Source organism: Ovis aries, chromosome 5 (assembly GCF_016772045.2).
Source record: "Ovis aries strain OAR_USU_Benz2616 breed Rambouillet chromosome 5, ARS-UI_Ramb_v3.0, whole genome shotgun sequence".
Lineage (NCBI taxonomy): Eukaryota > Metazoa > Chordata > Mammalia > Artiodactyla > Bovidae > Ovis > Ovis aries.
The window spans coordinates 84489891-84778248 of NC_056058.1; the positions used below are offsets into that span (position 1 = coordinate 84489891).

At 37.8% G+C, this 288358-nt stretch overlaps 2 protein-coding genes, 1 long non-coding RNA gene and 2 pseudogenes across 10 annotated transcripts; 3 read left to right on the forward strand and 2 right to left on the reverse strand.

The window, feature by feature from the left end:
* Window positions 1-53411: 53411 nt before the first annotated feature.
* Window positions 53412-62823, reverse strand: LOC121819675 (uncharacterized). The gene is made up of 3 exons (XR_006060027.2): window positions 62393-62823; window positions 61391-61578; window positions 53412-57845 (listed from the first exon to the last, which is right to left on the reverse strand). It is a non-coding gene; the product is annotated as an uncharacterized LOC121819675 (long non-coding RNA).
* A 587-nt stretch (window positions 62824-63410) lies between these two features.
* On the forward strand, window positions 63411-172557 carry RASA1 (RAS p21 protein activator 1). Of its 3 annotated transcripts, none has more exons than XM_060415988.1 (26): window positions 63411-64147; window positions 112148-112300; window positions 113282-113417; window positions 114001-114071; window positions 117680-117797; window positions 120910-120941; window positions 124922-124974; window positions 127136-127286; window positions 129007-129085; window positions 137652-137772; window positions 138374-138530; window positions 143389-143476; window positions 146498-146575; window positions 148322-148479; window positions 148975-149051; window positions 150358-150530; window positions 150919-151078; window positions 152559-152701; window positions 154191-154306; window positions 155007-155093; window positions 157887-157954; window positions 159499-159587; window positions 160899-160976; window positions 161851-161985; window positions 163170-163299; window positions 168123-172557. In XM_060415988.1, exons 1-25 carry the CDS (start codon window positions 63606-63608, stop codon window positions 163251-163253), a joined length of 3147 nt encoding a protein of 1048 aa, XP_060271971.1. In that variant the 5' UTR covers window positions 63411-63605; the 3' UTR covers window positions 163254-163299; window positions 168123-172557. The 3 variants fall into 3 exon arrangements, with proteins under 3 accessions (XP_060271971.1, XP_014951671.3, XP_060271972.1); XM_060415989.1 differs by lacking the exon at window positions 168123-172557 and adding an exon at window positions 100881-101079 and having other exon boundaries at window positions 64050-64147; window positions 113282-113421; window positions 114005-114071; window positions 163170-168101; XM_015096185.3 differs by lacking the exon at window positions 168123-172557 and having other exon boundaries at window positions 163170-168101.
* On the reverse strand, window positions 162971-191890 carry CCNH (cyclin H). Of its 6 annotated transcripts, none has more exons than XR_009600736.1 (10): window positions 191664-191890; window positions 189302-189424; window positions 180578-180651; window positions 179414-179624; window positions 176059-176222; window positions 172628-172698; window positions 169630-169741; window positions 166723-166783; window positions 165859-165996; window positions 162971-165821 (listed from the first exon to the last, which is right to left on the reverse strand). XR_009600736.1 is itself a non-coding variant. In XM_012178935.5 (9 exons), exons 1-9 carry the CDS (start codon window positions 191778-191780, stop codon window positions 165982-165984), a joined length of 948 nt encoding a protein of 315 aa, XP_012034325.1. In that variant the 5' UTR covers window positions 191781-191890; the 3' UTR covers window positions 162971-165981. The 6 variants fall into 6 exon arrangements, 3 of the variants coding, with proteins under 3 accessions (XP_012034325.1, XP_004009122.1, XP_060271973.1); XR_006060026.2 differs by having other exon boundaries at window positions 165859-166170; XR_006060025.2 differs by having other exon boundaries at window positions 165859-166783.
* Window positions 191891-224039: 32149 nt separating this feature from the next.
* LOC101105328 (protein SET-like) lies at window positions 224040-228003 on the forward strand (annotated as a pseudogene).
* Window positions 228004-247463: 19460 nt separating this feature from the next.
* Window positions 247464-250588, forward strand: LOC121819703 (large ribosomal subunit protein uL30-like; annotated as a pseudogene).
* The last annotated feature ends 37770 nt before the right edge of the window (window positions 250589-288358 follow it).

The window sequence follows — 288358 nt, forward strand, 5'->3', positions numbered from 1 at the left end:
ACAACAATACTATGAATAGCTTTTCTACGGCTGTAGCTCTAAAATAATACTTTATAAAAATTAAGCATATAAGTAGATTTAAATATTTTGTATTTTAAAGAATAGGGGAACTAAATGTTGAAACCCACTATTCAAAAATACTATGCTTATTATCAATCATCTCTTACTAAATCCCATGACTGCTTTTCCAAACAGAATTTTTTAGAGTAATCTTTCCTGAATTTTCAAAGAATATGACTTGTGAGCAATAGACCAATAAACAGACTATGCAAAAATATATGGTTAAACTAGGATAAACTCTGTAACAAAATTACTGAGTTCATCCTTGTTTTAATATTAATAAATAACATAACTCCCAGCAAACTCAATCTTTTCAATAATACATATTAAGGAATTAGAAACTATTCCTAGCATAGTTACAGATTTGGGAAGATAGAGAAGAATACTTCAGGATGTCCTGAGAATGCTGAATGTGTATGGGGGAGAGGAGGTGTAAATAATATGTATATGTGAAAATAAGTTGGACTGGTCAAAGAATAAAGAACATCTAGCCAAGTATATAGTGTTACAATTGAGTAATGACTTTATTTTCATATCTTTACTTACATTCTAGTTGTCTTTCTTGATGTTTGGCATTTAAGCTATAAAATATTTCTTAAAATGAATTGTAAAACTATATTTTCACCCTATAGCACCTCCAAATAAAACCCTTGCAAAGAAAATAAAGAAATATATCAATACCTTTTTCCTGTGTAAGCAGCTCTTTTGGGATAACTGTGTATAAAGTTGCAGTCTAATTTTAATTTTCTCTTTGCATCAACTCTGCTATTTAAACCACCTCTAGAGTGATTGAGTTCCAAAGTTGTACAAATAGTCGTTATGTTTAAATATCCAAAGGTAGGTGTGCCTCACAAAGGGTGTTGTGATGACTGTTTTTATTAAAAATCAGCTGGGTTGGCTGATAAAAGGCCAATCTCCTGGGCTCCACCACCCTAATCCTACTATGGTAAGCAGAAAAATGGCTCCCTAAAGAGACTTGCACTCTAATCCCCAGAACCAATGACTGTGTTATTCTATATGACAAGGGAGAATTACAGTTATGGATAGAATTAAGGTTGTTTGTCAACTGATCCTAAATTAGAGAGAGATCCTAGATTATCCAAAGTAGGCCCAATGTAATCACAAGGGCACTTAAAAAAGTAGAATAGGAGGCAGAAAAGGGAAATCAGTCTGAGAAAAATGCAATTATGGAAGAAAGGTACAAAGCAATGCAGTGTTGCTAGCTTTGAAGATAGAAGACAAAGTCACGAGACAAAGAATATGGGCAGCCTCTAGAAGCTGTAAAGGGCAAGGAAACAGATTTCCCCCATAGAGCCTCCTGACACCTTATGTTAACCCAGTGAGACCTGTGTTGGACTTCCATAAAACTGTAAGATAAATCTGTGTTGTTTAAACCACTAAGTTTGTGGGAATTTATTATAATAATGTATTATATAATTATATGATAAATATATATTGTATAATTTATTATAATACCAGCAAGAAAATAATTTACCTACCAAATCAATGTACCTGAATATGAAGTTCAGAAATTTGCTTTTTTATCACTCTTCTAGGTGATTCATTTATACTCTAACATTTGAAAACCTAATACTCATTTTGGGTTCTAATATTAGTCTTGAGTTCCTTTTTAAAGCTTATGGATTTTTAAGGAAATCTTAATTCCCATCTTTAATTTATAGGCAGGAAAGAAGGAAAAGAGTAATCAGGTTTTGGTTTTAAAGATGTACAAACTTAGAGAAGTTAAGAAATAACAAGGTAATCGACTTGTTCAGTGATGTATGCTGAACACTTTTTACCAAGGTTATTAAACTTCTCTTAAAGGATTAGACATAATATATTTTCTATTCAAGTGCAATAGAATTTAAAGAAGAGAACGATTAATGTGAGTTGGAAATGATGTGAGGATTAAAGGGATTTTCAATGACATATGGGATTGAACATACATGAAGTGTTAAAGATGAGAGTATTTAGAAAAGATACAAAGATACAATGTTGAGAACTGGAGTGGTATGTTTTGAGGCTCCATGAAACTAACTTGATTAATGTGTGGCAGGGAGGCTAGTGAAGCTGGGAGGAGACAGTACCTGTAGTAGGGAATTCTGGAAAATAAATTCAGATGGTTAATGGTAATAGAAAGCTTTGTTGGCCAAAAACTTTTGCCCAAACTTTGGACAAGTTATTGTTGAGTGGAATGCTGTTGGGTGTTTCTTAGCAAAGTTATCTGATAAAAGTAGTCTTTGATGTTATGGGGAGGGAGGTGGGAGGGGGGTTCATGTTTGGGAATGCATGTAAGAATTAAAGATTTTAAAATTTAAAAAATAAAAAACTAAAAAAAAAGAAAAAGAAAAAAAAAGGGATCTTCTATGATCTAGTATACATACATATATTTCCTTTCTGTGTCAGTTGAGAAGGATTAAAAGCAACAATATTCCAACAACAATGGGCACACTCAGTGCCCAAATTGTGGCTTCTAATTCCATTCTCCAATAAAAGGAACTTGGACTCTTTGGGAAAATGGTTGATTCAATGGCTACGGCAGTATGATAAAAAGAATAAAGCCCCCCACCACAAAGATATTCACATCCTAACTCACAGAACCTGCAAATGATATTTTAAATGGTGAAAAGGCATTAAGGTAGCAGATAGGATTAAGATTGCAGATCAGCAGACATCAATATGGGGAGATTATCATGGATTTTCCAGGTAGGCCCAATGTAATCAGGAGGGTTTTCAAATTGGAAGAGGGAGGCAGAAGAGAAGAGCCAAAGAGATGGCTGTAGGAGAAAGATCAAGCTGCCATTGCTGGCTTTTGAGATGAAGGAATAGGGCTGTGAGTCAAGAATGCCACTGGACTCTAGAAGATAGGAAGGGAACAAAAAAGAAAGAAAGAAAAATTCTCCTCTAGAGCCTCCTATACATCGATATATACAGCCTTGCCTATACATCGATGTTAGTTCAATGAGATCTGTCTTGGAATTCTGACCTCCATAATTATAAGATAATAAATTTTGTGTAATTTTAAGCCACTAAGTTTTTGGCAAGTTTTTGCAATAGCAATATAAAACTGATTACCAGCAAAAGTACACAAGATGATCCTAGAGCATCTTACAGTGTCAGAAAGTAAGGAAGTGCTATAAGCTATAATGGAAAAGAATTTTTAAATAGAATATAGATGTATACATATATCTGTATATGTATTACCAAATCACTTTGCTGTACACCTGAAACCAACACTAAATTTTAACTCAACTATACTTCAATAAAAAAATATTTTTTTCAGTAAGGAAGTATTTAAAACAAACACACACATCAGGAAAGTATATCAGAGGGACATAGGAGCTAAGTGGAAGATATCCCAATGGCTAAAGCTGTAACAATTTGAATAAGAAAGTAAATAACACAGTATTGCATTATAACTCTAAGTTTAAAATAAATATCCATGAGTCCACATTGATATAAATTAAGTAAATAAATGGGAAGCCTATATAAATCTCCGTGCAGAATTCCACATAATTCTGTAGATACTCTGTTTTCAAGTGGAGCATGATTACCTGCTCTTTCAGTGTGGGCTGCACATAGTGACTTTCTTCCAAAGAATATAGTATGGAAAGGCAGAAAAAAGAATAACTTTACGGTGGAGAAGTCTGACTAACCCAACATCAACCAGATGAACAAAGTTAATGCTGACAGTACTGTCTTGTTGAGAGCATCCACTTTTGATGTGATGTGATGAGATGAGAATAGCACCTTACCTCAGTAGTCTTTCTCTCCAAAACTTATCTCAGTCTCCTCGTGAGAAAAACTTAAGACTTACTCCATCTGAGGGTAAATATACAAAATACCTGACCAATATTTTTCAAAACTGCCGGGGTCATCAACAACAAGGAAATTCTGAGAAATTATCACAGCCAAGAGGAGTCTAAGGAGATTAAACTAAATGCAACGCGATATCCTGAATGGGACTCTGAAACAGAAAAGACATTAGGTAAAAACTAGGGGAGTCTGAATAAAGTATGGACTTCGGTTGATACTAATGCATCAATATTGTTTCATTAGTTGTGCCAAATGTACCATACTAATGTTATATGCTAATAACAGGAGAAATTTGTTACAGCATATAATGGAATTCTTTGTACTATCTTTAATCATTTCTGTAATTCTAAAGCTATTCTAAGACCAAAAAAGTTATTTTTTAATGACAGAGAGACTTTAGAGGAAGAAATGTTTTATGCAAGATTTTAGAGGAAGTAACAACTGGTTTGGTGATTAACTGAATACAGGAGATCAAAAATAATGAGTCACAGATAAGGCTTGAATGGTCAGGAGAATATAATGCCAGTGACAAAGAGTAGAAATGAAAAAGGAAGCTTGCTAGCAGTTGAGCAAATGGTAAATTTGGACACAACAAATTTGAGGCAAAAATAGGAAACTCAAGTATAAATACAATCAGTAGCTGGAGATGAAGAACTTTATGTTGGGTAACAGCTCATGAATGGAAATGTGAATTTATACTTAATTAGTCAATAAGAAGATATACATAGAACAACTGCTTTTAAGCCCTTATATAAAGAAGGTGAAGGAAGTATATACTAACATGCAAAACACTGGGGAGTCGAAGCTTTTGTCTACATAAAGAAGACAATAGAAAAGAGTGCCCGTGTTGAATAAGACAGCAAAAATAAGCAGCATAAGAGTTTAATATAGATGCCCCAGCAAGCATACTTCATTAGTATAAATGCAATCTCTGAGGAATCTCTATGGTGCTATAAATTGGATGTTTATGTTCCCCCAAAATGCATATATTCAAGTCCTGCTCCCCAAGGTTGATGTCTTTGGAGGTGGCACCATTAAGAAATAATTAAAATGAAAAGAAATCATAAAGGTGGGCCCCTGATCTAACAGAATTAGTGTCTTTGTGAGAAGAGACATCAGAGACCCTTTCTCCACCCCCAAGCACAAACCAAGGAAAAGCCATGTGAAGACAAGAAGACAGTCATGTGCAAACAAGGAATAAGGCCCTCATCACAAACCAAAACAACCGAAACCTTGATCTTGGACACCTAGCCTCCAGAACTGTATGGAAAGAAAAGTCTACTGCTTAAGTCTGTGATACTTTGTTACTGCAGCCTGAACAAACTAATACAGGGGGTCACAAGAGGGCAAATGAGGAAGTGTGAGTAAGAGAGTGGTAAGAAGAAAACCAAGCATATGTACACCAAGGAAGCCAAAGAAAAAGACTGCATATACTCATAAAAATTTATTGAGAATTTACCTTGTACCAGACACTGTATTTGGAGAAGGCAATGGCACCCCACTCCAGTACTCTTGCCTGGATGGATGGAGAAGCCTGGTAGGCTGTACTCCATGGGGTTGCTAGGAGTCGGACACGACTGAGTGACTTCAACTTTCACTTTTCACTTTCATGCATTGGAGAAGGAAATGGCAACCCACTCCAGTGTTCTTGCCTGGAGAATCCCAGGAACGGGGGAGCCTGGTAGGCTGCCGTCCATGGGGTCGCACAGAGCAGGACATGACTGAAGCGACTTAGCAGCAGCAGACACTGTATTAGACATAATACATAATAAACAAGGCACAACTCCTACCTACGTAGAACTTATATTTTGTGACGAATCACGAACAAGAAATAATAAAGACAAATAAGTCAGCCAGATTGAGACCATAACAAATATTCCAAAGGGAGATGCAATAAAGAATAGCTACATTTGTGCAAGTATGCCTTGAACAGTCAAGGAAGAACTCTGGGGAGTTGGCATTTAAGTTAAGACATAAATAATGAAAATGAGCTAGATGTGCAAAATGCTGAGGTAAGAGCTTTGTAGGCAAAGAAAACAGGAAGTGCAAAGGCTGGGGTGTCAAAACACACTTGGGGAATTTGACAAACAGAAGAGAGGCCAATGCGATTAGTATATTGTAATCAAGAGAGAACATGATGAAGGAATCTTTGTAAAGATAGATGAGAGCCACATCATACAGTCTTGTAGGCCAGCCTGAGAAGTATGGATCTATTTCTAAAATGCTGAGAAGCCACTGAATGGATCTAAGGAAAAAGTGACATGGCCTCACTCATGTTGGTAAATGAGAACTTTGGTTGGAATGTGAAAAAAAATATTTTTGAATAAGAACAAAAAGGGAAGCGAAGAGACCAGCTGAGACCTATTTCAAATTGTACAGAGAAGAGATTATGGTGGCTAAATTTAGGATGGTGCTATATTGAGGGAGGGAAGTAGCAAAATCAAATATATTTTGGTCATAGAAACAAAAGAACTGGATGACGATTGGATTTGAGGAACAGCAGACAGGAATTAAAGCTGATATCTAAGTTTTATGCAAGAAAGTGGTGCCAAATCCTGAAAGGAAGAAGAGTAGATAAAGACTAAATTTGTAAAGAAAATCGGAAGCCCAGTTGGGCAAGAAATTTAATTTTGAAATCCATCAGTGTATTTTAGTCCACCCTCTCTGTCCATGGATTCTGCATTTATGGATTCAACAAACTGTGGATCGATCAAAATTTTTTAGAAAAAATATTCCAGAAAGTTCCAAAGAGCAAAACTTGAATTTGCTGCTCTGGCAACTATTTACATAGCATTTATATCATATCAGCATTATAAGTAACCTAGAGATGATACAGAGTATGCAGGAGGATGTGTGTTATATGTAAATACTATGCCATTTTATATAAGGAACCCAAACATCTGAAGATTTTAGTATTTGTGAAGACTCCTGGAGCCAATCCCCCATGGATACCAAGGGACAACTGTAAAAATACTTAAACCTATGAAAGTGAATGAGATCACTTCAGAAGAAAGCTCTGAAAGAATTTAAAAGAAGACTGGCCCTGAGCCTTGTTAAAGAGAAGGAGGCAAGAGGGAGGCAAGAGAAAAAATCGGGAGGGTGGTATCAGATAGCCAAGAGAAGAGAAGATTCCAAGGAGGGTGTGTCTGGCTGTTTCACACAGTTAAGGCTCTAGTGAGATGACAGAGGAGCTAAGTTTGGCAATACAGAGACTGTGGGAAATCTTGACAAGAGGAGTTTCAGTGCAGAGGTGGAAATGGAAGCTAGATTAGAATGGGGCGAAGAATTAATTAGAAGTAATCAAGAGATGATAGTAAGCAATGATAACATGTTCCATATGTTTAACAGAAAGATACAGAGAAATTGTATCAAAAAGAACATGAGATCAACAGAAGGTTTTTTATTTTTTATTTTTTTTAGCATGAGACATGTTAGTGTGTTAACTGGTGTGATCAGCAGAGAGTGAGAGGTTGAGGAGACAGATGCAGATTTCAGTTCACAAGAAATCAAGAGGGGATTAATTCTAGAGAAAAATGGAAAGGTTTGCATTTGATTGGGCCAGGGATATTTCTTTCCCTGTAACCCTAGGGCACAGATTCTGTTTGGCTAGATAAAGAGTGGGAACATGAGGACGTTTGCTGTTGATGCATCTTATTTCCTCGGTTAAGCTCACAGAATGGATGTTAAAGGTAAAGAGAAGGTTTAAAACAATCATCAAAAAAGTGAAAAGCAAATTTACTAGGAAAACATACAAGAATACTAGGTAGTACTGTGGAGAAGGAAATGGCAACCCACTCCAGTGTTCTTGCCTGGAGAATCCCAGGGATGGGGGAGCCTGGTGGGCTGCCATCTATGGGGTCACACAGAGTCGGACACGACTGAAGTGACTTAGCAGTAGCAGCAGGCAGTACTGAATGAGCATTTGAAGTTTAGTCATGAATTTCAAGTATTATCAGTCAGTCTTGTTTTTTTCTGCCACTGTTCAGCTTTGTTGTTGCTATTGGTTAGTTGCTAAGTTGTGTCCAACTCTTGTGGTCCCATGGAATGTAGCCCTCCAAGTTCCTTTCTCAACAAGGTTTTCCAGGCAAGAATACAGGAGGGGGTTGCCATTTCCTCCTCCAGGGGATCGTCCCAGCCCAGGGATTGAACCTGCGTATCCTGCATTATCAGGTGGATTCTTTACCACTGAGCCACCCCAGGAGAGCCCCAATGTTCAGCTACTTAAGTCTGTAGATTGGATGACAGTGGGTTAAAGAATTGCAGTAATGGTAGGACAGAATGAGTGAAATAAAACGGAGGTGATGGTCATAAAGTAGGATAGCTTAAAGATTTAGGTGGTGGTTTATTTACTGATGATGACAAATCCCAGTACTCATGTGAGCATGTGGCAAATGTGGAGTTGAAGAAGAGAGTGAGGAGAGGTCAAAGAACAGAGAGGCTGACATTTGGGATATTTCGTGCACAGGGCTCTTGAGATCACTAGGAACAATGGCAGGAATTAAGATATACAGGAAGGTAGTGAGTCAGTAGTTGAAGTCTTAAGTGAATGAGGAGAAATGATTAGAAAAGTAGCTAGAAATTATCACCAAGAAGTTATAGGTAGTAAAACTAGATAGGCACCCACAGAATACCTGTTCAGCTAAGTCTATAAGGCTATTGTACTGAAGACAATGCAGCATGGCTCTATAAAGGAAACTATATATATATTATACTATTATATTACTAATAATGCTTTCTAAAATGAGTGACTTTCTTATAAATCACATACTTCTATCAATAAAAATTTTGATTATATAATATTTATGTATATATAAATTACATACATGCTACTCTAAAGATATTTATCATGAAAGACATTTTAAAGGATGAAATTTATATGAAATAAACTATACTTAAGGGCTACCCTCATAGCTCAGTTGGTTAAGAATCCGCCTGCAATGCAGAAGATCCCAGTTTGATTCCTGAGTCAGGATGATCTGCTGGAGAAGGGATAGGCTACCCACTCCAGTACTCTTGGGCTTTCCTTGTGGCTCAGCTGGTAAAGAATCCACCTGCAATGTGGGAGGCCTGGGTTTGATCCCTGGGTTGGGGAGATCCCCTGGAGAAGGGAAAGGCTACCCACTCCAGTATCCTGGCCTGGAAAATTCCATGGATGGTATAGTCCATAAAGAGTTGGACACGACTGAGCAACTTTCACTTTCAAACTATACTTAAACCTATTTCATTATTACCATTACATAACCTTTTTGCTCTCACTAGAAAATTACTATTAATCATTTTATAACTGTAAATATCTTTTACATCCTATTCTATGCTTTGTAACTGAGGTATCTGAAGGTCTGGTACTAAGTTTAGTTTATATCATTCCATGTTTTTAGTGACTTTCATAAGTGACAGAGAAACTTCAAGAAAATATTTATATCCAAATGAAAGAAATATATTATTGGTTCTGTTTCCCAAATTCTGGTACTCATTTTTAATCCCATCTACCAAATATATAAATATTTTTAATAATTTTATATGGTTAATTTCTTTTTTAATTGAAATATAGTTGATTTACAATGTTGTGTTAATTTCTGCTATATAGCAAAGTGATTCCATTTTACATATATATATACACATTCTTTTTTTTCATATTCTTTTCCATTATGGATTATCATAGGATACTGAATTTAGTTCTCTGTGTTATACACTAGGATGCTGTTGTTTATCCATTCCATATATTTAATAATTTATACCTGCTAACTCCAACCTCCCAATCCACCCCTTCCCCAAACCCCCTCTGCCTTAGCTGCAAGTCTGTTCTCTGTCCATGAGAGTCTGCTTCTGTTTCATAGATGGGTTCAATTGTGTCATATTTTAGATATAAGTGATATCACGGTATTTGTCTTTCTATTTCTGAGTTACTGCACTTAGTATTATAATCTCTAGTTGCATCTAGATTGCTGCAAATGGCATTATTTCATTCTTCTTTATAGCTTTTTATGGCTGAGTAGCATTCCATTTTTTGATTAAACTGTTTGGTTTTTTGTTATTGAGTTGTATGAATTGTTTGTATTTTTTTGAAATTAAGCCCTTCTTGGATGCATCATTTGTAAATATTTTCTGCCAGTCCATAGGTTGCCTTCTCATTTTGTTTATGGTTTCCATTGTTGAATAAAAGCTTGTAAGTTTCATTAGGTCCCATTTGCTTTTGCTTTTATTTTTGATTGCCTTGGGAGATTAACCTAAGAAAACATTGGTATAATTTATGTCAGAGAATGTTTTGCCTGTGATCTCGTCTAGGAGTTTTATGATGTCATGTCTTATGTTTAAGCTTTTAAGCCATTTCAAGTTAATTTTTGTCTATGGTGAGAGGATGTGTTCTAACTTCATCAATTTACATGTGGCCATCCAACTTTTCCAACACCACTTGCTATAGAGATTGTCTTTTTCCCATTGTATATTTTTACCTTCTTTGTTGAAGATTAATTGGCCACAGTTGTGTGGGTTTATTTCTGGCTCTCTATTCTGTTCCATTGATCCACATGTCTGTTTTTGTGCCAATACCACACTGTTTGATTCCTGTAGCTTTGTAGTATTATCTTAGGTCTGGGAGGATTATGCCTCCTGCTTTTTCTTCAAGATTGCTTTGGCAATTCTGGGTCCTTTAAGGTTCCATATCAAATTTTAAGATTATTCATTCTGATTTTATGAAAAAATGTCATAGATAATTTGATAAGGATCTCATTAAATCTGTAGATTGCTTTGGGTAGTATGGCCATTTAAACAATATTAAGTCTGCCCATCCAAGAGCATAAGATATCTTTCCATTTCTTTGAATCATCTTCAGCTTTCTTTATTAATGTTTTATTGTTCTCAGTGTATAACTCTTTCACCTCCTTGATCAGGTTTACTCCTTTATAGATGCTGTACTTAATTGTCTTCAGTCATGATGTCCCATAAACATGGAAAATTTTGTAAAGATTTATATTCAAAATCCTTTCTCTGTAACACTCATTTCTCTCAAAAATAAGTTATTCTCTCACTAACTGCTAAAATACAATTTTTATCCTTAAGAAATAAATTTAATGTAAGCATTTTTTAAAACACTGCTGGGTAAAATACATAACAAAGCAATTGTGTTTTGTGATGAAAAATGTCATACTCATTTTGGCCTCATTAGTCCTTGGGATCTTTATTCACTTACTCCAGCAGCCATTGCAACAATAGTCTCTCTGGACTTCAACCAACTTCACACACATGCAAACTAAAAGTGCCTATCCTCCAGCCCTGAGACTCTCTTTTGACGCTAAAACATAAAATGCCATAAGACTTCTTGGCAGACGTACAAAAGCCAGCAGTGTGGGGGAAATTAAAGCCCAATGGGCTGAATCTTTGTATTAGTTAGGGTCCTCTAGAGAAACAGAATCAATAGGACATACGCGTATATAAAATGAGATTTATTATAAGATATTGACTTATGTGATGATGGGACTAGCCAGTCCCATAATCTGGCATCTGCAAGCTGAGAACCAAGGAAAGTCAGTGATGCACTTTGAAAACCTTAGAGCTGGTATAGATTCCAGTCTGAGTCTGAAGTTTTGAGAACCAAGAGTGCCAAGAGCAGCAGAAGATTCAGGTCCCATCTCAAGCACTCGCTCAAAGCAGAGAGTAAATTCAACTTCTGTCTGCCTCTTGTTCTTTTTAAATCCTCCACAAATCCAATGGTGCCCCCTTCCTGGACACTGCCCAGATACTAATGGTGACAAACTCAGTAACACAGCTTTGTTTTGGCTCTTTCTTATTCCCTGCCACACTACCCTTTTCTGTCACATGAGACTATAACACAGAAACCTTCCCTTCAGGCTTTGAACATAAGCTAATATAAATACTTTTCCCTGTGGTAAGTTATGAACCTTTTATTATGTAAAATATATTCATGGTAACACCTCCTCTATAATATTTCAGATAATATAGGAGGTATAACCACCTGATCTACTCCACCAAAAACACATAAACTGCATTATATGGTAATATGATTTTACACAAATGTTCCCTCCATGGTATAGTGAAGTCATTAGTCATCTATGCCCCATAAAGAATTATAGCCAAATAGGTAGGGAAAATAATATTCAGAAATTATAAAAAATTAATTTTAATTACTTCCTGAAATGATACAAGGCAATGCTGTTTAGAGCAGAGGATTATTCTATTAAACAGTTATTTGTTAATTTCTTTCTCAGCATCTAAATATAAATCTTCATTCTGAGATGAATTGCTCTATCATAGGTTTTATGTCTCATCTACCACTAATTTCATATTTTAAGTATAGCTATTAATTCTGAGCCTCAATTGAAAATATTTGGCATTCATAATTATCAAGGATTGATTTAAATTATATTTCCTCTGATATTAGTCATCTCCTGCCCAACTCATTTATGCTTTAACACTTAAACTGATATTTTCTATTCTATAGAAGTAATATGTTTATTTTGATTTTTTAAGAATATGTATTTAGTTCATAATAAGCTTTGCAGACATTTGGGGAAAGTTAACCTCATAAAACAGGCAAAATTCTAACAGCTGCATACTGGTCAAAAGTTAAATAAATACTGTTTAAAGTTATAATTTAAGTATCAGTTGTGATTAAGTATATTAAAAGTGTTTATGTATAACTTAAATAATTGTATATCAGATGACATTTTAATCATAATCTCCAGTTTGCAGGAATATTACAGATATCTTTTTTAAAATGTTCATTTGTTCCCTCTCATCTTTCTAATCTGACTGCCCTATAGCCAGTCATAGGATCATCTTTACAAGTAATACACGATTTACTATAACATTTATAAAGCAAGTAAACTTTCAGATTACATCTTCTGGGAAGATGGCTCATAATTGGACCATTCTCTTAATGTGGATTTTCCAGAAAGCATGGCCTGGAAACCTGGGCTGTTACTTTATTATAGGGCCTAGTTCCAGGGAAGCAAGAGTGAGGAAAATGCGGCTGAGGCAGAGTGCAACAGAAAGAGTGCACTCTCCAGTTTCCGTTGTTCCATATCAAGCACAACAGCTTGCTTGTCATAGGACTGTCTTCCAAGAGACTCTATAAATCACTGCTTCTCCAGACATTCCATAACAGAAGGGAGTAGAATTCACAGGCCAGTTCTTATTACCCACTGGAAGTTCTCTGCACAGGAAATTACTCTGTTGCTCCGCCAAGCTGGGCATGAATGGGTTATGATTGAGTCTTTAGAGCCTCCTATGATTCAGAGACAACAGGGAAGTCCTGGCGTGGAAGGTAAGAGGCAAACGACACAGGCCTGAGGAGAAGTGGTGCTGCACTGTAGCCGGGAGAGATTGGCTCCACAGACACAGCACAGCACAGCCATAGAAGAGTCCATGACAGCAGCGGTGGCTGAGGTAAGACAAGAATGTCTGAGAAAGTAGCAAAGAGTCGTCTTATGGAGTCACCAACTGTGTATCAATTTCCCTCACTTAAACAAAAATCCAAAAAGTAACACAGATCTCTCATAGAGAAGGAGTATTTTAGCAAGAAAAACACAACCAAAATTACCATTTTTATTTAGTTGAATCCCCATCCAAAATTATATTTGTTTCCTTTCATTACTCTTACAAAGGATATCTAAATTTTTCTAAAACCATTTACTTCAATAAACATATTAATACAGTCTCATGGTAAAATTTCAAAAATAGAGAAAAATATAGATACAAGTGAGAAAGCAACCTTCATTTCTCAATCATTCTTGTCCCAAACCCTCAACCTTGTCCAAAATAATAGTTTGGTGTAGGATTCTGCCAAGTCATTTTCTCTACACACACACATATATATATACACACACATATATAGTTTATAGATAATATACTTTATTTTAATAAGTAAGATTATATATAGTTAAATATATTATTTACATATAAAGATTATATATATAAATATTCCATGAACTACATTATTCATTTAATTGCATCTTTCATATATTTCCATGTTAGAATACCTCAAAATATGCCAGTCTTTTAAAATTATCTATTTATTTATTGGTTGCACTGAGTCTTCCTTGCTACATGGGCGTTTCCCTAGCTGCAATGATGGGGGGCTACTCTTTAGTTGGGATGCATGGGCTTCTCACTGCGGTGGCTTCTCTTGTTGCAGAGCACAAGCTCTAGGCACACAGGCTTCAGTAGCTGCATCCCTTAGGCTCAGTAGTTGTGGCTCATGGGCTCAGTGCTGGGGCACGCGGGTTTTGTTGCTCCGCTACATGGAGAATCTTCCCAGACCAGGGACTGAACCTGTGTCCTCCGCATTGGCAGGCAGATTCTTTACCACAGGACCACCTAGGAAGTCCCATGCCAATCTTTTTAAATAGTTTTACAGAATGACATCATATTAATACATGCAATGAATGTTCATATATCTTTATACACATTATTATTTAAGAGTACAGCTTTCCTCAGTTTTCTCATTTGTAAATAAACATATTTTTTTGCAGATTATGTTCCATTATCAGTTATTACAAGATACTGAATATAATTCCCTCTGATATACAATAAATCCTTGTTACTTATCAATTTATGCTTAGTAGTTTGTATCTGCTTATTCCATATTTTTTTTAATTTGTCAGTCCACGCTTCCCTCTCCCCTTTGATAACCATAAGTTGGTCTCTGAGTCTTTCTGTTTTGTATATATATTTATTTATATTATTTTTTTAGATTCTGCATATAAATGATATCATATAGTAGTTGTCTTTCTCTGTTGGACTGATTTCACAATGCATAATATTCTCTAGGTCCATCCATGTTGCTGCAATGCAATGGCAATATTTCATCCTTTATGATGGATGGTTGAGTAATATTTAAATATATATATATGGGCTTCCCTGATTGCTCAGCTGATAAAGATTCTGCCTGCAATGCAGGAGACCCCAGTTGGATTTCTGGGCTGGGAAGATCCCCTGGAGAATGGATAGGCTACCCACTCCAGTATTCTTGGGCTTCCCTGGTGGCTCAGCTGGTAAAGAATCCACCTGCAATGTAGGAGACCTGGGTTCAGTCCCTGGCTTGGGAAGATCCCCGGGAGGAGGGCATGGAAATCCACTCCAGTATTCTTGCCTAGAGAATCCGCAAGGACAGAGGTGCCTAATGGGCTGCAGTCCACGGGGTTGCGGAGAGTCAGACATGACTGAGCGACTAAGCACAATACAGCACAGCAAAGCATATACATATATTTTCCACATCTTAAGCCAATTGTTTGTTGATGGGCACTTGGGTGATTTCTAATTAAAATGATACATTGTCAGTGTAAAAAGTTTAAACAATAAGGAGAACTGAAACAAAAACATCACCCCAGTTCTCACTGTTGACAAATTTTCATTGAATGTTTCTTTTGTGCATTCAATGAGATACTGAAGATATAGCAGTGAACATATCCAATACATTTTCCTGTCCTCATTGTGCTCATATTCTAGAGGGTCATAAATCATATTTGACATTGAAATAAAAATAATCCCAGACATCTCTTTACATAACTCTATACAAATGAGAGAATAGTTTGATAGAAAGAAGTTAATATGTTATAATGGGATGACACACCCTGTTTCAAATGAAAATATTAAAGTGAAATTTACTGAAATTTGCCAAAGGTGAGAAGTCCTAAAATAATTGAAACAATTAACATCACATAATTCTTTCTTGATCTCCAAAGATATTAGGGTTTTTTGAATCACTCCGCCTTAAGAAGATACTAAAATCATTGAGTTTGAAGTCATTGTGTGTTTTTTAAAATTCCTTGTTTTAATTTATCCATTGTTGATTGACTTCCTAATAATAGAGGGATCCAGCATGCTTAAAATCTTCCTTTTGTCTCCCTTTTATTAGCTCCCAATTTATCAGCTCCCAATTCCTATTGTTTATTTATCAAGTTGAATAAAATCTACCCTCAGTCCTCTGACTAATATCCATATTGCTTAGTATTAGTTCTAGATTTAAACGCACTCAATATTTACCAGAGTCCTTTTATCACAATTTCCCCATTTCTGAATTTTATTGTGATTTTTTGTGTCTGGTTTGGCTGGATTTATTTGAATCACAACTCTTCTCTGGGTCTCCAGCCTGCCAGGCTACCTTGCAGATTTGGAGCTAAACCTCCAGAATTGTGTGAGCCAACTTATTTAAAAGTTCTCTCTCTCTCTTAATGTATATATCCTGTTGATTCTGTGTCTGTGGAGAGCCCTGATCAATACAGTAGTAGAAATTCTTTCATTATTTTCTTCTAACAAACTTTTCATGGTTATTTTCATATTTCAAATCAAATTAAAAGTTGTCTTGTGAATTTCCATAAGCAACACTATTGGAAATTTTAATTTTATTACAAGCTTGTATATTAATCTTAAAATGATTGGTATTGTTCAAAAATGATTTTTTTCCCTTCAGAAATAAGGCAAATCTTACCAGTGACTCAGAGTTCTATTTATGTTCTTAAAAGCAGAAATGAATACAACATTGTAAAGAAACTGTAGCACAATTTAAAAAAAACAAAAGGAGAGAAGTTTTATAACTTTCTTCATAAGGAATTGTACACATTCTCTTCTTTTATTTACAAATCATAAATATTTCAAACATATAGTAAAATATTTCAAATATATAGTCAAACAATAGTCAATATTTCAAACATATAGTTAAATATAGTCAAATTAATATAATGACCATATACTCAGAATTCAGATGAAAACAATATAAATGTCCTCCCATGCTTGTTTAAAATTTTTATTTAAATAAATAAAATATTTGATTACAGTTGATATTCCTTTGGTAGTTGTCCCTGAATTCCATTTCCTTGGCAACATTATTAAAATACCTAGTGATTCTCCTTCTTGCCCTAATTTTTATGCATCTAGATAATTTTGGGAAGCTCGACAATGTAAAGAGCCCACCTGCCAATGCAGGAGACATAAAAGATGCGGGTTCCATCCCTGGGTCAGGAAGATCCCCTGGAGACGGGAATGGCAACCCACTCCAGTATTCTTGCCTGGAGAATCCCATGGACAGAGGAACCTGGCAGGCTACAGCCCATAGGGTCGCAAAGAGTCACAGACAACTATGCACACAAACAATATAAAAATTAGGGTTTTTTTTAATGTATAAAATGATTTGATATATTACTCTGTGTAACTTGTTCTTTTGATTAAAAAAATACATTTTGGAAAAATATCTGTATGGATACTTACAGGTCTAGTTCACTTATTTAACTTGATCTGTATCATTCTACTGTAGAATATTCAAAAATGTATTATTTGTTCCTTAAGGGACAATTAGATTGTTTCCAGTATTTTATAGTCAGTGTTGCATTGTGGACATTGTGTACATGTGCAAGATTTCCTGTAGGATATAAAATAGATACCCAGTTTCCAATCTTGAGGATAAGAACGTGTTCATCTTTACTATATATTGACAAATTGCTCACCAATGTAGTTTGCTAAATAGGGCTGTTATCCAACCAAACTTAGGTCAACTTTCCCATGCAGTAAAGTCAATCTACTGACACCAGGTTGTGGTGAAGGAAAGTGTAGAGTTTATTGCAAGACACCAAGCAAGGAGTCCAGGCAGCTAGTGTTTAAAGGGCTCAAACTCTCCTGTGGCTTTAAGAAAAGTTTCCAAACACAAGGTGAGGCAAAGGGGTTGTGGAATGCAGGATCAATTCACGGCCATTCTGATTTGTTGGTGGTGAGGTAATCTGGAGTCAACATCATCAACCTTCAGGTCCCGGGTCTACATGCTTTTGGGAAGCATACAGTTAAATTCTTCCACCTGGTGGGGGTTTCAGTATCTGCCAAACAGCTCAAAGCACACAGCTCAGGATATTATCTAAAGACCTTGAGGGGGAACTAAAGATCCCTGACTTTGTTTAATTGCTCAACAATCATTATTTTGTCTTGCTTGACTATTTTCCTTTCTTTCTGCATTTTCTCATTTCTCTGAATAAAATTATTCTTTGGAACTTGGAGAAGGCCAAGAAGGATAGTTTTCCTGCAACCAAGAGATGGATTGAGGAAATGGGGAGGGGTGTCCTGTCCTGAGAAAGTCCCATAGGTACCTGCTCAGTTATTGAATGGCATTTGGCTGCAAGCGTAAAAGAATCTAAGTATAACAACTGATATGCAAGAGATAGCAATTCTCTTTGTCTTTTATCTGTGTGTGGTGACAGGATAGTTGCTACAGCTCCAGACATCAGTTTTGAGAAATAGTCCCAAAATACGTACCCTTTGTCTCATCAGCCAGAAAAGCTTCCTAAGGAGCTGCTGTCTGCAAGGATGGCTGAGAGAAAGGAGACAAGTCATGATTGAGTCAGACTAGTCATGCATCATCATCTGGGCCTCATCTTTTTTTGTACTGCACAATATTGTGCACTTATTCTTTAGGAAGGTAGATAGGCAGCTAGCAATCAATGTCTGCTACCGTGGTTTTTCAAGTTTATGCTTTTATTAGCAGACTTTCTGTTTTTGTTTTAGTTGGGGGTATGTATGTGTGCCTTTTACATGCTTTAAAGCTTTTTTTTTTTAGCATACTCTAAGGCTGTTTTTCTAATTAGTTCAAGTTCTATATGGAGAAGGCAATGGCACCCCACTCCAGTACTCTTGCCTGGGAAATCCCATGGACAGAGGAGCCTGGTAGGCTGCAGTCCATGGGCTCACTAGGAGTCGGACACGACTGAGCGACTTCACTTTCACTTTTCACTTTCGTGCATTGGAGGAGGAAATGGCCACCCACTCCAGTATTCTTGCCTGTAGAATCCCAGGGATGGGGGAGCCTGGTGGGCTGCCATTTATGGGGTCGCACAGAGTTGGACACAACTGAAGTGACTTAGCAGCAGCAGCAGCAAGTTCTATATATCTGCCCTGTATTATATATAAACTCAATTGTTCACATTGGCATGCATTTTTCTAACACTGAAACAGTTGAACATTGTTTCATATGTTTATTAGCCCTCTGAGTCTCTTCTGTGAACTGTGTTTATGTCTGTTTTGCTATTCTACATCTGTTTGAGGAGCTCTTAATGTAGTCTAGATATGAAATATTTTATAAGTTGTATATGTTGTAAATATAATGTCTGTGACTCGGACATGACTGAGCGACTGAACTGAACTGAACTGACTAGTCTTTTAATTTTATTTTGATCATCGATTATTAATTTAATGTTATCAGATTATCAATATTTTCCTCTTTGTGTCTAGGTTATGAAATTCTTTCTTATCCTAAAGTCATAAGTTCTCCTAAAGTCATAAATTCTCCTATATTGTCCTTTTGTTCTTTAGAGTTTTGCTCTTTACTTTTCAATCTAATTCATCTGCATTATATTCTCAGAAATACTGTAAGGCAGAGATTTTTATTTCTTCCCATGTGAATAATAGTTGTCCCAGCATCTTTTATTGTGATGGCTTTTTCTTTCAAGCTCTGAATTGTAATTCCATGCCATTCATATGCCAAGTTTTTACATATGTGTGTCTATTCCTATCTCTGGGTTTTATTTTATTGGTCTATCAATTTATTCATGAAACAACAACACAGCTTTATTAATATAATTTTAGGATATCAATATTCAGTAGGAAAATATCAATGACACATTTATGCATTGCATGGGGAAATGTTAAGGCATTGTATCAACCTCATTAGCAGCTGGCGTACAGATATTCTATTGATTTCAGTACCTTGCTCTTGTAGTCAGAAACTCTGCTTAACTGTAACATTAATTCTAGTTGTTAGTTGTAGATATTATTGGATTTCTGTTCAAATAACCTTCAAATAATAAATATTTGATTCTTCCTAATTCATACAACTGTTATTTCTTTCTTATTTCATTGGCTAGAAACTTCACAGCAATGATGATTACTGGTGAAGCTAATAAGTATTATTTGCTTGTTCTTAATACTAATGGGAATGTTATAATGCCCAAACATTATCCTGGGATAAATCATCCTCAACCATAATGTACTTTTAAAAATACTCTTTTGATTTAATTGGTCAGTACTTCAAGATATTTGCATGTGCATTCATAAGAAAGGTTAACCTATCTTTCTTTTTTTTTTTTTTTCCTTTATTTGCTTTTCTGGATTGGGTATCTAAAATACATTAATCCCATAAAGGCAGCTTTAGAATTTCCCCTGCTTTTTTTTTTTTTTTAATTTTCTTCACAAAAGAGGAAGTTTTCTGTCCTTTGAAGCCTGTCTATAAAATTGTCTGGACTTCATGCCTTTATTTGTGATAGATTTTTCCTGCTGTCTTGCTTTCTCTGGTGGTTGTCCACTCAGATACAAGCTTACTGTTTTTGAGTTAATTTAGGTAATTTAAATTTTTATAGAAATCTTTTCATTTAAGTTAGTCTTAAAATTTATTTTATAAAAGTTAACATAATTTTCTTAAGATTTTGGGCATTTTGATTTGTACTGTATCTGTAATTATTTTATTTTCTTGTTAATATTACTTATTGATATCTTCTCTTCACATTATTGATCAATCTTTCTGAGGATTCTTTATTTTTATTACTCTTTGGAGGATCCATCTTTTGGTTTATTGATCAATGTACTTAATCAAGGACCTAACCATCTTCTCATTGTGGTATACAATCTTCATCATGTGGTCATCATGGTCACCCCAAAATGGGAACAGAAAATGGAAGAGTGAAAGTGAAAGTCTCTCAGTCGTGTCTGACTCTTTGCAACCCCATGGACTATACAGTTCATGGAATATAGTCCATGGAATTCTCTAGGCCAGAATACTGGAGCAAGTAGCCTTTTCCTTCTCCAGGAGATCTTCCCAACCCAGGGATCGAACCCGTCCAACTCTGTCCACATCACCCCAACCCAGTGTAAGCGATCTGAGAAATGTATTTGAACTGCTGTCCTGGAAGAAAAAGGGAAAGGGGAGCTTCTGTGACCATTTTACTCTATTTCTACATGAAGAATATACTCATCTTCTCCCCAGGGAAGACAAACTGAAGTCCCTTTGAGTCAGTGCATTCAAAATCCAAGATATCCAAGAAATGTGCAGTCTTCTCCAAAATGTGACTATTTGACTTCAGGATCCTATGAATGACAGATAAGCTTGGGACTTTCCTGGTGGTGCAGCGGATAAGAATCCACCTGCCAATGCAGGGGACATGGGTTCAATCCCTGGTCTGGGAAGGTTTCACATGCCACAGAGCAACTAAACCTATGTGCCACAACTACTGAAGTCCATGCAGTCTTGGGCCACGCACCGCAACTACTGAGCCTGAATGCTGCAACCACTGAAGCCCTCATACCCAGAGCCTGTGCATCTCAACAAGAGAAGCCACCACAAGGAGAAGCCCACACACCACAACAAAGAGTGGCCCCCACTTGCCATAACGAGAGAAAGCCCACACATGGCAACCAAAAGAAAGAAAGGAAGAAAGTGCTACTTAAAAAAAAAAAAAGAGACAAGCTTATCTTCACCATCACTCCCAAATACACATCTAAAAAAATATATAATAACAGATCACAGCTAAGATAATTATGAGAAAAATCTGATCAGTAAGGGAAAAATGGAGGACATGTAGCAGGACCTAATGCATACCTGTCTTCAACAACAGATCTCAAAAATCACTGCAGAATGGAAGAGTCTGAGAGATCACACATCAAAAGGGTTAATATACCAGACCTAAAAGTAGCAAATGTCACTTGGACATATTCCATTGGCTAAAAAATCAGCTATGTTGTTCCAATAAAACTATAAGAAGCCTATGGAAGGAGTTTATCCATGCACCAAAAAAGAAGAGGAGAAAATGAATATTTATGAACTCTAGCAGTCTCTCACCTCAATTAATTCATCCTTTTATCATTAGGTAATTAACTTCTTTAACCCTAATAGTGATACTGCTATAAAGCATTTTTTTTTTCTAATATCAGTATTAGATGCCAGATTTATTTTGGCTGGTTTCTTTGTGTAACCCTTTTCACTCCATTATTATCACCTCATTATTTTCAATTTGCTGAAATTATTATATTTTAACTGTATTTCTTGGGAAAAAAAGAAGTATAGCTTAAGCTTAGATTTAATGAAATCTAATCTGAGGATCACAATAAACTGTGGAAAATTCAGAAAGAGATGGGAATACCAGACCACCTAACCTGCCTCTTGAGAAACCTGTATACAGGTCAGAAAGCAACAGTTAGAACTGGACATGGAACAACAGACTGGTTCCAAATAGGAAAAGGAGTACATTAAGGCTGTTTATTGTCACACTGCTTATTTAACTTATATGCTGGCTACATCATGAGAAACGCTGGGCTGGAAGAAGCACAAGCTGGAATCAAGATTTCTGGGATAAATATCAATAACCTCAGACATGCAGATGACACCACCCTTATGGCAGAAAGTGAAGAACAACTAAAGAGCCTCTTGATGAAAGTGAAAGAAGAGAGTGAAAAGTTGGCTTAAAGCTCAACATTCAGAAAATGAAGATCATGGCATCTGGTCCCAACACTTCATGGCAAATAGATGGGGAAACAGTAAAAATAGTGGCTGACCTTATTTTTCTGGGCTCCAAAATCACTGAGGATGGTGATTGCAGCCATGAAATTAAAAGATGCTTGCTTCTTGGAAGGAAAATTATGACCAACCTAGATAGCATATTAAAAAACAGAGACATTACTTTGCCAACAAAGGTCCGTCTAGTCAAGGCTACGGTTTTTCCAGTAGTCATGTATGGATGAGAGAGTTGGACTATAAAGAAAGCTGAGTGATGAAGAATTGATGCTTTTGGAACTGTGGTGTTGGGGAAGACTCTTGAGAGTCCCTTGGACTGCAAGGAGATCCAACCAGTCCATCCTAAAGGAGATCAGTCCTGGGTGTTCACTGGAAGGACTAATGCTGAAGCTGAAACTCCAATACTTTGGCCGCCTGATGCAAAGAGCTGACTGATTTGAAAAGACCCTAATGCTGGGAAAGATTGAGGGCAGGAGGAGAAGGGGATGACAGAGGATGAGATGGTTGGATGTCATCACTGACACAATGGACATTGGTTTGGGTGGACTCTGGAAGTTGGTGATGGACAGGGAGGCCTGGCGTGCTGCGATTCATGGGGTCACAGAGTCGGACATGACTGAATGACTAAACTGAACTGAATATGAGTATCCCTATATTTTTCTGGTGAAGTTAATCCATTTTCATTTTCACAAGTTTGATGCTAGGAATAAATATCTTTAAAGAATAAAACTATTTTTCAAAATTTATTACAAAATACAGACAGTTTTCAGGGAGAAAAAAAAAAGAGTTCATTATTTGAAAACCCTCCTTAAAAGAAATGCTAAAGTATGTGGGATGCAAGAAGCAATGCCAATGTTAAAAAAAAAAAAGTGGTAAACATGTTGATAAATTTTATTAGACACTGTAAAAAGTGACTAATTTTAGAGTACTTAAAAACACTTAAAAATTTAAAACACAGTGTACCTAAATATAGGGGTGGGATATCAACCTTAAAATATTTCAGACTAGTTGAATTTGGAGGAAACTAAAGAGAAATAGTTGTGGAAACTGTGGCCTACAGGAATAGATTTGGCAACTGCTAATAAAGACAGAAGAAAATATGAAGTATTTTTGGATGAAGCACTTTCTCTAGCAGGACAAGAATCTAAGTAATTCTAGGTAATATAACAAGGTAGCCTAACAGCTCTGAAGAAGAATTCAAAGTGTACAATGGCTCAAACACAATAAAACTCTTTTTTGCATAATAAACAGACCAAGACAGCTTCAGGTTCCTGGGTGGAGATGAAAGAGATTCGGCCCCATGCAGTCAATCAAGGACCCAGGCAGAAGGTTTTTCTGTATCTTCCACAAATAAATTCCAAGGTCATGCTGAGCATCAACATCTAGCCAGTGCAAAAGAAATGAGCACATTGGGCCTTTCTCACTGCAGCATAGCAGGAGGCACATGGTGCTAATGTGTCTTGAAGCTAACATCATCAGTATGAGACATAGCATCATGTACCTTCTGCTATGATGCAAAGAAAATGGAACATCACTTCTGTGACGAACTTGCCAAATATGCCGAACCTGAATGTAATCCTGAGGAGGCGTCAGATAAACCCAAACTGAGTCACGATTTTCAAAATATGTGACCTTTACTCTTCAAAAATGCCAAGGTCATTAAAGAAAGGAAATATTGAGGACTCTCAGATAGGAGGAAACCAAGGAGACATTAACCCACTCCATTAATATGCATTAATATTCTATGTTGGCTTCTCTTCCTGATTTGCTTCACTCTGTATGACCAACTCCACTTCCATCCACATCACTATAAATGACCAAATGTCATTCCTTTTTATGGCTCAGTAATATTCCACTGTATGTATGTATCACATCTTCTTATCCATTCATCTGTTGATGGACATTTAGGTTGCATTCATGTCCTGGCTATTGTAAATAGTGCTACAGTGAACATTGGGGTGAATGGATCTTTTTGAATTATGGTTTTCTCAGGGTATATCAGAGAAGGCACTGGCGAACCACTCCGGTACTCTTGCCTGGAAAATCCCATGGACGGAGGAGCCTGGTAGGCTGCAGTCCATGGGGTCGCACAGAGTCGGACACAACTGATGCGACTTAGCAGCAGCAGCAGCAGCAGCAGGGTATATGTCAGGGCTTCCTTGGTGGCTCAGCAGTAAAAATCTGCCTGCAGTGCAGAAGCCACAGGAGATATGGGTTCAATCCCTGGGTCAGGAAGATCCCCTGGATGAGGACAGGGCAACCCATGCCAGTATTCTTGCCTGGAGAATCCTATGGACAGAAGAACTTGGCAGGCTTCAGTCCATATGGTCACAAATAAATCAGATACACTTGAAACAGCATACAAGCACACAGGGTATATGCCCAGTAGTAGTATTGCTAGGTCATATAGTAGCTCTCTTTTTTAGCTTTTTATGAAACCTCCATAAAGAAAGAAAGTGTTAATAGCTCAGTTGTGTCAAACTCTTTGAGAACCCATGGAGTGTAGGCCGCCAGGCTCCTCTCTCCGTGGAATTCTCCAGGCAAGAGTATTGGAGTGGGTTGCCATTTCCTCCTCCAGGGGATCTTCCCAACCCAGGAATCCAACCTGGGTCTCTTGTATTGCAGGCAGATTGTTTATTGTCTGAGCTATCAGAAAACCTCCATAATATTCTCCAATTTACATTCCAACCAACAGTGCAAGAGGGTTCCCATTTCTCCATGTCCTCTCTGGCATTTATTGTTTACAGATTTTTTGGTGATGGCCATTCTGATCAGTGTAAGGTGATACCCATTGTGGTTGTGATATACTTTTCTTTAATAATTAGTGATGTTGAGCATCTTTTCATATGTTTGTTGGCCATCTGTAGGTCTTCTTTGGAGAAAGGTGTATTTAGATTTTCTGCCCATTTTTTGGTTAGGCTATTTGTTGTTGTTGTTGTTTTTAATATATTGAGCTGCATAAGCTGCTTGTATGTTTTGGATATTTTATTTCTCTCATACATAAACAGACCAAGGAAGCTGAAAAATTTTAGGTGGTATTGAGATTTATTTGCCCCACTGTTCATTTAGTGGTTCAAACTATAGACTTTGCCAACTTCCACATATGACTTCCAAGGTCTTCCTTTAGAAGGGAAAGGGAAAAGAGCATGTAGGATCACATGGACCCTGATCTAAAAATGACACACCACACTTTCTTTTAGATTCCATTGTCTAGAATTCTGTGGTATGGACATACCTAAAAGCAAGGAATGCTGGGTAATATTTAGTGCTTTGTTCAGTAATAAAAGAAAATGTTGTAATGAACAGAGGTTAGCCTGTGTCAAAGACTTCCACAGATGCATGCTTTGTAAACAATTAAATTTTTAGCATTTTTATCTAGGCTCAGGAGACTTTAAATATATATATATATATATATACACATACATACATATCAGAGTCTTTGTTCTCTAGAAAACTACAGAGATTATAGATGTTGGGATATTGAAAGCACTCTACTCCTACTCTTCCTAAGGTATGCGTGTGTGTGTGTGTGTGTGTGTGTGTGTGTGTGTGTTAGTTGCTCAGTCGTGTCTGACTCCATGCGACCCCATGGACTGTAGACCACCAAGCTCCTCTGTCCATGGGATTTCCCAGGCAAGAATACTGGAGTGGGTTGCCATTTCCTTCTCCATTCCTAAGGTATAAGCTTTACTTTATGACAGATGGAGAGGAGGTCAGACTTAAAGTATGAAATATGTGTTCCTTAAGAGTATCATTCTCTCTTGTGAGAAGAATAGACCACCAGTGAGGATTGGTGCTTGCATCAGATTGCAAACCTCCAAAAGTTAGTTCCTCATCACTACCTTTTTAAAATCCATCCTTCCTATCCTTCTGTAATTAATAAACGTTTGTGTAAAGGGTTTTAAGAATCATGAAATTAATCATGGTATCATCACTTGGGAGATCCGTCAGATTCCCTTTGTTTGGTGGCTGCTTTTTTTTATTTCTTTCAGTTGATAATAAGAGAGTCAAACCAAAGTAATTTATGCATGGAATTTCTATGAAACAATTCAAAGCCTTCACAACTTTTAGAGAGAAAATGAATACAATGTTTTAAATAATGTTAACCCTAAAGCATATCTTTATAAACTAAATACAGCATGTTGTTGTAAGAATACAGGCAAACTGTGGGCTGTCTATACATTAAGATGCTAACTGGAAACAAATTCATGTCTGCAACTATAGCTACTCTCTCTCTTTTGACTGTTCCAATTTTTATATCCAAAAGTATACTGGATTCAGAATTAGAGAACAGTTCTAGTTCCTATTCTGCCACTCAGTAACTTGAATTTTGGCAACCTGATTTCTCTGTAATTTATTCATCTGTAAAATGGGGATAACAAGAACTGCTCACCAGGATGTTACAAGGTAGAAATGAAATACAATATATGACAACTTTTATATCACTATACAGATTACATTTTCACATGATCACTAATGGTCTTAAGATCAGAGTGACAAGAATCTGACCCAGGGTGTTTTCTTACTTCTGACATTACCTCATGCTCTTGGCCATGGTTGTTGACCTTCAGGGCATTGTGCCAGAGATACCTTTTTGTGTTTTTATTCCGTTCCTGGTTTCCTGCTAGGATATGTTTTTTTACTTTTGTTTTTTATACAAAATTTCATTCTTCAGCAAATGTATTTCAGTTGATTATGGTTTTTATTTTTACACCACCAGAGCTCTGTCATTTATAAATCCATTTTATTAAATTTAAAAATAAATTCATTTCAAAATGATTAAATAATTTTAAAAGACCAGTAGAAATACTCCAAAGATTTTCACACAAAAAAAGGAAATTCATTGCTATATCTTAATTACAAAAAAATTTTGACAAAAGTGGTTAATATGAAAAGAAAGCATTATAATAAAGGAAACAAGTAAATTTCCTATGATCAGTGATAACACATAAAAATATGTACATATATCTAACTATTTATTTATTAATATGGAAAAGCATTTTAAAAAACAGTAAGTTTTCCATGCGCACAAATGTTCCTTTATTTTCAGATCATGGTTGCAAAGTTACTGGTTTACTCAGACTTTCCCTAGGAAACAGTCACCATCTGCCTGATTAGTCTGTTTCCTTGGTATCCTGCCCATTCTCGCTATTTAAGTTTCTGCTCTATTTCGAGAAATGCACTCATTAGGATGGTCACATCTGTTATCATTTGAAAAGAAGTACACATATTCAAAAAACAAAATAGAACCTTGATATTTTATTAACTATAAACAGGAAAAGTCTCTTTTCAACTATCTTACCCTTAAATGCTAACAACGGATAGTTTGATCTTTAAGGTCCCTCTCTCATATTCCATGAACCTGAAATAAAAAAGGAGTGCTCAGATAGTAAAATGACAACTCACACATTTCCATTATGTGCATGCTGAGAAGCACATTAAAAATACCATCTATTAAAATTAGTTGACTGATTACTAGCATAGAATAACAAGTAAAACAGGAATATTTTGCTGTTCTTAAGGCTATTTATATCTGGCTACCTCCTAAAACTGAATTAGTAACATATTAGAATCTTATATATATATGTATGTATACACACATTAAACAAAATACTCATTATTACAAACTTCATACTCATCACCTTATGATCAATGGAAGGTCTCCGACTACTGTCAGGATTCATACCTAAATGAACAATCGTTCAAGAGATAACAAAAACAACAACATTGTTTTACCCACACTAATAGCTGTTATAGCACTGTTGTTTAGTTGCTAAGTTGTGTACAACTCTTTTGTAACCCCGTAGACGGTAGCCCACCAGGCTCCTTTATCCATGGGATTTCCCAGGCAAGAATATTAGAATAGGTTGCCATTTCCTTCTCCAGGGGATCTTCCCAACTCAGGGATCAAACCCTTATCTTCTGCATCACGGGTGGCTTCTTTACCACTGAGCCACCAAGGAAGCCCAATACAACCTATATTTCCCCTAAACTTTCTAGAGCATATGCTCCACATCTTACACGGTATGGTATTTTCATATTAAAGAGTCGGACACGACTGAGCGACTGAACTGAACTGAACTGAATGTGTCCCAAGTAATGGGCCACATGTAAATATCTGACTCTTAGTTAGAATTCTATGATGTCCTTCCAAGATTCCCAGTCCCTGACATATACATATCTTCTTCCACTTATTCTGTCAGAAACTATGTGTTGGTGTGAAGGGATTTTACAGATGTAAGTAATGTCTAAAATCCATTGACTTTAAGATAGGGAAAGCACTCTGGTGGGCCTGAACTGATCATATGAGTCTTTAATTGGCAGAGTTTTTCTCTGCCAATCACAGAAGAAGAAGTCAGAAAGATACATTTTGACTGTCCTACAAGACAGCAAAAGGTTGTGAATAGGGCCACGCAGCAGGGGATAAAGGGCAGCCTCTAGCAGCTAAGAACAGCCCACAGCTGAACACCAGCAAAGTAGGTTCCTCAGTCCTGCAACCACAAGACACTGAATTTTTCCAACAACCTGAATGGGCTTGGATGAAAACCTCAACCCCAGATAAGAAGTGTGGACTCGAGCAACACCTTGATTTCAGCTTGATGAGACCCTAAGCTGAGAATCCTGTAATGTTGTGCCTAGACTGCTGACCTGGAGAACTTACAAGTTCCCTTTGATCTGGCCACTCTCATGACCTCTTTTTTTTTTTTTTAATCAAGAAAAAAGGATCTTCCAGCCTCAGCAGATGTATTTTGAGCAAGTTTATAGGTTATAGTTAGGGAATATAGTCAAAGAACATGTTATGAAAGTGACAACATGGTACCATTAATTAATAATACATCAAGGCAGAAACAAAGTTGTTTAAAAAGCATTCTGATAGGGGTATATTTCCCCTGATCTTCACCACTGAGTACCAGAAGATTTTCTTTTCTTTGTTAATTTATTTATTTTTTGACTGTGCTAGGTCTTTGTTGCTGTGCACAGGCTTGCTCTAGTTGCAACAAGTGGGGGCTGCTCTTCATTGTGGTAGGCTGCCATTGTTTGTGGATGATGCGATTGTGTACATAGAGTATCCAAAGATGACATACCAAAATTAATCTAAGATGAACTGTAGAGCTAAATGTGAAAGCTAAATTATTAAGCTCCAAGAAGAAAACATAGAAGAATATCTTCATGTCTTTGGAGTAGGCAAATATTTCTTAAATGAGACAAAAAGATGATAAACTGAAAAAAAAAAAAGATGCATTGCCCTCCTTTAAAGCTTAAAATTTTTATATATCAAAAGATACCATTAAGAAAGTAAAAAGGCTAGCTATAGAGTGGAAAAGTATATTTGCTGTATATATGATTAATGAATATTTCATATCTAGAATACATAAATAATTTACAAATAAAGAAGAAAATGACTGATAGTTCAATAGATAATTAAACAAAAGACTTAATAAGGCACTTCACCAAAAGTATCTCCAAATAGGCAATAAAATATGAAAAGGTAAACAACTTAAATATTTGTCAGGCTAATGCAGATTAAAACTATGAAGTGACAACACTATATTACCAGCATTGTTAAAATTAAAAGCAGACAATATCAAGCAAGTGCTGGTGAGGATGTGGAATAACTGGATCACATATATGCTGTTGAGAGTGTAAACTGGAACAACCGCTTTGGAAGTGTTTGGCAGCATCTACTAAAGCTGAATATATGCATACTGTATGTTCTAGGAATTCCATCCCTTGTTATAAACTCATCAGAAATGTAAATATATGTTCAATTCAGTTCAGTTCAGTCGCTCAGTCATGTTCGACTCTGTGACCCCATGAATCGCAGCACACCAGGCCTCCCTGTCCATCACCAACTCCCAGAGTTCACTCAGATTCACATCCATCGAGTCAGTGATGCTATCCGGCCATCTCATCCTCTGTCGTCCCCTTCTCCTCCTGCCCCCAATCTCTCCCAGCATCAGAGTCTTTTCCTATGAGTCAACTCTTCGCATGAGGTAGCCAAAGTACTAGACTTTCAGCTTTAGCATCATTCCTTCCAAAGAATACCCAGGACTGATCTCCTTTAGGATAGACTGGTTGGATCTCCTTGCAGTCCAAGGGACTCTCATGAGTCTTCTCCAACACCACAGTTCAAAAGCATCGATTCTTCTGTGCTCAGCTTTCTTTATAGTCCAACTCTCACATCCATACACGACCACTGGAAAAACCATAGCCTTGACTAGATGGACCTTGAATATGGGTAAAATGCTTATAAGTCTGATTGTAACAGCCAGAAGTTGGAAACAAGCCAAATGTCCATCTACAGTGGAATAAATAATTGTATGTTCATACCATGAAACACTAATGGCAATAAAAATAAATGAACTACAACAATGTAAATGAATATCACAAACAAAATGCTGAGTAAAAGAATCCAGACATTAAAGAGAATATACTGTATGAGTCTACTGATACAAGTATCAAACAGGCAAAATGAATCTGTGGTATTAGATTCAAGTTAATGTTTACCACTGGGTAAGAAGTGTAGGAACTGGAAACAGGTTTCTAAGATTCTGTCATTGTTCTGTTTACTGACCTTGTGACTGACTACACAGGAGTGCTCATTCCGTGAAGTCAATTTCGTAGTAGTTATTTGTATGAGTGCACGCATGCTAAGTCACTTTAGTCATGTCCAACTCTTTGTGACTCCATAGACCATAGCTCGCCAGGCTCCTCAGTCCATGGGATTCTCCAGGCAAGTATATTGGAGTGGGTTGCCATGCCCTTCTCCAAGGGATCTTCCCAACCCAGGGATCAAACCTACATCTCTTGTGGCTCCTGCATTGCAGTTGAAATCTTTACCACTGAGCCACCAGGGAAGCCCCAGTTATTTGTATACCTCCATGTATATAAGTCAGTAATATCTTATTAAAAAGTAAAACTAAAACATTGTCCATCTCACCACCAAAAAAACCTTAACAGAATAGCACTTCACTTACCTGTCTCTATGTACTTGAAAACATAGAATAACTGCAAACTTACACTTCAAAGTTTGTTAAGCTGGGAAATGTAAATCAAAACCACAATATCATTAGAATGGCTATCATGAAAAAGAACCCGAAGAACAAATGTTGGTGAAGATGTGGAGAAAAGGGAACCTTCATACACTATTGGTGGGAGGAATATAAATTGATGCAGCCACTGTGGAAAATATTATGGAGGTCTCTCAAAAAACTAAAAATAGAATTACTGTGCAAACCAACAATTCCATTCCTAAGTACTTATCCCCTAAAATCAAACCAAGAATCTCCCACTAATTTAAAAAGAGATATTCACTCCAATGTTCATAGCAGCATTATTTACAATTGCCAAGATATGGAAGCAATCTAAGTGTCCATCAACAGACAAGTGGATAAAGAAGATGCGCTACATATATACAATGGAATACTACACGGCCATTAAAAAGAATGAACTTTTGCTATTTGTAACACCATGGATGGACTTGGAAGGCATTATGCTATGTGGAACAAGCGAAACAAAGACAAATACTGTATGATATTACTCATACACAGAATCTAAAATTAGTAAATATAAAAATCCATCTGCCAATGGAGGAGCTGCAGGAGATGCAGTTTCTATCCCTGAGTCAGGAAGATCTCCTGGAGGAGGAAATGGCAACCCATTCTAGTATTCTTGCCAGGATAATGCTATGGACAGAGGAGCCTGGAGGGCTACCATCCATGGGGTCACAAAGAGTCGGACACAACTGAGCAACTGAGCATGCAAGAGTGAATATAATAAAAAAGAAACAAAGTCACCAATATAGAGAATCAACTGGTAGTTGTCAATGAGGAGCTTAAAGTGGAGAGGAAAAATATAGTGATAGGGTACTAAGAGGTATTATACAAACAGTTAGGGATAAAATAAGATACAAAGGCTTATTGTACAACACAGGGAATATAGCCAATATTTTATAATAACTATAATGGGGTATAACCTTTAAAAACTGTGTAACACTATATCGTATACCCATAGCTTATATAGTGTTGTATATCAACTATATACTTCAATAAAAAATAAAAATAAAATATACTAGGTAAAGAACTATTAGAAAATTTTTAAAAAGATTGTTAAGCCTATTGCTAAAACTATAGATAAAACTATACAAATGGAATTGTACTACATATTCATTTGAATAAAAAACATGCTAGTAATATATAGATATTACACACAGATGCACAGTTTCATTATTTTGTAGTACCAAAGGTAATTATTTATAATTAATCAGCATCTGAACATTAATTTATACTTTAAACATGTGACTAAGAATACTATCAAATTATGTGATTAACAAGGATTGAGGAGGAGGTTTGGTTTGTCAGTGATAATTAATTTTCTAATTGGATGTTCCAAAACATTAAAATGATGGTAGTCCAGAAGTGATTCGACTACTAATTTATGCCAGAGGCCATTCAAGTCTAAGGTTTGAATAATTAAGAACAAAGAAGTACATAAACCAGGGTCATCCGTGTCTAAAAATTTCAAAAAATAGGGTGTGACACTAATATTTAATGTGCAAGATAAAGCAGCAAGTGAATTATAATAAAGTTATAGATGCCATGTTAGTTTTCTATTGTTGCATAATGAATTGTCACAAATTTTGCAGCTTAAAAATGGCACAGACTGACTTGTCATGGTTTCCATTGGTCAGGAGTCCAGGTAGGAGTTAACCCCATCCTCAACTCAGGCTCTCACCAGGCTGAAATCACAGGGGCAGCTGGAGCTCTGATCACACCTGAAGCTCTGGAGTCCTCTTCCAAGCTCACTGCTATTGGCAGAACTCATTTTCTTGCCATTGCAGGACCAAGTTCCCTGCTTTTTTGCTGGCCGTCAGCTGGGATCTGTTCTTAGCTTCTGGTGGCTCTCCACCATTCCCTGCCGTTTGGCTGTCTCCATGATATGGCAATTCTTCAAGGTCAAAAGGAGAATTTGTCCCTTCAGTCAGGTTTGGCGGAGTCGTATACAATAAAACCTAATCGAAGGAGTGACTATCCGGCCATATTCATAGGTCCTGTCCATACTCAAAAAGAGCATCTGTAGACCAAGGAGTGCGGTTACTAAGGGTCATTTTAGAATTCTGCTTACACAGGTGCATGTTAATCATATATGAATTTCCAAAATAAGAAATACATTTATTGAATTTTAAAAACCACTCAGTTACAAGGCGAAGATTAGAAAGCAATGTGAGAGATTTATTTAAAGAAGGAAGACGAGGAGGAGAAATTGTGATGGTTTGCCAACAAAGGTCCATCTAGTCAAAGCTATGGTTTTTCCAGTAGTCATGTATGGATGTGAGAGCTGGACTACAAAGAAAGCTGAGCACCAAAGAATTGATGCTTTTGAACTATGTGTTGGAGAAGACTCTTGAGAGTCCCTTGGACTACAAGGAGATCCAACCAGTCCATCGTAAAAGAGATCAGTCCTAAGTGTTCATTGGAAGGACTGATGCTGAAGCTGAAACTCCAATACTTTGGCCAGCTGATGTGAAGAGCTGACTCATTTGAAAAGACCCTGATGCTGGGAAAGATTGAAGGCAGGAGGAGAAGGGGACGACAGAGGATGAGATGGTTGGACAGCATCACTGACTCAATGGACATGAGTTTGGGTAAACTCCAGGAGTTGGTGATGGGCAAGGAAGCCTGGGGTGTTGCAGTTCACGGGGCTGCAAAGAGTTGGACACGACTGAGTAACTGAACTGAACTAAATGTTAAAAATACATAGGCAAAATGACATAAATGTAAAATAATAGAAATTTAACATTATAATCCTAAAGTACAATATACAATTTTAAAGTGAAAAGAAACCATTTGGGTTACCAATGTTTATACTTTTTATCCTAAAATAGCTCATCTTAAGAGAAACAACTCATGCAAGGATGTTATTGAATTTTTCTAATCTACAAAAAGGGTTGCTCTAGAGATCATTTGTAAAAAGACAGGAAGAATTTTTTGTAGCTAACACATCTGTGAAACAAACTGTCATTGAATTTGTTTAATAACTTCAAGCATTTTATATATATCCACAAGCATTTAAACATATCCTAGAGCTTAAATTGTATTCAGCATTCCTAAAATAAAATGCAGCATTTTATTCCCTGAAATTCCTGTTCTTTCCGGATTTGTCTATTTCCATTCATGGCATCACCATCCCCCTAGTCACTAATAATAGAAACTTCAAGTCATCTTACATGCCCTTCCCTAACTTATTCACATAACAAATAGTGTCACTAAGTTGTATTATTCCCCTTATTCATTAAATAAACATTTAGCAAGGACCGGCTGTCTTTAGGCATCATGCCAGGCACCAAAACTGTCACAATGAGTAAATCATAACTCCTGCTTCTGGGAAGGACCACAGGGCCCAGTATAGTGGCTTTGCAATGTGTTCTTTTTTTTTTTTTTTTTCTTGAAAAATAATTTTTTATTTTGGGAAGAATTTTAAGATCCAGTAAGGAGGAACTATTTTACCAAAACTGTACTCAGTTGCTGCCAAGTCGCTTCAGTCGTGTCTGACTCTGTGCAACCCCATAGACGGCAGCCCACCAGGCTCCTCTGTCCATGGGATTCTCTAGGCAAGAACACTGGAGTGGGTTGCGGTTTCCTTCTCCAATGCATGAAAGTGAAAAGCGAAAGTGAAGTTGCTCCGTCATGTCCGACTCTTCGCGACCCCATGCACTGCAGCCTACGAGGCTCCTCCGTCCATAGGATTTTCCGGGCTAGAGTACTGGAGTGGGGTGCCATTGCCTTCTCCGTGCGATGTGTTCTCTAACTCCCATGGTCACTGCACTTGCTGTATGACGAAAGCCTCCCAAATACTTGTCTCGCCTCTAAATTCTCCTTATGTTTGCTTTGTCCTGCATACTGCTGCCAGATGAATAATTCACTCATTCAGTGGCAATTCTGTTAGACACTTGTCTACGTGCTAAGACTACAGCAGTAAACAAGACAGCCAAAGTCTCTGCCTTCAGGGAGCTGCGTCGCTAGACACTAGCTCAAGCAGGAAGATACATATCGTACAGTATCAAGGAGCCACAATTATTCTATAGAGCCTCCTTCACTGTGTCGCTCCATCTCAATCTTCATCTGCATTTAATGCTTAAAAAAAAATCAATCCTTAACTTTTGGGCCTTCCTCAATGTGCCATTGCCTTTTTTTTTTTTTTTTTTTAAACAAATCATCCCGTTAGTGAGGCTAGCCCTTTCAGTTCTTCATTTCACAGCTTGCATGCCCGTGCCTATCTTTCTTCTCTCCCTTCTGGCTTCCTTCTTCCTTCTACCTAACTCTATCTAAGCATTCTCTCAGTCACTGACTGATTCAACCCAAGATGTTTTCCCTCTTCTCGCCTACCCATAGTATCAAAGCTCATGTTTTCTGGTATTATCGTTAGTCGCTTTTTTGCAAGGATATATGTGTCTCACATTTCTACCAGGTACCCCCTGCTCCTTGAGGGTAAAACTGTTTCTTTTGTGTCTCAGTATCTTCAATACTAATTTTAATGAAACTAGAAATGAACTATTCTCTCTTTCAGAATTAATCCCCTATTCAATACCAGAGGCCCTTTAGACAGCAGTCATTGTCAGATAATTAAATCATTTATAAATAATTTTTCCTCAGAAAAAATGGGAGGGTACTTCATGTAAAAAAAATTAATTGTAAAAATTAATTTTGTATTATAATCACTAACACAAAAGTAAGGAGGTTGTGGGGAAAAAGTCCTGATAACTTCCGTAGAAAGTCTGTAAAAGTAACAAGACTTCCGTATCCAATCTATTTTCATATTCTGCAGAGTGCATTCTTTCCAAAATTTTGTCATCTCCAGAGCACCATCACTTTGACATCCTAGTCACTCATTCCATAAAATCTATATTGAGCCCTAACTATGCTCTAAGCATTATGCTGAGCATTTTATAAATATTGTCTTCAAACCTTATCCCTGTCCTAAGATAGCCACTATTCCCCAGTTCACATAAAGACAGCCTTCCATTTCCAGCACTATGGCAATCTGTCTGAAAAATCCTCCAAAAGAACACACCTAAAAATGCTTGATAAATTATAAGAAATCTCCTTTTGAACACATAACTGAGCTTACAAGTTAGTTAAGTCGCTCAGTCGTGTCCAACTCTTTGCGACCCTGAGGACTGTAGCCCACCAGGCTCCTCCATCCATGGGATTCTCCAGGCAAGAATACTGGAGTGGGTTGCCATTTCCTTCTTCAGGGGATCTTCCCAACCCAGGGATCAAACCCAGGTCTCCCACATTGCAGGCAGATGCTTTAACCTCTGAGCCACCAGGGAAGTCCAGTCAAGCTTACAAGAAAGTAGAGGAAATTGACCTAGAGGTCAAATGTGAAGAGGAAATTAAAAACTGGAGCTTAAAGTGTGAACTGATGGTGGGTTGTCTGAGGGAGGGCACAGGAGGGATCCTCACTTGCTATAAGCATAGATATGAAGGGGGCACAACTTGGGTCAGATAGGGTGAGGGGGTTAGAACTGAAACCCTCTGCAAAAAGATAGGCTCACTGCTACTCAGGGAAAGGGTGACGTAGAAAAAATAAACCCAGCATACTAGGCGACAGAAAGGCATGTCATCACCCTGCATTCTGGATGAGAAAACAGTCTCCCCAGAATGTACCTCAGAGCAGCTCTCAGATTTGAGATTAGATGTTTCACTCTCTGCAGGGCCTGGAAACTTTTGAGCCAAGAAATTCCCAGCCTCAGTGCCCACTCCTTGCCTCTTATTTGTCTAAGGCCTGCTCTCTTCTCCCTGTGTCTCCATTAATATCAAAGCTAATAACACACTTAGGGAGTTTGCAGAAGAAAACACCAAATCAGTAGATAAAATGATTTCTCTATCCTTGGCAATATTATATCTTTTTTAATTTGGAATTGATTTTATCTGGGTATTTCTATAGCCACTCCAACTTTCTTTCCTTTGGTTAGTGTTGGCATTGTGTATTTTTCTATCCTTTTCCCTTAAATCTATCTTGTTATTTAGAGTGGGCATCTTGGAGATAGTGATAGCTGCATGCCTCTGTGTGCTCAGTCACTTCAGTTGTGTCTGACTCTTTGAGACCCTAGGGTTAGGTCTTGCTTTTTATCCAATCTATCAATCTCTGACTTTCCATTAGGATGTTTAGAGTTGAGAACACACTGTACAGGTCTCTAGAATTCTTTCCCTACACAGTTCTCCCCTTCTTGATACTATGCAGTGTAAACTCCAGCCTCCTTGGCCTTTCCACATTTCTGGTTCCACTTCTTTACCTCAAAAAATAAAAATAAAAAATAAAATGCCAGTCTCCTCTTGTATGCCCTTTTCCTGGAGCTCACCTTGCTCATTTCCCATCTCTCAGAATACATTGTCTTTGTTGCTTAATATTTCTTGTCTTTTAAAACTGTTGCTTCATTATTTTGTCCAGAAATTTAGTTGTTTCCAGCAGGAGGATAAACATAGTCCCTGTTACTTCATTTTACCTACAGGTGAAAATACAAGGTACTCTAGAAGGACAATACAGCATTACCACAAATAAAGCTCCCACTGCAATTCACTCACAATCCAAAATTATAAAACACATGAGGAAATAATCCACTGTGAGTTGGTCAACACATACAAGAGATAGCAGGCTTAGATCCAAGAACTTAAGAAAGTAGAATTATTAGATATTGACTATACTATATTTCCAAATAGGAAAAGGAGTACGTCAAGGCTGTATATTGTCACCCTGCTTATTTAACTTCTATGCAGAGTACATCATGAGAAACCCTGGACTGGAAGAAACACAAGCTGGAATCAAGATTGCCGGGAGAAATATCAATAACCTCAGATATGCAGATGATACCACCCTTATGGCAGAAAGCGAAGAGGAACTAAAAGCCTCTTGATGAAGGTGAAAGAGGAGAGTGAAAAAGTTGGCTTAAAAAGCTCAACATTCAGAAAACGAAGATCATGGCATCCAGTCCCATCACTTCATGGGAAATAGATGGGGAAACAGTAGGAGCAGTGTCAGACTTTATTTTTTTGGGCTCCAAAATCACTGCAGATGGTGATTGCAGCCATGAAATTAAAAGACGCTTACTCCTTGGAAGAAAAGTTATGACCAACCTAGATAGCATATTCAAAAGCAGAGACATTGCTTTGCCGACTAAGGTCCATCTAGTCAAGGCTATGGTTTTTCCAGTAGTCATGTATGGATGTGAGAGTGGACTGTGAAGAAGGCTGAGCGCCGAAGAATTGATGCTTTTGAACTGTGGTGTTGGAGAAGAGTCTTGAGAGTCCCTTGGACTGCAAGGAGATCCAATCAGTCCATTCTGAAGGAGATCAACCCTGGGATTTCTTTGGAAGGAATGATGCTAAAGCTGAAACTCCAGTACTTTGGCCACCTCATGGGAAGAGCTGACTCATTGGAAAAGACTTTGATGCTGGGAGGGATTGGGAGCAGGAGGAGAAGGGGACGACAGAGGATGAGATGGCTGGATGGCATTACTGACTCGATGGACATGAATCTGAGTGAACTCCAGGAGTTGTTGATGGACAGGGAGGCCTGGTGTTCTGTGATTCAAGGGGTCGCAAAGAGTCGGACACAACTGAGCCACTGAACTGAACTGATAATATTTTTTTTAAAAAAGTGGAAAAAGTGACAGTCTCAAATAATATACTGGAGAAGGAAATGGCAACCCATTCCACTATTCTTGCCTGGAAAATCCCATAGACAGAGGAGCTGGCAGACTACAGTTCATGGGGTCACAAAAAGTCGGACACGATGGAGCAATTGAGCACAGAAATAGTATGAAGCAACTTTAAAAGATATCAAATAGAACTTCTAGAACTAAAAATATACTCATTGAAATTACACGTATATAGAAGTAGAAGTTTGTTAAGTTTGATTTGCTTAAGATCACTCTACTTGTATGTGGTGGATTTGTAAAAACAATGCCTGTAATCTTTTTGTTATACTGTATTCTGAATTTAGCGGGAAAATGAGTAAGCAAAGAGGGCTTTCTATTTATAATGTCTCCTCCAGTCTTTTGACTTTATATTAACTAATGTTTGAGTCACTGATAATGAAATTAATTTAGCATCTTTATAATTGTGACCCTAAAAAGAAGCACTAACATACATGCTTTAGGCTAAAGCGAGCTTAGCTCATTTTATTGAACTGAAACTTGAATAAAACTGGGCCTACTCTATTTCAGCTTCAGACCCATGTCAATACATCCAAAATAAATACAGATACAACTCTAAAATAAAATTATGCACGTTCCAATCACCCTTCAAATTTTCATTAAAACCTTTTTTACATGCCTTGCTTTCCCTCAAAATCCTTTCTCTGCCTAATAAAATGAACCAAACAACAAGAACAAGCACAACTCTTCTCCCTGCCTCCATATTTCTTTTTTCCTTATTCCTTCTTTATGATGCCATGTCTGTATTATATTAAATCTTATTCTGTTCCTCTCATTTACATCTTTGTGACACGCTTGAAAACAACTTTTATTTTTTATTTTTCTTGGTCATTCCACCTCACTGTATACCTTTCTTTTTTTCTGAAATAGAGATGAAAATAAACATTATTTAACTTCTGGCTTGAATCATCAACAAGAGGGATCTGGCTTGGCAACTAACCATACCACTCTCATTAGCCCTTTCCTCCTGTTCTTTTAACTAACATTTTTGCAGAAGTGAATCCTGATAAGAAATGAAGCTATATGATTAGAAAAAGTTGAGTGAGAATTCAGTACAAATGTAGCTTTAATGTGCCTCAAGCTGTTTGTCTTAGTTCATTTCAAATCAAAGGATATTTGAACCTTAGAATTGAAATAGATGTTAGAGGATATATATACACACACATATATATATGTATATATTAATTAGTTTATGTATTTTGGTCCTCTCTAATTTAAATGCCTTGGTGTTTTTATTTTATATTCTAAATTTGCCTTAACAGCTTGAATAATAGTGAAGAGAAAGACCATTTGTTAACAAAAGAAATAATAAATAGCTACAAAACTATGACATAATGTCCTAAAAGTTGGGTTGTGATATTGACTCATAACAAGTAGTCAACCACACTAATGGAGTGTTGTAATGCAACCTCAGTCTAATGAAAAGACATTGTGTTTTTAAGAATGTTTGGTAGATGTCTTCAGATCCATTTGTACTGTCCTCCTTTCAGGCTTTTCCTTCATCTTGGCTTGTTAAGGGTTATTTCTGAATGCTTGGGACATGGTAACTTTTTATTACTAGTTGTTGCTTTCTGAGGTGAGCCCTTCTCACCTCTTGCTGGAAACTCTTCTCCCACTGTTCTAAGGATCTTTATACAAAGTGAGGTATAAATCACTAATCAAAGTTTAAAATGTTACACTTTTCTTTTCATTATGGAACTTTTCAGTTATACATTAAAGTAGAATGAATAGGATGATAAACCTACAAGTACCATCATCAACCAGCTTCAACAAGTATTGAAGTTTTTTATATTTTCTAAAATCTATTAAAAGGATTCACATTAATTTAAAGGGGATCCTGCTGTAGTCTATGTGCCTAACCTAGATTATAATTTAAAGGAGCTCCTCCTGTAGTCTGTGTGCCTAACCTAGATTATATCTGTGAATGTATTCTGTCTGTAAAGGGAATCACGATCCACTCAGAGGAAACTGAATGCACGAAGCTTATCTCCTTTACAGAAAACAAGAAGTGATTCCTACTTTTGTTCAAAAATAGTGTTTTACTACCAAAGACCTCTGTTTAATTTTCAAAAAGCATGGTACCAGAAATCTTTTTTTTTGACACACACAAATTTTTAGCAAAATTTTGTATGAGTCCTCATGTTTCCCCTATAATTATGGAAGTTTCTCTTTTTCTCCTTGGCATTTTCACTCCAATGTTGGTGTTTGTATGAGGTAGAAGAAGCAAATGGCATTTCAAGAAGGTTGATCTTGATCTCCCATTATCTAAGCTTTTAAATATGATAGAAGCTTTCCCTGAACGCCTAAAATAATTAAAATCTTGATGGTATTTCCTCCTTTTTAAAAAATTTTATTGGAGTATAGTTGATTTACAAGTTATTTCCTACTTTTAATAATACCTCATTCTGAAAATCGAAGATTTTTTAAAAGCAGAGTGAATGTGTAAGGGGAGGAAAAACAAAGGCAATAATATGTGTATGAGGAGGAAGTTACATTTAGAGAGAGAGAGAGGAAAAAGGTGGATGACTACTTCACTCCTTATTCCAAAACAAATTCCAGATGAATTAAAGATTTAAACAACACAGAAAACGAAACCATTAAAGTACCAGAAGATAACTTGGGAGAGTTTCTAAAAATAGTATCATAATGGAGAAAGTTTTTTAGCAATGACAAAAATCCAAAAGCCATAAAAGAACCCACCTGGATCACAAGGCCCTATTTAGTTATCAGGTGGATGGGAATTAATTTTCTGCCAAATGGGAATAGAGTTGTTAAAGACTAGCTTGGAGCAGTTAGTATTCATTGCTCAAGCAGGATATAATGCCCTTCTGAAGAAGTCATGATTCAGTTAGCAGGAAAGGAGGTGTAAGTTTATGGATAAACAACTAACAAGATTTGCCATAAGCACTGTGTCTGTTCTTTGCAGAGTCCATCAGCTTTGTCATAACATTGCCTGATTTTATCTTCTAATATTTTAATAACTCAGTGACTAAGCAGTAAAGAATCTGCCTGCAATGGAGGAGATGCTGGAGATGCAGGTTCAATCTCTGGATTGGGAAGATCCCCTGGAGGAGGAAAAGGCAAACCCACTCCAGTATTTCTGCCTGAAAAATCCCATGGACAGAAGGACCCTGCTGGGCTATATAGTCCATAGGGTTGCAAAGAGTTGGGCACGACTGAGAACAATATTTTAATTAAAATAAAAGTTAAAAAAAGATGCCATTTCAAAAATTAATAAAATATAAAACATAAAATATTTGCAAAGACAGAACATGAGACTAACATAAAAGTTTATTTTAGATAATATTATGGTTACAACATGGAACAATATAATAAATTAAAAGACTATAAAACAGCATATTGTTTTAGATGAAAATAAATCAGATTTTTATTCCGTTAAATTTCAGAACTTTTCTTTACATCAGATGAGCAATATAATATGAAACACTTATAGTTGCAAAATATAGAAAGGGAAAAATAAATGTAACCATATCATCTTCCAATAATTAAAAAGCTAAATAAACATATATCACATAAGAGCAAGATTATATAAGCAGCATATTACCCATGACTTCACTCAGAAAGCTCAGGAAATAAGATCATCAATGCATAATACATTTAAAAAACATAAGGCCAAAATCATTAATGTAAATATTAAGTCTGATTACTTGAGAAAAGCAAAATTTAAAAAAATTTTATTCATTTTTAATTGGAGGATAATTGCTTTACAATATTGTGTTGGTTTCTGCCATATGTCAACATGAATCAGCCATAGGTATACGTATGTCGCTTCCCTCTTGAAACTCTCCCCACTTCCCACCCCATCCCACCCCTCTAGGTTGTCACAGGGCACTGAGTTTGAGCTCCCTGTGTCATACAGCAAATTTCCACTGGCTATCCAACTTTACACACAGTAATGTACATGTTTCAAAGCTACTCTCTCAAGTTGTCCCACCCTCTCCTTCCCCACCTACGTCCACAAGTCTGTTCTTTACGTCTGCTCTCCATTATGCCCTGCAGATGGGTTCATCAGTAACACTGAGAATTGCACAATTTTAAACAAATCAGGTAATATACATAAGTCATAAATTTGTAACTACTAGGAAAATAATATGGAACTATATTTTTCAAACTACTGTTTTGATTTTTCAGCAAAAAATTCCTGACCAGCTTTTCTAGTTTGTTCAGTTCAGTTCAGTCATGCCCAACTCTTTGCGACCCCATGAATCGCAGCACGCCAGGCCTCCCTGTCCACCACCATCTCCCGGAGTTCACTCAGACTGACGACCATCGAGTCTGTGATGCCATCCAGCCATCTCATCCTCGGTCGTCCCCTTCTCCTCCTGCCCCCAACCCCTCCCAGCATCAGAGTCTTTTCCAGTGAGTCGACTCTTCGCATGAGGTGGCCAGAGTACTGGAGTTTCAGCTTTAGCATCATTCCTTCCAAAGAAATCCCAGGGTTTATTTGCTTCAGAATGGACTGGTTGGATCTCCTTGCAGTCCAAGGGACTCTCACGAGTCTTCTACAACACCACAGTTCAAAAGCATCAATTCTTCGGCGCTCAGCCTTCTTCACAGTCCAACTCTCACATCCATACATGACCACTGGAAAAACCATAGCCTTGACTAGACGGACCTTAGTCGGCCAAGTAATGTCTCTGCTTTGAATATACTATCTAGGTTGGTTATCATTTTTCTTCCAAGGAGTAAGCGTCTTTTAATTTCATGGCTGCAATCACCATCTGCAGTGATTTTGGAGCCCCCCAAAATAAAGTCTGACACTGTTCCTACTGTTTCCCCATCTATTTCCCATGAAGTGATGGGACCAGATGCCATGATCTTCATTTTCTGAACGTTGAGCTTTAAGCCAACTTTTTCACTCTCCTCTTTCACTTTCATCAAGAGGCTTTTTAGCTCGTCTTCACTTTCTGCCATAAGGGTGGTGTCATCTGCATATCTGAGGTTATTGATATTTCTCCCAGCAATCTTGATTCCAGCTTGTGCTTCTTCCAGCCCAGCGTTTCTCATGATGTACTCTGCATAGAAGTTAAATAAGCAGGGTGACAATATACAGCCTTGACAGACTCCTTTTCCTATTTGGAACCAGTCTGTTGTTCCATGTCCAGTTCTAACTGTTGCTTCCTGACCTGCATACAGATTTCTCAAGAGGCAGGTTAGGTGGTCTGGTATTCCCATCTCTTGAAGAATTTTCCACAGTTTATTGTGATCCACACAGTCAAAGGCTTTGGCATAGTCAATAAAACAGAAACAGATGTTTTTCTGGAACTCTCTTGCTTTTTCCATGATCCAGCAGATGTTGGCAATTTGATCTCTGGTTCCTCTGCCTTTTCTAAAACCAGCTTGAACATCAGGGAGTTCACAGTTCACGTATAGCTGAAGACTGGCTTGGAGAATTTTGAGCATTACTTTACTAGTGTGTGAGATGAGTGCAATTGTGTGGTAGTTTGAGCATTCTTTTGCATTGCCTTTCTTTGGAATTGGAATGAAAACTGACCTTTTCCAGTCCTGTGGCCACTGCTGAGTTTTCCAAATGTACTGGCATATTGAGTGCAGCACTTTCACAGCATCATCTTTCAGGATTTGAAATAGCTCCACTGGAATTCCATCACCTCTACTAGCTTTGTTTGTAGTGATGCTTTCTAAGGCTCACTTGACTTCACATTCCAAGATGTCTGGCTCTAGATTAGTGATCACATCATCATGATTATCTGGGTCGTGAAGATCTTTTTTGTACAGTTCTTCTGTGTATTCTAGCCACCTCTTCTTAATATCTTCTGCTTCTGTTAGGTCCAGACCATTTCTGTCCTTTATCGAGCCCACCTTTGCATGAAATGTTCCCTTGGTATCTCTAATTTTCTTGAAGAGATCTCTAGTCTTTCCCAATCTGTTGTTTTCCTCTATTCCTTTGCATTGATCACTGAGGAAGGCTTTCTTATCTCTCCTTGCTATTCTTTGGAACTCTGCATTCAGATGCTTATATCTTTCCTTTTCTCCTTTGCTTTTCACCTCTCTTCTTTTCACAGCTATTTGTAAGGCTGTTCAAGCATCTCAAAAAGTATCGAAATTTAATGGATATCCTTTTTATTAGCTAAGACTTAAAAAGTATTTGTACTGAATAACAAAAAAAGTATACCAAAGTACAAATCCAGAAACCCTCATAACCTTTATAATTAATAAACAAAGCAAATGCACAGATGGCAAATTTGAAAATATAAAATTAGTTCTAAAAAAATTGGATCATACTCTACATGTTTTTATAACCTACTTTATTCATTCCCTGTTATGTCATGAATATACTTCATTGCCAATAAATTTTAGTTCTAATACCTCAGTCTAAAAGAAAAAAGAATTTCCATTCCAAACAACAACATAATTATCTATGCTATCTATTATTATTATGATTGTTCAAATTCTGTAAATAACTTAATGCATTTTGACCTATGGCTATGTAGACAGTTATGTAGATAATTCAGATTTTAAAACCTTTCATTCTTCATTAATCTTCATAATCTTATGATATTTTTATTATTCCATAAGGTAAAAAAGCTTATTTATAATTCAGATTTTAAGCTATATAAACTGGTAGCATTCTCAATCCATTAACATAATCCTAAATCACCATTATTTTTCACTATATTTGACTCTATTTGTTATAGGCCCATCACTTTTATCAGTCAACTTTGATTCAGGAACAAATTATCCTAGAAATCATTTAACTTGTTCCTTGCATACATTACATATCGACCAACAAGTTTGCCTACAGTTTTACTCCGTGCATATTTTCATTTTCATTTTTTCTTTTTCTTTTTCTTTTTTTTAAATTTCTGGGACCTTGACTGGAAACAGTCTCTGTGTAGAACATTCTATCCTTATTGACAATGAGAAAGACCAAGACTGTTGGTAGAAATATTCAATGGCATGTGTGGCTTCCATTTACATATCATTGGCCAAACCAAATCACATGACCAAACCCGACAAAGTGTTAGGAGAGTATACTCCATTGGACAAGAGGCACTGCAAGTCCCATGGCAATGGGTTGAGTCCAGTTCAGTTCAGTCACTCAGTCGTGTCCAACTCTTTGCAACCCCATGAATTGCAGCACGCCAGGCCTGCCTGTCCATCACCAACTCCCAGAGTTCACTCAGACTCACGTCCATCAAGTCAGCGATGCCATCCAGCCATCTCATCCTCGGTCGTCCCCTTCTCCTCTTGCCCCCAATCCCTCCCAGCATCAAAGTCTTTTCCAATGAGTCAACTCTTCACATGAGGTGGCCAAAGTACTGGAGTTTCAGCTTTAGCATCATTCCTTCCAAAGAAATCCCAGGGCTGATCTCCTTCAGAATGGACTGGTTGGATCTCCTTGCAGTCCAAGGGACTCTCAAGAGTCTTCTCCAACACCACAGTTCAAAAGCATCAATTCTTCGGCGCTCAGCCTTCTTCACAGTCCAACTCTCACATCCATACATGACTACTGGAAAAACCATAGCCTTGACTAGACGGACCTTAGTCAGCAAAGTAATGTCTCTGCTTTTGAATATGCTCTCTAGGTTGGTCATAACCTTTCTTCCAAGGAGTAAGCGTCTTTTAATTTCATGGCTACAGTCACCATCTGCAGTGATAACCATCTTATAGATAAGCAGGGAGCAACTCAGAAGGAATACAATCTACCAGTCCTATTCTTTTGGGCTTAATATAGTGGCATCATTTTACAAAAGCTTTTGTCATCTTTGCTTCTCACTTCCAGCCAGTTCCGAACTCCCTCTAATTCTTTCTCTGGAGTACTGCTTGCTTTGAACATCAACCTAAGAATAATCTACAATCTAAAACAAGTTAGAGAATACTAATGGCAACATGGTTGCTGTGAATGGACTCCAACAAATAGTTTCACAAAAATTACATCTTAATCTACTGAAAGAATTTACAGATGTGATTATAGACTTCCTGATAAATTGGATGAGTTATTATAATGATTATAACAGAAACCAGAAGATAGACATTGGATACATGTTCTGATTAGAAGACTACTACAGTATGGGTTGACTTTGGCAAGTAGTTTATACTTGGGGACTTTGGCTTTCCCATTTACTAAATGGGACTAGTAATACCATTTCTATAAGGCTACTGAGAGTGATTGCAGCCATGAAATTAAAAGACGCTTACTCCTTGAAAGGAAAGTTATGACCAACCTAGATAGCATATTCAAAAGCAGACACATTACTTTGCCAACAAAGGTCCATCTAGTCAAGGCTATGGTTTTTCCAGTGGTCGTGTATGAATGTGAGAGTTGGACTGTGAAGAAAGCTGAGCACCAAAGAATTGATGCTTTTGAACTGCGATGTTGGAGAAGACTCTTGAGAGTCCCTTAGACTGCAAGGAGATCCAACCAGTCTGTTCTAAAGGAGATCAGCCCTGGGTGTTCTTTGGAAGGAATGATGCTAAAGCTGAAACTTCAATACTTTGGCCACCTCATGCGAAGAGTTGACTCATTGGAAAAGACTCTGATGTTGGGAGGGATTGGGGGCAGGAGGAAAGGGGACGACAGGGGATGAGATGACTGGATGGCATCATCAACTCGATGGACATGAGTCTGAGTGAACTCCGGGAGTTGCTGATGGACAGGGAGGCTTGGTGTGTTGTGATTCTTGGGGTCGCAAAGAGCTGGACATGACTGAGTGACTGAACTGAACTGAAGGCTACTGACAGGATTAAATGAGGTAAGATATAACACAGAGTAGAATTTTTAAATATTAGTTCTTTCTTCTATTAAGAAAATTTTCAGAAATATATAATAAATGTATCAGTGCCTAACAAAACTTAAGTAAACATTATCAACCAACTGCCTAGAGTTTAGAATGAAAACAATGACTAGTTATGTTCACCAAGAAGAAATTCACAAGACATATCAAACTCTCCTTCATTTTATTTTGTTTTATTTTTTAAGGTTATGAATATGATAGGTGGGAAAATGCTGTAAAGATTCTTTTTGAAATTAGCAAGATTTATTGAAATAATTTATAATACACATAGAAATAAGACAAAGGTGGGTTAAGAGAATGTATTGCTTGTTGATTAAACGAAGATCATGGCATCTGGTCCTATCACTTCATGGCAAATAGATGGTGAAACAGTGGAAACAGTGACAGAGTTTTGTTTTTGTTTTTGTTTTTGTTTTTTTGGCTCCAAAATCACTGCAGATGGTTGACTGCAGCCATGAAATTAAAAGACACTTACTCCTTGGGAGGAAAGTTATGACCAACCTAGACAGCATATTAAAAAGCAGAGACATTACTTTATCAACAAAGGTTCATCTAGTCAAGGCTATGGTTTTTCCGGTAGTCATGTATGGATGTGAGAGTTGCACTATACAGAAAGCTGAGTGCCAAAGAATTGATGCTTTTGAACTGTGGTGTTGGAGAAGACTCTTGAGAGTCCCTTGGACTGCAAAGAGATCCAGTCAGTCCATCCTAAAGGAAGTCAGTCCTGAATAGTAGTTCATCATATTATTGATTTGACCTTGAGTGGTAGTATATATAATTTGCTTTTCACATGTTTGGACTCTGTATCTGCCAGGGTTGTCCAGAGGAACAGAATTGATATGAAGTAGATAAATACATGATAGACAGATAGATAGACCTATCTATCTATAATCTATCTATAGATATCTCTCTCGCTAAGGAGATCTCTCTACATACTTGTATCTGTCTCCATCTCTATCTATACGTCATATGTGTGTGTGTGCATATATCTCAGAGAGAGAGAGATTAAGATATTATTTTTAGGAATTTGCTTACATAATTGCGGAGGACGCAAGCTAAAAATCTGCAGGGCAGGTCAGCAACCTGGAAACTTGATAGAAACTGACACTATAGTCTTAAAGCAGATCTTCTTCTCCAGGGAATCTGTTTTTGCTCTTCAGGCCTTAAACTGATGAAGCCTAGTCACATTATTAAGGTTGATCTCCTTTATGTGTAGTCAACTATTGACCTCATCTTCAAACTGCCTTCAGAGTAACACCTAGACAGTATTTAATTAAATAACTAAATAATATAGCCTAGCCAAGGCTTAGGCTTGACACAAAATTAGCCATCATGGATATGAAAAAAAGTGGAATAGTCAACATATTTTATTATATAATGTGGATTAAAAAAAATCTTGAAAGCCTAAAATATTAAACTAAAAGTATGCACCAGATTAAATGCTATGAATTGCATAAACACAGCATTGGGGAGACTTTACTTGGTTGAATGTTCATAGGAAAATGTTTCAATAGGAATGGTTCTAAACTCAACATTTTTCAACAGCAGGTGTGAATTGCCAAGAATTCTATTGATTCCTTTCATTCTTCTTTCCTCCTTTCTTCTTTTTTCTATTCTTTCCTTCCACAGAGATTTGTTAGGAACTTATTACATGGCAAGCACTAACCCAGGCAAACAGAACACAGCAGTTAATACAGGCAGAAATTCTGCACTCATGAAGCATATAATCTATCTATGGAAGCAGACATTAAGCAAATAAATAAAAACATGCCATCACTTCAGGCACTGAAAAGCAGTAAGATGGAAAGTCAAACAGTGTAAGTGGAGGCTTTTTGTGGTTAAAGCGGTCAGTGCAGGACCTTATGAGGATATGACATTTGAGCAGAGTTCAGTGAAGGGAGGAAGTAAGCCAGGGAAAGTTCTGTTGAAGAGTAATTCATGCAGAGCGTGAAGTAAATTTAAGGACGCTGAGACAGTAGGACTGTGGGGGGAATTCAGCAAGACATTCATTGTGACAGGACTGTAGTGGAGGGGTAGAGGTGTGTGGTGGGCCTTAGGCTTATGAGTGAGGAAACCGTCAGGCCCCAGAGGACCTTACAGATCACGGGAAGAAGTTCTCATTCTATTATGTGTGATGGGAGGATCTTAAAAAGGAATATGAGATGATTCGATTTACATTTTTAAAAGGTTATTCTGGCTAATGTGTGTAGAATAGGCAAGAGGGGTAAAAGTAGAAACAGGAAGATTGTTAGAAGATTCTATTGTAAAAGTCTAGGTAAGAGATGATGCTGGCTTAGACTGGGGTGGTAGCAACTAAGATTGAAATGTAGTTAAATACAGGATATATTGTGAAGGTAGAACTGACAGGATGAACGAATGAATTAAATGTGGGATGTGAGAAAAAGAGAGGAATCAGCGATGTTATTTAAGATTTTGGCCAGTAAGGGAGCAGTGATACCACTTACTATAGTAAGATTCTGAGAGAGGAGCTTTTATGTGTAGGACATTCAAGAGTTTTATTTTGAACTTGAGATATTTGAATGAAGTTGCCAAGGGACAGTTGAGCTAAGAGCAGATGCTGGGGTTAGAGATATTAATTTGGGAGCTATTTGCATATACTGTATTTTGGTATTTAAAGTCATGGATCTGGATCAAATTATTTAGAAGTAGTAGACAGTAAAAAGACTAAGGGTACTCCCAACATTTAGAACTTATAAAAGGTGTCTTGGAGGACTTACTTGTAACTTCAAGTATTAAAAGGGCTCTATTTTCAATACAAATTTAGAAGCATGAACCAGGACTAACATGCACAAGTCACCAGGAGCACATTTCTGTTCAATAAAGGGAATCACTTTTTAACACTTATAGCTAATGCCATGTCTTATGAACATGGACTCACTGCAAATGTTCATATTTTCACCAAGTCACAGACTTTCCAGAAAGGCCTTTTGTATTGAGTAGTACTTAACACAAATTCTAATGTCTTTTCAAGATTTAAGACTTAATGTTCATCCTTCAATTTTTTTTCATGATGATCTTCCTTATTCAGTAATCTTCAGAAGCTGCCTGTTTGCCTCAAGAGAAAATCCTAATGCCTCTGATTAGCTTTTAAAAACTTCTTCTTAACTTTGCCCTAACTTGTAAGTTCATTTTTCTTTGTGAATCCTCCACTCTAGTAAGGCTGTTTCTTCCTACTCTACCACAGAAAAATGTTCTTCTTATCTTCTCACCTTTTGTTATCTCCTGGGCTGGGAGATCCAGTCCTTCTTTCATAGTTAAAGGAGTTAGAAACTCAAGGAAAAGCTTTGCCCTTTTTCTTTAGGATGCAATCTATCTGACTCTTCTGAACTGCCACTGTGGCAATATAACTCATGTTCAGTTCAGTTCAGTTGCTAAGTCATGTCCAACTCTTTGTGACCCCATGGACTGCAGCACACCAGGCCTCCCTGTCCATCACCAATTCCTGGAGTCTACTTAAACTCATGTCCATTGAGTCAGTGATGCCATCCAACCATCTCATCTGTAGTCCCCTTCTTCTCCTGCCCTCAAATCTTTCCCAGCATCAAGGTCTTTTCAAATCAGTCAGCTCTTCTCATCAGGTGGCCAAAGTATTGGAGTTTCAGCTTCAACATCAATCCTTCCAATGATTATTCAGGACTGATTTCCTTTAGGATGGACGGGTTGGATCTCCTTGCAGTCCAAGGGACTCTCAAGAGTCTTCTCCAACACCACAGTTCAAAAGCATCAATTCTTCGGCATTCAGCTTTCTTTATAGTCCAACTCACATCCATACGTAACTACTGGAAAAATCATAGCCTTGACTAGATGGACCTTTGTTGGCAAAGTAATGTCTCTGCTTTTGAATATGCTATCTAGGTTGGTCATAACTTTTCTTCCAAGGAGTAAGCATCTTTTAATTTCATGGCTGCAATCACCATCTGCAGTGATTTTAGAGCCCCCCACCCCCCCGCAAATAACTCATGTTAACAATCATATATTGAATTTTACATTGTAATTATGTTACCATTTCATAAGTGCATATCTGATCCTTTCAACCAGAATTTTATTCATTGTAATAGATATAGTTCATTGAGCTCCTACTTTGTTCTGTTATCTCAAATCCTCATAAAAACCTCCTGAAGGCAGGTGTAGAAGCTGTCATCACCTCACCCATTCTCCCTTGTCACTTACTTCTAGTGCATAGTCATGGAATGTCCCTGGTGACTCTCTTTAGAAGTTTTGCTTTCTCTCCCCTGTGAACATGGGACATCTAAGAAGTGCAGTAAGTTAAAGAATCTAGGAGCAGCCTTCACCAACGGTGGAAGGGAGTTGCAGACATAAGTACCCTCAGCTCCTCACTCCTTATGGAGGATAACTCTGAGGTGAGTTTAACATAGTTTCTCACAGACCCCCATGGGATCGAGCTCCTATCCCTTGCCCACAGTGATTACCTATTTGATGACACACCCTTTGCTTCCTTCCCTTCCCTGTCTCACTTCACTCTGTAATGGAGCTTCTTGGCATCAGCTCCCAGATAACTTAAAATTCAATACTAGTCTTGGAGTCTGATTCTGGGGAAAGCTAACTTAGCAACAGGTACTGCTATCCACACAAGTAATAGATGACATAACTGAGATTCCGAGAGGTTAAGTAACTTAACCAAAGTTCTAGAGCTAACAGAGGCAGAGGAAGGATTTAAATACAGTCTTTCTGTCCCAGCAACTCAGGTTTGGAGCTGATTTACTGTCTGTATTATCACACTGTAATGCTCTGTGAACACTTGACAAAGAATCTAGTCAAGTGACTGTAAAAACTATAAAGAGTTCAAGTCAGTTTAGCTTTTCTTTCCCTAATATCATTTATCACAGTGTTAAATGCTGCATTTATTTATGTGGCTAGAAGATTAAATGTTTACCTCTCTCTCTAAATTTGTATGATCTATGAGAGCAAGGACTGTATCTATTTTGGCTTACTGTTGTTTCCCTGGCACTTAATAAATATTTTAAGTGGAAGAAGCCACAAGTAAGTAAGTGGAAGAAGCTACAAGTAAGTAAGCAGGAATCACGAGGTAGAGAGCTGGGGAGAGAGGGGTGGTTGAGGGTGTTTGGTACTGGGGTCAGAGTCAAGATGAGTGATTGTGTTGAGTAGAGAAATAGAATGAAGTCGTGACAGGGTTCTTGAGTCGTGGGAATGGTGTCGCCACTAAAGGAGATAATAACATGGTCCCCATTCTTCATACATAACCACAAGCGTGCCTGTTAGTCCCCAAGAACTGCTTGTGGATTATGAACAATAAAAAATATTACAGTTCCCTATGAGACTAGACATTTTACTGGGGGACAGTTTTCTTATTTTCTCTTATTCTCCAGGAATCCGTATAATAAACCTCATCACTTAAGGCAAGTCAACCACACCTTTGAAACTCAAACGCTTACAGATTTGTTAACTGAAGACAGTAATATTGTCATACTTTTTCAGAGTTGTGGAAGAGTACACGTGAAGTCACTTTGACAATTTAACATTTTTCTACAAATACAAGGCATGGATTTTGGACCACTTTTAATAAAGCAAAACATGTTATCACAATATTTCTTCACAAATGCCATTGTAATACTCATAATAGCTCTACATGAATTTTTCCCATTTGGTTGTGAATAAGGAGGCCGGTGGTCTATAGTCCATGGGATCGCAGAGAGTCAGACACGACTGAGCGACTAACACTTTCACTTGTTGTTGTTCGGTGGCTCAGTCGTGTCTGACTCTTTGCAACCCCATTGACTGCAGCAGCCAGGCTTCCTTGTCCTTCACTATCTCCAGGAGTTTGCTCAAACTCATGTCCATTGAATTGGTAATACCACTCAACCGTTTAGTCCTCTGTTGTCCCCTTCTCTTTCTGCCCTCAATCTTTCCCAGCATCAAGGTCTTTTCCAATGAGAGAGCTTTCACATCAGGTGGCCAAAATAATGGAGCTTCAGCTTCAGCGTCAGTCCTTCCAATGATTCAGGGCTGATTTCCTTGAGGATTGACAAGTTTGATCTCCTTATGTCCAAAGGACTCTCAAGAGTCTTCTCCAGCACCATGGTTCGAAAGCATCAGTTCTTCAGTGCTCAGTCTTCTTTATGGTCCAACACTCACATTCATACATGACTACTGGAAAAACCATAGCTTTGACTGTATGCACCTTTGTCAACAAAGTGATGTCTCTGCTTTTTAATAAGCTGTCTAGGTTTGTCATAGATTTTCTTCCAAGGAGCAAATGTCTTTGAATTTCATGGCTGCAGTCACCATCTGCAGTGATTTGGAGCCCAAGAAAATAAAGTCTGTTGCTGTGTTCATTTTTTCCTCTATTTGCCATGAAGTGATGGGACCAGATGGCATGATCTGTTTTTGAATGTTGAGTTTTAAGCCAGCTTTTCACTCTCCGGTTACACCCTCATGAAGAGACTCTTCAGTTCCTCCTTACTTTCTGCTATTAGGGTGGTATAATCTGCATATCTGAGGTTATTGATATTTCTCCCAGCCATCTTGTTTCCAGCTTGCACTTCATCCAACCCAGCATAACACATGGTGTACTCTGCATACAAGTTAAATAAGCAGGGTGACAATATACAGCCTTGACATATTCCTTTCTCAATTTGGAACCCATCTGTTGTCCCATGTCTGGTTCTATCTGTTGATTCTTGACCTGCATACAGGTTTCTCAGGAGACAGGTAGGGTGGTCTGGTATTCCCATCTCTTGAAGAATTTTCAATAGTGTGTTGTGACCCACACAGTCAAAGGCTTTAGTGTAGTCAATGAAGCAGAAGTAGATATTTTTCTGGAATTTTCTTGCTTTTTCTATGATCCAACGGATGTTGCATTTCTGTTTCCCTCTGCCTTTTCTAAATCCAGATTGTACATCTGGAATTTCTTGGTTCATGTACTATTGAAGCCAACTTGAAGGATTTTACTAACATGTGAAATGAGTGTAATTGTGCAGCGGTTTGAGCATTCTTTGGCATTGCCCTTCTTTGGGATTTGAATGAAAAACTAATGTTTTCCAGTCCTGTGGCCACTGCTGAGTTTTCCAAATTTGCTGGCATATTGGGTGCAGCACTTTTACATCATCATCTTTTAGGACCTGAAATAGCTCAGCTAGAATTCCATCACCTCCACTAGCTTTGTTTGTCATAGTGCTTCCTAAAGCCCACTTCACTTCACACTCCAGAATATCTGGCTCTAGGTGAGTGATCACACCATAGTGGTTATCCAGGTCATTAAGACTTTCTTTTTGTATAGTTCTGTGTATTGTTGTCACCATCTTCTTAATATCTTCTGTTTCTGTTAGGTCCATACCATTTCTGTTCTTTAATTGTGCCCCTCTTTGCATGAAATATTCCCTTGCATCTCTAATTTCCTTTTAGAGATCTCTAGTCTTTCCCATTCTATTGCTTCCCTCTATTTCTTTGCGTTTTTCACGAAGGAAGGCTTTCTTATCTCTCCTTGCTATTCTTTGGAACCCTGCATTCAGATGGGTATATCTTTCCTTTTCTTTTTTGCCTTTCATTTCTCTTCTTTTCTCAGCTGTTACTAAGGTCTCCTCAGACAGCCGTTTTGCCTTCTTGCATTTCTTCTCTTTGGGAATGGTTTTGATCACCACCTCCTGTACAATGTTACAAATCTCTGTCCGTAGTTCTTCTGGCACTCTATCAGATCTAATTCCTTGAATCTATTTGTAACTTCCAAAGTATAATCATAAGGGATTTGATTTAGGTCACACTTTCACTTATACTAATCTATTTTATGTCCCGTGCATAATCACTTTTGCTTCTATTCTATCATTTAGCTGAAAATACATGTTAAAAAAAAATGACAGAAAATATATTTGGAATCAAGCAATAAATAGTTCTAAAAAAAAAAAAATCACTCCCTCTGGCCAGAAATGCTCCATTAATAATACACATGACTGGGAAACGATGAGTTCTCATCCCAGTCATACCATGATTAACACTGATTAAGCTTCTTAGTGGAGAAGGCAATGGCAACCCACTCCAGTACTCTTGCCTGGAAAATCTCATGGACAGAGGAGCCTGGTAGGCTGCAGTCCATGGGGTCGCTAGGAGTCGGACACGACTGAGCGACTTCACTTTCACTTTTCACTTTCATGCATTGGAGAAGGAAATGGCAACCCACTCCAGTGTTCTTGCCTGGAGAACCTCAGGGACTGGGGAGCCTGGTGGACTGCTGTCTCTGGGTCGCACAGAGTCGGACACGACTGAAGCAACTTAGCAGCCGCAGCAAGCTTCTTAGCCATTTGTGCTAAATAGCCTTAGTTAGGTCATAGGATAGGATAAATTAAATATAACGTGGTTCAAGTGTAACAAATAACATCTCTATATTTAACAGAAATACATTCTTCATCACAGGGGTTCTCAAACCCTGCTGTAGTAGAACTGCCAGTGTCAAACCCTACCCTCTTGGCATCCACCTATTCTACGGAAGCAGTGGCCTGTCACTGCTAATGCTAGTTACCCTCTGCCTGAGGGCTTTCTCCGGCCAGGGGAGATGCTCAGGCTGTACATTGGGCAGTCTGGAGATGTTTTCAGAAGCTGCCCTCAGCCAAGGATAAGCGGGAGTTGAAGAATAAAAACCGCAGTTTCTGTGTCCCTCAGGTGTGCCTCCTCCTGGGGGCTCTGTGCGATCAGCCAGACCTCCATGGTAGAACTTAGCCCCAGTTGCTTTTAGCAGTAACCAGCTCATTAATACATTCTCTATTAATTTCCTTCCCTTCTCTACTCTCCTATTGAAATTTCCCAGGATGTCCTCCCAAAGAAACACTTTAACACTCAAGTCCTAGTTTCAGTGTCTGCTTCTGGGGAAACCCAAATTAGGACCAATTTTTAAAAATCCATGGAAAAATGGAAAAAGGACATAATACATACTCTGCACATTTCATGAAGCTAAATTTATGTGAGTCAAAAGATTTTTTTCCCTGATATTGATTCTTCTGTTTTTTCCCTCTTCCCCTTCCTTCCTCTCTCCCTGTCCCCTAATCCATGATCTCCCTTTTTACTATTTCTGACCTGAAATGTCTTTTCTTTTTATGAAACAGTTGTAGAAAATTGTTGTTAATAGTAACAAGATATTCCCCACTTCACAAAATTCATAATTCAGTAGTTTTTTGTTGATGCTTTAGTATTCTGTAAAGTCTAGAAAACTAGAAGTTACTGCTGCTATATATACTATGTGTTATATTTCATTGTTATTTCACAATTAGATAAAGAGAAAGTTAAAATATTAAAAAGTTTAAGATAACAAGTGAAATTGAGTTCTTCAAAAACATGTATTAAGAAAAATAGTTAGAAATATCTTAGTAAGATAGTTTTAGTTAGGTTAAGTTTCATCATCCACAACTTCTTCTGAAGTACTTAAAACTCTCACCTTATTTTATCTATAATTATCTCAAAGTGCTATCAAACCCTTTCATTGTATAGTTATTTTGAAGCCTATTAAAAGGGCTTACGTATTTGATGTACTAAATTTAGAGAGAATTGGGTTACTGGGAGCTTCTCCAGTAAATCCAAGAAAGCAACCAGAATTAAGAGACTCTGCAAAATTCTATGGCACCCCACTCCAGTACTCTTGCCTGGAAAATCCCATGGATGGAGGAGCCTGGTAGGCTGCAGTCCATGGGGTCGCTAAGAGTCGGACATGACTGAGCGACTTCACTTTCACTTTTCACTTTCATGCATTGGAGAAGGAAATGGCAACCCACTCCAGTGTTCCTGCCTGGAGAATCCCAGGTACAGGGGAGCCTGGTGGGCTGCCATCTATGGGGTCGCACAGAGTTGGACACGACTGAAGCAACTTAGCAGCAGCAGCAGCAGGAGCAGCAGTAAAATTCGTAGGTGAAAGGCCAAAGGTTAGCTCGATTCCATGACTCTGTTTCAGGTGGTATTTAAACGGTTTCAGGTGTTCCAGGTAGTAGTTAAATTGCTGTCACAGAGGCACAGAATAGCAGTTAATCATGAGGAAAATGTGAACTGGAGCCTCACACCACCCTGAGTCCCCCGTTCCCTTGCCCTAAAAGCATTCCGCTTCCTTTTTTCTTTTACTTCTAGCATAACGCATTATCATGTAAAGGAACCCAGGTGCAGAAAGGAAACACAGAGGAATCTAGTAGATAAAGAAAAACAAACTAGAAATGATGCAGGAGAAAAATTTCTGATATAGAATAATGAAAGACCAAAAGATAAAAAAACAAATAAAAAGTGAATACATTTTTCTACTCTTTCAAGAGAAGGGATATTTATTCTCAATCCAATTGATCTAAGTACCTTTAACCTTGAAAAGTGAAAGTGAAAGTCGCTCAATCCTGTCTGACTCTCTGCGACCCCTTGAACTATACAGTCCATGGAATTCTCCTGGCCAGAATACTAGAGTGGTTAGCCTATCCCTTCTTCAAGGGATCTTCTCGACCCAGGAATTGAACTGGGATCTCCTGCTTTGAAGGTGGATTCTTTACCAGCTGAGCTACCAGGGAAGCTCCACCTTTAACCATATATAAGCTTAAATGTTTTAAGAGGGCTCTAATAATTTTCTTTAAAGTTTTACAGCCTCAGTTTGTACTATTTTAAAATTTCTCCATGGTGTTTATAATTTTCTTCAAGCTTAGTTAATTATTATATCACATACTGTAATCTCTGAAGAGCTATTTTTACTTTTTCATCAAAATAATTTCCATTAACCTGTATCTCCTCAACGTTATTTGCTTAAAGGTCTTCCTAGTAAGGAAATTTCTGCTCTTGAAAATTTTAAGATGAGGTCAACAAATGCACTAAGGACATTAGAGGTTAGGAGTGAAATTTTGAGGTCAATGAAACCTTTTGACATTATTTACAGAAACTTGGAAGCCTATTTGTTTAGCTGAGTGTGTACTAGGGCATGAAACACAATTATGCTCTTTATCACTTCTTGCTTAGTATTCCCCTCAGAAATGTTCTCTAAAATTGTATTACTGAGTCAGTTATCTTTTCACATATTGAAGCATCAAATCTGTAACATATTTTAAGAGTGTATTCTATTCATATTTGAGTTACCAGTAAAATCAGAATGAGTCAAAATCATTTTTTAGAAAATTAAGTGTTCAGATTCTTTTTACCCATAAGTCTTTGCCCAGCATTTCTGATTATTTGTTGTTGTTGCTCAGTTGCTAAGTCATGTATGACTCTGGGAACCCATAACTACAGCATGCCAGGCTTTCCTGTCCTTCACCATCTCCCAGAGCTTGCTCAAACTCATGTCCATTGAGTCAGTGATGCCATCCAGCCATCTCATCCTCTGTCACCTTCTTCTGCTCTTGCCCTCAAATCTTTCTGAACATCAGGGTCTTTTCCAATGCGTTTGCTCTTCGCATTAAGTGGCCAGAGTATCAGAGCTTGTTTCAGCATCAGTCCTTCCAATGAATATTCAGGGTTGATTTTCTTTAGGATTGACTGATTGGATCTCCTTGCTGTCTAAGGGACTCTCAAGTCTTCTCCAGTCACAGTTCAAAAGCATCGATTCTTCAGTGCTCAGCCTTCTGTATGGTCCAACTCGCACATCCATACATGACTACTAAAAAGCCATAACTTTGACTATACAGACTTTTGTCAGCAAAGAGATATCTGTGCTGCTTAATACTCTGTCTAGGTTCATCATAGCTTTCCTTCCAAGGAGCAAGAGTCTCTGAATTTCATGGCTGCAGTCACCATTTCCATTGATTTTGGAACTCAAGAAAATCTGTTACTGTTTCCATTTCCCCCCCATCTATTTGCCATCTATTATTTATTCTTCATGAAATGCTGTTTAATTCTATATCTGGAGTAACTTTTCTCAAATAACAGATATCAAAGATTGTTTTACTAAGAGTAAAAGCTATTTGGAATTTTCCTCTTTTTGTATATTGTTCAGTTTTTCAGTGCCTCCCTGTTTAATATTATCTGTGAATTTAATTAGCAGACTGTTTACTTCCCTTTGTTAACTAATGTTACATAACACCACACCTAACATCAGTCCCTGCAGAAACCTTGTAATGCCTCTCTCCAAATAAATATTTCATTAAAAAAAAAATGTTCTTCAGTTTTTGATTTATGAAACTTCAAGGAGTACATTATCTATGTCAGGAAATTCAGGGACTTGGAAGAAAAGGAAAGGGAAGCACAGAGGTAGAAATTGAGGGAGAAATTAGCAGAAAAAAATTAGACTGTAGAGACTATAAATGAAAGATGGAGAGGTCAAGGTGAATAGAAAAAGAAAAAAGGCAATAGAAAAAAAATAAAGAAGGCAAAACATTTAGCCTTTTTTGGAAAAAAATAAGTCACTGAAGACAGAAGAGAGTACACAAAGGGAGTACACAAAGAATAATAAGGATCAAGGCCTAGACCCATCCAATAAACAGAATGTGTAAAACATTTGAAAACATCTCATCAGAAATGTGTGGTAATCTCTTTAGATGGAAAGGACAACAGTTCTCTAAGGCTGAATATAATGTAAGACAGTGGTATTAGGTTGATATATACAGACAGAGTAGATCTCTCCCACTGGTTGAGCAACTGATGTCTAACGATAGGAGCTGATCTAATTTAGTATTTTTAAAAAGAATGGAAACCTGTTCAAAGCAATTGACAAAGATGCCTAGCATTAGGTTAGGCAGTAGGTTAGACTACAAGTTGTGTCTGCAGTGTAGGAACTACAAAATAGTATACGTCGGTATGTAATTGGAGTTGGACTGCATTAAATATTGACCTTTAGATGCTAAAGAATTTCCAGAAAAGGGAATGGATGTAATTCTGCAAATTAGTGAGTCTGACCTGGAATCTCAGGCAGAATAAATATGCTGTGTGTTAACCCAGAGCTGGTGATTACCTGCCAGTCCAACATCTTATGTTCAGAGGCCAACAATGGTGTTGCATACCTTTTTCTTGTTTAGCATATTGTATTGGTTCTTAAACATAAATGTGCAAATTTGGAGAATTCATTAAAACAAGAGTACTCCATTTTTCTGATTCAAGAGGGTCTGCGGTGGGGGTCTAAGAATTTGCATGTCTAACAAGTTCCTGGGATATTGCTGGTCTGAGATTATTACTGTGATTAGTCAGTCCTTCACTCTCTCTACTGCCTTAAGAGGCAAGAATGAAGGAGTCCTTAGGACTACCACTAATTGCATTGTCATTGATTTGGCAACCAGGCTTATGGAAATAGACATTTCTAAAGAAAAACATCTTGTGTGCACCCTGCCACCTCCTTCAATTGTCTTTTCCTTTTTTCCTTGGCCTCTTGTTACACAGCCCCTTTCCATCCTCAATGTGCTTCTTGTGGATTTCACTATTACCCTTAGTAGAGAAAATATTAATCTCAAAGATCAATATTAAATGTCTATTTAATGTGAAATTCCTCCTAGGATAATGTAAAATAAAAGCAATATATATGAATCCAAAAGGTCTAATCACAGATACTGGAATTTCAAAAAAAAAGAAAGGAAATGATTCCTCCCCACCTACCTTTACACATTTGTTGTTGAGATGCTCAGTTGTGTCCCACTCTTTTGCGACTCCATGGACTGTACCCGGCCAGGTTCTTCTGTCCATGTGATGTCCACGTGTTCTTCCCTCCTCCCAGACAAAAACACTGGAATAGGTTGCAGTTTTCTTCTCCGGATCTTCCCCAACCAGCGATCGAACCTCCGTCTCTGTCATTGCAAGCGGATTCTTTACAACTGAGCTACCAGGGGAGCACACTTTTATACATATTCCACTATAAAAACCAAAACCCACTGTCTCTGGATATGTAAAGGGTGAAATTTCATTTATTATTTTTGAGGATACATAATTGTAACTGACGCGTTGGCTCCTCCTTGACATTTGCTGGTTGAAACTGCTCTGTACCACACGTGTACCGTGGAGTGTGCCCTGACGTGTTTTGTGTTTTGCGCAAAAAAGTGCAGATTAGCGTTGTCTGGGGACCTCTCCTCTCCACACCTTATTATACCCAACAGACTTGCAGTGGCAAAGGTAGTGTATGTGGGTGTGAAAGAAAGGGAAAAGAAAGAAAAATAGAATACAGAGAGAGTCGGAGAAGACAACAAAACGCGTACAGTCACAGAAATCCGACTCACAACCACTGTTTCTTCTAAAATTCTTAGCCCTCCCCATATGTCTCCCCAGTTATCCATTTCGTTCTGAGTCTTCAGTTCAGCTGCTCAGTCGTGTCTGACTCTTTGCGACCCCCATGAATCGCAGCACGCCAGGCCTCCCTGTCTATCACCAACTACGGAGTTAACCCAAACTCTTGTCCATCGAGCCGGTGATGCCATCCAGCCATCTCATCCTCTGTCGTCTCCTTCTCCTCTTGCCCCCAATCCCTCCCAGCATCAGGGTCTTTTCCAATGAGTGAACTCTTCGCATGAGTCTTAGAATCTATTAAAAAAATTTTCATTTTATTTTTTTTAGCTTGAAATAGTCATATAGTCATTTATATAATGAAAAGAGAACGGAAACACTAACAGGACTCTCTCGGACCTCCAGGCAGGTACCCCTCCAACTGCCACCCCCGCGGGCCTCGGCCGTCGGGTTTCTGCGCCGCCGGCCACGGCGTCCGCTCTACCGGTCGGGAAGCGAGGAACTGGCTTTGCCTCATCTCCCCTTCTCTTTCCCTCCCTCTTCAAGAAACCCTCCTCGTCGCTCACAGGTTTTTACCCCGCTGAGCGGCCGCGTGCCGGGGACCCACTCCTCCCCTCCGCCGCCTAACCCGTCTCTCAGACAAAGCCCAGTCAGGCAGGCGCGCGCCACCGGCCACACCGACCGGCGAGGCGGCCGCGCCGCCACGCGCTTCCCCACTGGCTCGGGACTGCTAGCTTGGCCGCGCCTCCACGCGCTCCCCTCGGCTCGGGACAGCGAGCGCTGCCGCACACCGCGCGTCCCCGCCGCTTCCTTCCCTCCAGAGTCTTCCTTTCCCTCCTCCAGACCCAGCACGCCACACCCCCACCCCAACCCACCGCCTCCGCGCGGGGAGTGCGCCTGCGCAGAAGCTGCCCTCTCGCCCCTCCTTCCCCGCCCTTCCTTCCCTCCGCCCCTCCTCCCGCGCCCCGCCTTCCTTTCTCTCGTCGATGTCACTTAGCGCTCCAGGTTGGGAGCCTTTAGGTTGATTTCCCCGCTACCCCGCCCCCCTTCCTCTTTTTCTCCCCACCCCTCCCGCCTCAGCCCGGTGGAGGATGAGGCGGCCGCAGTGGCCCCAGCCCCTGCAGCGGCACCGGCGGTGGTTGCGGTGGGGGTGGCCGGAACTGGGGTGGTGAAGAAGCGGTGGCGGCGGCGGCGGCTGAGGGAGCAGCAGCCGCCTCAAGCCGCTTTCCCCCCCGCCTCGCTTCCCTTCCTCTTTAGTGCAGCCAGGAAGTTTTTCGCTTCTGTGCATGTGTGTGTGTGTGTGAGTGTGCGCGCGCGCGCGAGTGTGGGTGTGGAAGGTGAAGGTTTGGGCGGCGTTTGTGCAGGCGTTGGGGTTTTTTGCCCACTTCTCTTCCCGTAACCCGGGGAGCTCCCGAACCTGGGCTGTGGCCCGGAGAGGGGGCGCGGCGGCAGCGGGCTCTCTCCTTTTGTTGTTGTTTCCTCCGCCCGGGGAGCTGAAGAGGGGACGCGCCTGGGTGGGGCGGCTCGGAGCCCGGGCCTGGTGGCCCCTGGGGGCTCCCGGGCGGGCAGGGTAGGGCCGCGTAAAGCGGGCTTCAACATGATGGCGGCCGAGGCCGGCGGTGAGGAGGGCGGCCCGGTCACCGCCGGGGCAGCGGGAGGCGGCGCGGCCGCGGCCTCGGGTGCCTACCCGGCGGTGTGTCGGGTGAAGATCCCCGCGGCCCTGCCCGTGGCCGCCGCCGCCCCCTTTCCTGGGCTGGCGGAGGCCGGCGTGGCCGCGACTCTGGGTGGCGGAGCCGCTCTGGGGTCAGGCTTCCTGGGACCTGGGTCTGTGGCGGGGGCCCCGGGGGGAGCCGGACTGTCAGCCGGAGGCGCTGCCGCCGGCGTGGCTGGTGTCGCCGCCGCCGCCGCCGCCGCCGCCGCCGGACCCGGCGGGGAGATGGCTGAAGCCAAAGGGACCACTTCGTTGCCCACTGAGACCTTCGGGGCCGGCGGCGGATTCCCTCCTCTGCCGCCGCCTCCTCCTCAGTTGCCCCCTTTGGGCGCTGGCCTGGGAACAGTGGACGAAGGTGACTCTCTGGATGGACCAGAATACGAGGAGGAAGAGGTGGCCATCCCGCTGACCGCTCCTCCGACTAACCAGTAAGTCAAGACCGGCGTTTTGGGGGAAGCTGACTCCTTGGAAAGAAATAGGAAAAACAGGTCTAGTTCTTTTCAGCTGTGACTCGTAGTGCTTTCAGCTGTGACTCGTGTTTTCAGCTGTGACTCGTTCAGAAAAAGTTCTGAAGCTCAAGGTTCCGTGCGTACGGATTTAATTTGATCACTCATCCTCCCTACAGGCACACTCCCTGGCGTCTTGGTATATTTATTGCTCCTCTGGGAAGATGTAAAGTTTTCAAGATGGGAAGCATGGGAAAATGTGTATCCAGGGAGAACCGGATATGGTTCTGTCCCTTGCAGATTGAGGTGGCGTCCTGGGATTCAGCTGAGTTTGCAGCTACCGAGGCAGTCGTAGTCTGTATTAACCTGGTTGCATTCCCTGTTGAAGCTAGACAATTAGTGAGAAGCTTTGAATATTTGAGTGAATATCGTGGTAGTATTGTTTGAAACGTGCCTTGGTCGGATTGCTTTGTTTTTGTTGCCCTGCAATTCCCGGCTTCTGGCTGTTGAAAGCACTGCGATGCAGAAAAGACTTTGGATTGCTTTTGAGAACGTGGGTCAGCGAGAAAGGAAAGTTCTGTTAATTACTGGTGTGGTTAAGGGCCTGTACTCCCACAGTATTTAACATGTGCAGTAGAATTCCCGTTTACTAATATGCTAGTATAATTCTTCTGTAAGTTGAAACTTTGTAAGTACAGTATTGAACTAGAATTAATATTGTGCTTCCCTTCACCTTTTGTTGGTGGCAAATACAGTATTCTATTTGAAAATTAATTTTGACAGTCTTCTGCAGAATATACAGGACAAATGACTTACATATATATATAGTACTTTCTCCCTTGTTCTCTTCATAAGTGAACTTAGGTTTGGATCTTGAGAGGAACATGTTGATGGGCAGTAGGCAAAACTTGTTTTATAGATCCCTCATATCTGTCTTAATTGTCCTTTAGAATTTTGACAACCTTGGTGAGGTATCAGAGGAAGAAAGATTTGATTCCTGTGTTGACCATCACTCTAGACAGTTGAAGGTGTTTTTTGTGTCTGTTTTTTTTTTTTCTTTTCTTTTTTTGGATAAGCTTCTTTAGAAAATTTAGAAAGGACTTAACAAATTAGGGCATTTTTGACTTAAGGCTACATACATCTTTTGATGGAAAAGTAAAGTTAATCTTATGTCAGCCATGGGACAGGGGAGTTTTATTCTTTTTATATTGTTCATCATGAGTTCAATTTTTTGTCTAATTTAATTTCTGCTTATCATTTCTTATCTACATATTGCAGACTTCTCTGAAGGTGTTCTGAAAGTATTAAAAATTCAAAATTTACAGCTCTGTTTACACATCTTCAAGCCTTTTTCAAAACTACTTAAGTATTAAGGGCCCTGTGGTTATGATAAAGTTCAGCTTTTCATAATGAAAGAATATAGTCTTATGTTAGTTCTTAACTAAATTGAATAAGGCATATTTAGTGTGTTGCAGTTCTAAATTTTTTTAAAAATAGAATTTATTTGTTAGAGCAGTTTTAGGTTCACCGTAGAAGTGAACAGAAAACACAGTGTTCCAATTAAATTTTTAATAAATATAAATGAGAACCTAAGAAAAATTATTCTTGTGAGAAATCCATTGTAAGATTTTCATCATTTGTGTTTGGGAATAAAAATATTATTTGTGTAACTCTGTATATGAGAATTGTTCATGTTCTAAAAAGTATCCTCCATTTCACTATAGTTTTTAAAAGTTGCCAACGAGAAGTACAAATTTCCCTCTCTTCTTTATCTTAGATATCAACCCAGACTTACTGGAGGCAATACAGTGTAGGGGTTAAGGTGCAAAATCTGAAGTTAGACAAGATTTGGGTTGGAATCCTGACTCTGCTACTTACTAGCTGTATGATCTTGCAAAGGTCAGGTTCCCCATCTGTAAAATGGGGTAATAATGCTATCGCCCTCATATGATACTTTTTAAGGTTAATGAGAAATCCCTGAATGTATTCAGCACAGTAACTCATACGTAGTAAGTGTTCAGTAAATTGGCTCAAATAGTACATAATTTTATCATTAAATTGCTTGTCAATTCTATAGGAACTCCCATGCTAATAGCTATTTGAGAGAATGTTTTGAATTCCACGGGTCTGTCTACCATGATTAATTATATCAAAATTTTTATTTTAACTTTATAAAGGCTTTCAGCAGGTGAAGCAGGTTTAGAGATGGAATTCAAATGTTTTCTCTAAATTCCTAATTTTAAATAAACGGAAAAGCCTTAGAGACTTAGTTAAATAATGTCAAACCTTTCATTAAAGTATTGAAGAATTTTTTTTGGCTAAATTAATATGATTACCAGTGACTGGTCACTTTAGTTATTGATTACATGGTATTAAGGAGGTTCGAGTTCGCAGTGGTTTGTTAGATAGACTAGGGCTCCCGAGTCACAGAGTTTCAACAGTGTGTCCAGGTTGTTCGGTGCTGTTGGTCACAAAAGAATCAAGTGACAATATGTAGATACACTAGTGCAAATATAATAACACTATTATTTTGTATCTTGTTTCTCTGTGTGCATGGTGAATCATTAGCCTCATGTTTATCACTGAGCGTTTTCATTCATTTGGTTAAGGCCAGAAGTTTAAGTTTGTATAATTGTAACTATTACATTTATTTAAATACTTTTTTTTGCAAAATTTAGGAAAAAATTTTTAAAAGAAAAATATTTTCTGCATACATTTTTTATGTAGAAAATGTCCTGTACCTAAAACAGCTAATATATATTTTTTTTTCCCAAGAGAGAAAAGTTAAAGGAGTTTTTCACTGATACTTCGTTTACTGTAATGGAGCTTTTTTCCGTGGTCCTCCTCTTCTCTTACTTTCTTCCTCAGAGGGGTGACAGTAAAGTAGTATAGTTCCTCTAGTCCACCTTCTGTTATGTATAGAGATTTTAAACTATGAGCCTGCAGTAGCAGGAGCGTCTTGGGCTGAATCCAGTTGAGAGATACACATTGCTTGCTCTTAGTGTATTTGGAGCATTGAGTGGATTAGTTGCCACTTTTAAAAACAGCAAAACTTCATGTTTAAGAAGTCTTGATTTCTAGCATCACTTGAGACTTGGCTTTACCTGGTTGCTGTTAGTGCTTGAGAATAGTTTTCTGTAGCTGAGTAGTGATTGCCCGACTTAAGTTCTGAGCTCTGCAGTTAACTGTGGCCTCCACCAGGCCTGCTTCGCCTTTGATATTATTTGTGTGGTGTCTGGCTAACTAGATCTTACCCTGGACCTAAGATGCAAGTTTTCTCAAGCCTGAAGGTGGAAGAAAAAAGAAATAAGGAATGTAAATAATACCTTTCGTTTCCTTAAAAATCATCATACTGTTTGTATAAAAATATAAATTATTCTTAAGTCAAATCATTGTTAAATGTTAGTACTAAGACATAGTGTTCATCAACTTCGTCATTGATTGCATTATAACTCTGGGTGAGTCATAATTTCTTAATAAAAGCGGGAGTGAGAATTGCAGAGATTAGGTGTGGACATAGTGACCACAGAACCTGAACATGACCAGATATTTATCTGAGTAGGAGAGCAGTGTAGTAGGGGCTTAATTTAAGAGAGACAGCAATGAGTAAGATACTCCTTTTCTTCATGAGTCTCTCTTCCAAGAGAGTTTTCGATCTAGGAGAAAGTTAAATGGGCATCCCTCTTAGCTCAGTTGGTAAAGAATTTGCCTGCAATGCAGGAGACCCTGGTTGGATTCCTGGGTTGGGAAGAGCCACTGGAGAAGGGAAAGGCTACCCATTCCAGTGTTCTGGCCTGGAGAATTCCGTGGACTGTATATGCCATGGGGTCGCAAAGGGTCAGATACTATTGAGCAACTTTCACTTTCAGAAAATTAAGTAACTTCAATAGCTGAAGATAAATATCATGAGTAAAGTATGAGCACATGGTCATGGGGGTTAAAATAATATCTGTATAATTAGAATCAGTAAGGTTTTAGAGGAAAAATAGCAGGTGTGTTTTCAGTGCTGCTTAATTTATTCTGAACAAGAGGTAACTGATTCCTATAACCTTTGCCTAATGATTCTGTCAGGTAAAAAAGAATTACAAATTAATGAAGAAAATTTTTTAACCTTGAGTAAAGTGTGTGTCCTCAGTTCAGTCACTCAGTCATGTCCGCCTCTTTGCGACCAACCTCATGGACTGCAGTATATGAGACTTCCCTCTCCATCACCAACTCCCAGAGCTTGCTGAAACTCATGTCCGAGTTGGTGATGCCATCCAATCATCTCATCCTCTGTCGTCCTTTTCGCCTCCTACCTTCAATCTTTCCCAGCATCAGGGTCTTTTTCAGTGAGTCAGTTCTTCGAATCAGGTGGCCAGAGTGTTGGAGTTTCAGCTTCAGCATCAGTCCTTCCAATGAATATTCAGAACTGATTTCCTTTAGGATGGACTGGTTGGATCTCCTTGCAGTCCAAGGGACTTTCAAGAATCTTCTTCAACAACATGGATCAAAAGCATCAGTTTTTTGGCGCTCAGCTTTCCTTATGGTCCATATCTCACATCTGTACGTGACTACTGGGAAAACAATAGCCTTGGCTAGACAGACCTTTGTGGGCAAAGTTATGTTTCTGCTTTTTAATATGCTGTTTCGTTTTGTCATAGCTTTTCTTCCAAGGAGCAAACTTTTTTTTTAATTTGTTTATTTTAATTGGAGGCTAATTGCTTTACAATATTGTAGTGGTTTTTGCCATACATTGACATGAATCAGCCATGGGTGTACATGTGACCCCCATCCTGAACCCCCCTCCGACATCCGTCCCCATCCCATCACTCAGAGTTGTCCCAGTACACTGGCTTTGAGTGCCCTGTTTCATGCATTGAACTTGGATTGGTTATCTGTTTCCCATATGGTAATATACATGTTTCAATGCTATTCTCTCAAATCATTTCACCCTTGCCTTCTCCCGCAGAGTCCAAAAGTCTGTTCTTTACATCTGTGTCTCTTTTGCTGTCTCACATATAGGGTCATTGTTACCTTCTTTGTAAATTCCATATATATATGTATGTGTTAATATAGTGTATTGGTGTTTGTCTTTCTGACTTACTCCACTCTGTATAATAGGCTCCAGTTTCATCCATCTCATTAGAATTGATTCAAATGCATTCTTTTTGATAGCTGAGTAATATTCCATTGTGTATATGTACCACAGCTTTCTTATCCATTCATCTTTGATGGACATATAGGTTGCTTCCATGTCCTAGCTATGGTACACAGTGCTGCAGTGAACATTGGGGTACACATGTATCTTTCAGTTCTGGTTTCCTCAGTGTGTATGTCCAGCAGTGGGATTGCTGGGTCATAAGGCAGTTCTATTTCCAGTTTTTTAAGGAATCTCCACACTGTTCTCTGTAGTGGCTGTACTAGTTTGCATTCCCAACAGTGTAAGAGGGTTCCCTTTTCTCCACACCCTTTCCAGCATTTATTGTTTGTAGACTTTCTGATAGCAGCCATTCTGACTGGTGTGAGATGGTACCTCATTGTGGTTTTGATTTGCATTTCTTTGATAATGAGTGATGTTGAGAATCTTTTCATGTGTTTGTTAGCCATCTGTGTGTCGTCTTTGGAGAAATGTCTGTTTAGTTCTTTGGCCCATTTTTTGATAGGCTCATTTATTTTTCTAGTGTTGAGCTGCATGAGCTGCTCATATATTTTTGAGATTAATTCTTTGTCAGTTGCTTCATTTGCTATTGTTGTCTCCCATCCTGAAGGCTGTCTTTTCACCTTGCTTATAGTTTTCCTTTGTTGTGCAAAAGCTTTTAAGTTTAATTAGGTCCCAACTGTTTATTTTTGCTTTTTATTTCCATTACTCTAGGAGGTGGGTCATAGAGGATCCTGCTGTGATTTATGTCAGAGAGTGTTCTGCTTATGTTTTCCACTAGGAGTTTTATAGTTTCTGGTCTTACTTTAGATCTTTAATCCATTTTGAGTTTATTTTTGTGTACGGCATTAGAAAGTGTTCTAGTTTCATTCTTTTATAAGTGGTTGACCAGTTTTCCCAACACCAGTTTTTAAAGAGATTGTCTTTTCTCCATTGTATATTCTTGCCTCCTTTGTCAAAGATAAGGTGTCCATAGGTGCATGGATTTACCTCTGGGCTTTTAATTTTGTTCCATTGATCTATATTTCTGTCTTTGTGCCAGTACCATACTGTCTTGATGACTGTGGCTTTGTAGTATAATCTGAAGTCAGGCAGCCTGATTCCTCTAGTTCCATTCTTCTTTCTGAAGATTAGGAGCAAGCATCTTTTAATTTCATGGCTGCAGTCACTATCTGCAGTGATTTTGGAGCCCAAGAAAATAAATTCTGTTACAGTTTCCGTTGTTTCCCCATCTCTTTGCCATGAAGTGATGGGACCGGATGCCATAATCTTAATTGTTTGAATGTTGAGTTTTAAGCCAGTGTTTTCACTCTTTCACTTTCATCAAGAGGTTCTTTAGATCCTCTTCACTTTCTGCCATAAGGGTGGTGTCATCTGCATATCTGAGGTTATTGATATTTCTCCCGGCAATCTTGATTTCAGCTTGTGCTTCTTCCAGCCCAGCGTTTCTCATGATGTACTATGCATATAAGTTAAATAAGCAGGGTGACAATATACAGCCTTGACCTACTCCTTTCCCAATTTGGAACCAGTCCATTGTTCCATGTTCTGTTCTAACTGTTGCTTCTTGACCTGCATACAGATTTCTCAAGAGGCAGGTAAGGTGGTCTGGTATTCCCATCTCTTTAAGAACTTTTCCGTAGTTTGTTGTGATCCACACAGTCAAAGGCTTTGTCATAGTCAATAAAGCAGAAGTAGATGTTTTTCTGGAACTCTCCTACTTTTTTGATGATTGGCTTTAATATTGGGTAAAGTGATTCCTCTTACCTTTCAGTTTGGTTTTAGCTATTCTAAGACTTGTGTCTTCACATAAAAATTTTACAACAGGCTTGTTCATGTCTACAAAAACTTTGTTGAAAATTTCATAGAAATTGCATTAAACCTTTAGATCAGTTTCGGAAGAGTTGACATCTTTACTGTATTGACATGGTATGTCTCCATTTATGTAGTTCTTTTTTCTTCAATCAGCGTTCTGTAATTAATAGTATATCAGTCCTGTATTAATAGGCTTCTCAGGTGTAACTAGTGGTAAAGAACCCACCTGTCAGTGCAGGAGATGTAAGAGACCTGGGTTTGATCCCTGGTTCAGGAAGATCCCCTGGAGGAGGGCTTGACATCCCACTCCAGTACTCTTGCCTGGAGAGTCCCATGGACAGAGAAGCTTGGCAGGCTACAGTCCATTGGTTTGTACATAGTAGAACATGACTGAAGCAACTTAGTATGCATGCAATCCTATATTATACCTGTTTAATTTGTACTAAATTTTTTTGGTTTCTTTGAAGCAATTCTGTTAATATGACTGTGTTAAGTTTCTACATGTTTATTGCTAGCATATACAAATGTAGATTGATTTATGTATGTTGGTCTTGCACCTTTGACCTTGCTAAACTTATCTTTTAGTTCTAAGAGACTTTTTACAGATTCCATAGGATTTTCTACATCGAAAATCATGTCAACTGCAAATAGGGAGTTTTTTTTTTTTCTGATTTTTATGTTATTTCTTGTCATATACAGTGACTGGAAATTCTATACTGCTGAATGAGAGTGGTAAGAGCAGACATCCTTACTTTGTCCTTTGTCTTAGGTGGAAAGCATTTAAATGTTTTTTACCATCAAATATGATGTTAAATAGAGTGTATATATAGATACTCATAATTAAGTTGAGGTAGATCCATTCTGAAGGAGATCAGCGCTGGGATTTCTTTGGAAGGAATGATGCTAAAGCTGAAACTCCAGTACTTTGGCCACCTCATGAGAAGAGTTGACTCATTGGAAAAGACTCTGATGCTGGGAAGGATTGGGGGCAGGAGGAAAAGGGGATGACAGAGGATGAGATGGCTGGATGGCATCACTGACTCGATGGACTGAATCTGAGTCAACTCTGGGAGTTGGTGATGGACAGGGAAGCCTGGTGTGCTGCGATTCATGGGGTCGCAAAGAGTCGGACACGACTGAGAGACTGAACTGAACTGAGATTGCCTCTCTTCCTAGTTTACTCTGAGTTTTTAACCATGAGAGGGTGTTAGATATTTTCAAATTCTTTTTTGAGTCAATTTATGTGATCATATTATTTTTTTCTTTAGCATGTTGATGTGGTGGATTATACTGATTTTTTTTTTTAATATTGAACCAGCCTTGCATGCCTGGAATAAATCTCATTATAGTATGGTGTATGCTAAGCATTGCTGAACTCAGGTTGTTGGTATGTTGAGAATTTTTGTCTTAATGAGAGAAATTCTTCTCTAGTTTTTTTGTGATATCTTTGTCTTGCTTCATTATTTGAGTAATACTAGCCTCACAGAAGGAGAAGGCAATGGCACCCGACTCCAGTACTCTTGCCTGGAAAATCCCATGGACGGAGAAGCCTGGTGTAGGCTGCAGTCCATGAGGTCGCTAAGGGTCGGACATGACTGAGCTACTTCACTTTCACTTTTCACTTTCATGCATTGGAGAAGGAAATGGCAACCCACTCCAGTGTTCTTGCCTGGGGAATCCGGGGGATGGGGGAGCCTGGTGGGCTGCCGTCTATGGGGTTACACAGAGTCGGACATGACTGAAGCGACTTAGCAGCAGCAGCCTCATAGAATGGGGTAAGGACATGTTCCCTCTTCTGCTCTTTGGAAGAGTTTTTGATGTATTGGTATTAATATTTGGTAGAATTTTCAGTGAAAACATTTCAGCCTGGGACTTATTATTTCTTTTGGAGATTTAAAATTATGAATTCACTTTAAAATGGTTATATAAGTTATGTTTATTTTATTTTGGCAATATGTGCTTTGGGTCTTTTTTTTTTTAAGTTTCTTGAGGAGGAATTTAAGATTACTGATTTGAGACTTTTCCTGTTTCCCAAAGTAAGCATTTAATGCTGTGGCTTTCCCTCTTAACCTTTTTGGCTTTGCATATTCTGTATCTTTTTATATGTTGTGTTTTGAGGCATTTTACCATCCTTGATAGCTCAGTTGGTAAAGAATCCGCCTGCGATGCTGGAGACCCCAGTTTAATTCCTGGTTTGGGGAGCTCCCCTGGAGAAAGGGAATGGCTACCCACTCCAGTATTCTGGAGAATTCCATGGACTGTATAGTTCATGGAGTCACAAAGAGTTGGACATGACTGAGCAACTTTCACTTTCAGTAGTAGCTAGGCCGTTTTTAATGGTAGCCACGCCTGAGGGTTCTAATTGAGCCATATTCTCGCCATCACTTCTATTTTCTGATTTTTATTTTTCTTTTTGGATAATAGCTATTCTGATTGGTGTGAATGGTTTCTCATTGTGTTTTGATCTGCATTTTTCTACTGAATAGTGATATGGAGCATCTTTTCGTGTGCTTACTGTCCATTTGTATATTTTCTTTGGAGGAATATCCAAGTCCTTTGCCTATTTTTTAATCAGGTTTTTTCGGTTGCGTTTTGGGAATTCTTTATATATTCTGATTATCAGTCCCTTTTTGGATAACTGGTTTGCAAATATTTTCTTTTTTTCTGAGAGTTTGCTTTTTTACTTTGTTGATAATATCTTTTAATAAACAGGTTTTTAACTTTGATTTCCAGTTTTTTTTTATGAACTCCAGTATTTTGTGCCTATATAGTTTTTATTTCACCCATTTATAAGGATTTTAAAACCTCTTGAGAAGAATGGTAGTCTGTTGAGTCTATTTACCCATATTTTTGCTTTTCCCATTGTCCTTTCTTCTTTCTTCATGTACCAAGAGTCTTGTTTTATCAATTGAAGAACTTTTTTAGCCACTCTTGAAGAATGTCTGCAAATGACAGATTCTTTTAGTTTTTCATTTGCCTGCTATGTCTTTGTTTTCCCTTAATTCCTGAAAGATAATTTTGTCAGATACAAAATTCATGGTTGAGAGTTCTTTTTTCAGTGCTTGAAAATTTTTTTGTTACTTTCTTTGCCCTATGTTGTTTCAGATGAGAAAACGATCATTTGAGTTGGTGTGCCCTACATCCTTTCTATGTAGTTGCTTTCAAGAGTTTCCTTTGTTTTCAGATACGTGTGTCAAACTGTAATATCTGTGGGTTTACCTGTCTGTGGTTTGCTCAGTTTAATACATAGATTTACACCTTTCTCCAGATTTGGAAGTTTTCAGCCATTGTTGAATATTCTTCTCTCTACTGTTTCTCTTCTCTTCATAGGACGCTAATGAATGGATGTAGGTCTTTTCATTATTGTCCCATCCATCTATGAGACGTTGTTTTCAATGATATTTCTTTTTTTTTTTCTTTTTTTCTGTCGTTCAGATTGGCTAAATTCTGTTGATCTGTCCTGTAATTCCCACTGTTGAGTGCATCTAAAGAGTTTTTAGTTTTCTTTCTTATTGTAGTTTTCGATTCTGTAATTGCCATTTGGTTCAATTTTTAAAATCATTTCTATTTCTTGGCTTGAATTTTGTCTAAGAGAATTTGTAATTGATGGAGAATTTTCATGATAGCTGCTTTACAATCTTTGTCGGATAATTCTAACATCTAATTCATATCAGTATTTTAAAAGTATACTTTTTAAATTAGAGATATTTTTGGTTAAATATTTTGTTGCTAAAAAGAAATGTTAACTGAACCTTCAGTGAGGGAAAGTAGTAACATCAAGGATCACTGAGCAAGTTTCACCATAACAAATAAAATAATAATGAAAAAGTTGAAATATTGCGAGAATTACCAAACGTGATACAGAGACATAAATTGAGCAACTGCTGTTGGAAAGATGGTGCTGATAGATTTGCTTCTTGGAGGGTTACCACAAACCTTCATTATGTACAAAAGCACAATTATTTACAAAGGACAACAAAGTAACAATACAATAGATATTCCTGTGTATATTTTCATTCTCCTGAACATAACTGTAGCTAACACTTTCACATGTGAGGAAATTGAGGTAAGGAGAGTTTTAGGTAACTTTCTCATGTCACAGAACTTCCAAATGACTCAGATGCAAGCTTTTAATCCCCAGGTCTATGCTTTTAACCACTGTAGTCCCATCTGTCTTATTCTGTTTTTTGCTTTTCCTTACTACTTCAGAAAAATTGTTTCAACTGAAAAATGAACTTATTTTGGGAGAGATAGTCAATCAACTAACAGCCCTCTAAAAGACATGGTGAATAGTGTTTAAGTAGTTCAGCTTATACATCTATAGATATTTGAATATGTCTAGGTGCATACATGTGTATATTTATGTATTTTGGAAGATTATCTTAGAGAAAGGAGTTTGATACCTCTGTTTTAGGCACTCACTTGGGGATATTTAAATAAATACCTCTTTATATTTAAATGCAAAGCAATAATAGGCTTTTTTTTTTCTTTTTGTAAAGTTTTATCTTCTTTGAAAAAGAGGTGGTTGGTTTTTGGTTTTGTTTTTTAAAGTAAATCATTGTTAGTTTCCTTACTCATTTATTGAGGAGCAAATTGTGTAGAAATTATTCCACACATTATCTCACTTGAGTGACAATAAGGTCACCATCACATATATGCAGTGAGCTCGGTTGTTTACCCATAACACTGAGCTTTAGGGTAACTGCCTAAGCACGGATTTAGGGGAAATTCCTAATTACTATGTTAAACAGTGATTGTATGAGAGTTTAGGAATAATTCACTGCCTTTTAGTTTCTACGTAAGAAAACTAATCCAGGTATCTACAGTGCAATTGTTACTGTATGTATTTTTACTTACTTTTTCACAGCAATGGTAAGGTGATGGTAAGAGAAATTAAATTTAAATCTTCTTTAGTTCTTTGGAATCCTGTGGAATTCTCTGCATTTGTCATTGCCTGCAATTAAAGATTCCTTAATGGTGTGCTTTATGTTTGCTTTTTTAGTCATTACATAAATTAACTATTCATGTAATTCAGGAATAAAGAACATTTATAGGGGACTGTATCCTTTAGTTAGTACTGGAATACATGAATATTATCCTCAGAATATTTTCATCATGAATCCTTTTTTGAAAAAAGTGAATAGTATTTATAATATTTAATCATTTCATTTTGCTACTGTTTTTTGGGGACCTCGTCTATGTAATTTGATAATATAACATTTAACATTGTAGAGTCAGAAATCATACAAAGTCTTAGAGTCCTGAGGAGAAATAGTACATTTTATTAAATTAGTATTATCTCTCATGGAAATGGTATTATTTGCTTAGGGCACAGGGACTGAGTACAGTGGAAGAAAAATTGAATATAAAAGCTAGCAGACATATGTTGTAAATGCAATGGTAAGGAGGCTGAGCATTCTTTTGTAGATGTGTGGAATTATAGAATGCTGTCTTTTTCTACTTTTTAAAACTTAAAAAAAAAAAAAAGATTTTAGTTAATTTGCCCTTTTCTTCTTTCTCCACTTCAGTGTAATCATCTCCTGTGATGGTTCTTTTCTCTTTTCTAAATTGGTTTAGAATCTAACATTTTTTTTAATCTCCTGTGGCTTCAAACCCTCATTTTCTCTTTCATCCTGTTGGAGTAATCATTAATTTTTCCATGTCCCATGTCTGTTTCTCTGCTAACTAATAACTCCTTTAGTGGCTTTGAAAATTTCCAAATTTCATTTAAGTAAAAATTAAGAAATTTATTGTACATTGTGACAGAACTTGTGTGTGTGTGTAAAATGTGAAGTCAGGTGGGCCTTAGAAGGCATCACTATGAACAAAGCTAGTGGAGGTGATGGAATTCCAGTTGAGCTGTTTCAAATCCTGAAAGATGATGCTGTGAAAGTGCTGCACTCAATATGCCAGCAAATTTGGAAAACTCAGCAGTGGCCACAGGACTGGAAAAGGTCAGTTTTCATTCCAGTTCCAAAGAAAGGCAATGCAAAAGAATGCTCAAACTACCACACAATTGCACTCATCTCACATGCTAGTAAAGTAATGCTCAAAATTCTCCAAGCCAGGCTTCAGCAGTACGTTAACCGTGAACTCCCTGATGTTCAAGCTGGTTTTCGAAAAGGCAGAGGAACCAGAGATCAAATTGCCAACATCTGCTGGATCATGGAAAAAGCAAGAGAGTTCCAGAAAAACATCTATTTCTGCTTGATTGACTATGCCAAAGCTTTTGACTGTGTGGATCACATTAAACTGTGGAAAATTCTTCAAGAGATGGGAATACCAGACCATCTGACCTGCCTCTTGAGAAATCTGTATGCAGGTCAGGAAGCAACAGTTAGAACTGGACATGGAACAACAGACTGGTTCCAGATAAGAAAAGGAGTACGTCAAGGCTGTATATTGTCATCCTCCTTATTTAACTTCTAAGAGTACATCATGAGAAACGCTGGGCTGGAAGAAGCACAAGCTGGAATCAAGATTGCCGGGAGAAATATCAGTAACCTCAGATATGCAGATGACACCACCCTTATGGCAGAAAGTGAAGAGGAACTAAAAAGCCTCTTGATAAAAGTAAAAGAGGAGAGTGAAAAAGTTGGCTCAAAGCTCAACATTCAGAAAATGAAGATCATGGCATCTGGTCTCATCACTTCATGGGAATTAGATGGGGAAACAGTGGAAACAGTGTCAGACTTTATTTTTGTGTGTGCTCCAAAATCACTGCAGATGGTGACTGCAGCCATGAAATTAAAAGACGCTTACTCCTTGGAAGGAAAGTTATGACCAACCTAGACAGCGTATTCAAAAGCAGAGACATTACTTTGCCAACGAAGGTCCATCTAGTCAAGGCTTTGGTTTTTCCAGTGGTCATGTGTGGATGTGAGAGTTGGACTGTGAAGAAAGCTGAGCGCTGAAGAATTGATGCTTTTGAACTGTGGTGTTGGAGAAGACTCGTGAGAGTCCCTTAGACTGCAAGGAGATCCAACCAGTCCATTCTGAAGGAGATCCGTCCTGGGTGTTCTTTGGAAGGACTGATGCTAAAGCTGAAACTCCAGTACTTTGGCCACCTCATGTGAAGAGCTGACTCATTTGAAAAGACTCTGATGCTGGGAGGGATTGGGGACAGGAGGAGAAGGGGACGACAGAGGATGAGATGACTGGATGGCATCACTGACTCAATGGACGTGAGTTTGAGTGAACTCTGGAAGTTGATGTTGGACAGGGAGGCCTGGCGTGTGGCAATTCATGGGGTCGCAAAGAGTCGGACACGGCTGAGTGACCAAACTGAACTGAAATGCAGAAAAAAAAAAACCCCAAATTTTAATTGCTGCTTCTGATACATTTGACTTTCTTTTTAACTGATTTGTTCCACTTAAAAAAAAAACAAACAAAACTGGTGGAGAGTAGCTAAATTGAATTTGAGGCTCCCAGCAGTTAGAAAAACTGCTTTATATTACTGCTTGCGTGATTTTATAAATACAGATTTTTCTGTACACTCTCTCTGAGACCTTTTTGTAAGTCTCTTGTCTAAAGGAATAGTGGCTTTCAAATCTAATTTTGACCATGACTGACCAAAATAAATAGATTTTACATTTGTGACCCAGCACACACACGTAAACAAACATAACGAAACAGAGTGCATCACAGGTAGTAAGGGTAAACACTATTTACTGTTCTGTTCTGTTTCACTTTATTGAAAAACAGCAACAATAACAACAAAAAACTGATTGAGACCTACTGATTTCTTGACCCAGTGGCTTGAGATGGGAAAATTAAAGGTTTAGTCTGCTATACTATGACGTTTACACTGTTCTCCAGTATTTACTTTTTATTAATACTATTCTGTCTATTCCTTCAATTTGCTGTGCTAATTTCTGTCTCTCTATTTGCTATTTATTCAGTGTGGAGTGCCCTCTCTCTTCCTTGATTGTGTGACGAACTTCATTCATTTTTCTGAACATAGCTGAGATGTTACTGAAGGGCATGCAGAATGATAGAAATTTTCTTTCGAAGGAATGATAGTGATCTCATCACACAAACTTGGCAAGAAGTGTTTTCTTAGAAAAGTAAAACACAGTATATCAGTTGAATTAACGTGATGAATTAAAGATGCTTTCTGTTTAGGAAGACATGACAGTTACCAGTTAGTGGTATTGACATGTTTAAAGTGGAAGTTGTAGCAGGTGACATAGTCATAATGGACTCATAGGAAATGATTTATTAAGGGTGATTGTGTCAGTGATCATCTAAGTTCAAGGGAATCGGAGCCCAGGGATGAAACCTCTTTGTTTCTGGTGCACTTATTTTTCTATCTTTTTATAGACATCCACATATTGTATATTATTTTTACTAACCTCTCAGTTACCTGCAGAGTTGATGTCACTTTCCTCCTAATAGTCATATGTCCTAAGAATAAAGGCAGTAGCTCACATCATACTCATATATCCTCAATTATTCCTATGTCCTTTATATCTATTTGTTTAATTCTTTTTAATTTTTATATCTCTTTAGTTTCCTTTAATCTAGAACTGTTCTCCCAATTTTTCTTCCATGATACTGACCTTTTTCAAAAGTCTGGACAGCTGTTTTGCAGAACACATCTCAATTTATATTTGTCTGATTGTTTCCTCATAATTATATTCAAGTTAAATGTTCTTGGCAGGAATACTCCATTGGTCATGAGTTATTGGTACGTCATGTCCAGGACATATGATGTCACTTGTCTTATTGATGACATATAAGTTCAAACTTGGTTTAGGTAGATTCACCATATTTTGCTATTAAAGGTAATTAATAAATAATGGGTTTTTAATCATCACTGATTTTTACCTGAATCAGTTATTACTCTATTGTACTGTAAAATGGTGATTAGTGTTTTTTTCTATTTATCATTGCTTTGAAACTTATTAGCATTCTTTGGTATACAATGTTTGTGATTATAATTTGGCTTCCCATTTAACTGGCTTGCTAGGGGGGCTAAGCTGGGAAGAGACGTATGAAGGCATTTATTTTGTTAATAGGAAACTTGTTTTGGTTTCTTAGTCATTTGTGAGCTTTGTAAGGATGGATCAACAACCTGAAATGCAGGCCACTCTTGAAACTTGACTAGTTTGAATTTGAGTAGCAGATCCTGGGGAAGTCACATTGGGTATTGCTACTCTGTAAAGTCTCTTGGCAGCCACCAAGTTAATTCTGTCTAGCACGTTACCCCTTTGTTTCATTAACAGTGATCCTTTCAAGATAATAAGGGCTGCTGCTGCTGCTGTTGCTGCTGTTGCTGCTGCTGAGTCGCTTCAGTCGTGTCCGACTCTATGCGACCCCATAGATGGCAGCCCACCGGGCTCCCCCGTCCCTGGGATTCTCCAGGCAAGAACACTGGAGTGGGTTGCCATTTCCTTCTCCATTGCATGAAAGTGAAAAGTGCAAGTGAAGTCGCTCAGTCATGTCCAACCCTTAGCGACCCCATGGACTGCAGCCCACCAGGCCCCTCCATCCATGGGATTTTCCAGGCAAGAGTGCTGGAGTGGGGTGCCATCGCCTTCTCCCAATAAGGGCTAAGAGGATGCATTTCAGAAAAGGTGTTGAGTTTAATGTTGAAGATGATGGATAATTAACAGGAATGCTATTTGAATAAAATGGTAAATGCTTATAGATAAGATTAAGGGGCGGTATTGTTTTTTTCTGACTCACTTTTTTTTAAGGTAATAAACTTAATTTTTTCAGCAATTTAAAGTTCAAGGAAAAATTGAACAAAAATTAGAGAGTTACTATATATTCCCTGTCCCGACACATGTACATCATCCCCTGCTATCAACATCGTACACTGCAGTGGCACATTTGTTGCAACTGATGAACCTTCTTTAACACATCCTTATCAAAGTTCATGGTTTATATTTCAGTTCACCCCTGGTGTTGTACATTTTATGGGTTTTGACAAAGGTAAATGACGTATGTCCGCCACTGCAGTAGCACAGGGAATAGTTTCACTGCTTATTCTAGTCTTCTCTCCCCTTCCTGCCACTTGCAACCCTTGGCAGCTTTTCTTTTTTTTTTTCACTGTCTTCGTGGTTTTACTTTAAACCTTTTCCAGAATGTCACATAGTTGGAATCTTACAGTATCAAGCCTTTTCAGTTTGATTTCTCCAGTCCATCCTTAAGAGATCAGTCCTGGATGTTCCTTGGAAGGACTGATGCTGAAGCTGAAACTCCAAACTCCGGGCCACTGGATGTGAAGAGCTGACTCATTGGAAAAGACCCTGATGCTGGGAGGGATTGGGGGTAGGAGGAGAAGGGGACGACAGAGGATGAGATGACTGGATGGCATCACTGACTCCATGGACGTGAGTTTGAGTGAACTCTCGGAGATGGTGATGGACAGGGAGGCCTGGCGTGCTGTGATTCATGGGGTTGCAAAGAGTCAGACACGACTGAGCGACTGAACTGAACTGAAGGTTCCTGTATGTATCTTCATTGCTTGGTAGCTCATCTCTTTCTAGTGGTGAATATTTTTGTATTGTCTGGATGTTCCTCAGTTTATTTATCCCTTCACCTACTGAAGGACATCTGGTTTGCTTCCATATTTTGGCAATTAACCAATACAGCCTCTGGGCTTCGCTCATGACTCAGCAGTAAAGAATCTGCCTGTTAATGCAGGAGATGCAGGTTCAGTCCCTGGTTCTGGACGATCTCCTGGAGAAGGAAATGGCAACCCACTCCAGTATTTGTGCCAGGAAAATTCCATGGGCAGAGGATCCTGGTGGGCTACAATCCATAGGGTTGCGATTAAGCACGCATGAGCATGTAGGCTAACTTAAGGCTTAACAAAGCTGCTATAAACATCCATGTATAGGTTTTTATATGGGTAGGTTTTCAGTTCATTTGGGAAAATACCAAGGAGCATAATTGTTCAGTTTTATGGTAAAGAGTATGTTCCAGTAGTCATGTATGGATTTGAGAGTTGGACTGTGAAGAAGGCAGAGCGCCGAAGAATTGATGCTTTTGAACTGTGGTGTTGGAGAAGACTCTTGAGAGTCCCTTGGACTGCAAGGAGATCCAACCAGTCCATTCTGAAGGAGATCAACCCTGGGATTTCTTAGGAAGGAATGATGCTAAAACTGAAACTGCAGTACTTTGGCCACCTCATGCGAAGAGTTGACTCATTGGAAAGACTTTGATGCTGGGAGGGATTGGGGACAGGAGGAGAAGGGGACGACCGAGGATGAGATGGCTGGATGGCATCACTGACTCAATGGACTGAATCTGAGTGAACTCCGGGAGTTGGTAATGGGTAGGGAGGCCTGGCATGCTGCGATTCATGGGGTCACAGGGAGTCGGACATGACTGAACCGACCGACCGACCAATGTTTAGTTTGGGGGCTTCCCAGTGGCGCTAGTTGTAAACAACCTGCCTGTCAAGGCAGGAGACAGAGATGCCGGTTTAATTCCTGGGTCTGGAAGGTCCCCTGGAGGAGGGCATCGCAGCCCACTCCAGTATTCTTGCCTGGAGAATCCTATGGACAGAGGAGCCTGGTGGGCTATAGTTTAGTTTTTAGGAAACCCTAAAAGTGCTGTCTAAAGTTGCTGTACTATTTTGCATTCCCACCATCAGTGAATGAAAGTTCCTGTTGCTCACCATTCAGGCAAGCATTTGTGTTGTCAGTGTTCCAGATTTTGGCCGTTCTGATAGTTGTCAGTCTTTTGCGAAATGTCTTTTGCAAATAGTTTTTCCAAGTCTGTGGCTTGCCTTCTCATTCTCCTGACATTGTCTTTCATAGGTCAGAAATTTTGATTTATAAAGAAGTTTAGCTTACCTGTTATTTCTTCTAATGCCCTTGATGTTGTATCTTGAAAGTCATCTCAGTATCCACTGTTGCTTAGATTTTTACCTATGTTATCTTTCAGGAGTTTTATGGTTTTGTGCTTTATATTTAATTTTGTGATCTTTTGGAGTTGATTTTTGTGAAGGATATAAAGTCTGCCTAGATTGTTTTTGTTGAAAAGACTATCTTTCCTCCATTGTATTGCTTTTGTTCTTTTTCCAGTATCAGTTTGACTATATTTATGTGGATCTGGTCCTGGGTTTTCTTTTTGTTTTCCATTGATCTGTCTGTTATTTCACCAGAACAGTCTTGTCTTGATTAGTGTGGCTTTGTAGTAAATCTTGAAGTCAAATAATGTCAGTCTTCTGACTTTGTTTTTCTTTTTCAATATTGAGCTGGCAGTTCTGGGTCAGTTTTGCCTTCTCATATAAACTTTGTATTAGTTTGTTGATGTCTGTAAAATAACTTGCTGGGGTTTTGAATGGGATTCCCCTAGAATGTAGGTCAAGTTAGGAAGAAATGACATTTTAACAATATTGAGTCTACCTATCTCTGTACATGGAATATCTCTCCATTTATTTAGTTCCTCATTGATTTTGTTAACGTTTTGTAGTTTTCCTCATGTAGAACTTGCACGTGTTAGATTTATATCTGAGCATTTAATTTTTTGTAGTGCTAATATAAATGGTAATATGTTGTAAGTTTAAAATTCTACTTGCTCATAGCTTGTATATAGGAAAGTTGTTGGCCTCTATATATTAACATTGTATCCTGATGTCTTGCTAAAATCTCTCATTAGTTCTAGTGGAGTTTTTGTTGATTCAGTTGGATTTCCTTCATGGATAGTCAAGTCATATGTGAACAATGAAGTTTTTATTTCTTCCCAGTTGTTTGAGTTGTAGTTCCTTTTCTTGTCTAAGCATGAACTCTTCCAGGACAACATTGACAAGGAGTGATGTGAAAAGACTTGCCTTGTTTTTGATCTTAGTGAAATGGTGAAAAATTGGTTTTTTCACCATTTTAAGTGTGATGTCGCTTGTAGGTTTTTTTTTGTAAAGTTCTTTAAAGTTGTGACATCTTTTATCTAGTTAAAGAAGTTCCTTTGTGTTTCTAGATTTTTGAGTGATTTTCTCATCATTAATGGGTGCTGGATTTTGTCATATTTTTTCTGCATCTGTATACTCATGATTTTTTTCTTTAGTGTGATGATGTGGTGGACTACATTGATTAATTTTCAATTGTTGAACCAGCCTTGCATACTTGGGATAAGTCTCACATTATGTGTATAATTATTTTAATATATTGTTGGATTTGATTTACTAACATTTTGTTAAAGAATTTTATATCTGTGTTCATGAGATATTGGTCTACAGTCTCTTCTTGAAGTGTCTTTGTCTGGTTTAGGATTTAGGATAATGCTGGCCTCACAGAAACATAGAGTATTTGCTCTACTTCTAGTAGAGAATTTTATTCTCTCTTCTGTCTTCTGGAAGAGATTATAGAGAATTGGTATAATTTCTTTAAATGTTTGATGTTTTGTAGAATTAACCAGTAAATTCATCTAGGCCTGGTGCTTTCTGTTATTGGAGGTTATTAATTATTGATTGTTTCTTTAGTAACTATAGGCCTATTTATATCATCTGTTTGATCTTGTGTGAATTTTGGCAAATTGTGTTTTTCACAATTGATCCATTTAATCTGGGTTATCAAATTGAGTGTAGAACTTTTCATAGTGTTCATTTATTATTCTTTTAATGTCCAAAGACTCAGTCATGATGTTTTGTCCTTAATTTGTGATATTATTAATTTGTGTCATTTTCCTTTTGTCTTAGCCAGGTTAGAGGTTTATATTAGCTTTATTGGTCTTTTCAGAGAACCAGCTTTTGGATTCATTGGTTTTTCTCTGTTGATTTCCTGTTTTCAATTTCAAAAAATTTGAGTTTTGCTCTAATTGATGTTTATTCTCTTCTTTCGGTTTATTTGCTTTTTTTCTAGTTTCCTAACATGGAAGCTTAGACTACTGATTTCATATCTTTTCTAATTTATTTAGTTAATGCTGTAAATTTCCTTCTAAGAACTGTTTATGCTACATCCTGCAAATTTAATGTCTTATTTTTATTTAGTTAAAAATATTTTTAAATTTCTTGAGATTTCTTCTTTGATGCATTTGTTATTCAGAAGTGTGTTTAATCTCTAAACATTTTGGAATTTTTGAGCTGTTTCTATTAATTCCTTTTTTATCCCATTGTTGTATAATCTCTAATTTTAAACTTGTTAAGATGGTTTTATGGCCCATGCTAGAGTTGGTCTGTAAAGAAAGCTGAGCGCTGAAGAATGGATCCTTTTGAATTGTGGTGTTGCAGAAAATTCTTGAGTCCTTTGGACTGCAAGGAGATCCAATCAGTCCATCCTAAAGGATGTTAAGTTGAAATTCTAATACTTTGACCACCTGATGTGAAGAGCTGACTCATTTGAAAAGACCCTGATGCTGGGAAAGATTGAAGGCGGGCGGAGAAGGGGATGACAGAGGATGAGATGGTTGGATGGCATCACCGACTCAATGGACATGAGTTTGGGTAAACTCCGGAAGTTGGTGATGGACAGAGAGGCCTGGCGTGCTGCAGTCCATGGGGTCTCAAAGAGTTGGACACAACTGAGTGACTGAACTGAACTGATGGTCTGTCTTGGTGAGTGTTCCATGTGGGCTTTGGGAAGAATCTGTTAACTGCTGTTCAATGAAATAGTCTATAGATGTCAGTTACATTGATGGTCTTGAGTGCAACTGTGACCTTGATGATTTTCTGCTTGCTGGGTCTGTCCATTTCTGATAGAGGATCATTGAAGTCTCCAACTATAACTGAATTCCTGTGTTTCACATTGTTGTTCCATTAGTTCCCCCCCCCCCCCAATATTTTGATGCTTTTTGTTAGGCATATAAATACTAAAGATTGCTAGGTCTTCTTGGAATGTTGATCCCTGTATCATTATGTAATGTCTGTCTATCCTCAATAATTTTCCTTGCTCTAACGTTTGCTGTGTCTGAAATTGATGTAATTACTCCAGTGTTGCTGCTGCTGTTGTTTTTGATAAGTGTTTCTCTTTTATTAAACACATTATTTACCTACATTTTTTTGGTAATAAAGTTTAAGCTCTCCATCTCTTTGTGTGTGTGTGTGTGTTAGTCAGTCACTCAGTTGTGTCCGACTCTTTGTGACCCTGTAGACTGTATGTAGCCCACCAGGCTCCTCTGTCTGTGGAATTCTCCAGGCAAGAATGCTGGAGTGGGTTGCCATTTCCTTCTCCAGGAAATCTTCCTGATCCAGGAATTGAACCTGGGACTTCTGCACTGCAGGCAGGCTCTGGGAAGCCCCTCAATCTCTTTATGTGTGTTTATATTTAAAGTTGCTTTCTTGTAGGCAACAGTTGAGACTTGTTCTTTGATTTACTCTGATAGTCCATCTTTTAACTGGCATATTAAACTGTTGACATTTAAAGTAATTATTGATATTGTATGGCTGAGTCCCTTTGCTGTTGACCTGAAACTACCATAAATAACATTGTTAATCAGTTATGTGAAGTTGCTCAGTTGTGTCCTACTCTTTGCGACCCCTGGGAATGTAGCCTACCAGGCTCCCGTGTCCATGGGATTTTCCAGGCAAGAGTACTGGAGTGGCTTGCCATTTCCATCTCCAGGGGATCTTGCTGACCCAGGGATTGAACCTGGGTCTTCCGCATTGCAAGGAGATGCTTTACCATCTGAGTCACCAGGGAAACCCCAATACAAAATGTTTCTAGTGTTAAAAATTAAAATAAAAAGATAAGGTAATTATTGATATAATTGGATTTATCTGCCATATTTGTTGTTTTCTTTGTTGCCCTTGTTTTTATTTCTGTTTATGTCCAACACATTTTTTTCTACCTTTTGTGGTTTTAATTGAGCACTTATATGATCGTTTTCACTCTTTTCTTAGCATATCTGTTATACTTCTCATTTTACTCTCTTTAGTTTTTGCCCTTGAAGTTGCAGTACACATTTACGCTTATTTTAAGTCCACTTACAAATAATACTTGCTTCACAGTGCAAGTACTTTCCCATAACAAAATATTAATAATTCCTCCCCCCTTAAAAATATTAATATTTCCTCCCCCGTCACTTGTTTCCTTGCTGTCATTCATTTGTGATCTGTACATAGGCATACCTAGTCAAATATATTGTTGCTGTTATTTGGGACAGACTTTGGTAGATTAAGAATAAGAAAAATACAACTTTTAGTTATGCCCTCACTGACACTCCTTTCTTTATGTAGATCTGAACTTGGCACCTATATCATTTTTCTTTTCTCTGAAGAGTTTTTAACGTTTCTTGCAAAACAGATTAATTGTGAACAAATTTCCTCAATTTTTGTTGGAGAAAGTATTTCTCCTGCGCTTTTGAAGGATATTTTCACAGGGTACAGAATTCTAGGTTGGTTGCTTCTCTCTGCACTTTAAATATTTCACTCCATATTCTTCTTGTTTGCATTGTTTCTGAGAAGTTGGACTTACTTTTAGTCTGTGCTACTCTAGGATTGTCTTTGATGTTTGTGAAATTTGACTATGCTATGCTCAGATGTAATTCTTTTGGCATTTATCTTGCTTGGTGTTCTGAGTTGCCTGGATCTGTGATTTGATGTCTGACATTAATTTGCGGGAAATTCTCAGTCCTTATTCAAGCTTGGAGAAGTTTGAATGTTACTATTCGTTTTTCTTTTGTTTCTCCTTATAATATTCCCATTTCATGTATGTTATATTTTTTGTAGTTGTCTCACAGCTAAATCTAAAAATTTGAGCTCCCAAAAGTCTTTTTTAACCTGAAAATGTAAATTTATAAATGTATTCAGGAATTGGAATGTTGTAGGTGGCAAATTTTATATTGATGAAGTTCATTATTTTATGATTTTATTTTACTTTGTACTTGTGTTTACTTTATAGAATGTACTTTATTGCCCATTAGATGTGATGTATATCCTTCAGAAAAACTGAAAGGAAAATTAAAAATGCTAAATTCACAACTAAATTTCTTGAATATTCTTTTTTTTTTCCAGGTGTTTTCTTCTTCTCTTTGCTTTTCAGTTTTGGAAGTTTCTATTGTCATATCTTCAAGTTCAGAGTTTCTTTCCTCAGTTGTTTCTAGTCTACTGATGAGCCTATTGAAGATCTATTAGTGTTATTAATCTCTAACATTTCTTATTGTTTCTTTTGTATAATTTACATTTTTTTGCTTATGTTATTCTGTTTTTGCATATTGTTTACTCTTCCATTGAAACTCTTAGTTTTTAAACAGTATATATTTTTGGCTGCTTTGGGTCTTAGTTGTGACGTGTGGCGTGTTTGCTAAAGCATGGCCTTCTCTGTAGCTGTAGCACGTGGGCTCAGTAGTTGTGGCTCATGGGCTTAGTTGCATATGGCATGTGGGATCTTAATTCCCTGGTCAGGGATCAAACCTGAGTCCTTTGGATTGGAAGGTGGATTCTTAACCACTAGACCACCAGGGAAGGCCCCAGTTAGAGTTTTCTAAAAAAGATTTCTGATCTGATAATCTTAGCATTTCTGCCATATCTGACTCTGGTTTGAGGACTTGCTCTTCTATCTCTTCAAACTGGCTTTTTTGCTTTTTAGCATGCTTTGCAATTTTTTTTGTTGAAAAGTGGACATACTATACTGGGAAAAGGTAACTGTGGTACATAAACCTTTAATAAATGTAGTGCTAAGGTGGCTCAGACGGTAAACCATCTTGCTTACAATGTGGGAGACCCGCGTTCAATCCCTGGGTTGGGAAGATCCTCTGGAGAAGGAAATGGCACCCCACTCCAGTTCTCTTACCTGGAAAATCCCGTGGACAGAGGAGCCTGGTGGCTACAGTCCATGGGGTCACAAAGAGTTGGACACGACTGAGCGGATCACATCACTTTAAGGTCTGGGAGGTGGGGGAGGAAGTATTCTGTAGTACTGTGACTAAGTCTTAGTCTTTTGGTGAATCTTGTGACTTTGGATTGTGAACTTCAATACCTTGGTTGTTTTTGTTTTACCCTTTTAGGTTGAATAGCATGTTTATAGAGCACTGGACTTGAGTATTTCCCTCCCTTCAGGTGCATTGGGACTCCTGATAAAACCCTAGCATGTTAAGCTCTGGTAAATTAATTTCCCTTGAGGACGGACCTTGTTAAGAAAAACAGAATGCTCTGGTGTATTTCAGAATGGTTTCTTTCCCTTGTACTTAGAAAAGCATGTGGTGGTTTTTCTCAGATGTTCACTGTGAGGACCTGGTAAGCTTCTGAAAGTCTTGGGCCTGCCTTACAATGGAGTTAAAACTCTCTGAGTTGTCCATAGTGAGCCTCCAGTAATTTGTCAGAGTTCAGGTTTCCCTACTCTAATGCTGGTTCCATGGGAAGATTTGTGCTCAGGTAAGATATGATTCCCTTCATTTGCCTGTCAGCCTCAATATTAAGGGCAGTGGTTTGCCTTATGGCTTCAGTTCTCTGATGGATCTAAGACAAATCGTTGATTATTTAGTTTGTTCAGCTCTTACTTGTTCTTAGGACAGAGTAGCAACTTCTAAGTTCCTCATATGCCTGATTGAAAACTGGAAGTGGCTTAAAGAGGTTTTAGGTTAAAAGTTTTAATGAGGTCAAAGAGTTTGGTTTATGGGAATTTGGTGAATAAAGTCTTCCAGAGAATAGTAGCCCCAGGTGATAGCAAAGTAACGGGAATAAATTTTTCAAAGTAAAAGTTCCTCTGAGAATATTTTTATTCCTAATAGTAAATATTTAGATGTCTTTTGAAACACTTAGGTTGAATTTTTTGTTTCTATTCAAATTAATCCAAAGCACTGCTTTATTTTCAGTCTATCTTAATACATTTACTCAAACCTAAAGAATTAAGGTAGAGACTTTATCACTGAAAGAAAGTAGCTTGAAAAAATGGAGGTAATGACTAATCAGTCAACAGGGATCTACTGTTTAAGTGTCCCATAATATTTTGTAAATTGCACACTGCATTGTTCAATTATAGGAATTGATAGTCTGTGACTTTATTTTTAACAGTTAAATAATTTGGGTCTGTGTTCTTGGAATTATAGAATGCACATGATACAAGATTCCTTAGTCTTTAATAAGCAAACCTTTTAAACTCTGCTTTTCCTAAACTTAAGGACATGCTTAATGAATATTCTTTGTAGAGCATGCTTTGAGAAACATAGCAATAGCAAGTAGCTAGGTTTCTATCCGGAGAAGGCGATGGCACCCCACTCCAGTACTCTTGCCTGGAAAATCCCATGGACAGAGGAGCCTGGTGGGCTGTAGTCCATGGGGTCGCTGAGGGTCGGACACGACTGAGCGACTTCACTTTCACTTTTCACTCTCATGCATTGGAAAAGGAAATAGCAACCCACTCCAGTGTTCTTGCCTGGAGAATCCCAGGGACGGGGAGCCTGGTGGGCTGCCGTCTGTGGGGTCGCACAGAGTCGGACACGACTGAAGCGACTTAGCAGCAGCAGCAGCATGTTTCTATCCATCTGGTGCTTACGTGGGAGGTACAGTAGTACAGAGGAAGAACTCATAGTTTAAGTCTTTGGAAAACTTGAGTTTCTGTTTGCTTTTAGTGAATCCCTGTATTGGAAAATTTGTTTAATTTCCTCATCCTTTAATTTTCCTTTTGTGAAATATGGTAACTTTTCTCCTTTTCAATTTAATTCACAGTGATGTTGATGTTTTATAATTATTTTAAAAAAGCTTTAGTAAAACATTTATACATAAAGTTTGTGGTTCTTACAGAAGGTAAACATTTGATATCTCTCTTTTGGGAGCTGGTGACACTGATATGCATTGTCATAGAAACCAGAAACCTGTTTAAATACTGAAATAGTCAATGAATTAAGTACGTAAGTGAATGGCTTGTTAATGTTAAGTCAAAGCAGCAGGTTTTCATGTAATTTTTTTCCTTTTGTATCTACTACAATATGTGGCCAGGATAAGATAACAGTGATGCAAGTGTAAATATATATTTTAGTGTTATTCATTAAGATTTACAGGGTTAAGAGGAAATTTCCTTAACAGGAAAAAGTGAAGTGAAAGTAAAGTCGCTCAGTTGTGTCCGACTTTTTGTGACCCGTGAACCGTAGCCCACCAAGCTCCTCTGTCCATGGGATTCTCCAGGCAAGAATACTGGAGTGGGTTGCCATTTCCTTCTCCAAAGGAAATTTCCTTCTCCAAGAGGAAGTTTCCGTAACAGAAAAGTTTATCCTAATTATTACTGATACAAATATAAACAAGATAGAACACTTGAGGTAAAATCATGCAGTTATTTTTGAGATAACATCTATACTTCTACTTGTTTTTTTTCTAAGAAAGTTAAAACTGAATTTTAGAATAATGCCTACAGTAATTTGGGGGTGGAAGGGCTTTCTAAATGAAGAGTGTAATATATTCACATTTTTATTATTGAAAAATAATATGTGATAATGATTGAAGTTTACATAATATCAGTATATTACATAATATGTGATATGATTGAAGTTTACATAATTACTAAATAGATAAAGTGAAAAATGGTTACAAAATCTTGAGAGGTATAAAAATACACATGCCAAAGAGGCAGAAACATGTATTCCCATCAAATTTCTGACCTTAGTTGCCATAAGCTATTAGTCACAGGAAGACAACAGGTGATAAAGGGCTAGAGCCTGGCTCTGTGTCATCCATTGACTCAGCTGCTAGGACTGACTATTGAGCAGAACTTAATGTAAATTTGCAAAACTTACCACAGTCTTGGCATGTGCAAACATTTGGTGGTATTGAGGGTTAAGGGAGTTTAAGTCCAAGATAATAGAGTAGATGAGGGGGTGGGCAGCAGTATGCTGGACAGTTGTACAGTATAGTGGTATATTTTAACTTTGACTACATAATATTGTTTGTGTATAAATGTGTATTTAAGCATGTGCTCTTTAATATTAAAGTTTAGTGTGAAGAGTTTTTCTATATTTCAGATTACTTTTTTAAAGTATGCTTTTTATTGAAGTATAATGCACATATAGTATAGCATTGTAAGTTTTCATCTCAATGAATTTTTAGCAGTGTTATTAGTAGGTATTATATATGCATGATATGTATTAATACATATTATTTTTTACTGTTATTTGCTAATAATATCTGTTACCAGAATCCTAGAAGTCCTTTTCTATCCTAGTCTAATACCCATATCACTTGTCCAAAGTGAAAGGCACTCAGTTGTGTCTGACTCTTTGCGACCCTAAGGACTATACAATCCATGGAATTCTCCAGGCCATAATGCTGGAGTGGGTAGCTATTCCCTTCTCCAGGAGATCTTCCCAGCCCAGGAATTGAACCCAGGTCTCCCACATTGTAGGTGGATTCTTTACCATCTGAGCCACCGGGAAGCCTAAGAATACTACAGGGGGTAGCCTATCCCTTCTTCAGTGGATTTTATGGACCCAGGAATCGAGCCAGGGTCTCCTGCATTGCAGGCAGATTCTTTACCAGCTGAGCTACCAGGGAAGCCCACTTTTGCACAAGATAAATGCAATACTAACTTCTTAGCTGTAGATTATTTTGGGATTTTAAAATTTTCTATAAATTGAGTCATATAGATTCTTCGTGTTACTTCATTAACTTTGTTACGTTTATGAAATATATCCATTATGTTGCTTGTACAATATTTCACTCTTTCTTTGCTTGTATTTGTTAACACTGAGTAACCTATGTATTATCTTTTCTGCTACAGATAGACCTGACAGGATGTGTCCAGTTTTATCCATTACAAATAGTACTGCTATGAATTTTTATTGTATTTTTGGTCAGTATAGTTATGCAGTTAGGATTAGATTTACTGGTCAGAGGATGTGCATTTAATAATAAATAGTTTTGCAAAGTGCTTATCCCAGTTTACATTCTTAGTAACAAATTATTTTGGTGGGCGTGTAATGAAATAACCCTTGTGGTTTAATTGGAATCTTCCAGATATAATGAATAATAATGGTGTGTATCTTTTCATATTGATTGACTTGTTTGGATAACCTCCATAAATTGGCTGTTCAAGTCCTTTACCATTTTTTCTGTTAGCTTTTCTTTCTCTTTCCTAATTTTGAGTTGTTCTTTTTCCTGGCTCTGAGTCTTTTGTTGGATATACATCTTATGGATCTCAGTTTTGTATCTTGCTTTATCCTCCTCCCTGTTCCTCTTCCTCCTCCTTCCTCCCTTCCTGACCTGCCATTCCCTCTCATCCTTTTAAAAATATTGATGTCCATCGATCCAGCAACATTACTGAACACCATATTCTCCATGTTTATTATTGTCATAAATTAATGGCGGTCTGTGTGTGAGCATATTACTCATCTCAGTTCTGTTCCTTTGGTTTACTTGTCTGTTTTTGCAGAAAGTCTTGATAAATGAGAGTGTAGCAGAACCTATGATTCCTTTTTCATGACTGAAAATGACAATTTATGACTTCTTTTGATTAGTTTTGCTAGAATTAACAGTTTTGTTAATCTTTCCTGAAACCACTTTTGCTTTGTTTTCTGAGGTTTTGTTATACCTTTGTTCTTGATTTCATTAATTCTGTTCATTTCTGTTTTTTGTCTTTTTGATATTTAACTTTTTGTTCTTTCACTAATTTCTCAAGGTAAATACTTAAATAATTATTGTCATTCTCCTTTTTTGATATAAGCATTTAGGGCTACAGATTTAATTCTTAAGTATAGCTTTGGCTGTATGTCACAGCTTTTTATATGTCTTATCTTCATTATCATTCATTTAAATACTTTGTTTTCCATTGTAATTTCTCCTTTGATTAGTAGTTAAGAGGTATGTTGCTCAATTCCCAAATAGTAGTGCTGTTTTTTTTTTTTAATTGTTTCTGTTTTTGTTTTTTTTTGGTCTAGTGATTTCTTAATATCAGTCCTGAGAACATTGATCTGAATGGTTTCAGTCCTTTGAAAGCGGTCTTCCTTTTTGATTTAGCATATAGCAGTTTTGACTCTTGCCTAGAAAATCCCATGGACAGAGGAGCCTTGTGGGTTGCAGTTCATGGGGTCGCTAAGAGTCGGACACGACTGAGCGACTTCACTTGCACTTTTCACTTTCATGAATTGGAGAAGGAAATGGCAACCCACTCCAGTGTTCTTGCCTGGAGAATTCCAGTGAGGGGGGAGCCTTGTGGGCTGCCATCTATGAGGTTGCACAGAGTCGGACACGCCTGAAGTGACTTAGCAGCAGCAGCAGTAGTTTTGACACATGTTGCATGTTGACTTGAAAATAATATTTATTTTTTTATTATTGGATGTTATTTCTGTGTAGGTCATTACATTATATTTATGAATCTTGGTTATCTATTTTTATGTTTATGTTTTGTTTTCTTTTGTTTGCTTCTTTTATCAACCGTTAAGAGAAGCATGTTAAAGTTCCCCAACCTACTGTGCTTTATATTTTGATGTTGTGTTATTGGTTATATGCCCCATGAGCTTAGCTTAAATTCCTGGTGAATTGGTCCTTTAATTATTATGAAATGCCCCTTATTAGCTGTATTAATACTTAAAATATATCTTGTCTGGTGTAGTGTTTTGTTTGATTGGTGCTATCATGGTATAACTTTTTCTGTCCTTTCACAATCAACTTTCCTATGTTCTTTCATTTAAGATGTATCTCTTGTGTTTTATTTTTTATCCTTTCTGCCAATCTTGATCTTTTAGTGGTTGCCCTAGAGATTACAATACTTATCATTGACTTATTGCAATCTACACAAAATACTGTTACCACTTCCTTAACAGTGCTAAGAACTTTGAACACTTTAACTCTACTTATATTATACTGCTGCTGTTTTATACATTATTGTCCTTAATTTTCATTTATGCTTCAGTACTCATTAAGTAGTATTGCTTTATATGGTTGGTATTTATTTAGATTTATCTATTTATTTATTTATTTATTTACTGTTTTTACTTTATACTGCATTTCTGTGTTTTTCTATGGGAGCCTTTTTTTGTTTTCCTATAGAACTCTTTGAGTATTTCTTTTCCTAAATATCAACTGTCAGCAAATTTGCTTTCTCTTTATCTAAGGATATGTTTTCTTTTTTTTTTTTTTTTTTAAGAATATGTTCATTGTGGTTTTTGAAGGATATTGTTTTGGGGCATAAAATTCTAGGTTTGCAGTTACTGTCCTTCAAAAATGTGAAGATATTCCATTCTCTCTGGTTTCCAGTATTTCTGTTGCAAAGTCAGCAAGGATTTTTATTATTTCTTTTGAGATACTGCCTTTTCGTTTTGTTAGCTATTAAAATGTAGCCTTGTCTTTGGATTTTAGCATCTCTTCTGTAATGTGTGATACCTAGGTGAGGCAGGCAGTCTTTCTGTCTTTCCTTCTTTCTCTTTTCCTGTCTCTTTCGCCTTGTCTCTCTCCCTCCTTCCCTTCCTCTGTCTCTCATCTTGGGGTTGATACCTTTCATTAGATTTGGGAAATTTTTGTCCATTTTCCTTTCAGATTTTGCCTTTGCTCCATTTTCTTCCTCCTGTTCTCAGCTGTCACCGTTGTTGTTGTTCAGTTGCTCTGTCATGTCTGACTCTTTGTGACCCCGTGGACTGCAATATGTCAGGCTTCCATGTCCTTCCTCATCTCCTGGAGCTTGCTCAAACTCATGTCCATTGAGTCGATGATGCCATCCAACCATCTCGTCCTCTGTCATCCCCTTCTCCTCTTGCCCTCAATCTTTCCCATTATCAGGGTCTTTTCCAGAGTCAGCTCTTCGAATCAGGTGGCCAGAGTATTGGAGCTTCAGTATCAGTCCTTCCACTGAATACTCAGGGTTGATTTCCTTTAGGATTGACTTGTTTAATCTCCTTGCAGTCCAACGGACTCTGAGGAGTCTTCTCCAACACCATATTTGAAAAAATTATCCCATTATTTTATATGCTCTTTCCTGTATATTCTATCCTTTTTTTCCTCTTAATGCTTTTTCTACTTAATGCTTAAAGTAAAGATGCTTTCTATGGTAGTTTCCATTAGGTTTTTAAAAATATATCTAGTCTGCTGTTACTCTTATATATTTAGTTCTTAATTCTGTAAATTCAGTTACTTTTTAATCATTCCAATTTTATGACTAAACTCCAGCTTTATCTTTTCACATATTTTCTTAGATTATTAGTCTTTCTTTTTAAATTTCAAATTTATTCACCTGTACATCTGAGATTGATAGTTTGTAACATTTTTCTTCTTTTGACCAGTGTTTCTAGAATTTCTCCAAGTTATTAGTCTCTCCAAGAGCCAACTTTTTTTCCCTGCAGTTTTATAGTGCATCTTTGTTTTATTTTGCAGTATGTATAGAAAATTACTCTTTAGTTACAAAAAAAAAAAAAACCCTTCTACCATTGACTTTCAGTTCTCTAGTTAAACTTGCTAAGATCAACTTAATCAGTTTTTTTGGATGTTTATTTAACAGATAAACTTTTTAGAACCTGTCTTATACCAGGCACTGTTCTAGATGCTTAAGATAAATGAATGAATAGATGAAGATACTTTGTTTTTTGGAGGTTATATTTTCCTGGGGGAAAGAAATAAATGTAAATTATATAAAATATAGAGGAGATAAGTGCCATGATTAAAAAAGGAGACAAAATTGGACAGGATTAAGGGGTATTGATAGTGCCAGAAGGGAGTATGCAAATTTTAAGTAAGGTGGTCAGAATAGGACTCATTGAGGAGATTTTGTACTTGTGTACATTTGGATTTTTTTTTTAAGTAGTTGAATGGTTTTCTGTTGGATGTACATAATTTATTTAATTATATCTCTAGTTATTAAATAAGTTTTATCTAGCCTTTTGGTATTGTAAGCAGCTATAATAATGGTCCTTGAGTGTGTTACATGAGCACACGTGCATTTAAAATTTTGCTTTTTATCTTGACATATGAAGTTTTTGTGCTGTCAAATCTCAATCTTTGTATTTTTTTTTTTTTCATTTTTGGCTTTTCAAGCCTGGATTACCAGGTATTAAGATTTATATGTAAACCTAAGTTTGATTTTAAAAATATTATTTAATTTCTCTGGCACTTGTTTTATATATTTTGTTTGGGAATCATTGCTTGATTACTTTCTAAACAGCTAATTGATTGTTGCAGGACTGTTAATGAACACTTTTTGTAGTATGTCTTTCATTGTATATTCAGTTGTTATATGTCATAGGGTCCTTTTCTAGAATTGATGTGCATGAAGTGGTTGAAAGATGTGCTGTTGGTCGTGTGATTTGGAAAGAAGTCTTTAGGGGGAAGAGAAAGGGCATATATGTAATGTTTTGACTGGAGTAAAAGCATGGATTACTCACAGTAGCAAGTCATGTCAATGAGCTTATTGATTTTGAAGATCAGTTAATGACCGGCTGAGTAGAAGTTCATTTCTTTGTACATAATTTAGACTCATCCGTAAAACAACCCTAAATAACTGCTGAAACTGTTTCAAAGGTAAAGAATGTAGCACACATCAAAGAGAAACTAGGGAATTTTAAATAATTTCAAGCCTGTGAGTCAACTGAAGAAAAATTAGTAATCTAAAGAGAATGGAATTGATCATTAAAATGTTAATAAGGAGAAGAAAGATTTCAAAGCTTGAAAATTAAAATCTGAAACATATCAATAAAATTTATGTTTGAATTAATAAAGTATTTGGAAATAGGGTGCTTTGTAACAGAGTTGATCTTATATACAAACAATGATAGCCCCAACTTCATAACTAATAGAGGCTGGGTGAGCTTAGCATAAAGATAAAGAGAGGGAAGAATTAAATTTTGGGTTGTAATATTGATAGTGGCTTTGTCTTCCATATAAAAGATGACAGACAGGCTTAGCTCAGATGGTTTAGGTTAGTATAGCTTCTCTAGAATAGACTGTTATAGTCTGCTTTGACTAGAATATTGACTTCAAATCTTGTGGTTCTTTGAGACCCTTTGGAGTTCTGTAAAAGTTTTTATAATACTAAGCCATTATTTGCCATTTTTACTTTGTTGACATTTGCACTAATGGTGCAAAGCAGTATTTCTGTAACTTCATTGTAAATAAATGTAGTGTCAGCAAACTGTACTAGATTTCACCACTACCATATAGTTGTAAAGAAAAAAGAAAAAAAGAAAAAACAGTTTCAATTAAGAAAGTCTTTGGAGCAGTGAAAATTATTAGTTTTATTAATTTACAATCCTTGAGTGCATGTCTTTTATTTTTATTTTTCGCAGCACTGATTTTTCTTTGCTGTGTGTGGGCTTTCTCTAGTTGTGGAGAGCAGGGGCTACTGGCAAGTTGTGGTGCATGGACTTCTCATTGCAGTAGAGCTTCTGTTGCAGCGCGTAGAGCTCTAGGAGCCTGGGCTTCAGTATTTGAGGCACGGGGCTTCAGTAGTTGTGCTGTGGGGCTTCAGTAGTTGTGGTGCTGGGGGCTTCAGTAGTTGGGGCACACAGGGTGTCAGTAGTTGTGGTGCAGGGACTTAGGTGCCCCGCAGCAACTAAGGTCCTATGGGATCTTTCCAGACCAGGGATGGAACCTGTGTCCCCTGCATTGGCAGGATTCTTAACCACTGGACCGCCAAGGAAGTTCAAGCATATGTCTTTTCAATTTTTAGTGTGATAAAATGGAAAACTCATAATGCTACATCCCTAAGTACACTGTCTTGAAAAGCAGTTGTGTGGTTATTTGAGTTGGAGCTGAACTGGCCGCTTCTTTTATGGCACACTATCTTACTATAAAGAGTGACTAACAGACAAACTGTGGTTGGTCAAACTTGAGTATTTGATAGAAATTTTTTTGGGGAAAAGAACAAAGTGAGCCCCTTAGCAACTGACAGTGTTTGGTGCTTTCAAGCAGAATTTGAGCATTCAAATAAATATTAGAATTTTGGAAACCTTGTTATCTGCACTATAAGTTTGAGAGCTTTCTAAATACTTAAATGCCTTTTCCAACGACTATTTTTTTTTTTTTCTGGGCAGAGATTTCTTGTGGCACTATTAAACTGTTTAGCATTTTTTCAAAATGTAACAGCTATTTGGATGAAACATTACATACTGTAAGCTTCATATACTATATGCTATACTCATTACAGACTGTGTATAGTTTAAGAGAGATTTTTGCAGCTTGTTCCCAAAGAAAAAAATCATTTGTGGAGAATTCGTCTCATGCTCCAAGATAAAGTGTCATGCTTATATTTAAATTCCTAATATATTTAAAATAATACCTCTAATGTTAATAATTCAGACTTTTTCTTGGGCTAAGAAAAAATGTTAGTTGATAGGCATCTCCAAAAATGTCAGGTCAATGTTTAAATAAACCATTTATTTGAAATGCTAGCCAATCCGTAAACTACAATATATTCTTCACACATGCAATTATAATAGCTAGAATTAGCAACAAACATGACATCTAACTAAAACAAAACAAAAATTAAAACGTTCATGCTGAACTCTAAAACATAACTGTGGTCAGCAAGAAAACATGTATAATATGCACATGCGGTGCTTTGCATTTCTTGAAAAAAATCTACCAAACCCAGAGTCAGTTCAGTTTTTTGAAAGCAGTGCCACTTTTCCTTCATAGTTACACTTACTACCTGAAGGGATTTATGACACCCATGTTACATTGGTGGTGGTTGTTGAAGGTTCCTGAAACTACCCTCAGATTCAGTGATTTTTCTAGGGGGACCAACAGAACTTGGCAAAGCCGTTGCACTCATTGTAGCAGTTTCGTATAGCAAAAGGACACAGATTACAATCAGCTAAGAAAGAAAGTGCATAGGTCAGAATCCAGGAGAGACTAATTGCAAGCTTCTGGTTGTCTTTGCACAGTGGAGTCACAGTTCTTAATTCTCCTGGTAACAGTGTGGGGCAATATGTATGAAGGATTGCTGATCAGGAAAGCTCACCTGAGCCTTGGTGTTTAAAATTCTTATTGAGGTTTAGTCATGTAGGCCTTATGCCCCCTTGTGGCTGACCTTTTTTTTTACTCCATCAGTTTGACTTCAGAGGAGAAGGAAGTTCTCCACTGCAAATAATATTAGTGTAAACGATCTGGCATGGTCCAAGGTTCTCAATAAACAGACAGTCTTAACTAGACAGGATTTTCAGGTGTGTTGAGGTTATCTCCTAGGAGCGAGGCAAAGAAGAGATAGGCAGTTTAAACAACCCAGGCCAACTGTGTAGTTGTCGCACAAAGAAAGTGATATTTTGCAATTATAAAATAAAACATGTTAACATTTGGAAGATCTTCATAACTCAGTGAACCAATATTGCCAAGTGGCTAGTTCATGATGCTACAAAATGTACATGAATGAATGGTATACCAGGGGATTTTAATAGCAGTGTATGGAACATTTCTGGGTGTGGCAAGAGTCTACATTTTAACTTTTAAGTAGCTACATTGAATAGCCATTTTCATAACTTATGAACCAAAACAATGGACAACTGATTGAATTCAGAAACAGATATGAGGATCCAGCTCTCTTAAGTTAGCTATTAAAGAGTATATGCAAATGTAAAATAATGCTACTCTTTTCACTGAATATTCTTTTGGAAATTGTCTTACATAAGGAATATGTTTTTTATATTGATGATAGTAACTATTATGCTCTCATTTCAAATATTTGCTATTGATTTAAAATTTTCTGTTTTAATTTCTGTTAATATTTATAGAAAGAACTTACATAAACACATTTCTTGGGGGTCAAGTAAGTTTTTAAATATGTCAGAGGACCTGGAGACCAAAAAACTGTTCTAGAGGTAATAGAAGGGCGAGATGAACAGCTAAATTAAGGGAAGAGTAGGAAGATCCCAGCTATCTGGGATCTCAGATAGCTGCAGTAGGGATTTAAATGTTCTCATGAATCTTCAGTTCCATCCTGTCACCTTCATTCTTTCTTATTACAGACTGGCTCTAACAAGTAGTGGAAAACCTAGCAAGCATAATGAACAAAGATTCTTTCTTGCATCTGGTAGCTTTTACCTTCAGAAGAAGACTGATTCTCACTTTCAGTGTGAAAAACCCTGCTTGTACCCTGTACCATGGCATGACCAGTATTGACTGGGCTTCATTCTTCAAAGAAAACTCCTCAGGAGCTATACTGTTGTAAGTGGGGGAGAAACAGTAGCCAGAGGGTGGTGTGAATGTTGAGTGATTTTACTGAATGGGATGGGTGCCGAGTATCAGCGTCTTTGAGTGTCAGCAATGTGTATAGAGTGCCAGTATTGTGGGAGTTCAGAGCAGCAGAGGTTGGGGTATTCAGGTGAGAAAACTAATATCTCTGCTCAGTTACTTTACTAGGAAAATGGATATAACCACAAGGCATCATATACTAGATGATTTTTAGATGAAACCATCACATGGGGCAGAATGGTCTTTAGGAAATGCCATTGAGGAGGTGGAATTTGGGCTCTGCCAGGAGGCATGGTGTTCCCTGGAGGGAAGAGTGATAAAAGATCACCTCTAGAATGGAGGTGGGAGGACAGTGCAGGTTGAGGAAATAGCTTGAATGGGAGAATGCAAGGCGTTCACCATGTGAATTCCAGTCAGGGATTATGACTTGAAAATTTCAGTGTAGGCAGGAATTTTTGACAATTTTGTTTCTCTTAGCCTCCCACCTGTCAGTGCCTACTATTGTGCCAAGTGCTAGAGTAGAGAACTGTGAAGATTACTAAAATGTCCCAATATCCTCAAGTACTTTTCAAATCTAATGGAGGAAATAGATATGAAAATGACTATATTGTTGTTGTTCAGTGGCTAAGTTGTGTCCAGCTGTCTGCAACCCCATGGACTGCAGCATGCCAGGCTTCCCTGTTCTTCCCTATCTCCAATATTTTGCTCAAGCTCATGTTCATTGAGTTGTTGATGCCATCCAATCAACCATCTCATCCTCTGTTGCCCACATCTCCTCTTGCCCTCAAGAATTTCCCAGCATCAGGGTCTTTTCCAATGAGTTAGCTCTTCTCATCAGGTGGCCAGAGTATCGGAGCTTTCAGCATCAGTCCTTCTGTTGAATATTCAGTATTGATTTCCTTTAGGATTGAATATTTGATCTCCTTGCTGTCCAGGGGACTCCCAGGAGTTTTCTCTAGCACCACAATTTGAAAGCATCAATTCTTCAGTGCTCAGCCTTCTTTATGGTCCACTCTCACATCTGTACATGACTACCTGAAAAACCATAGCTTTGACTATACAGACCTTTGTTGGCAAAGTGATGTCTCTAATATTTAATACACCATCTCTGACTCTGTGACCCCATGAACTGTAGCCCACCAGACTCCTCTGTTCATGGGGATTCTCCAGGCAAGAATACTGGAGTGGGTTGCCATGCCCTCCTTGGGATCTTCCCAACCCAGGGATTGAACCCAGGTCTCCCACACTAAAGGTGGATTCTTTTATCATTTGAGCCACCAGGGAAACCCAAGAATACTGGAGTGGGTAGCCTATCCCTTCTCCAGGGGAACTTTCCGACCCAGGAATCAAACCAAGATCTTCAGTATTGTAGGCAGATTGTTTACCAGCTGAACTACCAGGGAAGCCTGACCTTTGTCGGCAAAGTGACGTCTCTGATTTTTAATTCACTGTCGAGGTTTGTTATAGCTTTTCTTCCAAAGAGCAAGCGTCTTTTTAATTTCATGACTGTAGTCACCATCTACAGTGATTTTGAAGTCCAAGAAAAGAAAGTCTGTCACTGTTTCCATTGTTTCCCTAATTGCCATGAAGTGATGGGACCAGAAGGCACGACCTTCATTTTTGTAATGTTGAGTTTCAAGCCAGCTTTTTCACTCTCCTCTTTGACTCTCATCAAGAGATTCTTTAGTGCCTCTTCACTTTCTGCCATTAGGATGGTATCATCTTCATATCTGAGATTGTTGATATTTCTCTTGACAATCTTGATTCCAGCTTGTGCTTCACATAGCCCAGCATTTTGCATGATGTACTCTGCATAGAAGTTAAATAATCTGGGTGACAATATACAGCCTTGATGTACTCCTTTCCCAATTTGAAATCACTCCATTTTTCCATGTCTGGTTCTAACTGATGCTTCTTGACCTGCATACAGATTGATCAGGAGGCAGGTAAGGTGGACTGGTATTCCTATCTCTTGGAAAAATTTCTACAGTTTGTTGTGATCCACACAATCAAAGGCTTTAGCATAGTCAGTGAAGCAGAAGTACGTGTTTTTCTAGAATTCCTTTGCTATCTCTGTGATCTAACGAATGTTGTCAGTTTGATCTCTGGTTCCTCTGCCTTTTCTAAATCCAGTTTGTACATCTGGAAGTTCTTGGTTCGTGTACTGTTGAAGCCTAGATTGAATGATTTTTAGCATTAGCCTTGTTAGCATGTGAAATGAGTACAATCATATGGTAGTTTAAACTTTCTTTGCCATTTCCCTTCTTTGGGCTTGAAATGAAAACTGACCTTTTCTAGTCCTGTGGTCATTGCTGAATTTTCCAAATTTGCTGACATATTGAGTGCAGCACTTTAGCAGAAGCATCTTTTAGGATTTTTAAATAGTCCAGTTGGAATTCCATCACCTCCACTAGCTTTGTCTGTGGTCCTAAGGCCCGCTTGACTTCACACTCTGCAATGTCTGGCTCTAGATGAGTGACCACACCATCGTGTGTAACTATATTATAAGATGACAAAATATCAAAAAAATCATATAAGAAATAAGCTGGAGCATGATAGAAGATTAATTATGACCAGAGGTTCAAGGAGATGGCATTTGTGATAGGCATATGATGAATGGCATGAATTTCTGAAGACAGTAAGGGCATTTCAAATGAAAGGAAGAGCATGATCAAAATGATAGAGGCTTGAAAGTATGCATTTGATGTGTTTAGGAAGTGACAAATGGTCTTGTGAAGAGTGGGAAAGAATTTAATCCTTTACTGAAAGGATTGAATTCTTCACTGAATGTCATATCAATAGTTTGGATTTTATTCTATTAGCAATGGGACCATTTCAGTTTTTTGAGACGCAGTTCAGGCATAGATGTTTGGGGAAGTGTTGCTACAGATAAAGGAAATAGAAGAGCAGGAATTACTACAGGACATGATAAGGAAGGATATTGACAGTGGGAAAGGAAAAGATTAGATAAATAAAAGGAATTTGGGATTGTCCAGGCTTTTTCACCAATTGGATATGAGATAAACAGAGGACTAAGAGCTACTGATGAGAAGTTTCCACTAGGTTGAACAATGTGTACTTTTTTTTAACCTTAAAAATACAGCAACATATAGTTTTAGTTAATAATTTGGGAGAGTAGATTGATGTGTAACATAAGTCAAGATGAGAACCAGGGGAGAAGGAGAAAGGATGTGGGAAGTACTATGGTGAGGTCATTTTTTGATGTGCTGAATTTGACTTATCAGTTGGGATATCCAGGTTGAAAGGTCCAGCAGTTGGAAATGCAGGTTGTCAATTGTGGTTGGCTGTAGAGTTAGGAATGATTTCTGTTGAAAAATACTGTGTAACACCAGGTGAACCTGATGGTTCTATGGCCTAGATCATATACACTCTTCATATTTTGGAGATGCCAAAGAAAATCCTTTTGAATATTATACCTGTTGTTAAGTGCGCTATATTGGGAATTAGGCAGAATGAAATTATTTAAAATAGAGAGTTTTATATTAATATTAAAATTGATGTATTGTTAAAAAAGGGACATTTTAATTTTCATAGTTACTGTGTTTATAAATAAGTACAAAATTGTTTGGCAGCTCTTATTAATCTAAGGGGCAAAAGCTTTCTTTTTAATAAATGTGTGTTTAAAGAAGTAGCTATCTTCTATGGTTTTCAGAGACTGTCTCAATCTGAAATTATTACAGAGTACAGTTTGTCTCCTGGTTGAATGCTGATTTGAGAGAAGGTTAAACAGCTGTTGGTGTTATTATGTTTTATGTACTTAAACAAGAAGGAGCAGTTTCAGAACAATAGTCTTTTTTTCCATTGTTTTTATCTAATAGTAATCAAGCAAATTAAATACTTCCTTGCAATTATGGGTATTTGTCTTGCCTAAGAATCAACATTGATATGAAATTGAATATACTTCAGGTAAAAATAAAATTGAATATACCAGGTAAAAATAATTTTTAGAAAATGAATATACAGGCTGATCCTTTGGTTTCTATTAAGTGAAGTGAAGTGAAGTGACTCAGTCGTGTCCGACTCTTTGCGACCCCGTGAACTGGGGCTCACCAGGCTCCTCCGTCCTTGGGATTCTCCAGGCAAGAATACTGGAGTGGGTTGCCATTTCCTTCTCCAGGGGAGCTTCCCGACCCAGGGATCAAACCCAGGTCTCCCACATTGCAGGCAGACGCTTTAACCTCTGAGCCACCAGGGAAGCCTATAATAGCCTTCTATTAGTGGAAGTTCAAAAATTTAGTCAAATTTTTCTGTGACTTCTTAGGTAATTTGTTACACAATCTACTTATAATTTTATTAGCTTTTAGAAAACGTGCAAGACACATGTTCAAATCTATCAAAGCAGGAAATAGAGGAAATGGAAAGCAACTCCAGTGATGTTGGAGATGCAGTTCGCAAGTTGGCAGAAGTGTTATGGCAAGAGAAATTGGAAGGAATCAGTTTTGCTTTTGAAGTTTTGAGTCTAAATGCTTGGAAAGATGCTGTTGCCATTAACAGTATAGAGGAGTAAAGCAGAAGGGGTGTGTGGATGTATGTGTTTGCTTAAGCATAGCTGCTGACCTATAGTCACCTTAGGGCTTCCCAGGTGATGCAATGGTAAAGAATCCATCTGCCAGTGCAGGAGACACAAGAGACATGAGTTTGATCCTTGGGTCAGGAAGATCCCCTGGAGTAGAAAATGGCAACCCACTCTAGGGTTGCCTGGAAAATTCCATAGACAGAGGAGCCTGGTGGGCTATAGTCAAGAGGGTCGCAAAGAGTCAAACACGATTGAGTGCATGCACGTGTGCCCATACACGCAGAATCACCTTAAGTTGGAACTTCTTAGAAGGTACTTGGTAACACAGAAGCTTAACAGGAAAGTCAGCCTTAGAAGAATCTGGGAATCATCACAGAAGTTATACTTTGAGCTGAAGAGATTCAGATATTTCCATGAGTGAGAATAGAGAAATAGAAATTTCTGAGGAAATAAAGACCAAAAACCCATAGAAAATAAAAATGTAGGATGACCTTTGGCTCAGTTGCATTATCTTTTCATCTCCTTAAAAAAATGTTAAATAGGAAGCATATTTTGAAAAAGCATAGGGAGGAAAACTGTCTAAAACAGTGCCTAAACATGGTAGGTGCTTAAATTTTTGTTGAATGAATAAAGGTAATTGTTTGGGATATAAGGGACGTATGTGCTGTGCTTTGTTATTCAGTCGTGTCCGACTCTTTGTGACCTTATGGACTGTAGCCCTCCAGGCTCCTCTGTCCATGGGGAATTCCCCAGGCAGGAATACTGAAGTGGGTTGCCATACCCTCCTCCAGGGGATCTTCCCACAGGGATCGAACCCAGGTCTCCCCACATTGCAGGCGGATTCTTTACATTCTGAGCCACCAGGGAAGCCCAAGAATACTTGAGTAAGTAGCCTCTCCCTTCTCCAGGGGATCTTCCTGACCCAGGAATCCAGCCAGGGTCTCCTGCATTGCAGCGGGATTCTTTACCAGCTGAGCTACCAGGGAAGCCCTATAGGGGACATTATAGGAGAGAGTAATGGACTTGCAGTGGAGAACTTTGAGTGACGTATTCTGATATCCTCAGCCCAGGCGATTATTGCTGAGAGCAGATGAGTGGATAGATCTGGGAATATTTTGACCTTTAAAAATGTTCCTTGAGATCCTCTTTGAGGTACCGAGAAAGTTCAACAAGTGAGGTCTGAAGTCTATTCTAATTCAGGAGGTTATATTCTTTCCATATTATCTGATAAGAGTTAGACTTGCAAAGTATATTTTGAAAGTTTAAAATATTTTCATGTTCCCATATCTGTATATAAGCTTTTTTTGGCCTTTGCTTGCCTTTACATTTTCCCTCTGCCTGTGACATCTTTCTCCCATTCTCAGTCCTTTGCTTTCTCTGAATTAGTTGCTCCTTACCTTGTAGGTTTCCATTTAGCCATCAGTTTTTTTCAGAAGGTGCACACTAAAATGCTAAAACTGAAGTTTTCCATTTGCCCCCACATTCTAGTACTTGCTGTATCAGATTACCATTGCCTGTTTTGTCTGTATTCTCCTCGAGATCAGAAACCATAAAGTTACACATAGTGGTGTTCTGTGGTGTTAACTTGTTTTTCTACCATGTAGCACAATGCTTGGTGCATATTTGTTGGCCATGGACTAAAGACCATGCCAGACTAAAGTTTGCTTTTAAACTTCAGACTTGGTATTTTAAAGATGTATCTTAAAATACAGGTGAAGAAATGTTGCAATTACAGTAGGTAGCCATTGAATCACCATACCCTCCAAAGTTTTAGATCGAACATTGTGAAAATTTTTTTTAAGTATTTTTAAGAAGAAAAACTGCCCTTCAAGATAGTTTACAACTGTGTTACAGTAATGCATTCATTGGACCAGATGGTCACTAATCTCATTTTGTTGCCCCTATTTCGTGTTCTTAGTTACTGGCATGAACTATAATTGTTGAAGTTCTAAGGAAAACTAGACTGTAAAATATGGTAGTTTTCTGATAAATGAAATTCCACAGATATAATAGCTGGAAGATGTGAGGTAGGAACTGTTAGTCTCCTGCCAGTAAGTATTATGCTTTTCCTTTTTCTTTTTTTTGTTACTTTAAAAAAATCTCTTTAACATGTTTGATTAGTGTACAGCATTTTTGGAAATGGTGTGGCTCTCTCTACCTTTCATTATCTGTTTTTTGAGGTGATCGGAGTTCGGTTAGTGAGAACGAGACTATCTTGGTTGAGTGCACTTCACTGTAAATTTTTGATTGCATAAGCATCATGTTATTTGGTCCTACCTTTAGTAGGATTGGAGAAGGCAATGGTACCCCACTCCAGTACTCTTGCCTGGAAAATCCCATGGACGGAGGAGCCTGGTAGGCTGCAGTCCATGGGGTCGCTAAGAGTCGGGCACGACTGAGCGACTTCACTTTCTTTCACTTTAGGAGGATCAGTCTGTCAGTAAACTGAATTTGTGAATATATAATAGTGCTGTTTCCTTAAAAATACTTCTCCAGAACCTAAACCTCTAGGTCCAAAACCCTGTAAATATGTCCCCTGTGTCAAAAGGAAATAGAGCTAATTTAATATGAGATATACAACTAGCTGCATAGACACACACATACTGCTTACTTGCCTGAACATACAAGTATACTCAAGAGGTCAAACATACACATGAATATTAATTTTACTGTAGATGGTCTAAGGATACTACACCTCTTAGACTTAGTCTAGTGATTGTTCAAGTGAATTACTAGTGACCAGATTTTAGTCTGTCTGCATAGTGATATGGGGCAAAAAAAGACTGAATAAAATCATTTACTGTAAGGTATCTTTACTTTCCCCTTTAAAAAGTCCATTTATTTTTGTTAACCACCAGCTTACACTGTACAACTGTAAGAAATGTGTTTGTTAAGAGGAAATGGAAGTTGCAGGAGGTTTATAGTAGTTTTAGCATATGTTTTTAGTTTATGTCTTACCAGTCTGAAATAACCAATTTAATAACCAATTTCAGAAAGGACAGCATGTGTGAGAAAATCTGATTAACACATTTTGAGAGTTACGGAAAAACTTGAGTTCGTGGTATGACCAGGCACACAGCGTTCCAGGTGATTGAGGTGACAAAGGTGTTGGCAGTTAGATTTTTGCATATGCTTCTCTCTGAGAACTTTGGTGCCTGTCAGTGGCATAACTAGGAGGTATAATAGCGTAGTGGAAAGTAAAAGTGACCTGCTGGGAGCTTCAGTGTAGTTTCCTTTTTAGACGAAGGATGTTTGTTGATAGTGCTATTTTAATTGTTTTCTACTATAGTAGACAGTTTCCATTTAGTATTGCCCGGTTAGTTTAATAGTTTGAGTTAAGTGTCTGTCTATATTCACACCAGGTTGCTTTCTTATGGTACAGATTTCTTTATTATTCTACCTGATTAGCCGCTCCAAAATCCCTTAAACATACTGCACCAGTGTAAAACATGCGTTTATAAAAACATTTATGTGATTCTTGATTTAGAAATAAGATGATCCTATAGCTTGGGCAACTTGTCTTTTCTAGTTAACTTATTTAATATGTTTCATCTCGGATGTTTTATCTTAGATACAGTGATTGTGTAGTGTCTACTAGTCTGCTTGTAAGATTTCTTAACAAAAAAATGGCAAAACTAGCTGAGAAAAATATATTTACTTCTTACATTTCCTGCTGTTTCTTTTTCAAATCTCCCTTAAAAGAGAGACAGAACACGAGAGAGGTATAACTTACTTTTAACTAGGAGAACATTAGATATTTTACTATTAAAGTATTAGGCAAATTTAAGTCACAGTATCTCAAATGCATATTGTCCTTAATATCCCTCCAAAAAATATATCCACGTTGGGGTGGAATGAGGCTATTTGAAGGCTTCTAGAAGTCTAGGATTGCCAGGAGGAATGAGAGTATTCCAGTGTCAATTAATATGTGTGATCTGTAAAGTTCAAAGAGATGTTTTGGGAAAAGAAATTTCCTCTTAAAATCAGTATTTTAGTAGAAACAAAGATTGGTATTTCCTGTCCTCTTCCCAAAATTAGATGGAAAGTAAACAAGACTGGAAGATAGGAAGATAACTGAGGCTTAGGTGATCCACAAATTAAGCAGTCAGTTAGTATAAAATTTGAGATTTTCATTGATGACGTTGATTTAGTCTTGTAGTCTGTGTACACTGTTTATGTGTATCAAATTTTGTATGTATTTATAATAATACTGTGCAACCTTCTGTGAAGTTAGTTATTATGTGCCTACACAGCGTGTGTAGTGCTTTTTCATTTTTATGTATTTCTCTGAAGGAGTTTAGGACAAATATTTAATATATTTTAAGGCTGAGATGAAGGTTATTTCCCCCCTTTTTACAAGTGATGGTAATGAGGTACAGAGTTTAGAGACTTGACCATGATTATGGAGGTTTCTGGTAAGTCCTAGTCTCACCAGTCCATTTAATCTCTTTTGAAGACATTTAGAGGTGCCATTGCAACCATCTTACCTTTGCAGATGCAGTTAAAATATTCTTGTTAGTATGATTCATCTTGATAATTTGAAGTGAACATAGATCAAGAAATTCTAAGTTTTCTGGGTAAGACCATTCAGGTTTTTTCCTTGAACCTCAGAGACTTGTAGCAGTATAATGTTTGAACTCTTGAGAATCACATTCAATTCCATATATGCTCATATGCCTGTAATTTTGTTATAGTCGTAATCAAGAATTGACATGTTTTATCTAATGTGTTCAAAGTTAAGGGATTTTTGCATAAAGGGACTTACTAATAATCAGGAAACAAAAGTTGTTTATTTAGTTTTAAGTCTCTGTCTTGAACTGAATACCTGTTCGAATGCCAGAATCTTATAGAAAGTACTTAGATGTAAAATCTGAAACTCATAGATATAAGTCTTTAGTTAGGGGTTTATTATAACATAGGATTGTGTAATGCCTTGTGAACCTCCATGTATCACTTTACAGTGAGCTCACAAAATGAGATTAAAAAAAATCTTTTAATTTTGACGTTTTCCTTAAAACACAACAGAAATTTAACAAATATCAAGTACATAAAAATACATTGTTTAAACTGTCCTTAATTTTGTCTTTATTGAACAAAAAATAAATCTGCTCTTTGTGTTAACGCCACTACTTTAGGTAATAAGGAATGTACCTGTTTGACATTCCAAAGTTGAACCATGTATTTTCACAGCTAAATAAACTTTGAGACTGGAATTTCAAAATTTTGTTCTGATCATCTGTAATTGAATTTTAGCTTTTCAAAGAGCTTTAAATGATCATTGGTCTAAGCTTTTCCTATTAGACTTTAAAAAACACAGATCTTAATAGTTAAATTTACTTGTCAGTAGCCTCAAAGAATGGTTGAAATGAAGGCTAAGAATTTAGAGGAATGCAGTGTTGATTTGTTGTTCTGCTTCTTCCTCTAATACTAATGGTTTACAATTGTTTTTTTCCTGTTAAGTTACAGTGAAACTCCATGACTGTTTTTGCATTATTTTGTCTTATAAACAAATTTTCAAATAAATAGGTTGGGTTTTAGAAGAAAATTAAAAATAACTCCTGTGAGAAGTTTTAAGTGTTTTTTTTTTTTTTAAATAAGTCAAGAATCGTAAACTTTCACTACATCAAGCTTACAGAAGCAGTCAATAGTACTATAATAGTTTTGACTGTCAATTTATGGCTAGGTAATGTCAGTTTATTGTTAATGTAAATGTTTTTTGTTTTCCTCTCAGTGTTTCAAGTTAAGACTATAAGTACCAAGAATAAATTTGGATGACTAATAGAGTGAAAGTGTAAAAATATTTTATAACAGTTACTTTGTAGATTTGTTACTATGCTCATATGAAAATTCCAGTTTGTTTATATCAATCCATGTGGCTTTTATAGGCATAGACTGGTAGTGTGGATGATGCTAGGGTTGTAGCCAGGCATTTAAGCAGATTATCTAGTAGTATGGTAGGTAGAAGATAGTTAAATTGAGAGCAGGAAAATAGACAAAGTTTTTATTTATTTTCGACCTGTTTGTTACATTTGAAGAGTTCAAATGTGTGGTTATGGAGTGGATCATCTTAAGACAAAAGGAAATAACCAGTTTCATAATGAAATGGAAAATGAGAATAGTAGCCTTTAGACAGTATCATTTCCATTTGTCCATCTTACTCTTATTTTTCTAATTAGCCATTTGATTGTAAGAAGTGTTTGTATCTTGAACAGATAGACAGTTCTAGGGGTTCGAGAGATGGGCTAAAATAGAAGAGGTGAATATGTGAGGTGTTTAGTTAAGCCTGGGCTTATACAACAGATTAAAAAAGTAAATGAGTTCATTATTTTTGAGAGACTAGGAAATTAAAAATAATTGAGTTAAAATTGGAATGAATGTTTCAGAGTGAAATGTAAATGTTTGTTACATGTAGGTATGCAAAGTCTGTCGTAGTATGTTTTTCAATTACCAATAGTAATTTTATGGTTTCTGTTTTTATTCTAATGTTTCAACTTTCTTTCTTAGGTGGTATCATGGAAAACTTGATAGAACTATAGCAGAAGAACGCCTCAGGCAAGCAGGGAAGTCCGGCAGTTACCTTATAAGAGAGAGTGATCGGAGGCCAGGGTCCTTTGTACTTTCCTTTCTTAGCCAGACGAACGTTGTCAACCATTTTAGGTAAGTCTTTATTCCTATTATGAGGCCACATCCTATAGCTGTTTTGCTGTAGTATTCATAAGTATACCTGCTTTAGTGGCATTTAAATAATGGATAAAGAAATGTGTTTTCAATTAAATGATTTAATACGTGTTTTAGAATAGATATTATTAATGCTTACATTTTTGTTTACAAACAGTATTATTGGACTTTTTTGTGCTGATCATAAATATAGTTACTGCTTTTAAAGTACAAAGAATTACAAAGAAACTTTGGTAAAGCAGAAATAATGGAAATGTATACTTTCAGATCACTGAGTAATAGAAAATGCAGAAACTGTATTTTAAAAGTGCCCTTCACTTCATTTTACCTTCTCTGTTCTGAACTCTTTCTAGAGGTTCATTCAGTTAAACAGGTATCTGGATTTTCAAGTACAGCTATAAAAGTCTGTATCAATATATTTATATATAGTATTGTCTTTGATTTCATTTTTATGGGAGATGTTGAAAAAAATCATCTAGTGCCTGTAAAGTTAAATAATAAAGTGTTTGTATGCCCTTAATTTTTAGATTTTAAAATATACTTTAAAAGTACCATCATCACACATGTGGAATGTGAAATTATTATACTCTAAATATTTCAGGAGCTCTGTAAGCTACTTTTAGCCTAAGAAAATTATTAAAATTGCTCTTTTGTCTTAAATATGGAAAGTAAGGAGAGGTACCTGAGGATGGATTTATAAATATTTTAATGAATTAAGTAATTGAGGTTTATAAGTCAGATATGTATTTCATTTCAAATGTATGCATATATCTTTTCAAAAAGAAATAGCATCAAGTAACTTGCATATGGTAAAGGTATTAATAAGTGGTATTTTACTACAGGGATGCAGGGAAAGGAAAAGTATGAGAATTACAGATTTCCAATTTCTATGGAACTTGGTCTTAAAAATTGACTATAAAGGTTTTTCTTATATTGTATTTTTTTTTCCTGTACAAATAGGATTATTGCTATGTGTGGAGATTACTACATTGGTGGAAGACGTTTTTCTTCTCTGTCAGACCTAATAGGTTATTACAGTCATGTTTCCTGTTTGCTTAAAGGAGAAAAACTGCTTTATCCAGTTGCACCACCAGAGGCAAGTAAAATGTCTTTCAAAACTTTATTATTTCACTTTACTAGTAGGATTAGCTGTTGTTCAGTTTCTCATGATGTTTATTATATAATTAAAGATTTAATTCTGGTTGTAGTGTCAAAGCAAAATTGGCAACTTCTTTTAAAAAAGAGTGATTTTACTTTGTGTTTACTAGATTTTTTATCATACGGTATGATGATACCCTAACAAATATTTCTTAGTAAATGCGGAGTAATTACTGATATCATAGTACTAATGCTGAAGTTGCTCTAAGATTCTGAAATGTCTTGTGCATTATTGGAGAAAGGTTACTTTATATGTTCTGCAGTTTATTTAAAATTAAGTGATAACTCATAATACCTGGTTAAAAACATATTGGTTATACTGTTAAAAGAATTTTTGTAAAAACAAAAACACAACAAGATGAGCATTTCTAGGATTTGTATTTTTAGAGCCCCAGTAAAAATTAGTTTGATCCTAGGATTCTATAATGTGGATTTTTATTGACTTTTTATGTGGACATACCCAATTTGACTTTGACATAGAAAAGTTTTCTTCTGTAAATCAATTTTTTTATGGTTTCTAGCCAGTAGAAGATAGAAGGCGTGTCCGAGCCATTCTCCCTTACACAAAAGTACCAGACACTGATGAAATAAGGTATTTTATAATATATTTTCATTTATAGGCATTTGAAAGACTTTGAAAATTTGTAGCTCTTGGACTAGGAAGGTTTTGGAAATTGAGGAAATAGCATCCAGCAAAGCATGTCCTTAATGTTATGTCCATTATTCCTGTCTCCCTGTGTTGGCTTATCTGTTCAGACTGTGGATTTGGATCAGAGAAGCCACAGTGAAGATGACAGGAGAAATAACTTAGCTTTTATTAGACTATCTTACAGAGTAAGGAGAGGGCTGTTATATTCAGTACTCTATTTTAATTTGTATTACATGACATTTATGCCTCATCTGTAAATGTTACTCAAGTGATTTAATTTTTATTTTACATTATGAGTGAATAATTTTATTGTTATTAATGTTATAAAACTATAGACCATAGTAAATTTTGTTTTTATTATATAATTTATACAGTTTATTTTTATTATGTCTGTATAATTTGATTTATTATATGAGTTGATAATTAGCAAATTTACTATATAATTTGATAATCAATTATCAAATTATCTGTATTTTTCTGTAAGCTACCAGCTTTCTGGTTTGTTTCTTACTCGTAAAATGTTAAGGCTACTTTGAATAATTACTGGCCCTGAGTTAAATCTTCTCATAGAAATCAACAGCAGCATTTAAAATGTAGTGATAACTTTTGGAAAGTACTAAAAGCCAAAGACAGTAAAACTGTTGGTGCCTTAGCACGAATCAAGATAGTGGAACAAATATATAGTGTTTTTCACTGCCCCACACTTGCAGTTAAATAAAATCACTGGTTTCACTTAATGACTTTTATTGGTGAGATACGAAAGCATATTTATTTTGTAAATCTCAACCTTCGGCTACATATCTTTTTAATATCTTTGTGATGAGATGGGACATATTCACACAGCACCTCTACTGTGTACCAGAGTTCAGTGTTTTCGCTACCTTTTTTGTGCACACCATTTTCACCTGAGAGAATAACTGACAGGCAAATTATGGTTATTCAGACTGGAGTATCTGACCTTTTTTTAAGAGGAATAACTGACAGTGTTTGTTGCCAATGACAGTTTGAGCTTTCAGGGAAAAATTAGAATTTTGGATACCCTATATTTGCCATCAGGAGTTTGACAGCTTCTTAGATACTTCATGACTTGTCTGACAACATTGGTGGTGATTCTTCAATAGAGTGTGATGTTTTGATACTGTATAACGTATTTGTATCTGGATGGATCTGCACAGCTCAGTGAAACAGTATTTTCTAAGGGATCAATGCATGAGGTTACCAAATTATGGCTGGGCAAAAGATCTACTCAAAGGGTAAAACAGACCAGTAGATGTTATTGGACTGGTACAGAAAGTTCATAGATGCGTAGTTTAAGATTCCACATTATAATCAATCTCCAAAAAAGTACTGCTGTCAAGTTTTAGGTTTAATGTCATAGAATATCTATAGTTATCTGAAAGGCAATTAATATACTCATCCCTTTCACGGCTACATATTTGTATAAAGCCAGATTTTCCTCATATACTTTAAGCAAAAAAACTATATAGCAACAGATTGAATACAGAAACAGATAGGAGAATCCCGTAGTTTTCAGTTAAGCCAGACATGTACAAAAATGCAAGACAATAATATTCTTACTGAACATGTGAAAATTATAATTTTTGTATTATCATGATAATGGGGTATGTTAATATTTTAAAGGAGTTAATAAATATTTTTAAATATTTACATTTTAAACTCTCATATGGTAAACATCAATAGATATATAATTCATGTAAATGAATAAATGAGCAAACCTATTAGGGTATCAATTTTTAAAAGTGTAAATGGGTCCTGAGAGACCTTCCAAAGTTGAATACTTCTGATTTAGGAAGGTGAAAATTTAAACATGAATTAGAATGTCATAAGTATGTTTGAAGTTGTGAGTCTTTTTAAGTTTGTATATATCTGAGAGGGCTTCCTTGGTGGGTCAGACAGTGAAGAGTCTGCTTGCAGTGCAGAGATCTGAAAAATCCCATGAACAGAGGAGCCTGGTGGGCTACAGTCCATAGGGTTGCAAAGAGTTGGACATGACTGAGCAACTAACACACACAAATAACTGAGAAGTTATTTTTTTTCAAGGAAAAACATCTGAACATAAATAAAATTTAATAAAGCACTTTATTCTGTTTTGAAGAAAAATGCAAAATAATACATACTGAATTTTAGTATTATGTTATTTTACTAGGTGCTAGTAAGGTTTTTATTTTCATTGTTTTTTTAATCATAAAAAGTTGGTAATACAACAGCAATAAAAGAAGTAAACAACTTAAAACCTCTTATGACTGCATTTGACCAAAAATGAAACATGACATTTCTTATTTCTCTTTGACTTCTTGTCCATATGCACTCCCTTTTTACTTACTCACGATTATTTTCTTAATGTATCTGTTTGGTTCTGGAAAAGAACAATTTATTTGGCTAAGTGGTTATGTCTGCCACCTTTCAGCTAGTAAAATATTGGTCACTGTTAATACCTTTAGAATCAAGGTAGAATGCAGTATTCTGTGCTTATTCAAAAAGAGTGTATTTCAAGCATGATACTACTCCAAGTAACCATGAAGCTTCAGATAGTCTAGAGAAAAAGTTTTCAAAGACACGAGAAGAGATTTACGTACTACAACTTTGGTTTGTATTAAGTTTGAATATTTGGTTTGACTATTAAGACTGAAAGGAAAATTTGATTAAATAATTACATATATATGACAGATAAGGATATAGATACAGGGTTAGTGGGAGCATCCAATCTTAAAATCTTAATCACTCAAAAGCATTTGTTCAAGCCTAAAAGGAAAAGTTCAAGGAATTATTAATGGGTTTTATAATGATGAAATACAGTAACAATTTTTTAGTTCTGTGATTGGGTAAAGACTGAAAACATCTAGACAACAATGAAAGTAAACTATATTGTGTGTGTGTGTGTATATATAGATCCCTCCACTAGGATATTGATGACAGAAAAAGCGTGCATGCATTTTCATACCACTTGGTTCCACTTTTGGAGAAAGAGTGCTGTACTTGTTGGACCATGGATAGCTGAGTGAATTAAATAAACTTTTTTTTTTTAATGAGAAAAATGTTAGTTTCATAAGCATCTGTGTGATAAGGCTAATTATGCTTATTTAAAGTCAACTTTTTATAAAGTAACCTGTGTATGTGGAATGAGTTCATGTTTATGTTTATAATTTTAGTTTAACCTACTTTTGAAAGAGTAATAACATTGAAACTTAAAGTTCAGTTTTCTTGTAGTTACACCTCCAAAGCTGTAATATAGGTATAATTACTGTCCACATAAATTCCAGTTTGAGTCTAATAATAATCCAGTGATATAGATAGTACAGTTACCATTATTAAACGCATTTTACACATGGTGAAATTAAGATTCAGGTTTACAAGTATCTTCAAAGTTTTACATGTAAATGATGACAGAAACAGAACAAAAATCTAGGGTATTTGACTTTAACCCCTTGCATTTTTATAGTATTATCTCTGTGATGTAGTATATGATCACATAAATTTCCATGTTGCAAAATTTCATTTAATTTTGATAACTTCATAATTACTGTTTTCAGTTTCTTAAAAGGAGATATGTTCATTGTTCATAATGAATTAGAAGATGGATGGATGTGGGTTACAAATCTAAGAACAGATGAACAAGGTCTTATTGTTGAAGACTTAGTAGAAGAGGTGGTAAGTTTTATTTTTTCTTCTCCTTCTTAAAACTTTAAATACTTCTTAAATTTGAAACTTGCCCATAATCAGGGAAGTCAGGTATAGATATATTTCTTTTATGAAAAACCTTAATTCATAAGTGCAAGTAATTTTTCATTAAAATGCATTTACTATTGGTAAATGCTATTTATTTGTAAAGAGCATATCCACGTTAACCACATCATTCTGTAGCTGCCAATTTTCACAAAGTTTTAATGAGTTTCTAGAATTAAAAATTTTAACGTTTGTGCTTGTTTGTATCCCGTTTTAAAAGTCTTCTTGGTCTTCCTCATAAATGATGTTATGTCACACTGACTGTGTAATCTCAAATGGTTGCACGTGTTTGCTTTCAAATTCTTTATCTCCCAAATATATGTATAATTTTTTAGTAACCTTGGAGAAATTTAGTTACATTACATGTATATTATCACATGGTTTTATATTTTGAATATTTGGCTTATTTTCAGTGTCATCACAAAGTACATTATCAGCAGTCTTAGACACAGTATAAATAATTCTACGTATGCATTTCTAGATACAGATCAGCATTCAAGCAGCATTTGCACTTCAAATACAGTATTCAGTATCACCGAAACATATTAAACATTATATTATAGTTTAGGAATTCACTCATTTGGATTTGTCCAGCAGGATGGAATGGTTTTCTGTTATTCTTTCCACAACCTTCAGAGTGACTATTTTTAAATTATGCCTTGAACCTGGTAATATGCTGAAACCTGTGCTCTGATTATTGTTCCAGGAGGATGGCAGTGGAGAATATTTTTCTTTGCTATTAATTCTCTTGTCTGCCTATTCTGGCAGCCAGATCTTGATATGTAGAAGTAAAACATACTGAGGAAAAGTGGGAAGAGTTGAGGAAATGGTATGATACGTTCCATACTCATAGTCACATCGTTACTTAGGTAGAAGAGTTGGGCTTAGAACTAAGGCCTAGATTAGAATTCTGTATTCTACAGCAGAAGAGGTGTTTATTCTCTATGGGCAAGGCGTGTCCAAAATGAAGAATCTTATTACCTAGATTAGTTTTACTAAAAAGTTTCTTCACAGTATGTTGAATTTTCTTCCTGCTGTAACACACCTACCCTCATTATGCTGATTATTTAAAGGAATTGAAGTATAGTTAAACTTTTCTTTCAAGCTCTTGGGACTCTGGGTCAAATTTAACAAAACAAGTTTTAATAAGGATAAGTGAAAATTATCTGATGAACACAGAAAAGAAAAATCCAGTTTGAGATAAGGAGACATGACCTAACATAAAAGGAAAGAAAAAAAAGAACAAGTTAATAGCCCAATATGAGTGGGCTATTAATAACGATGTGATGTGGCTGTTAAAAATGAATATGGTCATACTTTGAATTAGTAGTGGAATAATCCAAATCAAAATTACAGTTTTTCTCCAATATTTAGGATGATTTTTCATAATGGTCTTTATTGGGACATAGTTAATCCTTGAAGGTTAAAGAGCCATTTGGTGATTATCTAGATTTCAGACATGTGGTTGGTGGTTAGATTTGAGAGATTTTCCACTATGACATTCTAATTTTAATTACCATTCGCCAAACACATTTGTTCTGTTATGTCTTAATTCTAGAATATAAGCTCTCTGAGGATTTTTGTCTCTGATTCAGTGATATGTCGCCATTGAACAGAATAATGCCTTGCAGTAGAGGCAATCAGTCAGTGTTTGCTGAATGAATGGCTGTCTCTCTGCCTGTTCTTTTCTGTCTTCCTTGACACTCTTACCCTGCTGGACTGATTTGGGAAATCTGATTGTCTCTCAGTTTAGCTCAGATGTTGCCTTTTTTCTTTCAGAGAGATTTTATGCTTTCTGAGACTACATTGTGCTTCGTGTGTTTCCGTAGCTCCGTAGCACCTTGTTAACTTTGTATCCCATTACATTGTAAAATAAATTTATTCTGTAAAAATCTCGTGTAGAGATTAACTCTCTCTGGGTAAGAAAATAATGCATTTTGTTTTTATGTCATTTTTTTTTTTTGAGTGTTTTGTAGTATAGAAGGCATTTAGCAAGTGTTTGATTTTTCTTTGGTTCGATATTTGAGTGAGGACCAAATTGAGAGAAGTATTAATAAGTCTACATATACTTAGTCCATTTTCCTATTCCTACCTTTTTTATTCAATGGAAACTTGACGCCACAGTATACTGGCTGGGTATTTAGGACTACAGTTCAACAGATACTAGTGAAAATTATATGCCCAGCTTTGTGCTAGTGGTTTGGTGGTAGTTGGTATTAACAAAGAATGACTAGGGTCTTAAGATGCTTATAGCCACGATAATGAAATTAATATCACCCAGTATATTATAGCAATATCTAATAGAGTAAGGTAAAGTTCAAGAGATGATGAAAGATGTCTTTTCTGAGTAAAAGTTCATATTTATGTTTTAGGGATGCAGTGTTATAGAGTAGGCACTGTGTTTGAGAGATCCTGCCTACACAGTTTAGGGTTTAACTAATAGCTAGGAAAGTAGTGAGTGGAAAGGGCATTCTAAGTGAAAAAGAACAAACTACAATGGTGGGAGAATGTAGATTACCAAAGAGGCAGTTTATGGGCTTCTATATACCATGGTTACGGTATATAGATACCTAAAGAGAAGTGAGATAGGAAACGTAGACTTGAATCATATGATAAAGGATTCTGGTTGTAAAGTGAGGAATTGTAGGGGGTAGAGAAGTGTTAAAGGTCTTATTTTTAAAATTTGTTTATTTTTGTTTTATTTGGTGTTTCTTAATGCAGGGCGGAGTTGAAGTTGAAACTGATGACTCCATAATGGAGTGGTGTGGGGCACAGAGGTAGTTATACTAGTTGGGCTGCTGTTAATAGTTTAAAAAAAGGAAGGAAAAGTGCCTGGATTAGAATAATCAGAGAGAGAGAGGGACTAAGGGGAAGAGGTTTGAAAAGACTTTTCATAAACAGAAACAGCTTTTCCTGTATATACATAAATAAATATGAAGGTCGGGGTGTAGATATATTTGAAGATACAATTTTATTAATTTTATCAAAAATATATTAATAGTTACATAAAATACTGTTTTAATGTCTTCCCCTTTAGGGCCGGGAAGAAGATCCACATGAAGGAAAAATGTAAGTTTGTGTTAATTATTAAAAGGAAAAAATATACTGTACAATTACTAATTGGAAAACTTTCGATCTAAAAACGTTTTAGAAGAAAAGTGATATTTTTTGAGCTGATTTGAAAATTTATTTTTATTTGACTCAAGAATTGATTTCTCTTTTCTTAAGGACCTAGTGATAATGAACATGTCTTATACCTACATACAGCTCTTAGATCACCAAACAACTTTTTGATTAACAGTAAACAGTACATTAGTAACATTATAAATATAATAATTCTCACACTTTGTTTTCTTGTTGATTACTTCTTAGTATTTCTTTTTGTTGCCATATCTTTTATGTACTTTATAGTTTAGTTTTTGTTTTGTTTTTTTAAAGTCAGAGAACTTTCCCCTGAATTACAATTCTTTATCATATTAATAAGATTCTTCAAGGACTTTGTTTTTATAATTTTTTTAAGGCAGATTTTAAGTATCTTATAAGCACTAATTCAAAGGCCGGGTATTACTACACTTACTGCTTGCCACATTTTTCCCTTATTAGTTGCTCTTACAGGTCATCGTTCTTCATGGGGTGTCGGCTGTGCTCTAATTTATTAGTGTCCTTGAAGATCTTTCTAAGTATCCTTCTCATCCCATTTGATATTTATTTGTATATATATTTTCTTTTAAAGACCTTGCCTCTTAATCCCAGTTCTGTTGTATTCATATTATTTTAACTGACTGTTAATCTTCTAATGTTTTCAGGGGAATACTTTTTCTTACCTTCCTGTCTGCAATTATGGGTGGCATTGAAGACTTGCTTCTCACGTGTTGGTTTATTCTGTTCTAACCCTTAGAACATGAAAACATTAAGCCAGATACTGTGCTTTCAGTTATCTAATTTAGTGTCCACTCTTCTTTAAGTGAAGCATGAGATATTTTCTGAGTTCATGTTCCTTATTGTTCTATGTATCTGCTAAGGTAGGCTCCATCAGTGAGATTGTACTTTGTTGATTGTACTAGTTTGAGGTCTTCTCACTACCTATGAGGGGAGTTACAAATTCTAATTATTGTTGGAGGATGCATACAGATAATGAAAGCAGATGAACTGAGTCAGGTGTATGTATTCCCATTTTTCTCAAATTACAATAATCTTAATCTTTCTTATTTTCCCTCTTTGATAGAAATTAAGGTACATGGAACTGTTTCCCTACTGTAATTTCTATTACAGTATTTCCCTACTCTAATTTTTTATATAATGCAAATGTGATAAATGGAAACTAACATTCATTCTTTGTATTAGGGAAGGCTAGGAAGTCAATGGCTTCCCAGGTGGCTCAGTGGGTAAAGAATCTGCCTGCAATGCAGGAGATGTGGGTTTAATCCCTGGGTCAGGAAGATCCCCTGGAGGAGGAAACAGCAACCCACTCCAATACTCTTGCCTGGAGAATCCCATGGACAGAGGAGCCCAGTGGGCTACAGTCCATGGGGTCGCAAAGAGTCAGACACGACTGAAGCGACTGAGCACATACACACAGGAAGTCAAAACTAGCCAATGTTTGCCTGCAGTGAGGTGCGTGCACTAATTGACGTGTCAAAGTTTAGGAGTCTAGTGTTGACGAAAGCCTCCTGATTTCCAAGAGAAGCGAGAAACGTAGATTTGTATCTCTATTAAAATAATGCCATGGATTCTTTTTGAAAAGGGGGAAAAAAGAGGTCAAATACCAGTAAATATCTAAAGCTGTGTCCAGTTTTCTAAGTGTAAACTGTAACTCTCACTGGCATTGGGAAATCTTTTTTCTTTAAATAATTTAATATCATTGTGATTTTTCCATTTTCTGAAACTTCATAATTTTCTACTCATTTGGTATTTAGCATAAGATAAATTTGCATTGTTGGTTTATTTTATGTATTTGTCAGCTCCCTGTAACTTCTTAAGGTGTTGACTGGCAGTAGAGCATCCTCATTAACATCCCGGAGTGCTCTTTGAGACTAAACAGAAGGTATAACTAGCTGTATTCCTTTGATGTAATGAGCACCTCCCAGTTGGTTTTGCTTGACACTTTAGTTTCCTCAAATCCTTTCTTCCAACAGCTAAAACACCTAAAACATGTATCTGATTGTATTACTTTTCACTGACAATTCTTGTCTGATTTTCTACCGTAGCAGAGTCTGAAAAGTTCTCCTGATCCAGCCCTTGTTTCCTTACAAGTCCCATCTCTTGTCATTTTTAGTTCTATTTCCACCTCTCCAGCTTGTAGATCTTCAAATGTGTATCACTGTTTTTTCTCCTTTGCTCAAGTTACTTCCTAGGCCAGAATTCCCCTCTGTTGTGTTGGTTAATGCCTATTCTTACTTAGAGACTTAACTCATTTATCACTCTTGCCAGCAAGTCTTCTGTTATCTTCTCCTTTACACACCCTACAGAATTGGTGCTCTGTTATTCCAAAAATGCCCTCAGCATGTACCTATCACAGTGCTTCATTATATTTTCTACATTTGTTTTATAGTTATACAGTATTGATGTTCCTTTTTCTTACTGAAAAGAGGTCTTCCCTGAGGTCACAGACCCATTTTTCTATTATTGGTACAAACCATGTGCTTGAAATAGATTCACTTTACATATAGGTGGTAAATCTCTCAGTGAGGAGGCTCTGATCTAATCCTTTCAGAAAGCGGTATTGCTGACTTGTTGTATAAACGCCATTTGTTGCCCAATACCCCACCCCACCCCCGCCTTTATGTTCCCCTTTTCTCTTTTATTCTAGCTATAGAAGTATAGGATAGGCCTTCAAGGTCATCTAATCATCTCTCCCCTAGAATACAGAAATCTTGTTCTGGCATTGTACTAAATGGTCATTTCGGCCGTACTTGAATGCAGTATGGAGCTTTACTGCCTTTTAGGGCAACCTGGACTATTCCAGATATTGTATACTTGTTTTATATTATTCATAATTAGCATTGGGAGCCTCAGGGAATCTGAATTAGTGAGTTAATTGTTAGAATAAAATCAAAAAGAGGATTTAAACATTTAACATTTTATTCATGTGAAGAGAGAAAAATCCAGTTTCATTTTATACTCTGACCCATAATCATGTGGATAATTTAAAACAGTGGTGAACAGCCTCTAAACTTGTAACATTGGATTTTAGGGCAGTTATATGTCTTAATTTTACAGTATTATTTTTAATCATGACTGAAAAGAACAGGTTGGAAATTAAAATACTATAGTAGACACTGAGAATATATTGTCAGCTTGGTATTAACATACATGTGTTAATTGGCAAGATAGATAATAGTCCTGGTACATGAGAGATTTTAACTAATTACTAGTAATTAATTTTTTAATTCCAGATGTATCATTTTATTTTGAGGTAAATTATTTAAATACATTATATGCAGTAGATTTTCGCTATAATGCCTTCTATAACATTTTCTAAAGTCTTAAGTATCAGAGTATAAAATATTCTAGCGATCTGATATGATAGGCCATTAGCTCAAACAGATATCTACTCTTTCTCATCACTCAATCTTATTTTTTGGCTTTCCGTAAAGTAGTAGTCCGCTACATTGACTGAAAAGGGAGAACTTTCAGGGAAGTTCACTTTGAGAGAAGTATGAGAAAATTAATTGACTAATCTTTTTTGGCAGTTTTGGTGGGCTCTACCTGTACCACTCCCCACTCCTAATAAAAAGAAAAGAAAAGAATACTAGCTACGATAATAATTTGTCATTATCAGAATTAAATCCTATTTTTTGTATTGGTAATTAATATGGAAATTGTAGTTCATACTAGACAGCCCATTGTATATTTTGTTTACAAAACATCTGTTTACAGATATTTACAAAGTAATGTCAAAGGAATGAGGTCATTTGATGAATTGCATTACATTTATTTCAACATGTCACCTTGAATTAAACTTAACTGTATTGTGTTAGTCATTTAGTTTTGACTTAGTTAACAGCAAAAAAGACTTTTTGATTTACATATTTTATTTTCTTTTTAAGATGGTTCCATGGGAAAATTTCCAAACAAGAAGCTTATAATTTACTAATGACAGGTACTTGTATATTCACTTTACTTTTCTAATGTTATTTAAAAAGAATAAAACACTTACCATGTGTTTTGCCTTTAGTACTCTTTTGATTTTTATGCATACTGTAATTTCTTGCCCAGCACAGAGAAATTGGTATTTTTGGTGTTTTTTAGTGGAAAACACAAGTGCATTATAAAGTTCAGTGCACAGTGTGCTTTCTTTCTGGACCAGGCCCCTACAGTCTTCCTTAGGAGCAGTGCCAGATGAGTCTTTTCCTGTATTTCTAGAAGTTTTCTGTCTGTGTGTGCCTGCCTTCCTTACCGCGACGTAAACCTTTATACGTACCTCCTCACACATTCTCACAGGAACATGCAACACACTTTGTTCATTTTAATACATATTTTGGGAGATTATCCCATATCTGCATATTTAAAATTTCATTCTTTTTAATGACCATAAACTTTCCATTGTATAAATACCATAATTTATTATCAGTCTCCTATAGAGCAATATTATGTTTTCATTTTCTTATTGTTTAGGTGCAGCAAATGTTCTTGAATTTATCTTTATACACTTGTAGAATTATATACTCTGGCCTTTTTGAAAATATAGTGGTTTTAATATTTCATAAAACTGTTACAGAGATAGGCAAAATAAAAATTGAAACTGTTGTGGGTTTATTATTTAAAAGAAAAAGTATTCCATCATTCATCCTAACTAAAACTTAAGACTAAATTTAATTACCAAATATGTCTTTAATAAGCCATACTTTAGAAGACCTTCAGACAAGTTTAAGTAATAATCTGTAATTTATAAGTCTTAGTTCTTTAAAAAAAAAAAAAAACGACCAGAGTTCAGTAGTTTCTGTATACAGTGAATAAACCACTGATTATTTAAAACTGTTATCTGAGTTACTATTCAAGCCATGAGGTATTACATTTAATTTAATTAACACTTAGTTCTTCTGAAACAGTTGAGGCAGTTTTATTAAGTATTCAATTATATTGTGAGAATATAGGTTAGAAGTAAAGAACATGATAATGCCATATGGTAGTAACAGATGAAATGCTAAACCAAAATGACATCCTATCTGCTTTCAAAGTGACATCAAAATATTTTTTTAATGAATTTACTGAATTTTGAATATAGTTTATATTTTTTGAATTTGCACCAAATACCTGAGGCACTCACTGTTGTTTTAGGCATGTAAATTAAAAAAGAACTAAACTTAATTTTCTTAAATTAGTTTTAATTTCCTTTGGGTAATGTACTCTTTTGAGAGTCTGGTGATTTCTTGCCCTGAAAAGTACACATAAGCGCTTGCATGCACAATTTTGCAGTAGTTCCTATTCTTTGTATTGAACATAAAACTACTTGGTAGTAAGTGATTTGGCATGATGATTGGAACTATTAGTAACTTATAGAAAAACATCTGATATTTTAAGTTTTCATTGTGCTTTCCCAAAAGCAATAAAGTTCTGATCTTTCCTATGTCATTTGGACTTTAAACAGAGAAAAGGTAGAAAAGCATCTTAGTGGTAAGAGTCATTGCTAATTGCAGATGTCAAAAAGACTTCTCTAAAATTAATATGAAATATCTGATATATAATTTTGCTGCTTATGATTTTGTAAGATCATGCCTTTTAAATGAAATATAGTGCATGTGTATTAATTTTGATTAGGTACACAAATATTTCAGTTGTTTTCATCTACCTTTATAAGTTTTTACTACTATTTTATTACAATTATGACTTTTTAATGTTTAATCAGAAGTATTAAGTACAGAGTATGTGAAAGTAAAATTCAATTCAACTGTTTTTTCGACTTTTCTTATCATGGGATTTGCAAACAGTGTAGCAGTTTTACCCAGTACCCCCTACCTGTGGTTACAGTATTCTTTCCAAGTTATGACAGATATATATATTATTAACCAGAAGTCATTGCTATAAACTTCTGCCCTGTATTTTTATGTAATAAAGACAAGTAACATTATGGGTGGTTGTGACTCATAAACCAGAAAATACAAAAAAATAATTGCCTTCAGATTTTTTTATTATAAAACAAGTACCTGGTGAAAATTAAAATTTGTATGTGCTTTTGAATGTAGTTTGTAATTATACTACTTAACTCTTTTTATTTTTTAATTTGATAATTAGGGAATAAAATAACAGATTAACTTTTACAGTTGGTCAAGTCTGCAGTTTTCTTGTGAGACCGTCAGATAATACTCCTGGGGACTATTCACTTTATTTTCGGACCAGTGAAAATATTCAGCGGTTTAAAATATGTCCAACACCAAACAATCAGTTTATGATGGGAGGCCGATATTATAACAGGTAAGTTGGGAGAAATTTATAGTTATCTTTTACTTTTGGTGAGTAGAGTTGAAATATCATAATAGTTTATCAGAATCAAAATTATATAAAAGTTTCTGACTGTAATATTTGAAATTATAAGACATTTAATGTAATTTAGTTGTCATGTCCAGGGATTTTTTAGACATTGTCAAACATGAATATAAATTAATAATTTATTTCTTCCAAAATAATGTATATGATTTTTTGATTATTGATGCACAGGTTATTTGCAGCAAATTTGTTAGTAAGTTCATACATTAACTGTAGGACAACAGAACATCTAATCTAAGAAAAGAAAATGTATTAGTCTTTTGTCAGTGAGACATTTTAATAGGAAAAAGGTTAAAGAATGACCTAAGACTTACTAATAATGTTACCCAACAATATTAGGTTGTTCCCAAGCTGGTATTAATTTGTAATTGTTGGTTCCTACTTTTCACCTTTAAAATTCTTTGCTTGTCTCATTCCCCTCACCCTATCATGTTAAATGCTGTGTCTGGTATTTAGTTCATATTCATTTGTACTTTTTTATTAAGCTTTTCAAGTCTTCTGTTTCGCTTTTTAACATTATACTTTATATTTAATTCGAAATAATTTTGTAGTATAGCAAAGATATTTTATCATCAGGGATAAATATATATGTATGTGTATATATATACATATGTATCTCCAAAGATAAAAGAGATATACATTTCAACTATTCTTTCAGTAGGAACAACTATGAAAAATAGTGATGAATATATATCCAGTTATATATAAATATACACCTATGTGTATATAAAACAGTTATTGGATCAGTAGGAAAAACATGAAAAAATCAAATGATAAATTAACAAGATGTTTTGAGAAATGTTGCCTAGCTGTCACTAAAATATCCTTTCCTCTAGTGTATTAAAGGAAAGTTAAAAATTCTAGGTTTTACATATTCAGGACAGTAAAATGGCAAAGTGATTATAGAGAAACGTTTTTATACTTAGAAAAACTCATGTTAAAGTTTGTGTTAAAATACAGTATATAACGTCACTTTATTTTCAGTTTTGTGATATTTTCCAAATATTAATATTTTGTAGCATTTTTATCAAAATCATCAATAAACCTTTCCTGCTGTAGCTGTAATACTACATATAAGATTAGATCCTGGTCTTCCTTCCTTCCTCCTTCCTCCCTCCTTCCCTCCTTCCCTCCCTTTTTTGTTTCTGCTTTCACCTGCTATTTGTCTTATGACTCCATCTTACTATAAAAGCAGAATATGTAAAATGATGGTAACTTTTGATAATTTATCATTCAGATGATAAAAATTCTTAACTTTAACCTGAACTCACTACTTGCTAAATAAATGTGATTTGTCTGTCATTTCTTGTTCAATCTCTCAGATATTTTTGTCTAAAAACAAAAAGAAAAAAAAAAGTAGACTTTTAATCCTTTCCTCACATATAGTGGTGCTTGGATTATGTGTGTGGAAAACTGAAATCTCTGAGTCAAGTATTTCTGACCTGTAAATCAATATTAGGAACATTCCTGCTTTTCTAAAGTAATGTGACTGTAATGATCATGTATTCTATTACTACATTCTGGTTATATACTTTGGAAAAAAACTTGCAAACAGATAATCCTTGCTAACAAGGTTTGTGTGTATTTTTAAGATTTGCAATTTTTATGAGACAAATTATGTCAGTGTTAGTAATTTTTATTTTAACAGCATTGGGGACATCATAGATCACTATCGAAAAGAACAAATTGTTGAAGGGTATTATCTTAAGGAACCTGTACCCATGCAGGTCAGTGTTGTTTTTCTTTTTGCAGTAATCAGCTTTTTAATTTAAAATGCTTTTTTGGTGATATGGTTATGCACACATCCATGCATTTGAAATTGGATAAAATTTAAAACTGCTGATTATTCCGATTGTTTCAGAAAGTGAATATTTGTAAGAGAATCTCTAGTTTTCATGTTGGTTCTAGATAATTAGGAAGTCCTTAGTGGCTTTTTGAGAGTAGAAGGAGTGGTGGGGACAGAAACCAAGTTGCACTGGGTCAAGGAGTGAGTTTGTTGGAGGCGAAAGTGGAGACAGCAAGAATAAATCACAGCCAAGTTTATCTAGGTGAGCTTGGGGGAAAAAAAAAAGTGAAGTCACTCAGTCGTGTCTGACTCTCTGCAGCCCCATAGAGTGTAGCCTACCATGCTCCTCTGTCCGTCGGATTCTCCAGGCAAGAATACTGGAGTGGGTTGCCATTTCCTTCTCCCGGAGATCTTCTCAATCCAGGGATCAAACCCAAGTCTCCCGCCTTGGAGGCAGACGCTTTACCATCTGAGCCACCAGGGCAGCTCTTGGGAAGTAAAGAAAATAAAAAACAGTAGCTAGAAGATGATGTAGGGCAAAACGAGGTTTAAACTTGTAACTTCTTTGTTTTTATTTGCCGGTAGTTTTATGGTGAGAGAGTTTTGAGCATGTGTGTACTTGAGGAAAGTGAGTGGTGCGTGAGGGATGGGGTAGTGGCAGTACCCCATGTACAAGGTCCTGGAGAAGGCAAGAGTGACCGAAATGCAGAGCATAAAAAGGGCTGGCCTTGAACGAGAGCTCCTGCTGAACGCTAGGTGCTTAATGCCTAGGTGATTATAGCTTCTGTATCTTGCCCATACTTCCTAAAGTGTGATGGGTAGAGGGTAAGTAAAAGGTACATCAAACGAGTGATTAAGAATTTTCCTATGTGGAAAATGGGGGTAGTGTATTTCCCCGGATGTAAAGAAGGATTGTGAGGGGTTTTGGGTCTCCGCTAAACTTCCACGTTTTTTTGTAGTGTCTTGAGCGTCTCATTATTTCCTCCTAACAAATTAGTTTATGATGGTTATAACCGACTATTAATTGCCACTTAAGAGAGAAACATTATTCTGATGCTTAATATAAATTTAAGAATCATCTTGTCACATTTTAATATAATCTTGCTTCATTTCCTCATGCTTTCCTGGTAGATGGGAAGTTCATGAGGGCAGTTTTGTGTTGTGTTTCCAGTGCTTTGTTGCGAACTCCATGTCAGTTTCTTCCTCTGCCTTTCGAGTTTACATCTCAAGTTTCACTTACTTGTTGACACCTTCCTAATATCTGTAGTTAGCAATTATGTACCACTTCTGTTGGGGCTTCTCTGGGGGCTCAGATGATAAAGAATCTGCCTGCAATGTAGGAGACCCAGGTTCAATCTCTGGGTTGGAAAGATCCCTGGAGGAAGGCATGGCAACCCATTCCAGTATCCTTGCCTGGAGAATCCCATGGACAGAGGCTACAGTCCATGGGATCGCAAAGCATCAGATATGACTGACTTAGACACACCCACACCCACACCCACCCAACCCTTTTGTTGGCAGTTCTGGCAGACTTTGCCTACCGTTTTTTTTATGTAGTATGGTATGTGCTTTCTAGAAACCACTGCTTAGGATCTTTTTATTGGATCAGAGGTGCCTTTACCTACAAATGATGGATCCTGCCACTCACTTCTGTTACTGTATTCTGCATTCTAATTCACATTGGCTGTTTGAGTAATTTTATTTGCTCACAAGTCATGCACGCATTTTTCCTGTCCTAAATTTGTCTTATTAGAATTTTCTAACTAAATTTTTTATAGTTAGAAAAATAAGTAGCATTTGACATTTAGTAAACTTTAAGATAGCTTTAAAACTTAAACTTACTTCAGACATACATTGTGTCTTATTCTTGTGTCACTGTTTCACAGCTGAACAAACTTCCAAGTATTGTCATTTGCAAAAGTGCCTATAATGCTTTCAGTACTTCAGAAATAACTGATGCTGATTACAGAGCAATTTGATTACTTCATAGAAACCATTAAATGCTGTTTGAAGTCAATTATTTTGGATCTGGAGTAAAAGTAGTTTACAGAAAAATTTGAGAGTCATAACACCTGTCCTTCTCAGAAGGATTCTAACTGTTAGAGAACCCAAAGTCTAGTAATGTCCTTTCATTATTGTAAAAGTGATTAGCTAACAGAATCAGTTCATTCTCCCTAAGGTTACCCTGCATACCCCTACTCAGGGTAAGATGCTGAAAGAGAAAGTCTTTTTCTTGGTGGAACTAACACTTCCTGAGACAGATACTAGAAGAAAGGAGGAGCCCTTTGAACACTATTTTAGACACCATGTCTTACATGTGTTAATTTATTTAACTTTTTAAACAATTTGAGGTTGATTCTGTAATTACGCCCATTTTACAGATAGGAAAAATGGGACCAGAGAAGGTAAGTAAATTACTTAAGGCATCAAGTCATCCTTGACTCTTCTTTTTGTCTCTTATACTCTGTATTTAAACTGTCAGGATCGTCATGCCACCTCTGCCTTTAAAGTATATATAGAATTTAACCATCACCAGAAATATTTTGGGCCTGGAGTAAAAGTATCTTCCAATAGAAGTTTGAGAAATGCCAACACTTAGCTATCTTTCCCAGCAGGATTCTAACTATTAGAGAATATCATCTCTTTGTTTCTACCTCCTTCTGCTCCCAACTGCCCTTTAAAACTGTACCACAGTCAGGGATCCATTTAAAATGTGAGTCAGACCATTTCACGCCTCTGTTTGATACTAAGAGGTGGTCTTTTTCATGCAGAGTAAAAGCCAGAGTCCCTGCAGTAGCGTGCAGGACCCTAGTGCAGTGTCCCGTGGTCCTCTAAACTCTTCCTACCATCCTTCTCTGTCACTCATCTCCACTCACACTGGCTTCTCTGCTGTTAAAAAGAAAATATGTCAGGATCTTTGCTGCATTAGGATTTTTGCTACAGCTGTTCACTCTGCCCAAAATGACTTTCCCTCAAATATCCACTCGCCTCATTCTTTTTCTTCTTTCAAATTTTGCTTAGGTATTAGCTTCACAATTGAGACCTACTGGTACATATTATTTATTGCTGCTACTTGCCCTACCCTGTAGAGCACTTACCGTCTATTAACATACAATTCAGTTTTCTTATTCACTATGTTTATTATCTCTTTCCATCTTTGGAATGTTAAGTTCCTTGAGGGTAAGGATCTTTGATTTATTCACTGATGTATCTCAAGAACTGGCACTAAAAGAACTTTTATTGAATTCATTTATCAAATGAGTTTTCTTAGCTATTCCCTGAGAAAAGGATTTACAACTGAAGTAGGAGCCTGCACACCTAACCTGTGTGCAAAAACTTGCTTCAGTGGTTGTTAGACTCTCACCAATCAGATAATCTGCTTCCCTTTGGGAGGAATGTATGAGACTTCCTTCTCCAGAACTTTGTAGAAAGAGTAGGCTGAGAAGCCTTCCCTCCTGTCATCTAGTAACTTACCAACACTTGGAACATGAAGTGGTGTCCCTGCCTGTAGTGTCTTCTAATGTAGGTGTTGTATATCAGTTGACCAGCCTTTATGTTAAATAGGAAAGATTTATATAATCCTGAATTCAGGTATTTAAATCCAAATGTCAGTGTTGTAATGTCTTACATGAGGGAGTGAAAGTGGCTCAGTCGTGTCCGACTCTTTGTGACCCCAAGGACTGTAGCCTGCCAGCCTTCTCTGTTCATGAAATTCTCCAAGCAAGAATACTGGAGTGGGTTGCCATTCCCTTCTTCAGGGGATCTACCTGACCCAGGGATCGAACCTGGGTCTCCTGCATAGCAGGCAGTCTTAACTGACTGAGCCACCAGGTAGACTACAAATATGCCCCATTCTGTACTGAAGAGTAAATATTATCACTACTGTGATAAAAATTGATAAGTACAAATATATACAACTAGGGACACAGTCATCACTATTTATCATCTGGGTGCAGTGTATCTTAAAAAAATTTTTTCTTGGTCATTTTCTGAATAATTTGAAGTAGTAAGAATGAAGGTTTAGTACAAAAAACTTTATTAGAAATTTAATAAGAATTTAAATGTCAGTTCAGTCACTCAGTCGTGTCCGACTCTCTGCGACCCCATGAATCGCAGCACGCCAGGCCTCCCTGTCCATCACCAACTCCCGGAGTTCATTCACTCACGTCCATCGAGTCAATGATGCCATCCAGCCATCTCTTCCTCAGTCGTCCCCTTCTCCTCCTGCCCCCAATCCCTCCCAGCATCAGAGTCTTTTCCAATGAGTCAACTCTTGACATGAGGTGGCCAAAGTACTGGAGTTTCAGCTTTAGCATCAGTCCTTCCAAAGAAATCCCAGGGCTGATCTCCTTTAGAATGGACTAGTTGGATCTCCTTGCAGTCCAAGGGACTCTCAAGAGTCTTCTCCAACACCACAGTTCAAAAGCATCAATTCTTCAGTACTCAGCCTTCTTCACAGTCCGACTCTCACATCCATACATGACCACAGGTAAAAACCATAGCCTTGACTAGATGGACCTTAGTTGGCAAAGTAATGTCTTTGTTTTTGAATATGCTATCGGGTTGGTCATAACTTTTCATCCAAGGAGTAAGTGTCTTTTAATTTCATGGCTGCAGTCACCATCTGCAGTGATTTTGGAGCCCCAAAATATAAAGTCTGACAGTGTTTCCACTGTTTCCCCATCTATTTCCCATGAAGTGATGGGACCGGATACCATGATCTTTGTTTTCTGAATGTTGAGCTTTAAGCCAGCTTTTTCACTCTATCGCTTTCATCAAGAGGCTTTTTAGTTCCTCTTCACTTTCTGCCATAAGGACGATGTCATCTGCATATCTGAGGTTATTGATATTTCTCCCGGCAGTCTTGATTCCAGCTTGTGTTTCTTCCAGTCCAGTGTTTCTCATAATGTACTATGCATATATTTCCTTGGTTATAAAGGCTTGTTCCTGAAATAGAAGGCAGCTAACTGTTATCCACTGTCTTGTACGGACCTGAATCATATCTATCTTGTAAACCCTAATTTCAGATACAGCTTCTGTAATAGTTCTTGCTTATAATTCCTCTGGTTCTTTTCACATTTTTACTGTCAAAATGCATTACTGATTCTAGATTTTAAATATATTTCAGCTGCGTTCTAGTTTGATTCTTTCTTGTTCTTGCAACATTAGCTGTAATACTTTGGAAAACTTTGTTTCATAATTTTGTTGGATAGTACAGTCTTCTATACTCTTTAAATATATTTTTAGGTTTATAAACATCAATTAGAATGATCAGTATGGTGAATTTTTACATTTCTACATTATATGTTTCCTTCCAGTAACCTTTAAATGTGAAATACCTTTGTCCATTTATAAGCCATATGAGTAAATCTTGATGGAAATTATAAAAGTTTTAAGAATCCTCATTTTCTGTTAGGAAACAGGTTTATCTAGATTTCTTGTCACAAATTATTGCATGATGTCCTTTCTATTGAATCACTAACTAGATGAGTGCACCATATTTCCTTTATTTCCCTAGAAATACAATATTTTCTCAGTACATTCTTGAGTTTGAGACAATTCATCAAGGATATTACCATATCAAGAATTATAGTCTGAAACTTTGCTTATCAAAATCAATTTTATCATCATAGTTAGTAGGTCACAGAGTATTGATGTTGCTTTGCTTTCATCATCTGATTCCTTTTATAATTGTCAAACATCTTTTCACTTTTTTCTTTTTGCTAATATGGGCAGAAAATTAAGAATTCTGAATTTTTATTTGCACTCAGTGAAAACTAATAAACAGATAACAAAGATGGCCTTTTATATTTTTTGAAAGATGCTGCAGTAGTTGGCAACAAAGTAAAAAGTGCCAAAGGTGATGCAGTAAAATTGATTTATTTCACTGTTGCATCAGCCTCTAGGCCAAAGGTTGGCAGACTTTTCTGTAAAGGACCAGATACTAAATATTTTAGATTTTGTGGGCCATTCAGTCTTTGTCTCAGTTACTTAAACTTTGCCTTTGTAGTGAAGCAACAACACAGAGTATGTAAAACAATGACCGTGGCTGTGTTCCAGTAAAACTCTACGTCCAAACACAGGCACTGGGCTAGATTTGGTCTGTGGGCCATGGTTTGCCATTCTCTTCAGCCTACTTGAGTATAATTGTTGAGTCATGATGAAATGGTTCCTACGATGATAAAATAGCAGAGTGTTTCAAGATGTAGGAAAAAAGAGGATTCATGAAAATTCTATAACGTATCTTAGATATAAAATGGTCAGCCAGATCCATGAATCTCTAAGAAAAAGTCATAAAATATTAATTCTTGCTGCTCAAACAAGAAACTAAAAACTAAAATTGGGTCCATTGGACTAAATGGTAATATTGAAGATTGACTTCTTTGGGGAAGATCATTATAAAGGCACTTATATCTTTATATTCTTCCTGACATCCTAATTCTTTTATTATAGGGGGTTGTGGGGATTTAGCAGTTAAGATACATGCCTTCCTATAGTTCAGTGTCATATAAAACCATGCAATAAACCCCACAGGATTATGGGAAAGGTGGAGTTACGGGTACAACACTGAAAAGCATCATCAGTGACACATAAAGATAAACTAGTAACAATTAGCAGAGTTTTTATATGTGCTAAATAGGTAAGAAATATTTAAATACTAGGTTGTTGCAAATGTATTCACGGGTTTGGACCATGAATTTTAAATCATTATAGCTAGGCTCAAATACATCTTTATTAATCAAAGTAGGAACCATTACAATCAACACATTTTTGCCACTGAGAAATAAGTTTGTTTATTCCTGTAGCATTAAAACCATACTTCAGGATTCAATAAACTCTTAGAGAGCATTTTCTGCATCCTGATGGTTGTGGAAGTGTTTTCCCTGCAAAAGTTGTCAGAGATGCTTGAAGACGTGGTAGTCATTTGGTGAGAGGTCAGGTGAATATGGTGAATCAGGCAAAACTTAACAGCCAAATTTGTTCAACTGTTGAAGTGTTGGTTGTGAAATGTGCAGTTGGGCATTCTCGTGGAGAAGAATTGGGCCCTTTCTGTTGACCAAAGTCAGCTGTAGGCATTGCAGTTTTTGGTGCAGCTCATCAAATTGCTGAGCACAGTTCTCAGATGTAATGTTTTTGCCAGGATACAGAAAGCTGTAGTAGGTCAGACCAGCAGCAGACAACCAAACACTGACCATGACTGCTTTTTGGTGCAAGTTTGACTCGGGAAGTATTTTGGAGCTTCTCACTCCAGCCACTGAGCTGACTGTATAAAATCCACTTTTTGTTGCACATCAGATAGAGAAATGGTTCACTGTCATGTAGAAGAAGAGATGACACTTCAAAATGATTTTTTTTTGAGTTTTGATCAGCTTATGAGGCACCCACTTAATGAAGATTTTTCACCTTTCCCAATTTGCTTCAAATGCCAAATACTGTAGAATGACTGACACAAATTCTTAAGCAACTTCTTGGGTAGTTGTAAGAGGATCAGCTTTGATGATTGCTCTCAGTTGGTCGTTGTCAATTTACAATGGCCGGCCACTATGCTCTTCATCTTCAAGGCCTACTCTGCAAAACCTCTTGAACCACCACTGCACTGTATGTTCATGTTCCTGGGCCAAATGTGTTGTTTATGTTGAGAGTTATCTCCGCTGCTTTACGATGCATTTGAACTCGAATAAAAAAATCACTCGAATTTGTTTTTTGTCTTAACATCATTTCCACAGTCTAAAAGCTAAACAGCAAGTAATAAGTCATTGGCAGAAAAGCATAAAGCGAGAAGTATGCATTAAAATGATGTATAACATAACCACATTTATTTAAGAATGTATTCCAAAATCAGATGGCAGAGTTCAACAATGCAAAAACAGCAGTTACTTTCGCATCAAGTAGTACAATAAATAAGGCACTTTACCTTGAAAAAGGCCTGAAGTTTTCTTGTGGAAGAGGCCATCAGAAGGGTTGTAAATAGTGGGAAGTGTTAAAAAGGAGGACTATCTGAAATCAGACACGTTAGGACGCCAGATGTGGCTGGATGGATATGGCTTATAACACTCAGTGAATCTGTGCAGGCCGGTAGGCTTTTGGGATGTATTTTGCATATTCCCAGGCATCTCATTTCAGCTGGGTGCAGCTTTCTGCACTCACTTAGAGTTTCTTGAGGATGTAATTGTGCATAAGCAAACATGAATTTGCTTTATGCTCAGATTGGTCCAAATCTATCAGTTATGCTGGGACAAATACATGTTTTCAAAACAGTGTTGCTATAAAGCACACAAAAAACTGTATTTTAAAAAATAGTTCTTGAGAAATGGTAAGGACACCTTTTTGAAAATTTCTTTGGAAAGCAGAATCTCTTAATATATATGTTACATTATTTTAGATTTTGGTATTATTTTTTAATGTCTAGACAGGCACAATCTGGTTTTTAAGTCGGTAGTTTAGTAGATTTTACTTCATTCCCATCAAGAAGTCATGAAATAATTTTAATATTTTTGAAAATTCAGGATCAAGAACAAGTACTCAATGATGCAGTGGATGGCAAGGAAATTTATAATACAATTCGTCGTAAAACAAAGGATGCCTTTTATAAAAATATTGTTAAAAAAGGTTATCTTCTAAAAAAAGGTAAGTGTAAACTTTTAAGACTAAAGATTCAGCTTCTTAATAGAAACATTGTGAGTACTGGGCATAAATCTTATCATTGAGATATGAATTTAACAAGTTGGCATCTGATTCTTGGTCCCCTGGTCACCTGTCCATAACTTTTTTTAAGCGAAAATTCATATTGACTTTTATCACATTCATGGTATTGAAGTTTCTAGCTTATATATTTGCCTCAGTTTGGCATTAAGAAATGTGGGGGATGAGGGGTGCATGACTAGCAGAAGAGATTTTTTTCCCTTATGACCAGAAAAGAATTAATGCTAAGTGAGAATTTTAATGATTTATTGTAATGAAATCTCTAAATACACTGTTTAGGTACCCTTGTCACTTACCTTGTGATTCATTAAAACAAGGAATATAACAAAATATTTTTCTACAGATAGATTACAGACATTTTCTCATTTTATAAGGATTGGTATTACTGAAGCTTTGGGAATAAAAATTGAAATATGAAATATATTTGACTTTTTTTAAGCAATGACCATTTTTATGATTTTACTATCAGTGACGTTATAGTTCATTATTTGGCTAAGGGAAAACAATTTGTTTTTTTTTTTAACAGGAAAGGGAAAAAGGTGGAAAAATTTATATTTTATCTTAGAGGGCAGTGATGCCCAACTTATTTATTTTGAAAGTGAAAAACGGGCTACAAAACCAAAAGGATTAATAGATCTCAGCGTGTGTTCTGTCTATGTTGTTCATGAAAGTCTCTTTGGCAGGTAAGAAATTGGTTTCCTATATATTTTTGGAATTGTTTTAATAATAAAATAGTATGTTCAGATCATTTCAAAGCAAACCAATTCTGAGAGCCTGAAAATCATCTGAAAATGTGACATTTACTTTCTAGGATAATTTTTGTTTTTCTCTTTTAGACTAATTATGCATAAAATTCTACTTCCACTATATCACATAGAAATCTATGGATCTTTTGTATAAAGACTTACTCTGTATGCAGTGTGTTGCCCTGCACTTACTGCCAGTCTTTCAAATGACTTTGATTCTTTTCGCCTTTCTCCTACTTTATCATTCTTGGTTAACTCAATGCATCTGATAGTACTAGATCACTCAGTTGTACTATATTAACTTGATTCCTAAGAAAGCTGTAGTATAAAAACAATTATTTCAATAGAAAAGAGGAGAGAGTATTTCAGATTTGAAATTAAAACTTTTTTTCTTACATTAATGTCACAGTTTTTAAGAAAATAAATAGAAGTAAATCCTGAACATCACAAGGCAAATTCAGCACTTAATTCCATCTAGATTTTTTAACAAGGGCCTTTCTTTACCTTTCACCATCAGTATTATTAATAAACCTATTTGACCACTTAAAGATTGACTGATGGACTATCTGTTATGAATCCTTTCTAGAGTGTTTTTGGGTATATTTAGCAAGCAATTTTATTACGTATTGCTATGAGGGCTTCCCAGGTGGCATCAGTGGTAAAGAATTTGCCTCTCAATGCAGGAGACACAAGTGATGCTGGTTCGCTTCCTAGGTCAGGAAGATCCCCTGGAGAAGGAAATGGCAATCTACTCCAGTATTCTTGCTTGAAAATCCCATGGACAGGGGAGCCTGGTGGGCGAACAATCCATGGGGATGGCAAACAGTCAGATATGACTGGGTGACTGAGTAAGGCACACAGGCACGATGAAGAAAACACAGATAATTACAACACATTTTTAACAATCTATTTTCTGCTGCAGGATGGCATTTCTACTAGGTAACTTCAGTTTTTCCTATTTAAGTTGGGAAAGCGTCAAGAGAAATACCTGTAGAGCATACAAGCTTGTCATTTTTTCCAAATTGTGTTTAGGAGATCACATTAGTATTATTTGAAATTTAACAGTGCCTCTTTTAAGTGGTCGAATAGGTTTGGGAGATGCTGAATTGGACAAATAATTTTCCACACAGCGGGACATTTTGAAGTTGTAGCCCAAGTTTGTATTGTGAATCATCACGAGTGAATCAACATGAAATACTATGAATCATCATGAAATGCTATGTGAATCATCATAAAATACTATGAAGTATTTCATGAATTCATTTAACCCTGATACTCTTGCTTGATACCCAGCCCCAAACACTTCTTAATATCTCTTGAAAACAGCTGTCCAAAAAAACAGACAAATCTGGGTAAGACAGGAGTTAAGATTTTTTTCCCCTCACTTAACAATATGAGAAACTTGGCCTTCAGATGTAGTAGGATCAGACCTCTGGCTTCCTCTCAATCTTGCTACTCTACCTTACTTTGTGTATACTAGGTTTTTCTCACGGAGCCACTTCTTCATGAGAGCAAAGGTGGCAAACAGTGCCAGAGAAAGGAGCAGTGACCATTTCCTCCAGTAACTACTGAAAATCCTGAGACTACACTATTTGTTGTGTTATCAAATAGATAGTCATTGTATATTTCTTGCTTTGTGTAAGCATAGAGCCCAGTATACTGACTTACCTTGAGCATTTGGGTGGAGTCTAATGCGAAAGTTCTACCAGCAGTAGAGATGACTGCTATGCACACCCAGCCTGTGGTGTAGGAATGCTGGTCAGCACTGCCCTTCAGCTGTTGGCTCCAGTGCTTTAGTTGTGTAGCTGTGCAATTTTTCCAGTATTATTGAGATGTCTCTAATATTCCTGTTTCTTTATATTAAACTTCTGACTTTTAATACTGCTTTACTTTAAATATTAACTGTTTCAGAAGCACAAGTCGAAAGACATTTCAGTCATACAGAGTTATTGCTGTACTGAATATTTACATGGGAGTTTTGTACTTGTATCTTTTCTTAGGCTGAATCTTTTACTGTGGCAGTACTTATTGTTTTATCTGTTTAAGAAGGATGTTTTTGATGGATATTACATTTTAGGTTTGGTGATTATTTTCTTTTAGCCTTGTCTCTACTTTTAGCCTTAGTCTCTACTTTCCAAAATTTTCTCATTCTAATTGTTTTCTCTTTTAGAGATTAAGGATATATTTTTTTTTCTTCAAGGTGTATACTTATTTCATCTTTCTCTGGAAGCTTTGAGATCTTTCCTTATCTTAGATCTTCAAAGGTTAAATCAATATGTGCCTACTGTAAAAAAAAAAAAACTTTTAGAAATTTATGGTGTTTGTAAAGCTTCTTTATTCTTAAGACCTGATGTCTCCTGTCGGTTTTGAACAGTTCTCTGTTAGTGTCTGTTTAAACAGCCCTGCTGCCATGCTCACTTGAATCTTCTGGAATTCATGTTGCATGTTATAGACCATCCACTACATCCCATGTGTCTTTTAAACAGTTTCCTCTATGTTTTTCATAATTTTTTTTCCTTTCTGTGCTTCAGGTTGGATATTTTCTTCTGATTTGTCTTTCAGTTCACTATTCTTCTGTAGTTAAATGCATTTGTTGAGGTTTTAATTTTATTTATTACATTTGCCACTTTATAATTTCCACTTGAGTCGTCTTGTATATTTCTAGTTATCTAACAAAATTCTTTTTTTAACCTTTTTCAAAGAATTTTAATTACTATGAAAAATATTTGAAAGTTGTATCTGTCCTCAACATCTGTGTTATATGTAGGTCTTTCTCATTTGTTTTTCTTTCAGCTGTTCAGACATTTGATCCTGATTCCTGTGATGTCAGCTTATGTTTGACTAAATAGTGGATATAGTATGTGACAAACTGCAGAAGCTATACATAATGTTATTGCGTCCAGAGAGGACTGTTCTGCCAGATAAGTTAGAGTAGGGGTAGTTCCAGTTGATTCCTAGGCAGATCAATATGAAGTTTTGGTGAAGGCTATTTTATCTCTGATTTGCTCTTAATTCTGAAACCATAGCCCTTCAGGGTTCTCAACAGAAAGCCTCCTCATCTAAAGGCCCTGAACTCATTTGTCTCTCCCCACACTGTGAAACTCTGAATGTGCCTTGTGAGCTTCTTAGCCTCTTAGATGCTTTCTACTTATCGCCTCAGCTTCCTGCCCTTAACAGTTTAGGAACTGGCAAATACCTTGAAAAGAACAGTTGTGGAGAATGTCAGTCTCACCTCATTATATCTTGGTCCCTCAAGTCTTAGCCACCTCATTGTTCTCCAGTGACTTCATACAGTTGTATTTTGTTTAGTTTATATTTTATCCATCCAGGAGGGTTAGTCTGGTACAAACCACTTTCAGAATCAGAAGTTTTCAATTGACATATTCCACTGTTTTATGGTATCCTTAAAGCATTGAAGACATGGTTTTTTATCTTTAATCCATATGTTAAGCTTGTACTCTGGGTATTTTGCTATGACCTTCTAACACCAAGGTCTAAGATATTTCTTTGGTGAAAGCAAGAAATACAAATAACACTTAATAAATTTCAAAAGTTTGAAGGTCCTTTTAAACTTTCAAATCTAATTGGAAAAACAACACGTCTTCAAAAAATATGTTAACTACTAATATTGTATTTACTTGTCAAGTAAATTATATGCAGTGTAGAAGAGTTGACTCATTGGAAAAGACTTTGATGCTGGGAGGGATTGGGGGCAGGAGGAGAAGGGGACGACAGAGGATGAGATGGCTGGAAGGCATCACTGACTTGATGGACATGAGTCTGAGTGAACTCCAGGAGTTGGTGATGGACAGGGAGGCCTGGCGTGCTGCGATTCATGGGGTCGCAAAGAATTGGACACGACTGAGCAACTGAACTGAACTGATAGGAAGAACAGAACTAATATTTATTGTACGCTACTATTAGGTCATTCGGAGAAGGCAATGGCACCCCACTCCAGTACTCTTGCCTAGAAAATCCCATGTATGGAGGAGCCTGGAAGGCTGAAGTCCATGGGGTTGCTGAGGGTCGGACTGGACTGAGCGACTTCACTTTCACTTTTCACTTTCATGCACTGGAGAAGGAAATGGCCACCCACTCCAGTGTTCTTGCCTGGGGAATCCGGGGGATGGGAGAGCCTGGTGGGCTGCCATCTATGGGGTCACTCAGAGTCGGACACAACTGAAGTGACTTAGCAGCAGCATTAGGTCATTTGATCCTCAAAATAAGCTTGTTGATATTTCCATTTTAACAGATGAAAAATGGCCAGTTTTTTAAAAACATTTTAAAGTTATAAAGAAGAAAATTAAAATTACCCATAATCTATTGAGAGATAGCCATTAAGAACATTTTGGGTGTAAAAAATCCCAAATGTCTAGTTTTTTCTCAGTACATAGAAATGTATATTATATATCATCCTTAAGCTGCAAGTTTAGTAACATTTTATTTGTTTTAAAGTCTTTAGATTAGCTATATGCAATTCTAGCACTTCTGCTTCAATTTTCTTTTAACTTTTCAATTTTCTTATAACTTTTCTATTTTAAAATAATTTACATAGTACTTTGAAATGTTTTTAAACTTTGATAGATTTCAGTAGTACAGACAGAAAGCTTTCTAAAATATATGCAGCTGACATATTCTTTTTAGTAATTTAGTACAGTGGATTATTTCTCTAATGAATTGTTAATTTTGTATAAATTATATAATTATATTGATTTTTTTTTCTAAAGTTGGTATAAGTGCTGTAATCAGTACATTTTGTTGAACTTCCTAATAACTTTTTGTTTGTATTTTAAAGGCCAAACTGTTTCCAGATAGTGGTTCAGCACTTCAGTGAAGAACATTACATCTTCTACTTTGCAGGAGAAACTCCAGAACAGGCAGAGGTAAGTTAAATGTTTTTTCAACTACTATAAACCTTTATTCAGTCCATATTTTCTTAACTAGAATAGAAAACTAATGCACTTAAGGTGATAAAAAAAGATGCCTGGAATCGAATCATCTTTTATTTTAAGCAATAAGAACTTTCATGTGTAAAAAAATTTTTGAAAGAAATAGTGAAGGGTTATTGGGAAAATTTCATTCTAAATTAACCTTAAAATACTCTTATGATGTTTGGGTCAACTGAGAATGCTCATTTAAAATCTTCTCTGAAGAAAGGCTGTGGATATTCTCAGTACACTCATAAAGGTAAGTCAGTTAGTTTTGCTAATAAGCGTTGGCTATTCTTCACTGGTTGAACTCTGTATCTAAAAATAGAAATTGTCATCACAAGGAAAAATTTGAGGAATTTTTCTGTTTTTCTAAGTCTAGATATAATGTTTTCTTTCAGTATTAGCCATTGATCCAGGTGCAGTGCCTTTATTAAAACTTTTATTAAATTTTAAGTAATGTGAAGAAATGTTTTTAAAGATCTCCTTTTAAAAATACATTGATTTTTCTGAACCACAATATTTCTGGGGTGTTAAGTGGTATTTTGTAGATATATGGCTGTATTTTCTTCTGCTGATTCTCTGTGGAAGGAACCTGAAAGTAGTTTAGAGGTGAAAGAAAGAATGTGACTTTATTGAAAAAAGAAGATAATTTGCCAATTCTGGATATGAGACAGACGCTTTTAGAACTCTGGGTCCTGGCTTGGGCTCCTGATTCATAAATTATGAAGATATGTTTGGCTGTAGAATAAACTTGATGAATGAGCCATTGTGTTTTATGGCTCATAATTGCATATAATTTTTCATGTCATGAAAAAAATATCACAATTGAATACTCATTGTTAGCTTGTAATACACATAAAACCTTGTTTCATGGGTGAACAAAGTGAAATATTAGTCTGACTCTTTGTGACCCCATGGACTGTAGCCCACCGGGCCCCTCTGTCCCTGGGATTCTCCAGGAACAATACTGGGGTGAGTATTCATGACCTTCTCCAGGGGATCTTCCAAATCCAAGGATCAAACCTGGGTCTCCTGCATTGCAGGCAGATCCTTTACCATTTGAGGATGGGTCAGTTCAGTCAGTTCAGTCGCTCAGTCATGTCTGACGCTTTGTGACCCCATGAATCGCAGCACGCCAGGCCTCCCTGTCCATCACGAACTCCTGGAGTTCACTCAGACTCATGTCCATCGAGTCAGTGATGCCTTCCAGCCATCTCATCCTCTGTCGTCCCCTTCTCCTCCTGCCCCCAATCCCTCCCAGCATCAAAGTCTTTTCCAATGAGTCAACTCTTTGCATGAGGTGGCCAAAGTACTGGGGTTTCAGCTTCAGCATCATTCCCTTCAAAGAAATCCCAGGGTTGATCTCCTTCAGAATGGACTGGTTGGATTGCCTTGCAGTCCACGGGACTCTCAAGAGTCTTCTACAACACCACAGTTCACAAGCAATTCTTAGGCGCTCAGCCTTCTTCACAGTCCAACTCTCACATCCATACGTGACTACTGGAAAAACCATAGCTTTGACTAGACGGACCTTAGTCGGCAAAGTAATGTCTAGGTTGCTTTTGAATATGCTGTCTAGGTTGGTCATAACTTTTCTTCTAAGAAGTAAGTGCCTTTTAATTTCATGGCTGCAGTCACCATCTGCAGTGATTTGGGAGCCCCCCAAAATAAAGTCTGACACTGTTTCCACTGTTTCCCCATCTACTTCCCATGAAGTGATGGGACTGGATGCCATGCATGATCTTCGTTTTCTGAATGTTGAGCTTTAAGCCAACTTTTTCACACTCCTCTTTCACTTTCATCAAGAGGCTCTTTATTTATCCCTAATTTGCAAAAATAGGGCTCATAATATTTCGGTAACTTTGACATATTTTTTAATCGTTAGAAATTGAGTTAGGATACTCAAGTTTAAGTTTCTTTCCTATCTTTCAGTTATTTTATCATGTTCTCTCTTTCTAAAGATTGTGTTACACACCTTGATGACGTTTCAGTATGTTTTGGGTATCTCACATAATGTATAAATAGAACATTTTCTTATTTATCTATACTCTTTTCCATATTTCGTGTTTTCATATACCTCTTAAAGTCCAAAAATGCCACTGGTATTCCAAAATTTTGTTACTTTGGTGACCTGTAGGATCTCTGGTTATTGTCTTCCCTCTTTTTTTAATTTAAATTTATTTATTTTAATTGGAGGCTAATTACTTTACAATATTGTATTGGTTTCTCTTTATAAAAGCTATGGTAATTGACTTAGTCTTAAATTTGCCTATTAAAAGACATACTTAAACACTGACAGAATTCAGATTCATTGAAGTAGCCAACACACTGAAGACATAATTGAGTGAAGCAATAGTACAGAGCTTACTAGAAACATGTATGCCAAACATGTTTATAATTTATAAACCTAAAATTATTCTCTCCTTTCTCCAGTGTAGTAGGGTATTAAACATTTGAGAATATATCTGCAACTTAGTTTTAATATTAGGCTGCAATATTTTATATCTAACATTAATATTTGAAAGGCTTATAAATCACCCAGATCCCCTTATATGTTTCATGGTCTAAGGTAAAGATTAGAAAACTAGTCATCAAATCAATGATCACATCATCAGTTGGTTTTGTAGTCAGCATTCCTTTCACAAAATGTATCAAGTTAAATTCTGCCTTAGGGTGCCTCAACTGCTTAACTACATATATATCTATTTTTTGGCTAATAAACAATCACTCATTGACACTTAGGATTAGTTTAGACATTCTGCAATAATACAATCTATTTTGCAGAAATTATTATAATTTTTTTGGTCACTGTTTTACTTTGTGGGATAGCATATATTTAAAGTGCAGGATATTCTTGAGTGTAGAGAAGAAAAGAACTATTGAATTTTGAGGAAGAACCCAAATTGATGACTGGAAACTGCATAAACTGTTATATAGTATATTTCTTTGAAATGCTGTTATTCTTTTTCCTAGGATTGGATGAAAGGTCTGCAGGCATTTTGCAACTTAAGGAAAAGTAGTCCAGGGACATCTAATAAACGCCTGCGTCAGGTGAAATTTTATTTTCTTTGATTTGTGATTGTCACAGATTTGTGATTGTGTTTTGCTTTATCACTTTGCTCTTTATTTCTCGGAACTATTTTGGGCAACATTTTAAATACTTTAGATTTCTTAAGAGAGGTTAATCTTTTTCAGGCATTTTAAAGCCATGCTCCCACTTGGCTTCAGCAGCAGGAGAAATAGTTATTTCTTTATGAAGAAGAATATTCTTATATCCTTGCTGGGTTGTTGTTTAGTTGCTAAGTTGTGTCTGACTCTTATGACCCCATGGACTCTAGCCCACCAGGCTTCTCTATCCATGAGATTTCCCAGGCAGGAATATTGGAGTGGTTGCCATTTTCTTCTCCGGGAGATCTTCCTGACCCAGGGATTGAACCCACATTTCCTTCATTGCAGGCAGACTTTACTGCCTTATATAGGGTACTTGGTCCCTAATGCCATCTGTTGAATACATACCAGGGACTTTTTTCTTCTACTTAAAGTTCCAATACCAAGTCAACAACAGAAACTATTGTTTGGCACTATTATTCTTTTCTTCAAAAAATTATTTTGGTCTGTGTTAAAAAAGAACTAAAAGTGCTCATTGAAAAAAAATCATCTGACTGAAAGTACTAATCCTGGTAACTTTAGTGTTTTTTATAGTAATTGCTTTTGAAACCTATTATGTAACTTACAGGTAGTATCCTATCTTTTTTGAAACCTTAACATGTCCTGCATGTTCATTTATGGAGAGTAAAGCTAGGCTTTCTCTTTTTTTTCTAGGTATGTAAAGTCAACTGTATACCTTCTATTTCTTTGCTTTTTTCTTCTAGTTATCCCCAGATAATTGAAAAAAAGTTAAGTAAATTTAACATTCTTGGAGTTTTGAGGAAAGCATAGTATAGTATTTATTGACTAAAGTAACTCTTGTTGTATTAATACTTATGGGAACTTCCAGTAAGCTAGGTGAATTTAACCAAGAAGTGGATGAATGATTATTTTTAGATGACTCTAAATTTAGTGTTCCCTGTAGCCAGGAGTCTGATAATCTCCCCAGGGACATATATGTGCCAGCTTTTCCACTTGGGCTTTTATACATATCATTTCTAATCTTTACAACAACTTGCAGTGTAGACTTTATCCTAAGTTGACATTTGAGGAAGTAGAGGTGCATAGAAATTGATTTGTGCAAGGCCATACAAATAGCAGTTGGCAAGAGGGAAAGAGAACCTGATACTAGAATTTTGCAATCAGAATCTAAATTCTGGCATCAAAACTGAAAAATGGCTTCTTTGGATCTGTATCCTTTTCTGTAAAATGAGAAGGTAGAATCAGTATTTTTAAATTATTTTCTAGCTGTGGAACTCTATATAGAAATAAAAACTTCCAGAGGAGCACTATATAGTATGTTAGATTTTGCTTTGGGAGGTGACAGTTATTTACTTAAATTAATAAAGAATCCTCTTCTCAACTTTATTTCCTCTGAATCATGGTTTTATAGTAAAAAAGGTATATTTCATTATTTTTATAGTACTGTAATTGGAATAATAACTTGTAAAATACAATTTTTTTAAAGTGAGAATTTGCTGAGTGCTTGAATGTTGCATTGTATGTCACTTAAAAAGGAAAACATAACTGAAAGTCATGTTCCGTTAAAAAGAGGGGGGATAAGTCACTACTTTGGGTTTTTATAATTGCCTTTGAAACCTAATGTGTAATTCTTGAAATCTGGGGTAATACTTTTTGTGTTTTTTTTAGGTCAGCAGTCTTGTTTTACATATTGAAGAAGCCCATAAACTCCCAGTAAAACATTTTACTAATCCATATTGTAACATCTACCTGAATAGCGTCCAGGTAGCAAAAACTCATGCAAGGGAAGGGCAAAACCCTGTATGGTCAGAAGAGTTTGTCTTTGAGTAAGTCTTATTTTCTCATTACATTAGATGATTTTCTTTTCCCATAATGCATTTTCTTTTTTTTTTTTTTCCTTTTAACTCTGTATCTAAACCAGTCAGAACAAGGTGCCAGGCTCAGGCATTTTAATAGTACCTATATTTGTTTTCTATCTTATCTGTTCACTTTTGTTAGTAAAGTGCTATGTCCATGGTTTTTCACCTAGTTATTCAGTGACAAATCCAAAAGCATTTACTAACATACACATACAAAATATTTATGAGGGTTTCCACAATTTACTTGGGGAAGTTAAAGATGTTAGAAAAGTGTAGTTTGTCTGTATTCTTGTATACCAAATGATAAACCTGTTTTGAATCTAGTTTTAAATCTACCACTTTGAACTGGGTTAGTAGCAGAAATAAAAATAGGGAGCTTATTCGATACTGGAGACAAAAGAATTAGATAGTGTGATGCCAGGACATTTTCTTAATTCTTTTTCTCCCCACATGCTTCTTTAGTGATCTTCCTCCTGACATCAACAGATTTGAAATAACTCTTAGTAATAAAACGAAGAAAAGCAAAGATCCTGATATCTGTAAGTTAATACAGAAATTTATTTCTAAAGTAAAAAAGTATGTTTTATATACTTTGGAAATTCATAATGAAGTAGAGTCTAAAATGGAAATTATAACGGTATGTAAATAGTGTTAACTTGAGATTGCTTTTTGTACACATGAAAGTATTAGTTGTTGAGAATGTGTCCAAAAAAGAATAAGGACCAAAATGGCAAAATTGCATATACTATAATCTTAAGCCCTCAAGATTAAAGTAGTGTCTGTTCACCCTCCTCATCCAATGAACAACAAGAAAAAGAAATAGTGACAGTGGTCATCTTCCTGTGATGCTTCCTTACCCCTTCTTCCTACTTTTTAGGTTTCTCCTACTCTCCTATCCTTTGCATGGACATGAAAAAAAGCACTCTTTTAAATTTTTTTCTTTAAAACACTGTTCACTTGTAGTGTCAGTCCGTGTCTCAGCAGCATACTTTTCGCAGCCAATTTTGGAAACAGGTGACAGAGTGATTTAGCAATTCACACCAGAGTGAATTAGGTTAATCCTTAAATATCTTCTTAAAAACCAGGCTTACAAAGAAAAAAAAAGTGATATGTTAACGGAATCAAAGCCTGAATGTTTTTCTATATTCTGTAGTTTCTGTACTGTTTTAAATGGTTAACATTTTATAGTGGTTCCCATTATTTTTAAGATAAAATCTAACCCCCTAGTAATGAAACAGAACCCTTTCCTGACCTACTCCTTCTCATTCTTAATCTTCTGTATATCCTTCTCTCCAGCTGCACCAGCCTTCTTATAGCTTGTAAATTATCCATGGATTTTAAAACCATCCACCATACCTTGTGTTCAGACTGTGTGCACACTGCCTTTTTTTCTCTACCTTTCTACTTAGTTACACCTCCAGATCCTGTTATAAGTCAGCTTAATGGATATCTGTTTGGAATGGATGTTTAAAACTTCACGGGCTGAATTACAAATTGTTTCTCTGTACTTCATTAGCATTAATAACTTTATAGCACTTACCACAGGGTACCATAATTGATTTCTTGCCTCCTTGGTTATACGGTGGTCTCCATGCATGTCAGAGACCATGTATTAATCATGTCTGTATTCTACATCCTTGCCTATCAGAGAGTCTGGCACATAGTAGGCATTCAGTGAATGAATGAAGTAAGCATTAAGTGTTAAAATTTGTGGTATTACTTAAAAGTCCTTTAATGAAAAGCGTTTAACACTATAGAGAAGACATAACATTAGGAAAATTTGTGGGACTGATTAGTGTCATCTTCTGAGATCGATAGTAATCATTTGATGTTTTTCTGTCAAAGTATTTATGCGCTGCCAGTTGAGCCGGTTACAGAAGGGGCATGCCACAGATGAATGGTTTTTGCTCAGCTCCCATATACCATTGAAAGGTATTGAACCAGGAACTCTGCGTGTCCGAGCACGATATTGTATGGAAAAGATCATGCCAGAGGAAGAGTACAGCGAATTTAAAGAGGTATGTAAGTTATTTACCAGACTATTTTTAAAAGCATTAAGAGAAATAGTTAACTTTTAATGAAAGGTCTGTTGAGTTAAATATGATAATTTCATAGTTTAGTGGCACAGTGACAGAGAAGATTGAAAAGCTGTGCAGCAGTATGACATTGGTATTAAGTCTATGAATATAAAGGCTACAATCTCATTCTGTTTTTAATACATGTATTCACTAGAACATATTGCTAAATTGAGAATGTATCGAGCCCATCTCTCTCATGTCTCCTGCATTGGCAGGTGGGTTCTTTACCACTGGTGCTGCCTGGGAAGCTCATAGAACATATTTTCTGTTAATCTGAGAATGCTCCATGTTGTATACTTTCAGCAACCTTTCTCGATGTCTTTTTTAGCTTATACTGCAAAAGGAACTTCATGTAGTCTACGCTTTATCACATGTATGTGGACAGGACCGAACACTACTTGCTAGCATTCTACTGAAGATTTTTCTTCATGAAAAGCTTGAATCATTGTTGTTATGCACACTAAATGACAGAGAAATAAGCATGGAAGGTACAGTATGGATGTGTTAGTGTGATACTTTTAAAAACTGGGTTAACGATTCAGTTCAGTCACTCAGTCGTGTCCAACTCCTTGTGACCCCATGGACTGGAGCCTGCCAGGCCTCCCTGTCCATCGCCAACTCCCGGAGTTTACCCAAACTCATGTCCATTGAGTCAGTGATGCCATCCAGCCATCTCATCCTCTGCTGTCCCCTTCTCCTCCTGTCTTCAGTCTTTCCAGCATCAGGGTCTTTTCCAATGAGTCAATTCTTCGCCAAAGTGGCCAAAGTATTGGAGTATCAGCTTCAGCATCAGTCCTTTCCATGAATATTCAGGACTGATTTCCTTTAGAATGGGCAGGTTGGATGTTGTCCAAGGGATTCTCAAGAGTCTGCTCCAATACCACAGTTCAGAAGCATCAATTCTTTGGTGCTCATCTTTCTTTTATAATCAAATATATATGGACTTTATCTTAACATTAAATAATTAAATCATCTTACAAAGGAAGTTACTCAGTTTTTCCTTCATTAAAAAATTAGTTGGAGTGTCAGTTCTGATTCTTATGCTGGCTAATATAGGAAGCAGGGGGTTATTTATATTTAATACAGGTTTCTGTCATGGCAAATGAGTATTAGAAACAATAAGAAAGTGACTTCCATGTCCAGATCATTGGTTCAAGTGTGTCTGATTATTAACAATAGTTTGGTATACTTACCATGTTGTTTATTTTTTTTTTTGCTTATAAATTCACTGCACAAAAGTTGGGTGTCAGCTACATTTTATTTCTAGCGTCTATATAGATAGGTAGTTCCTAGGCAGCTGGACACATTGTACTTTGTAACCACCTGTAAATACATCAGAATAACCCATTTCCAGCCAGCACTTTGACTCACACAATACTTGCTTCTAGGTTCCCCAGGTATTAATAAATTGTAGAATCTAGAACTATTTCCTCCTACTCATAGAAAATACAAAAATGTAAAGTGGTGGTACATACTTTATACTGAGATTGTTTTCTTTCAATATTTGTGTTTTTTAGAATTTTATTAAAAGTTATTAATGGCTATATGTTAGACCACTAAGTTAATCTATACAGGGATTTTATGTTATATGCTTGTTTGGAAATCAACTCATATTTTTCAGTGTGGGCTCAGTGGAAAGCAAGGCTGGATTCCGGTCCTAGTTTTGTCACTGTTTGGCTCTTTAGTCTTACTGATAAGTCATATAACTGTCTGAAGCCTTTGTGTTCAGATAAACATGGCAGTGTGAATCCTTTCTGTTTATGATCTTATGAAGTAATAGAAGTCTTTTGAAGAGTTAAGTTTATAGAAATACAGGACATCATTATATTCAGTAATACTGCATGCGGATAAATATGCTTAAATGGCTATAAGTGGTTAAGGAAAACAAAGAATTGAGTTAATTTCCAGTTTGATTCATAATAGTACAATCCTTTACAAATAATCTTATAATATTAAATATTTATGTAGATGAAGCCACTACCCTATTTCGAGCCACAACACTTGCGAGCACCTTGATGGAACAGTATATGAAAGCCACTGCTACACAATTTGTTCATCACGCTTTAAAAGACTCTATCTTAAAGATAATGGAAAGCAAGCAGTCTTGTGAGGTGAGTAATGTTGTATTTTAGCAAAGAGCATATTTTAATAGGTAATACTTTATAGCTAACTTTAAGGAAAATGTATTAGCTGTCTGAAACTGTTCATCAGAGCAGTTATACCTTTTGTAATACAAGTAGAAAAATGTTACGCAAAACAGACTTCAAAAGATGTAATTTATTTGGGGATTAAAAACCTCAAATTGTGCCAGAAATACATGAAAGTACTTTTATCATAAAGTGTATACTACTTTCAGAAAGTGTGTATGACGTAAACTGAAGTTTTTGTTAAGAGAGTTCTCTTGTGTAAGTTCTAAGTAATATCTAGGTTTGTCCTTGGGTTTTTTTTTTTTTTTGGTGTCAGGGAGGTGGGTGGTAGGAATGGCAGAGGTATCCCTTTAAAAGCAAATAAAAAACATCCTTTTAGGATTAATTGTTAAAGGCTTCAGGCTTCCCTGGTGGCTCAGATGGTAAAGAATCTGCCTGCAATGCAGGAGACCTGAGTTTGATCCCAGGGTTGGGAATGTAAACTCATAACAAACCATTAAGAAAAAGAGTAGAATCTCATTTATGTGACTATTTTATCATTTTATTTTGAAGGTAGAGGAACTACAGGATAATATTTTTTCGGTCTGATACAGAACAAAGGAATTGCTTTTGATAATGTACACTGGGATCAGTCAAGATGTTAATTCTGCACTAAGTTGTCAATTTTTACTTATTAACTCAGAGGATAAATTGATAATATAGTATTGCAGACCTGGACTGATACCATAGTTAGCCTAAGTATAAAGGATAGAGACATGCAGCAAGTCTGCAGAAAGTCTCTGGATGTTGAATCCAGGCTAAGGTATTTAGATTCCCATAGATACATCTACTCCATTGATTCTAGACAAGAATTCTTAACATATCAAAAGTTGCTATCAAGTTCATGATGCTGCCACTGAGGCATCTGGTATTTTATCAGTCATTTGAAAAGTCTTATTGATAAAAACTTTTCTAGTAAGTTTTTTCCTCACATAAATTTAGAATTAAGATAGGTTTTATAATATACAGTGATCTTTCTTCCCAGTTAAAATACTCCAATATATCTATGAATATGTGGCCACTTAAATGGGGTTTTTGTGTTGTAGTTGGGAATATTATGTTTAAAATAGTCTAATACAGTTTTGTGTGCCTGTAAAGTCTATGGTAAATGTGGTAAATGAATAAAAGGAAATTTTATTGATTAGTATTAACCCCAAGGCAGCTGAAAATTGTTGAATAATCATTGCTTGCTCTTCAGTTGAGTAGTTGGGAATTAACAGTAATAAGCCCATTAGGAGTTCCATAGAGTAAACTACTTGAAATTCCCATTTATCCCCACCACCAACACCAAAAGACTAATACAGATTGAAAAATGGAAAAATAGAGAACTTTGCAAACAACTGTTTGATTACCTTGATTGATTTGCATTTATTATTGCCAAAATGCATTTATATTGATTTATTCCTTCTCTCAGTTAAGTCCATCAAAGTTAGAAAAAAATGAAGATGTGAACACTAATTTAGCACACCTATTGAACATACTTTCAGAGCTTGTGGAGAAAATATTCATGGCTTCAGAAATACTTCCACCGTAAGTGGTGAAATTTTAATTTGACAAGAAATTGTATATTGCCTTTTTAAAATCTGTATTTATAAAAACATGTGTAAGCTTTTCCACTATCCTGATGTTATACTTTGAAAAAGCAGAGTTTTTCATTTTTACCCGATGAATTGTGTTTAAGGAAAAAGTGACTTGAAGAAACCAAAGTGAAATATTTGCATTAAAATAAATCATGTTTTTATACAGGCCAGTATGTATGGTTTATCTAGTAACTTGGGGGATGAATAGAGGCTTATAGTCTCAGATTTGACATCATGAAACATATGTATCTCTCCTATCTATAGTTGAATATCTTCCTCAGTATGTACACAAGATAAGTTACTTGGTATTTGATTAGTGGCTTCCACTGTTAGTGAAATCACTTATTCAAGACAGAAGTTAACTTACATTAAAATCTGCCTCCATTCTAATATCTTTTCATTCTTTTCATTAATATAGAAGTAATCTGAAAATGATAGGGTTTCCTCCATAGTAGATATAAAGAACTGGCTAAATGAACTGACGAAAACCTAAGTTTCCCTTATCCTTTGCTAAATATTATTACTTGTAGCAGAGTACTTTTTTTGGGAAAAAGGCTAGTTGCATTTAAAAATGTCATAAGCTTTAGACTGCAATGAGATCAGTATTTTCATTTGCTTTCTGTATTGAGATGATTGTGTTATTTTGGCAGGACACTGAGGTATATTTATGGGTGTTTACAGAAATCTGTTCAGTACAAGTGGCCTACAAATACCACCATGAGAACAAGAGTTGTTAGGTAAGGCTTATTAATTGATTTGTTAAATCATTTTAATAGCCTGCACCAACAGTCAAGTGGCTAAGTGTGGAAATGTAAAGACTAACAGTATATAGTATACAATTAAAAACCTTTTTTCTTTGAATTTTATGTCAGACACTGTTGAGTATTTTCTAAATTCAGATAACTCCTAAACGTTAACTTACTGTGGTTTTTTTTTTTTTTTTTTGAAGTTACTATGAAATACTTAGGTAGCTACCGTTTTGCATTTTCTAAAAACCTGAACATTCACTGATAGTCAATTAAACTATTTGGGAAGGTCTTTTTTTTGTTTGTTTTTAAACCATACAAAATGAGGTTAAAAGTTATATAACCAACAAAAATCTGTAGCTAACATCATATAGTACCCTTCATACACACACATACACATTCATGCATATATGTGCATCGTTGTTGTTTAGTCAGAGTCATGTCCAACTTTTTTGCAATCCCATGGACTGTAGCCCACCAGGCTCCTCTCCGTGGGATTCTCCAGCAAGAATACTGGAGTGGGTTGCCATTTCCTTCTCCAGGGGATCTTCCTGGCCCAAGACCTAACCTGAGTCTCCTGCATTGGCAGGCAGTCTTTACTGCAGAGCCACCAGGGAAGCCCATTTATGTGTATACATACATAGAAAAGGAGAGAGAAACAAGAGGTAGAAGAAGAGGGAGCAGGGAGACTAAGATCAGTTCATGTGTCTCTAGGAAAAGCAATAATTGAACCATACAGATAATGATTAATTGATTTGTAACAGTCTGTGTCTTGGTGCTCGTCTCCTGCCAGTCTATAGTTCTGAAGCTGTCGCAGTGTGTTAGTTGTGCAGTAATTAGAAGGAATTGCTCTGTCAAGTCATATCATTTTTTAGCTTATATAGGAGGACTTCGGTATTATTTTAACTTTTGCAAGAGGAAGGAGATCTGTAGATGCTGAATTTGCTTAAGGTTATATAGATAGATAGTGGCTAAGGCAGAACTAAAGGCAAAACGTCTAAGACCCAATCTAATATCCTTAATATCTGAAAGACTTAATTAAGCACACCACAACCTATTCAAGACAGTAGGGAAATTACCACAAAAGCATCAGAGAATTCAACAGTCTAATGATAATAAAATTTATTGTATAGAATATATGCTGCCCATCGTGTTACAGACCATTAAAAAAAAAAACTGGGCAACTACTGAAGACACTGGTATCACAGAATTAGTTTTGAAAATCTGCATTAATCCTGTCCCCAACCTACATTTGCAGAGAGATCTCATTTTACAGATAAAATCTCTTGGTTACTAATGATATGACAAATATCTAAGAATCATCGATTTTACATTTTTTGGCTTTAGTAGAGATTGAGAGAATAGAAAAAAATTACAAGCAAATGTTTCAGCACAGTTGTGTGTGATACAAATGAAAACTGGTCTGTAAGTTTCAAATAAGTATGTTTGTTAAGCAAACAGCTGGAAATTCTGCTATGCAGTTTGATACGACAGGGTATTTTAAGGGGCATTTATGGCCTAGGTGGTGACTTCTGCCCCTAGTTAAGCTTTTAAATATACATGTAGATACCTAGTATCCCTCTTATATTTAAAGTTACCTGTAAGAATTCACAGAAAGTAGATTCGCACACTGAAATTTTTATAATTCAGTGTGGTTAGGTTATATTTCAGATTCAAAGGCAAAGATATCAGAATGTTTTCAAGTAAAACTATGCAAGTTTCCTCATAAATTAAAAGACATCTAAAGATTTAATGTACTGATAATCAACATATTCCTTTTCTAAGATTTCCCAAAATTAGCGAACAACATTGTTGGGAGGTGAATGCTGATAAGTGTTATTCACTGTAATAGAGAAGAGAGACTGTGTCAATAATTTCTAAAAAGAATTTTATTATCTTGGAAATAATGCTTGTCTTTCCAAGGGCAGGTGAGAGGTCAGTTATGAGTGTGGATCCCTCTTTAAGAGTAAATTAGAGAAACAGTATCTAAATGAGGACTATACCAGTAACTGAAGGGGGCAGACTAGCAATAGCTATATACACTTGTAGATGTACTTTGTACTTTGTTCCCAGAGTAAGTAAGATTAGCAGGTAAAATCATATGACAACTGTTGTTAAATGTGCGTTTATACTAAGTTTTGTTTTGCTATTAATATTTTGTAATTGAGAATTTTTTTTTAACTTTAGAACGCACGTCTTTTCCTCTGTTGCCTTAAAGGCTTTTCAACATTATGTTTGTATACTTTGTCATTTATTAAGGAGTCACTTTTCCCCTAGTACAACGGATTCTTAATTTTTACATAATAATAAGTGAACAAAGTCAGTATAACGAACTTGATTTATAACAGACTGTTCTAAGAAGAAGGAGAAGTGAGAGAATGTCAATTTTAAGACCTTTACAGAACTAAAAAGGCTTACTTGTACTCCTATAATAATTTAGAAATTCCTAGTGTTCCTAAGGACACTCCTTCCTCAAAGTAAGTATAAAATGCACTGTTGGCCTGAAATAAACAGTGAATTTTAGATATAACTTAAATCTTCCCAAAGTAAACCTACAATTCTAAAATGAGATAAGTACATATGTTTAAGAAGCAGAATATATACATATATATGTGTGTGTGTGTGTGTGTTCTTAAAATAGCTTATTATTTTCATGAAGTTGTATATTTGGTCAGCCCTACATTAGTTCAAAGTTCATGGCTCTACAGGTATTAAGACTTTTATTATTTTAATGTAACACATTATAGTAGTTTTGTAAAATAACAAAATTTCCCTCCCATTCAGTGGTTTTGTTTTTCTTCGACTTATCTGTCCTGCCATCCTGAGTCCACGGATGTTTAATATCATCTCAGGTAATAAATTTTGAAATTAAAGAAAGTTTCATACTCTTTAGTGAGGTTATTCATTTTTTCTTTTAAATCTGATTTTTAAATTATTTACTTCTAAGACTTGGTATAAAAAAGCACCCAACTTGTTTTTGCTGTTTTACCTTTTCTTTCCATTTTGCTTTTTTTCCTTTCTTTCCACTACTATCTGAAGCCTGAGATGGCATAAGTAGACACATACCATTTTTTGGCCTGTCCATACCCGTGTCTCAGGCCTGTCCATACCCGTGTCTCAGACTCTTAGGACTTTTTCCAGTCTGCAGTATTGGCTTTTTCAGGTTGGGAAGAAGAGCTTTCTGTGTGGTTTTAGCTCATGCTAGACTCGTCACTACCATTGCAAGTTGGATTTTAAAATTATAGCTGCAATTGTAGTTGTACTCTGCAAATACTTATGAAGAAGCCCTTTGAGATTTCCCAGTAGAGATTTCTTGTCACGAACTACATAATAATTGGCATTTTAAACTCCCAACAAACCAGATTCGGATTTGCATATTACTCATATGTCCATTATGGACTGACTTTCTGATGTTGTAGTAGACTTTTCAAATAAAGGATAAGAATGATATTTGTGACTATAAATGTAATCATAAGCCATTATTAGCAGAAGGAGTCTGAAGCATTTTTGTCTTAATAATTTGAAGCTTAAAACTGTATTAAACATTTTTGGAATATCTTAAATTTTACCTTTATAGCCATTATATCTCTGTAAATACTTTGTTGCTACTAAAATGGTTAAATCTTTGGGTCTATTAAGAATTAAGGATTTAGAATTCTTTTGGAGAGATGTGTTCCTCTGAATGTCGGACTCTGAACCACTAGGCAATATTATTTATTGTTCAACAGCTTAAGATAAAAAGAATACAATCTAAAATCAGGCAGCCAGATAGACTATCTATAGGCTTTTACTATAAAATAATCTCATTTCAGAGCTTAAAATTAATAGACAAATACTTTTCATTTACATCCTACTGTCAATATAGGGCAATATTTCCTAATTAACCTTTAAAAAAAACTTTAAAAAATTAATACATTATGTTTTTCTCCTCAAAATAAAGCAGATTCCAGACTTTATTTTTGTTATTGAGCTTTAAAGTGATTACTTGACTTATTGGAGGCTGGGAGCAGGAAACTGTTCATATTGCAAATTGACAACCTGGGTGGGTTGAAATTCACAATTCGTGAATTGTCCCCAAAGGGTATGTAGAGTGACAGTCTTTTTAGTGGTAAAGTTTTGAGGTATTTTGTAATACTATCAACCAGTTGGGAATTGCTGAGCCTTGTACCCTTTTCACAAACTGCAAGTGCTAATAAATGTGTTTGGTTTCCCCCCTTTAAATCAAGCTCTTTTGGTTCATACAGGTCATACACTTGCCAAAAAAAACATTGCATTCTGAATGGAAGAATGTTAGTATTTTTAACTGTAAAGAAATATTAAAGTGCTAAATTTATAATGGTTTACCTGGAAGTACCTTTGGAGTTGGTGTCATTAACTGTGCCCAATTCTCTTATAGATTCCCCATCTCCTATTGCTGCAAGAACACTGACATTAGTGGCTAAGTCTGTGCAGAACTTAGCGAATCTTGTGGAATTTGGAGCTAAGGTAAAAACATTTTGATACTTTAAAATGTCATTTTTGAGTGAAACCTAAACATCATAAAACCATAAAATATTTCAACAGTGGATATTTCATAAAGATAATTTATGATTTTGTTGGTATGTTCACATATTTAATGTTTTTAGATTTTAATAATGGAATTTTAAAAACCACTGTTTCAGCTAGTATAGAAAACTTTTTTCAGTGTAATTTCCAGTATAATCAAAGTCTTCCATTTTTAAATATAAAAATCAGCATATTTTAAAATGTACCCCGGTTGATTTGTTATATATTACATACTAAACATTCTCTGTAATGTTAAAATTTAGATGAGTTTTTAAACAACCCATTTGTGATCCTACTAAGGACAATTGACTATTAATATATCACCTGCTTCTGTCATTATTAAACTTCTTGTTGTATCTGGAAACATGTAATTATTTTTCTTAATCCTTGTTTAATGCCATCATGTAAATGTTAAATAGTCTTCTACTTGATACATAGATGATTTCCAGTTTGTCACTGTGCCTTATATCCACACACACACACACTCACTCACTCACTCACTCACTCACTCTTCCTTTCAAACTTGTCCAGTTATTTCTTTAAATGAACTTTGGAGCAGAATTACTAAGGAAGAAGACTTTTTGCTTCTCTCAGCCTTGCCAAAACTCAGCTATTATTACTTTCATTTTTGACAGTCTGATAGGCATACTACTTTGTGTTTCCTTATTTCATCACTTTTAAGACTAGATGATTTTTCATGTCTAGGTCCTTATCTCACCTTACTGAGTTTAAAAGAGCTTGTGTTAATACTAAACTTTTCCTATTGTAACATAGCATGTTGTAGAATAGGTTTAAGACTTTAGAAAGAAGCAGTTTGTAGCCTGACTTAGCTTTTGAATGTATCTGAATTCTGAGGCAGGTTATGAGTGCTGATTTTTTATTGCAGTCCTTATCATACTGTATTTTAATTCATTATATTCTCTGCTAGATTCTAATAACCTCTGGGTACTTGGCAAGTAGTTTCTCAGTAATTATTTTTGAATGACCTACATATAAACAGTTTGTTTCTGCTAGACTATGTATGCTGATTTTTTTTCATCCAGAATTTGGTCATTAAAAATATACCCCTATTCCTTAGAATAGCTGCTTGCTTATATTAGAAAGAAAATAGTCATTTTATGATTAAATTCTTACAAATATGTTCTGCTACTGATAATATGATTTATAAGAATTTTTACTATATGTATTGTTTTGGTTACAGATAAGATGCTTTTCGTCCATATAGTAAGACTTTTATTTTTATATTTTTAGGAGCCTTACATGGAAGGTGTCAATCCATTCATCAAAAGTAATAAACATCGCATGATCATGTTTTTAGATGAACTAGGGGTATGTATACAATTTAAGTATTTTGACACCTAAAAGCTTTTCTATCCAGAACTGAAAAAAAAATTCAAAAGCTGCATATTTTTGTCTACCTTCCTAAACAAATTATTTCATTTGATTATAATGATAATCATTTATTCTTATGATAAGTAGTTTTCACCACGAATATAGTATTGTGGCTTTTGGATTTCTTGTGTCATTTTCAGTTTCTGTCTTGTCTTTCATTATCTTCTTAGCTGCCCACCTCACCACTATGTCAGTCTGTTGCTGCTTTAGCTGCTTTAACAAAGTAGTGGAACTTGAAACAGTAAAATCAGTATTTAGTCTGGTAGTACTTTATTGACACTAAATTACTTTATGAAACTTAAGATAATTAACACTGATTTCTATATGTTAATTATGTGTTTGTGGCATAGTCCACAGATAATTATAGACCTGAATGGTTCTCATTAACACCTGTCATGTAGCTCTTATATGTGCTGATGAGTTTGGACAAATTATACCAGTTTAATCATGAAAGTCAGTCTGAAAGAGCATAGGAATTTTAAGTTTGGGTTGCCTTTAATCCATATTAAAGAGTTAATGCTTGCATTATTTGCCCTCCAGATTTTTTTCTTAAAAAAAAAAAAACTCTTCATAGATTTAAAATTTAGAAAAACCATTTGCTTAGAATAGCAGTAATACTACATGATATTTTGTCCTGTGACTGAAGAAAATGAAACCTGATTTTTGTGTGAATATTGAGGTCATAAAATCTGTCAAGTTGAATTTTAAGAGATTATTATGTATTAAATTTTATCTATTGTACCAGTTAGGATCTTTTCAGAAGAGATAGTAGTGTCATATTTCTAAACCCAGTTTTATGATTCCCTTAAAGAATGTACCTGAACTTCCGGACACTACAGAGCATTCTAGAACTGACCTTTCCCGTGATTTAGCAGCATTGCATGAGATTTGTGTGGCCCATTCAGATGAACTGCGGACGCTCAGTAATGAGCGTGGTGCACAACAGGTAGGTTTTTGCCAGCCTTTGTTAACAATATTATTTCTTTACATGTAAGCACAATATCAGCATAAGATTCTTTGAGAGCTGATAAACAGCTGAACTACAATTAGTCTTACTTTACTAATTAAAATTTTAAGACTCTGAATCAAAATCCACAAAGATCTCAGCAAACAGGAATGATGAGCCCAGATTAAGATTACATATTTTTGATACCACAAAATGTCAAACCTTGCTTCTAAGTTAATGTGAACTCTACTGAAAAAACGGAGGTGTTTATACCCTTTGTGGCATGTATGGAAGTGGTAAGTGAGCTAACAGTCAATCAGTAGTGATGTAGTGTTTTTCTGTCTGCTTCTGTCACACACACACCGTGCATGGCCAGGTAACTCTGCAAACTGTCAAACACATGAGAATTATGCATGTGTTCTAAGACTGATAAAAACATTTCAAGATCCAGAGATTCTGGAATATGGCCTTAAAAACGAAGCACTGTCACCAGTGGCTGACATGCGGCAGGGGCCTTAGGAGGGGTTAACACATTGACTGCAGTGATTCTGAGTTCTCCTCAATCTGAGATTCTACAGTTCTCGTTTCTTCCCAGTTTAGATACTAATAGCACGATTCACTTAGGTTCCGATCACTTTAGAAACTCAGGCAGAATATGTGCCATAGACCTACTTATATGCTCTTGGCACCTAAATTGCCTTCCTGCTACACTGGAGTTGGGTTTATTATATGGCTTGCCTTAAATACTTTTTTTTTAAATTATTTTTTTGGAGAATGTGGCCCAATTAAGACTTTCTAAGAAAGATAAAGGAGCTGAATGATTTAATTGTAGGCCCAGTGTTGTCATTCATGATTACAGCATTCATTAGACTATAGCCTGATTGCCCTTATGTGCTCTTACAGGGCTTGAGGTGTGTCATTTATAATGATAAATCTGTCTTCTGATAAGATGTTGAGTAAAAAATTATATCTCAACCAAAATAACATGACCAGAAATATTTAATCAAGGACTGAGTAATACATACTTACAGTTGTATGCTTTTTTTTGAGTAGAATGGTAATGTTATTTTATGAATCCCTTTGAGTTCATATGGTATTTTTCAAATCCAGGTTTCCCATCCCTGAGATTTGACAGAGCTTTCATTCATTTACTAATTATTTTCATATTGTTTTTCCTTGTCTAGCATGTACTGAAAAAGCTTCTGGCTATAACAGAACTGCTTCAGCAAAAACAAAACCAGTATACAAAAACTAACGATGTCAGGTAGCAGCCTTCGCCGCAGTGTTCTGCATGGATTCAGCATGCCCCAAATGGTAAATCACATCAGTATAATGTCTCCTTTGCTCTTGCCAAAAAAATAGCACACCTTTCCACATTCCAGTGATGTGTGAGCTATGCAAATAGAACTCAAGATTCTGCTGGTAACTGCTCCAGCAGCTTTGTAAGCTATCTTTACCAACCTCTGAGCCTTGGTGTACAGATCACCTTTCACACAATGTTATGACTGTATCTTGAACTTTGAAAATATATTTTCAATACATTCAATTGCCAAAGTTTTGCTGTTTCTTGAGAAAAGAACTATGAAAAAGCATTCTCTGTTGACAATTGAGTATAACTGGATTGCAGACTGTTCTTACATTACTTCTTCCTGAATTAGGAATATGACCGTCTGACTGTTCAATGACTTTATTTGTATTTACAGTTTCCAGAATTTGCCATTACAATAGGAACAATCCTTGCTGTATACTTTTTTAAAATAACTGTGCTATCTCTGCTGGAACTGTTGAAAGAAAATATATAGAGTGGATCTATTGCTCATCAGCTTTATTTTTTAAACGTACCACTTATTTTGTTGGAATTGTCAAAGACTGTATTTAGAACTCATAATGCTTTTGTTTAATGTTTACAACAGTAAATAGTTTGAATTCAATAAATATTATTGGTCATTGTGTACTGATCAATGCATGTTACCCATTCAACCATTTATAAATGACCAATTTCTTTTGTATGTTAAAAAAAAAAACCTAGAATACTTTCATTGAACATATTCATTAATTCCAAGTTGAATTTTTAAATTATGCGAACAACTTTATCAGCCACTGAACAACTATCCATCTTTGACCTTCTGACTACTTGTTGTATCTGCTGGATATTTAGTTTGACTGTATAGTTTTATTTGCTTCTGTATGTGTATTTTTGTGAATTATTCACAGGGTTAAGTTAAAATAAAACCAAGGGATATCTTAAAATTGATTACTTCTGTCTAAATATAGCTAAACATTTAATTTCATTATATTCTTCCTCCTTTAGGGGCAGTTCAAAATTTAGTACCAGAGCAAGGCCCAGGGAGAAGATGAAATTTGAGCTTTTTTTTTCTAGCTAATGGTCTCTTTTGAAGGATTCTATTAATTCATTATGTATTTGTTAACAATTCTTTCCCTCCCATAATTTTCCAGGGGGAGACAAGGCATACAAGGTGGTTCTAAACAAGTATGTACTGAGAAAAGCATTTCCCACAATAAAGAAAAATTTACTGAAGGCCTACATTCTAACAGCAACACTATTTCTTCCTGTATTTTAAGCATTAGAGGGATAGAATAAAGTGTTAAAACTGAGGGTTCACAAAATTTCTACATAGTATAATTTTAAGTATTAAATGCTGTTACTTGTATAGAGGTAGCTAGCCCTAATGGACAAGGGAATGGGAACCCACTCCAGTGTTCTTGCCTGGAGAATCCCAGGGACGGGGGAGCCTGGTGGGCTGCCGTCTGTGGGGTTGCAGAGTCAGACATGACTGAAGAGACTTAGCAGCAGCTAGCCCTAAAGTAGCTGCAATTTTACAAGTTGAACAGTATTACCAAAATACTCAGCATATCCGGTGTTCCTTTCTTTTCAGCTAGACAGTGGTATGCCATTTGGCCTCCTTTGGTGTTCTAGGATAAACTAGAAGGGACACAGGCTAGTGATACCTCTGAAAACATTTTGGAAATAAAAAGGTCCAGATTTGAGTGCTTGGCAATTTGGTTATCTCCCTCTAATCACACCTCAGTTTTAACCATAATAATGTACCTGCCCTTTCCTGATCTCAACTACTTCTCCTCCTCCTGCCTTTTATTTATTAAAAAAAAAAAAACCACAAAAACCCACAAATATAAAAAAAGTCACCCTGCTTTTCATATTTTAATGACATGCTTATCCCTTAAAACTGGAATAAAAAAACTTGTTATTTACCTTTGTAGGACTGAGAGTCATTTAGCTGATCAATGATGAAATAAAACGTAAACTTTTTTTTTAAGGGGGTTGGTAGGAAAATCTTCAGAGATAGATAAATGGGGACCTTGCTCTGATGCCAAAGTTGAGTGACCTAAAAGAGAAACAAGCTACTTCACTGGGGACAGCTTGCCTTCCTGTCTAGAGCCGGGCAGCACTGCCGCTTCATCTGGACTGTACTGGAGGAGCGTCAGTTCCGGCTTCTCCCCCTTCACTTTCATAAGATCATACTTTGTGAATTTCATTCCTCTCATTTCTCAATGAGAAGGAAAACTAAAAAAGCTCAAGCCTAAAATACAAAGAATTATTAAAGAATATGCATATAGTAAATTTTACTTTTGAAATTTGAAATGTAATTAAATGGTACCTATACTTCATGGAAAGGTGTATCCTGGGATGCACTGACACTGAGGAGAGGGTTGTATCTGGAAAACTGAGATTCAGGACAATTGAGTTTCTAAGAATTTCTTTAACCTCATTTTCTAGCCAAAAAAACTGACCATCATAATTTGGTTTTAACTCTAGAAACTAAGATCACAGTTAAATAATTAAATGCTGTAACAACCTAGATTTTGAGTTAAATAATTAAATGCTGTAACAACCTAGATTTTGACACTTTATATAAAACAACATTGGCAAATTATAGCTTTAATTTGATATCAGTCATGATGGGGTAAGGTTACCCAAACCTGGTGTTACTCTGGCTCCTTTGAAGATGTTTTATTTCACATAAAGCTACCCTGAAAGGAAAAAATTTTAAATAACATAAATAGAAAAGTTTAATATATTTTGATACTTTCACAAATAAAGTTAAATGCCAGACATGCTTCATCCATCTGATGATTAGTTAGCATTGACAAATCAATTTCAAATGGCTAGAGAGAATCTACCAGGTCATCGTCAGTCCATTCTTCCTAAGAAGGAAAAAAAATGTCATAAGGAAAACAGTATACTGAAGCATAACCAGTATTGTTTACCTTCTTGCCTCTCTTTAGGAAAATGTTCTTTTGCTATGTTGATTATGAGGTAAATAAATCAGGAAAATGTGTAGCAGTTTAATCTTCTTATAATAATATGGTGTGGTCTTACCAGGTTAGCCTAGTGACAGGAATAAATGTTACAGTTGTGATGTTCTGGGTCTGATTGTTCATTATCTGACTTGACATGTACAATTTTCTTAAAACAAGGGTAGGAGAAGACTCCTTGAAGATCAAGAAGTATATCTACTACCTTCTATAACCTTAGGAAGGATTCTTCATCAAGTAACTTTTATACTACTTCAGAACAGGCCAAGACAGAAGTGAGAAAAATTCCTCCAATAATGGCCAAGGTTAATAAAGGATACAAAAGAAAGCTTTCCAGTACCTCTCTCTATAATGCTTGTACTCTAGAACAATAAAACCTTGACATTATGGTTGTACCAGAATATACAACCGTAATTTACATTTTACCTTTGAAGAACATACCTCCTCATGTTTGGATTTCTTTGAAACATAATCATCATCTTCGTAACCTTTTCTCTTCTTCCTACAATTAAGCAGCCATCAATAAGCAATCTAATATGGGCAACAGAATAAGTTAGCAAGGCTATGAGATACATTTACTGAAGACCAAAGCCTGGATAAATGGAAAGAGGTGAAAAATTCGGATAGGAAAACTCTTTCAAATTACTCTTTGAATTGAGTGCAATTCTAGTTACAATACAAAAACAATACTTAACTCTGACCTGGGAAAGATTAGCAAAAGAATCTGAAAAAGAACAAGGGGGATCTTTGTCCTTCTCGACACCAAAATATACACCTGTAATTGTAAACTATGGTAATTAAAAGTGTGGCACAGTTGTCCCTTGATATCTGAGGGGAACTGGTTCCAGGAACGCCCAGAATACCAAAATCCTCACATGCTCAAGTCTCTTAAATAAAATGGCAATGGTACAGTGGTGGTCTGCATCCAGAGGGCTGACTGTATCAGCAAAGAATCACAAAGATCAACGATCAGAGCAGACAGGCAAAAAACAAAGTATAATTAATCTGTAATAAATGAGTATTTAAGAAAATCAAGAGATTTTTAAATGGCTGGTACAATGGGTTACTTATTTGAACAAAAATTTTATTATGAGATTTCTACCTCAGGCCAGGCACAAATAATTGTAAATGGTTTTTACAGCTGAACAAAAGGCGAACTAATAATTTACGGTAAGAAAAGGTGTTTAGATGTTAATAAAGCAAAAGACATGTTGCCTACTTCACAAGGTGAAAGGAACAACGGAAGGAAATAGTTGTATACGACACCAGGAAATTAAGTAGGGCTTATAATTATGCAATGCAGAAGACAGGCAAATGATTCTTAAACATAGGAATATCAATGCCTCAAAGTAATAGGGGAAATGAAAACTAAAAGATGATACTATTTTCTTTCTTACCCAGACTGGCAACCGTTAAAGATTGACAGTATTAAATGTTATATAATTTATATGATAACAGTAGAAAACTATTTCTTCAACAGATACATAGAGAAAAGCTTGGCAGAGGTAATTGCCTCTCAGGTCACAACTGGGACTGGAGTTTGGTCGACGAGAACTTTGGTTTACCTGTATTAACTGGCTTTAATAATGATAATATATTACTTGTATACTGAAAAAAGATAAAGAATCTTAAAGACCAAGGAAAAATATTTTATCCCAAAGCAATGCTTGTAACTGTGGGTCCATGGACTGATGTTGCTGGTCCACGAACAATTTCCAGTGTGCAATAAGTACAGAAACTGAGTGTATGTTTAGAAACTATAGCAATTTGATAGAATAATTTATGACTGTTAAATCTAATAAAATTTAAGCTTATCTTTATGTGTTTTTTTCTTTTTTCAGTAATTGGTAACATTTTACGAAGTATAAACATCTGTAATGGAATAGAAATAAAACCAACAGTCCCTTCCAGACTGTTTGAGAAGCACCACTTAAGTATTCATGCAAGATTTGACTGACACAGTACAAAGCAGAAGGTCACCTGGAATAATATGTAAATCTAGCAATTAAGAATTTTCCATTACAGTCCTTTACATAGCTATGAGGGTTAACAGTAACAGTTCAGTGGTCTAATTCAGAGGTTGACAAAATTGGCTTTAAAAAGGCCAGATTTTAAGTATTTTAGGCATGTAGGCCATGCAGTTTCCATCACAACTACCCAACTCTTCTGTTATTGTGTGAAAATAGCCATAGATAATAATGCAAACTAGTGGGTGTGCCTATGCCCCAAGGAAACTTTCTATAAACAGGCACTGGCCCAGATTTGGCGGATAGGCTATAGTTTGGCAACCCCTGGTTGAAGCCCATGTCAAAATCAACGTGAAAAGATTATCAATCAGTGCTGCAATCCTTTTCATTAGTCAACATTTTTCTTCCTTCTCTGTAACCATTCCTTCCTTCTCGTCACCATAGAAACCCAGAAGTGAAATTTACCCATTTTAAGTTCTGTGCTAAGGCATGTTTTGCAGTTACAACTACAAATATAATAAAAGAGTCTCCTATTTTACACACTATAACTTTGAAGAATTTGAGTCATGTGTACCTGATCTGAAGGCCTTAATGCTCTGCTGGCTTACATATTATCTGATAGTGTAGAGATTATATAATTATAAAGATAAAAAACATTTCAAATGCATCTTGGCTGTTAAGATGCCAGAGCTAATTCCCAGTAAACTTTACAGACTACAGTCCATGGAACAGAAGTTTCACCATTCCTATTACCCTACCCAGATCTTCAACTGTTCAAACACCTAAAAGGTTTAAGTAGATATTTCAAATTGCAAAGCATAAGAAGCCCAAATACAGTGATTTCCACATTCAGCCTACAAATCAAAAAAGCAGCATTATGGTGTTCCTTGTGGCTACAAGAAGACACTGAACAGCACATCTGCCTATTGGTTCTGTCTTCAGCATAAAATTACCACAGAGAAAATATGCCAAGTTTCTCTACCCTAGCTAATAGATGTTAAGTCTAGAACAGTGTACTTATTCTTCAGACGAGATAAAACCAGATCACAAAGAACCCAAAGATTAAAAGGGCAAGAAGAGGTTCAGGAATTCCCTAGGAAAACTCTGCCCCGTGGATCCCACAAGGAATAACGGGACAGGGCCTGCAAGCTGAAGGACATGCTAGAGCAGAAGCAGAATATACTCTTGAAACCCAAACTCATAATAATTTATTATGTCGTGTTTAATCCTGTTAGAAATCTCCACTAAAAAAAAATCAGATCTGGGAGTAAGTCAGTCTTCCCCATATGAAACAAAATTTAGCAGTTAAATAATTCACTTTAAAGACTAGCTGGACACAGTAACAACTCTATTCTTGAATGGCAGTCTCACATCTACTTACGTAACTACATTAAGTGCAAGCTCAGCAGAGTGACACCTCTCCAGCTTCTGTTTCAGAGCAGCAACTTCTTCAGGTCTGGGTGGTTCATATTTTTTTACCAAGTTCCTCATGCCTATGTGGAGATTAATAAAAGGATTTAAACCAGATAATAAAAAGCCCTGTTCCCATAAGGTAGTTAAATAATTTCCCATCTAGTTTTGGGAACCAAAAACGCTCCTGAAATGTGATTATTCTCATTGTTAATATTGTTCCACATTAAAATCCAATGGCCACCATACTTCCAAGTTATTATAGCCATCTGCTGCTTAGCCCATATCATGTACAGCTAAACGATAAACTTGCTCTACTAGTATTTTTTTCCCACTCTTAACCATGGTTACTTTTTGCTAAAGTTTTACAGGCTGTTAAAAAAGCTCTACTTGATTTAGTAAAGACATGCTTTGTCCCCTGCCACCAACCATATTCAAAACATTCTATCCTACAGATTGGGCTTCCCTGGTGGCTCAGAGGCTAAAGCATCTGCCTGCAATGCGGGAGACCTGGGTTCGATCCCTGGGTTGGGAAGATCCCCTGGAGAAGGGAATGGCAACCCACTCCAGTATTCTTGCTTGGAGAATCCCATGGACGGAGGAGCCTGGTGGGCTATAGTCTATGGGGTCACAAAGAGTCAGACACGACTGAGCGACTTCACTCTTCACTCATGATCCTACAGATGGAGGGCTGAGAGTATACTTATTTACAAAGAAAGCCATTATTACATAATTAGTAATGAAGGTACCATGCTTAGTAAAAACATGTCAGCCATCCTTTAACAAAATGCAAAACTTAGACAATGAAGTATCACCAAGAAAACAAAAATGTCCTCATTAAGCTAGAAAATTCAGTGACTTTAAAATCGCAGAAACATCCTCTACCTAGTCTATATTAATTCAACTACAATAAACCAAAGACCATAAGTCACAAGATTTATTAGGGGAATGAGAGATCCAGGGCTTGTTGTTAGTCAGCCACGTGCTCCAAGTGACTGACTTATTTCATAATGCAAGTAAAGCAGTGTTTTCAACTAAATTAATACTTGTGACAATACCCTTAGGACCGTATCCTTGTGTGAAAAATTATGAATAAGATGCCTTAATATCATTAAAGCTCTGAGTGTTAACAAGAACTATTCTTATAGTAAAACAAGTGGAGTAAAATAAAGCTACTGAGAGAATCACTAATAAAACTGTCACGTGTATACACACAGCACAGTGAGTTACCTTTAAGATCTCTTCTACCTACTCAATTCCCTGATCCTAGTGTCTATGGCCAAATCACAACTAGCTTTGGAAGTGAACCCTCTAGTGGTAAAACTGAAAACCTACAGTTTTATGATTCTTAAAATCACAAAGTCGTTTTTCTCAAGAGGGAAGCCCTCAAGAACATTTCAAGCAAAGAACTTACATAGTCTGACGCATCTTGACTTTCGAAACATAAAAGATGTAAGTACTCCGTCATCCAAGATCAAGATCTGCAATCTCATATTTTAGTACTTAAATTACAGATTTTATTAACAAGGACAACTGGCACAAATGGTTTGGAAACACACTGATTTTTAACCCTGAACAACAGCCCAGCAGCCCTGAGCATGCAGTGTGACACGGGCAAGAATGAAACCGGAGAGGACTGGCTAACCTAGCCAGTAAGATAGGTGGAGGTTCTGACTCAACCTAACTCACAGCTAAGGGAACTATATTCAGTATCTTGTAATAACCTATAATGGAAAAGAATCTGAAAAAGAACACACACACACACACACACACACACACACACACACACACACACACATAACTGAATCACTTTGGCATACACCTGAAACTAACCCAACTATATTTTTAACAAGTGAAAGAAAAATAAAAAAGAAAACCCCAACCCTCAAGACAGTTTTTCTCAGCGTCAATAGTATTCACAGCAGTTTGGGCTAGATGATTCTTTGTCATGAAGTGCTGTATTAGTTTCCTAAGGCTGCTATTAAAAATTACCACAAACTTAGTAAGGCTTATTAAAATCACAGGATGGATTCCCCGACAATTCTGAAGTCCAAGAGTCTGGAATCAGTGTCACTGGGCCAAAAGCCAAACACTGGCACGGGGGTTTCTCTGGGGGCTTCTGTTCCTGCCTCTGGGGGCTGGCAGCGTTCCTCAGCTTGTGGCTACATGACTCCAATGTTTAGGGCCGGCATCTTCAAATCTCTCTATTCTGTCTTTACATTGCCTTCTCTGTCATACCTCTGCCTTCCTCTAATAGGGACACTTGTGATTACATTTAGGATAATCCAAGATAATGTCTTTAACTTGATCACATCTGCAAGCACTTTTTTTTTTTTTTTGGCCATATAAAGCAACAATATTCGGTTTCCAGGGATTATGACATAGCTATCTTTGGGGAGCCATTTTTCACCTTACCAAGGGGCTGTACTGTGAGTTATAAAATGTACAGCAGCACCCTTACCTCCACATACTAGGTGATGGCAGCAGCCACAAACACCCCCACCCCCAAAGTTGTAACAACCAAGAATGTTCATAGACGGGAAAAAAAATTCACCCCGTGAAGAATCATGGCTTTTGTAATAGCAGCTAAGGAAGTGACTAGCAAATGACACACATTAACTAATTAAAGCTAATTTATCTACAAAATAAAAGTTTCCAATTTAATTAGCCTTTAGTTCCCTAAGACCTTTTTTAGTGCTCATATTTGCATACACTTTAAAAGGACCTTGTTTTGAATCTCAACCCTTTGTGAATCTCATTAATATTTTTCACTTTCCTAAAAAGCTATGTAAAAAAAAGTTATGTGTAAAAACTACTTCATGTACCTTCTATTTGTTCTTCACCTTCATGATACAATAATAAATCAATCTAAACAATAACTTGTAATCTCAAGTTAAAATACCGTGAGTTATTTATTTACAAAGTAACTCTGTCATAGAACATTTTATAAAGCATTCTGTTTTACTTACTTTTCATTATATCTAGTAATTGTGACAAGGAAGTTCTGTTCTCCTTGAGCATCAGACTTTCTGATAAATAACTGGAAAAGAGAGGGGAAAAAATGTTTTAATCTATCGCACACATCTTGAGAAAATAGGACATCATAAATTATTTGTCTTCATGTTCTTTTCTTCATCAAGGTGAATTTTTAAAGAAGTTTACTTGAAAACTGTTAAATAACAATACTTTGAACTTTACTAAAACTATAATCTCTCTCTCTTACAGTCTTAAGAATCCACTACAAATTGTACTAGGTTAAAAATGGTTAATGTTCAAGTTAATTTAACTTCCATAATATATTCAGAGGGAAAATGATATGAAAATACTAGTAGCAATACTCTAATACTTTTGATGTTAAATGTTTAATATTTAATACTTAAAGCCTATCAGTCTAACTTTACAGGTGAGGAATCTGAGTCACAGGGACAGACAAATCATGAATAAAGTCAGGGAGTAGCAGAACTGGAATGTGGCTCTAGTAAGAATTCTTTCGCCTCTTATTATCAAGTCCATGTTAACTATAATTGCTCTTCTTGAAACAAACAGGTATTCCTGATAACCAGTAAGAGTATCACCCCATGCTTTACAAATCTATTACATCTTTTCTGCATCAAGTGAAGTCGCTCAGTCGTGTCCGACTCTGCGATCCCATGGACTGTAGCCTACCAGGCTCCTCTGTCCATGGGATTTTCCAGGCAAGAGTACTGGAGTGGGTTGCCATTTCCTTCTCCAGGGGATCTTCCCGACCCAGGGATCGAACCCAGGTCTCCCGCACTGTGGCAGACACTTTACCCTCTGAGCCACCAGGAAGCCTTTCTGCATCAAGTCCAAATCAAAGGTGTTAATACTGGGTTGGCCAAAAGGTTCATTTGGGACATCTTACGAAAAACCCAAAAGAACCTTTTGGCCAACCCAACAGTATTCCTTAAATGGACATAAAGCTCAGTTAACTGTTTTCCTGGAACCAATGATAGTATTTCTATATTTATATTTTTAGCCACTCTGAGGTTTTATATACTTGAACTTGATCTATAATTAATAACAGCCCAAGTGAACAGATTCTCAAAGTAATCTTTGAGAATAATCTTTCAAACATAAATGTAATAAAAACTGTTAATTTTTCTCTTAGGTGAAATAAAGTTATAAAATTTAGACAATTTTTAAAGAAATTTTGTTGCTATATGTCTTTTAAACTATCAAAATTATTTAATTTATACTACAAAATTTTGATAACTACTTTTGCTATTATATTGTCTTCATCCAGTGTGGGAATCCATTTTAAATATGGAAATCCTGTAACAGCTAATACATTTCTAGTTTTCAGTAACTCAAAGTAACAATTAGTTTTTTCTTTTTCCTTTCAAGCTTCTGCCGTCTTTGTTTCTCTTCGTTACCTAAAAAGTCAAACTAGGAGATGTGAAGTAGAGCTCTAAATCCAATGAAAAAGAAGAAACCCCAAACCAACAACAGAATAGTCCATAAGTAATTATCTTAAAACATCATTCAGAATATAACAACAGCACAAAGGCTTTCCCCTTTTGAAATTAGTAATCAACATAAAAGAAATTCCCATGTATCCCAAAAGTTGGAAAGGAAGTCAGAAGTTAAAAATTATTTGAAAGCATTTTCTCAAAGGTAAAAATGCCCAAATGTCTATAGTGTCTGGGAATGCAATGAAAGTGTATTTAATTTGTAGTGAACCCAAGGTACTATGGGGCTTCCCCGGTGGCTCAGATGGTAAAGAATCTGCCTGCAATGCAGGAGACTGGGGTTCAATCCCTGGATTGGGAAGATCTCCTGGAGAAGGGAGTGGCTACCCACTCTAGTATTCTTGCCTGGAAAATTCCATGGACCGTGGAGCCTGGTGGGCTACAGTCCAAGGGGTTCCAAAGAGTTGGCCGAGACTGAGCAACTAACACCTGCAACTTTCAAGGCACTATAATTTCACTTCACCTGCCTACGTGAAATTATAACTAAACTTCTAAGATGAAATAAACTCGAATTTAGACCTTAGGATCCTTCATCCTTCTCTACTGATATAAGAAAAATCTTACCACTAGCATATAAACTGCATAAGATACAATGCTTAAACAGATTAAGCAAACAACTGGTTATCTGAATTGTGGAAATGACTTTCTTCCCTTACACTATGGAAGCTCCACATTTGCAAAATCCATAGTATCAGTTTGTATGGCCGTCCTTCCTAACTAGACTAAGGATAGCTTGTTCAGTCTTAAATTTCTACAGTATAGTAGAGTGCATGATATATAGACGGCAATGTGGGGGGAGGAAAAACTTCCACAAAGGTTTGCTTAGTAAATGAAGGTATAGATCATTTTGGGATTAAATGCATATATTAATATACAATTGATAAGAAGCATACCATAAATTAAAATATAAACCCACAATCCCTTATCTTGGATTTGTTTTGAAATTCAGAATTTTTCATGTCTTAGAAAGCTAACATGGTATACATACTATGAAATGTGAAATATTTCAGAGGATATATACACTGCCCCAATGTCTCTGGGGCTGTATCCTATAATCAGTTATCTTAATAGCCATGCAAGGAAACTTACAGATATTCCCATTCAGTTGAATAAAGACTAAATCACATCTGTTCACGTCTCCTGCCACCATATCAGTGGATTTTGAAATTACAGACAAGGGATTACAAACATAGAAAAGTTTAAATTTAGAAAGTTTTACCATCCTTCTTCCTCAGCTATTTTAGGAATGAATCAAGCAGAAGTTCCAAGGTATAAAGAAATTAAATGTGAAAGTTTAAAAAGTCTAACTTACTACTTGCCTGGGCTTGAGTTAATTATAAATGAATACAATAAGTATCTAATTAACCTCTGTATAAGATATTACTGTAAGAATCACGTGGATTTAATTCATGTAAAGTGCTTGTCACAGAACACAGTTCTCAGTGTGCACTTATGTATCAGCTATTACAGTCCACAGCTCACTGAAACTCATTTGGACATTCTCTAAAGCATCATTCATTCAACAAGTCTTTACTGAACTCCATGTGCCGTACATGGAGATTAATGATAAAACAAGGCAGATGTATTTGTTGCACTCACACTGCTTACCAGTTCACAAAACTTCTAAATTTTCCATATATTGATAGCTGTTATCAATCTTTTGATAACAGTAGATTTAATTCTACTTTGATCATAAATGGATCACTTTAGCTCAAAAATATCTTACTCAATTTTTAAATATTTCCTTAAAAGGTGATTCCAAGTCTTCCCTCAGTTGTCCTCACCAATGCTCAAGAATAAGAACATGAAAGCCTGCAGTCACAAACTGAAACTTACTTAAAAACTTGGGACTCCAGAAAGGAATAAACTGAGGGACTGAGTCTGATCTAAGTTAAAACACAAAACAATACCTTTCCATAGTAATTCCTGCTCTGGATGCACTAGATAAAATGGCAGTCAGAGCAATCTGGGAAGGTGTGTATAAAAGGTGAGCATCCGTCAATGCAACTCTATTAAGAAAGTCATCAGCTGTTTTCCTCAAAATCTCTGGATTCTCCAACAGGGGATAGCGAGTCTAGAAAGAGAGTTTGCAAATAATTATCACTTCTGAAGGTTTAATGGAGTAGTAACAAGACAAAAATATTTATATAAACCAGAAAGTGCTTAACACAGAACACTTTTATATGTGTAGCCCCTGTAAGCCACATTTAGAAACCAAAGCACCACTTCATTTTGATTTGAAATTCTTTCTACCAGAAGTTTACTTTTCGGAAGTAAGTGGAAATGAATCTTGGTTTGATTATAGAATTATTTTTAGTATATGCCTAAGATATATGAACCATCCCTTGTAAATGCTCAGTCATGTCCAACTCTCTTGCCACTCAATGAACTGCAGCCTGCCAGGCTACTCTGTGGAATTTCCCAGGCAAGAACACTGGAGTGGGTGGCCATTTCTTCCTCGAGGGGATCTCCCCGACCCGGGGATTGAATCTGTGTCTCCTGCCTCTCCTGTATTGGCAGGCAGATTCTTTACCACTGAGCCACCTGATGATTCCCTGTTTTCTAACAGTTTCTACCTAATGAACCCTAATCTTAAACCCTCAGATATATTTCAGATATCCACATTCAAGTCCCAAAGCAGTTAGAAATCTTATACTCTGAAACAAAACAGCCAGAGTCAGTTGTGCAGTCAGACCCAGTTCTTGTCATTATCCCCAAATGCCTGCCATAATATCACAAACCCAATACTCTGACCACAGTGCTCCCTTTCCCAAGACCCAATACTTCACAGCTGTTCGCTGACTTCCTCCTCAGAACCTCTGGTTCCTTATCCCCATACTTGCTCCTACTCACCAGTGTCCATTGGTTCTGATTTTCCTCTTTAATTCTCTGCCCTAGTACGCTGCCAACGTATTTCCAGCAAAACGTCAATAGCAGTCAAACTCAACCAACCTTCTTTTCAATTGTACCCAGATTTCTGGGTCCTGCTAAAGAAAACAATACAACCAAGAGGTCCGGAAATATCCATATAAATTCAAGCTCACTGACCTCAAAACGGCTCTCAACACTGCCTAGCTATGATGATAATATTCCGTTGAAAATGTGTTCTCCCCCTTTTTGGTGATTAAACATTTTCCACCTGACTCAAAGTCTTTGATAATTCTCAGAAACTTCACTGCTCTCAGAAAATGAACTTTGCTGATAAAAAAGACACTGTTTCCTGCTACAGTCAGATCCCCAGGCATAACGTCATCCTTCCCTGTGTTCTCCTCTTTTCCTCCACTAAGAGAAACAGCCAATTCTACGTTGCTTCGAAATCCTGTAACAGGCCCTTTCACCACACTCCAGAGGAAACCTCAAGCTACATATATTCGGTTGCGTTTCATGAGTTCTCTGCATCAGTTTCTTACACAAAACACAACAAAAAACTGTTCCGTTCTGCTAGCAGTCCCTCATACCCCATCTTCTCAATCATCCCACCTTCTTTTTCCACTTCAAAGACAAGCAATTTAATCCAAGATATGGATGTATTTTCTCACCTTTGATTTATTCCCCAACTAGCTCCAATCTGCTTTCTTCTTCCACACTCCACAAAGACTAATTTTACCAAGATCACAAATCACCTTTGGCACTAACTCCAGCAAATGTCAACTTTTACTTTGCCTGAATTCTGAGCAGGTTTGGAGAGCTGTCCCTGATCATATTATAAAAGCATTCTACTTCTCCAAAAGTCCTACCTCTTTAGATATTCTTCAGTCTTCTTATTTTTCCCTAGCTGCCCTTTAAATAGTCCTTATGACCAATCCACTTGAAATCTTCCTGGGGCAATCATGCCCAAATCTATACCTCCTGCCTACCCATCTTCTCTGACCTCCAGACATAAACATCTACCAACAATCTACCTGTATCAATCACAAACAATCTACCTGCATCAGACACAATCTACCTGTATCATAAATGTACCACCATCTACCTATATGCTCAGGCCAAAAACTGGGGATTCTCCCACGGTCTTCACTCTCTATAGGCAATCATTCTTCAAGCTCTACCAACTCTGCCCATCTCCCAAGCCCAAGAAGCTCTCTCTGTACCCAGTGCCACCACGTGAGTCAAACCAACCATCTTCTGTCTGAACTACTGTTACTGGGATCCCTTCATCCATTCGAATCCATTCTCCGCATTGTGCCTGACACATAATACAAAAGTGCAATAAACACCTGGTGCAGACTGATGCATGAGCTTGCCAGCATGTTTTTAAAGCTGCAAACCTGATCATATCACTCCTCAGACCTGACCCCTTCACTGGCTTCCTGTCAACTCTATGCAAAATCTGTAACGTAACTTCCACAGTCTAGACTGCCTTCCACTCAGGCAGACATCCCCATCCCTCAGTTCTGTTTAGGTTCTTCAGTGTACCATGGGTTTAAAATCTGGGCCTTTGGCCAAAGAAGCCTCTGAGCAGGATGCTCTTCTACCACCCGGTCCCTGCTCTTGCTCTGGATTTCGCCTTGTTACACTTTCTCAGGACTGTCTCCTCTTCCTCTCAATCTGCCATCTCCTTCTAAAGCACCCTGTATTTCCCCTTCTGTTAACATTAAGCACACTGAATATATGACACTTTCTTGTGAGACTATAAGGCCTATAAAGTTGAGGCTGTTCCTGTCTAGTTCTTGGCTAATCCTTAAGCACCATGTTTGGCACAAAGAAAGCACCCAAATTTTGCCACTCAAGATGAATGGACCAATAACTCACACTACTCAAGTCCTTCTTCAGGACCAAAACAAAACAACTTTAGTTGCTTTTGTTAGTGTTCTGACAAAACATTTTATTTACTGTTACTTTTGATGCTTACATATTGAATTTAGTTCACAAGGTCCTAAAAATAGAAGTCACTCAGCAATCTTCTAGTTTAAAATTAAGCCTTTTGTATCCAAGACAGTATACTTGAGTTAGAAGAGTTAAGTCTTTAAAAGTGTTACTACAAAGACACAATGGTCTTCATTAGGGTCCCTGGGCTGGCATTTGCAAATCTACTAAATCAGAAGCTCTGGGACTAGTCTGACAATTTCAGTTAATAAGCCCTCCAGGTGGTTCTGAAGCACTAAAGCACATTGAAGTTTGAGAACTATTGCCCTAAGAATTCAGGCGAAACTCATATTTTAGTTAAGCCCATCAGGATCATTATAAATTATAGCAAAATTTTGATTCTTTTAACAGCAGCAAAGGAGTTCACTCTACCAATTTACTTTACATCAGCAAGATTACCTTTAAATCAATGAGAAAGCCCTCAAAGGGTCTGTAAGGATTGTGGACAATAAGGTGGAAATTAAGTTGCTGTATAAGAAGCAGTTCATATTCCAGAATCTGTTCGAGTGCTTTCTCTTGTCCAAGAGGGCTCTCCCGCAGATTTCCAACAAACTGTGGACTAGATACATTGAATTCATCTACTTTGCAAGCCAAAAATGCACAAGTGAGCCTAGAGGAAAAAATAAGGGGAGGAATATGTATAAAATAATGAAATATTTCTAAAAGTATGTTCTAAAACTGCCTAATATTCACAAATGACTATACTAGACATCTTTGGAAATTGGTTAAAAAAAAGTTTCCTGTTTAATCTTTTTATTCATAAGGTGACTAAAGCTGTAGGTTGAACTGTATAATAGTGTCACAGCATTCAATTATTAACTTAATGGCAGTTCAGCCTAAATATCTGGGAAAACAAAATAATAGGAATAAGAGAACTCAGCATCATGAAAAACAAATGGAAGAAGGAAAAAAAGGCACACACATAAGTACATACGGGCCTGGGAAGAAAGTTACGTCAGAGAAACACTGTGACAAGCCATCAGTGGAAGTCTCTACGGGCATTTAAATAGAGGGTTATTGCCTCAAGAACAAGCCTATTAAACTCTCATGGCTGCTACATGAGTTTCAGAGTGAGAAGGATGGGACGCACCAAGGGCCTGACCAGGACTGGTAGAGATGAGAATGAAAAAGAAGAAATAGACAGGGACAGTACGACTGACAGCAAGTTCTTTGCTACGTTTCATACTAACTTCATCTGTAACGATACGCACAGTGCTTAGCAGAGACCAGAAACAACAGATCTTTGTTCAAGTGGAATGAACAGGGAACTACAGGACTTGTAAATTTGTAGAGAAAGAGAAGTTGCCGTAAATGATTCTCAGAGCAACTGAGTGAAGAAAGGTTCCACTAACAGAAAGATATCAGGGTAGCCAATTTGAGAGAAACAGAATGTGAATTTGGACACGTGCCAGTACAGATGTCATCAGAATTTGAGGGAGCAATCTTAAGTTCAGAATAGAATACAAGTATAAATTACCCTTTATTAGGAAGTCATTTTCACACACGTACATGGTCACATAGTAAAAAAGTATTCTTAAGTGAAAATCAATAAATTATACTTACATTATTATCCGGGGGTGATATTCCATTACTGAGTTATTAAGATAAAAGCGCTTGAAATACATACAAGCTGTACCCTAAGATTAAAAATACACATATTATCAGAACCTATCACACATACAAGTTGTTCTGTATTAAAAAAAAAATTTTATGCAAATATTCCTTTAAAAAAGTCACTGGTAAAAAAATGCCAAAACTTATTTTTTTCTTAACTCAAAATAAATTGTGATCGGAAGATCCCCTGGAGGAGGGCATGGCGGGCTACAGTCCATGGAGTCACAAAGAGTTGGACATGACTGAGTGACTAAGTATACACATATATTTGTATAATTTATACAAATGATCAAAGCTTAATCAATCTTATAAAATACTGATAGAATAACACTGTTAGAGCAATGAGTCTTCTCTTTAAATCCACTCTAGATCTGTGATCTAACCATGATCACTGCTGCCAAACCAAACAGCAGAAGGAGCACCTACCATTTACTGACCGCATCCCATGTGCCACACTTTGTGCCAAGTTCAAAACTATTACCTTATTTTAATTCTTATAACAATTTGGTGAAGTGTTGCTATCTCTACAGAGAAAGAAAATAATATCAATGAGGTTAACTGACTTGCTCAAGGTCAGACATCTAACAAGGAACAGGGATGTTTTCAACCAAGGTCTGCCTGTACTTTTAACCACTATTTCATTTGGCTAGAACCAATGAAATAAATATCTATTTTAGGATGGAAAAAACATATTTCTTTTTAAGTACTTCTGAAGCTTAGTTTGGTCACTTTACATGAAACAAACATCAAAACTATCAGTTATAAAAAATAAGTTATATAAAGGCAAATCCACAAAGAAGTTTATTCAAGGATTCAGTTTCTTCATCTGAAAAGATCACTTTAACCTACTGCCTCATGTTATAGTTTTCTTATCAGAAAAGACTAAGACCAAATCTGGAGATGGAAAGGAAGCACATCTAAAATTTTACATAAATCTGATCTCAGATGGAAGTCTGATTAAAAAAAGAAAATACTATGAATACTTTTGGACTATATTTTCAATATACTTCATTTATCAATTTTAAAAATGGAGATTATTTACTAGGAGCTTATTCTTTTGTGAGTCAGAGATTATTCAATCAGTTTAACTTTAAAATGTATGATCTACTTTCACTTAAGACTTTCATATTTGATATTCACAACAAATCTGTGAGGTTATATGGAAAAAATAAAAGCATATAAATTAAGCTTTTAAGTTGCAGTTTATTTTCTATCAACAAGAATACACATATCCAGATGGGAAAACAAAATAATACTCCAGTAGAATAAGTGAAGTGGAGACACACAATCTACCTATAAGAATTCAGATTAAGGATGGTAGAGATCAATGATCCAAGAACTCAGAAAAAGAAGAGGCATAGATTAAGAAGATAAAAGAAGTGTTTAACAAAGAGTGAGGAAATATAAAGGACCAACAGAGATGACCAATACCTTAACTCAAATAAAAAATACATTAGAACTCTACCCAGCAAGGCTCTCATTCAGATTCAACAGTGAAATCAAAAGCTTTGTAGATAACCAAAAGTTAACAGAATTTAGCACCACCAAACCAGTTTTACAACAAATGCCAAAGGAACTTCTCTAGGTGGAAAAGAAAAGGCCACAACTAGAAACAAGAAAACTACAAATGGGAAAGCTTTTATATACCAGCAAAGGCACATATACAGTAAAGGTAGGAACTCATCCACACACACAGTAGCAATTGTGAGGAGAGTACAAATGCAGGATATTGAAAATGCATTTGAAACTAAGAGACCTGAAACTTAAAACAATCTAGTGTACATTTACACACACACACACACATGCACACACACAGGCTTCCATGGTGGCTGAGTGGTGAAGAATCCATCTGCCAATGCAGGAGACACAGGTTCAATCTCTGGGTTGGGAAGATTCCTTAGGGACGGAAACGGAAACTCCCTCCAGTATTCTTGCCAGGGGAAATCTCATGGGCAAAAGAGCCTGGCAGGCTATAGTCCATGGGGTCACAAGAGTCGGACATGACTTAGAGACAAAAGCAACTATATATATATAATATATATATAAAATCCTCATGGTAACTGCAGACTAAAAATCTACGATATACACACACACAAAAAGGAATCAAAACAAATAACAATGAACAAAATGGCAATAAGAAATGCACACTGATAATTACCTTTTAAACGCAAATGGATTACATGCCCCAACCAAAAGACATAGACTGGCTGAAACAAGACCCATATATGTACTGTCTACAAGAGACCCACTTCAGATCTAGGGATACATACAAACTGAAAGTGAGGGAATGAAAACAGATTCCATGAAAACGGCAATCAAAAGAAAGTTGAGTATTGAGGCTCATATCAGACAAAACAGACTAAAGATTTAAAAAGGATTAGATTAAAAAAGGACACTACATGATGATCCAGGGATCAATGCACAAAGATACAACAACTGTAAATACATTTGCATCTTGCATAGGAGCTCCTCAATATATAAGGCAAATCCTAACAGTCAATAAAGGAGAAAAGGACAGTAACACAGTTATAGTGGGGGACTTAAACAACCTAGACAGCATATTAAAAAGCAGAGACATTACCTGCCAACAAAGGTCCATCTAGTCAAGGCTATGGTTTTTCCAGTGGTCATGTATGGATGTGAGAGTTGGACTATAAAGAAAGCTGAGTGCTGAAGAATTGATGCTTTTGAACTGAGGTGCTGGAGAAGACTCTTGAGAGTCCCTTGGACTGTAAGGAGATCCCCACCAGTCCATCATAAAGGAGATCAGTCCTAGGTAGTCCTGGAAGGACTGATGTTGAAGCTGAAACTCCAATACTTTGGCCACCTGATGCAAAGAAATGACTCATTTGAAAAGACCCTAATGCTGGGGAAGATTGAGGGCAGGAGGAGAAGGGGATGACAGAGGATGAAATGGTTGGATGACATCACTGACTCAATGGACATGAATTTGGGTGAACTCCAGGAGTTGGTGACAGACAGGGAGGCCTGGCGTGCTGTGGTTCATGGGGTCGCAAAGAGTTGGACATGACTGAGCGACTGAACTGAACTAAACACCCTACTTACATCAACAGACAGATCATCCAGACAGAAAATCAATAAGGAAACTCAGGGTTTAAATGACACATTAAACCAGACGGGTTTAATTTAAATTTATTGAATATTTCATCTGAAAGCAGCGGAATAAACATTTAAGTGTACAGGGTACACTCAGACAGATCACATGTAACCCATGTAAGCCTTGATAAACTTTAAAAAACTGAAATCACATCAAGCATCTTTTCCAACCACAATGTTATGACATTAGAAATCAACCACAAGAAAAAAGCTGTAAAAAACACAAACACTTGGAGGCTAAATAATATGCTACTAAAGAACCAATGGATCGCTGAAGAAATCAAAGAGGAAACCAAATTCCTAGGTACAAATGAAAACCAAATCGGGACAATCCAAAATCTTAGGATGCAGTAAAAGCAGTTACAAGGGAAGTTTATAGAAATACAGTCCTACCCCAGGAAATAAAGATCTCAAACAACCTGACCTTACTCTTAAAGCAACTAGAGAAAGAACAACCAAAACCCAAAGTTAGCAAAAAGAAAGAAATCACAAAGATCAGGGCAGAAATAAATGAAATTAGACACGAAGAAAATAATAAAAAAGCATCAATGAAACTAAAAGCTGGTTCTTGGAAAAGATAAGCAAAACTGACAAACCTTTAGCCAAACCCATCATGAAAAACAGGAGAGGGCTCAAATCAATAATGAAAAAGGAGAAGTTACAATAGATACCACGGAAATACCAAGGATCACAAGAGATTTGTACAACCAACTATATAAAATGAATAGCCTAGAAGAAGAAATGGACAAATTCTTTGAAATGCAAATCTCCTAAAACTGAACCAGGAAGAAATGGAAAATATGGACAGACCAATTGTAAGCAATGGAATAGAAACTATGATTAAGAATCTCGCAAACAAAAGCCCAGGACTAGATGGCTTCATGGGTAAATGCAATCAAACATTTAGAGCAGGGGTCCCCAACCTCTGGGATCCAAGGCCTGATGATCTGAGGTGGAGCTGTTGCAGTAATAATAGAAATGAAGCACACAATACATGTAATCTGCTTGTAATCACCCTGAAACCATCCCCACCCCACCCCTCCAGGTCCACTGAAAAACTGTCTTCCACAAAACAGTCCCTGGTGCCAAAAAGGTTGGGGACTACTGATAAAGAGAATAGTTTAGAGACTAGCTAACACCCATCCTTCTGAAACCCTTCCAAAAACTGCAGAGGGAGAAACACTCCCAAACTCATTCTATGAAGCCACCATCACCCAGATGCCAAAACCAGACTGATACCACAAAATAAAACTACAGGCTATTAGTTCATCACTCATGAACATAGATGCAAAAATCCTCCACAAAATACTAGCAAACTGAATTGAACAATGCATTAGAAAGACCATTCACGAGGGATTCCTTGGTGGCTCAGTGTAAAGAGGCTCAATCCCTGGTCTGAGAAGACCCACGTGCTGTGGAGCAACTAAACCCACGTGCCACAAGTACTGAGCCTGTGCTCTAGAGTCTGGGATCCACAACTACTGAGCCCATGTGCCACAACTACGGGACCCGCATGCCCTAAGGCCTGGGCTCTGCAGCACGGGATGCCACCCAGTGGTAACTCCGTGCGCTTCCAACCAGAAAAGTCTGTGCAGCAAGGAAGACTGAGCACGGCCACATGATCACACGCCATGACAAGCGGCATTCTTCTTAGGCTACAAGTATTTTTCAATATCTACAAATTAATTACAGTGATATGCCACATTAATCAAGTGAAGAATAAAAACTATATGATCATCTCAACAGACACAGAAAAAACCTGACAAAATCCAATACTGATTTGATTAATACTCTCCAGAAAGTGCACAAAGAGAACCTACCTTAACACAGTAAAGGCCATATGTGACCAACCCACAGCAACATCATGCTCAATAGTGAAAAGCTGAAAGCATTTCCTCTATCATCAGACACAAAACAAGGATGTCCACTCTCAACATTCTTACTCAACACAGTTTTGGAAGTCCTAACCACAGCAATCAGAGAAGGAAAAAAAACAAAAGGAATCCAAATTAGAAAAAAAAAATATATGTCACAGTCGGCAGATGACATTAGACTAAACACTGAAAATCCTAATGATGTTACCATAAAACTACCAGAGCTCATCAGTGAATTCTGTATAGTTGCAGGATACAAAATTAATACACAGAAATCTCTTGCATTTCTATATACAAATAAAAGATCAGAAAGAAATGTTAAGGAAACAATTCCATTTTTGACCACATCAAAAAGAATAAAATACCTATGAATAAATACACCTGAGGAGGCAGAAGTCCTGTACTCTAAAAACTGTAATACTCTCATGAAAGAAATCAAAGATGACAAAAACAGATGGGAACATATACCATATTCCTGATTGAAAGAGTCAACACTGTCAAAATAACTATATTACCCAAGGTAATCTACAGATTCAATGCAATCCTTATCAAATTACCAATGGCAGTTTTTGTAAATCTAAAACTAAAAAAATCTTAAAATTTGTATGGAAACACAAAAGACCCCAAACAGCCATACCAATCTTGAGAAAGAAAAACAGAGCTGGAGGGATGAGGCTCCCTGACTTATGACTTACACTATTAAGACACAGTAATTAATACAGTATGGTACTGGCAAATTATTAGAATCCGCCTGCAATGCAGGAGACCCCGATTTGATTCCTGGGTTGGGAAGATCCACCGGAGAAGGGATAGGCGTCCCACTCCAGTATTCTTGGGCATCCCTCCTGGCTCAGCTGGTAAAGAATCCATTTTCCCTACTGGCTCAGCGGGTAAAGAATTCCACAGTGTGGGAGACCTGGGTTCAATCCCTGGGTTGGGAAGATCCCCTGGAGAAGGGAAGGCTACCCACTCCAGTATTCTGGCCTGCAGAATTCCATGGACTGTAAAGTACATGGGGTCACAAAGAGTCAGACACAGCTAAGCAACTTTCACAGGCAAACCAACAGACACATAGATCAATGGAACAGGATAGAAAGCAGAGAAATAAACCCATGCACTCATGGTTAATCTCAACAAAGGAGGCAAGAATATATAATGAAGAAAAGACATTCTTCAATAAGTGCTGCTGGGAAAACTGAACAGCTACCTATACAAGAATGAAATTAGAACAATCACTAACACCACACACAAAAATAAACTCAAAATAGATTAAAGACCTAACTGTGAGACCAGACATGATAAAACTCTTAGAGGAAAACAAAGGCAGCATACTCTTTGACATAAATCACAACAATATCTTTTTGGATCCACCCCCGAGGGTAATGAAAATAAACAAACAGATCTAATTAAACTTAAAAGGGTTTTGCACAGAAAAGGAAATTATAAACAAAACAAAAAGACAACCCTCAAAATGGGAGAACTGCAAACAAAGCAACCAACAAGGGATTAATCTCTAAAATACATAAAGAGCTCATGTAGCTCAATATTAAAAAAAAAAAACAAAACCCAATCAAAAAATGTGCAGAAGATATAATATAGACATTTCTCCTAGGAACATCTACAGATGGCCAAAAAGCACATGAAAAGATGCTCTGCATGGCTAATTACTATAAAAGTGCAAACCAAAACTACAATGAGGTACTACTTCACACACATCAGAATGGCCAAATTTTACAAACAATCCATGCTAGAGAGGGTGTGGAGAAAAGGGAACCCTCCTACACTGCAGCGGAGAATGTAAAATGGTACAGACACAATGGAGAACAGTATGGACAGCTCTTAAAAAACTAAAACCCGAGCTACCATATGATAAACAATCCCACTCCTGGGCACGTATCTGGAGAAAACCATACTTCAAAGATACATACACCCCAATGTTCACTGCAGCACTATTTACAACAGTTAAGATATGGGAGCAATCCAAATGTCCATCAACAGAGGAATTTAAAAAGAATATGTGGTACACATATACAGTGGAATATAACTCAGCCATAGCCAGGTGGCTCAGTGGTAAAGAACCCGCCTGACAATGCAGGAGGCATAAGAGACATAAGTGATATAAGAGAAGTGAAGTGAAGTGAAGCCTCTGTCGTGTCCGACTCTTTGCGACCCCATGGACTGTAGCCTACCAGGCTTCTCTGTCCAGGGGATCCTCCAGCCAAGAATACTGGAGTGGGTTGCCATTTCCTTCTCCAGGAGATCTTCCTGAACCAGGGATTGAACCTGGGTCTTCCACATAGTAGGCAGATGCTTTACTGTCTGAGCCACCAGGGAAGTGAGTTGGGTCACTTCTTCGGTCAGGAAGAGGCACTGGAGAAGAAAATGGCAACCCACTCCAGTATTCTTGCCTGGAAAATTCCATGGACAGAGGAGCCTGGCGGACTATAGTCCACATGGTCACAAAAGAGTTGCACATGACTTAGCAACTAAACAAAAACCAAATATTCCATTTATAGCAACATGAATGGACCTAAAGATTAACATACTAAGTGAAGTCAGAGAAAGACAAATATCATATGATATCACTTCTACGTGGAATCTAAAAAATTACACAAATGAACTTATTTACAAAACAGAAACAGACTCACAGACTTAGAAAACAACCTTCTGATTAAGAGAGGGGAAAGGTGGGGAATGAGGGATAAACTAAGTTAGGATTAAAGTATACACACTACTGTATGTAGATAAACAATAAGGACCTACTGTATAACACAGGAAACTTGAGTTAATACTCTGTGATAACCTACATGGGAAAAGAATGTGAAAAAGAATAGATATATGTATGCTGCTGCTGCTGCTAAGTCGCTTCAGTCGTCTCCGACTCTGTGCGACCCCATAGACGGCAGTCCACCAGGCTCCCCTGTCCCTGGGATTCTCCAGGCAAGAACACTGGAGTGGGTTGCCACTTCCTTCTTTGATGTGTGAAAGTAAAAAGTGAAAGTGAAGTCGCTCAGTCGTGTCCGACTCCTCGTGACCCCATAGATGGCAGCCTACCAGGCTCCCCCGTCCCTGGGATTTTCCAGGCAAGAGTACTGGGGTGGGTTGCCATTGCCTTCTCCAAGATATATGTATAACTAAATCACTTTGCTGAAACGTAACACTGTAATCAAATATACTCCAATTAAAAAAGAAAGAGGATAGAAACAATTACAGAGACAGCATATACAAATCCATATAGCCAAAAAGTTTTAACCACCTGTTTTTCCTCAACAATACCCTATCACAGTACAAACACACAGAAATACACAAGCACATACACAAACATCCGAATCAAAGACATGGGAACCCAGAGGGAAAGTAATTTTTTTCTTTCCCTATAAAATGAGAATGTCATGACATATCCAGCAGACCTCAAAATTCTTTTGATATGAAATGATTTTTGAAACATTGTGTAAGATACAATGTAAGAATTCATAATTTAATGAGTTTGTTGAAAAATATGTGACAAAACAAATATTGATGCATAAATTATATATATAACTAAGGTGCATTTTTGAGTAAAGTGGATAGAGAATTGAGGTAAATATTTATAAGTGGTTATAAGCTACCTTGTAAGATTAATCTTTATAAACTCTTGTAAGTTAGCTACAGGACTTTATACTTCATTACTACTAAAACTTACCACAACAGATCTTGGCATTGCTGGCTTAAACACGGAACAGAATTCCAATAATCTTTTCTCATAATATTTGCAGAGCGTTATTTCTTCATGAGGCTCAAGAAAGACTGGGTCATTTGGAAGAACCTTTAGATCAAAAGTTAGAACAAAAATAAATATCTAATAAATTAGATAATATTTCTCTGCGCAGATTTAATTAAGCTTTTATCTCTAACCAAAGGGAAATGTACCTCATTTTTTTAAAATAGAATTGCTGCTGCTGCTAAGTCACTTCAGTCTTGAACGACTCTGGGCGACCCCACAGACGGCAGCCAACCAGGCTCCCCTGTCCCTGGGATTCTCCAGGCAAGAACACTGAAGTGGGTTGCCATTTCCTTCTCCAATAGAATTGCTGCTGCTGCTGCGAGGTAGCTTCAGTCGTGTCCAACTCTGCGACCCCATAGATGGCAGCCCACCAGGCTCCCCCTTCCCTAGGATTCTCCAGGCAAGAACACTGGAGTGGGTTGCCACTTCCTTCTCCAATGCATGAAAGAGAAAAGTGAAAGTGAAGTCGCTCAGTTGTGTCCGACTCTTAGGGACCCCATGGACTGCAGCCCACTAGGCTCCTGTGTCTAATATTACACAAAAATAAGTTTTAAAAATAGTCAGTAAACTATAAACTGTGCCACAACTGCATAACTTCTCAGAATGTCAGCTGAATATTTGCTTCACTAAGGTATAAGCAAATGTGGGGAGCGTGTGTATACATTCACAAGTTTGATGTCACTTTTACACATCAAAAGGAAGAAACCATCAATGGTTGGAGAACTTTCAATAGTCCTTTCTCAGTTATTGAGTCACAGAGGTTGAAGTAAAAATCAAGTGTCTCAAGGATAATTCTGACCCTTAACATATTACCTCTTCTGCATCTCTACAAAATTTCTACAAAATACACTGTAGGGTTAATAAATGCTACAATTTTACTACAAAAATATCTATTTGGTGCCACTACTGGTTTAATTACAACTGCCAAAAAAAGGTATGTTGAGTCCTAACCCCAGTACCTCAGAATGTGAGAAAATAAGGTCTTTGCAGATACAATTAGTTAAGATGAGGTCCTACTGAAGTAGAAGTGGCTTCTAATCCAGTATGACTGGTAGCTTTGTAAGAAGAACATATAAAGAGACACAGGGAGAACACTCTGGAACAAGCAGGTAGAGGCTGGAGTTGGCTGCCACAAGTGGAAAAGACACCTGGGGTTACCAGAAGCTGAAGAGGAAAGGGTCTCGAAGTTGCAGAGAGCACTACTCCACAAACACCTTGGTCTCACACTTCTCGACTCCAGAACTCAATAAATCTCTGCTGTGTTAAGTAACCTAGTGTATGGCATTGTGGCCGGCCTAGGAAACTACCACAGGTGAGGCTCATTTTATAGAGACAGCATGGCATTGCGATTCACAGGAGGACAGCTGAAACGAGAGTCCATGGGTTCAAATCCTGGCTCTGCCACTTACTAGCGATATAGCCTGAGAAGTTATTCAACCTCTCTGTACTTCAGTGTCCTCAGATGTAATGCAAGGATAATAACAGTATCTACCTCATGGGGTAGTTGTGAGGGTTATATGAGCTAACAGTTGCCAAATATTGAAAATTTAGCAAACGAAGTACTAGTCTGTACAGCACAAAAAATAAAATGATATGAAGTAAACGTTACAGGTAAAAGTAAAGCTGGAAGGGCGTGACTGACAGACTCTAGTCCAAACCTTCTGTGGTCAATTGGTTTGTGCTAACGGTGTCTCATCCCCCTTCCTCTGCCCTGCCCCATCCAATCAATCCATTCCTTCCCAGAAAGCTCTTTCTAGAACAGAATCTGACAAGATTAATTTCCCATTTAGAATCTTTCTAAGCTTTCCCATCTGTCCATCACAGAGTTCAAACTACTTACTTCCGCTTACAAGTTCCCTGCCTGCGTTCTCCAGCCTTTCAAACACTGCTTCCGCCACACACGATCGAGAGCGTTCCAGAGACCAGCTCTGCGATTTCTGAACTCCTTTGCACCTGTGGCTCTGTCCGCTGGGAAAGTCCTTTCCCCATCTTCTCCACACCAGCCACTAAGAGAAACCTACCCCCGGTACATTAGCATCCTACAAAGTGTCTTCTTGGCCTTGTTACTGACTATACAGTCCGCCGCTCGACTGCGGGGATGGACGGCCTTGTCCGTCTCCTTACCCACTGTACCTGGCAAGGTGCTCGCTGTTGATTAGATGGATAAACGCACTCGGCGCCGAGGAGGCGGGAGGGAGGTGTGGGGTAAGTCCTGGGGGAGGGGGGGACAGGCAAGAGTTTACAGAGCCCGAGGCCGAAGGGCGGCAGCCCGAGCCCTCACCTTCCCGTTCGCCACCGCTTTGCATTTGAATTTGCGGTTGGCGTCGGCCCGCAACCGCGCCAGCTGCTCCTCGCTGGCGAAAGTCCAGTGCCTCTTCTGGCTACTGTTGTGGTACATCGGGAAATCGGAGGCGAGGCCCAGCGAGTCTCGGGAGAGAAGACCGAGAACTGTACAAACCCTGACGTAAAGCACCTAAGACGCCTCCAGGATCCCGCGGAACCCAAGTCGGGACAGCCCGGCGCGGGGGCGATGACGTCAACCTCACGTGGTAGTTCCGTCCCCAGTCGCGTTTCCGGAGCGGATTGGGAGGAGAATGGCTCCGGGCTGCTCCGGACGGCGCCTGCGACTTAAGTGGGCGTGACCCACAGAAGCCGCTCCTCCTTTCCGAGAGCCTGGGCCCTAGCTCCGCCCCTTCCCGACAAGATTTAAAGGAGAAGCGAGGCGGAGGGCTGTTCAAAAGGGAACTATCAATAAATGTAGGGCTTGTGGAGGCTAACCTGAACAATTTAACGTGGGACGATCAGAAGTGAGGAAAGGACTTGGGAGGGTATCAACTTTTAAATAGGATGGTTCAGAGGAGGCCTCAGTAAAAAGGTGACATTCTGAGCAAAGTTTTGAAAGAGTTGGGTGGGGCTAACAATTACATGGGTATGACATGGGGGCAGATCAGATTGAACAGCCAAGATCGCAAAGCAGAAGCATTCTTGGTTCTTTTAAGAAAGTATCTCTGGAGCGGTACCAAATTCTTGGCTTCAGAGAGACAGGAACATGGTTGGAAAACTAGAAGCAGTGCGTAGGTATTGCTCTTTACTATTCTGACCCTAAATATGTCCCTGTCTTATTCTTCCTGCAGTGAATACCTAGTTTCTCTAAAACAGAATACTACTAAAGGACAAGAAGAAAGAGCATTTAAAAAATATCCTCAATCTAAATTTAACTCTCCCAAAATTCAAACACTTTTTCTTTTATATTTTAGGACTATTGAAAATTAAGATGTAAAGACAATATATTGTGGAGCAAATTCTAAAAATCCATGTTCAATTCAAAATGTCATATTAAATCACTGTACTGAAGATTTGATACTAATTGTTAGGTGGTGGTGATGATGGCAATGGGGACACAAAAATGGCTATTTCACAGTCCTACCTCAGGGTCCTTAGAGTATAGTAGAATGATTATGACATGGACAAATACTGTCCCTTCTCAATGATAATAACTTTGAGTAGGGTCCAGTAGGGAACTAGGTAATATCTCTTATTCCTGAGTGCTGATACCTCTTACTAGTGTAGATACTACCCTTTAGTGACTTGAAACCAATGGAAGACCCATAGTTCATTCAGCCCCAACTAGGGACCATTCAGTCCAAAAGGCTTAGCAGCTTTTCTGCTAACTAGGAGTATGTCATCAACATAAAGGTAATTCCTGTGGCTTTAAAAAAAATTACTGTTAATTCTTCCCAAAACAAATTAACAGAGTTGGCCTCTGTTACAATCATGATTGGGACTAATCTGTCACTACCTTATCCTTTTATTATACTAATTAATCAAGAGTGAATAGAATTATTATATAAAGTATCATATGGTCACTTCCAACACAATTTTACAGCAATTTACTAAGATGGAATACTAGACCACCTTACCTGCTTCCTGAGAAATCTGTATACAGGTCAAGAAGCAACAGTTAAAACTAGACATGGAACAACAGACTGATTCTAAATTAGAAAAGGAGTATGTCAAGGCTGTATACTGTCACCCTGCTAATTTAACTTCTATGCAGAGTACATCATGCAAAATGCCAGACTAGATGAAGCACAAGGTAGAATCAAGATTGCTGGGAGAAATATCAATAACCTCAGATATGCAGATGACACCATCCTTATGGCAGAAAGCAAAGAAGAACTAAAGACCCTCTTGATGAAAATCAAACAGGAGAGTGAAAAAGTTGGTTTAAAGCTCAACATTCAGAAAACTAAGATCATGGCATCCAGTCCCATCACTTCATGTCAAATAGGGGAAACAGTGGAAAAAGTGAGAGACTTTATTTTGGGGGGGCTCCAAAATCACTGCAGATGGTAACTGCAGCCATGAAATTAAAAGACACTTGCTCATTGGAAGAAAAGCTATGACCAACCTAGACAGCATATTAAAAAGCAGATATTACTTTGCCAACAAAAGTTCATCTAGTCAAAGCTATGGTTTTTCCAGTAGTCATGTATGGATGTGAGAGTTGGACTATAAACAAAGCTGAGCACCAAAGAATTAGTGCTTTTGAACTGTGGTGCTGGAGAAGACTCCTGCTAGTCCATTTGACAGCAAGGAGATCAAACCAGTCAATCCTAAAGGAAATTATTCCTGAATATTCACTGAAAGGGCTGATGCTGAAACTGAAACTCCAATACTTTGGCCACCTGATGTGAAGAACTGACTCATTGGAAAAGATCCTGATGCTGGGAAAGATTGAAAGTGGGAGGAGAAGGGGACGACAGAGGATGAGATGGTTGGATGGCATCACCGACTCAATGCACATGAGTTTGAGTTAGCTCCGGGAGTTGGTGATGGACAGGAAGCCTGGCGTGCTGTAGTCCATGGGGTCTCAAAGAGTCAGACATGACTAAGTGACTGAACTGAACTGAATAAGATGGAAAGCTCTCATTTGTGATTTAGTAGACCTGCTTTCGGAGAAGGCAATGGCACCCCACTCCATTACTCTTGCCTGGAAAATCCCATGGATGGAGGAGCCTGGTAGGCTGCAGTCCATGGGGTCGCTAAGAGTCGGACATGACTGAGTGACTTCACTTTCGCTTTTCACTTTCATGCATTGGAGAAGGAAATGGCAACCCACTCCAGTGTTCTTGCCTGGAGAATCCCAGAGACAGAGGAGCCTGGTGGGCTGCCATTTATGGGGTCGCACAGAGTCGGACATGACTGAAGCGACTTAGCAGCAGCAGCAGACCTACTTTTTCGAAGCTCACAATCCCAGTTTTACTACTTGCTACTGAATATTCTTTGAGAGTTACTTCAATCTATTTTACCCTGAATTTCCTCCTCTGAACAGTGAAGAAAATCAGTGTCGCTAACTCACAAGGTGGTTTTAAGGGATTAAGTTAGTTACTGCATGTGGAGATTATAGCAGTATGACTGGCTTCTACAAATTGTTCCATAAATGTTAGTTATTACATAACTGACACATAGAATATAACATTTATGTACATTTTTATTTGTTTATTATATTGAGTGAAGGCATACTATAGGTAGATGGGATGTGATTGGTCAAAGTAGGGTACAAAGTACGAGATGTATCCAGAGACCAGAAAAAGAGCATAGCTTGGTTGGTTGGAGAATGAGCTAAATTAAATGAGATATGAATTAGTAAGAAGATTAGCAGAGGGTCTTGAATGTCAAGCTGAGTAATTTGTATGTAATACAGTAAAAAATTTTGAGTGGGAGAATAAAATGATCAGAGTTGCATAACTTTAATTTGGATATTATTTGTGATTGTTTTCATAATGAGGACTTTATAAAGTCCAAATTAAAGTATATTAAAATAGAACAAGGGAGTAAATTCTAATAGTGAGGCCGAAATGTCTACTTGTGAGTAGCTACATCAAATTTAAGAATATAAGAGTAAATTCCTCACCATGTTCCCAGATGGACAGATAGTATATCTCATATATATATGTATGTATCATATAACATATGTTTATATTTATATAATACATTTTTCTGTATAATTCTGGAGCAGGGCCTGGGAATTTTATAAAAATCTTAGGTTTTTCTGATAATTAGCATTAGGTTTGGAAATTTTTGCAAGTGTAAAGTTTATAGGATTTGGCAAAGGTCTTATAGGTTGGATGGGGTGGTGGGATGAAAGAGAAGCACCAACTCTAAAGTAGTGACTTTCAAATATGAACAAGCATAACAGTCATCTAGGAGCCTGTTAAAATGCAAACCAGAGATCCCCACTCAATGGGTCTGCAAGAGAATTCCAAGAATCTGGATGGATTCTTAACAAGAGTTATATTGAGTTTGGCAGTTTTCAAATTTTAACGTTCATCAAACCCCCTTTGAGAACTTTTAAAAACGTAGATTGCTAGGCCCAGTCCTCCTCCCTCTCCCTCCACCCTGCCCCCGCCTCCCTCTCTTGGGCAGCCACAAGAATTAGCAAGTCTAACTAGTTCCCAGGAGATACTTAGAACTTGGAACACACCTAGAGAACTTTCATTCCAGTTGCTTCAATGTGATTGATTTTTAAAGCACAAGTGAGGAGAAGAATGACAGTGACATTATCATGGAGAGTCTTTACCTTTTCTGTTGGGTTGATTGAAGGAAATCTTACTATTTTTCTAGGTTGCCTTTGTGAAAGAAAATAATGAAAGATACTTTAATCATTTGTTTGTCTTATATTTATACACATGTATCATGATATGGTGAAATTTAATATCCACTTGAAAAAATACTAATAGCCACACTCCCACTAGCTAAAAAATGGTGAAGAAAATACTATTCTCCTATGGACATGAGTCTGAGTGAACTCCAAGAGTTGGTGATGGACAGGGAGGCCTGGCGTGCTGCGATTCATGGGGTCGCAAAGAGTCGCGGACACGACTGAGTGACTGAACTGAACTGAACTGATGTTTGGGTTAGATGTCCTTCAGTTAAGTAAGTTCAGTTAAGTTGCTCAGTTGTGTCCGACTCTTTGCAACCCCATGAATCGCAGCACACCAGGCCTCCCTGTCCATCACCAACTCCCGGAGTTCACGCAGACTCACATCCATCAAGTCAGTGATGCCATCCAGCCATCTCATCTTCTGTTGTCCCCTTCTCCTCCTGTCCCCAATCCCTCCCAGCATCAGAGTCTTTTCCAATGAGTCAACTCTTTGCATGAGGTGGCCAAAGTACTGGAGTTTCAGCTTCAGCATCAGTCTTTCCAAAGAAATCCCAGGGCTGATCTCCTTCAGAATGGACTGGTTGGATCTCCTTGCAGGCGAAGGGACTCTCAAGAGTCTTCTACAATATTACAGTTCAAAAGCATCAATTCTTCAGTGCTCAGCTTTCTTCACAGTCCAACTCTCACATCCATACATGACCACTGGAAAAACCATAGCCTTGACTAGACGGACTTTGTTGGCAAAATAATGTCTCTACTTTTGAATATACTATCTAGGTTGATCATAACTTTTCTTCCAAGGAGTAAGTGTCTTTAAATTTCATGGCTGCAGTCACCATCTGCAGTGATTTTGGAGCTCAAAAAAATAGTTTGACACTGTTTCCACTGTTTCCCCATCTATTTCCCATGGAGTGATGGGACCAGATGCCATGATCTTTGGTTTCTGAATGTTGAGCTTTAACCCAACTTTTTCACTCTCCTCTTTCACTTTCATCAAGAGGCATTTTAGTTCCTCTTCACTTTCTGCCATAAGGGTGGTGTCATCTGCATATCTGAGGTTATTGATATTTCTCCCAGCAATCTTGATTCCAGCTTGTGCTTCTTCTGGCCCAGCATTTCTCATGATGTACTCTGCATAGAAGTTAAACAAGCAGGGTGACAATATACAGTCTTGACGTACTCCTTTTCCTATTTGGAACCAGTCTGTTGTTCCATGTCCAGTTCTAACTGTTGCTTCCTGACCTGCATATAGGTTTCTCAAGAGGCAGGTCAGGTGGTCTGGTATTCCCATCTCTCTCAGAATTTTCCACAGTTTATTGTGATCCACACAGTCAAAGGCTTTGGCATAGTCAATAAAGCAGAAATAGATGTTTTTCTGGAACTCTCTCGCTTTTTCCATGATCCAGCGGATGTTGGCAATTTGATCTCTGGTTCCTCTGCCATTTCTAAAACCAGCTTGAACATCTGGAAGTTCACAGTTCACGTATTGCCAAAGCCTGGCTTGGAGAATTTTGACCATTATTTTACTAGCATGTGAGATGAGTGCAATTGTGTGGTAGTTTGAGCATTCTTTTGCATTGCCTTTCTTTGGGATTGGAATGAAAACTGACCTTTTCCAGTCCTGTGGCCACTGCTGAGTTTTCCAAATTTGCTGGCATATTGAGTGCAGCACTTTCACAGCATCATCTTTTAGAATTTGAAACAGCTCAACTGGAATTCCATCACCTCCACTAGCTTTGTTCATAGTGATGCTTTCTAAGGCCCACTTGACTTCACTTTCCAAGATGTCTGGCTCTAGATTAGTGATCACACCTTCATGATTATCTGGGTCATTAAGATCTTTTTTGTACAGTTCTTCTGTGTATTCTTGCCACCTCTTCTTAATATCTTCTGCTTCTGTTAGGTCCAGACCATTTCTGTCTTTTATCGAGCCCATCTTTGCATGAAATGTTCCCTTGGTATCTCTCATTTTCTTGAAGAGATCTCTAGTCTTTCCCATTCTGTTGTTTTCCTCTATTTCTTTGCATTGATAGCTGAAGAAGGCTTTCTTATCTCTTCATGCTATTCTTTGGAACTCTGCATTCAGATGCTTATATCTTTCCTTTCTCCTTTGCTTTTCACTTCTTTTCTTTTCACAGCTATTTGTAAGGCCTCCCCAGACAGCCATTTTTCTTTTTTGCATTTCTTTTCCATGGGAATGGTCTTGATCCCTGTTTCCTGTACAATGTCATGAACTTCAGTCCATAGTTCATCAGGCACTCTATCTATCAGATCTAGCCCCTTAAATCTATTTCTCACTTCCACTGTATAATCATAAGATATTTGATTTAGGTCATACCTGAATGGTCTAGTGGTTTTCCCTAAGATATCCTTAGCTATGGAATAATAAAAATTATTCTTTAGCTATATTTATATATATAGATAAATATACTCTATATTTACAGAGTATAAATATCTCTATAGTTATTATTCTATTGTTATAAAATCCAGAATTTAGATGATAAAAATAATTGAAGGGCTAACTTGTTTTCAATTCTACTGACGTTCAGTATTCTAAGACATAGTTGGCAAACTATGGCTCACAGACCAAATCTAGCCAGTGTCTGTTTTTGTATGCCCTGTAAGCTCAGATGGTTTTTAAATTTTTAAATGGTTGGAAAAAAGAAAAAGAAGAACAGTATTTCATGACACATGAAAATTATATGAAACTCAAACTTGGTGTCCATAACTATATTAATCAGGGTTCTTCTCCAGAGAAGCAGAACTAATAGAATGAATATATGTATGTGGGTTCCTAGGTGGTTCAGTGGTTAAAAGAGAAAAACAAAAATCTGCCTGCCAATGTAGGAGATACAGGAGATGTGGGTTCAATCCCTAGGTCAGGAAAATCCCCTGGAGAAGGAAATAGCAAGCCACTCAAGTATTCTTGCCTGAAAATTCCCATGGACAAAGGAGCTGGCAGGCTACAGTTCATAGGGTCCATAAATAGCTGGCACAACTGAGCACCCACATTCTCCATGCATATATGTATACAGACATACATACACCCACACAAATATATATACACACACATACATGTGTAAATGTGTGTGTGTGTGTGTGTATATATATATATATATATATTTTGTTGTTGTTGTTTAGTCACTAAGATGTGTTCAACTCTTTGCAACCCCGTGGACTGCAGCCTGCCAGGCTCCTCTGTCTATGGAATTTCCCAGGCAAGCATACTGGAGTGGGTTGCCATTTCCTTCTTCAGAGGATCTTCCCAACCCAGGGATCTATCAACATCCCAGCTCCAAAGTGAAAGTGAACGTTGCTCAGTCATGTCCAACTCTTTGTGACCCCATGGACTACACAGTCCATGGAATTCTCCAGGCCAGAATACTGGAGTGGGTAGCCATTTCCTTCGTCAGCAGATCTTCCCGACCCAGGGAACAAACCCAGGTCTCCCGCATTGCAGGCAGATTGTTTACCAGCTCAACCACCAGGGAAACCTAAGAATACTGGAGTGGGTTGCCACTCCCTTCTCCAGGGGATCTTCCTGGCCCAGGAATTAAACTGGGGTCTTGCATTGCAGGCAGATTCTTTACCAGCTGAGCTACCAGGGAAGCTCTAAAACAGTCAGGCAAAGAGAACAAATTCACTTTCACGCCTCCTTTTGTTCCATTCAGGCCACCACCAGATGGAAAAGTCCCACTCACATTGAGGAGGGCAATCTGCTTCACTTACTGTACAAATTCAAACATCATCCAGAAACATTCTCACAGACACACCCAGAACAATGTTCAACCAAAGACCTGGGAACCCCCTGTTCTAGTCAAGGTGATACATGAAATTAATGGTCACAGTAATAAAGTTTTATTGGAACCCATCCAGACTTTTTCTGTCATCTTTGCTGCTTTCATGCTAAGCAACAGAGTAGCTTGTAAAGCCAAAAATGTTTGTTATCTGACCTTTTACAGAAAAGAATTTACTGCCAGTATTCTGAGAGTGCTTTAAAATGTTTAATATCAGTACCAATCACCTAGCATTCTTATGAAAATGCAAACTGGGATTCAGGAAGCCAAGACCAAGATTCCCCATTTCTAACATGATCCTGGTTGAGGCTGATGCTGCTGCCCTGCAAACTGTATCCTAGTTCTCAGTTTTTGCCTTTGACCTAGTACCTGACCATAACGCCCCAAACTCCTTGTCTATACAGATTTCTTTTAGGTCCATAACTTAAACCCTGTTACTTCTATGACTTCTCCTAACTGTTCCACCTGACTGTGATCTCTCCTTCCTCACTGCACTTAACTTTGCTTCTTTTGGTTTTTAATGTTATCTGTTTGACTCTTAGATGTGTGATTCTCTTACCTCCTAAAGACTTAAACTCTCTTGAAGTAGGGATCTTGTTTTTAGAACATCTATTACCTGTGATTCTCATATAGTACCTTACATCTGAAAGATAGTCTAAAAATATTTATTAACTTAATTACTGTTTGGGGCTTCCCTTGTAGCTCAGCTGGTAAAGAATCCGCCTGCAATGCGGGAGACCTGGGTTCGATTCCTGGGTTGGGAAGATCCCCTGGAGAAGGGAAAGGCTACGCACTCCAGTATTTTGGCCCAGAGAATTCTATGGACTATAGTCCATGGGGTCACAAAAAGTCAGACGAGGTTGAGCAACTTTCACTTTCACTTAATTACTGTCTAACATTACAAAGGACATTTTTTTGTCACCAGGACATCATTACAGTAAATAAGGCAATACTTTTATCCATTCACATTTTCAGAACTAATTTATTTTTCCTTTAATAGATTTTGATACATTTCAGTGGTGAGGATCATGTTTCTTCAAAAACAAAGACGTTTTGTAGTAAAAGAGACGTCTTTGAATTGATATATTAAGTCAAATTATAAAACTAAAATTTAAATTTGGTTCAAACCTTGAGGTGAAAAGTACAATTATGAACTGAAAAGTGCTGGTTGAGCAAACTGTCTGGAGGCTGGAGAATTAGAAATGCAATGTTAATTTCACTAGTTTAATAATCTCATTTTCAGAATCTGCTTGAAGAGATATTGATAAATTACAATAGTCAATCATGTATGAAAGTTTACAGACTATGAAGATGTTTTATTTTGCCATTAAGAATCACACATTTCAAGCTTTTAAAGAGAATTATGTGAGTAGTTAAATAAGATGAGAAACTTCTAGTCATAAAAAGTAATCAATTTATTTTTCTCTTTTTCTAATCACTTTAAAATTTCTACCTGAATTATTTCAGTATATCCTAAGAATAAGAGTGGTATGATTATGAAGCTACTTTGAAGGAATTCTATAGTGATAAAAAGTAATTATAAATGTTCAGCATTTCGATTCATCAAAGCAACATTCTTTACAAATCTTTTGCTGCTACTGCTGCTAAGTCGCTTCAGTCGTGTCCGACTCTGTGCGACCCCATAGACGGCAGCCCATCAGACTCCCCCGTCCCTGGGATTCTCCAGGCAAGAACACTGGAGTGGGTTGCCATTTCCTTCTCCAAAGCCTGAAAGTGAAAAGTGAAGTCGCTCTGTGAAAGTGAAGTCACTCCAACTCTTCGCGACCCCATGGACTGCAGCCCACCAGGCTCCTCCATCCATGGGATTTTCCAGGCAAGAGTACTGGAGTGGGGTGCCATCGCCTTCTCTGACAAATCTTTTACCCCCAAACAAATGTGATAATTTCACTATACAATAGATTTTTAGATTTAATAAACAGAAACACTTTTCTGTAATATATGTGCCCAAGCAAAAGTTCTATAGCAGTTTCATATGTAAAGCATTATATCAGATTTGAAAGAAGTATTTGAATGCTAAATCTTTTCAGGTAACCAATACATATTTTTCCTCTAATTGATGCACTATTTTTGGCTTTTAAACTTATTTCTACTAATAGTCTCACATTACAGCAAGCAGGATCTGAAGGAAAAAAGCAATCAACTGACTTGATACATCAGTTTATCCACATGGTGGAGCCATGTGGCTAGATCCTGGAGACACAAGTTTTTTTATACTTCTCCGTTTTGAGATAAGTCATGCTCAATCCAAAGAACCACATTTCTTGTTCCTGTACACAATTTTCTCTGGTACTATTAATTTAGTTCTTTTTTAATCTCTTATTTAGCACATGACAGTCTTGTTATAGTCCACTCTTAGATAGCAAGTGGTTTTCCAACTTTGGCTGCACATTATAATCACCTGGGCAGTTTTTAAAAATTTCATCTTTTTTGCTGTCTTGCATACAGGGTTATTGTTACCATCTTTCTAAATTCCATACATATGCGTTAGTATACTGTATTGGTGTTTTTCTTTCTGGCTTACTTCACTCTGTGGGAGAGGGAGAGGGTGGAATGATTTGGGAGAATGGCATTGAAACATGTATAATATCATATATGAAACGAATCGCCAGTCCAGGTTCAATGCATGATACTGGATGCTTGGGGCTAGTGCACTGGGACGACCCAGAGGGATGGTACGGGGAGGGAAGAGGGAGGGGGGTTCAGGATGGGGAACACGTGTATACCTGTGGCGGATTCATGTTGATGTATGGCAAAACCAATACAATATTGTAAAGTAATTAAACCTCTAATTAAAATAAATAAATTTATATTAAAAATAAACAAATAAATAAAATTTTCATCTTTGAGGCGCTGCTGCTGCTGCTAAGTCACTTCGGTCATGTCCGACTCTGTGCGACCCCAGAGACGGCAGCCCACCAGGCTCCCCTGTCCCAGGGATTCTCCAGGCAAGAACAGTGGAGTGGGTTGCCATTTCCTTCTCCAATGCATGAAAGTGAAAGGGAAAGTGAAGTCGCTCAGTCGTGTCCGACTCCTAGCAACCCCATGGACTGCAGCCTTCCATGCTTCTCTGTCCATGGGATTTGCCAAGCAAGAGTACTGAAGTGGGGTGCCACTGCCTTCTCCCTTTGAGGCGTTACCTGAGGCTAATTACACAGGAATCTTTGCAGTGTGAGGCTTGAGGACTGGCAAGTTTCAAGGCTGTGCAAGTGATTCAATCTTGAAAGCAAGACTGTTACTCAGTGCTCCATTGTTGTTCAGTCTCATACCTGTGTGACTCTGTGACCTCATGGATTGTAGCACACTGGGCTCCTCTGTCCTCCACTGTCTCCTGGAGTGTGCTCAGATTCACGTCCACTGTGTTGGTGATGCTATCTAACCATCTCATCCTCTGCTGCCTCTTGTCCTTTTGCCTTCAGTCTTTCCCAGCAGCAGTGTCTTTTCCAATGAGTTGGCTCCTTGCATCAGGTAGCCAAAGTATTGGAGCTTCAGCTTCAGTCTTTCCAGTGAATATTCAGGGTTGATTTCCTTTAGGATTGACTGATTTGATCATCTTGCAGCCCAAGGGTCTCTCAAGAGTCTTCTCCAACACCAAAATTCAAAATCATCAATTCTTCAGCACTCAGCCCTCTTTAGGTACAACTCTTACATCCATTCATGACTGCTGGAAAAACCACAGCTTTGATTATACAGACCTTCATCAGCAAAGTGATATCTCTGGTTTTTAAAACACTTGTCTAGATTTGTCATAGATTTCCTTCCATGGAGCAGGAGTCTTCTAATTTCATGGCTGCTGTCACCATCTGTAATGATTTTGGAGGCCAAGAAAATAAAAGATGTCACTGCTTCTGCTTCTTCCCCTTTTATTTGCCATGAAATGATGGGACTGGATGCCACGATCTTAGTCTTTTGAATAATGAGTTTTAAGCTAGCTTTGTCCCTCTCCTCTTTCACCCTCATAAAGAGGCTCTTTAGGTCCTCTTCAATTTCTGCCAGTAGAGTGGTATCATCAGCATATTTGAGATTGTTGATATTTCTCCCAGCAATCTTGATTCCAGCTTGTGATTCATCCAGCGTGGCATTTTGTATGATGTACTCTGCATATAAGTTAAATAAGCAGGGTAAATAAATAAGACAGTATACAGCTCTGACATACTCCTTTCCCAATTCTGAACCAGTCACTTGTTCCATGTCTGGTTCTAATTGTTGTTTCTTGACCTGCATACAGGTTTCTCAGGAAACAGTTAAGGTGGACTGGGACTCCTGTCTCAAGAATTTTCCAAAGTTTGTTGGGATCCACACAGTTAGAAGTTTCAGAATGGTCTATGAAACAGAAGTAGATATTTTTCTGGAACTCTTTTGCTTTCTCACTGATCCAACAAATGTTGGCAAATTGGATCCCTGGTTCCTCTGCCTTTTCTAAATCAAGTTTCTGTATATGGAAATTCTTTGTTCACATTATTTGCTGAAGCCTAGCTTGAAAGATTTTGAGCTTATATATCCTTGCTAGCTACTCTTGTGGCTCAGCTGGTAAAGAATCCACCTGCAATGCGGGAGACCTGGGTTCAATCCCTGGGTTGGGAAGATCCCCTGGAGAAGGGAAAGGCTACCCACTCTTTACCCTGCTTCTTTAATTTATATGTAGGTTACATCATACAAAATGCCAGGCCTAGAGAATACCATGGAGGGTCACAAAAAGCTGGACACAACAGAGTGACTTTCACTTTCACTTTCCACCTTGCTAGCATGTGAAATGAGCACAACTGTGTGACAGTTTGAACATTCTTTGGCATTGCCCTTCCTTGGGATTGGAATGAAAACTGACCTTTTCCAGTCCTGTGGCCACTGCTGAGTTTTCCAAATTGGCTGGCATATTGAGTGCAGCACTTTAACAGCATCATCTTTACTGTTTTAAATAGCCCAGCTGGAATTCTGTCACCTCTACTAGCTTTGTTCATAGTAATGCTTCTAAGGCCCATTTGACTTCACATTCCAGGATGTCTGGCTCTAGGTGAATGACCACACCATCATGGTTATCCAGGTCATTAAAACCTTTTTTGTACAGTTCTTCTATCTATTCTTGCCACCTCTTCTTAATCTCTTTTGCTTCTGTTAGGTCTTTACCATTTGTGTTCTTTATCGTGCCCAGTCTTGCGTGAAATGTTCCCTTTATATCTCCAGTTTTCTTGAAGAGATCTCTAATCCTTCCCATTCTGTTGTTTTCCTCTGCTTCTCTGCATTGTTCATTTGAGAAGGGCTTCTTATCTCACCTTGCTATTCTCTGGAACTTTGCCTTCAGTTGGGCTATCTTTCCCTTTCTCCCTTGCTTTTCACTTCTCCTCTTTCCTCAGCTATTTGTAGAGACTCCTCAGACAACCCCTTTGCCTTCTTGCATTTCTTTTTCTTTGGGATAATTTTGGTCAATGCCTCCTATACAATGTTAAGAATCTCTGTCCATAGTTCTTCAGGCAATTTGTCTACCAGATCTAATCCTTTGAATCTATCCTATTTATCACCTCCACTGTGTAATCATGAGGGGTTTGTTTTAGGTCATACCTGAATGGCCTAGTGGTTTTCCCTACTTTCTTCAATTTAAGTTTGCATTTTGCTATAAGGAGCTCATGATCTGAGCCATAGTCAGCTCCATGTCTTGTTTTGCTAACTGTATAGAGCTTCTCCATCTTCAGCTGCAAAGAATATAATCAATCTGATTTACTCTGAGGTCAAACATGCCTACTATTCTAAGTATTTCTTGACTTCCTACTTTTGCATTCCAATCCCCTATGATGAAAAAAAAAAAAGGACTTTTTTTCCCCCCCTTTGGTGTTAGTTCTAGAAGGTTTTATAGGTTTTCATAGAAACATTCAGCTTCAGATTTTTTGGCATCAGCAGTTGGGGCACAAATTGGATTACTGTGATATTGAATGGTTTGCCTTAGAAACAAACTGAGATCATTCTGTCCTTTTTGAGACTGCATGCAAGTACTGCACTTCTGACTCTCTTGTTGACTATGCGGAAAACTCCAATTCTTCTAAGGGATTCTTGCCCAAAGTAGTAGATATAATGAAAGTGAAGTGAAGTCACTCAGTTGTGTCCGACTCTTTGTGACCCCATAGACTGTAGCCCAGGCTCCTCCGTCCATGGCATTCTCCAGGCAAGAATACTGGAGTGGGTTGCCATTTCCTTCTCCAGTAGATATAATAGTGATCTGAATTAAATTTGCCCATTTCTGTCTATTTTAGTCCACTGATTCCTAAGATGTTGATATTCACTTTTGCCATCTTCCTCTTGACCATATCCAATTTACCTTGATTCATGTACCTTTTTCTTGTAGTCATGTTCAGATTTGAGAGTTGGAAATAAAGAAGGCTGAGTGCCCAAGAACTGTTACTTTTGAATTGTGGTTCTGGAGAAGACTCTTGAGTCCCTTGACTGCAAGAAGATTAAACCAGTCTATCCTAAAGGAAATCAACCCTGAATATTCATTGGAAGGACTGATGCTGAAAATTCAGTACCTTGGCCACTTGATGCGAAAGCCAACTCATGGAAAAGACTCTGATGCTGGGAAAGACTGAAAGCAAAAGGAGAAGAGGGCAGCAGAGGATGAGATGTTTAAATAGCATCACTCACTCAATGGACATGAGTTTGAGCAAACTTCAGAAGGTATTGAAGGACAGGGAAGGCTGGCGTGCTGCAGTCCATGAGGTAGACAAGAGTCAGACATGAATTAGCGATTGAACAACAAAACATAGATCTAACATTCCAGGTTCCTATGCAGTATTGTTCTTTATACCACTGGACTTTACTTCACTACCAGCCATATCCACAACTGAGTGTTGTTTCCACTTTGGCCCAGCTGCTTCATTGTTTCTGGAGCTATTAGTAATTGCCCTCGGTGCTTCTGCAGTAGCTTATTGGACACCTTCAGACCAGGGGATGCTCATCTTCTGGTATCATATCTTTTTGACTTTTCATATTGTTTATGGGCTTCTCTAGGCAAGAATACTGGAGTAGGTTGCCATTTCCTCCTCCAGTGGACCACATTTTCTCAAAACTCTTCACTTGGGTGGCCCTGCACAGCATGGCTCATAGCTTTATTGAGTTACACAAGCCCCTTCACCATGACAAGCCTTTGATCCATGAAGGGGAATCCTTCATACTACCACTATAAGTATCTTTCTAAATTATATATTTAATCACATCATTCTTCAGTTAGATCATTCACTGGCTCCTCAACAACTTTAGGATAAAATCAACTTCCTTAACAAAGCAAACAAGCCCCTTCAAAGACTGACCATTTCCTTTTTAAGCGTCATCACCATCTCCCACCTTTCAACTCCCGAGACATAGCCTGCAGAGTTCAGTTCAGTTCAGTCGCTCAGTCTCGTCTGACTCTTTGCGACCCCATGAACCTAAGCACCACCACCACCAACTCCCGGAGCCTACCCACACTCATGTCCATTGAGTCGGTGATGCCATCCAACCATCTCATCCTCTGTTGTCCCCTTCTCCTCCCGCCCTCAAACTTTCCCAGCATCAGGGTCTTTTCAAATGAGTCACTTGCAGGCTAAAATCCCCAGGTTTTGCACTTCTTGAGGAGTGGGCTCATATCTCTGGCAACTAATACAGTAGGCACTAATGAATATTCATTGAATGACCAAATGAATAATATAAAACAGCTGCATCTTACTTAGGACAGGGATGTTTATTTCTGTCAAACAACTCCCAAGGGCTTGCTTCTTTTTTGGTGGCTTGGACTGCAGAATGTGGCATCAGGTGAACCAACAAATGTTAAATATATTCTAAAGTAGACACTGTGTTCTGTCAATTTATTTGCTCCAAAGGGAACATTTGAATGGCTCCCTAGGGACAGCTGCTTCTACATTGTACCTCTTTCCCATCTGAATTTTTCAACAGTAACATTTGTGTTTAAGTCAGCAGTGAAATGGACTGCTTGCCTGTGGGTGATGGTATTTTGCAGTTATTCTTTATAAATTAGCAGGTCTTTGGACTCACTGGCTAGCCATTTAGAATCTTTGGTCTTGTAACAGTTCTCATCCCAGAAATGCCAAGAAACTGACTGAACTAGAGTTTCAGGGTTGGGTGTTCATGAAGAGTTAGAGGTATGATTTGGGAGAAGCCTGCCTCATCTATTGGGCATGGTAGAACAGTGCCTGGTGACCACAATGTTTTTAGGTGTCCATCAATATGTTTTAGTGTCTTCTAAATCAGAATTAAAAATAGAATTCCAGGTCAAAGCAAATGTTTCAATGTGAGATAGTAATATACTCATGGTTATGTTGGCACAGTGATAAAATACTATTTGTAATTACTTTTTATGGAGAAAGGGGCCCACGAAGGCAAAAGTGCCTGGAGTCCAGGAATGTCATGTGGCCCTGATTTCAGGGCAACTAGAAGAGGGGTCTCCATCCCTAAGTGTCTCCCCATTCATGCCTGCCAGCTGATATAAATGCTTATAATGGTTACCTGGATATCTTGGTCTTTATTTTCAGGCCGTCAATATCTATCCTAATACAATTCAGTTTTGGGGGGAGAGATGGAGGTAGTTGCTGGTACTCATTACGTGAGACAAATATAAAAGGGCTCGCTAATGATTCCCTCAACCTGCATTTTCACTATGGCATATACCTTTCTTTTGGATAAAAGTGAGTCATTTGGCATGTAAAATCATTTTTTTTGAACAGACACATCTTGATGTTGCTCTGATACAAAGGTGTCAACACTATTAATAGCAATAGGAGCAGGCATAAAAAAATATAGTCCTCTCATGTGTACAGAACCTTCAAAAGCAGTCTTCTAAAATGGCTTCTAGTGAAAAAGTTTACCAAACTTTTCAGGTTTATGAAAATAAATGTCTTTGAACGTGCCATCATTGCAAAGAGCTCGAGCTTAGATGAACACCTCTGATGTCAAAACCCATACTTAGAATATGGATGCTACTTATGTGCGATACTAAACAAGTGCTTTTCTAATGTAAGTTCAAACATGCTATTGAATCAATTAACTAATGTGTCTGTGACACTGGATAGACTTAGTATAGTTTTTATATTAAAGATAAATAATAAACTCTACTGCCTTTATTGGTCTTACCAAGCAATCCTTTTTTGATGATAGGACTATTTTATGGTTGATGATCCTTGATAACTGCAATGTGTTTAGAATACATCTCTTGGCTATACAGAGCATTATTAGTTTTTAACCTCCTCTATCAAGCTCAAAAATAGTGGGAAGCTCTTATTAGCTATTTGGGTTCTGACTTCCCAGATGGTGTTCAAGTTACATATTGATAACAACCAATCTTCTTTCTTTGCCAAAACTAAATCAATAATATTGGTAAGATTAGTTCAAAATTTTTAAATAGATACATAATTGTCTAATCTATTGTTATGGACATTTCTTTGCTTGGCTTGCCCAGCACCTTTCTCTTCTGAGATTTAAACTTGCTGTTCAGCAAAGGTTGCTAATTATAGTACATGAGTGGGCACCTGATATATATACACATATATATATACATATATTATGCCAATCAGACTCCTTCTTAGTAATTTTAAATAAGTTAGAGGCATGTGCACTTTTATTTCAAGTGGTGAAGATGTGAGGATATGAGTCCAGGAGTTGTAGGTGGTAGTAATTGGGCATGGACTGCATACTTTGAGCAGACAGAAGACATAAAAGACAAAAAAGAACCAGAGAAAAGAAGGCAATAAACTGAGTCCTAAGGAGAACAGTCACATCTCTACTTCTAATACTTGGTATCCCTGAAAACCCTGTTTTTTGAAGATCCCAGTCCATAGTTCCAATTCATGAGTTAATCCAATGTCCTCCAAATACACCCTCAAGTATACCCCTTTTCCAATGACCTTTGACTGTCTGGCATGCTGTAGTCCATAGGGTCCCAGGGAGTCAGACACAACGACTGCACAATGAACAACAACCCTAAATTTATCCATGTATTTCGGTAGAATACTTTAAAATATTAATATTAAATATGTTGTTAGCTGGTCAAAAAAAAATTGAGGATAACAGAATTTTAGGATCAAGCAAAATAATATATATCAAACATTTTATCAGTGTCTGGAATATGATAACTCAGTAACAGTGTTAGTTATTATTTTTAAATTATCTGTCCTGGTTACTTCTACAACACATTTTGAGAACTATAATAATTAATAATATGATTATATTATTTTGGAACTCTTGGTTTCCACCAGACAAAAAGCCAACTTCGATACCTTTTCTACTTATTAGCATAAGTAGCCATTCAAATCATGGAAACCTACCTATCTCCAGGGTATAAAGAGTCCAGGGCAAATATTTTTCTGTTGACTTCTATAAGACTAATTTGATTTTAAAATATATTATGAAATTCACAGGTCCATGTGAGTTACAGTGACATATTGATAAAAATTTAGAATAATAAGCAGAGTTTTGAGGTTGTTTTTTTTTTTAGCATTTGTTTACTGCCCAGTCCATGCACCTGAAAATTTGTTGTAGTATCTACAAAAGCCTGTGAAGGCTGAGAATTTACCCTCTTTCCAATCTAATAAGTTAATTTGTTTATATTTCAAGGATGCTAGCAAAAGACAGGAGAAGGCAATGGCAACCCACTCCAGTACTCTTGCCTGGAAAATCCCACAGATGGAGGAGCCTGGCAGGCTGCAGTCCATGGGGTCGCTAAGAGTAGGACACAACTGAGCGGCTTCACTTTACTTTCACTTTTCACTTTCATGCATTGGAGAAGGAAATGGCAACCCACTCCAGTGTTCTTGCCTGGAGAATCCCAGGGATGGAGGAGCCTGGTGGGCTTCTATTTATGAGGTTGCACAGAGTCGGACACGACTGAAGTGACTTAGCAGCAGCAAAAGACAGGGGTCTCCTGGGTTAGAGACAAAGGCCTTATTGGCTCACAGTATAGAAAACAGCATGATCACATCAGAATATCTGCACTAGTTGTTTTTGCCAAGTCCCTGCAAATAATGCAATGGGCTCAGGTAACACCTGTAGAGGCAGTAGGTTGCATTAGAGGACAGGACACAAGGACCAAGAGTGCAGGACTTTTTGAGCAAATTGCAAATCATTGTAGCAAGCAGCAAATCATACAGCCCTGCCCTCCACCCCCAGTCTTGCTGCAGTCACCTTAAACTGCTTAGTATCTATGTTACTAGTTACAGAAACAGGATCAAGAGCTGGATAAACCTTGCAGTCTAGTACACAGAACAACAACATGAAGGACTGCTCAGGGCCACTGTTTCTTCCTGTTCAGGTTCAGGACCATCTCCTCAAGTTCTGTACTGTCAAATGCTTCATTAATAGCTAACTTTACATCTCTCATTGAGAAAAAAAATATTAACATTATTATTATTCATGGGTCATAGCTGTTTGAAACCTGCTTATATTGAAAAATATAGATCTTGCCTCTGCATTCTCTGAAACCATTTATTTAACTCTGGTTACACAATGGCTCATGACTGCCTGTCTTCCCTCCATACACAGCCATCAGAGAATAAGTAAGGGACCTGGGGAGAGGAGAAAGCAAAAGAGCAGTCTAATTTGTGTAAGGAACTTCAATTCAGAAGAGCATGGCATCCATCATCAAAAAATATATAAATAGTAAATACTGGAGAGGGTGTGGTTACCAGGGGGTAAGGTGGGGGAGGGATAGATTGGCACTGACATACACACACTACTGTATGTAAAACAGGTAACTAGCAAGGACCTACTGTATAGCAAAGAAACTAACTCAACTCTATCTAATGGCCTATATGGGAAAAGAATCGAAAAGAGTGGGTATATGCATATTTATAACTTACTTACTTTGCCAAACACCTGAAACCAACAACACTATAAATCAACTATTCAATTCAGTTCAGTCGCTCAGTCGTGTCCGACTCTGTGATCCCATGGACTGCAGCATGCCAAGCCTCCCTGTCCAACATCAACTTCCGGAGTTTACTCAAACTCATGTCCATTGAGTCGGTGATGCCATCCAACCATCTTGTCCTCTGTTGTCCCCTTCTCCTCCTGCCTTCAATCTTTCCCAGTATCAGGGTCTTCTCAAATGAGTCAGCTCTTGGCATCAGGTGGCCAAAGGATTGGAGTTTCAGCTTCAACATCAGTCTTTCCAATGAACACTCAGGACTGATATCCTTTATGATGGACTGGTTGGATCTCCTTGCAGTCCAAGGGACTCTCAAGAGTATTCTCCAACACCACAGTTCAAAAGCATCAATTCTTTGGCACTCAGCTTTCTTCATAGTCCAGCTCTCACATCCATACATGACTACTGGAATAACCATAACCTTGACTAGTCGGACCTTTGTTGGCAAAGTAATGTCTCTTGCTTTTTAATATGCTGTCTAGGTTGGTCATAACTTTCCTTCCAAGGAGCAAGCGTCCTTTAATTTCATGGCTGCAGTCACCATCCTGTGATTTTGGAGCCCCCCAAAATAAAGTCTGACACTGTTTCTACTGTTTCCCCATCTATTTGCCATGAAGTGATGGGACCAGATGCCATGATCTTCGTTTTCTCAATGTTGAGCTTTAAACCAACTTTTTCACTCTCCTCTTTCACTTTCAAGAGGCTTTTGAGTTCCTCTTCACTTTCTGCCATAAGGGTGGTGTCATCTGCATATCTGAGGTTATTGATATTTCTCCTGGCAATCTTGATTCCAGCTTGTGCTTCTTCCAATCCAGTGTTTCTTATGATGTACTCTGCAGAGAAGTTAAATAAGCAGGGTGACAATATACAGCCTTGACGTACTCCTTTTCCTATTTGGAGCCAGTCTGTTGTTCCATGTCCAGTTCTAACTGTTGCTTCCTGACCTGCATACAGATTTCTCAGGAGGCAGGTCAGGTGGTCTGGTATTCCCATCTCTTTAAGAATTTTCCACAGCTTGTTGTGATCCACACAGTCAAAGGCTTTGGCATAGTCAATAAAGCAGAAATAGAGGTTTTTCTGGAACTCTCTTGCTTTTTTGATGAGCCAGTGGATGTTGGCAAGAATCAACTATACCCCAATAAAAATTATAAAAAAATAAAAAAAAAGAAGTGCATGGCATGACCACATAGGTCAAAAGCAAGAGTGATATTCAACTAAATCCTGGACAGATGCGTATAGCCACAGCCAGAGATGTGTCAGACGTGCAGCATGGTGTCTGCAGAGGGGACAGGTGGCTCACTAGCGGCCAGTGGCCAGAGGTGCATAGGGTAATGGACATCTTTGGATGCTAGACCAGAGGTGGCGTTGTGGTTAGAACAGAGATGGGTGGGAGTTCATTCACAAGCCCACACACGTGGCTCAAGTCCATGATTTGCCAGGGATCCTTGGTAGCCCAACCAACATCTGCTGTTTGTAACTGCCATTCTGGAAACCTAATCTCACATGATCCTGGAAAATGAAATGCTATGCTGACCACTGGGAGTCATCCCTCACCAGTCTACCCTCCTAAAACAGGGACCAACTTTGGGATGTGGAACAACTCCATCAGTTTGAGTCCCAGAGGTCCTCGAGGCATTTGGTTGAATTTACATCTTGGGAAGAGGGCTAGAGTGTTCCTCAAAGTGGATAAATGGGCACCAAAACCCTGTGGTTCATGATTTGAGCTCAGAGAGCGCTGGCAGTGCTCCAGTGTTTCCTTTGCTTTCCTTTCCTTTCCTCTGTCATGTCTGACTCTTCGTGACGCCATGGACTGTAGCCCGCCAAGCTCCTCTGTCCATGGGATTTCCCAGGCAAGAATACTGGACTGTGTTGCCATTTCCTCCTCCAGGGGATATTCCTGACCCAGATATCAAACTGTATCTCCTAAATCTCCTGAATTGCATGCAGATTCTTTGCCCCTGAGCCACTGGGGAAGATCCAGTGTTTTTTTTTCATATTTAATATTTGTGTGTGTTTTTTAAAATTTTACATGGAGGATTCAAGTGATTTGTAGTTGCTAATTAAAATAATTCTGTGGTTAATGAGTGGAATTTGGCTATTATAGGTGTATTATTTCATTAGACCATTTACTGACTTCTCTTTTTATAACAGTTTGCTGTGATTATATCTATTATTTTATTTGCTCCTCACAATAAATCTAGGGTATATGACAGCTACTTTTGATAGACGAGGAAACTAAGGAAAGTGACTTAAGGTTGTCCAGGGTTATATGTTTGGTGTCACAGTTATGAACAGAACTGGACTTGCTGGACTCCTCATCTGATGCTCCTGCTCTTTTAGTAACTAGCACTTGCTTTCCCCAGGTATACCTGTCATGAGCAAGTTACTATTTATTCTGAGTCTTTTTCAATGTTCACTACGTCAAAGAAGATAACATGTCATTTTTCTTTGTTTCTTGATGCCTCTACTGCTTCAAGGGAATACAGTTTTAATATTCAATAGCGAATATTAAACACATCTATTAAACATGATATATGACAAGAAATCTATATCCTGCATTAAGAATTTTACTGTTATTCAACATTCTGATCTGTATGTCAATGCAATGAACACAGTGGATCCTCCTGCCAGTCACGTACTACCTACCTCATAGCTTCTCAGGGTTGCAGGTAGGATGATCTTGCTGCATGCCCCCATGTCCCTTTCTTAATTCTACACACACACACACACACACACACACACACACACACACACACACACACACGAAGAGTATTAGTATCAGTACAGGGTTGGTCGCTGATAAGCAGAACTCTGCTCTACATTTTCAAAGTAATGCTCTCACAACCTGCCCTCAGGGTTCCAGCACTGTTTCTTGTCACTGCACAAGACCCTAGGGAGCTGACATGTTCATGATGATCTAGGTGTGCAGGCCGACCTTATACAGGTGGGTGTGGTACAGCATGAAGGGATACAGCCAAGAATTCTGCAGTTGATAAAACTGAGCAGACTCTTACTTAATTTACTAATTGTGGGTTATGGTCAAGTTATGTGTTTGAAATCCATTTGTACTCACATCAACATGCATTTTTTCAACAGAACTTCCCCGATGAAAACTATGTCACATTCTCTTGAAATGACTTGATCCCTTGACTTCTTTGACATCAAAGTCTCCAAGGTTCTAACAGTGGTTTTAGGACAATCCAGGTTCATCAGCAGAAGGCTGGGACAGAAGTAAGGTCAGTAAGTTCTGGGAACAAAGCTTCAACATTCTACACTATTTCTTTCTAGTTCTTTTTCCCCCTTCTCTTTTTGATGATAAAAATTCAGTTTTAAAACATTTTTCACTACTATAATAATTAGTGATATTGTAAGTCAACTATACCCCAATAAAAACTAAACATTTTTTTCTGATATCTAATGTTGTATATAAAAAGAAGAGGCATGGCAGGCAATGATGTACATTAGAAGAAACAGATGCAAGACTTGACTTTGACTTGTTTTTTATCATGTTAATGCACTTTAGGTCCCCTCAGGAAAATGATGCTACTTGACAAAGTCCTCTGGAGAAGATGTGTGTGGGGAAAGTAGTGCAGGTCAGTTGTCTTTAGACCCTATTTTTTCTTTCCTTCTACATCACAACCAACGTGCTTAAGTCAATCTGAATTTATTAAATGGTTAACAAAAACTAGAAGTAATAGAGAAAGAACTGTAAATGAATATGCTAGATATGGGTTTCCCTTAGTCCAATGGGAAAGCATCTGTGAATTTCCGCCTTTCTTAAGGGTCCTCTTAGGAAGGTATCCCAATTCCCAACCTTATTCTATCTCCAGGTTTTTAAGAGTTTCTCCTTGACAATCTCTCCAATCACTGTTAGAAACTCTATATATTATCCACAAGGGTTAGTTTTACTCCAGAATCTATTTCCTTCATTTCCAGAAGTATATTCTTCTAAGTATGCATTAGAATAATTCCATGGGAGCTGAAGTTCCAATTTGGCACTGACACTCCACATCTCATGGAAAGGTCTGAGCTTCGTCTCCAAGAGTCTCCTAAATGGTGTTATTGCAGACGGGCATCTTCATGCACAGTGAGTATCTATCAAACCACACACACACACACACACACACACACACACACACACACACACACACTCATTCACACATGTACATACCCCTGTCCAAAGGCAAATATTAATGTTCATGGATATAAAAGGCTAAACCCATAAGAGGAGAGAACTGATTTCCTTCTCTATAATTTCCCCCATTATCCAAAATTTTTCTCGGCATTAATTCTTTTCATTTACCCCTCATTTTCATTTAACTCCCATTTCCAAATTATGTCTCCTAAAGATACTAGATATTAGTAAGTGACCGATTCATATGTTTTTATGGCTGCTTCCTTAGCTGTGTATGACAAAATCAAAACACAGACATTATTGCTCTTACATATTGCACCAGTTCTCTCTGGTTTTGGGCAGGGGCAGGGCATAGATGCAGTAAAGAGGCAAGAAGTAGGATAAGAGGTTTCATTTTTTTTCTAGTTAACAACTGTAGAACTAAATTGCTTTGGCTAATGCACTTATGGGGATAATGTTTGAAGATACTGGAAGCTAAAAACTCTTTGTGTATTTAAAAGTAGAAGGTAAGTACTAAACTTGATACTAAATTTTAGCTATGTAACTCAACACAAATGTAGTAAAGGGGTGGAACCAATTATTTGCATTTTGTTAAAGGATAAACTTTTCTTAAATGAAAAACTTAATTACTAAAATAACAATAAAGAAGTAATATCATTTGAGACTATAAGAACTCAGAGACTGTGAATCTGTTATACTGAATAGCATTTTCTATTTTTCATGTGAACTTCCCTTATATAGAAATATTGCTTTTTATTTAATTTTTGATATGCAAAATCATGGAAAGAGCAAGGAATTGATGAGTAAGCTGACAAATGTCAGGGAGACAAAAAAGAGATGCAATTATAGCTCCAGATGATGTCTAATTTTCCCATAGCATTTTCCGAACACAAATTCCTGAAATCAGGGGCAAATGAAATCTAAATTTTATACTTGGCCAGAGAGATATAAAATTCATTTGATATCATCCATTAAATCTTTTAAAAACGTAACAGAAAGTAATAACTGAACTTAAGACTCTCACCTTAATTCTGTTACTCTGGGTGAAGGTCAGACATAAAGGTTGATTTTCTTTTACAAAGTTATTGATTTCAGAGATTTATATTTCTGTCACTCTCTCAGTGTTGGGATAACTGTGTACATATTTTATCATCTCTTCTCTTGCATTAATATATTGTTGTGTGAAAAAATCTTGCCCTTTTACTGATAACATATCATGACTGCATATAATTTTGAGTGTTTTTTACTTAAGTTTCTCAAATTTTAATTCTCTGTCCTGGACACTTATATATTCTGAGCAGACTCTCTTTTAAATGGTTTGGTCTTATTTATGGGATAGAATGGTTTGGGTTTCTGGTGCAAAGTAAATCACTCACAGATATATCTTGTAAAAATGAAGAACAGACCAAAATAAAGTATCTATTCATGCCTATTCTCTGTGCTGTTAATTAATGTAGCCAGTTAATATATGTTAAATACTTATAAAAGTGATATGTGGTCAGAACCCAAGAATTGCCAGGCTCAAGGAATTGTAATCCCCACCCCCGCCCCACATTTGTAAAATAATATTTTTGAACTATGGCGGTGATTTTCAACTTAAGTATTATCTGGTGATCTTCAAAATTCTCCAGGCTTCCCCTCAACTAATTAAATAAAAAATTCTGGGGGTGGGACTCAGTCACCAATTTTTTTTGCCAATACTTTATTTTGAAATAAAATACATCTAGCCTATATAATATGTCCATATTCCTTTGTGATGTTTGCTTTATCTCTCTAAATAAATATTAATATATATATATTTTTTCTTTTTACTCTTAAAACATTTGAGAATAACTTAGTCTCAAATTATGAAATTTTACCTCCAAATGTTTCCTCATGTAGCTTGAAAAATAGGACATTTTTTCTATATAAGCACAACACAATGATCACACTCAGAAAATTTACCAATGATACATCATTTTCTGATATATAGTCCATATTCAAAACTGCCTACTTATCTCAAGTAAATCCTTTTAGCCTTTTTTACTTTTTCAAACCAGGATATAGTCAGATCTCATGTTATATTAATTTGCCTTGTCTCCTTTTTCCTCCTTTAATCTAGAACTGTTCTCCAGCCTGTCACTGACCTTCATGAAATTTGGTTTACCTTTCAACTTGGATTTGTATGGTCATGTTCATGATTAGATTAGATTAAATGTTTTTGGCAGGAAGACTATTTCCCTATCTGAGAGCATGCTATGTCACTTGCTCTATTATTGGTGATACTAGCTTTGATCTCTTAATTGAGGATTTCTACAATGAAATGTACCATTTTTATTCTGTGATAACTTGACAAGCAGGGTGACACTTTGAGATTGAACCAACATCTTGTTTCCAAACAACCTTTTGCCTGATGGTTTTAGTGTTCATTGTTAATTCTCACCTCAATCAACTATTACAATGATATTGGTAAAAAATGATGATTTTCAAAATTCTTATTGTGCCTTTACCTTTATAAGTTGGTATTCTAAAGAAATTGAAAGAACTCCTATGAGATCTTAGGGCTGGAGATTGAAGCCATAGAGATGGATCATATTTTCTCCCCCTGGTAGTTTGCTAAGTCGCTTCAGTCGTGTCCGACTCTGTGCGACCCCATAGACAGCAGCCCACCAGGCTCCCCTGTCCCAGGGATTCTCCTGGCAAGAACACTGGAGTGGTAGCCATTTCCTTCTCCAATGCATGAAAGTGAAAAGTGAAAGTGAAGTCGCTCAGTCATGTCCAACTCTTAGCTACTCCATGGACTGCAGCCTACCAGGTCCTCTGTCCATGGGATTTTCCAGGCAAGAGTACTGGCATGGGGTACCATCGCCTTCTCCGACTGGTAGTTTAAGTTTCCCTTTATCTCACCTCAGTTTGCATCTCTTCTTCAAATCCTACTTTTGGGTGTTTGGGAGAAATCATCTTTTCCTAAGAGAATCTTTTCAGAAAAAGTATTTTTCAAACTTCTTGCATTGAAATTCATAAGCATGTAAAATTCCTCTGCTGTTATTTCTTTTTAAGTAAAACACTGATCCTATTCTATGTATTGATCCTCAGTACCCCTCTGAGGTATACAAGCAACTCCTCGGATGGGACACCAGGCTTTTACCTGCCTGTTCTGTCTCAGTTCCATTCCCTACTCTGCCGCACCCCAGGCTCCAATCATTTGGAATTCTTCTAGTCGTAGCTGTCTCTGGCTTGACAAACTGCTGTTTTCACCTGAAATGACCTGATCTCATTTTTTTTGACCAGTGAGCTTCTACGCAGCCTCCCAAATGTAGCTCTTCTATTTATCGCCCTTTTTAACACCCACTCTACTAAGCAGAGCTGATCGCACCTACCTTTGTACCCTTTACAATTGGCCCTTCAATAGATGTCTTTCTACTAGGGCATTTGCACTGGGTTTCTATATTTTTTTCTATGGTCCCTGCCCTTTGGGGTTGTGAGCTCTTTGAGGGAAGAAACCTTAATTACGTTAATCACATTATTTCTCTAGTTTTGAGTCTAGAGCTTTAAACATAGCAGTGCTTCATAAATATTTCACAAAAGAGTAAAAGCTCACAAAGCCAGTTATTGATCTCTTAGTATTAAAAACCTAGGAGTAAGTTCAGTTCAGTTCAGTTCAGTCACTCAGTCGTGTCCGACTCTTTGCGACCCCATGAATCGCAGCACGCCTGGCCTCCCTGTCCATCACCAACTCCCAGAGTTCACTCAGACTCGCATCCATCGAGTCAGTGATGCCATCCAGCCATCTCATCCTCGGTTGTCCCCTTCTTCTCCTGCCCCCAATCCCTCCCAGTATTAGAGTCTTTTCCAATGAGTCAATTCTTCGCATGAGGTGGCCAAAGTACTGGAGTTTCAGCTTTAGCATCATTCCTTCCAAAGAAATCCCAGGGTTGATCTCCTTCAGAATGGACTGGTTGGATCTCCTTGCAGTCCAAAAGAGTCTCAAGAGTCTTCTCCAACACCACAGCTCAAAAGCATCAATTCTTCGGCGCTCAGCCTTCTTCACAGTCCAACTCTCACATCCATACATGAGTACTGGAAAAATCATAGCCTTGACTAGACAGACCTTAGTTGGCAAAGTAATGTCTCTGCTTTTGAATATGCTATCTAGGTTGGTCATAACTTTTCTTCCAGGGAGTAAGCGTCTTTTAATTTCATGGCTGCAATCATCATCTGCAGTGATTTTGGAACCCAAAATGATAGTAAAAAATAAAAAAATGAGGAGTAAAAACCTAGGTAGTGTTCAGTACGTTTTAAATCTCTGAAATAAGGTCTCTTAACCTTTAGTCATGTTTGTGGACATATCACATTATAATATTTTTAAATTATTATTTTTAAACTGGAAATGCTTGTTTTTCAACCCTATCCAAAGCAATATTAACTATGACCATTATGGTTTTTATGTGATAGTTTATTTTTTCTAATGTACATTCAAATATATTCATTAACAATTAAAGATTTATTTTCTGACTGTTCCACCTAGCTTGTGGCACCCTAGTTCCCCATCCAGGGATTGTACTTGGGCCACAGCAGTGAAAGTGCCAAGTCCTAATCACTGAACTGCCAGAGAACTCCCACAATTAAAGATTTTTAAACAGCCTGTCTCTACAGCAGCTATAATCAACTTTTCTGTCCTCAGTGGTTACACATATTATTCTTTTGGAAACCTTCTTTAGTATAAAGCTTAGGCAATTCTTAAAAACACACAGCCACAGCACATTTTGTAGCTATGAAGTAGATTTTTATGACGTTTGAGCTTTACAAAACCAACAAAAATTTATAGGCCAAATGAGTCTTCTATTCTTGATACTTAAAGATAGATTCAAGAGATATATTGCCTAACAAACATTTTTACTGGGCCATCACATTTTTATTAGCCTCATCCACTCTTTCTAATATCACAACAGTTGCTCGAGTGGCAGGAAAAATCATCCAGATATTGCCAGATCAGTCAATCAAATCATTCAATCAAGTAAAGCCCATAAACTTATACACATATGTGTATGTTAGGTGATGTGCAGAATACTTATGAGCATAAACTCAACACTTTCCTTCAAAGAATGTGGAGTTTAACAGGTGCTATTAATATATTAAACATATGTAATCAGTTGATTACATATTAAATGTAATATAAAAGAATGGGCTTTCTAGGTGGCTCAGGGTCAAGAATCCGCCTGCCAATGTGGGGTATGCAGGAGACGTGGGTTGCATCAGGAATATCCCCTAGAACTGGAAATTACAACCCAGTCTAATATTCTTGCCTGGAAATTCCTTGGACAGAAGAGCCTGGGAGGCTTATAGTCCATGGGATCACAAAGAGTTGGACACAACTGAGTAACTGAGCACACACACAAAAAGAATATAGGATTTTATAACAAGACAAGTATTTTCACCTAGATAAGTCAAGGAAGCCTTCTTGACTGAGTTGACATTTGATCTGAGAATTACAAGATAGATAAGATTTAGATAGGCAACTCTGAGACAAAGTTCCACAACAGAAAACCACAAAGTGTGTCCAGTGGATTATGAACAGACTCATTTGATTGATTCATTTACCCACTCAATCATTTAATTATGCATTAAATAATTCTATATTGAGCACCAGGTATGTGTCAGGTGTTCAGCAGACTCAGATAAAATGATAAAGAAAATAGGCACAGTATCTGCCATCATGGAATTACAATATGGGGTGGTGAAGGGAATAGGAAATGAGGCTGGATCTTGAGTACAGGGACTTGTTGTCTTAAAGACTTTTGCCTTTATTACAAGAGCAATGAGAACCAACAGAAGGATTTTAGGCTAGATAGAGACATGACCAAATTTGTGTTTGGAAAATAATTTTGGCTGTAGTATGGAGAATGATGGATTGGTTGGTGACTCTAGTCTACTAGTTTTGGAGACTAGTAGAATAAAATCAAGAGATGATGGTATTCAAGACCAAGACTACTCTGATGGAGCTAGAGAGAAATAGAAGGAAGAGTATATTTAGGAAGTAAGACCAACACAAGTTGATGATGAATTGGGACCAGAAAGACGAAATGTCAAGGATAGAGCCCAGGTTTCTGGCTGGCAGAACCAAATGGATGCTAGGACTACCTACTGATACAGAACATCAGAACAGAAAAAAATTTAGGAGAAAATCAGTTTCCATTTAAAGTGTCTTTGAGATATCTGGGAGATGACTTAGTAACTGTATGCATTTATAGGTTTGGAAATTCAAGGAAATGTAACTTTGTGAGTTATCTGGTATATTATTTAGGCTTCTCTGAGAATCAGATGCTGATTTGGAGTTACAAGGGGAAAAGATTTATCAGGAATGTGGAGAGTTGATAAAGTAAAAGAGTGAAAAAAATAATGGCCATGGAATGCTTTCACATCATGATGTTGATGTGACACCAGGCAGGACAGAGACAGAATTGGATAGTGAGGACTTCAGGATGACAAAGCCCTGGCCAACTCAAGGATGAGCCCCAGATCAAAGACTGACATCAGAAGAGTCCCTCCGTAGGGCAGAAGGCCTTTGTCACAGGCTGGGTGCTTCTCATGAAAAGCATGGCCTTGCCTCAAATACTGTGCTGAGTTTTGGCAGATCTACAGCAAGAGGCTCTCACCTACTAGCCCTCCTCACCACTGAATGACGGGCTCTTTCTTGAAGGGAGATCTAACTGTCACACATTCCGGGTTGTCTAGTGCTGGCTGGAGACATCCATGTGGCTAAGATACCCTATCAAGAAAACTAAACGTGAGACAATATATGGAGAAGTATTTATTAAAGAACGACTGTATTTTGGTGAAGAGTGGAAAAGATTAAAATCATGTTCTGAAGTCTCAAAGTGGCATATAAGAGCTATGTATTTTATTCAAATTGTTCTCAAGACTAATGAAGTCTGTTTCTACAGATATAGAAAAGGCAGAGGAACCAGATCAAATTGCCAACATCTGCTGGATCACTGAAAAAAGCAAGAGAGTTCCAGAAAAACATCTATTTCTGCTTTATTGACTATGCCAAAGCCTTTGACTGTGTGGATCATTATGAACTGCGCAAAATTCTAAAAGACGGGAATACCAGACCACCTGATCTGCCTCTTGAGAAACTTGTATACAGGTCAGGAAGCAACAGTTAGAACTGGACATGGAACAACAGACTAGTTCCAAATAGGAAAAGGAGTACGTCAAGGCGGTATACTGTCACTCTGCATATTTAATTTATATGCAGAGTACATCATGAGAAACGCTGGGCTGGAAGAAGCACAAATTGGAATCAAGATTGCTGGGGAAATATCAATGACCTCAGATATGCGGATGACACCACCCTTATGGCAGAAAGTGAAGAAGAACGAAAGTGCCTCTAGATGAAAGTGAAAGGAGAGTGAAAAAGTTGGCTTAAAGCTCAACATTCAGAAAACGAAGATCATGGCATCTGTTCCCATCACTTCATGGCAAATAGATGGGGAAACAGTGTCAGACTTTATTTTTCTGGGCTCCAAAATCACTGCAGATGGTGATTGCAGCCATGAAATTAAAAGACACTTACTCCTTGGAAGGAAAGTTATGACCAACCTAGACAGCACATTAAAAAGCAGAGACATTACTTTGCCAACAAAGGTCCATCTGTCAAACTATGGTTATTCCAGTGGTCATGTATGGATGTAGTAGTCAGGCTGGGCTATAAAGAAAGCTGAGCACTGAAGAATTGATGCTTTTGAACTGTGGTGTTGGAGAAGATTCTTGAGAATCACTTGGACTGCAAGAAGATCCAACTAGTCCATCATAAACGAGATCAGTCCTGGGTGTTCATTGGAAGGACTGATGTTGAAGCTGAAACTCCAATCTTTTGGCCACCTGATGCAGAGAGCTGACTCATTTGGAAAGACCCTGATGCTGGGAAAGATTGAAGGCTGGAGGAGAAGGGGATGAGAGAAGATGAGATGGTTGGATGACATCACCGACTGGATGGACATGAATTTGAGTGAACTCCAGGAGTTGGTGATGGACAGGGAGGCCTGGCATGCTGTGGCTCACGGGGTCGCAAAGAGTTGGACATGACTGAGCGACTAAACTGAACCACAGATATGTTCAGTAAAATAATAAAATAAAATTTAAAATGTAACGAAAAGAGTTCTCTGAGCTCGCAGTTCCTCTCTCTTCTCCTGGGAGGATTCTTGGCTTTTTTTTCCCCAGCATGGCCCCCAGACACCAGTCTTCTCTTCCACCCCAAGTGAAGAAACTGAAGAAAGCCAGGCTGACTGCTGCCTCCAGGCCAGATAAGGCATCTGCTTCTTCAAATTTGCCGAAGGAAGAAAAAGAACAGCAAGAAGCAATTTAACATATTGATGAAGTAGAAAATGAAATAGACAGACTTAATGAACAAGCCAGTGAGGAGATTTTGAAAGTAGAACAGAAATATAACAAACTCAGCCAACCATTCTTTCAGAAGAGGTCAGAATTGATTGACAAAATCCCAAATTTTTGGGAAACAAAATTTGTTAACCATCCACAAGTGTCTGCACTGCTTGGGGAGGAGGATGAAGAGGCGCTGCATTATTTGACAAGAGTTGAAGTGACAGAATTTGAAGACATTAAATCAGGTTACAGAATCAGTTCAGTTCAGTTGCTCAGTCATGTCTGACTCTATGCGACCCCATGAATCGCAGCACGCCAGGCCTCCCTGTCCATCACCAATTCCCGGAGTTCACTCAGACTCACGTCCATCGAGTCCGTGATGCCATCCAGCCATCTCATCCTCGGTCGTCCCTTTCTCCTCCTGCCCCCAATTCCTCCCAGCATCAGAGTCTTTTCCAATGAGTCAACTCTTCGCATGAGGTGGCCAAAGTACTGGAGTTTCAGCTTTAGCATCATTCCTTCCAAAGAAATCCCCGGGTTGATCTCCTTCAGAATGGACTGGTTGGATCTCCTTGCAGTCCAAGGGACTCTCAAGAGTCTTCTCCAACACCACGGTTCAAAAGCATCAATTCGTCGGTGCTCAGCCTTCTTTACAGTCCAACTCTCACATCCATACATGACCACTGGAAAAACCATAGCCTTGACTAGAAGGACCTTAGTCGGCAAAGTAATGTCTCTGCTTTTGAATATACTATCTAGGTTGGTCATAACTTTCCTTCCAAGCAATAAGCGTCTTTTAATTTCATGGCTGCAGTCACCATCTGCAGTGATTTCGGAACCCCCCAAAATAAAGTCTGACACTATTTCTACTGTTTCCCCATCTATTTCACATGAAGTTATGGGACCAGATGCCATGATCTTCATTTTCTGAATGTTGAGCTTTAAGCCAACTTTTTCACTCTCCTCTTTCACTTTCATCAAGAGGCTTTTTAGCTCCTCTTCACTTTCTGTCATAAGGGTGGTGTCATCTGAACATCTGAGGTTATTGACATTTCTCCCGGCAATCTTGATTCCAGCTTGTGCTTCTTCCAGCCCAGCGTTTCTCGTGATGTACTCTGCATAGAAGTTAAATAAGCAGGGTGACAGTATACAGCCTTGACGTACTCCCTTTCCTATTCGGAACCAGTCTGTGGTTCCATGTCCAGTTCTAACTGCTGCTTCCTGACCTGCATACAGATTTCTCAAGAGGTAGGTCAGGTGGTCTGGTATTCCTATCTCTTTCAGAATTTTCCACAGTTGATTGTGATCCACACAGTCAAAGGCTTTGGCATAGTCAAGAAAGCAGAAATAGATGTTTCTCTGGAACTCTCTTGTTTTTCCCATGATCCAGCGGATGTTGGCAATTTGATCTCTGGTTCCTCTGCCATTTCTAAAACCAGCTTGAACATCAGGGAGTTCACGGTTCACGTATTGCTAAAGCCTGGCTTGGATGCAATCTCAAAAACAACAGAGTGATCTCTGTTCATCTCCAAGGCCAACCATTCAATATCACAGTTATCCAAGTCTATGCACTTGGATAACACTGAAAAGCTGAAGTTGAACAGTTCTATGAAGACCTACAAGACCTTTTAGAACTAACACCCAAAAAAGATGTCCTTTTCATTCTAGGGGACTAGAATGCAAAAGTAGGAAGTCAAGAAACACCTGGAGTAACACGCAAATTTGGCCTTGGAATGTGGAATGAAGCAGGGCAAAGACTATAGAGTTTCGCCAAGAAAATGCACTGGTCATAGCAAACACCCTCTTCCAACAACACAAGAGAAGACTCTACACGCGGACATCACCAGATGGTCATCAGATTGATTATATTCTTTGCAGCCAAAGATGGAGAAGCTCTATACAGTCAACAAAAACAAGACCAGGAGCTGACTGTGGCTCAGATCATGAATTCCTTATTACCAAATTCAGACTTAAATTGAAGAAAGTAGGAAAACCGCTAAACCATTCAGGAATGACCTAAATCAAATCCCTTATGATTATACAGTGGAAGTGAGAAATAGATTTAAGGGCCTAGATCTGATAGATAGAGTGCCTGATGAACTATGGAATGAGGTTTGTGACCTTGTACAGGAGACAGGGATCAAGACCATTCCCATGGAAAAGAAATGCAAAAAAGAAAAATGGCTGTCTGGGGAGGCCTTACAAATAGCTGTGAAAAGAAGAGAGGTGAAAAGCAAAGGAGAAAAGGAAAGATATAAGCATCTGAATGCAGAGTTCCAAAGAATAGCCAGAAGAGATAAGAAAGCCTTCTTCAGCAATCAATGCAAAGAAATAGAGGAAAACAACAGAATGGGAAAGACTAGAGATCTCTTCAAGAAAATTAGAGATACCAAGGGACCATTTCATGCAAAGATGGGCTCAATAAAGGACAGAAATGGTCTGGACCTAACAGAAGCAGAAGATATTAAGGAGAGGTGGCAAGAATACACAAGAAGAACTGTACAAAAAAGATCTTAACGACCCAGATAATCATGAAGGTGTGATCACTAATCTAGAGCCAGACATCTTGGAAAGTGAAGTCAAGTGGGCCTTAGAAAGCATCACTATGAACAAAGCGAGTGGAGGTGATTGAATTCCAGTTGAGCTATTTCAAATCCTGAAAGATGATACTGTGAAAGTGCTGCACTCAATATGCCAGCAAATTTGGAAAACTCAGCAGTGGCCACAGGATTGGAAAAGGTCAGTTTTCATTCCAATTCCAAAGAAAGGTTACAGAATAGATTTTTATTTTGATAAAAACCCTTACTTTGAAAATAAAATTCTCTGCAAAGAATTTCATCTGTATGAGAGTGGTGATCCATCTTCTAAGTCCGCTGAAATCAAATGGAAATCTGGAAAGGATTTGACATAACGATCAAGTCAAACACAGAATACAGTCAGCAGGAAGAGACAGTATGAGGAACCAGAAAGCTTCTTCACCTGGTTTACTGATCATTCTGATGCAGGTGCAGATGAGTTAGGAGAAGTCATCAAAGATTATATTTGGCCAAATCCATTACAGTACTACTTGGTTCCTGACATGGATGATGAGGAAGGGGAAGGAGAAAAGGATGACGACGGTGATGAAGAGGAAGAAGGATTGGAAGACATTGATGAAGAAGGGGATGAGGATGAAGGTGAAGAAGATGAAAATGATGATGAGGGGGAGGAAGGAGAGGAAGATGAAGGAGAAGATGACTAATGGAACACTGATGGATTCCAACCATTTTTAATTTTCTCTAGTCCCTGGGAGCAAGTTGCAGTCTTTATTTTTTTTTCCCTCCTCTTGTGCTCAGTCGCCCTGTTTTTGAGGTCTCTTTTCTCCTTTATACCATGGTTCACAACTTATTTGGGGGTTGGGGGGGAAATACCTTGAGCAGAATTCAGTGGGACACGAATCTCTACCCCTTTCTGTTCTAAATTCATTTTTATCCCTTCCTGTCTCAACAAAAACTATGGAATCAACACCACCATGCTCTGTGGGAAAAAAAGAAAAACCTTATGCTCCCTTAGCTCTGCTGGAAGCTGGAGGGTGCTAGGCCCCTGTGTAGTAGTGCATAGAATTCTAGCTTTTTTCCTCCTTTCTCTGTATATTGGGCTCAGAGATTACACTGTGTCTCTATGTGAATATGGATAGTTAGCCTTTACCAACATGTATCTGTCTACTTTCTCTTGTTTAAAAAAAGAAAAAAAACTTAAAAAAAAATGGGGTTCTAGAAGGTCAGCAAAGGGTGGGTTTGAGATGTTTGAGTGGGTTAAGTGGGCATATTGACAACATGGCTTCTCCTTTGGCATGTTTAATTGTGATGTTTAACGGACATCCTTGCAGTTTAAGATGATACTTTTAAAATAAAATTCTCTCCTAATGATGAAAAAAAAATGTAACGAAGGAAACATGACAAAGGGGAATAAAAGTAGGTAGAAGATGGTGTAGCAAGAACAAGTTCTTTCAAAAATCACCTCATAGTTATACACACTGAATAGAAATGAAAACTGGGCTCTGAACCGTCTAGCTGCCAATGAATGAGGAGAATATAATCACCTATGATTTCACAGTGTCTTGAGATAAAAACAAATAAACTGTTTAAGAGAAACTCATTTTTCTTTCTGATACTAAGATGAGGAAGGATGTATGGGTCTTCAGAAAGAGTAACGTCACATAAGGAAATGGGCAACATCTTCACAAGCATTTTTATAAGAAACACAATAAGAAGCTCCATAACTCTGACTCAAATTTCTCTCCAGGATGACTAACACAATTCTAGGTGGGGGCCTAATGACTAAATCAGAGAGAGATTTAACAGAATTTAGAGAGGAAAAAAATAGACTAAATGTCCTACAGACAATTCAAAATGGATTAGGATTGAAATCATCTCATAAAATTCTGAGGACCCTTGTCAGAAAAATAAGCCATCCTACTTCCCAGAGGATTGCTTTGAGGGACTATCAGTGAAGCAAACCAATAATCAAGAGGTAGATTTTATTTTTTTTAAGTTACAAAACAAGAGCTTTTGCATTAAACATTCCCTGCAGTTGACCATGGTTGGAGAAATATCAGCATTTAAAAAATTAAAATAATGAACTGAACCAGTCCAATTTAGTCACTCAGTCCTGTCTGACTCTTTGCAACCCCACGGACTGCAGCACTCCAGGCCTCCCTGTCCATCACCAACTCCCAGAGTTTACCCAAACTCATGTCCTTTGAGTCAGTGATGCCAGCCAACCATCTCATTCTCTGTCATCCCCTTCTCCTCCTGCCTTCAATCTTTCTCAGCATCAGGATCTTTGTAAATGAGTCAGCTCTTCACATCAGGTGGCCAAAGTATTGGAGTTTCAGCTTCAGCATCAGTCCTTCCAATAAATATTCAGGACTGACTTCCTTTGTGATGGACTGCTTGTATCACCTTGCAGTCCAAGGGACTCTCAAGAGTCTTCTCCAGCACCACAGTTCAAAAGCATCAATTCTTTGGCACTCAGCTTTCTTTGTAGTCCAGCTCTCACATCCATACATGACTACCGGAAAAACCACAGCTTTGACTATATGGAACTTTGATAGCAAAGTAATGTCTCTGCTTTTTAATATGCTGTCTAGGTTGGTCATAGCTTTTCTTCCAAGGTGCAAGTGTTTTTTTAATTTCATGGTTGCAGTCACCAACTGCAGTGATTTTGGAGCCCCCCAAAATAAAGTCTGTCACTGTTTCCACTATTTCCCTATTTATTTGCTATAAATGATGGGACCAGATGCCATGATCTTTGTTTTCTGAATGTTTAGAGTTAAGCCAACTTTTTCACTCTCCTCTTTCACTTTCATCAAGAGGCTTTTTAGTTCTTCTTTGCTTTCTGCTATAAGGGTGGTGTCATCTGCATATCTGAGATTATCAATATTTCTCCTGGCAATCTTGATACCAACTTGGGCTTCATCCAGCTCAGCGTTTCTCATAATATACTCTGCATATAAGTTAAATCAGCGGGGTGACAATATACAGCTTTTCCTGACTTGGAATCAATCTGTTGTCCCATATACAGTTTTAACTGTTGCTTCCTGACCTGCATATAGGTCTGCATATAGGCCTCTCAAGAGGCAGGTCAGGTGGTCTGGTATTCCCATCTCTTTCAGAATTTTCCACAGTTTATTGTGATCCACACAGTCAAAGGCTTTGGCATAGTCAATAAAGCAGAAATAGATGTTTTTCTGGAACTCTCTTGCTTTTTTGATGATTCAGCGTATATTGGCAATTTGATCTCTGGTTCCTTTGCCTTTTCCAAAACCATCTTGAACATCTGGACGTTCACAGTTCACATATTGCTGAAGTCTGGCTTGGAGAATTTTGTGCATTACTTTACTAGCACGTGAGATAAGTGAAATTATGCGGTAGTTTGAGCATTCTTTGGCATTGCCTTTCTTTGAGATTCAGTGAAGTCTGACCTTTTCCAGTCCTGTGGCCACTGCTGAGTTTTCCAAATTTGTTGGCATAATGAGTGCAGCACTTTCACAGCATCATCTTTCAGGATTTGAAATAGCTCAACTGGAATTCCATCACCTCCACTAGCTTTGTTTGTAGTGATGCCTCCTAAGGCCCACTTGACTTCACATTCCAGGATGTAGGCTCTACGTGAGTGATCACACCATCGTGATTATCAGGGTCGTGAAGATCTTTTTTATACAGTTCTTCTGTGAATTCTTGCCACTTCTTTTTAATATCTTCTGCTTCTGTTAGGTCCATACCATTTATGTCCTTTATTGAGCCCATCTTTGCATGAAATGTTCCCTTGGTATCTCTCATTTTCTTGAAGAGATCTCTAGTCTTTCCCATTAAGTTGTTTTCCTCTATTTCTTTGCATTGATCACTGAGGAAGGCTTTCTTAACTCTCCTTGCTTTTCTTTGGAACCCTGCATTCTTTCCTTTCCTCCTTTGCCTTTTGCTTCTCTTCTTTTCACAGCTATTTATAAGGCCTCTCAGAAACCATTTTGCCTTTTTGCATTTCTTTTTCTTGGAGATGTTCTTGTTCCTTGCCTCCTGTACAATGTCACGAACCTCGTCGATAGTTCTTCAGGCACTCTGTCTATCTGATCTAATCTGTTGAATCTATTTCTCACTTCCACTGTATAGTCATAAAGGATTTGATTTAGGTCATACCTGAATGGTCTGGTGGTTTTCCCTACTTTCTTCAACTTAAGTCTGAATTTGGCAATAAGGAGTTCATGATCTGAGCTACAGTACATTCCTGGTTTCGTTTTTGCTGACTGTATAGAGCTTCTCCATATTTGGCAGCAAAGAAAATAATCAATCTGATTTTGGTGTTGGCCATCTGGTGATATCCATGTGTAGAGTCTTCTCTTGTGTTGTTGCAGGAGGGTGTTTGCTATGACCAGTGTGTTCTCTTGGCAAAACTCTATTAGCATTTGCCCTGCTTCATTCTGTACAAGGCTAAATTTGCCTGTTACTCCAGGTATTTCTTGACTTCCTAATTTGCATTCCAGTCTCCTATAATGAAAAGGATATTTTTTGGGGGTGTTAGTTTTAGAAGGTCTTGTAGGTCTTCATGGAACCGTTCAACTTCAGCTTCTTCAGCATTACTTGTTGGAGCATAGACTTGGATTACCATTATATTGAATGGTTTGCCTTGGAAGCAAACAGAGATCATTCTGTCATTTTTGAGATTGCTGAACTCAGCAATGTACTGTATTTCAGACTCTTTTGTGGACTATGATGGTTACTCCATTTCTTCTAAGGGATTCTTGCCTACAGCAGTAGATATAATGGTCATCTGAGTTAAATTCACCCATTCCAGTCCATTTTAGTTCACTGATTCCTAAAATGTCAATGTTCAGTCTTGGCATCTCCTGTTTGACCACTTTCAATTTGCCTTGGTTCATGGACCTAACATTCCAGGATCCTATGCAATGTTGCTCTTTACAGCATCAGACTTTACTTCCATCACTAGTCACATCCACAACTGGGTGTTGTTTTTGCCTTGGCTCCATCTCTTCATTCTTTCTGGAGTTATTTCTCCACTGATCTCCAGTAGCATATTGGGCACCTACCGACACAGGGAGTTCTTCTTTCAGTATCCTATCATTTTGCCTTTTCATACTGTTCATGGGGTTCTCAAGGCAAAATACTGAAGTGGTTTGCCATTCCCTTCTCCAGTGGAGCCCATTTTGTCAGGACTCTCCACCATGACCCATCCATCTTGGGTGGCCTTATATGGCATGGCTCATAGTTTCACTGAGTTCGGCAAGACTGCGGTCCATGTGATCAGATTGGTTAGTTTTCTGTGATTATGGTTTTCAGTCTGTTTGCCCTTTGATGGAGAAGGATAAGAGGCTTATGGAAGCTTCCTGATGGGAGAAACTGACTGAGGGGGAAATTGTGTCTGATGGCTGGGCCATGCTCAGTAAATCTTTAATCCAATTTTCTGTCATTGGGTGTGGCTGTCTTGCCTCCCTGCTATTAAAGTGGGGCCAAACTATGGTGGGGAGAGGAGGAAGATAATCACGATGGTGTGATCACTCACCTAGAGCCAGACATCCTGGAATGTGAAGTCAAGTGGGCCTTAGAAAGCATCACTATGAACAAAGCTAGTGGAGGTGATGGAATTCCAGTTGAGCTATTTCAAATCCTGATCCTGGAAGATGATGCTGTGAAAGTGGTGCACTCAATATGCCAGCAAATTTGGAAAACTCAGCAGTGGCCACAGGACTGGAAAAGGTCAGTTTTCATTCTAATCCTCAAAAAAGGCAATGCCTAAGAATGCTCAGACTACTGCACAATTGCACTCATCTCACACTGAAGTGACTTAGCACCAGCAGCAGCACACGCTAGTAAAGTAATGCTCAAAATTCTCCAAGCCAGTCTTCAGCAATACGTGAACTGTGAACTCCCTGATGTTCAACCTGGTTTTAGAAATGGCAGAGGAACCAGAGATCAAATTGCCAACATCCGCTGGATCATGGAAAAAGCAAGAGAGTTCCAGAAAAACATCTATTTCTGCTTTATTGACTATGCCAAAGCCTTTGACTGTGTGGATCACAATAAACTGTGGAAAATTCTGAAAGAGATGGGAATACCAGACCACCTAACCTGCCTCTTGAGAAATCTGTATGCAGGTCAGGAAGCAACAGTTAGAACTGGACATGGAACAACAGACTGGCTCCAAATAGGAAAAGGAGTATGTCAAGGCTGTATACTGTCATCCTGCTTATTTAACTTCTATGCAGAGTACATCATGAGAAACGCTGGGCTGGAAGAAGCACAAGCTGAAATCAAGATTGCTGGGAGAAAGATCAATAACCTCAGATATGCAGATGATACCACCCTTATGGCAGAAAGTGAAGAGGAACTAAAAAGCCTCTTGATGAAAGTGAAAGAGGAGAGTGAAAAAGTTGGTTTAAAGCTCAACATTCAGAAAACGAAGATCATGGCCTCTGGTCCCATCACTTCAATGCAAATACATGGGGAAACAGTGTCAGACTTTATTTTATTGGGCTCCAAAATCACTGCATATGGTGACTGCAGCCATGAAACTAAAAGATGCTTGCTTACTCCTTGGAAGAAATGTTATGACCAACCTAGATAGCATATTCAAAAGCAGAGACATTACTTTGCCAACTAAGGTCTGTCTAGTTAAGGCTATGGTTTTCCAGTGGTCATGTACGGATGTGGGAGTTGGACTGTGAAGAAAGCTGAATGCCGAAGAATTGAGGCTTTTGAACTATGGTGTTGTAGAAGACTCTTGAGAGTCCCTTGGACTGCAAGGAGATCCAACCAGTCTATTCTAAAGGAAATCAGTCCTAGGTGTTCTTTGGAAGGACTGATGCTAAAGCTGAAACTCCAATATTGTGGCCACCTCATGTGAAGAGTTGACTCATTGGAAAAGACTCTGATGCTGGGAGGGATTGGAGGCAGGAGGAGAAGGGGACAACAGAGGATGAGATGGCTGGATGGCATCACCAACTCTATGGACATGAGTTTGGGCGAACTCCGGGAGTTGGTGATGGACAGGGAGGCCTGGTGTGCTGCAATTCATGGGGTTGCAAAGAGTCGGACATGACTGAGTGACTGAACTGAACTGAACTGAAATTATGGTGGACCTCCCTGGTGGCTCAGATGGTAAAGCAACTGCTTAAGATGTGGTAAACCCAGGTTCAATCCCTGGGTCAGGAAGATCTCCTGGAGAAGGAAATGGCAACCCACTCCAGTATTCTTGCCTGGAAAATCCCCTGGATGGAGGAGCCTGATGGGCTATAGTCCATGTGATTACGAAGAGTTAGACACGACTGAGAAAGTTCACTTTCACTTTAAACTATGGTGGAGGTAATGTAGATAATGGTGACCTCCTTCAAAGGTCCCATGCATGCACTGCTGCACTCAATGCCCCCAATCCTGCAGCAGGCCACCACCAACCCACGCCTCCGCCAGAGAGTACTGGACACTCACAGGCAGGTCTGGGTCAGTCTCTTGTGGGGTCACTACTGATGTCTCCTGGGTCCTGGTACACACCAGCTTCTGTTTGTGCCCTCCAAGAGTCTGTTTCCCAGTCCTATGTAAGGTCTGGCAGCTCTATGGTGTGGTTAATGGCAACCTCCTCCAAGAGGGCTTATGCCATACCCAAGTCTGCTGCACCCAGAGCTCCTGCCCCTGCGGCAGGCCACTGCTGACCCGTACCCCACAGAGCTGCTCAAACACAGTTCTGTCTCAGTCTCTGTGGGGTCTCTGGGTCCTGGTGCACACAAGGTTTGTTTAAGCCCTCTGAGCATCTCTGGTAGGTATGGGGTTTGATTCGAAACGTGACTTCGCCCCTCTTCCTGTCTTGCTGGCACTTCTCCTTTGCTTTTGGTTGTGGAGTATCTCCTCACAGTCGCTCCAGCACCACACACTGCCACTCCAGTGCTGCGCAGCTGCTGGATTATGGCATCTGGTCCCATCACTTCATTGCAAATAGATGGGGAAACAGTGGAAACAGTGGCAGACTTAATTTTGGGGGCTCCAAAATCACAGCAGATAGTGACTGCAGCCATGAAATTAAAAGACGCTTACTCCTTGGAAGCAAAGCTATGACCAACCTAGACAGTATATTAAAAAGCAGAGACATTGCCAACAAAGGTCCGTCTAGTCAAAGCTATGGTTTTTTCAGTAGTCATGTATGGATGTGAGAGTTGGACTATAAAAAAAGCTGAGTGCTGAAGAATTGATGCTTTTGAACTGTGGTGTTGGAGAAGACTCTTTAGAGTCCCTTGGACTGCAAGGAGATGAACTAAATATTTCAGCACAGAATGATCTGAATATTTACCTCTTTTTTTAAAAGAAAATATTTAAAAAGAAAACCGCTACTCTCAATGAAGTGTTCACAGGACGTCTAACCTATGGTATTTTTAGCTCCACCTCATGAAATCCTCAGAAGATATAATCTATATTTAAGATTTTCTACTGATTAAATTTTTTCTGTGGTGGTTTTAAATTATGTCAACAAATTCTATGATTCTGCCTTCAAGAGGTGGAGCTTAATTCCTCTTCTTATTTAGTGTCTCCCTTCTAATGAATACAATACAGTGCAAGTGATGATTTATTTGAGGGACTATCCTTCTTAAATATATTTGGTAAATATGTTTGTGTTCCCTTTAAGTTTTAGTCAATGGGCACATGCTTCCTAGCAGTATATTTAAAAATATTCAAACTTTTGAAATCAAAGAATAACAACTGATTTTAATCTCCTTATATTTTGATATGTTGAATACATTCTTAAATGAGCTCAATATAATTTCTGTGAATGTCATCTTATGACCCAGAATAGCATAGTGGGTCAAACTCGACAGCTTTGGGTATGTAACCTTGGGAAACTTATTCAACAGGACTGTGCCTCTGTTTTCTTCTGTAAAATAATTGGTGAAAATAATAAAATATAAGTTGTATGATTGGTATGAATAGTATATAAATTTATATAAAGAATTTAAAACAGTGTCTGACATATTGTAACTCCTCCATAAATGTTAAAGGAAAAATGATTGATTCTGTACTTGTTTTCATTAAATATATTTTAAAAGAATATTTCTTGAAACAAGTTTTTGGTGCATTTGATCAGTCAATTTTGCCATTCATAAATCAGTTATTCAGTGAATTGATTTTGATAGTTTAATTTTCTATTAATTCCTATGCTTTCTGTTGATGATGGTTCTCTATCACTGTTTATGACTGTGCTTTAAAATTTTATTTCTCCAAAAACCATGCCAGAGACGCCATACATGACTAAATATGCAATTACTATTTTAAAAGCAGAAATTAGTATAAAAAGGTCCTTAAGACTTCAAAACTGATATTCAGAGCACATATGATTAGAGATCTGATTCACCGACCAACTGGAGAAGAGTTCTCTATTTTTCATCCCTAACTGAAAAATGAAATACTATGAACATTTGTTATATTGTTTTCCCGCTTGTTTATAAAGTTACAGAAATATATGTGGAATGTGTGAGTTATAAGTAAAGGAAAGGAGCTTGTGGAAGGAAAAATACGCACCCCGAATCTTGTAAATGACAGTTAATCCAGAGTCACAAGAAAATACCTTCGCCTTTATGGTACTTGTACAATATTTTCTAATTGCAACTAATGGAAAATTTTTTATCAGCTCATTCTCTAAACTAAAGGGATGAGAATACAAATCTTTGCCTTTGGTTTTGTTGCTAGCCCAGTGTAGACTGAACATTAATTAATAGTTAATAGCCGAACAACTCAGGCAGCCTGTTTTCGATCCAAAAATATTCTTAAAGATGGAAAAGCCATATTAACTGCAGTAAGCTGGTTCTGCTGATCCCAAATCGTAGGATTTCTGCTTTGCAAGGGGCTCTGTAAATCATCTAGCCCGAACCTTCTATTGAGGCTATTTAAGGGAAGTTTTTAGAGACTTCAAAGGCTTCATAAGACCGTATATTTGCTAGGACTACTTATTACTGCTAAATCCTCCAAGGCTTTTGAATGTACCCATGTACTGAAGAAATTATTCAGCTAGTTGAAGGTCACTTATTAAAATGTGGCTCTGGGCTACTTGGAGAGAAAGACAAGCGTAAAAGGCAAGGAGAGGCTAGAGGGAACTCTCATTCAGGTAACTGCCGCTGCTGCCCAGGCTGTGACCTGGGTGAGCAAGGATAATTTTAGACACAATACACAGGCTTCTAGTCTACCAGGAGAGGAGGTACACGCTGCTACTACAGTGTCTTCTAAGTTATGTAACCATTATGTGATTTTCTTTAGCCTTTCCCCCCGAAAGGAAACACTGGGTTTGAGAAATTTCATATAAAGAAATTTATGATCTGAATATCCTAGACATTTACTGTTATGTGTAATACTTGGAAAACCGAGATGCAAAGTGTCTAGCCTTGCACTGGTGCAAGCATGTTAAGAACATCTTAAATGGGGATTCCAATCTTTTTACACATCCCTTCTGTCCTCCAGCCTCTCATGCTCCCTGAATTTATTGTCCATCCTATCTTTCCCACGTGGAGCCCACCAGACATTTCACCACCTCCTCACCATTGTCAGCTGCCTCCTGTGAAAGGTAGTTTGTCTTTTACCATTTCCCTCGAGAGTTTACCAAGTGGATTGAGATGTGTTTCTCTCAGAGAGCAGGGAGCAGGAGAAGTTAAATGGGATATACCCCAGTGTATTTTCACTGGGGACTGGGGTGGGGCATGAGATGGTGAAGGAAAGGTACAAATTTCAAACATAAATTCCTGTCCCATTGGAGGTTATGTAAACTGTCAAACCATGTATGCAATCTTTCTGATTAGCTCTGCCGCTTCTACTCTTTGGTAACTGACATTTGAACCGATCAAATCAACCACAAAGGTAATTCAACCATTTGCAACTTGTCAATGCCCTGATTGGTTAGGCACAGAGTCGATGCCTTATGATGGCTGGTTATCAGAACTAAGTTCCTTAACTTGATCTGTGGTTTGTGCCTATAATAAAACGATAAGGTTATACTCATATTAAGAATATTATGGGCACCCTTGCATCAGGTTTTGGATTAAAATAAAGGCAGACACTTTGTAGCTTGTCTTGCATATGGCTCTCTCTTTGGGGCTGTTTATTAAAAAGATTAAAGCTACATTTTGGGGAGTCAGTCAGATTTAGACAGACAGTTCTGAATGTTGCCTGCCTCTTTTTTTCTTTCTCTCTATTGGCATGCATGACTAAGTAGCTCCTACATTACATGGAAACTGGGTATGTATTACATTTGCAATGAACTTTTCAGTTATGACCAACCTAGACAGCATATTAAAAAGCAGAAACATTACCAACAAAGGACTGTCTAGTCAAGGCTATGGTTTTCCAGTAGTCATGTATGGATGTGAGAGTTGTACTATAAAGAAAGCTGAGCACCAAAGAATTGATGCTTTTGAACTGTGGTGTTGGAGAAGACTTTTGAGAGTTCTTGGACTGCAAGGAGATCCAACCAGTCCATTCTAAAGGAGATCAGCCCTGAATATTCATTGGAAGGACTAATGTTGAAGTTGAAACTCCAATACTTTGGCCACCTGATGTGAAGAGCTGACTCTTTGGAAAAGACCCTGATGCTGGGAGAGATTGAAGGTGGGAGAAGGGGATGACAGAGGATGAGATGGTTGGATGGCATCACCAACTCAAAGGGCCTGAGTATGAGTAAACTCTGGGAGTTGGTGATGGACAGGGAGGCCTGACGTCCTGTAGTCCATGGGGTCACAAAGAGTGGGACACGACTGAGCTACTGAACTGAACTGAGCTGAACTTTCAGATTTTCAGGAAAGGAATCCTGTATTTAGTATTGGGTTACTGGGAAGACAATCTTTATCTAGAAAAAAAAATAGAATTAAATTAGTATGGTCAATAGCAATTTATTATTTTCCTGTTCATAATCTTTAAAAATAAATTTGGATTTCCCTCTCAAGGCCTCAAGTATATCTAAAATTCTTAAAGATGATGATAAAAACGTAAAAAGGGAGTTCCAGCAGACAATTTGGAGACGTCTATGGGGGAAGGGAGAAGGAAATGGCAAGCCACTCCAGTGTTCTTGCCTGGAGAATCCTGTGGACAGAGGAGCCTGGTGGGCTGCTGTCTATGGGGTTGCACAGAGTCGGACACGACTGAAGCGACTTAGCAGCAGCAACACAGGTGGGAAATTTGAGGGCATCTATTTTGTGAGACTGCCTATAAGAGCAGTCGAGAAGCTGATGGATGAATTATGGTTCTGATTGGGCTGACAGAGATTTGCAGACAACTTGCTTCTGTTTTCATATATTTGATAGGTTACTATCACATTTTATGGGTATCGGTTTACATAGAATGTCACTCTTGAGAGCCTAAGAAAATCAACCTTTTAAGCTAGTACAGTTCTCTGTGGAGGTATTCTAAGGTCCTCTGTATAGCAGCAATGTTCAAAGACCTCCCTCTATTACCGCTCAAGAAGACACAATTATATATATGTTATAAGCAGGACCTGTGTATGAGATGAAGTTCCAGGTTTATAAAAGAATAAAGGAAGCTGACTGAACTTTAAATAGTGTCTTTTACCAAGATGTACCCATGACTACATCTGGTCCCCATAAGCAGCTTTTGGCTTTTATGGTTCTTCCAGATTAGTTTTTTCGTGGAGGAGGTGTAATCTTGTAGTAGAGTTACCTGCATAATTATCTACTATGTCTACAGCTTTTTTATAGCACCACTGACTTCAGAATTTGGTATACTTTGCTTGCTCTCTACCATACTCAATTTTATACATTCAATGCAATGTAACAGATGTTTATAGAACACAGCAATAAATGCTAGAAAACCAGAGTAAAACAAAATGCAGTACAGGAATTGATTGCTTGATGTCTTATAGATGCACAGGCGATAGTGTAACTGTGCTTTTAACTGTGTTCATTCAAAGTAGTTACTGTATATTATTGATTTTCAGAGTTTTGCTTTATGCTTGTTTCCTAGAACCAATTTGACTGTGTTTCTAAGGAGTCCAAGAGGAAGCCAATATCAGATTTGCAAGAACAGTTACCTTTGTGACTTATGGTTCTTTTACAAGCATGTATCAGCTTTCTCTTTATTTACTCCTGATGCTCTTGTTTGGCTAGCTGGCTTGTTTCATAACTTAACCTGATCCCAGGACCCAAAGAATCTCAGTCTTTCTTGCACTGGTTTTCAAAATCTACTCCCATAAAAGCCCTTTTGCTGATCACACTGCCTGCCAGGGACTCTGCCTCTCAGAAAGATCACAGGGCACCATCCTGACCCGGGTCTTGGGCTTCTGATATGCGAAGCCCTGTCCTGTCCAGGCCTGACACATGATACTCTCTTCTGCAATCACAAGTGTGGCTTGGAAATTGGTGTTTTTGCATACTTGAATGTGTGAATGTGGTACCTTGTAGTCACTAGCACATATGCATAGAGCAGTTTTAGAGGACTGATTCTGTTTTTCATTTCCCAGAAGTCACTATCATGTAGGTTTTCTGAGAAACGTTTGTATGTAACAGGATAATGTACTGGTTTTTGTCTCTTTTGTTTCCTGTTCTTATGCCATGCTGTGATATTGCCCTTCTTGTGAGACAATGATGCCAGATAGTGGGATGGACAGGCTGAACGCAAGAATCAGAAGGAAGTGGTTTCCCTAGCAACAATAACCATGCAAGGGGAGCCACAATACTTATCCACTACTCATGTCTCTTCCTCTGGTTTAAATAACACAGAGGATCTGAATGCCAAGTATCTGATTCTGAATCACTTCTAGTGGATGGAATTACGGCAAATCAACACACTCTAAAAAGAATTTGGAAGTTTGATGAGTGCCATATACTTTTCTATGTTAACAGACACCTTGTAAAGTATCTCCTTCCTATTAGTGTGTTGTTGCTTTTGTACTTTTTCATGACGTGAAGCTGAGACATAGTTTTCTCCTCAAAGAAAAGGCAAGCAAAGAATTTGTAAAAATACCAGATTTTAAAAAAATTATAAGAAAACTCTCATTATATCTCTTACATTTCAAAATTATCCTCCCTACAGTGGCCAAAAACAATCTGTAGATGAAATGATATAATGATAATAAAGGCAAGGAAGTTACTCTAAGTTAATAACTTCATTCTAGTTCTTCGTAGTGCTTTTTTAAGAAGTCTTTGCTCTTCTCTGAATTTTGCACTTATTTTACTGATGGCTTGACGTGAGTGAATTATCATTCTGATGTGATTATTAGTCATTGCTGATTAAATATTTATTAAGTGGGAAGAATGGTGTGTTAAATAATGCTCTCCATATTTGCTGATCAGCACTTCACACAAACACACACATACACATATGCATCTCATCCCACACAACCAGGTATAAATTTGGTATCTGATAATTACACACAGCTTAAAGTCAAAAAACTGTCATTGTATCTGAAAACAACTATTGATGAAAGAAATGACCACTTTTTAAAATACTACCTCTCAAACACTGACCCAACTTTGAAAAATCAGTCACTACCCATTATTTTCTTAACTTTTCTGACTTAAAACTGATGAAATCCAAAGTAATGAATAGTTACATATTCCTGAACAAAAATTCATTGAGCTAAACTGGGTAAAAGTATAGGACAAGGCTATCTAATAGAAATATAATTTGAGTTAGAAACACAAGCTACATGTGAAATTTTAAATTTTCTAATAGCTGCTTTTATTAAAAAAGGAAGAACGGATGAAATTAATGTTAATAGTATCTTAAGCAAATATCTAAAATATTATCATTTCCATATGTAACTAACATAAGAATAACTAGTGAGGTTTTACACTAGATTTTTCATACTCAGTCTTCAACGTCTGACTTGTATTTTACATTTATGTACATCTCAGTTTGGCCCAGCCATATGGGACATGTGGGACAGCACAGGTCTAGATAATCAGATATCACAAAAGGCATTTGAGTTTCTTTCAGTTTCTTAAAAGTTAAAATGCTGGTCCTATGGGTAAGATTTAAGTAAAACAAGTGAAAAAAAAGTATTTATTGAGCTATCTGGAAAAGTTAATAAATTGGCAATGTTTTCAGGATTCAATAATAGGTACTCCTGAAAAAATGTTTAAATAATCAATAATCGTAAGAACTTTTCCAAGGTTCTTCCCAGAAATCTTAATTAAGTTGATGATAATATAATTTCAGAGACTAGAAAGCAGTGGCAAATTTAGGTAATTCTGTTAATCCCATAAGATATTCTTGGAAAACAATTCTTTGCAGATTTAGTATATCAGGTTGTTGAGTTAGAATAGCACAATTGAGAATATCTTGCAGAAACCAGTTTTTTGCTGAATTTCTTTATAACCAAAATCTAGGGGATGTAAATATACACTATGGACTGAGTGACTAAACTGAGGAAACAATTAAGACTTTTTATAGGTGGTTTCATTCCAGTCTCCTCAATTACAGAGAGATATTTGCCTTTCCTGAATGATACTACAGAGAAGAAACAGAGAAAGAAAGGGTATGAATGGTTTAGCTCTGCCAACTGGCTGAGTCAAGAAAATGCCTTTTTCTCCCTGTTTGCTGTAATATTTAGAGATCACTTTTAGAAAGACTGGCTAGCAGGAATCACAAGCAAATTTTTAATAATTTCCAAGGATATCATAAGTACAAAGTTATTGGAATAAATAAGGAACTATTATGTGAGCTCACAAACTCATTTATAAGCTTTCTATTTTCAAAAAAGTTTGAGATAAGTGTTTCATTTGGCGATTCCCCTACTTACCATTTATTAATTCTATTAACGGTCGAACACGATTTCTGAGAAGCTATTCTCATTAGACAAGTCGAACAAGTCCAAATTGTCAATGATTAATAATAACCAATTTGTGAATTAAAGTGAAAAATTATCTATTATAAAATGGATCAGACTAATAGAAGAACTAGATTTCTACATGTTCAGGGATGAAAGTGTCTTGTGAGATACGAAAACAAACAGCAATAATTGGTGGTATGTTACCATTATACCCTCACTTGCTTCATTTACTGAACCAATCAGTACTTTTTAGAACTCCTCCTATAAACAAATTCCTTTTCTTAGAGGAAGTAGGAACTCAAAAACAAATCAAATGTGAATTCTGCATTTAAGGATTTATAATGTAGTGGGTGGAAAAAAGATCATAAACAACTATAGAGGAGACCTAAGAATTTTGAGAGCTCTGAAGACTGAAGAAAGATCAATAACCTCAGATATGCAGATGACACCACCCTTATGGCAGAAAGTGAAGAAGAACTAAAGAGCTTCTTGATGACAGTGAAAGAGGAGAGTGAAAAAGTTGGCTTAAAGCTCAACATTCAGAAAACGAAGATCATGGCATCTGGTCCCATCACCTCATGGCAAATAGATGGGGAAACAATGAAAATGGTGACAAACTATATTTTTCAGGGGGGCTTCAAAATCAGTGCAGATGGTGACTGCAGCCATGAAATTAAAAGATGCTTGCTCCTTGGAAGGAAAGCTATGCCCAACCCAGACAGCATATTAAAAAGCAGAGACATGACTTTGCCAACAAAGGTCCGTCTAGTCAAAGCTATGGTTTTTCCAGTGGTCATGTATGGATGTAAGAGTTGGACTATAAAGAAAGATGAGCACCAAAGAACTGATGGTTTGAACTGTGGTGTTGGAGAAGACTCTTGAGAGTCCCTTGGACTGCAAGAAGATCCAACCAGTCCATCCTGAAGGAGATCAGTCCTGAGCGTTCATTGGAAGGACTGATGCTGAAGCTGAAACTCCAATACTTTGGCCACCAGATGCAAAGAACTGACTCATTTGAAAAGACCCTGATGCTGGTAAAGATTGAAGGTGGGAGGAGAAGGGGATGACAGAGGATGAGATGGTTGGATGGCATCACCGACTCAATGGACATGAGTTTGAACAAACTCCGGGTGTTGGTGATGGACAGGGAGGCCTGGCATGCCACAGTCAATGGGGTAGCAAAGAGTTAGACACAACTGAGCTACTGAACTGAACTGAAGACTGGAAATCAGCTTCAAGGGTAAGAGCTGTTATTGTCAGGAAAGGAGGCAGAGCCACTTGCCAGCAGATTTAAGTAGATTTGAGCTGGGCCTTGATGAATGGAATGAACTGAATTTTAAGAAAAAGAAGGTGTTTCGGTAGAGAAAATGCTAACAAAGGCAAGACTCTTGCAGGAACACAGGAAAAAAGTCTGATCTGGAACTGGTGATACATTTTTCAGAGATCTTGTTCTGCATGGAAAAAGTTCTACCACATTAAGGTTTAGCCAGAAAAAAGGAAAATAGTTTATTTGCAGCAAATGGGAAAGAAGCTTAGTTTAAATAATATGAATTATAATTTGATATTATCAGCAAAAAAAGTTTTCCAGTAAACTTTGGCTTTATATTATTATAGCTGATATTATGCTGATATTATGATATTATGCTTTTATGCTATCTATATCAGAGTTACAGACAATTTTCTTAGCAATTTCTTATATTACTTATAATTTTCCTAGTGATTTTTTATATTACTTATATGTTCACACCAAGTGTCTAAGATTTCTTGATGATTTGTATTGTAGCCAATACATGATGTTGTCAGATTTGTAAATTTATGCCAATGATAATGTTAAATGATAGCAAATTATTTGTGATTTACATTTTCCTAACAACTAATAATTGTTGTGAAACTCTTTTGCTATGTTTATAAGCTATGCATATTTTCTCTTCTATGAAATATCTGCTTTTTTTGTGGCCTAGTTTTCTACTGAATCTTCTTTTGTCTTCTTTTTATTTATGAGTTTTTTGGTACCTAGTTCCTAATCATTTTCAAACAAAATATCTCTTTGCTGAAAATATTTCAGTTTGTAGTATATTTTTGTTTCCTTCATATGTATTTTGAGGAACAGAAACTCTTAATTTTAATGCAGTTATAGTTAGCAGTCTCTTCTTATATTTATAATTATTATTTTTTGAGCATTGCTTAAAAAATTCATCCCTATCTCGAGGTCATATTTTTCTCCCCAATTTTTTGGTTAATGAATATATCTTTTTATGTTTTAGTTAAGAAATCCTTTCTATGATGTCATAAATATATTTTCTCTAAAAATGTTTACCCTTCACACTTATTTTTATTTCTTCAGTATTGGACTTTTGCTTATGATATTGGGAGATACTAACTGCCTTTTCCTTCTACATGGGTAAGTAATTGTTATATCAATGTTAGAATAAAGCCGCCACCAAGTTTTTGTACCTACTACCAAGTATTCCTGTTAAATCTGAAACTTTAGAAAGAGGAGGACATATACAAGCAGTCATAAGAATAAATGTAGATCAGCAATCATAAGCCATTTGGCCTTTTTGTTAGTTTAACAGATAGTGGAGACTATGAAAGAGAAGGAAGAGTGATTTCTACTGCAGAGACAAGCATCTTTCAATGTTATATTGAAAAGGAGATGGTAGAAGAAAGGAAAAATCAAAAAGGAAATGGGCGTCCATTAGGGTGAAGTCAGTTAGATGGATTCTAAGTTGGAGTCATTTATAATGTCCAGGATATTCATGAGTATGAATGTGGAATCAGAAACCATCAGAACTTAACTTTAAAAATCTGCTTTTAAGAAGACCTTTATTTATTGTCCACTTTAATTCCTTTATCTTGTCAGATATACATGTAAGACACAGAGATACGAAATGACTCCCCAAAAGATACATGGTGGGTTGGGGCAAAGTTATGATTATAGTTCAGATTAGACTTGTCAGGGTAGTAGACCTATAGCTAAATAGAAATGACAGGGACACATGCTTTTTGTTTTAATCCATCATCACAGTTTTTAAAAATTTTGGCTTTTCTTTATTTGTTAAATGTATAGACGCGCAAAACCTAGCATAATGCAAAAACATGCATTTTGAAATTTTTCTTCTCTATGCCTCTACCAAGAAGGAAGTATAAGCCTGAAGATAATTTCTATCATATTCTTAGCATGAGTGGATTTCTTTTTTTAAAGCTTATCAGTTGACTTCCGTGTGGAAAACACAGCAATAAAATTTCTCTCTTGATAAATAAGTTGAACTTCCTCAACCTTTGGTTAGCATGGATAGTTTTGTTTGGCTACTGACAAATAATAGTTTGAGGATAGTATAAAAGAGTAACCAAAACCTGCACACGTTCAGCTCCACTAGACTTCTTTTACAGTTGATAAAATGTTACAAAGCCCACAAGCTATGATCCAAGTATTTATGACTTGAGGTTCTATAACTTTATTTTCTCTTGTGGACAAAAAAGACAATAGTTATAATAATTTGTCTTATAGATAGAATTTTCATTCTTTGACAAAGATAGTCTGTCTGGTACATGGGTTATAGCACTTGACTGCCAGGAAATTATTTCCCAGCCTACTATCTACAAAAGCAACTTTTCTTTATAAATAACGCGTCAGCAGACTGGAACTCTGGAAAGAACTTCTTCCCTTCTTCTTTAAAACAGAATTATTCTGCAAATACCCATCAACTTCTTAGGTGTATGAAGTACCATTTAACTTTTAACTGGCTGCAGGTCATAGGATGTCCCAAAGCTGGTACTGTCCCACTGGTGAGTTTTTTTTTTTTTTTTTTTTGCATCCTTAAAACTTGACTCTATCTTAACATTGTTGCTATATCAAAAGGGGGACCCAAACCACAAAGTGAGGCCAAATCATTTTATAGGCACGTGGGGACATGAAGCTGGCAGCAGCTTATTCTCGCATGTGGGCACTGGTGCCAATGAGTCACCTCTTGGAATCCTCCCTCTAGCTTATTACTGGCTTCCCAGGTGGTGCTGGTGGTGAAGAACCCACCTGCAATGCAGGAGAAATATGAGATGCGGGTATTACTGCTAGGACCCAACTCTGTCCACCAGCTTGTTGGCATCAGCAGTACTTGGACGCTCAACCCAAGGAGTTAACTGGGCAGAAACACAGCCCCATTCACCAGCAGGCCTTCTGACTTAAACCCCCTGAGCCCATAGCTGCCCTAGGAATGGCTCTGTCCACCAAAGGGCGCAGGACCCGACAGTGCACACCCATGCACCGGCACTAGGCCCAGGGACCCCAGGGATCCCAGGGACCCCAGGGCACTGCATCCAGAGACCTTAGGACCCAGCTCTGTGCACAGTGGGCAGGCACCACCCCCTAGGGCCCCCTACTCCCTGGCTGTACCCACCAGTGAGCTGGTACTAGCCTCAGGATCAGCCCACCCACCAGTGGGCAGGAATTAGCCCTGGAATGCCCTGGGCCCCAGCTCCACCAACCAGCAGGCAGATAACAGCCCTGGGACCACTGCAATTCCACAGCCTGCCATGACAGGACTCAGCCCATCCTCGGGCAAGATGGCATCAACCCTAGGGCCACTTGGGCTCCACTCCTGCCCACCATCAGGCCAACACCAGCTTGGAGACACCTTGGATCCTCAGCCAGCCATCCCAGGATTTAGCCTCCACCACCAGCAGGCTGGCACCAGCTTCTGACTTAAACCCCCTGAGCCCATAGAGCTGGACCCTGTAGTCAGCTGTGTCAGGAAAAACCTCACCCACAAGAGAGCCAACACCAGCTCCAGGAGCCTCAGGACCCCAGGATCCAACTCTGCCTGCTAGGGGGCTGGTAGAGCACCTAGACTGGGCTTCACCCACTGAAGGTCAGGTACCAGCCCTAGGATCTCATGGGTGCTGACACCACCCATCAGCAGGTAGACATCAACCCCAGGACCACCACAGCTCTTCAGCCTGCCCTGTCAGGACCCAGCCAGCCCACCAGCAAGTTTGCAGCAGCTCCAAGATGCTATGGGTCCTGGTCCCACCAAACAGCAGGCCAACACCAGCTCTGAGATACCTTGGACCCCTTAACCAACTGCCTGGGATCCAGCCCTACTCACCAGTGGGACAGTACCAGCTTTGGGACATCCTATGACCTGCAGCCAGTCATATTAGGAATTGATCCCATGTATCAGCAGGCTGACACTAGGAACTGACTGGGAATCCTGACCTTACAACTACCCATCTCAGAGCCTGTTTATGCATACCAGTGGGCCAGAACCAGCCCTGGGATCCCCCAGGGTCCCATATCCAGCAGTCTCATGACACAGCCCTGCCAACCACTGGCCAGTAGTCTCAACACAAGGCAGAGCCTGGCAACCTGGTACATGGGGTCAGCCATGCCTACTAGACTGCCCACAGTAGTCAGCCTGCCACAACAGAAGGATCAACAGAAGGATCCAAACTAGGGGAGACCACTACAGAAGATAGCTCAGAAGACCAGAGGGGCATGCACTGCTAAGATGCATAGGATGTCTCCTAAAAAGGCCACTTCTCCAAGTTGGGGGATGTAGTCAACCTATGAGATACAAAGGAATAGATACAGCAAATTGAGCAAAAAGAGATGACAGAAGAACATGTTTCAAAGGAAGGAATAAAACAAATCCTCAGAAGAACTACATGAAGTGGAGATGGTAATGATCATAAAGATTAGCAGAGACTTGAGAGAATAGACGAATGTGATGAGAAGTTTAACAAGAGTTAGAAGACATAAAGAAGGACGAAACAGAGCTGATGAATATAAAACTGAAATAAAAAAAATACACTAGGAGGAATCAACATATATTAGAAGATACAGAGGAATGAGAATGGATCAATAAGCTGGAAGGCAGAGTAGCAGAAATCAATGAGGCTGAACATAAGAAAAAAATTAGGACAGTTTAAGAAATCTCTGAGACATCAAGCATATTAACATTCACAATATAGGGATCCCAGAAAAAGAAAAGAGAGAAAGGAGCAGAGAATACTTTTGAACATAATAGCTGAAAACTTCCTTGAGAAACAAAACAGATATCCAGATCTAGGAAGCACAGAGTCCCAAACAGTATCAACCTGAAGAGGGTCAAGCCTAGACACACTGTAATTAAAATGGCAAAGGCTGAATATAAAGAGGATATTAAAACAGCAAGGGAAAGGCAACAAATTACATACAAGGGAATTCCCATAAGGCTACAATCTGACTTTTCAGCAAAAACTCTGCAGACTAGAAGAGGATGGTACAATATATTTAAAGCAATGAAAGGGGGGAATCTACAACCAGGAATACCCTACTTGGCACTGTTTTCATCAGATTTTATGAAGAGATCAAAAAGTTTTACAGACAAGCAAAATCTCAAAGTTCAACACCACCAAATCAGCTTTACAAGAAAAGTTACAGGGACTTTAATAAGTGAAAAAGGGAAGGATACAACTAGAAATGTGAAAATTATAAAAGGAAAAAGCTCACTAATAAAGGTAAATACACAGTAAATGTAGTAAATCAGCCACATATAAAGTTAGCAGGAAGGTTAAAAGACAAAACTAGTAAAACGTACACAGCCACAATAAGCAGTTATGGGATTTACAAAACAAAAATGTATAAAATATGACGTCAGAAACAGCAATCATGGGGAGAGGGGAGTAAGAATGAAGGTTTGTTGAAATGCATTTGAAATTAAGAGAAAATCAACTTAAATGCATTTGTATATATAGAAAGATTCCTATATATATATAAACCTTATGGTAACTACAAACCCAAAATCTATAATAGATATACACACACACAGGAGATGAAAATCTGAAAATAAACTAGTCATCTAATCATAAAGGAAAAGGACAAAAGAAGGAACAAAAAGGAACTATAAAACAACCCCCAAACAATTATCAATTGGCAATAATTACTTCAAATATAAATGGACTGCTGCTGCTGCTAAGTCGCTTCAGTTGTGTCCAACTCTGTGTGACCCCATGGATGGCAGCCCATCAGGCTCCACCATTCCTGGGATTCTCCAGGCAAGAAAACTGGAGCAGGTTGCCATTTCCTTCTCCAATGCATGAAAGTGAAAAGTGAAAGTGAAGTCGCTCAGTCGTGTCCGACTCTTAGCGACCCCATGGACTACAGCCTACCAGGCTCCTCCATCCATGGGATTTTCCAGGCAAGAGTACTGGAGTGGGGTGCCATTGCCTTCTCCGAAATGGACTAGACACGCCAATGAAAAGTCATTGAGTACTCTTCCCAGTTGGAACCATTGAGGATGCAAAAGAGAAGAAAAAGAAGGCTCCTATTGTACCAGAAACCCTTAAGAAAAAGTGGAAGAATTTCGCAGAGTTTAGGATTAAGCATCTGAGAAAGAAGCTTCATCCAAAGATGCTTTGAAAGGCAAGGAGGATGCATACCTATGAAAGAGCTGAGCCTTGTCACATGGAGTACAAGCAGATGTATAGAACTGAAATTTGAATGGCTAGGATGATAAGAAAAAGCAGCAACTTTCACATACCCTCAGAACCCAAATCTTCATTTCAAATCATCAGGATCAGAGGTATCAATGGTGTGAGCCCAAGGTTTAAAAAGTGTTGGAGCTTCTTTGCCTCCATCGGATCTTCAATGGCACCTCTGTAAAGTCAACAAGGCTTCAATTAACATGCTGAGAATTGTGGAACCATACATTGTACAGGAGTACCCAAACCTGACGTCAGTAAATGAATTTATTTACAAGCATGGTTAGGGCAAAATTAGCAAGAAGCAATTTGCCCTGACAGATAACAAGCTGACTGCTCAATCTGTGGCAAATATGGCATTATCTACAAGGAGGATCTGATTCATGAGATCTGTACTGTTGGAAAACATTTCAAAGAAGCAAACAACTTCCTCTGGACCTTCAAATTGTATTCTCCATGAAATGGAATGAAGAAAAAGACCACTCATTTTGTAGAAGGTAGAGACACTGGCAACAGGGAAGATCAGATCAACAGGCTTATTAGAAGGATGAACTAAGATATCTATTATGATTATTTCTTCGCACTTAGTGCACCAGGCCGTAGCCGCTGGCGCACTAAGCACAGCCGAGAGGAGTTACCCCACGTCCGAGGTCAGGGGCGGCGACTGGAAGGAGCTTCCCTGCGTCCGAGGTCAGGGGTGGCAGGGAGGAGACACCCCAGGTCTGAGGTCACGGGTGGCGGCCAAGAGAAGCTACCCTGCTTCCGAGGCTAGAGGCGGCCAGGAGAAGCCACCTCGCACCCGAAGCCAGGGGCGGTGGCCCTGAGGAGCCACCTCACACCCGAGGCCCGGGCAGCGGCCGGGAGGAACAACCTGAGGAGCAGTGGCTGCGAGGGTGCAGGAGGGCCTAAGGAGCTATCCCACGTTGACGGTCGAGTTAAGAGAAAACCCAAGTAAGATGGTAGGTGTTGCAAGAGGGCATCAGAGGGCAGACACACTGAAACCATACTCACAGAAAACTAGTCAATCTGATCACACTAGGACCACAGCCTTGTCTAACTCAATGAAACCAAGCCATGCCCGCGGGGCAACCCAAGATGGGTGGGTCATGGTGGAGAGGTGTGACAGAATGTGGTCCACTGGAGAAGGGAATGGCAAAACACTTCAGTATTCTTGCCTTGAGAACCCCATGAACAGCATGAAAAGGCAAAATGATAGGATACTGAAAGAGGAACTCCCCAGGTCAGTAGGTGCCCAATATGCTACTGGAGATCAGTGGAGAAATAACTCCAGAAAGAATGAAGGGATGGAGCCAAAGCAAAAAAAATACTCAGCTGTGGATGTGACTGGTGATAGAAGCAAGGTCCGATGCTGTAAAGAGTAATAGTGGTCAAACAAGAGATGGCAAGAGTGAACGTCAACATTCTAGGAATCAGTGAACTAAAATGGACTGGAATGGGTGAATTTAACTCAGATGACCATTATATCTACTACTGCAGGCAGGAATCCCTCAGAAGAAATCGAGTAGCCATCATGGTCAAGAAAAGAGTCTGAAATGCAGTACTTGGATGCAATCTCAAAAACGACAGAATGATCTCTGTTCTTCTCCAAGGCAAACCATTCAATATCACAGCAATCCAAGTCTATGCCCCAACCAGTAATGCTGAAGAAGCTGAAGTTGAACTGTTCTATGAAGACCTACAAGACCTTTTAGAACTAACAAACAAAAAAGATGTCCTTTTCATTATAGGGAACTGGAATGCAAAAGTAGGAAGTCAAGAAACACCTGGAGTAACAGGCAAATTTGGCCTTGGAATGCAGAATGAAGCAGGGCAAAGACTAATCGAGTTTTGCCAAGAAAATGCACTGGTCATAGCAAACACCCTCTTCCAACAACACAAGAGAAGACTACACATGGACATCACCAGATGGTCAACACCAAAATCAGATTGATTATATTCTTTGCAGCCAAAGATGAAGAAGCTCTATACAGTTAACAAAAACAAGACCAGGAGCAGACTGTGGCTCAGATCATGAACTCCTTATTACCAAATTCAGACTTAAATTGAAGAAAGTAGGGAAAACCACTAGACCATTCAGGAATGACCTAAATCAAATCCCTTATGATTATAAAGTGGAAGTGAGAAATAGATTTAAGGGCCTAGATCTGATAGATAGAGTGCCTGATGAACTATGGAATGAGGTTTGTGACATTGTACAGGAGACAGGGATCAAGACCATCCCCATGGAAAAGAAATGCAAAAAAGCAAAAAGGCTGTCTGAGGAGGCCTTAGAAATAGCTGTGAAAAGAAGAGAGGCGAAAAGCAAAGGAGAAAAGGAAAGATATAAGCATTTGAATGCAGAGTTCCAGAGAATAGCAAGAAGAGATAAGAAAGCCTTCTTCAGCAATCAATGCAAAGAAATAGAGGAAAACAACAGAATGGGAAAGACTAGAGATCTCTTCAAGAAAACAGATACCAAGGGAACATTTCATGCAAAGATGGGCACAATAAAGGACAGAAATGGTCTGGACCTAACAGAAGCAGAAGATATTAAGAAAAAGTGGCAAGAATACACAGAAGAACTGCACAAAAAAGATCTTCACGACCCGGATAATCATGAAGGTGTGATCACTCATCTAGAGCCAGACATCCTGGAATGTGAAGTCAAGCGGGCCTTAGAAAGCATCACTATGAACAAAGCGAGTGGAGGTGATGGAATTCCAGTTGAGCTGTTTCAAATCCTGAAAGAGGATGCTGTGAAAGTGCTACACTCAATATGCCAGCAAATTTGGAAAACTCAGCAGTGGCCACAGGACTGGAAAATGTCAGTTTTCATTCCAATCCCAAAGAAAGGCAATGCCACAGAATGCTCAAACTACCACACAATTGCACTCATCTCACATGCTAGTAAAGTAATGGCTCAAAATTCTCCAAGCCAGGCTTCAACAATATAACTTCCAGATGTTCAAGCTGGTTTTAGAAAAGGCAGAGGAACTAGAGATCAAATTGCCAACATCCGCTGGATCATCGAAAAAGCAAGAGAGTTCTAGAAAAACATCTATTTCTGCTTTATTGACTATGCCAAAGCCTTTGACTGTGTGGATCACAATAAACTGTGGAAAACTCTGAAAGAGATGGGAATACCATACCACCTGACCTGCCTCTTGAGAAATCTGTATGCAAGTCAGGAAGCAACAGTTAGAACTGGACATGAACAACAGACTGGTTCCGAATAGGAAAAGGAGTATGTCAAGGCTGTATACTGTCACCCTGCTTATTTAACTTCTATGCAGAGTACATCATGAGAAACGCTGGACAGAAAGAAACACAAGCTGGAATCAAGACTGCCAGGAGAAATATCAATAACCTCAGATATGCAGATGACACCACCCTTAGGGCAGAAAGTGAAGAGGAAGTAAAAAGCCTCCTGATGAAAGTGAAAGTGGAGAGTGAAAAAGTTGGCTTAAAGCTCAACATTCAGAAAATGAAGATCATGGCATCTGGTACCATCACTTCATGGGGGAAATAGATGGGGAAACAGTGGAAACAGTGTCAGACTTTATTTTGGGGGGCTGCAAAATCACTGCAGATGGTGACTGCAGCCATGAAATTAAAAGACGCTTACTTCTTGGAAGAAAAGTTATGACCAACCTAGATAGCATATTCAAAAGCAGAGACATTACTTTGCCGACTAAGGTCCATCTAGTCAAGGCTATGGTTTTTCCTGTGGTGTATGGATGTGAGAGTTGGACTTTGAAGAAGGCAGAGCGCCGAAGAATTGATGCTTTTGAACTGTGGTGTTGGAGAAGACTCTTGAGAGTCCCTTGAACTGCAAGGAGATCCAACCAGTCCATTCTGAAGGAGATCAGCCCTGGGATTTCTTTGGAAGGACTGATGCTAAAGCTGAAACTCCAGTACTTTGGCCACCTCATGCGAAGAGTTGACTCATTGGAAAAGACTCTGATGCTAGGAGGGATTGGGGGCAGGAGGAGAAGGGGACGACAGAGGATGAGATGGCTGGATGGCATCACTGACTTGATGGACATGAGTCTGAGTGAACTCCGGGAGTTGGTGATGGACAGGGAGGCCTGGCGTGCTGTGATTCATGGGGCTGCAAAGAGTCAGACACGACTGAGCAAATGAACTGGACTGGTTAGTTAATAAGCAGAGATAGTTTTAAAATTGAAAAGAAGTCATAGAGTGGCTGAATGAATACAAAAATATGATCCATATATACTGCCCACTAAAGACTCATTTCAGATCTCATAATACAGACAGACTGAAGGTGGTAGATGGACAAGGTATTCCATCCAAATGGAAATGAAAAGACAGCCAGAGTAGCAATACTTACGCTAGAAAAAATGACTTTAAATCCAAGACTGTAATAAAAGATAAAGAGGATATTATCTAACAATCAATGATCAATAAAAGAAGAAAACATAAAACTGTCAAGATATATGCATGCAATATAAGAGCACCTAAGTACGTAAAGCAAACTTTAACAGACACAAAGGGAGAAACTGACAGCAACATAATAATAGTAAGTGACTTTAACACCCCATTTATATCAATGGACAAATCATCTGAACAGAAAATCAATGAGGAAACACTGGCCTCAAATAACACATGAGACCAAATAAGTGTTATACACACTTATAGACCATTCTATCAAAAAGCAGTACAGTACACATTCACTTCACATGCACATGGAATATTCTCCGGGATAGATTACATGTTAGACAATAAAACAAGTCTCACTAAATTTAAGAAAACTGAAATTATCTTTTATTCCATCCAAGTACTAACCAGGCCCAACCCTGCTTAGCTGCCGATATTAGATGAATTCAGGGGCATTCAGGCTGATGTGACCAGAGACTGTCTTTCCTGATCACAAGTCTAAGAGACTTGAAATCAACTACATTAAAAAACAATGCAAAACACAAAAACACATGGAGCTAAACAATATGCTACTAAACAACCAACAGATTACTGAAGAGACTAGAAAGAAATGTAAAAACACTTGGGGACAAATGAAAAGAGCACAAAGATCCAAAATCCATGGGAGCTGCAAAAGCAGTTCCAAGAGGGAAGTTTGTAACAATACAAGCCTACCTCAGGAAACAAAAGAAACCTCCAATAAACTAACTTCACACCTTAAGGAACCAGAAAAAGAAAAACAAAACACAAAGTTAGAAAATACAGAAGAAATCTAAGTGTCCACTAATAGATGAATGGATAAAGAAGGCATAGAATACGGAATGGAATGGGATGTTACTCAGCCATTAAAAAGAATGAAATTTTGTCATTTACAGCAACCTGAATGGACTTGGAAGGTATTATGCTAAGTGAAATAAGTCAGAGAGAGAAAGACAAGTACTATATGATTTTTATGTAGAATCTAATTCTCATTTTTATGCAGAATCTAAAAAAACACAACAAACTAGTAAATATAACAATCAAGACATAGGCTTACAAACATAGAGATCAAAAAGTCCTGAACTTCATTGAACTGTAATTTATATACAATAAATGCATTCATTTTAAGTGAAGAGTTCAGTGAGTTTTGATAAACATGTGCATCCGTGTAAGCACCACAATCAAGATACAGAACATTTCCTATATCCCTCAGAAATTCCCTTGTGTTCTTCCCTAGTTTGTCTGTCCCCTCCTATCTAGCTCCACCAGTGATCTTTTTATCACTATAAATTAAATTTTTTAGGTTCATATAAATGAATCAAAAGGTTTATATTCTTTTGTATCTAAAGTCTTTCATTCGGCATGTTTTTGATATTTATTCAATTGCTGAACATATCAGACATTCACTCCTTGTTACTGCTAAAGAGTCTCCTATTGCATGGATATCATCATTTATTCATTTACATGGGAATGGATAGAGCACCTGTTCTAACCGGGTGCTATGGAAACTGTGTACAAGCTTATGTGGCCTTGTCTTTGAAGCAAAAAGTTGACTCAAGAGTTAATAACTGGGAAATATGAATATGTAGAAACAAAGAATAGCTGTTGGGCTGGGGACCAAACTAGAATATAAATCTGTCACACAGAAAAATCATGGAACCCACACTTCCCTGAGAGACACAGATAAAGAATTGACACACATTCCTGTTGTTTTAACAGGAAGCAGAAGCACACCAGATGAAAACTGCTCATCTCAAGAATGTAATAGACCCTAGACCGGTTGAAACCAGAAGGTTGATGATGCTGATTCCCAATATTCCCAGTTGTTATTATTACTTTACCAGCAACCAATCAGAACAACGTCCACAAACGGTTACACCCTTCTCCTTGGACCATTACTATCATACTATCATGTCCTACCAGCTTCAAGACACGGGCACACAGTCTTGAGGGCATTAGCCTCCTGTGGCCCCCTTTGCTTGGCAAAGCAATAAAATCTAGTCCTTTTCTGCTTTATCAAAAACTGTCTCCAAGATTCAATTCGGTGCTGGTGACACGACAGAGGCCGAGTTTTGGCAGCACTATCATGAATAAATCTACGAAACTTCATAAACAAATCTTTGTGTGGACTTGCTTAAATGGGTGAATGCCTAAGGATGGAATTGCTGGGTCAGATGGTCAGTGGATGTTTAGCTTTATAAGAAACTGCCCAAGTGTTTCCTACAGTGATTATACCATTGTACATTCCCACCAACAATGTATAAGAATTCCTATTCCATATTCTTGCTTATACTTAGTATTGATATGATTAGTTTAAAATTATTTTACCTATTCTAATTGGCTTGTGCTATATATCTCACCATAGTTTTAATTTACATTTTACTAATGATTAAGAGCATCTTTCTATTTCCTCATTTGCTATCTATTAGTTTTTCAAATAAAATTTCTGTTAAAATATTTGCCAAATATAACTAGATTTAACTAGATTGCTTATGTTCTTATTATTGAATTTAAGAGTTCTTTTTATATTCTGGATATAGTCCTTAATCTGATACACTTTTCACAAATATTTTCTGTTTGTGATTAGTATTTTATTTTTCACTGGTGTCTATCATTGAGCAGAAGTTTATATGTTGAGAATGTCCAATGTACCTTTTTTTTGGTCTTTTATGGTTTGTACTTTTTTGTCCTGAGAAGTTTTCAATATTAAAGTTGCAAAGATTTTATGTTTTCTTTCAGAAGTTGTATCATTATTTAGAGTTCATATTTAGTACTATGGTCCATTTCAAACTATTGTTGTGTATCACATGAGATGACCTCTATATAGCTGTTCAGTCGTTCCAACATTATTTGTTGAAAAGATGATCCTTTCCTCCTTGATTTCCTTTCATGCCTTGTAGAAAATTAACTGAGGTTATATAATGTGGGTCAATTTTTGTACTCTATTTTGTTCCCTTGATTAGTCTATCCTTATGTGAAATATTACCTTGTATTGATACTATAGCTTTATAATAAGTCTTGAAACCAGATAGTATAAGTTCTTCTGAAAAACACTGTTCTTCTAAAAAATATCTTCTGGCTATTTTTGCATTTCAGTATGAATTTTATATAAGTCTGTCAATTTTTAACAAAAGCCTGGGGTGGGGGGTTCTTATTGGACTAAATCTATAGGTCAGTGCTAACCAATGGGATACAATGTTTCTTAGTTCATTCAGGTTACTAAAAAAAAAAACAAAACTGAGTGTCTTGTAAACAGCAGATATTTATTTCTCACAGTTCTGGAGGCTGGAAGTCTCAGGTTAAGGTACCTGCATTTTCAGGTTCTGTGTTTGGTGAGGGCCTTCATCTGGTTTCTAAAAAGTAGTATTCTAGGGCTTTCCTGGTAGACCAGTGGTTAAAAACAATAAATGCTGGAGAGGGTGTGGAGAAAAGGGAACCATCTTTCACTGTTGATGAGAATGCAAACTAGTACAGCCACTATGGAGAACAGTGTGGAGATTCCTTAAAAAGCTGACCCAGAAATCCCACTGCTGGGTATACATACCAAGAAAACCAGAATTGAAAGAGACAGATGTACCCCAATGTTCATGGCAGCACTATTTACAATAGCTAGGACATGGAAGCAACCTAGATGTCCATTGGCAGACAAATGGATAAGGAAGTCGTGGTACATATACACAATGGGATATTACTCACCTATAAAAAAAGAACACATCTGAATCAGTTCTAATGAGGTGGATGACACTAGAGCCTATTATACAGAGTGAAGTAAGTCAGAAAGAGAAACACCAATACAGTATATTAATGCATATATATGGAATTTAGAAAGACAATAAAGACAACCCCATAGGCAAGACAGCAAAAGAGACACAGATGTAAAGAACAGACTTTTGCACTCTGTGGGAGAAGGCAAGGGTGGGACAATTTGAGAGAACAGCACTGAAACGTGTATATGTAAAATAGACGACCAGTGCAAGTTTGATGCATGAAGCAGGGCACTCAAATCCAGTGTTCTGAGACAACCAAGAGGGATGGGGTGGGGAGGGAAGGGGAGGGGGTTCAGGATGAGGGGACATATGTGTACCCGTGGCTGATTCACATCAATGTATGGCAAAACTACCACAATATTGTAAATTAGTTAATCTCCAGTTAAAATTAATTAATTAATTTAAAAGAAAACCCCAAAAGAAACAAACGAAAAAAGAATCTGTCTTGCAATGCTGAGGACACTGGTTCTATCCCTGGTCTGGGAAATCCCACATGCCACAGGGCAACTAAGCCTGTGTACCACAAATACTGAGCCCATGGGCTGCAATTACTGAAACCCCCACTCTCTACAGCCTGTACTCCACAACAAGAGAAGCCACCATGGTGAAAAGCCCATGTTCCACAACTAGAGAGTAGCCTCTGCTCGATGCAACTAGAGAAAGCCTGCACCCAGCAACGAAGACCCAGCACAGCCAGTCAATAAGTAAGCAAACAAATAACCTTTCTCTCTCTCTCTTTTTTTAAAAGGAGTATTCTAGCTGTAACTTCACATGGCAGAACAAACAAGAAAGCTATGTTAGACTACTTTTATAAGGTCTCGAATCACACTCATAGGGGCAGAGCCCTCATGACCTAATCAATTTGAAAAGCACCACTTATTAACACCATCACATTAGGGGATAGGTTTAAACATATGAATCGGGTGGGGGGGGGGGCGGAACACAAACATTCAAATCATAGTACCATCCAAACCAAAATATGAGGCACATACATAATTTAAATTTTTCTGGTAGCAATATAAAAAAAGTAAAAAATAAAACCTGATAAAATGTCGTCTACTGGAGGAGCAAATGGCAAACCACACCAGTATTCTTGCTGCGAGAATCCCATAAACAGTATGAAAAGGCAAAAAGATATGACACTGGGAGATAAGTCCCCCCAGGTCAGAAGGTGTTCAATATGCTTCTGGTGAAGAGCAAAGGGCCCTTATTAATAGCTCCAGAAAGGATGAAGCATCTGGGCCAAAGTGGAAATGATGCTCAGTTGTGGATGTGGCTGGGGGGTGAAAGTAGAGTCCGATGATGTAAAGAACAATATTGCATAGGAACCTGGAATGTTAGGTCATGAATCAAGGTAAACTGGACATAGTCAAGCAAGAGATGGCAAAAGTGAATATCCATTGACATCTTAGGAATCAGTGAACTAAAATGGACTGCAAGGAACAAATTCAATTCAGATGATGATTATATCCACCACAAGGGGCAAGAATCCCTTAGAAGAAATGGAGGAGCCTTCATTCTCAACAGAAGAGTCTGAAATGCAGTACTTGGGTGCAATCTAAAAAACGACAGAATGACCTCTGTTTGTTTCCAAGGCAAGCCATTCAGTATCACAGTAATCCAAGTCTATGCTCCAACCACTAATGCTGAAGAAGCTGAAGCTGAATGGTTCTATGAAGACCTACATCACCTTCTAGAACTAACACCAAAAAGATGTCCTTTTCATCATAGGGGACTGGAATGCTAAGTAGGAAGTCAGGAGATACCTGAAGTAATAAATAGCAAGTTTGGACTTTGGAGTACAAAATGAAGCAGTGCAAAGTCTAACAGAGTTTTGTCAAGAGAATACTGGTCATAGCAAACCCCTGCTTCCAACAACATAAGAGATCAGCCTACACATGGACATTACCAAGTGGTCAATACTGAAATCAGATTGATTATATTCTTTGCAGCCTAAGACAGAGAAGCTCTATACCATCAGCAAAAATAAGACCTGGAGCTGATGGTGGCTCAGATCATGAACTCCTTATTGCAAAATTTAGGCTTAAACTGAAGAAAGTAGGGGAAATCACTAGGCCATTCAGGTATGACCTAAATCAAATCCCTTATGTTTATACAGTGGAGGTGACTGACAGATTCAAGGGGTTAGATCTGGTACAAAGAGTGCCTGAAAAACTATGGACAGAGTTTCATATGGACAGAGGTTCGTAACACTGTACAGGAGGCAGTGACCAAAACCATCCCAAAGGAAAAAAAATTAAAGCAAAGTGGTTATCTGAGGAGGCTTTACAAATAGCTGAGGAAAGAAGGAAAGTGAAAAGCAAGGGAGAAAGGGAAAGATATACCCAACTGAACTGAGAGTTCCAAAGAACATCACTTTGCTGACAAAGGTCTCTCTAAGTCAAATAATGGTTTTTCCCGTAGTCAAGTATGGATTTGCGAGTTGGACCATAAAGAAGGCTGAGCACTGAAGAATTGATGCTTTCAAGTTGTGGTGCAAGAGAAGACTCTTGAGAGTCTCTTGGGTTGCAAGGAGGCCAAATCAGTCAATCCTAAAGGAAATGGACTCTGAAGAGTCACTGGAAGGACTGATGCTGAAACTCCAATACTTTGGCCACCTGACGTGAAGAGCTGACTGACTGGAAAAGATCCTGATGATGGGAAATATTGAAGTTAAAAGAAGAAGAGAGGGGTAGAGAATGAGATGGCTAGATAGCATCGCTGACTCAATGGACATGAATTTGAGCAAATCCTGGGAGATAGTGAAGGACAGGGAAGCTTGGTGTGCTACAGTCCAGGAGGTCGCAAAGACTTAGCAACTGAGCAACAACGACATATGCAGGGCAGGTTATTAGTTTAATGAGACAGCTGCTATCTACCACCTCATACAAGCACTTCTAGAAACTGAGATACTGGGGGCTCCTTTTTTAAATAAGGGAAGTTTTCAGAGTAAGGAGTTGGTGATATTAAGGGTTATACACTTTCCCTCTAGAATTGAATATATGACTTCCTCAACTATGCAAGATGTGGAATTCGAAGCACTTTCAATTTGTATGGCCAAATTACTCCCACAGAGGCTGAATGAGTGGTTCAGTTCTTAAATACTCAAGCCAAAACTATTTAAACAGCAACAGTAATATTTCAGATACACACACGAACCATTAAGTACTCCTAAGCTACCCATGTCTAGAAAGAATTCTCAATTTGATGTCAAGAATTTGCATTTAAAAAATGCCACACGAGACCTTATAGTGTTACAACAGGGTTTAGTTCTTCAGAGAAACTCATATCACCCACAGGATGTCAGGCTCCAGGTCAAAGAATATATGACTTTGAAGACTGAAGTCTCCATTTTAAATTCCTCTTTAATTCATGTTAGATTACACCACAATACAAGAAAAGAGAGAGGCTACCTACGTTGTCAAACTTAATGGCAAAAGATACACAGAATTGGCGAATTAAATAATAAGTGGATTCTGACTCATATTGAGGTGAATGTCAGAATTCATCAGTGTTGAGTGTTACTTGACAGGGGTGATAAATCCTGTTCTCTAGGGTTGGTATTTTTCAATACCCTTGTGCATCCTAGGACATTTCAAATAGACTGAGAAGGCTGGAGTAGCAGCAGCCTGATTTCACTGATACTTTCAGGGTGGCCACTCTAATTATCACATATCTGAGATCTTTAAGGAGCTTAAACTGGATTCATGCAAAGTGAAAAGAGATGGTGAAGATAACAGTATGTGTAATCTTAGAATTATTAGAACAGTAACATATAGAATATTACAGATGCTTCATATACAAGGAGATGCTGATGGAAGCCAGGGTAGGGTGAGAGAACAAAACAGTTATATCGAGAGAGTTTCCCAAAATGAGGAAACTGGAGACAAACTATCTTCAGGGCTTACAATTCACTGCCCAAAACAAAGAACTAAATTTCAATTAGTCAATGAAAACATTTCACAGTAAATCATTGATTTGGAATTTAAAATGTGCAAGGAAGTGAATATACAAAGATATTTGATATTTATGGAGTTCAGATCACTCTTTTGGTTCTCCTTTTCCTCACTCTACATTTCCCTTCTGTCACCAGATCTACTTTCGTCCAGCTCCCACAGTCTGAATCTGTTGTGGCAGACCACACACTAGCCTGCAGGAAATGTTACAAGCTCATGTATTCTAAATTCAAAAATGTAGAAATTTAAGATAAGAGAAGAAACACCATGTTAGTGTCGGAGCCCCTCCGCTCACATAGCCTTCAGCTTTATGAAATCACAGTGACAAACTAGTAAAGACTAACTAGTCTGATTTACAGAATCCAGGGAAATCTACTGACCTCATGTTGTGCAATGGAATTGCGGTAAATATGATGTAGCGCATTATGGTGTGCTCTCAGAAGTCTCGCAAAACTTTATGTTTTCTCTTTTGCCATTGAATTTTCACTTTGCTACATTGTTTAGCCTTCTTTTCATCATTAGCAAGAATGGAGGAAGAAGTCAGCAAGGAAGAACTTCAAAAGCAGTTGATTATCTTTAGTAACCCCATTTGCTGAAGACTTGCAGTTGGTGACCTCTGGTAACTCCAGCCAATCAACAATCAAATGCTGAAGGATCCCAGTAGCTAGGGTCCAGGGATACTATTCAGGTCATATGTGTTTTGCCTATTATCCAAAACTAATAAATAATTTGAAGATCAGGAATATATTGGTACTCTATAGCAGATGCATTCAATCATAAAGAATATAGGTTGTTAATGAGAATGCAGGATGTTTTCTCATTAATACCAGTAGCAACTTTACTCTGTAAAGAGCAAAGGACTGAGGACATTATTTAGCATGTAAGAATGGAGAGAAATTTAGGTCAGGGTAATAAGGGAATGTGAGTTATCCACTGCAAGATTTCTGTGGCCTGGGCACACAATATTGCTTACTTCAATTCAATCTGTACAGCTCAATTTTTAAAGTCTTTCCAACAATTCTACCAAGGGCTAAGACCTAGATATTTTGTTCTATTACTCAACATTTGTTGAACTCTATTTTGGAGATAAAAACTCAAATATACATTAACTTTCTCAAGTTACTGCAGAGCAATAAAATGAAGCAGAAATCAACATAATTTTCCTATCAATTTTATCAAGAGTAGAAGCAGCAGTCGTTTGTTTGTATGTTAGGGGCTGAGGTTGAAGAGAAGCATGTAACTCAGCTCCTTAATGGGTTTATGGTTAATTTCTAAATATCCTTTGTAAATGGAATTATTTGAGTAAATTAGACACATAGAAATAGTATCTATTGATATTTATGAATGGTACTTTTTAAACTTTTATGTACTGTGGTGGTCTTAAATACTTTTCAGCACTTAGAATTACATATCTAAATATGCCTTTGAAAAATAAAACAAGCTTTTGTATACAGTAGCTCAAGCCAGCTCCTTTAAGGACTCAACTTTGTTAATATTAGAGTTTAATTATTGAAAAGCAACTAAGAAGACTTTCACCTTTTAAACCACACATTTATTATAAGTTTAAGCCACTAGTGTACTAATTCTTATCAGCTACTTAAAAGAGGAAATAGAAAGCAAAATTGAAGGAGCAATTTCTATATCTTTAAGAAACACATTCATTATTCTAGGCATGGGATGCTAATATAGTTACTATTATACCCATGCAGAAGTCAAATTTAAAGATACGCAAAGTACCAGTACATTTAAAAGTTTTGTAAGATATATTCAGTATGGAAAGTAGTCTACAAAAATCAGATGTATAATATTATCTCAATTTTGGTGGGCTGTACATATATATTTATGAAGAGAGATACACGGAAACATAAAGTTACTGGTAGGCTTACAGACGACTACTGTAAATTCTTTATAATTGTCTTTATTTTCCAAAATTCCCACAATAAACATTTATCATTAAATTAAATGTTTAAAGACATTGAAGATAAAATTGTTCACGTATTTATAAGCTTATGTGCGCTGATTAGCTGATACATAATTCAGGGAAATTGTGGGTGGAGACCTAACTCTGCAGTAGGCTATACAATGTTCATTCTGAAGTGTGGCCCTAGCAGTACATGGGAACTTTCAGCCATAGTTGCACTTCCAAAATGATAATATATAATCTCATAGTGTGACAAATAAAGAACAACAGTAAATAGAAGTATCGAGAAATATTAAGGATCTGCCAGCAAGAAATTCAATGGGAAAGAAAACTAGTATATTTTAAAGCTATTAAGTATATATGTAGGTGATGGCAGAGTTGTTATAACAGAGCGTGTCTTTTTATTTTAAAATTAGAATCAGATTAATTGGAGTATCATATAACTATTTAAGCAAAATTTCCTCCTTATTTCTTGTCAGGAGTTACTAGTGTAATCACAGAATAGTTTTATTTCTCTTCTTGGTCAACAGATGAACATCCTAAGGGAAAAAAATAAGTATTTAAAACTCTAAGACAGATCAACAAAGTACAAAGAAAGCATGTACTACTATCTGTAGCAGCTTCCTAAATCGCCACTTCCTCATTTGTCTTCAGCTGGTGAAAAACTGTGCTAGGTGGGTGGTGACAAATGAGTGGCTTCTGAAACTACTGTAAGCAAAACGGTGAAACTGCTAAGGGTCCAACACGTATTTGCAAGCATGATTTGAGATAATTTGAAACTTATTGCTCCTAAGAAATATATGAGTTATGAGAAATCTGTCTTTTATAGTTTGATGTGGTTGGTTGATCAATAAAATATTGTAGGTTGAGAGAGAGAAGGAACATTAACTTACTGTTCGTAATTTCAAAAACTGGAGAAAAATGCTTCCAGAGAAAAATATCCTTTGCAATAGAATTTCTGGGCATATGTGAGGAAAGTTTCTTCAACATATATTTCTGAGACTAGCTGGGGAGCCTAGCTGCAGATGGATATCCCTGTGGGGCAAATCACAGCCCAGTCCTTGGGTGCGTTTGAGAGTCTACACTTGCTCAGAAGTATAGCCATCCCCAGACGGCAGTACAGGTCAAAGAAGAGACCATGGGAAAAAGGAAAACTTTCAGTATTTTACTACATTTCATGGTACATTTTTCCTGTATTTTGAGTACAGGATCCCACATTTTCATTTTGCTCTTGGTCTCACAAATTACGTAACTGATCCTGGTGTTAGGAAACACAACACAAGAGATCTATAATTTATGATTGTGAATACAGCATAATCAAATTTCATCTTATTTGGGACCATGATTTTAGCCTGATTACTCAGACAATGCATTATTTCCAAGTTCATAAACTTGTAACTATCTATTTTCCTTTTCAGGTTAGAGAAAGGCTATTTATAGCAAAACTTCTGAATAAACAAAAGGTTTATTTGATTTTTTTTTCAATTGTGCAAGATTCCTGGTCCAAAGTGTGATTTGTAGTTTTCTACAAATTAAAGCTGTATGAAAGGCTCAAAGGAGATTCTTTAATCATAAAAATGAAGGAACTGTACTTAAAGACAGTAAAGACTGTGCAAAATTAATAACAAATACAACTTTAAATGGTGAGAACCTAAAAATTAACATTAGTGATAATATACATCATAATTATAATTCAACTTGTTTTCAGGGTTGTAGAGGATGGAGTAAATCAGAAAAGTGAGTCAGAATAGAGATCCTAGTATATATGCATGTATTAAGTCACATTAGTCGAGCTGGACTCTTTGCAACCCTATGGACAGTAGCTGGCCAGGCTCCCGTGTCCATGGGATTCTTCAGGCAAGACTATGCAGTGGATTGCCATTTCCTACTGCACGGAATCTTCTCAACCCAGGATCAAATCCCCTTCTCTTATGTCTCCTGCATTGGCAGGAGGGTTGCTTACCAGTATATGTGGCACTCGAATATATCAAAGATGGTTTACCAATCGGTTGGGTGAAGAGTACATTTTAAATAAGTGGCAGCATAGGTTATTTGGAAGAAAATGGAATCATCCTTTAACTTTTGTAAAAAGCAGAACATAATTCCAGGTGGAATTAAAACATGAACGTGAGAACAATACAAATTTTAAAAGAAAACTTAAAAGAGTACACGTGGAGGTACTAGAGGTAATATTTTAATCAAGATAAACCATTAGAGAAAAGTAATACACACTTAACCATTTTAAATATCTTAAAATAGAAAGATATCAAACCCAAAGTAAATAGGAGAGAAAATATTCTTTAAGATTTCAAATTGAAGATTTATCTACAACATACAAAGAATTCATAAGTTATTAACAAAATAATTAAAAATGGAAAAACAAAGGCTATTGGAGGCAGTTCATCAAAATGTAAATTCAAATGTTCTAATAAACAAATGGCCAACTACTTTTATGAAAGGAAATGCAAAATAATGTAAAACTAGGTCATTATGTTATATATATTTGGCATAATTTACAGAGAGGTGATACCTATTGGTCACAGGGATTGAGGGGAAAAAGTATTCTATCTGATAGTAGAAATACAAATTACTTTGAGGAACACTCTATCAATATATATCAAAATTGAGAAGAGCCCTTGCCCTTTGGCCCTTAAATCCCATCACTATGCCATAGGGGAAAACTGACTACACATGCAAGGAGATATACATAGCAGCTCAAATAGACACAAAATATAGATAAGTAGTGACTGAAAAAGTACAAAAAAGAAATGTCTATCAATATAAGAATGGATGAATAAATTCTGAGCATCTTTATTATGAAATGTTATGTAGCTATTACAAATACTGAGGAAGGCCTACAGCAGTTCATATGGATGTTTTCTGTGATGTACATAAAATAGCAGATGCAGACAAAAGTATATCTATCACCTTCTTAACATATATAATGCACATACACACATCATATATATGATCATATGGCATTTGTTTATTGAGAAGACAATTTTAAAAATTACAGTCCTTTCTCTTGCCGCTTATATTCAGCATAGCTTTGGAAGCCATGATAATCCGAGAAGAAAAAGAAATAGAAGGAATCCAAACTAGAAAAGAAGAACTGTCACTGTTTGCAGATGTAATGATTCTAAACATAAAATGATCAACCTGGTAATTATGAGACAAGGCTGGGTGCTTTATGAACTATGTCTATTATTAACCTTAGAGAGAGTGATCGGTATGGAACTCTGGATTTGTGGCACTAATTTATGGCCTTCACATCTACAGGGATGGATATGAAGGTGTAGCCTGGGATTCCCATGAATTTAAAGGCCATACATGTTAATGAATTAGAGGTAACCCTAACCAATCTACCATTGGTATGAGCTCAATGGGTCAAAGAACTGTATTCTCCTGGTATGACCATTTAGCAGCTTGTGTGTGTGTGTGTGTGTGTGTGTGTGTGTGTGTACAAGCATGTGCCTTCAGTGGGGTTGGAGGATGTAACTGACCATATCTAAGCCTTCACATGGGAAATAGATGGGAAATAGTGGAAACAGTGTCAGACTTTATTTTTGGGGGTTCCAAACTCATTGCAGGTGGTGATTGCAGCCATGAAATTAAAAGACACTTAGGTCTGGGAAGGAAAGTTACGACCAACTTAGATCAGTTCAGTTCAGTTGCTCAGGCATGTCCGACTCTTTGCGACCCCATGAATCGCAGCACGCCAGGCCTCCCTGTCCATCACCAATTCCCGGAGTTCACTCAGACTCACGTCCATCAAGTCAGTGATGCCATTCAGCCATCTCATCCTCTGACGTCCCCTTCTCCTCCTGCCACCAATCCCTCCCAGCATCAGAGTCTTTTCCAATGAGTTGACTCTCTGCATGAGGTGGCCAAAGTACTGGAGTTTCAGCTTTAGCATCATTCCTTCCAAAGAAATCCCAGGGCTGATCTCCTTCAGAATGGACTGGTTAGATCCCCTTGCAGTCCAAGGGACTCTCAAGAGTCTTCTCCAACACCACAGCTCAAAACCATCAATTCTTCGGCACTCAGCATTCTTCACAGTCCAACTCTCACACCTATACATGACTACTGGAAAAACTATAGCCTTGACTAGACGGACCTTAGTGGGCAAAGTAATGTCTCTGCTTTTGAATATGCTATCTAGGTTGGTCATAACTTTCCTTCCAAGGAGTAAGAGTCTTTTAATTTCATGATTGCAGTCACCATCTGCAGGGATTTTGGAGCCCCAAAAATAAAGTCTGACACTGTTTCCACTGTTTCCCCATCTATTTCCCGTGAGGTGATGGGACCAGATGCCATGATCTTCGTTTTCTGAATGTTGAGCTTTAAGCCAACTTTTTCACTCTCCACTTTCACTTTCACCAAGAGGCCTTTTAGTTCCTCTTCAGTTTCTGCCATAAGGGTGGTATCACCTGCATATCTGAGGTTATTGACATTTCTCCTGGGAATAATGATTCCAGCTTGTGTTTCTTCCAGTCCAGCGTTTCTCATGATGTACTCTGCATAGAAGTTAAATAAGCAGGGTGACAGTATACAGCCTTGACATACTCCTTTTCCTATTTGGAACCAGTCTGTTGTTCCATGTCCAGTTCTCACTGTTGCTTCCTGACCTGCATATAGGTTTCTCAAGAGGCAGGTCAGGTGGTCTGTATTCCCATCTCTTTCAGAATTTTTCATAGTTTATTGCGATCCACACAGTCAAAGGCTTTGGCATAGTCAATAAAGCAGAAATAGATGTTTTTCTGGAACTCTCTTGCTTTTTCGATGATCCAGCGGATGTTGGCAATTTGATCTCTGGTTCCTCTGCCTTTTCTAAAACCAGCTTGAACATCAGGGAGTTCACAGTTCATGTATTGCTGAAGCCTGGCTTGGAAAATTTTGAGCATTACTTTACTAGCATGTGAGATGAGTGCAATTGTGCGGTAGTTTGAGCATTCTTTGGCATTGACTTTCTTTGGGATTGGAATGAAAACTGACCTTTTCCAGTCCTGTGGCCACTGCTGAGTTTTCCAAATTTGCTGCCATATTGAGTGCAGCACTTTCACAGCATCCTCTTTCAGGATTTGAAATAGCTCAACTGGAAATCCATCACCTCCACTAGCTTTGTTCGTAGGGATGCTTTCTAAGGCCCACTTGACTTCACATTCCAGGATGTCTGGCTCTAGATGAGTGATCACAAAATCGTGATTATCTGGGTCATGAAGATCTCTTTTGTACAGTTCTTCTGTGTATTCTTGCCACCTCTTCTTAATATCTTCGGCTTCTGTTAGGTCCAGACCATTTCTGTCCTTTATCGAGCCCATCTTTGCATGAAATGTTCCCTTGGTATCTCTAATTTTCTCGAAGAGATCTCTAGTCTTTCCCATTCTGTTGTTTTCCTCTATTTCTTTGCATTGATCACTGAAGAAGGCTTTCTTATCTCTTCTGCTGTTCTTTGGAACTCTGCATTCAGATGCTTATATCTTTCCTTTTCTCCTTTGCTTTTCGCTTCTCTTCTTTCCACAGCTATTTGTAAGGCCTCCCCAGACAGCCATTTTGCTTTTTTGTATTTCTTTTCAATGGGGATGATCTTGATCCCTGTCTCCTGTACAATGTCACGAACCTCATTCCATAGTTCATCAGGCACTCTATCTATCAGATCTAGGCCCTTAAATCTATTTCTCACTTCCACTTTATAATCATAAGGGATTTGATTTAGGTCATACCTGAATGGTCTAGCAGTTTTCCCTACTTTCTTCAATTTAAGTCTGAATTTGGTAATAAGGAGTTCATGATCTGAGCCACAGTCAGCTCCTGGTCTTGTTTTTGTTGACTGTATAGAGCTTCTTCATCTTTGGCTGCAAAGAATATAATCAATCTGATTTCGGTGTTGACCATCTGGTGATGTCCATGTGTAGAGCCTTCTCTTGTGTTGTTGGAAGAGGGTGTTTGCTATGACCAGTGCATTTTCTTGGCAAAACTCGATTAGTCTTTGCCCTGCCTCATTCTGCATTCCAAGGCCAAATTTGCCTGTTACTCCAGGTGTTTCTTGACTTCCTACTTAACATTCCAGTCCCTTATAATGAAAAGGACATCTTTTTTGGGTATTACTTCTAAAAGATCTTGTAGGTCTTCATAGAACCATTCAACTTCAGCTTCTTCAGCGTTACTGTTTGGGGCATAGACTTGAATTACTGTGATATTGAATGGTTTGCCTTGGAGACGAACAGAGATCATTCTGTCGTTTTGAGATTGCATCCAAGTACTGCATTTCGGACTCTTTTGTTGACCATGATGGCTATTCCATTTCTTTTGAAGGATTCTTGCCTGCAGTAGTAGATATAATGGTCATCTGAGTTAAATTCACCCATTCCAGTCCATTTTAGTTCGCTGATTCCTAGAACATCAATGTTCACCCTTGCTATCACTTGTTTGACCACTTCCAGTTTGCCTTGATTCATGGACCTGAGATTCCAGGTTCCTATGCAATATTGCTGTTTACAGCATTGGACCTTGCTTCCATCACCAGTCACATCCACAGCTGGGTATTGTTTTTGCTTTGGCTCCATCCCTTCATCCTTTCTGGAGTTAGTTCTCCACTGATCTCCAGTAGCATATTGGGCACCTACTGACCTGGGGAGTTCCTCTTTCAGTATCCTATCATTTTGCCTTTTCATACTGTTCATGGGGTTCTCAAGGCAAGAATACTGAAGTGTTTTGCCATTCCCTTCTCCAGTGGACCACATTCTGTCAGACCTCTCCACCATGACTCACCCATCTTGGGTGGCCCCGTGGGCAAGGCTTAGTTTCATTGAGTTAGACAAGGCTGTGGTCATAGTGTGATTAGATTGACTAGTTTTCTGTGAGTATGGTTTCAGTGTGTCTGCCCTCTGATGCTCTCTTTCAACGCCTACCATCTTACTTGGGTTTCTCTTACCTTAGACATCTCTTCATGGCTGCTCCAGCCAAGCGCAGCTGCTGCTCCTTACCTTGGACGAGGGGTATCTCCTCACCGCTGCCCTTCCTGACCTTCAACGTGGGATAGCTCCTCGAGGTCCTCCTGCGCCCGGGCAGCCACCGCTCCTTGGACGTGGCATTGCTCCTCCCAGCTGCTGCCCCTGGCCTCGGGCGTGGGGTTGCTCCCCACATCCAAGGTCGGGGCAGCAGCTGAGAGTGCCAGGCTGCAACGGTGCAGGAACGGCCGAGAGGAGCCACCCTGCACCCAAGGCCAGGGGCGGCGGCCGGGAGGAGCAACTCCAACCTAGATAGCATATTCAAAAGCAGAGACATTACTTTGCCAACAAAGGTCCGTCTAGTCAAGGTTATGGTTTTCCAGTGGTCATGTATGGATGTGAGAGTTGGACTGTGAAGAAAGCTGAGCACCGAAGAATTGATGCTTTTGAACTGTGGTGTTGGAAAAGACTCTTGAGAGTCCCTTGGACTGCAAGGAGATCCAACCAGTCCATTCTAAAGGAGATCAGTCCTGGGTGTTCTTTGGAAGGAATGATGCTAAAGCTGAAACTCCAGTACTCTGGCCACCTCATACGAAGAGCTGACTCATTGGAAAAGACTCTGATGCTGGGAAGGATTGGGGGCAGGAGGAGAAGGGGACGACAGAGGATGAGATGGCTGGATGGCATCAGCGACTTGACGGACGTGAGTTTGAGTGAACTCCAGGAGTTAGTGATGGACAGAGAGGCCTGGCGTGCTGTAATTCATGGGGTCGCAAAGAGTCAGACACGACTGAGCGACTGAACTTAATTGAACTGAACTGAAGCCTTAACAACTTTCATAAGCTTTAAATGATAGTAATTGGGCTATTAGCCTATTGAATTCTGTGATCTCTATGATAAGAAAGGCATTGTTACACAATTGCAAGGCCTTTTACACCTTACAGTATCTCAGGGAGATATCTGTGCTATAATTCAAACTGAAAGCTATATTTTCATACCTGCTGCTGTTGCTAAGTCGCTTTAGTCATGTCCGTCTCTGTGCGACCCCATAGACGGCAGCCCACCTGGCTCCCCCATCCCTGGGATTCTCCAGGCAAGAACACTGGAGTGGGTTGCCATTTCCTCCTCCAATGCATGAAAGTGAAAAGTGAAAGTGAAGTCGCTCAGTCGTGTCCGACTCTTAGCGACCCCAAGGACTGCGGCCTACCAGGCTCCTCTGTCCATGGGATTTTCCAGGCAAGAATTCTGGAGTGGGGTGCCATTGCCTTCTCTTCCCTAGTCTTGACGATCTTTTAAAAACACTAGTGTCAGAGGCTCATGGCTAAAATATTTACTTTTAATTCCACTGTACTGTTTGTCGGAGAAGGCAATGGCAACCCACTCCAGTACTGTTGCCTGGAAAGTCTCATGGACAGAGGGTCCTGGTGGGCTCCAGTCGATAGGGTCGCGAAGAGTCGGACACAACTAAGCTACTTCACTTTCACTTTTCACTTTCATGCATTGGAGAAGGAAATGGCAACCCACTCCAGTATTCTTGCCTGGAGAATCCCAGGGACAGAGGAGCCTGGTGGGCTGCAGTTCATGGGGTTGCACAGAGTCCAACACGACTGAAGCGACTTAGCAGCAGCAGCAGCATACCGTTTGTATTTTGCTTGTTTCACATTATTTCTTGTATCACCAAGTATATTACTGAGCCTCCAATGAAAATGATGACTAGACTTGAAGCAGTTGATCAAACATATAGCTTGATATATGATCAGTGATTGTAATAGTGTAACTCTAGGTATGAAAAGATGCAATGAGAGGGAATACTTTCCTGGACCATAACTAGAAGACAGGTTTCCAGAGATCTTTGACTGTTAACACCTAGTCCAGAGGCAGTCCTAAGATGCTGGAGGAATAGGACGGGAGACCACTTTATCCCCCAAAAATTCATTGAAAGAACATTTGAGGGCTGAGCAAATTCCACAGAACAACTTCTGAATGCTGGCAGAGAACATCAGGCACCCAGAAAAGCAGCCCATTGTCTTTGAAATGAGGTAGGACAAAATATAAAAGATAAAAAGAGAGACAAAAAAGGTAGGGAATGCAGATCTGTCCTGGGAAGGAAGTCTTAAAAGAGAGAGACGTTTCCAGATACCAGGAAACACTCTCTTTAGTGGGTCTATGGCGAGCCTTGGAATCTCAGAGGGCAAAATAACCGGGAGGAAAAATAAATAAATAATTAAAACCCACAGATTATGTGCCTAACAGCAACTCCCAGTGGTGCAACAGCCCAGAAACTCACATCCCCCACTAGCAAGTGGGGGAGGGACAGGGAGGAGCAGGCAGCATGGGTGGCATTGCTTAGGATAAGGACCAGGTCTGACTGCCCTGGGGGCAATCTGAGGGAACTAGCTTGAGATAGCAACCCAGACTGTGGGATAGCTATCCTGTGATCCTGTGAAAAGCCCTAACCACCACTAGGCATGCTCACAAAACAAAGGACTGAGCAGAGCTAGCTGGCTGTTGACAGGCCCATCCGTTGCCACAGACAGGCAGGCGAGGGCAGCCAGAGCTGGAAGGGGACAATCACGGCCCCAGAGAGGCATCCTGTACCAAACTGCAAGCAGACTTCTTTGCTAACCAAGACTTCTTGGGATTCTGGACTGTTCACATCCACCGGGACGGTTGCTGCCAGAGATCAGCTTCCCAAAAGTGACATATGGCACACTTGAGAAGGTGTGCCCGTTGTACACTAGAAAACTGAGTGCCTGGGAAGGGGGAGGTGATAAGTTGCAGCCTTCAACTGGGGGTGACTACGCGTGCTAAGGATCTGGTCACCTGAGCTGCTTGGACCTGGGACGGGTGCAAAACGCAGGCCCAACCAAGTCTGCGCCTTGGTGGAGTACCCTGAGAACTTGAACCTGAGCGGTTTAGACCTGGGAAGTGCATGCAAACCAGGGCCCACATCAGATAGTTCCCGGCAGAGTAACCTAGAGTCTGAGCAGTGTAGACTGGGAAAGCACACACACCATGAGCGGGGGCAAACCCAGTGTGGCTGAATCACTGTGAACACATGCCAGTGATATTTGTTTGCAGTGTTCCTCCTTCCCCAAAGCACGACTGAACAAGCGTGCCTAAAAGAAAGTGAACACCACCGCACCCCTTGTGTCAGGGCGGAAATTAGACCCTGAAGCGACCAGCAAATAGAAGCAGCTAAAATAAGCAGAGTAAACTGCTTTGGAAGTGACAGGTGCAATAGATTAAAACCCTGTAGTTAACACTGACTACATAGGAAGGGGCCTATAGACTGTGAGAAGTACAAGCTGGACCAAGGAACTATCTGAAAATGAACGGACCCAACACTGTCCGCAACAGCTCCAGAGAAAGTCTTAGATATATTTTTCAGTTCAGTTCAGTTCAGTCACTCAGTCGTGTTCGACTCTTTGCGACCCCATGAATTACAGCACGCCAGGCCTCCCTGTCCATCACCAATTCCCGGAGTTCACTCAGACTCACATCCGTCGAGTCAGTGATGCCATCCAGCCATCTCATCCTCTGTCGTCCCCTTTTCCTTCTGCCCCCAACCCCTCCCAGCATCAGAGTCTTTTCCAGTGAGTCAACTCTTCGCATGAGGTAGTCAAAGTATTGGAGTTTCAGCTTTAGCATCATTCCTGCCAAAGAACACCCAGGGCTGATCTCCTTTAGAATGGACTGGTTGGATCCCCTTGCAGTCCAAGGGACTCTCAAGAGTCTTTTCCAACACCACAGTTCAAAAGCATAAATTCTTCGGTGCTCAGCCTTCTTCACAGTCCAACTCTCACATCCATATGTGACCTCAGGAAAGACCATAGCCTTGACTAAATGGACCTTTGTTGGCAAAGTAATGTCTCTGCTTTTGAGTATGCTATCTAGGTTGGTCATAGCTTTTCTTCCAAGGAGCAAGCATCTTTTAATTTTATGGCTGCAATCACCATCTGCAGTGATTTTGGAGCCCCCCAAAATAAAGTCTGACACTGTTTTCACTGTTTCCCTATCTGTTTCCCATGAAGTGATGGGACCAGATGCCATGATTTTCGTTTTCTGAATGTTGAGCTTTAAGCCAACTTTTTCACTCTCACTTTCATCAAGAGGCTTTTTAGTTCCTCTTCACTTTCTGCCCTAAGGGTGGTGTCATCTGCACATCTGAGGTTATTGATATTTTTCTCGGCAATCTTGATTCCAACTTGTGCTTCTTCCAGCCCAGTATTTCTTATGATGTACTCTGCATAGAAGTTAAATAAGCAGGGTGACAATATACAGCCTTGACGTACTCCTTTTCCACCCCAAAGTTAAAGTGAAAGTGAAGTCATTTCCAACTCTTTGCGACGCCATGGACTGTAGCCTACCAGGCTTCTCTGTCCATGGGATTTTCCAGGCAATAGTACTGGAGTGGATTGCCATTTCCTTCTCCAGGGGATCTTCCCAACCCAGGGATTGAACCTGGGTCTCCCGCATTGTAGACAGACGCTTTACCGTCTGAGCCACCAGGGACATATTAATCAAATTAACAAAGATCAAAGACAAAGAACAAACATTTAAAGCAGCAAGGGAAAAACAGCAAATAACACACAAGGGATTCCCATAAGGATAACAGCTGATCTTTCAATAGAAACTCTTCGGGCCAGGAGGGAGTGACATACTTAAAGTGATGAAAGAAAATAACCTACAGCCCAGATTACTGTACCCAGCAAGGATTTCATTCAAATATGAAGGAGAAATCAAAAGCTTTACAGACAAGCAAAAGCTGACAGAATCCAGCACCACCAAACCAGCTCTCCAACAAATGCTAAAGGATCTTCTCTAGACAGGAAACACAGAAAGGGTGTATAAACTTGAACCGAAAACAATAAAGTAAATGGCAATGGGATCATATTTATCAATAATTACCTTAAATGTAAATAGGTTGAATGCCCCAACCAAAAGACAAAGACTGGCTGACTGGATAAAAAAACAAGACCCCTATATATGTTGTCTACAAGAGACCCAACTGAAAACAAGGGACACATACAGGCTGAAAGTGAAGGGCTGGAAAAGATATTCCATGCAAATAGAGATCAAAAGAAAGCAGGAGTAGCAATATTCGTATCAGATAAAATAGACTTTAAAACCAAGGCTGTGAAAAGAGACAAAGAAGGACACTACATAATGTCAAAGGATCAATCCAAGAAGAAGATAAAACAATCATAAATATATATGCACCCAACATAGGAGCACCACAATATGTAAGACAAATGTTAACAAGTATGAAAGGGGAAATTAACAATAACACAATAATAGTGGGAGACTTTAATACCTCACTCACATCTATGGATAGATCAACTAAACAGAAAATTAACAAGGAAACACAAACTTTAAATGATACAATAGACCAGTTAGACCTAATTGATATCTATAGGACATTTCACCCCAAAACAATGAATTTCACCTTTTTCTCAAGCACACACGGAACCTTCTCCAGGATAGATCACACCCTGGGCCATAAATCTACCCTTGGTAAACTCAAAAAAACTGAAATCATTCCAAGCATCTTCTCTGAACACAATGCAGTAAGATTAGATGTCAATTACAGGGAAAAAACTATTAAAAATCCCAACATACAGAGGCTGAACAACACGCTTCTGAATAACCAACAAATCACAGAAGAAATAAAAATATGCATAGACATGAATGAAAATGAAAACACAACAACCCAAAACCTATGGGACACTGTAAAAGCAGTGCTAGGGGAAGGTTCATAGCAATATAGGCTTAGCTCAAGAAACAAGAAAAAAGTCAAATAAATAACCTATCTCTACACCTAAAGCAACTTGAAAAGGAAGAAATTATGAACCTCAGGGTTAGTAGAAGGAAAGAAATCTTAAAAGTTAGGGCAGAAATAAATGCAAAGAAACAAGAGACCACAGCAAAAATCAACAAAAACAAAAGCTGGTTCTTTGAGAAGATAAATAAAATTGACAAACCATTAGCCAGACTCATCAAGAAACAAAGGGAGAAAAATCAAATCAACATAATTAGAAATGAAAATGGAGAGATCACAACAGACAACACAGAAATACAAAGGATAATAAGAGACTATTATCAGCAAGTATATGCAAATAAAATGGACAATGTGGAAGAAATGGACAAATTCGTAGAAAAGTACAACTTTCCAAAACTGAACCAGGAAGAAATAGAAAATCTTAACAGACCCATCACAAGCATGGAAATTGAAACTGTAATCAGAAATCTTCCAAGAAACAAAAGCCCAGGACCAGACAGCTTCACAGCTGAATTCTACCAAAAATTTAAAAAACTAACACCTATCCTATTCAAACTCTTCCAGAAAATGGCAGAGGAAGGTAAACTTCCAAACTCATTCTATGAGGCCACCATCACCCTAATACCAAAACCTGACAAAGATGCCACAAAATAAGAAAACTACAGGTCAATATCACTGATGAGCATAGATGCAAAAATCCTTAACAAAATTCTAGCAATCAGAATCCAACAACATATTCAAAAAATCATACGTCATGACTAGGTGGGCTTTATCCAAGGGATGCAAGGATTCTTCAATATCCACAAATCAATCAATGTAATTCACCACATTAACAAATTGAAAAATAAAAACCATATGATTATCTCAATAGATGCAGAAAAAGCCTTTGACAAAATTCAACATCCACTTATGATAAAACCCCCCAGAAAGCAGGCATAGAAGGAACATACCTCAACATAATAAAAGCTATATATGACAAACCCTCAGCAAACATTATCCTCAATGGTGAAAAATTGAAAGCATTTCCCCTAAAAGTCAGGAACAAGATAAGGGTTCCCACTCTCACTACTACTATTCAACATAGTTTTGGAAGTTTTGGCCACAGCAATCAGAGCAGAAGAAGAAATAAAAGTAATCCAGATTGGAAAAGAAGAAGTAAAACTCTCACTGTTTGCAGATGACATGATCATCTACATAGAAAACCCTAAAGACTCCAACAGAAAATTACTAGACCTAATCAATGAATATAGTAAAGTTGCAGGATATAAAATTAACACACAAAAATCTTTTGCATTCCTATACACTAACAACGAGAAAAGAGAAAGAGAAATTAAGGAAACAATTCCATTCACCATTGCAATGAAAAGAATAAAATACTTAGGAATATATCTACCTAAAGAAACAAAAGACCTATATATAGAAAACTATAAAACACTGGTGAAAGAAATCAAAGAGGACACTAATAGATGGAGAAATATACCGTGTTCATGGATTGGAAGAATCAATATAGTGAAAATGAGTATACTACCCAAAGCAATCTATAGATTCAATGTAATCCCTATCAAGCTACCAATGGTATTTTTCAGAGAATTAGAATTAATAATTTCACAATTTGTATGGAAATACAAAAAACCTCAAATACCCAAAGCAATCTTGAGAAAGAAGAATGGAACTGGAGGAATCAACCTGCCTGACTTCAGTCTCTACTACAAAGCCACAGTCATCAAGACAGCATGGTACTGGCATAAAGACAGAAATATAGATCAATGGAACAAAATAGAAAGCCCAGAGATAAATCCATGCACCTATGGACACCTTATCTTTGACAAAGGAGGCAAGAATATAAAACGGAGAAAAGACAATCTCTTTAACAAGTGGTGCTGGGAAAACTTGTCAACCACTTGTAAAAGAATGAAACTAGAACACTTTCTAACACCATACACAAAAATAAACTCAAAATGGATTAAAGATCTAAATGTAAGACCAGAAACTATTAAACTCCTAGAGGAAAACATAGGCAAAGCACTTTCCGACATAAACCACAGCAGGATCCTCTATGATCCACCTCCCAGAATATTGGAAATAAAAGCAAAAATTAAAAAAATGGGACCTAATTAAAATTAAAAGCTTCTGCACAACAAAGGAAACTATAAGCAAGGTGAAAAGACAGCCTTCAGAATGGGAGAAAATAATAGCAAACGAAACAACGAACAAAGAATTAATCTCAAAAATATACAAGCAACTCCTGCAGGTCAATTCCAGAAACATAAAAGACCTAATTAAGAAGTGGGCCGAAGAACTAAACAGACATTTCTCCAAAGAAGACATACAGATGGCTAACAAACACATGAAAAGATGCTCAACATCACTCATTACCAGAGAAATGCAAATCAAAACCACAATGAGGTATCATTTCACACCAGTCAGAATGGCTGTGATCCAAAAGTCTACAAGCAATAAATGCTGGAGAGGTGTGGAGAAAAGGGAACCCTCTTACACTGTTGGTGGGAATGCAAACTAGTACAGCCACTATGGGGAACAGTGTAGAAATTCCTTTAAAAACTGGAAATAGAACTGCCTTATGACCCAGCAATCCCACTGCTGGGCATACACACTGAGGAAACCAGAATCGAAAGAGATACATGTACCTCAATGTTCATCGCAGCCCTGTTTATAATAGCCAGGACATGGAAGCAACCTAGATGTCCATCAGCAGATGAACAGATAAAAAAGCTGTGAAAAGAATAGATATACACAATGGAATATTACTCAGCCACTAAAAAGAATGCATTTGAATCAGTTCTAATGAGGTGGATGAAACTGGAGCCTATTATACAGAGTGAAGTAAGCCAGAAAGAAAACCACCAATACAGTATTCTAACACATATATATGGAATTTAGAAAGACGGTAATGATAACCCTGTATGCGAGACAGCAAAAGAGACACAGATGTATTGAACAGTCTTTTGGACTCTGTGGGAGAGGGTGAGGGCTGGATGATATGGGAGAATGGCATTGAAACATGTAAAATATCATATGTGAAATGAATCACCAGTCCAGGTTTGATGCATGATACAGGGTGCTCGGGGCTGGTGCACTGGGATGACCCAGAGGGATGGGATGGGGAGGGAGGTGGGAGGGGGGTTCAGGATGGGGAACACATGTATACTCATGGTAGATTCAAGTCAATGTATGGCAAAACCAATACAGTATTGTAAAGTAAAAAAAAAAAAAAAAAAAGACCTTGTCCACTAATAGCACATTGAGTGTCTTATCAACAAAAACCTTCTTTAGAACCAGGAATGAGCCTTCCCAGCAACGTGGGACAAAATGGTCATGAAATGCCCGCCAAAGTATGGTCGGATTTATGGCCACAAGGGGGCCGTATCAACTACAAATTGGCACTTAACAAGAGCATTGCAAACGACTGAACAACAAACGCATTTGCCATCTGGCTCTATGGAGACTGAACCCCATTCTGCTATAGCTGTTGACCTTCAACAACCCTGGAGGGAGTTCAGGGTGGAGTGATGCATTCTGTGCTCCAGGGAATCTGGTGGGACAGGTCTTTAGATAGTTGGATGTTTTTAGGAACAGATTTTATTATCTCAATCCTTGCATTTCCTCATATCTAGAGAAGCACTAAATCCCTTCATGGTGATATCAGATCCTCATGATTAACAAGAAGCCTTTTGTAAAATGAAAAGTCACGGTATTGAACTCCCCGTTCACCAAAACTTTATATATTGTCTTCACTGCCACTTTGGGGCAGTCTCTCAGAGCTATCTGAGATGCTGCCTCCTGGGCTACAGTCCTCATTTTGCCTCAAATAAAACTTAACTCACACACAGAGAAAAGAATATCCTAAAGATGCTACCAGAAAACTATTAGATTATCAATGTATCTGGTAAACTTGCCGGATACAAAATTAATAAACAGAAACCTGCTGCATTTATATACACTAACAAAAGATTTGAAAGAGAAATTAAGGAAGCAATCATATTTACCATCACATCAAAAATAATAAAATGCCTAGGAGTAAACTTACCTAAGGAGGTAAAGACCTGTACTCTGAAAACTATAAGACACTGATGAAAGAAATCAAGACAACAAAAACAGATGGAAAGACATATCATGTTCTTGGATTAGAAGAATCAATATTGTTAAAATAACTATCTTACCCAAGGTAATCTACAGATTCAATGCAACCCCTAACAAATTGTCAATAGCATTTTTTTTTGCAAATGTAGTACAAAAAAATCTTAAAATTTGTTTATAAATACAAAAGACCCCTGAATAGCCAAAGTAATATTGAGAAAGAAAACAGAGCTGGAGGAATGAAGCTCCCTGACTTCAGACTACACTATAAAGCTATAGTAATCAACAGAAGCAGAAGTTATTAAGAAGAAGTGGCAAGAATACATAGAACTATACAAAACAGATCTTAATGACAGAGATAATCATGATGGTGTGTGATCATTCTCCTAGAGCCAGACATCCTGGAGTGCGAAGTCAAGTGGGCCTTAGAAAGCATCGCTATGAACAAAACTAGTGGAGGTGATGGCATTCCAGTTGAGCTATTTCATATCCTAAAAGATGATGCTGTTAAAGTGCTGCACTCAATATGCCAGCAAATTTGGAAAACTCAGCAGTGGTCACAGGACTGGAAAAGCTCAGTTTTCGTTACAATCCCAAAGAAGGCCAATGCCAAAGAATGTTCAAAGTACTGCACAATTGCACTCATTTCACATGCTAGTAAAGTAATGCTCAAAATTCTCCAAACTAGGCTTCAACAGTATGTGAACTGAGAAGTTCCAGATGTTCAAGCTGGATTTAGAAAAGGCAGAGGAACCAGAGATCAAATTACTACCATCCATTAGATCATAGAAAAAGCAAGAGAATTCCAGAAATTCTGCTTCTTGACTTCTGCTTCAATGACTACACTGAAACCTTTGACTGTGTGGATCACAACAAACTGTGGAAAATTTTTCAAGAGATGGGAATACCAGACCTTCTCACCTGCCTCCTGAGAAATCTGTATGCAGGTGAAGAAGCAACAGTTAGAACCAGACATGGAACAAGAGACTGGTTCCAAATTGGGAGAGGAGTATGTCAAGCCTGTATATTGTCACTCTGCTTATTTAACTTCTATGCAGAGTTCATAATGTGAATTGCCAGGCTGGATGAAGCAGAAGCTGGAATCAAGATTGCAGGGAGAAAAATCAATGACCTCAGATATGCAGATGACACCACCCTTATGGCAGAAAGTGAAGAGGAACTAAAGAGCCTCTTGATGAAAGTAAAAGAGGAGAGTGAAAAAGCTGACTTAAAACTCAACATTCAAAAAACAAAGATCATGGCATCTGGTCCTATCACTTCATGGCAAATAGATGGGGAACAATGGAAATGGTGACGGACTTTATTTTCTTGGGCGCCAAAATCACTGCAGATGGTGACTGCAGCCATGAAATTCAAAGACATTTGCTTCTTGGAAGAAAAGCTACGACAAACCTAGACAGCGTATCGGAAAGCAGAGACGTCACTTTGCCAACAAAGGTCCATATAGTCAAACCTATGGTTTTTTGAGTAGTCATATATGGATGTGAGAGCTGGGCCATAAAGAAGGCTGAGCGCTGAAGACTTGATGCTTTTGAACTGTGGTGTTGGAGAAGACTCTTGAGAGTTCCCTGGACTGCAAGGAGATCAAACCAGTGAATCTTAAACAAAATCAACTGTGAATATTTATTGGAAGGACTGATACTAAAGCTGAAACTCTAATAATTTCTCCACCTAATGCGAAGAACTGACTCACTGGAAAATACCCTGATTCTGGGAAAGATTGAAGGCAGGAGGAGAAGGGGATGACAGTCAATGGGATGGTCGGATGTCATCACTGACTCAGTGGACATGAGTTTGAGCAAGCTCCAGGAGACGGTGAAGGACAGGGAAGCTTGGCATGCTGCAGTCCACGGGGTCGCAAAGAGTTGAACCTGACTGAGTGGCTGAACAGCAACAATATAGTCATATATACAGTATGGTACTGGAATACAAACAGACACATGAATCAATGGAATAGGATAAAATAGTCGAGAAATAAACCCATGCATCTCTGGTGAATTAATTTACAACAAAGGAGGCAAGTGTACACAATGGAGAAAGGATAATCTCTTCAATAAGTGGCTGGGAAACCTGAACAACTACATGTAAAAAAATTAGTTAGAACATTCTCTAATACCATACCCCAAAATAAACTCAAAATAGATTAAAGACCTGAATGTGAGATCAGACGGTCTAAAAGTCTTAGAGGAAAACATAGTCAGAACACTCTTTGACACAAATCACAGCAATATCTCCCTGGATCCACTTCTGAGAGAAATGAAAAAATAAATAAATAAATAAATGGGACCTAATTAAACTTAAGCCTGGAGCCTGCTGGGCTGCAGTCCATGGGGTCGCGAAGAGTCCAGAGTCCAACACAGCTGAGCAACTTCACTTTCACGCATTGGAGAAGGAAATGGCAACCCACTCCAGTGTTCTTGCCTGGAGAATCCCAGGGATAGGAGCCTGGTTGGCTGACGTCTATGGGGTCACACAGAGTCAGACACGACTGACGTGACTTAGCAGCAACTTAACAGCAATTAAACTTAAAAACTTTTGGACAGCAAAGGAAATCATACACAAAATGAAAACACAACTACAAAATGGGACAACATATTTGCAAAAAATGTATCTGACAAAATATACAATCACATCATGCAGCTCAATATCAGAAACTAAAAAAATCCAATAAAAACAGAAAGGAGATCTAAACAGACATTTCTCCAAAGAAGACACACAGATGGCCAAAAAGCACACGAAAAAAATGCTCAGCATCACTAATTATTAGAGATGTGTAAATCAGAACTACAAGGAGGTATCATGTCACACAGGTCAGAAAATGGTAATCATCAAAAAGTCTACAAACAATAAATGCTGGAGAGAGGGTGGAGAAAAGGGAATGCTCCTATACTGTTGGTGGAAATGTAAATTGGTACAGCCATTATGGAAAACAGTCTTAGAAAACAAATTTATGGTTACCAAAGAGAAATGGGGGGATAAATTAGGCGGATAGGGTTAACATATAAACATTACTACATAGAAAATAGATAATCAACAGGGATCGCTACTCAATAGTCCCATATGTGAAAAAGGTGAAAAAGAATAGATATAGGTATATGTATAAATCCTTTGCTGTATATTTGAAACTAACACAACACTGTAAATCAAATATACTCCAGTATAAAAAATAAGCTAAAAAATAAAAATTATAGTCCTTTCTAAAAATTACAGAACTTTGTCAGAATTAAAACAATATAGATTTCTTTTTAACTGCTTCCTCATGGTACTGTTAAAGAGTTTGATGTTCATTCTTTCAGAACTTTTTCTGTATATACACAACACACACAGATTTTTTTCTTAAACAGAGAACAGTATCCTATTTTTTTGTGATTTTATTTAAGTTGCTTCCCCGTTTCCTCCAAATAACAGCATAGCTTAGACAGTCTTTTCCCCATTCCAAAAACTATGTATCCAACTTATGCAAGGCCTATTTCATAAAATGGATGTATTTATAACATGTCGAATCATTTTCATATTTCTGAATAGGTTGGATCCAATTTTTGCTATTACAAATATTGCTGTAAGCAATATTCTTTCTCAAAGAGCTGTTTCTGCCCTTCCACTGAAGACCCCCAGAAAGTAATTTGGGTTTATTGCTTGTTGCAATAAGAGAGATCATGCATCATGATGAACCATGAGGGATCTCAGTAAGAGGGCATTTGAAAACACAGAATTTGGGTTTTGGTTTGGCAATTTTGGGTAAAACTCCAGGAGGCTATCTCTTTTGTTTTGTTTTGCTTTGGTCTCACTCCATCACAGTCACCAAGTGACCTTGGGCAGTGTTAGTGTTCTATGAGATTTTTTAAATGTCCAACAGAAGAACACCTCCGTCTAGCTGTGGGTGCCAGGTAAACAATCAGCACCATCAAGGCTTCCCTTTGTAAGGCCAGTTCCTGGACATCAGGGGCTGCTTTCCCCCGTCTCAAAAATCAATCCTACAGAAACATTCATGCAATGTTAAGATCAAGAAGGATGTGTGTTTTAAGTTTTTAAACTATTTTCAAAAGGCTGTACCAACACATATCCTACCAACAAAGGAGGGATGATGAAAGGAGAGGTGGAAGCTCCAGTGGGAAGTTTCCCCTGAAGAGCAGCTTTGCTAGAGCTGATGCGTATAGCCAAGATCTCTCATCTGGTAGCTCTGTGAAGGGAAAGTAAGTCGGAAGAAATCCAGAAGAAGTCTTTATTACCTAGAACCTTTAAGCCTTTTATCTCTGTCTTCAGATCTTCAGCCAGCACGTTACTAAAATGCAAAACGAGAGCAGAACCTTGTGGCTTTTTCATATCTTTTATTTTCTACAAAATGGGGAAGAAAATATTGCTATAAATAATTATATTTGATGTGGAACCTTGTTTTCTGCCCCCCCCCCCCCCCCCCCCCCCGAGCTGATGAGGAAACAGACCTGCTGCTTTTACAACAATCTGGTAGTTGGTAGTTTCTTATCACTTTCAGTTTTTAACTGATGATGTCTTGCTTGGTATTTCATAGAGATCAAGCAAGAGGGAAAGGTTGCTTCTGGCACAGAACAATGAATGGAAAGAAGGAGGATGAGACCAGCCTTGAAGAACCAGTTAGAGAGGTATCACAGGCCATTAAATAGTCCGTACGTGTGGATTTAACTGAATTAATTCCCTACGGCATACATTTTGTGGTAGAGAAATGTAGCATGTTAGCTTGTACTGTATAAAGATACTTGAATTTGTTCAGCATTAGAAGGTTAATTGAAAAGAAAAAAAATTATTAAATATAATCCTGATGCTATCTCGTCTCTTGAAAAACACCATTCTCTGCAGGGGTGGGAAGATTTTAGTTTATTTGAGAGTCATCCTAACCATAGTTTGAACATATGATTAGGGATTATTTCGCTTAATTCTTTGATGTGCCAACAACTTTTCTTTCTCTTTTTAAAACAAATTAATAGTCCTCATATACTCAGTTATAGCAAAGCAATCACTATACTCAAGGCTTCTGAACGTTTAAAAATTAATTTTTTCCGCTCTTAATTATCACCTGTCTCCTCTTTTCACTTGGTCATTTGTTTAATCTCTCTCCATAATGGTAATAAAGACCTCAAAAATAAGATGGCTTGAGGACCAAACTGGTTTTATTTAAACACATTCTTAAGATAACACTAACCAATTCTCAAGACCTGCCTTATTCTGACCTCATCTAACCCATTTGTTTTAAAAAACCTGGATCAGAGATGTCTCTTCCTTCGCTCAGCTCCTCATTAAGTAATTAGTTATTTCCACAAACAATTGGCTCAGAACTGAAACTCAGAATGTGTTTTGTTAATTAATTAATTTCTTTTTCACTGTTCTGGGTCTTTGTTGTCGTGTGGGTTTTTCTTTAGTTGTGGAGAAAGGGGCTACTCTCTAGCTAACGGCGCCTAGGCTTCTCATTGCTGTGGCTTCTCTTCTTGCAGAACACTGACTCTAGAGCGCTCAGACTTCAGCAGATGCAGTGCGTGGGCTCAGGAGTTGCAGTTCCTGGCTCGAGAGCACAGGCTCAATAATTGTGGTGTACAGTTATTAGTTGCTCTGGGGCATGTGGAATCTTTCCCAACTAGGGATTGAACCCATGTCTCCCACATTTGCAGGTAGATTCTTTACCACGGAGCCACCAGGAAAGCCGAACGCTTAGAATTTTAGGAGGCATAAACAATCAAAAAATTTTTTCCTTTTTTAAAAACAAACCATATTTTTAACTCTAACTTTTAAAATTATAGTGCATAATATAAAATTTACCATTTACATGTACAATTTGGTGGTATTAATATCTAGGAAATTAATTTTAGAGTTAAATTTAGGCCTGGTGGCTCCGTGGTAAAGAATCTGCCTGCCAGTGCAGGAGACACGGGTTCGATCCCTGAGTCAGGAAGATCCCCTGGAGAAGGAAATGGCAACACATTCCTATATTCATGCCTGGAGAATTCCATGGACAGAGAAACCTGGTAGGCTACAGTTCATGGGATCCCAGAGTCATACAGGACTTAGCAACTAAACAATAATAATTTGATAGTATGTATATTGGGTCTTAGCTCTTTACTGCTTTTTCAATTGGTTTTTTCAAGTTCTACAATAAGTTAAGACTTATCATCAGTATCATGTTGTTATTGTAGAGTAGATAAATCGTGTCCAAACCTTTGCGACTGGCTGGGCTTCAGCACGCCATGCTCCTTTGTGTTTCACTATCTCTTGGAGTTAAACTCAAATTCACATCCTTTAAGTCAGGGATGCGATCTAACCGTCTCATCCTCTGCGTCCCTTCTCCTTTTGCCTTCAGTCTTTCCCAGTATTAGCATCCTTTCCAGCGATTCGACTCTTTGCCTCAGGTGGCCACAGTATTGGAGCTTTGGCTTCAGCATCAGTCCTTCCAGTGAGTATTCAGGGTTGATTTCCTATAGAATTGACTGGTTTGATTTCCTTGCAGACCAAGGGACTTTCAGTGTTATGAGGGCCTATGGAAAAGAATCTTTTGTCCACAGCCCAAACTCAGAGGAAATTGGCTCAGATGGTAAAGTGTCTGTCTACAATGCGGGAGACCTGGGTTTGATCCCTGGGTCAGGAAGATTCCCTGGAGAAGGAAATGGCAACCCACTCCAGTACTCTTGCCTGGAAAATCCCATGGATGGAGGAGCCTGGTGCAAGCTACTGTCCATGGGGTCACAAACAGTTGGACACGACTGAGCAACTTCACTTTCACTGTCACTTAAGAGAAGGTGAGCTGGTGGGATTTCCTCTTTTATGAATATGATTGAGAGTAACACCACCCAAATATAACTGTTCTTCCTTAGGGCACCAAGAAGTAGTATTTTTATAATCTCTAATAGGAATGTTATAAATGGGAAATCGACATAATTTCCCCAAACAGAAGACAAGCCTTGCAGAATAGTCCATGCCTCTATTTCCTCCCTCCCTCATGGATCACAGCCTTGTCGTGGTGAAGGGGCTTGTTGTAATTCAGTGAATTTATGAGCCATGCCATGCCAGTTCACCCAAGGTGGACGGGTCATACTGAAGAGTTCTGAAAAAGTGGTCCACTGCAGGAGGCAATGGCAATTCACTCCAGTATTCTTGCCATGAGAACACTATAAACAATATGAAAAAGCAAAAAGATATGACACTGGAAGATGAGCCCCCAGATCAGAAGGTGTCCAATATGTTACTGGGAACAGCAGAGGGCAATTACTAATAGCTCCAGAAAGAATGAAGCAGATAAGCCAAAGCAGAAATAATGCTCAGCTGTGAATGTGTCTGATGGTGAAAGTAAAATCCTATGTTGTAAAGAACAATATTGCATAGGAACCTGGAATGTCAGGTCCATGAATTGGATGTGGTCAAACAGGAGATGGCAAGAGTGAACATCAATGTCT

What these genes read in the sequence shown, in the direction of transcription:
- CCNH (XM_060415990.1), bottom strand. Translation starts at nt 191,780, where the DNA reads ATGTACCACAACAGTAGCCAGAAGAGGCACTGGACTTTCGCCAGCGAG. An exon ending in AAGCGGTGGCGAACGGGAAG is followed by an intron (nt 189,425 to 191,663) that starts GTGAGGGCTCGG and finishes TTTGATCTAAAG; the next exon opens with GTTCTTCCAAATGACCCAGT. An exon ending in TATCACCCCCGGATAATAAT is followed by an intron (nt 179,625 to 180,577) that starts GTAAGTATAATT and finishes TTTTTCCTCTAG; the next exon opens with GCTCACTTGTGCATTTTTGG.
- RASA1 (XM_060415988.1), top strand. Translation starts at nt 63,606, where the DNA reads ATGATGGCGGCCGAGGCCGGCGGTGAGGAGGGCGGCCCGGTCACCGCC. An exon ending in ATGAGAACAAGAGTTGTTAG is followed by an intron (nt 155,094 to 157,886) that starts GTAAGGCTTATT and finishes CCTCCCATTCAG; the next exon opens with TGGTTTTGTTTTTCTTCGAC. An exon ending in TGTTTTTAGATGAACTAGGG is followed by an intron (nt 160,977 to 161,850) that starts GTATGTATACAA and finishes ATTCCCTTAAAG; the next exon opens with AATGTACCTGAACTTCCGGA.